This window comes from Ictidomys tridecemlineatus, chromosome 2, assembly GCF_052094955.1.
Source record: "Ictidomys tridecemlineatus isolate mIctTri1 chromosome 2, mIctTri1.hap1, whole genome shotgun sequence".
In the NCBI taxonomy this organism is placed as follows: Eukaryota; Metazoa; Chordata; class Mammalia; order Rodentia; family Sciuridae; genus Ictidomys; species Ictidomys tridecemlineatus.
This window is the reverse complement of record NC_135478.1, coordinates 1,084,164-1,339,937: the sequence shown is the minus strand read 5'-3', so window position 1 is coordinate 1,339,937 and position 255,774 is coordinate 1,084,164. Positions and strand designations below refer to the sequence as shown.

General features: G+C 60.2%; 10 protein-coding genes and 4 long non-coding RNA genes across 39 annotated transcripts; 8 read left to right on the top strand and 6 right to left on the bottom strand.

The window, feature by feature from the left end:
• The first annotated feature begins 11,914 nt into the window (after positions 1-11,914).
• On the top strand, positions 11,915-24,327 carry Mknk2 (MAPK interacting serine/threonine kinase 2). 2 transcript variants are annotated; one of them, XM_078033165.1, is made up of 14 exons: positions 11,915-12,072; positions 12,210-12,344; positions 15,850-15,937; positions 16,058-16,159; positions 16,237-16,334; positions 18,499-18,578; positions 18,808-18,881; positions 19,051-19,155; positions 19,268-19,323; positions 19,427-19,522; positions 19,961-20,155; positions 20,685-20,849; positions 21,782-21,825; positions 22,056-24,327. In XM_078033165.1, the coding sequence occupies exons 2-14, from the start codon at positions 12,294-12,296 to the stop codon at positions 22,297-22,299; spliced, it is 1,398 nt and encodes a 465-aa protein (XP_077889291.1). In that variant the 5' UTR covers positions 11,915-12,072; positions 12,210-12,293; the 3' UTR covers positions 22,300-24,327. The 2 variants fall into 2 exon arrangements, with proteins under 2 accessions (XP_077889291.1, XP_077889294.1); XM_078033168.1 differs by lacking the exons at positions 11,915-12,072; positions 12,210-12,344 and adding an exon at positions 12,580-12,603.
• On the bottom strand, positions 22,534-27,255 carry LOC144371026 (uncharacterized). The gene is made up of 3 exons (XR_013431171.1): positions 26,760-27,255; positions 25,427-25,556; positions 22,534-24,845 (listed from the first exon to the last, which is right to left on the bottom strand). It is a non-coding gene; the product is annotated as an uncharacterized LOC144371026 (long non-coding RNA).
• A 1,003-nt stretch (positions 27,256-28,258) lies between these two features.
• Positions 28,259-29,758, top strand: LOC144371014 (uncharacterized). The gene is made up of 2 exons (XR_013431163.1): positions 28,259-28,961; positions 29,175-29,758. It is a non-coding gene; the product is annotated as an uncharacterized LOC144371014 (long non-coding RNA).
• Positions 29,759-35,292: 5,534 nt separating this feature from the next.
• Positions 35,293-50,112, top strand: Btbd2 (BTB domain containing 2). The gene is made up of 9 exons (XM_005331986.5): positions 35,293-35,684; positions 43,259-43,378; positions 44,838-44,994; positions 45,500-45,605; positions 45,950-46,147; positions 48,152-48,344; positions 48,438-48,525; positions 48,639-48,785; positions 48,950-50,112. Exons 1-9 carry the CDS (start codon positions 35,308-35,310, stop codon positions 49,109-49,111), a joined length of 1,548 nt encoding a protein of 515 aa, XP_005332043.3. The 5' UTR covers positions 35,293-35,307; the 3' UTR covers positions 49,112-50,112.
• Positions 50,113-52,864: 2,752 nt separating this feature from the next.
• Positions 52,865-74,193, bottom strand: Csnk1g2 (casein kinase 1 gamma 2). 4 transcript variants are annotated; one of them, XM_078033132.1, is made up of 12 exons: positions 73,938-74,189; positions 60,280-60,730; positions 55,747-55,787; positions 55,586-55,655; positions 55,363-55,511; positions 55,060-55,294; positions 54,910-54,995; positions 54,747-54,831; positions 54,504-54,652; positions 54,190-54,273; positions 54,001-54,107; positions 52,865-53,901 (listed from the first exon to the last, which is right to left on the bottom strand). In XM_078033132.1, exons 2-12 carry the CDS (start codon positions 60,464-60,466, stop codon positions 53,847-53,849), a joined length of 1,248 nt encoding a protein of 415 aa, XP_077889258.1. In that variant the 5' UTR covers positions 60,467-60,730; positions 73,938-74,189; the 3' UTR covers positions 52,865-53,846. The 4 variants fall into 4 exon arrangements, with proteins under 4 accessions (XP_077889258.1, XP_077889263.1, XP_077889271.1 ...); XM_078033137.1 differs by lacking the exon at positions 54,190-54,273 and having other exon boundaries at positions 73,938-74,193; XM_078033145.1 differs by lacking the exons at positions 60,280-60,730; positions 73,938-74,189 and adding an exon at positions 56,600-56,774.
• Positions 74,194-81,287: 7,094 nt separating this feature from the next.
• Positions 81,288-96,993, bottom strand: LOC101957259 (secretory carrier-associated membrane protein 4). 10 transcript variants are annotated; one of them, XM_078033105.1, is made up of 8 exons: positions 90,131-90,161; positions 89,831-89,925; positions 88,664-88,713; positions 87,259-87,387; positions 86,745-86,901; positions 85,205-85,306; positions 84,215-84,383; positions 81,288-82,934 (listed from the first exon to the last, which is right to left on the bottom strand). In XM_078033105.1, the coding sequence occupies exons 3-8, from the start codon at positions 88,668-88,670 to the stop codon at positions 82,755-82,757; spliced, it is 744 nt and encodes a 247-aa protein (XP_077889231.1). In that variant the 5' UTR covers positions 88,671-88,713; positions 89,831-89,925; positions 90,131-90,161; the 3' UTR covers positions 81,288-82,754. The 10 variants fall into 10 exon arrangements, 9 of the variants coding, with proteins under 9 accessions (XP_077889231.1, XP_040146656.2, XP_077889220.1 ...); XM_040290722.2 differs by lacking the exons at positions 89,831-89,925; positions 90,131-90,161 and adding an exon at positions 96,853-96,960; XM_078033094.1 differs by lacking the exons at positions 89,831-89,925; positions 90,131-90,161 and adding an exon at positions 96,814-96,835.
• On the top strand, positions 85,304-86,490 carry LOC144371013 (uncharacterized). Its single transcript, XR_013431160.1, has 2 exons — positions 85,304-85,570; positions 85,780-86,490. It is a non-coding gene; the product is annotated as an uncharacterized LOC144371013 (long non-coding RNA).
• A 12,516-nt stretch (positions 96,994-109,509) lies between the features above and the next one.
• Abhd17a (abhydrolase domain containing 17A, depalmitoylase) lies at positions 109,510-119,270 on the top strand. Of its 3 annotated transcripts, XM_078033028.1 has the most exons (6): positions 109,510-109,667; positions 113,518-114,093; positions 116,261-116,455; positions 117,501-117,541; positions 118,521-118,700; positions 118,804-119,009. In XM_078033028.1, exons 2-6 carry the CDS (start codon positions 113,762-113,764, stop codon positions 118,866-118,868), a joined length of 813 nt encoding a protein of 270 aa, XP_077889154.1. In that variant the 5' UTR covers positions 109,510-109,667; positions 113,518-113,761; the 3' UTR covers positions 118,869-119,009. The 3 variants fall into 3 exon arrangements, with proteins under 3 accessions (XP_077889154.1, XP_077889149.1, XP_013216915.1); XM_078033023.1 differs by lacking the exon at positions 117,501-117,541 and having other exon boundaries at positions 118,804-119,270; XM_013361461.4 differs by lacking the exons at positions 109,510-109,667; positions 117,501-117,541 and adding an exon at positions 109,737-112,323 and having other exon boundaries at positions 118,804-119,270.
• On the bottom strand, positions 119,252-121,259 carry LOC144371001 (uncharacterized). Its single transcript, XR_013431150.1, has 2 exons — positions 119,829-121,259; positions 119,252-119,684 (listed from the first exon to the last, which is right to left on the bottom strand). It is a non-coding gene; the product is annotated as an uncharacterized LOC144371001 (long non-coding RNA).
• Positions 121,260-124,158: 2,899 nt separating this feature from the next.
• Positions 124,159-128,546, bottom strand: LOC144370692 (uncharacterized). Its single transcript, XM_078031495.1, has 4 exons — positions 128,532-128,546; positions 127,600-128,256; positions 126,854-126,961; positions 124,159-126,457 (listed from the first exon to the last, which is right to left on the bottom strand). The coding sequence occupies exons 1-4, from the start codon at positions 128,544-128,546 to the stop codon at positions 126,209-126,211; spliced, it is 1,029 nt and encodes a 342-aa protein (XP_077887621.1). The 3' UTR covers positions 124,159-126,208.
• On the top strand, positions 128,369-139,551 carry Klf16 (KLF transcription factor 16). The gene is made up of 2 exons (XM_078033039.1): positions 128,369-128,995; positions 137,293-139,551. The coding sequence occupies exons 1-2, from the start codon at positions 128,545-128,547 to the stop codon at positions 137,592-137,594; spliced, it is 753 nt and encodes a 250-aa protein (XP_077889165.1). The 5' UTR covers positions 128,369-128,544; the 3' UTR covers positions 137,595-139,551.
• Positions 139,552-143,120: 3,569 nt separating this feature from the next.
• Positions 143,121-170,166, top strand: Rexo1 (RNA exonuclease 1 homolog). Of its 4 annotated transcripts, none has more exons than XM_078033005.1 (16): positions 143,121-143,613; positions 158,048-159,825; positions 160,748-160,852; positions 161,601-161,850; positions 163,594-163,757; positions 164,432-164,578; positions 164,802-164,925; positions 165,740-165,853; positions 165,931-166,068; positions 166,156-166,269; positions 166,856-166,929; positions 167,313-167,423; positions 167,740-167,855; positions 167,966-168,104; positions 168,222-168,342; positions 168,410-170,166. In XM_078033005.1, the coding sequence occupies exons 1-16, from the start codon at positions 143,457-143,459 to the stop codon at positions 168,496-168,498; spliced, it is 3,741 nt and encodes a 1,246-aa protein (XP_077889131.1). In that variant the 5' UTR covers positions 143,121-143,456; the 3' UTR covers positions 168,499-170,166. The 4 variants fall into 4 exon arrangements, with proteins under 4 accessions (XP_077889131.1, XP_077889143.1, XP_077889138.1 ...); XM_078033017.1 differs by having other exon boundaries at positions 143,122-143,613; positions 161,637-161,850; XM_078033012.1 differs by having other exon boundaries at positions 143,122-143,613; positions 164,432-164,563.
• A 1,727-nt stretch (positions 170,167-171,893) lies between these two features.
• Atp8b3 (ATPase phospholipid transporting 8B3) lies at positions 171,894-188,473 on the top strand. Of its 8 annotated transcripts, none has more exons than XM_078032973.1 (28): positions 171,895-172,008; positions 173,451-173,509; positions 173,996-174,087; positions 174,539-174,652; positions 175,404-175,502; positions 175,582-175,643; positions 176,046-176,118; positions 176,193-176,263; positions 176,495-176,577; positions 178,089-178,256; positions 178,716-178,804; positions 179,573-179,763; positions 179,841-180,049; positions 180,601-180,632; positions 180,717-180,873; positions 181,372-181,560; positions 181,652-181,764; positions 182,717-182,881; positions 182,973-183,084; positions 183,813-183,888; positions 183,977-184,088; positions 184,367-184,733; positions 184,837-185,060; positions 186,212-186,295; positions 186,538-186,777; positions 186,876-187,014; positions 187,245-187,372; positions 187,561-188,473. In XM_078032973.1, exons 2-28 carry the CDS (start codon positions 173,461-173,463, stop codon positions 188,350-188,352), a joined length of 4,230 nt encoding a protein of 1,409 aa, XP_077889099.1. In that variant the 5' UTR covers positions 171,895-172,008; positions 173,451-173,460; the 3' UTR covers positions 188,353-188,473. The 8 variants fall into 8 exon arrangements, with proteins under 8 accessions (XP_077889119.1, XP_077889099.1, XP_077889115.1 ...); XM_040290728.2 differs by lacking the exon at positions 171,895-172,008 and adding an exon at positions 172,496-172,671 and having other exon boundaries at positions 178,098-178,256; XM_040290725.2 differs by lacking the exon at positions 171,895-172,008 and adding an exon at positions 172,496-172,671.
• A 315-nt stretch (positions 188,474-188,788) lies between these two features.
• Positions 188,789-210,778, bottom strand: Onecut3 (one cut homeobox 3). Its single transcript, XM_005332190.3, has 2 exons — positions 209,469-210,778; positions 188,789-192,795 (listed from the first exon to the last, which is right to left on the bottom strand). Exons 1-2 carry the CDS (start codon positions 210,652-210,654, stop codon positions 192,503-192,505), a joined length of 1,479 nt encoding a protein of 492 aa, XP_005332247.2. The 5' UTR covers positions 210,655-210,778; the 3' UTR covers positions 188,789-192,502.
• Positions 210,779-255,774: the final 44,996 nt, after the last annotated feature.

Here is a 255,774-nt window from a genome sequence, read left to right as displayed (position 1 = left end):
AGTCACCACAGTAAACACTGCCCAGCGTCCACTGGCTGAGCAACTCAGCTCCTAGACAGGACAGGATGCCACGCCTGCCTGCCTGGGCAGCTCTGCTGAGCGCCCTCCACCAGGGCTGGGCCATCCCCTGACTCTGTGCCCCTCCTGAACCCTGTCCTGCCCCACCCCGTGCCCTGGGTCTGCCCCACAGCCCTGCTGGGTGGCAGCTCCTGCCCTCTGTGTCCTCTGCTCCTTCCTGATGCTCTGCTCACCTGTCCCTGCCCTGGACAGGTCCAGTCCTGGCCGACAGAGGGCAGGCTGCCTGATGGCTGCCTGGGTCGCTGGGGGGCCCTGTGCCTCCACGGTTCTGGCTGCACACCTGGGCCCAGGTGCGGCTCACAGACCTGCCGCCTGCGCCCCGCAGGCGCAGTCTAGGTTCTCAGTGCACTGACTGTGGACACTGCACAACCACGGCCTCCGCCCAGCTCCCGGACGGTCCACCACCCCAAAGGAAGCTGTGACCCATGAGTCTGTCCCCAGCCCTGCACCGCGAGTCCACGTCCCGTCTGTGCACCCTCCTGTTCCTGGGTCACACACTGGCTCTCACTGAGCATAAGGTCCTCAGGTCCCTCTGCGCTGCCGCTGCCACTGTGCTTCTGCTGGTCGCGGGACAACGTTCCAGCACAAGGATGCACGTGCTGCGGTGCCCTGTCCCCCGCTGACTGGGCCCCCCATGTGTCCAGCTCCGCTGCCCTGTGCTGCCCTTCACTCTGTACTTCTGCTGACCTCCTGGGTGGCCGCCCAGGGGTGCTGCTGGGCCACCACCCTCCTCCCAAGCTGGTCAGTGGGTGGAAGACAGGAGCAGCTGGCAGCTGCTGCCCCTCCCCTGGGAAAGCAGCAGAGGTGGCCTCAGCCCCAGGCCACCGGCTCTGTCACTCTGCTGCTCAGCCTCTAGACCAGCCCTGGCCTCCCTGGAGAGGCTGGAAAGCAGAGGAGGTGCGGTCAGCCCCCCCAGTGCTGATTCACCAGCTACTGGAAACTTCTCTGGCTGTGCTCCGCTGCTGCCCTGGTCTTGACCTCAGCATGTGACCGGCACGAGGCTGGCGGAGGCCCCACGGCCAGGTCCCTGGAGGACCATGATGCAGGGAGCTGCCAGGGTCTGCACAGTGGCCTGCAGTGGCACAGCCCTCTGCATCCGCCCAGCCTACACCTGTCCCCTGGGCTGGCCAGGCCATCTGCTGAGACTCCTGGGAACAGAACCTGGCCAGCGCACTGTCCACCCAGTGTCCTCCTCAGCCTCTGCTGCTCACAGGTGCTGAGAAGCCAGGCTTCTGGTCACTTGTCCACCGGGAGACAAAGGCCCCTGGCACAGAAGGGCAGCCAGGTGGAGGCTGTGTTGGCCTCTGAGGCTGTGACCAAGCGAGGGTGATAGCACAGGGTGTCCTCTGGGTGACTCCAGAGCCCTGCAGTCACCCTCTGCACAGTGCTCCTCTCCACCGAGCTCTGACCTCCAGTCCCTGGGTATCAGACTCCAGGGACCTCCCGGGTGGGCCCTGCACCATGTCCTTCTCTCTGGCTCCCCAAGTCCCCTGGCCACCCACACTGTGCTGGGTGGAGCCTTGCTCTTTTTTTTTTTTTTTTCCTTTTCCCCCTGTGCTGATTGAACCCAGGGTACTCTACTACTGAGCTGCATACCCAAAACTCTTTTTAATTTTATTTTATTTTCAGACAAGGTCTTGATAAGTTGCCAAGGTGGCTGGAATTTGTGATCCTCCTATCTCAGCCTCCCCAGTGGCTGGGATGATAGGTGTGGCCACCACACCCAGCTTGTCTTGCTCATTTTCATGGCTGAGTAATACTCCATTGTATGAAAGGACCACTTTTAAATTATTAATTTTTTTAATATTTATTGTTTCAGTTTTCGGCGGACACAACATCTTTGTTTTGTATGTGGTGCTGAGAATCGAACCCGGGCCGCACACATGCAGGCGAGCAAGCTACTGCTTGAGCCACATCTCCAGCCCTAAATTATTAATTGATGAACAGTTATGTGGCTTCCACTTTTGGGTAATTGTGAATAATGATGTTATGTACACAGGTGTGTAAACATAGGTGTAGCTTTCCTATTTAAAAAAAAAATAGTTTAAAGAGCTGGGCACCGTGGTGCATGCCAGTAATCCCAGTGGCTTGGGAGGCTGAGGCAGGAGGATCATGAGTTCAAAGCCAGCCTCAACAAAAGTGAGGCCCTAAGCAACTCAGTGAGACCCTGTCTCTAAATAAAATACAGAATAGGGCTGGGGATGTGGCTCAGTGGTCGAGTGCCCCTGAGTTCAATCCCTGTACCTCCCCCCAAAAAATAGTTAAAGGAAATAAGGAAGCCAGCAGGGAGGAGGGAAGATTCACTGTTGCTAGCTGCAGCCTGAGAAGCAAGGGAGACAGAATCCTGTCACTCAAAACCCAATGCTAGATGGGATGGGGACTGTGGCTCAGCGGTAGAGCGCTCGCCTAGCACTGGCGGGACCTGGGTTCCATCCTCAGCACCACATAAAAATAAGGCATTGTGTTGTGTCCATCTACACCTGAAAATAAATATTTAAAAAAACAACAAAGCTGGGGTTTGGGGGGGCGGGCAAACTGGGCTCCAGCTGTTGGGGTGGTGGAGAGGGTAGGGCGAGGTTGGCCATCAGAAGGATGGAGCAGCTAGGCCGGCCATTTGTCACAGCCACAGGAAGCCAGCGCCTGGCCTGCACCCACATAGCCCTGGGCGGGGTTGGCTCAGTTTCCCACGCAGCTGTAGGTGTGGCCTGCAAACCTAGAGACAGGCGGACTCCACGGGGCAGAAGGAAGGGTGTCGGGGACCAGCCTGGGGCACAGAGACTTAAAGGACCAGAGGGAGACCCCGGGTTCATCCCAGCACTGCAGAAGACAGACAGGTAAAAATAAAGGGCCGGAGCAGCTGAGGACCTGCGGGGGGGTGGGGACTCAGAGTGAAGACCAGATGTTCCCCCTGGGAAAGGCCTTTTCAGGGAGAGATATGCCAAGGGATTGGATGTCCAGGTGCAGACATCTTGGAAATGAGGTGTGAGGTGAGGAGCAGGACCTCCAGGGCCCAGGGGCGAGACAGGCGCGAGGGACTGGTGGCTGGACCACAACCTGAGGAGACACTGGGGACAGAGGCTAGCTGCCCAGGCGGGGCAGGGGCAGATCCCCAGTGCGGCCTCCCGGGGTTCTTTGTATCAGAATTTCACAAAAGCACAAGTAGGGGCTGGGGATGTAGCTCAGCGGTAGCGCGCTCGCCTGGCATGCGTGCGGCCCGGGTTCGATCCTCAGCACCACATACCAACAAAGATGTTGTGTCCGCCGAGAACTAAAAAATAAATATTAAAATTCTCTCTCTCTCTCTCTCTTAAGAAAAAAAAAAAAGCACACGTAAGACAGGAATGAGGCCCCTCGGCTGTAAGCTGGAGCCTAAGAGGAAGCCCACGAGGACAGTAGCTCCAGGCTGACTCCAACTAAGGACAAAGGGGCATGGGGCCACCTCTTAACCTCCTGTAGAGGTGGGGTCTCAGCTGCCCTGCGCTCCACCACACCTTGGCACACACCACGGATTGTACTCCCCACCTCGGGGCTGATTTTGTAAGCTGATACAGCCAGTGTGACCCTGTCCCAGCAGCAGCGGGCCTTCTAGGCATGTGCTATGGCAGGGAGAGGCCCTGGTCCTATTTTCAGAGCAGGACAGACTATTGGCTGTCTTAGTGGCTTGGTGACCCTGTCTTTCTGGTTCTGACTTCTTGGTCTCTCAGGGTCAGCCTGTCTCTCCAGCCTCCAGCTATGCTATCTTCATCCTACAGTTCTCTTTTTAACTCCCGATTTTCTGGCACGTCTGTTAATCCCACGTCTGTTCAGATCCGGTGGCGATCTGAAGACGAGTGCAGACATCAGACTGCTTCTGTGTATTTCTGTAATGAAAAATATGTGTATCAGAAAAAAATGAAAGTCCAAGAGAAATGTAGACTATTTGTTAGTGGAACTGGGAATTGAGCCCAGGGCCACTTTACCACCAACACATCCCCAGCCCTTTGTGTTTTGAGACAGAAGCTCACTGAGTAGTTAAGGTTTCCCTAAGTTGCCAAGGTGACCTTGAGCCTGACATTCTTGTCTCTGCCTCCCAAGCAGCTGGGTGACAGGCGTGTCCCCTGCCCAGGAAGAATATGGACCTTTTAAAAGCTCTCTCAAGGAATGTCCGACATGGAGGTGTGGGTAGGGGCTGCAGACAGGAGACCCCCCAGTGCTCCAGTAGGAAGGAAGTGGGGTTCAAGAGGGTCCCCGTGGGAGGTGAACTTGGGGTCTTAAGGATCCTGCAGTTAGCTGAATCACAGCTCCCAAAGACATCTACATGGTCACCCTGGAACCTGTGAATTGGTCGCCTCAGGTGACAAAAGGAACCAGCTCGACTTGAGCCCTGGGCCTTCAGCATGTCCACTCCCCTACAGCCACCCCGAGCAGGCTCCAGGGGTACGCGGAAGTCCCTTCACGGTGTCCTCGCACAAGGTCTGACTTTGGCTGATGGCCAAGAAGAGCGCAGAGGAGGGCTGTCCGGGTGGTCCTGGGGGACACTACTGCCTGGCTGCTGCACCCCCAGTGGTGGCTCAGAGCCTCACCACCTGCCCCTCCTGCAAGGGTAGGGGTGCTTGAAAGGGATGTCTCCTGGCCACCTGGTCAGAGCTGCTGGAGCTGGCCCCCAGGGGAAACAGGCCCAGGAGGCCAAAGTCCTGGCCCGGAGTCAGTCGTACAGCCGGGCATAGGAGAGGCTGACCTCGCCAGACCCGTTGACCACAACCAGGGGCCCGACGTCTCCACCCAAAAGCAGGGGCCAGCGAGGCGCGGAGGGATGTTCGCAATCCCTTTAAGAAGTTCCCGGTCCTGCCGGCCCGGCCCGACTACGACTGTCTCATTGGGTAGACTTGGGCGTTAGCCACGCCCTTCGGGTCCCTGGAATCCTATTGGTCCAGCACCCAGGCACCGCCTCTCACCCTTGGAGCCCGGGAGACCCGCCGGTTCGATGACGCAAACGTGTTTCTTTGGCAGCCGCTCCCCGACCGGACCCGCCCTCTAGCCAACGCGCATGCGCACGGCCGCTACGGCTCCTCGGGGCTCGCAGGCGGTTCCCCGGGGTCCGCCGTGTCCCATCTCCCGCTGCCCGTCACCTTGGGGCGGAGAGCGAGCTGAGCCCCAGAGATCGTCCTCCCGAAAGGCACGTCCACGGAGTGGAAAAGGGTGTGGCGCGGTGGAGACCCCGCAGACCGGGCAGGCTGGTGGCCGGTGGCCTTGCCGCCGGCGGTAGGTCGCTGGAGGGTTTGGCAGCGCAGCAGATCCACGCCCCAGGGCGAAGGCAACCTGAGCCAGACCTCGGCCCATCCCCACACCGCAGCCCAGGCAGCGACAGGTCTCCGCGCTGCCCGGTCCCCAGCCCTGGGGACGGGGGGCCTGCTGCAGTCGGGGACCAGCTGGCTGGACCTTCCTTGCTTTCCCCCTCTGCAAGATGGGAATGGGGAATGCCGCCGTGTTCCTGCCTGGATGAGTCTCCTATGGCTGCTGCGACAAGTCAGCACAAGTTCAGGACCTTGAAGGGGCCCCAAATGATCCCCTCAAAGACCTGGGGCCTCCCAGAATTCCCTCCTCCAGCTCCTAAGCCCCCTCAGCCCTCAGCTCCTGCCCCTTCCTCCAGCTCCAGGGCCAGCAGCAGTGTCTCCCAGACTGTCTGATTCTGACCCTCCTGCGTCCTCTCATGGGACCTGTGGTGACCACAGGGTGACCCCAGCTCAGGGTCTCCTCTGATCCCACCTGCAGAGTCTCTTCTGCCATGGAAAAGTGCCGGTCACCTCCCAGGATCTGCACAGGTACCCTGAAAGCACCCTCTCCAAAGTAGGAGCTGTAGGATGTGATGCCCCTGGTCCCTGGGACTGGGTGGGTAGCCGAGTCCTTCCTGTTCTCCCTGAGGGCCACACAGGTGTCCTGTGGGTTTCATCAGTGGGTATAACTTAGAGGATGTGGCAGGAGGAAGTCAGATGACAAGCCAGGTGCCTGGACCTCAGTTACTGGGGCAGGGTGGTGGCCTTTGCCCATCTGCTGGGCCAGCCCTGCCCAGCCACATAGCCCTGCCCCCATGCCTCCTTTGGGGACTGTGCAGTGACCAACCCCCAGAGAGTCCAGACATGTGATGCTACCCGGTCAGAGCAGGACAGGCCCCAGGGCTGCCCAGCGGCCCACCCCCAGTCCAGGACAGCAGGCCCTGGCTCCATCCCCAGCACTGCTGATCCACTGGAATCGAGCATGCCTGAGTCAGTCGGCAGGAAGGGACACTTACAGCCACTTGCATCAGATGACCCCATGGTCAGGAATGCCAGCTCAGCAGGAGGCCTGTGATGGCCTTGCCATGCCCCTCACTTAATTGGGGACCCTCCTTGGGGCTGTGGTCCCTATCCCTGGATGAGGTGGGGGTGCAGTCTAAGCTGGGTGCTGGGCCTGGACACCTGATTCCACCTCTGGAAATCCAACCTCCCAGGAGCTAACTGTGATGGCTGGGGTGCTGCCATCTGGCTCTCCCACACCTGCTGGTGCCTGAGGGCAGTCCTGCATCTCCTAAGCCTTGCTGGCCAGCTCTGAGTAGGGCAGGAGGGAAGCTAGCCACCCCCTGAAAGGCACAGCTCAGTCTTGTGAGGAGGCTGCAAAGTCCCAGCAACACAGGCAGGTGCCCGTGAACAGCAAGAGTCCCCTCGACAGCCAAGTTGGCTCTGTGTCCTGTGGGCTAACAGCAGTGCTAGAAAACCCGTCTCAGGTTATGGGAGTGAGATGACACTCCAGGAGACGGGAGGCTGAGAAGTCAGCCAGCCTTCTGAGACGACTCGGTCAGCAGCGGCCAACAGAGCACGGTCTGCCCCATTCTGAAAACAGTAAGATTCGAGGCTCCCAGAAGAGAAGGGTAGTTCCAGGTGAGGGGCCAACGTGAGTGGAATCCTCACCAAAGTGAGGCACAGTCCCCCCACCTTAGCAAATGCAGTGCACACCCTGCTGGAGACGGAAGGTGGCCTTGGCCCCTGGATCACACACATGGGACTTGCTGCACATGAAGTCTGATGAAGGCCACAGGCAACCAGAGTTCTGCCTCTGCACATGGGGAGTTGAGACCGAGTTCCTGCTTACCCCACGGGTGCCATTAAAGCTATTCCCCTTCATCCTCTGCCGAGTCAGCCTGGGGTCTCTGTCCCCCAGTGCTGTCAGACACCACAGAACCGCCCCGACCCACCCCCAGTAAAGTCTTGCCTGTGCTTAAATTATTTCCAGTTCCAGGGTTCATGTGTACAGCTCAGGATCCCAGAACCCGACACCGCGCCTGGTGCCCACTTATGCGTGTGCACACGTAGGGCTACACGCAGGCCCAGCACTCACTGTCGCTCCCACCTGTTTTGCCTGCCCAGCACAGGCTCAGGGCCTGTCTGCGGCATCTGCTTCAGGGACACACCACACGGTCTCTAGGCTGCGGGAGGGGAAGGATCTTCACCGCCACCCTCCAGTAGGGTTGCCAGACAACACAGGTGAACTTGAGGTCCTCAGGAACCCTCGCTCACCTGGGGGCATCTATGCGTGGGCGTACGGACGCCTGGGATGTCTACGGAAAACTTGTTACTTATCTGAAATTCAGATTTACCTGGGCATCACCGTCCACCTCTGCTGCCCTATGCACAGGGTTCCCTTCCTGGCTGTGGGGCAAATGACTGAGAAGGTGCAGGTGGCACGGGAGCCCAGGACATCCTGGGACCCTCAGGAAATGGGACTTGTTCCTGGGCATTTTGTGGAACACGTGGCAGGCCAGCTAGAGTGAGGGCCAGGCCAGGCTGGCTGAGGTCTCTCGTGGGAAGAGAGAGGGAGACGGCAGGTGCGCATGGGGCCTGTGAGGGTCCACAAGGACGTGAGAAGAGGAAAAGCAGAGTTCTGGGCTGGGAGGGCCCTGGAGCCCATCCACATGGCCCCCCTTGAGTGGTCTCCCAGCCCCCACCACCACTCTGGCTCCCTGGGCCTGATCTGCTCCCAGAGCACCCTAAAATGGGACGGGGGCCAAGGCCTGCGGTCACTGTCAGTCACTTGCCTGGGTATCGATGCCTGTTGGTGCCCAGGTCAGGAAGGGCTGGGCTGCCAGGGCACGAGCATGTGGCTGAGCCTGGGTGGGGGACACATGGGCTCACAGGCCGGGCCTCAGGCCTTCCCTCAGTGTGGACACAGGAAGCCACGACTAGGGCTTAGTCCCAGCCTGGGAAGGCACCTCGGCCAGGGAGGGAGGCTGCCCCGGGTGAGAGGAGAGAAACGGTCCTTCCCGACAGGGGCTCAGGACAGAGGGACCCCCAGGGTGGGAGGAAGGACAGGATGGAGGCCAGGGAACCCTGCCCACTGAGGCACGACAGGGCACCCCAGAGTGTGACCCTCCACTTACTTCCTGTTTGTTCTCATTTTCGGGGCAGCACCTCCAGGACCTTCTGTTCCCCAGGTCAGCCCTAAGTCTCCTCCAGGGCTGGCCATCTCTCCTGGGCTTTGGCAGGCACCCCTCCTGGGCCTTGCCAGTGCAGCCTGCTGTGCTGGCCCCCTGTTCTTTGCCCTTGGTGGACCTGCCCTGGTCATGTCCGTGGCCAGCCCAGCCACATCAGGAGGATCCAGGGCCCCGCTTCCTGCCTCCTGCCAGGGAGCCATGCCTCCCCAGACAGGTGGGGTCTTTCTCCAGAGGCCTGCCAGACCCTTGGGGTTGAGGCAGAGCCAGCCGTCCTCCTGCTGCCCTGGCCACCATCACGTGGAGGCCCCTGGGCACCCAGCACCTCTGGGAGCTTGGCTTATGAACGGGCATCTTTGGGGAAGAAACATGGCCGGCGGCCAGCCCCAAACAAGGCAGAGCAGGACAGGGCAGGCTGAGCGGCAGCAGCCAGGCCAGGTGGCCACCCTTCCTGTTCCCACTGGCTGCACCCAGGGCCTGGCCACCTGTGGGAGGGCCACCTCACCCTGGCCAGGACCCCCATCACAGGTGCTGGACTGAGGGGCTTGGGCCAGTCTGTAGGGGTCTCCAACCTGCCCCAACCCAGGAAATGAGTGTTGCAGGGGCATAGGTGGGTCCCTGTGTGTTCTAGCCTGTGCCCTGGACGTGCGTGCACGTGGGAGACTGCCTCGGACACAGGGAGCTGTGTGTGTGCGCCAGGTCCTCCCAGCATACCCCCACACACAGGTCACCCTCCGGGCTCCTGGTCCTCAGGCAGGACTTGGCTCTCTCCGAGGGTGGAAGCAGAGGTCTCAGCTGGGTGACCCTCAGCGTCCAGCATGTCTGGGCACATGTGCAGATGTCACAACAGGGGTGTCCTGGTCTGGAGTGGAGGCCAGGGATGCTACTCAGTGCCCTGCAGTGCCCAGGACACCATCCACAGTGCCAGGGGGACTGGCAGAAGGAACCCAGGGCCAGGGGTCTGCATTTCCTCAGTTTTTTTTTTAAAGAGAGAGTGAGAGAGGAGAGAGAGAGAGAGAGAGAGAGAATTTTTAATATTTATTATTATTTTTTTTAGTTCTCGGCGGACACAACATCTTTGTTGGTATGTGGTGCTGAGGATCGAACCCGGGCCGCACGCATGCCAGGCGAGCGCGCTACCGCTGAGCCCCATCCCCAGCCCATTTCCTCAGTTTTATTACCCACAGAGTAAGACTTTAAAGGGACCCACCTGCTGGGCTGCAGCAGATGCACAGACGCACAGAAGCACACACAGACACACAGACGCACACTCACACACACGCGCGCACACACTACCGTGATGCACAGGACAGGGCCTGGCTCAGGTTTGGGGAGAAGGCCCATCCGCTCGGGCACTCCAGGGCTGCTCCCTGTGGCTGCATGAGGGACAAACTCACTTGGGTCCCACTTGAGGGAGGACACAGCTAACCCCCCAACCAAGAACACACCTCCCAGTCACCCCAGGAAATGCTTCAGCTGACTGCCGTGAGCTGTGTCCCCAGGAAAACCTGTGTGTGTCCCGAGTCTTGCACCTGTGAGGGGGACTTCATTGGGAAACGGGGCCTTTGCAGGTGTGAGGAGTAAAGGTGTAGCCCTGAGGGCGGTTCTGTCCAAGGTGGGTGCTGACACATGACAGCTGTCCTCGGAACAGGCACACTGGGACGGGAGAGACGCCCCAGGAAGACAGGCACCAGCCAGGGCCGTCGGAGCCCCAGGGCTTGGGAGAGGCAGAAAGGGTCCTCCCTTGGCCACTGGTGGGACCGTGGCCCTGCGCACGCCTGGCTCTCAGACCTCTGGGCTCCCGAGCACAGCAGCGTCCATTCCCACTGTTGAGAGCGCCCAGCTCGCCGTCATTTGCTACTTGAGTCTTTGGGAGCCCATACCCCTCCTGGGCTGGGCCAAAGCTGTGCCAGGTGAGGGACAGACTCCCACGGGTTGGTGGGTGTGGGGGAGGTGCAGAGTCCAGCCTGAGCTCTCACTGTGGGGTCTTCTGACGTCCCCAGGGTTCCTCACTCACAAAGCCAGCCAGCCATCCCACACACCTACACAACCCAGGTGCACGCTCACACACGCGCACACTACAGCCAGCATTCCTATGTTGGGGTCCTGGACATGCAGGGGACAGATTTAAGCTCTTCTGGAACGGACACTGGAGGGGGGCAGGGGCCCATCCGTTCCTGTCCACACACAAAAGCACAGTCATGTGAAAGCAAAGCCTGACCCTGACACACGGAGAAGTCCCTGACCTGGACCCAGGGGTGGGAGGGGACAGCCAGGCAAGGGGGATGTGGGGAGGAGGAGGGGTTGAGGTCTCTCCTGGGCAGGCGACCTAGCAGCCCTACACAGACAGACGCACAGACGCACTGAGACACAGACACACACACAGACACACAGACGCTCTCTCTCGCACACACACCCACACATAGAGCAGGCAAGGAAGTCGGGGGCTCCTCGCTGACCATCTTTGGCCAACAGTTGTGGAACATCAACGCTGGGGATGGTGGGACGGATTGGAGAGCCCCCTGCAGGTTCCTCCAAATGCCCCTGTGGCTTTAGCTGGGGTCTGGAGGGCAGTGAACAGAGGCTGCCCAGCAGGGAAGGGGCCCATCCAACTTCAGGTCAGTGGGCTCCAGCATCTCTGAGCTCTGGGCCTGGTTAGGACCAGCAGAGAGAGGTGGTGGAGGCTTCTGGAGGGACAAGACCGGGTCGGAGAGGAGGGACTGCTGGGATCACAGCTGGCGAAGCCCCTCAGTGCCTAAGGCAGGGACCTCAAGAGGGGCAAGGTGCAAGGACAGGGGTGGATTCTACTGGTCTGGTTGGGTTTTACCTCTGGACCCGGCCTCCTGCACCCCAGCAGCTCCTTCCCACTCCTCCCTGATATGCTGTTTAACAGACCCCAGTCCCCACATCTTCTTCTCTGCCAACAACCGGAGGTGCCTGCTTCCTGGCTGGAAGTGGCCCAGCTGGGGTAATCCTGGTGGGACTGTGCAAGGGGGTCAGTTTCGGAGCATCAAGGAACTGGCAAGAGAAAGTCATAGCAGGTTGCACAGCAGGGGCATTGCTAAGGTTAGGGGTGTTGCCTTGCACGGGGCCAGACAGAAGGATCCGGTCACTGCCAGAGTTTCGCTGGACCTCAAGCTTCAAGCAGCTTAAGGCAGGTCCACGCAAGCTGACGCCACCAGGAAGCCTGCCTGGGTTCTGCGATAGCAGCCCCTCCCCCGACCCTCAGCGCCATACGCGGACTGCGCAAGCGCACGCGGGAGAACCGGCGCGGGGCCGCCCGCTCCTAGAGCGCGCAGCCGCACTGCTCCACGCTCCACCTCACTGCACTGGGGGGCGTGTCCTGAGTGGGGGCGGGGCCAGGCCGGGCAGGGCCTATAAAAGCGCCGGCGGCGGCGGCGCGCCCGGCTCCTCTCGGCGGCGGTGGCCCAGGCGGAGGAGTCCGCGGTGGCGGCGGTGGCGGCGCTGTTCCCCGCGCGGTCCGCGGAGCGGGGTCCGGGTTGTTCGACGTCGGGCGTCGGTGGCACTGCGGCCCCGGCCCGAGCCCGACCCCGGTGAGCGCGGCCTGGAGGACCTCAACCCGGGCGCGAGGAACGGGCCCCACGGAGTCCCGGCCGCCTCCAGCCGGCCGCGCTCCCTGCGGGCCGGCCGCCACCGCTTACCGCCCTCCCTTTGTCTGCTCCGCCCGCAGGGTCCCCTCCCTGGCCGCCCCCCGCCCACGGGCCGCCCCCCGGGCCCTGTGTCCCCTCCCCCGCTGGCGGGGCCCGGACGGAAGATGGTGCAGAAGAAAACAGCCGAACTTCAGGGCTTCCACCGTTCGTTCAAGGTGAGGGCCGGGTCGGTTTGGGGGCGCTGCCGCTTGGACCACTGGAGTAGCCGGTGGGGTCAGAGCTCACCCCGGAAGCTTATGCGGGGTCCTCTGCCTGTGCTTGGGGGTACCGCCAAAAGGGTGTGCGCTGGACTGGGTGGTCAGAAGGCCCAGGCCCTGTTCCTCGCTGCGATTTGCGGGGTCTCTTCCAGGAACCCCAGGAATTGCTTAGAGTCTTCTGCCTAGTGGTTCTGTGGCCCCCGCAAGTCCTAACCAGGTGTGTGCTGGGCGGGTGGTCAGCAGTCCACAGCCCAGTGCTCTAGGTTGAGTGTAGTCCCTCCTAGAATCCCTGGCCCGGCTGGTGCCCACTGCAAACCTCAGCTGGTTGTGCGTCGGTCGGTCAGAGGGGGTCAGCAGGCCAGAGTCTCATCTCCACCTTTGTTTGGCTGTTGGGAATCTTCCTCCAGAAATTCCTGGCCAGGTCATTGCCTCTGGCTGCCACCTCCAGATGGCCTGTGAAATGGAGGAGTGGATTGGACACCCCTCCCAGACACCCCAGACCCAAGCACTATTTCCTGTCGGAGTGGGAAGTTTCAGCAGAGGCCCAGTGGTGGCTGCGGCTGCTGAGTCCTGGTCTCAGATGAGCGAATCTGGGGGCGGTGAGGAGGGCAGGTGCTGGGCAGGGGCCCCTGTGGGGCCTGGCCCAGGGGACGCAGTGATGTCAGCTTGCCCGCCCCACCCCGCAGGCCTGGTTATGTAATGGCTTCCTTGGGCTTCCTTGGGCAGGGACCTGTTGCCCGGTAGAGAAGGCAGAACGTGTGTGTGGTGTGGGTAGGAAGGCACCCACACCAGTGTGGGAGGAGCATTCAGAGCCTAGTGAAGAATTCCCAGTCCAGCCAGTGTCCCTGGCCAGCTGCCCCACCCCTGCCCCACATTGCCTGTCATCCTTGTTTCCCTCTAGGGCAGCCATGGTCATGGCCTGTTGGGAGTGTCCGGGACTGGTCATTCTGAGATGTCACCTACAGTGGTCTTTCCCCTCATGGGGCAGGGTATGAGTCAAAATGGGGTCAGCGCAAGGGGCCAGTGAGGCAGCTGTAGCAAACCTGAGCTTTCTGGATGGTTCTGGATGCCTCCTGCCAAGGCCTGCTGACTGGAGGCCCGTAGCCAGACCCACACTGCCAGGACTGTCAGACGGCCCTGCTAGGAATTAGGACTGTAGTAGCCCCCAGTGTGGCGACTCCTGTTTGACAGTCCTGATTGTGACTAGAGGGGCCCTCCGTTGGAGGATCTCCTTCCACAACCCCACCTCACCTCTCCTGTAACCCTTGCCATTCAGCAGGGAGGCACATCGGCCAGGCCTTTTCAGGTGATTTTACTCTTTTTTGGGGAGTGTCGGGGTTGAACTGACGGCCTTGGTGTGCTAGGTGAGCACTGAGCCCCATCCCCAGCCCTGTTTTTTTCATTTTAAGTGCAAATGTGGAGGGACTAGATCATGCCAGGGTCCCCAGCACATGGTGTCTGTATCACGTCCTGGCCCCAGCAGACCTGTCCCTCACCAGTGTGGCTCTGGCCACCTCATCTGTCTCAGCCTTTCTGAGTTGGAGGCTGTGGCTAGCACATGGGGACCATGATCAGAGAAGGCCAGAGGCTTACACTCCTGCCTCTCCTGTCTTACCCTGACAATGGTCAGGGAGCAGGTGCCATGACTCCTTTGACCTGGAGACTCAGGTCCACCCTTCCTTCTAGTTGCCCCCTTGTGTGGTGGCTGCCCTGAGCCCCGGGTGCCTCTGTGCAGGAGCCTTATAAGAACGCTGCGTGCTAGATGCGTGTGCCTGCCTCCCTGCCGGGCTGGCGGGGTGCCCCCTTCTCCTGCCGGCCTATCAGCTCTCTGCCAGGGCAGGATGGGTGGGGAGGCAGGGAGGGCCAGTGCTTGCTTCTCATTCCCACCCACTGCCTCTCTGTGCCAGGCGGCTTCCTGGCCTCTGGTTGCCTTTTCTACTTCAGGGTCCTTAGTCTCCTGGAGTGATTTCTCTACCAGATGACCCTCCTGTCAGAGCCCTGCCCAGTGGTCTCAAGGCCCAGAAAGGGGCAGTAACTTGGCCCAGGTCTCCTTGCACCTATGTTAGCATTACTCGGCACACATGTCATGGCCCATGCTGCCTGCTGCCTGTTTTCAAGGTGGTGGGGACTAAATGAGAGCTAGTTTACAAGGCAACCTGGTAGATCCTCAAACTCCCCAGCTTGCAAGGCCTGCCCCTCATGTAGGGGACTTAAGTCTAGAACTGGACCATCCATTCTGTGGAGACATTTGTTCCAATAGTCTTCTGCTTGGGGACCAAGAAGAGGCTTCTGTGACATCCATCTTCCCTGACCAGGGACTTAGACTCTCTCTCCTGTCCTTGTTCTGTCTCTTACCCAAGCACTTGGCTGAATTTGAATCCTGGCATTCAATGGCTCCTCCCCAAAGGGGTGGGCTTCTTAGCTGGTACCAAGGCTGAGGGGGCTCCCTCCAGGGGTGTCAGGCTGACCTAGACAGTGGAGACTGTGGACTAGCCAAGGCCTGGCAACTCCTTCCCATGTCCCTATAAGCTTCTGGAGCCAGAGCAGTTCAGCTGGACTCTGGCCACCCACAGGTGTGGTGCTTTGTTTCCCAAGGTGGGTTGATGGTACTCAGGAGATAGGATGCACAGAGCAGTTGTGGGAGGGTGTTCCAGGCAGCACAGCGCATGAGCACAGGTGTGGAGGGTGAGATCTGTGTAATGGCAGAAGGGCCAGAAATGGCCTTAACCCATGTAGGGCTCATGTCCTCGGATGCAACCTGGGGATCATGGGAGAACAAGCTGGAAGTCCGGCCTGGCGGCTCCTGCCTTACCACTGCCTAGCTGCTTTTGATCCTCACAGCCCTGTCCCCAAGGTCAGCGCTGAGGTCATGTGTCTGGGGAGATTGTCCACATTTTGGGGATGAGCAGACTGAGGCACAGGACATGGCTTGGGTCCGTCTATGACTCAGTCCTGGGCTGGGGGTAGAAGGCCCGGTTCCTCATGGTCAGACAAAAACAAAGCTTCTCCCATATGCATGTGGACCTTGGGTCTGGATCCCTCTCCGAGGTGGGGTCCTGGGCACTGTGGAGTACTGAGCACCAACCTGGCCTCCACCAACTCCATGCCAGGAGCTCCTCCAGTAGCCACAGCCATGAGTGTCCCTAGATATCACTCAGTGTTTCCTGGGGAGGCTCCCTGAGTTAGGTGATCACATGGACCCCTGAGAAACTGCACCCCATGGTCAGATGCATTGCTGAGGCCCTAGGATGCTGCATACAAGTCAGTCCGGGAGGCTGGGTTCCCCGGCCCATCCGGTGTGCACTCACTTCTAGTGTGAGTAGGGATGTGATAGATTTTTTTTCTGTGCTGGGCACCCAAAGTCTCTTGCCTTGACACTGTTGACATTTGGGTCAGTAGTTCCATGTACTAGGGGCTATGGTCACCCAGGCCTGAGTGCTTTCCTCTCTCCTGTCCTCTACAGGGGCAGAATCCTTTCGAGCTGGCCTTCTCCCTAGACGCAGCCCACCACGCGGACTCGGACTTCAGCCCGCAGTGTGAGGCCCGCCCTGGTAAGGGCCAAGAGGGCAGGCATGGCACTGAGTTACCCCTGTACAAGGGTGAGGGCTGCCCTGTGGGAAGGTGGGTTAGGCAGGGAGCACCCTTCTGAGCCCTTGGCCTTCCCCATACAGACATGCCCACAAGCCAGCCCATCGACATCCCAGATGCCAAGAAGAGAGGCAAGAAGAAAAAGCGATGCCGTGCCACCGACAGCTTCTCAGGCAGGTTTGAAGGTGAGTGAGGCAGCCAGCGCAGGGTGCTGGGGAGCTGGCACCAGCCACCGTCCTCACCCCTCCCCGCCGCTCCCCAGACGTCTACCAGCTGCAAGAGGACGTGCTCGGGGAAGGGGCCCACGCCCGCGTGCAGACCTGCGTCAACCTCATCACCAACCAGGAGTATGCAGTCAAGGTGAGGTTCTCCCCGCTGCCCCCAGGGCTGCTCGCACTACTGGCCAGGGCCTGGCTGGTGTTCCAGCTCTAGCCAACAGCCTGGGGAAAACCAGTGTCTAAACATGGCCCGGGGCCCTGCAGTGCAGGCCGCCCCTGGGAATCTAGCTCAGCCCTCACGTCTCGCTGGGAATGACAGTGAGGGCTGGCCCCTCTACCCTCACCCAGGAACCAAGAGCCCAAGCGTTGCTGCCATGAACTGGAGGCTTTGGCAGAGGCCATGCTGGCCTGCTGCAGGCCTCGCACCCAGCCCTCAGCACCCCAGGCACCACAAGCACTTAGTGGATTGGTTATAAGGACGGAAAGGCAAGGGTGCAGTGTCTGGGGCCCAGCATGGGGGCTCTGCACTTGGGGAAACCCAGTGCAGGTCCACGAGAGCTTCCTGTGTTTCCCTCTCCCCCAATTCCTCTGGGTATGTCCAAGAGGTCTGGAAGCAGAGTCCAGATGAGGCCCTGGCATGGCCTTGGAACCTGGCAAGGCTGACTGGCCAGACCCTGTGTTCTGAGAAGCCTTCAGGCTTTCCTCGTGATTCTACATCCGGCTCCTGGGCTGGGCGGGGTCACAACAGGGCTGCCTGCCCAGGGAGGAGGGCCAGGTGCTCCCTGGCAAGTAGGCTAGAAGCCTGTAGACCCTAGTGGACATCCAGGCCCTGCCAGTGGCTTCTGCATCTGAGGCTCAGGAGGAGCCTGAGGAGGAAGAAGAGGAGAATTGGTCATCCCATTTGAACAGGGAGGTAGGAACCTTGTCTAGGAGAAGTTAAAGGAGGCTGTTGGCATGGTGCGAGGATCAAAACAGGGTAGGTAGCCCAAGTCACACTGTGTGGCCTTTTGGTGGCTCCTGACTGCCTCCCCAGTGCCTTGCCATGACCCAGAGGGTTTGGGGAGCCCAGGGGGCTTCCTGGTGATAGTGTCAAGGCTGTTTTGAAATCTGCAGTGGCAGGAGGAGGTGTCGGCACAGGAAGCAGGAAATACTGGGACTCAGGCTGGGTGGGGCAGAGTAGCCAGATTGCCCTCGGATAGTTTGGGGAATGTCCCACTCTGTGGGCACAGTGCAAGGGATCCCTGCCAGGAGGGACTGCACTGTCCTCCGTAAAGTGGGAGTTCTAGCTCGCTTCCCCAGGGGACAGGATGAGGTTCAATGTAGTCCAGAACCTGGGGAGTACCCTACCCTCTGGACTTGGCACTCAGCACTGGATTGAGTAACAGTGATGTCTCTTGAGACCTCTTGCTGGGACAGGTGTGTTTGTCACTAGACATGTGGGACAGTACACTAGCTGTTGGTGCCCTTTAGTTTCTCCCCCAGCCAGCGGCTGTAGTGGGAGACAGCTCTGGGCATGTGAGGTCACCCAGCGTCTACTCACCCAGTGAGAGGAGCTTGGGTGTCTAACCTGGGGAGAGAGTCCCAGCAGGAACTGGGGATCGCTGCCAAGCACCTCTGACCCCACTTCTCTGACAGCAGATATGGCTAGGTACCTGCAGAGGCAGAACCCTCCAGCCCTTTAAGCTAATAGGAGGAGAGGGCGTAGGCTACAGACTGTGGGCTGACTTCCCAGGGCTCTGGGGTCCTGGGAGGCTGGACCAACTATTGGCTAGGAGGCTGACCAGGGCTGGCCTGAAAGACACAGGCTTCTGGAGCTCGTGGGGCCATCTGCCCAGTCTGGCACAAAGCCAGGGAGGCAGGACTTGCGCAGCCGCATGGCAAATGGGACTGGCTGGGCTGGCAGCCAGGTGCCAGAGGCCTCCCTAGTTCCATGGGTCATGTGGGAACCGGCCGTCTGGGAGCAGAGAACTGTGGCTGGCCAACTTGTCCCAGCGCCCCCCTCAGATATCCTGTAGGCCCAAGCTCCTGATGTGAGTCAGGCCCGCAGACTTGGGCAGAGAGCTGCCCCCACTTGTCTTTCCTTCCCCTGGTGCTGCTGGCTGAGGTGGCACCGTACCTCCTGCCTGTGCTGACATCGCAGTCCTGACTTCTAGCAACTTCTGGGCCACGTAGGAGAGCTCTCGTTTCCAGAGGGGAGGGGTCTGATCTCTGATGGTGGAATTTCAGGCAGCATTCAGGGCAGGTTTCTGCCGGGGGCTTGTCTGTCCTGCTCACCCAGGTGGTATGTGTCTCCCCACCTGTTTCAGATCATCGAGAAGCAGCCAGGCCACATTCGCAGTAGGGTGTTCCGGGAGGTGGAGATGCTCTACCAGTGCCAGGGACACAGGTAAAGTGACCTGCCCTCACCACAGTGCCAGTCCCTGAGTCATCTTTCCATGGATAAATGGGCCCAAGCGCCAAATCACCGCAAGCAGGATGCTGACCAGGCACTGGGTGGGTCCAGTGGCAGGCTGCAGACAGGTCCTGGTGGGCATGGGAGGGCTGTCCCTCCTAGGCTAGACACGGGTGCTCAGGGGCCTCAGGAAGCCTCAGCTCCTCCTCTGCCCCTACCCCAGGAATGTTCTGGAGCTGATCGAGTTCTTTGAGGAGGAGGATCGTTTCTACCTGGTGTTTGAGAAGATGCGAGGTGGTAGGTAGGGGCTCCTGGTTGGGGAGTGTTGGGAGACATTTCCAGCTGCATCTTTAGGGATGGGGAATCCAGGACACCAGGAGGAGCCTCTCAGGTGGAAGTGGGCGCTAGACATTAGCGCAGGGACCTGGAAGTGACCATGTCCTCCCTTGGCATGGCCTTACCCCAGGTTCCATCCTGAGTCACATCCATAAGCGGCGACACTTTAACGAGCTGGAGGCCAGTGTGGTGGTGCAGGATGTGGCCAGCGCCTTGGACTTCCTGCACAACAAAGGTGGGTGGTGGGGCTGACTGTGTGCCTGCAGACTGCAGGTCTGGGGTTTCTACCTGCCTGGAACTCCCGGGGAGATGCCTCCACCCCTAACCCCCTACTCCACTTCCCTCAGGCATCGCCCACAGGGACCTAAAGCCCGAGAATATCCTCTGTGAGCACCCCAACCAGGTGAGGCGAGCCCCCACCCGGGTCCTGTGGGGTCACCCTTGGGAGTGTCCTTCTCTGCTTGCCAGGGCTGGACCCCTCCCACAGCCCTCTGGTGGTCCTCCAGGTCTCTCCTGTAAAGATCTGCGATTTCGACCTGGGCAGTGGCATCAAACTCAACGGGGACTGCTCCCCCATCTCCACCCCAGAGCTGCTTACCCCGGTGAGAGTTAAGGGCGCCCCATGGGCGCGCAGGGAAGGGCTTGGTGCGCAAGCTTGCGAAACCTCCAGGTGCCTGGGCCGGCTCCACAGCTCCTGTCCGGCTACCTTCCCTGGAGCCGGCTTCCGCTTAGCAACAACTGCTGATTGGCTGCGGGGGGTGGGGTGCCACAGGGGCGGGGCCGGGGCGGGGCAGATTCCCTTCACCTGATGAAGCAGGGCAGTGCCAGTCCAGTTCTGGGCACTTGCTGATTGGACGGGGTGAGCTCCAGCCACAGCTGCTGGTTGGCAGGCTATGGATGGGGCGGGGCCTCGGGTGGGCGGAGGTGGGGCTAGGCGGGTACCTGCTGATGGGGCCCGAGCAGGCTCTAGCAGCAGCTTCTGATTGGCTGGGTTTTGTGGGGCGGGTGGGTCTGTTGACCACACCCTCTTGGCCTGGCAGTGCGGCTCTGCAGAGTACATGGCCCCAGAGGTGGTGGAGGCCTTCAGTGAGGAGGCCAGCATCTACGACAAGCGCTGCGACCTGTGGAGCCTGGGTGTCATCCTCTACATCCTGCTTAGCGGTTACCCGCCATTCGTGGGCCACTGTGGCAGTGACTGTGGCTGGGACCGTGGGGAGGCCTGCCCTGCCTGTCAGGTATCCCCCTGCTCTGGATGCCCCTTCCTTCCTAGGGGCTACCCTTGTGCCCCAGGCATCTGTCCCTGATTGGGTCTGCAGGGTAGTGTCAGGCGTCCTGGGTTCCCTAGCCCATGGGAGGAGACAGACACACTGGTCAGAGCTGAGGATTTGAGAATTGGTGCGAAGTTTGTGGTTGGGCCTTTTGTCCATGGTGTGAGGGTCATTATTCATGACCTTTTGTCCCCAGGGCCAGGCTCCCTGAACTGCCTTTTGTGAATCAGGCTTCACCCTAGACAGTGTTCAGGTTCCCTCCAGGCATCTGTCCCTCACTTTACTTTGGCCCCAGAGCTCCCAGCGAGTCACTGGAATTAGGGCCTGGGCCCTCTCCAGTCCTCCACCCTGCATGCCAGGTGGCTGGTCCAGCACCCTCGCCTGTAGTGGGTTCTGGGGACCCTGGTAGGGCTGCCAGTCTCTGGCATCCAGATTTGCCCACTGGGGTGACAGGTGTCCTTGTGGGCTGCCAGTGATCATCATACCCCTCCCGTAGAACATGCTGTTTGAGAGCATCCAGGAGGGCAAGTATGAATTCCCAGACAAGGACTGGGCCCACATCTCCTTCGCCGCCAAAGACCTCATCTCCAAGCTGCTTGTCCGTGATGCCAAGCAGAGGCTGAGCGCTGCCCAAGTCCTGCAGCACCCCTGGGTGCAAGGGGTGAGCCCCAGGGCCTGGGAGGGGACACCAGCTCCCTGATCTGAACCTTCCTCCAATGGATAAGGGGGAGTCTCACAACAAGTATCTGATACCCAGAGGGTTCAGCACGGCCACCCTGAGCTGCAGGAGTAGGTCTGTGTCTCCTGGGCCACACTGCAGTCCTAGGCCACGGGGTTTAGCGGAAATCCCACTGCCTCCCTGGCAGCCCTGCAAGGGGCTCACAGGAGCAGCTGTTCAGAGATTCCTGGCCTGGTGGGCCCTAGGCTCAAGAGCCACAGGGAGCCACAGTGCACCAAGCAGGGATCAGCCAAGGGACAGGTGGGCAGCAGCCCCAGGAGAGAGCCCAGCCCAGCCAAGGTAGACTCTCCACCTGCCATTTACAGTCCAGGGCCCATCCTTTTGCCCACTCTAGGATGGGCCTTCAATCTGGGAAGGGCCAGGCACTTCTCTAGGTCAGAGGTCATCAGAGCTGAGCAATACCCCAAGAGAGTAAGACCACCAGAGTGCCAGAAACTGGGGTCCCTTGGAATTCCGTAATCAAGGGGCAGCTCCAAACCCCTTCCAGGAGCATCCAGAAACCTGTGAGCTGAGAAGGCAGTGGGGGGCTAGGGGTGGGTTTGGGCTGGACACTCTGTCAGGAGGGATGTTTATTTGGAGCCCCTGGCCCTCCTGCCCCGCACTGGTGGATCTCTGCTTCATCCCCACCCCCACCCTGGCTCAGAGCTGCAGGTTCCTTGGAGCATGGGAGGGGGAGGGGTGTCTGATGCACTGGGCATCCAGCTGTGTTCCTGGTCTCTCAAGAAGTGTCCAGGTGATGGGGCATGGACCTGGAGCTTCCCTTGACAGGACCCCCATTAGCCCTTGGGGACCTTGGGATGGGTCTTGTTTGGTCCCATCTGCTTTCCAGCCCTGAGTTTGCTGTCTTATTGCAGTGTGCCCCAGAGAACACCCTGCCCACGCCCATGGTCCTGCAGAGGTGAGGCCACCAGTGGGTTGGGGACTTGGGGGGTTAAATATTCAGTTAAAAACTGAAGAGTTTCTTTGAGCCGGGAATGGACACCTAAGCACTTCACATAGGTCCTGCTTGGGATCCTGCACTCGGAGGGGCCCAAAGGTGTGGGGCGGGGGTCGACACAGCCCCCCTGGGTCACTGGAGGAAACAGGGAAGGATGTGTGTTTGTAGATGGCTCCCACCCTGTCCCACAGGAACAGCTGTGCCAAAGACCTCACGTCCTTCGCAGCCGAGGCCATCGCCATGAACCGGCAGCTGGCTCAGCGAGAGGAGGATGAGGCTGAAGAAGAGGCCTCGGGGCAGGGCCCGCCTGTTGTCATCAGACCTACCTCACGCTGCCTGCAGCTGTCCCCGCCCTCGGAGTCCAAGCTGGCCCAGCGGCGGCAGAGAGCCAGCCTGTCCACCGCCCCCGTGGTCCTTGTGGGGGACCACGTGTGACCCCCCAGTCCCTTCTCTGTACATAGGTCACCCCCTTCCCATCAGACCTAAAAGGCTTTGGCGCTGTGGCTAGTCAGGGCCCAGGGGCTGCCCTCCCTCTGCTCTGGCCGTGTCGGGCTCGCCCAGCTGGGGGTGTTTTATAGAAGGTTTTTGCTGTTGGTTTTTTTCCTTCTTCCCCTCGTTCCCCTCCCATTTTTTGTTTTTCTGTTTTGTTTTTGTTTGTTTTTTTCTTCCTTTTGACGGTGTTATAAGCAAAGCAAGTGCCCCGGGGAGGAGAGCGGAGGGCTGTGGCCGGGCGAGCCCCTCCTGCACCTGCCCGTGATGCTCACCGGTACTGTGAAGGTCTCTGTGCCCCACCAGGCGCCTGTGCCCCGGCCGCCTCCCCCATCGCCTGCTTCCAGCCAGTCTGCCATCTCTGAGTGCTGGGGGGATGCACAGGGCCCCGCCCATCCCTCCCCACCCTCAGTATTTTCAGGGACGAGCAGAAGCCCCTTCACTGCTTCCCCCCGGGGCACCCCTGCAGCCTGGCGGGGGCAAGGGCCTCACTTGTGGAAGGAGGGCTGGGGTTCCAGTAGGGGGGCAGCACTAGATCCCCAGCCCGAGCTCGCCTGCCCACCCGCCCTGTCCTTTGAGAGCTGACAATCGGGGCTCCTTCCCAAGCTGTCTGAGTGGATCCCTGCCAGCTGAACTTGGTCTCTGACCTTGACCTTCAACTGCAGCTGGCACGGGGACATACCCACTGCTCCCTCCCACTCCCCCGGGACTGAAGCTGGAGCCTGATCAACAATCTGCCCCCAGCCGGTTCCACCAAGGTGGGTGAGGGGCAGGACAGGTGCCCATCAGCCAATGTGGGGTCCCAAGGTGTCTCCTAACCCCCAGGGCACCTGAGTGCCCCTTCTCAGGGCTCAGTCTGACTATGCCCATGTCCTGCCCCACATTGGCCCTCAGTCTGGCCTTTGGAAGCTCTGTCACACACCCCCATCTCCAGAGCTGGGGCCAGACCCAGGGGTACCCCAAATCCCTCCCATCCCCCACCTCCAAGGGCAGCGACTTGAGTGTGCCCACCTTCAGGAAAACGGCCACAGCTTGGCCTCCCTTGGGGCAACCAGGAATGGCCGGGGAGGGGCTGCTGGGTGCCCCCCCAGCTCTGACCCACTGCGCCTGGCCAGCCGGCTGTGGGCCTGGGGTCTGCCGCTGGGTCCTTGGCCGTGAACTTCTATGCAATACCAGTTCCCATTTTCTATGTGCAGTGCAGCCCTGCTGGTCAGGGGGGCAGCAGCGGGGGTGCTGGGCTACTGCCTGGCCAGTCCAGGCCTGCTCAGGTGTCTTGGGGCAGGGACTGGGCAAGCCCCCTGGCCTCCGAATCCGTGGTCAGGATCGTTTGTCACATTTAGTTAGTTTTTTTAAACCATCATTTGACTTGCTTCCCCGTTGAAGAATACTTGAATGTTGGAGGGGCCTCGCCGGAGGGGGCTCAGACACTGCCCAGCCCCTTACCGGCGTCACAGTCTGGCCTGCGGGGGGCGACGTCCTGCCCCATCCTCTGCCCTTCTGTATCTGTGGACCGACCTTTCCAAAGAGCCGGGAGGGGTGGGGAGCCGCCCGGCCCCGCCCCATCCTCGCTGGTGGCAGCGCTGCCTGCTCTGGGGACTCTGCCTGGCCGCCTCGCGTGGAAGGCCAGCAGCAGCTGGCGAGCCTCCCCAGAGAGGGGCCTGTCACTTCCTCTTCCCCATTGCCTCCACGCCGCCACCGGAGGACTGGTTAGAGCCGCTACTGTGAATGAGCGACGGTCGGGAGCGACCCCTGACCCGCTCCCGGCGCCGGGAAGGGGGCTGGCCGCTGACCAAGTCCAGAGGCTCAAGACGCGGAAGAACTCAAAACTGAGAAAGTGGGGCGAAGACATCCAAGCACTTTAACTCCATTGTACCAGGTGAACGATTGAGCTCGAAAGTTTTCCTTTACACCAACTGTCAATGCCAGAATTTTGTATTCTGTTTTGTAAGGATTTAATAAAAACCGTGAAAAATGGCCCCTGCCTGCACCCGGCACTCTGCCCCTGGCCGCGCAGGAGAGCGGAACCTGGAGCGGCAGCAGGCCTCGTCCTCTCCACCAGGGCGGGGCGTCAAAGGCAAGGCCAGGCTCTTCCAGCCTCCCCCGGAAGGAGGGACTGGGCACCCCAAAGCTGACCTGAGTCGCCCACGCGGTGACGGTGGCCTCCCCCCGTGCCTTGGGGTTCTTTGTAACATGGCAGCTGAAGCCCTTGCAGGTGACCTGTCTCAGAGCACCCTCAGGTGTAGGAGGGGACAGCACATGGTGTCCTCGCACAGGTGGACCATGGCAGCTACCCCTGTACGTGATCTAACAGCATCAGGAATTCAAACCCTCCCAGTGTGGCCAGTGCCCTCCTCTGAAGTCCAGCCCCTTAGCTGTAATCGAATTCTTGCTGCATGCAGCCTCTGTACCGGCATCAGGGGCAGAGGAGGTGAGCTGGACTGACCAGGGGTGTCTGCAGGTCTTAGGGGGATGCAGAAGTCAGGGAGGGCTTCCTGGAGGAGGGAGCACAGGGCAGACAGTGAAGCCCAGGGGTAGAGTCCAGCTCCACCCAGACCGCTGCGTGCCTTGCTTGCAGACCCGTGCAGTCAGGGGTCTGAGAGCAGCCAGGTGTGGTCACATGCGGGCCCCACAAAGCCCAGCCGGCCAGGCCAGTTACTGACTTCATCACCGAAGGACCTGGGGGCGGGGCGGGGAGGTGTGGCTTATCTGGTAGGCGTGGCTATGTGTCAGGAAGGGGCCCCAGCCAGTGGGGTGCTGGCTGGGGTCCTGAGCTCCCAGCAGCAGGGCTGCGAGAGGCAGGCGTGAAAAGAGGAAGAAACTGGCGCCTGCAGACCCGCAGGGGGAGAGCAGTGGCGGTGTGCCCAGGCGTTGGGGAGGCTGAGCCCCAGGACAGTGGGGAGCCCCTGCAGGTTTTCTTTTTCTTAATGTTTGTGGCGCTGGGGACTGAAGCAGAGCCGCCCTACCCTGAGCTGCGCCCCATCCTTCATGTCGTATCTTGAGAGCCGCTGGGATGAACCGGGCACCACGCGCCCAGCTAGGCCTTACTGAGATAAAATTCACACGTAACACTTACCCATTGAAAGTGCACACTTCGGGGCTGGGGATGTGGCTCAAGCGGTAGCGCGCTCGCCTAGCATGCGTGCGGCCCGGGTTCGATCCTCAGCAGCACCACATACCAACAAAGATGTTGTGTCCGCCAAGAACTAAGAAAAAAATAAATAAATAAATGTTAAAAAAAAAAAAAAGAAAGTGCACACTTCCCAGTGGCTCAGGAGGCTGGAACAGAAGGGCGCGAGTTCAAGGTCAGCCTCTGCAACTTCCGGAGGCCCTAAGCAATTTATTGAGACGCTGTCTCAAAATAAAAATTAAAAAGGGCTTGGGCTGTAACTCAATGGTAAAGTGTCCTGGGTTCAATCCCAAGTAACGAAAAAAATTAAAAATAAAGTGTGCCCTTCAAGCCTGCCATGATCACGCATGCCTGTGATCCCAGCAATTTGGGAGGCTGAGGCAGGAAGATCACAAGTTTGAGGCCAGCCTCAGCAATTAATTTAGCAAGACTTTGTCTCCAGCAGGACCTCGGGGTATGTCAGTGGTAAAGGCCCCTGGGTTCAGTCCCCAGCACTACAAAAATTAATAATAAAATAACAAAGTGTGTATCTTCTAGTACAAACACCACCTCTGATTCCAGACATTCTCAACATCCCTACAGTACACCCCATTCCCATGAGCAGTCACCCCCAGCCCCACACCACGATCCACGCCCTGTCTCTGGACTTGCTTTTTCTCGACATCTGTCAATGGAGATGACATGTATGGCCTTTCTGTGTTCTGGTTCTTTCTTATCTATGTATTAGTACTGAGGACTGACCCAGGGTCTATGACCACTGAGTCACATCCCCATCCCTTTTTATTTTTTGAGATGTCACTAAGTTGCTTAGGGCCTTGCTAAGTTGTTGAGGTTGGTCTCAAATCTGCGATCCTCCTGCTTCAGCCTCCTGAGCTGCTGGGATGACTTATGCACCACTGTGCCCAGCTAGGCTTCATTTTTTAAATAAAATTGAAAGAAAAAATACAGGGCTGGACACGGTGACGCACACCTTTGATCCCTGCAGCTCAAAGTTCAAAGCCAGCCTCAGCAACTTAGTGACTTAGTGCTTAGCCCCAAGCATCTCAGTGAGGCCCTGGGGTGTTGCGCAGCGGTTGAGTGCTGCTGGGTCAATCCCCAGTGTCAAAAAAAGAAAGCTTTAGGTTTGCAGAAAGTTTGTGAGGATCACAGAGTTTCTGTGAACGCAGCATCCAGTTTCCCTGATCCGGCCTTGACTCTGGCATGGCCCAGTCTTCCAGAGCACTCAGGGAGCATGATGGGATTTGGGCAGGAAGAGACGCAGCAGGCCCACACCCTTTACCTGGCTGAGATGTAGGCAAGTGCTGGCTGCATCCCGGCACCTGGAGGTGGGGACTGGCCAGGGACACTGGGGTGGCCCTGGTCACCCATCCTGGAAGCGGCTCCAGCTTCTTCCAGTTCCAGGATTTTCCTGCCACTGCTCAGGAGAACCAGTCATGGAAGAGGGCGGGCTGGGCTGGCTGAGAAGAAACCACAAAAATAAAATCTAGAGCAAGTTCGCTGGACAAGCTGTTCCTGGCAGACGGCAGGGGGCAGGGAGCGGTCAGCGGCATGGCCAGGCAGGGCGGGCAGGACGTGGTGCCACCTGGGAGGGCAGGGACTTGGCATGTGGCACTGCCATGCCCCCTGCACACACATGCACAGACGCACATCTGTGCACTTCAGGCCCGGGCCTGGCAAGAGTCAGGGCAGCCGGCCAGGGAGCCCCGGGGCTCTGGGGCTGGCCCGGGGAGAGCTGAGCGGCCCTGGCTGGCTCAGTGACTGTGAGCGAGTGCGTGTGCAGGATCCTCACCGAGGGCAAAGGACCGGGCAGCAGGGGCCAGGCCCAGCTCCATGGCAGAGGGCATTTGGGTTCAAGCCCAGTACTGAAGGGGGTAAAGCCAGGGTAAGCCCCCGAAGCACCCCACAGGAGTAAGAGCTCCCTGATGGGCTGAGGGACCGCCGCGGTTCAAGGACTGTGGCCTATGGTGTCCCGCCTGGAGAGAGTGGGGACCCAGCCTTCTGCGGGGCCCAGCCCCGTGTCCACTGTGTGGAAACCCTGTTTAGGGCAGGTGCACTCACAAGAGGAAGGGAAGCAGGAGAAGCCACCAAAGTCCCCTGCAGGGCACCTGCAGCTCCACCCCTCAGAGGAGGCTGGAAAGCCGAGGTCACACCTCCAGGTGGCCCTGCTGGGGCCAGGAAGCCACATGAGGTGTTTGTACTCCTCAGTGTCACACTGCCCCCACGGGGACACCAGGAGTGCCCAAGTCCAGGTGAAGTAGGTGCCAGCCTTGGGGGCAATGGGAACCTGAAGGGGGAACCCCCCTGGGGCCACACCAGCCAAGCTGGGCGGCAGCGGGACAGCTGGCCAAGGGTGGCCCAGGACTGTTTTCTGTTTTTTTTTTTTTTTTTAATATTTATTTTTAGTTCTCGGCGGACACAACATCTCTGTTGGTATGTGGTGCTGGGGATCGAACCCGGGCCGCACGCATGCCAGGCGAGCGCGCCACCGCCTGAGCCACGTCCCCAGCCCCAGGACTGTTTTCTGACCTAGAGAAGGAATTTTCCCAGGATGTGGCAACAGCCCCACAGGGGCTCCGAGTGGATGTCCTGCGGAGCCAGGAACAGAGGTGGGGAGAGTCTGGCACAGTGGCCAGGCCTGTCATCCCAGAGACCCAGGAGGCTGGGGCAGGAGCATCCCAAGTTCAAGGCCAGCCTTGGCACTTGAGTGAGATCTCGCCTCAAAAAGTAAAAAATAAAAAGGGCGCGGGGGGGGGGGGGGGGGGGGCTGTAGCCCGGCGGTAGCCCGGCGGTAGCACCCCTGGGTTCAACCTCCATCGTGAAAAGATTAATTAAAAGGGAAGTCCTGTTGTGGGGTCCCGCCTCGGGGGTCCCCGGGGTGGCCCCTGTCTGACACTTGCTGTCAGGGTGTCATCACCCACAGTACACAGGGCCAGGAAGGGCGACCTGGGGACCTCTGAAGCCAGGCCCTAGCACACACTGCGGCTTCCGCCTTCCTCTGGGGAGAGCCAGCCAGGTGCTGAGGAGCCTGGAGCAGCCCCGTGGAGATGACCCTGTGCCCAGGGTTGGGGCAGTGTGCCCTTCTCCCATGACCAGGCCTCCCTCCGAGACGCCCCACCTTCAGGGGCACTGGGGCAGCTAACTGGACCACCTCTCAATGTCTCCTACCTGGGACACTAGATTCAAAGGCCGAGAGGGTGGAGGCCATGTTTTTGGCTTGACTGTTCTCCCCGTTTTGTTTCAGGGTGCTGGGACGGAAGCCTCGCTCGGCAATGAGTCGGCAATGAGCTGAGCTGTCCCCGGCTGTCGCTGTTGTTCCTTTTAAACTGGGGGCTGAACCCAGGTTCTACCGCGAAGCCACACCCCAGCCCTCTTTCCTTCTTACTTTAAATTGCCCAGGCTGGCCTCTATTTTGTGACTCTCCTGCCTCAGCCTCCCGAGTCGCGCCTTGAATATCCAAGCGGGAAGGGAGCCCCCAGGAAAGGTGAGGCTGGAGAGCTTCTGCTCTGCACCGGAGGCCCCACAGAGGAAGCCCCGCAGCCTCCCCGGGGGTTAGGCCTCTGTCGGGCTCAAATGCTTTCAGCTTAAAGTAACCCTCAGGTGAAGTGCCATCCTTTGGGCACGTCCCCGCCCCACATCTCTTGTGGCCTCCCGCTGAGTTTTTGCTGACCCTCTGTTTTTATCTCCTCAATGCCAGGCATTTTGGTGGTGAATGCTATTCCTCTGTGACAGTCCCAGTGTCCTTGAGCTGGAGGCCAGGGAAGGACCCAAGGGAGACAAATGACGCCCCACCCTGGGGGAGTGCCCCTTCCGTGCTGTGGCGACTCCGCATCCAAATTCCCGGGAGCGGCTTTGCACGTGCGCCCTCTAGAGGCCACTGCCCACCGGCCGGGCCGGGTGGTCCCAGGATCCGGTGAGACGCTCAAAATGACCCTTTAAAAATTAATGTCGCCAGTGGTGCAGCGTGGGTTCCATTCCCAGCACCGAGGGAGAAAAGTAAAAGAAAATCTGCTGCAGGCCAGGTGCAGTGGCCATGCCCATCACCCCAGCGACGAGAGAGGCTGAGGCAGGAGGATCTCAAGTTGAAGGCCAACCCCGGCAACTTACAGGCCCTGTCTCAATAAAAAGTAAAAAGGGGGCTGGGGATGTGGCTCAGGCGGTGGCGCGCTCGCCTGGCATGCGTGCGGCCCGGGTTCGACCCTCAGCACCACATACCAACAAAGATGCTGTGTCCGCCGAGAACTAAAAAATAAATATTAAAAATTCTCTCTCTCTCTCTCTCTCTCTTTCTTTCTTTCTTTCTTTCTTTCGGTGCAGGGATGGAACCCAGGGCCTTGTGCATGCAAGGCAAGCACTCCCCCAACTGAGCTGTATCCCCAGCCCTGAAAAATGCTTTTTAGTGTAGTTGGACACATACCTTTATTTCATTTATCATTTCTATGTGGTGCTGAGGATCAAACCCAGTGCCTCACCCGTGCTAGCAAGGGCTCCACCACTGAGCCACAACCCCAGGCTCCCAGCCCTTTATTTTGAGAGCCTCGCTAAGGTTACAAGGCTGGCCTCCAACTTGAGATCCTCCTGCTGCCTCAGCCTCCCGGGCTGCTGGGACGACAGGCGTGGACTCTGTGCCCAGCGTCTTCCCTCTTTCTTTTCTTTTCTTTTTTGCTATCGGGGACTGATTGAGCCCCGGGTGCTTAACCACTGAGCCACCTCCCCAGCCCTTTTCATTTTCTATTTTAAGACAGGGTCTCACTGAGTCGCTTAGGGCCTTGCTAAGTCGCTGAGGCTGGCTTTGAACTTGAGATCCCCCTGCCTCAGCCTCCTGAGCTGCTGCGTGGCCTTTTTTTATTTCTTAAATAATCACTCTACACATAAATCAGAAAGACAAGCGATTCTTTTAAAAGATGGACAAGAAGGCTGGAAGAAAGGAACATTCAGTGGGCCCAGAAATGAGGTTAAAGTCACTGCAAAATATCTTCTAACAACACACAACTCCTCCCAGCACACAACAGGAAGAAGGACCGCCAAAGGCTTTTTTGAAGCCAGCTGTAATATAGCTGTGGGATGGACTTTTTCTTTGAAAGTAAAATTTCAGACAAGGATCTGCACAGATCTTCAGTGAACACGGCTGAGTTTCCAAGCAGACACAACTGTATCTCAGAAGGTCCCTCAGGACACAGAACTCGCGGTCTCCCTGTGGTGGACAGAGTAGCACCCCCGAGCTGTCCAACCCAGAGCTCAGGGCCGACATAGTGGAAGGGACTTGGCACAACAGATGGATTTAGAATTCAGATGGAGAGTCATTCTGGGTCACTGGGGCCTTGGGTCACCACAGGGTCCTCATGAGAGGAGGCAGGAGGGTCAGAGTCTGACAGCCTGAAAGACATTGTGCTGCTGGCTCTGGGGCTGGAGGAGGGGGCTGGACCCAAGGGCTGCAGGGCCTCGGGAGCTGGAGGAGGCCTCCCTGTGGCATCAGGAGGAACCAAGATTTAGCCCAGGGAGGCCCCTGTTGGACCTCTGGCCTCCACACTCTGCAAGGGCAGCTGTGTGTTGCTTTAAGCCCCTGTCTTTGTGACAGTGTGTTACAGCAGCCACATGAAACTCATACACACTCCCCGTCCCTTCCCAGTCAGCTCCTGGCTCCCAGCCCCAGCAGAGCCTCATCTTTCTCTGGTGCATCCTGTGCCATGAGGCCACAGAAGCACTGTCAGGCAGCTGCTTGTGTAAATGTAAGCCACACAGCACTGGCCTTCCCCGGCACTGCTGGGACAAAGATCACTAACGGAAGGCACTGGAAGGTGGCCACCAGGGTCAGCCGCAGCAGTCATGTGCGTGTGGCCACAAGTGATGGAAAAGCTAGCCGGTCTGCTTGACCAGGACATTTATTAGCTCTCAGAACAAAGGCCCAGAGCTAGAGCAGCCTGCAGGCATGGAAGGCAAGGGGCCCCCACCCCAGGACTGCCCTCATCCTCCTGACCCTGCCCAGGCCTGGCCAGTGAGCCAGTGGGCGGCTCACCCTCACCGGGGGCTGCTACGTCTTAGCCCTTTCTCTCCAGCCAGGAGGCACTTTTGACTCTGGATATTGGTAGACTGACCCAGACTTACACCTTACGTTGAAAGACAAAAGAAGGAAGAAATGACACAAGTTATAACTGAACACTTCAGAAAGACCTGGCCCGGCTCCGTGGCCCACGTGGGCAACCCCAGAGACTCAGGAAGCTCAGGCAAGAGGGTCACAAATTTCAGGTCAGCTGGGCAGACCCTGTGTTGAGATTAAAAAATAAAGAAAATAAATAAACAAATAAATAAACTTACATGACTTGACAAATAATTTAAAAAAACAAAATTATATTTGGGGTTAGAGGCATTTAAGGAGAGATTAACAGAGCAGGGGTGGCAGGCATTTTTTATAGAGAGTCAGAGGCTGGGCATGGTGGCAGCTACCTGGGGTGGAGACTGAGACAGGAATAGCATGTTTGAGACCAGCCTGGGCACCTTAGTGACAGCCTATCTCAAAACAGAATAAAAACAAAAAATCAAAAAGATCTGGGGATTTGGCTCAAAGGTCGAACACCCCTGGTTTGAACCTCAATACCAAAAAAAAAAAAAAAAGTAAAGAAGAAAATGAGCCACACAGAGCACCTGTTTGGCCTTACCTGAGCTCCCCTCTGCAGGTCATGGGGAGAAGAGGCACAGAGGACAGGAATGGGCACAGCAGCGTCCATGAAGCTTTGTTCACAACTACAGGCAGTGGGCCCGAGGTGGCCGGGGCAGCGCAGGGCCAGGAGGGTCTGGGAACCAGGGTTTCCCTCTCCTCCCTCCCACCCCTCGGTCCATTCCTTCCTTTCTGGTCCTGGGGATTTGACCAAGTTTCCCAGGCTGGCCTGGGGCCTCCTGCCTCAGCTTCCCCAGCTGCTGGGACCACAGGTGTGGCCCCTGGGAGAACAGCTAAGATTCTCATAGAGCGCACAAAAGGGACTTGGAAACGACCGTGGCTGCCGGCTCTGGGATCCATGCGTCTCCACCAGTGTTCCTGACCTTCGGGGTTTCCACAGCTACTCCTTTATTGTTCATGGGTTCAGAGTGGAAAAATAAAATAGGCTTTGGGCTGGGGGTGCGCCTGAGCGGTGGAGTGCTTGCCTAGCAGACAGGAAGCCCTACACTACATCCTGTCCCTGCAACAGAAAAGTAAGTTAATTTAAAAATGAAACAAATTAAAAACATTTTATCTCCAGGCAGTGGCTGCCTTTGTGGTTGTAAAGGTTTATGGTCAGGCCTCAAGTAAATTTCTGTTCCTAAGCCAGAGGTTGTGAGGTGGTAGGCCGGACTCCATAAAACCCAGCTGCAGAGGATGATGGGAGAATGTTCTGGAAGACAGGGCTAGATCAGGGCTTCCTCTATGGAAGCAGATGGAGGTTGTCCCCAGCACATGGGGATGGTTTCTATCCAAGAGATCCCTGATAGCTGGGCACAATGGTGCACTTCTGTAACCCCCAGCAACTCAGGAGGCTGAGGCAGGAGGATTGCAAGTTCAAGGCCAGCCTTAGTGATTCAGTGAGTCCCTCAGCAACAACAACAAAAAAACAACCCAAGAGTGGCCCCTGGAGGACTGCAAACAGATGCTCCAAGAAACCTCCTGCTGGACACTTGGAGAATGGATTCTAAAGAATAAGAAGCTGAGAAAGAGCAAGCTGTGGGGCTTCAGGTCCTTCAGGAGCAGACTTAGAAGAAGGGGGATGGGGAGGGAGCTCTGAGGAATTGGTGGGGACAGTACAGAATGAGAACACGCCCCCTACTCAAAAACTTCAGATCAGGTGCCTCCCTAGCAGTGCAAGCTGCAGCCCCTCTAGAAAAGCTCAAGGTGGGACAGCAGAGCTGGGAAGCCCAGTTCCTGATCTGCTTGGAGGTGAAGGACTGGAGAGGCCTGCACAGGAGCATGGTGGACCTAAGGGTGGAATGTGGGCTGGCGGCTCCCTGTGTGTCATGGTCAGTTCCCTTCTCCATGTGAGTGTGCAGGACAAGACCCGGAGGGTGGGGTCTCCCACTACTCATGAGGTGCCAAATGGTCAGGGGGCACTCACAGGTAGGGACAGGAGGTGGTCACCCCAACTCCTATGGGGATGGGCAGCACTGACCTGCTCCTCTGCCCATGGCACCTCAGGCTGCCCAGGGCACCTTGGGGCTCCAGCTGACTCACGTGCCTCCTGGGTGGGGCAAGGTCCTGGGGACCAGCAGCTTGCTCTGGGAGCCCCTTCGGCGCCCTCCAAGCCTGCACCTTGCACTGTGGGTGTGGTGAGTGCTCACGGGTCCCACCTTCATCTACACTGGGCCCTAGATGTGGCTGGAGGGGACACTGTGCAGCCATCTGTAGCATGCACAGAGCACCCCATCCATGTCGGCTTCCCTGGGCCTCAGTTTCCCCTGGAGCAGCAGAGTCCTTTCCACACCACAGGCAGGCCACTTGGGTCTGGGGTCAAGGTGTGGGGGTCAGGGACTTGCCTCTGGGTCTCCAAAGTGGGATTTGGAATTTGGAGTCTGAGATATGAACCTCTTGGGTTCAGAATCTTGGACGGTGGCCAGGGTTTAGGATCCCACGTCTGGAATTTGGGCCTAAGGATTCGAGTCTGATGTCCCTGAAAATCTGGAAAGTCTGTGACTTGATGTCCAAGGTCCAGGGTCCAGGATCTGGAGCCTGTGGGCCCAGTCTGGGATGCAAGGTGTGGAGTCCCGGGTCTGAGCTCTTAGGTCCTGGCTCTGATCCTGGGTCCGGGGGCCCATCTAGGTTCTGGGGTCAGGATCCAGAGTCTGGGGTGAGACCTGGAGACAGCCTCTGGGTTCCCAGCCAGAGTCCTAAGCCGTCCCTCCCACCCTCGCTCCCGCCCGCGCCCCGCCCCTGCTTTCTCTAGGCCTTCTCCTCTCCCTCCCTCCCGCCCCTCCCTCTCCCTCCCGCCCCTCCCTCTCCCTCCCGCCCCTCCCTCTCACGCCCCTCCCTCTCCCTCCCTCACGCCCCTCCCTCTCCCTCCCTCACGCCCCTCCCTCTCTCTCCCTCACGCCCCTCCCTCTCCCTCCCTCACGCCCCTCCCTCTCCCTCCCTCTCTCCCTCACGCCCCTCCCCCTCCCTCCCTCACTCCCCTCCCTCCCTCTCCCTCCCGCCCCTCCCTCACGCCCCTCCCCCTCCCTCCCTCACTCCCCTCCCTCCCTCTCCCTCCCTCACGCCCCTCCCTCCCTCTCCCTCACGCCCCTCCCTCTCCCTCCCTCACCCCCTCCCTCTCCCTCCCTCACGCCCCTCCCTCTCTCTCCCTCACTCCCCTCCCTCTCCCTCCCTCACGCCCCTCCCTCTCCCTCCCTCTCTCCCTCACGCCCCTCCCTCTCCCTCCCTCACGCCCCTCCCTCCCTCTCCCTCCCGCCCCTCCCTCACGCCTCTCCCTCCCTCACGCCCCTCCCTCCCTCTCCCTCCTGCCCCTCCCTCTCCCTCCCTCACGCCCCTCCCTCCCTCTCCCTCCCGCCCCTCCCTCTCCCTCCCTCACGCCCCTCCCTCCCTCTCCCTCCCGCCCCTCCCTCTCTCTCCCTCACGCCCCTCCCTCCCATCTCCTCAGCCCCGCCCCTCCCATCGCCCCGCCCTCTCACCTCCTCGGCCCCGCCCCGCCCCCGCCTCCCCGGCCTCCCGCGCCGCGCGTCTTTCTCTCGCGCCTTCTCCTCCCCCTCCCTCTCCCTCCCTCCCGCCCCTCCCTCCCATCTCCTCAGCCCCGCCCCTCTCTTCGCCCCGCCTCTGTCCCCTCCCCTCCCCTGCTCCCCGCCCTCCCGCCCCTCCCCCGCGCCGCAGCGACAAGATGGCGGCGGGTGGCAGCGGCGGGCGCGCGTCGTGCCCGCCGGGGGTCGGCCCGGGTGCGGGGGGCGGCCCCGGGCCCAGCGCCAACGCGGCGGCCCCGGCCCCCGGCAATGCTGCTGCCGCCGCCGCCGCGCCCGGGCCGCCCCCGCCGCCGCTGCCGGGCCCCGGGGCGGACGCGCAGGCCGCGGGCGCGGAGCGCGAGGAGGCGGCGGGCCCGGGCGCGGGGGCCGCGCTGCTGCGCGAGCCGGTGTACAACTGGCAGGCCACCAAGCCCACCGTGCAGGAGCGCTTCGCCTTCCTCTTCAACAACGAGGTGCTGTGCGACGTGCACTTCCTGGTGGGCAAGGGGCTCAGCTCGCAGCGCATCCCTGCGCACAGGTGGGCGCCGCGGCCGGGCCTGCACACCGAGGGCGCCGGGCCCAGCGCCGGAGCTCCGGGACCCCTGCACCCCCGGGTCCCCACCGCCGTCCGGGAACCCTGCACCCCCAGGACCCCTGCATCCCCGGGTCTCCACCGCCGGCCAGGACCCCTGCACCTTTCATCCAGGCTTTGCTCCAGAGCCGGTCCAGGAATCCCTGCACCACTAGGTTCAGGCTCTGGACCCACTATCCTCCCGACGTCCCCAGCCGTTGTCTAGGACCTGGACCTGGACCCCTGCCCCCAAGACCCCATCCCTTGCCCAGGCCCTGTGCCACAGCCTGCCCTGGAACCCCTGCACCCCTCAGCCCTCAGATTCTCGTGTTGCCCTGGGCCAGGAGCCCCGCATCCTCCTGCCCAGCTCCTGCATTGGGATCCGCCTTGGGAACCTTCTGAGCCTGGGACCTGCCATCCTTGATACTCCCAAATATCCCCACCATCTCTAGCCCGCCCCTGTACCTGCAGTCCCCTCCAACTTTGGCCCTGGTTGTCCTGAAATCTCCCTGCACCCATCTCCTCTACCTCAGGACCCCACGACTGCCATCCCCTCCCTCCCCATTCAGCTGAGGTCCACCTCCAAGCCCAAGCTCTTGGACACTCTCTACCTGTCCTGGACCCTCTGTATCTGCAGGTCTCCTTTCTGGAAAAGGAGGTATTGGTCTGGGGTGCAGCCCCTAGGTGCCCCCCACTGTGGGCTCCCTGGGCCCTCCTCATTTTGCAGGGTGGGGGGTTCGGCTGGGGGGGCTGGGGGTGTGCTTGGCTTGGAATGTTGTCCTGGCCTTGCTGTGAGCCCTCCACACCTCTCTGGCCTGTGGCTTGTTCTGGTCCTGTGCCCTGGAGACCCCTCTTGCTTCCTCTTCCTGGGTATTGCTGTGCATCTGGGTCCCCTCTGGGTTTTTCCCAGAGGCCTTGTTCATGGAGGGTCCCCAGGACCTTCCCTGTCTGTATCGCAGGCTTCCGCTCTGACTGCAGCAGGGACTGGGCCTCTCTCCTTCCCCACAAGCTTGGAGCGAGAGGCTGGTCAGTTTGTGGCCTGTGATGCCTGCGTTGCTTGTCCGACAGCCTCCTCATAGCCATCTGCCCTGACAGTGGGTCGGATTCTGAGCAGTTGTCTCTAAGGATGCCACCTTCTCCTTCCTGTCCATGCGCCCTTGCAGGGTAGGCAGGGCTCCTGCCCATTTGCACAAGGAATTGGAGACTCACACTCAGGGCTTCTTTTTCTTTCTTTCTTTTTATATTTTTATCTTTTTGGCTCTGGAGATTGAACCCAGGGGTGCTTAACTACTCAGCTACATCCCCAGCCCTTTTTATTTTTTATTTTGAGACAGGGTCTCGCTAAGTTGTTGAGGCTGGCCTCCAACCTGTGATCCTCCTGCCTTGGCCTCAGTCCCAGGGTTTCTGTTTGAGGATACTTGTGCCCCTATCGCATGCTGACCTATCTGGGCACCTGTACCTGATTGGATTTGAGGGTTCATAGGTTTGTGGCAAATTGGGGGCTATGGAGGTGGGTGTAAGGACCTCCAGAGAGAATTGGGAGGAGTCTGTGGCTGCCAGGGTGGTGGAGCGGGGAGGGGAGCACAGGTGCAGGAATGTGCAGGCTTAGAGGCCAGAGGCACTGGGCAAGTCAGGGCAGGGGACAGCTCCCGGGGTCTGGCGAGCCCCGTCCACTGAAATGTGGAGTGGCTGCGGAGGAGCTTGCAGACCCGGGCACTCGGTGGAGGGGCAGAGATGGACATGGCGGGTTCCCCTCCTCTGCATCCCCAGGGCAGGGCAGGGTGAGGGAAGGTGGGAGGCTGCGCAGGGGTCTCGTGACCTCTGGGGACTCTGCTTGGGAGGGAACAGGGTCGGCTGGAACCCGGTGAGGGCCGTGGTGGGGCTGTGCGTGGAGAGCTCCTAGCCTCGTTCCCAGTGTGGGCACAGGCCCAGCTGAAGGCCAGTCCGTGCTGATGGAAGCCCAGCACTTGCTGCTCTGGGGAGCAGGAGCCCTGTCTTCCCTCAGGGAAGCTGGAGTCTGGGGGTTTGCTCCCAGACCTGACTTCCCTGCCTCCGGGCGGATGTGGGGACCCACTGCCATCTCAGTGGCTCTGGAGGCCGGGGCAGAGGATGGCAGGTCCCAGGCCAGCCTGGGCAGCTTAGTGAGACCTGTCTCAAAAAATTAAAGGGCTGGGGTGCAGCTCAGTGGTAGTGCCCGGGGTCCAGTCTCTAGTACCTCGAAAAGAGGAGAGTGGGAAGGGAGGATGGTAACGAGGGCTGGAACCCTGGGGCCCACCTGTGCCACCTGGACGGGACCTGCACACGCGTGTCCTGATAGGTATGAGGAGGTGCCTCCTCTCTGTTCCTCCTGGAACCATAGCCCTGGGTTGGATGGAGGCCCCGGGTGCCTGCATCCTCATCCCTGGGACCTGTGAATGGGACCTTGCTTGTAAAAGGGTCTTTCCAGGTGGAAAGACCTGGGTTCCCCAGGTGGGCCTCAAATCCAGTGGAAAGTGTCCTGATGAGCCGGAAGACACAGGAGGCGGCCCTGTGACCACGGAGCCCGTGAGAGGGCAGCCCTGCCCTCACCTCAGCCCCAGGCTGTGGCCTGTAGGACTGAGGGGCAGACTCCTGTGGTTTTAAGGCACGTGTGTGGTCATTTCTTTCTTTTTAATATCTATTTTTTAGTCGTAGTTGGACACAGCACCTTCATTTCACTTGTTTATTTTATTTTTTTTTTTAAAGAGAGAGTGATGGGGACAGAGAGAGAGAATTTTAACATTTATTTATTTTTTCTTAGTTCTCGGCGGACACAACATTTTTGTTGGTATGTGGTGCTGCTGAGGATCGAACCTGGGACGCACGCATGCCAGGCGAGCGCGCTACCGCTTGAGCCACATCCCCAGCCCCCGACTTGTTTATTTTGTATATGGTGCTGAGGATGGAACTCGGGGTCTCCGCTGAGCCCCGCCCGCCCCTGTGTGGTCATTTCTAGGCAGCTGGGAGAACTGCAGGCCCAGTGCAGTCACAAGAGAACGCAAGTGCTGCGGATGCCCTGCAGGACACTGGGCCAGGCCTGGGGACTGTCACCAAGCCAAAGTCTGTGGGAGGAGGCACGATGACCGTGGATCCTGGACGGGTCCTGGGCAGAGAGAGGAGCCAGGGGAGCTGGTGTGTGGGAGCGCCGCGGGGGCTTCAGCCGGGAAAGCTGCAGCCGGTGGGCCTGGCTGGCTTCCGAGGTGGTGCCAGGCCACCCTGCTCCCAGGGCCCAGCCACCGTGTGGCCCCAGCACCGTGATTGTAGCCCGCACACAGTAGGTGCTCAGTCAGTGCTGACCTGCTGGCCCATGGGGGACCTCGCGCTGTGGGAACGGTGCAGCAGTCTGCAGGGCGGAAAGGCGGGCTCCCGTCCTGCGTGTTCCTCGGTGGCCGTCACTGGGTGCTGGGCAGAGCAGATGCCTCCTATCTCTGTCAAGACTTTTTTTGGGGGGGAGCTGGGGAGGAAGCCCGAGCCCTGTGCATGGGGGGCGAGCCCTCTGCCCTGTGAGCTGTGGCCCAGCCCCGGCCCTTTTCATTTTGAGGTGGGGCCTCTCCTTCCCCAGGCTGGACTTGAACTTGCGTCTGCCTCCTGAGCAGCTGGGGTGATGGGTGGGCCGCCTCCCAGGCTGGTGGCCTCTCCTCAGCAGAGTGTCCTGTGGGTGCTGGCTTCTAACTAGTGTCCTGATCGGGTAGGAGGTTCCCACTTGCCACTGAGTCTCTGGAGCCTGGTGTCAAGGGCCTTTGCTTCTGGTGTTTGGAGTCTTTGTTGGGTAGTCGGCTCTGTAGAAAGTGGACACGGGTGACCGTCCCTGTGGGCCGGTTTTGGAGCCCTCAGGTTTCTTGCTCCCCCAGCCAGGCCGTCACCGAGGGCTAGAGATGTGAGTGGTCAGCTGTGCGCTGTGGTCTTTGGTCGGCTCTGAGCTCCCGTCCTGCCTTGGGGCCTCCTTGCTTCAGTGGTCTGTTTCTTTTTATCGCTAAAGTGCAATAAATTGAATTCTGCTGAATTCAAAGGGACGGCCATGGTTTGCCACCAGTTGTCACGGGCCTTTCCAGTTCTACTCGGGGCTTCCCTGGCCCCTCCTCTTGGTCCGCACCTCAGTGGAAGGGCTGGTGCAGCCCCGGAGGATTTGTGCTTCACGTTTTAAGAGAAACTGCTGCCCGGTGCGGAGGCCTCGCCTGCCTTCCCAGCAGCTTGGAGGCTGAGGTGAGACAGCTGGACGCTCCAGGCCAGCCTGGGTGGCCCTGCGAGGCCCTCTCTAGCGAAAAGGGCTTTGGACATAGCTCAGTGGTGGAGTGCCCTGGGCTCAGTCCCAGCACCAAAGAAAAAAGTCCAACCAAATCCAGAGGACGGAGAAGCCCTGAGAGAGCATCTTCTGGAGGGGCTAAGCAGGCCCAGGGCAGGACCTGCAGCCAGGGCCCTCAGCCTTGGCCGTGCTGGGCCTCCCAGGGCCCTCGGGTCCCCCAGCCACCCACTTCTCTTTGGGGAGGATTTGAAGTTTCGCTGGGCTCTGGTGACAAGCTCATCTGGACTTTCTCTGTGTCCTTTTGAGTAGTGGCCTCCCATGCCCGTGGCCTTCCTGGTCAGCCCAGAGTTGTTCCCAGCAGTCCCGTCGGGTCCTCCCAAGTGCACTGAGGCTCATGGTGACACTCCCCTTTTACTCACGGCTGTGTAGCTTCCGTCTTCGCTCTTGGTCGTGATCCATCTAGCAGACGTCCAGCGTTGGCTGGAGTTTTTTTGTCTTGTTTTAGCTGTTGATGGTCTTTAGTGTCTTCATGTGGTCTGAAGCTGGAACCCAGTGCCTCATGCCTGCCAGGCGAGCGCGCACCCCTGAGCCCCAGCCCGGCCCTGTTGGACTCTTTGGAAGAGCAGCCCTGGGTTTTGGGGGTCCCCTCTTGGTCCCCACCTCACTGTGTCTGCTCTGAGCGGACTGGCTGTTTCCTTCTTGGGGTTTGTCTGCTCTTTATTTATTTATTGATTGATTGATTGATTGTTGGTTGTTCAAAACATTGCATAGTTCTTGACGTATCATATTTCACACTTTGATTCAAGTGGGTTATGAACTCCCATTTTTACCCATATACAGCTTGCAGAATCACATCAGTCACACTTCCATTGATTTACATGTTGCCATACTCGCGTCTGTTGTATTCTGCTGCCTTTCCTATCGTCTGCTCTTCTTTCTTCTAGTTCTTGGTGGCGCTGCCACCCCTTCCCGGGCTGGACAGTGTGTAGATCAGCCTCCCGGTGCTGTTCTGGCTGCACGGGCCCATTCCGAGGTGTCCCACCCTCGTTCCACTTGAGAGAGCCCTGACTGCCCTGTTTCTTCTTTGACCTTGGCCGCTCAGAACTGTGGTGCCTGGTTGCCGGTGTCATGTCGGGGGTCCGAGGGACCCCTGTTGGCCGAGTGAGCGTGCGAGCGGTGCTGGGGATGAGCTCGGGTTTGGGTGCAGTACTTGTGGTCTTTCATTTTACTTTTATTTATTTATTTTCCAGTTGTAGTTGGACACTAGTCCTTCCCAGTGCCACCCACGTGCCAGGCGAGGCTCCGCCCCTGAGCCACCACCCAGCCCCACTTTTGGTCTTGGCCTGGGTTTCCAAAGGAGCCCGGGGCTGCTTCTCAGAGTGGTTTACCATTTTTCCTTGTTTTTAGCTTTTGACTGGTGTCAAGGCCAGGAGTGGTGCTGGGGTAACTCCAGGGACCAGGAGGCGGCGGAGTGCACGTTTGAAGCCAGCCTCGGCAGCTTAGCGAGACCCTGTCTCAAAAAATAAGAAGGAGTGCGGGGTGGGGCACAGAGTGCTGAGGCACCCCTGCTTCAGTCCCAATGCCAAAATAAGTGACTGTCTAAGGTGACCTCGTGCCCCTCAGCCGCACTCAGGGCACCCGCTGTTCACCTCCAGGGCTTCCTGATGTCCCAGACGGAAATCGGTCCCCATTGAGCACTGACTTCTGTCCCCTCCCCAGTCCTGCAGGCATGACCCACGTCCATCCCTGGACCCTGCTGCCTGGACTCTGCTGTCACTGGGTCACAGGCTGTGGCCTTGTGTGTCTGGCTCTCACTGAGCACAGGTCCACTCCTGCTCCAGGGGTGCGTGGCCATGCTGGGGGCCTTCCCTATTGTCGGACACCTGGGCTGCTCTCTGGTGGTGCTGTGGGCCGTCCCACACCCTGGCGTGGGGTGTGTGTGTGTGTTTAGTGCAGGTGGACAACACCTTTATTTCACTTATTTACTTATTTATTTATTTTTTAGAGAGAGAGAGAATTTTTTAATATTTATTTTTCAGTTTTCGGTGGACACATCTTTATTTTATTTTTATGTGGTGCTGAGGATCGAACCCAGCGCCCCACACATGCCAGGCGAGTGTGCTACCGCTTGAGCCACATCCCCAGCCCCTTCACTTATGTATTTTTACGTGGTGCGGAGGATGGAACCCAGGACCTCGCGAGGGCTCTGCCACTCTGCTCTTCTGGGAGGAGGAGCCTGGCCAGGAGGGGCTGGGGACGCACTGTGGACGCACTGTGGACCTGCAGAGGTGTCCAGGCAACGGGCCAGGCTAAAGGTTGCCGGGGTGCCTGGACAGAGTGTGGGGTGGAGCGGCCACCCTGGGGAGGGTCATGTGCTGCTGTGGGCCCCGCAGGGCACTGCCCCCACTGCCTTGTCGGGTGGCCCTGGGCTCCGGGGGCCACACCAGCCCAGCAGGCACCACTTGGTTTCTGCCTTTGGCTTCGGCCTGGTTGTCAGCTCTCCCTGCGGGAGGCCAAGAAGCTCTTGGTGGAAGTGAGGTGTGGGCCTGGGGCGGAGCTCCGCAGGAGCAGCTCTGTGGGCCAGGGCCACCTGCTGCAGCAGGACTGTGCACATGAGGTGGCAGGGGCCTGGTGGAGACCTGGGGCAGGGAGGGAGGAGCAGGCTGCCCAGGAGCAGGGAGGGCCTGGGTCCACCTGGAGCTGGTGCTCCGCCCACTGGAGGGTGTGGGTGCTGGGCGCTCAGAGCCAGCAGCTGCCCAGTGTGACCCACCTGGGAGGAGCTGCCGCCGGGGCCTCCTGTTCCCAGGGACCGCGGGGAAGCTGTGCTTGTCCCCCAGCCCCAGCTCTCGGCTCCACCTCCCAGGAGCCCTGGTGGGGCCTCCCTAGGGACTCTGCCCAGGACCGAGCAGAGCTGTCCTGACTGTGCCACCATGGAGGCCTCCCCAGCCCCACAGGCCACACCAGCTGGGTGGCCCCTCTGCCTTCACAGAGCTAGGGGGTCGCCTGGCAGCCTGGCCCCGCCTGTCCTGCCTCCTGAAGGCCCTTCCCCTGTGTCCCTGGCTCCCGCCTCCCGTGTTCTGCCAGCTCAGGCTGACCAGCCACTTGTCCTCTCTGCCTGTCTGTGGCCAGGTCCCCATGTCTAGCCCATAGCCTGGACAAGGAGCCTTCAACAGGTGCAGGAGTGAGTGGGGGAGGGACAGGTGGGGGCCCCAGAGGTCCCCAGGGGCCAGGGCCCGGCCGGAGACACGAGTGGCTCACAGGCGCTCTCTCTCATGCCCAGGTTCGTGTTAGCTGTAGGCAGCGCCGTCTTTGACGCCATGTTCAACGGGGGAATGGCCACCACCTCCACGGAGATCGAGCTGCCCGACGTGGAGCCGGCCGCGTTCCTGGCGCTGCTCAAGTAAGCCTCCGGGCCCTTCTTGGAGGGTGGGCAGGACGCAGTCAGGACGGAGCCCGCGCCCCGGGGTGGGTGGGCTGGGCTCTGGAGAACCCCCCGTAAGTTTTTTTGTTTTTTTTACCTTCAATTTTCGCAGCGCTGGGGTGAGCCGGGCTGCGTGTGTGCCCGCAGGTGCTGGCCACCGGGCGCCCGTCCCCGTCCCCCGGGGGCTGGGCATTTTCAGCTGAGGCAGCCCCAGACCCTGGGGAGCCTGGCCTCCCGGTGGCCTGGTCAGCATGGGTTCTCTGGCAGCTCCTCGGGACACGGCATGGGGTCTCATTTGCGCTCCAGACCGAGGTCACATTGGAGCGCCTCAGCCCTCTCTGCAGCCTGAGGACTGTGAACAGGGAGGCTCCCGCTGACCAGCGTGGTGTGGGGACTCCGTGTGCCCAGTCCCTGGGGGGCCGAGGGGGGACAGCAAGTCCCAGGGCAGCCTGGCAAGGCCCTGTCTCCAGATGGAAAGTGAGGAGGTCTCGGGTGTGGCTCAGGGATGGAGCACTTGGGCTTCAGTCCCCAGCACCAAAAGAGGAAGTCACAGTCTGGTGACCCTGTGGGGTTATTGTCCCCCTGCACTGTTCAGGTTAGCCGTGGGCTCAGAGGTGTGCAGCCCCGCATCCTATCTTGTTCCAGAACCTTCTGTCTCCCATCAAGTAACCTGGCCCCCATGAGCAGTCCCCTGTCCCTCCCCTGTCCTGGATCCTCCTGTCACCAGGTCATACACTGTGACCTGTGTGTCTTGAGCCCCAGGTCCTCGGGTCCCTCTCCACCTTGCTCCTGCGCTGGCTGAGGACATTGCAGGTGTGCATGGCCACGCTGTCCCCCAGGGACATGTGGGCCGCACCTTGCAGTGTGGGTACTGCTGTGTCCTCCGCGTCTGAGGGGCCTGCCGCCTCTGGTGTGGAGGCTCGCTTCCCATGCCATGTCCACGTACTTGTGCCTTTTTTGAAGAGTATGACTGAACTTTACTTATTTGTTTTTGGGTGGTGCTGAGGCTGCGACCCAGGGCCCCTCCTGTGCTGGGCAAGTGCCCACCTCTGAGCCACACCCCAGCCCACTTCGCTTTTTCGACCAACCCCCAGTCTGGTCCATGTTCAGTGTGGTGGACAAAGTGATGTCAGCGCCACGCAGGACCTGGCTGGCCTGGGGGTTCTGTCACTCACCAGAAGTGGCCAAGGTGACAGCCCGGGAGGGGAGCCACAGAGGAGCACTGTACAGCGCGCGTCTGTGAGCGGCAGGGAGCTCTCCCATGCTGGGTCCCCAGGCCACAAACTGCTGCCCAGGCCCATTCTGGAAGGTTCTGGAAGAAGCCTTCTGGCTGGTGAGCCGGGGTGGCCAGACCCTGCCTACCTGAGGGCAGGCAACTGGGTCTGAAGGTCGAGGGGCACCTGAGCCGTCGCCATGGCTGCTGTGTCCACCTCCTCAGGTTCCTGTACTCAGATGAGGTGCAGATCGGGCCTGAGACGGTCATGACCACGCTGTACACAGCCAAGAAGTACGCGGTGCCCGCGCTGGAGGCCCACTGCGTGGAGTTCCTCAAGAAGAACCTGCGGGCAGACAACGCCTTCATGCTGCTCACGCAGGTGGGCGGGAGGGCCAGCTGGGCGGAGGCTGGCCCGGAAGGGGGCACAGAGTGGCCAGGGGCCAGCCGGCGAGCAGGGGGACCCGCCCAGCACCGGGGGAGCCAGGGTGGGTGGAGAGGCGGGTGAGGGGGTGGCAGGGGTGCAGGTGGCCCTGCCCAGGGAGCTCGGGTGCCAGGAGGGCCCTGGGGCCTGAAGCGTGCTGCTCCCTGGGACCCAGCTCTGGGCACCGAGGGGTGGGGTCCTCAGACCTCTCGCTGGGGTCTCCCTTGGCCTGGGCCACACACCTGTGAGGGGTGGTGGCCGCCCTGAGGCGGAGGGGGGAGCCCTGCCCAGGCCTTGCGAAGGCCGCGGCCGAGCTGGAACCACAGCAGGTGCTTGCAGAGGGCACTGCCAGGCTGGTCCCCACTCCTGGCTCGAGGCGTCCTCCCTGCCTCCCGGGCAGCCGTGCCCCAGGCCTGCGCCTCAGCGGTGCCGCGGGCTCAGGGTGACGCCTGCCCGTTGCCAGGCACGCCTGTTCGACGAGCCGCAGCTGGCCAGCCTGTGCCTGGAGAGCATCGACAAGAACACGGCGGACGCCATCACCGCCGAGGGCTTCACGGACATCGACCTGGGTGAGCACCGCGGGCTGCCCGGGGCGTGGGAGGGACGGGATTTTAGGGTGGCCACAGGCTCTGTGCAGCGTGGCAGAGGGCTTGCTGGGCGAGGAATGGACCCTGGTGCTGGGGTCAACGTGATCCCAGTCTGTACTACTCCATCCACTTCATGGGTCAGCAGACTTTTCCTCCCAAGGGCCAGTGCCCCCTGTTGGGGACCACTGGGTGAAGTGGCCCTCACTGAGTGCTCGGCTGCCCTGAGGGGGTGGGGGTGGCACGTGCCCACAGGCCTTTCCCCCTGCGCGGGCACAGCCCAGCTGCCGGGTGGGCGCCCAGCTCACGGCCCCTCCTGCCCGCCGCAGACACCCTGGTGGCTGTCCTGGAGCGCGACACGCTGGGCATACGCGAGGTGCGGCTGTTCAACGCCGTCGTCCGCTGGTCTGAGGCCGAGTGTCAGCGGCAACAGCTGCAGGTGACCCCCGAGAACAAGCGGAAGGTGCTGGGCAAGGCCCTGGGCCTCATCCGCTTCCCCCTGATGACCATCGAGGAGTTTGCCGCAGGTAACTGTGGGCCGGCACCGCCCCCGGCCCTCGCGGGGCTGCCCTTCACCCCCGAGAGCTCTGACCAGGAGCCCAGGGGCTTCTCTTGCTGGCCATGGGGGCCCTGGTCATGGGAAGCTGGGAAATGCAAGCAGCGCAGAGCTGGGCCCCAGCCTCCGCGGTCAGGCCCACCCGCCTCGCATTCCCGCCTGGCCTCGCTGCCTGCAGGGCTGCCCTTCCCTGCCACTGGGTCAGTGGGCAGCGCTGGCCTGGGAGGGCGGCTCTGACATCTTGGGCTCTTGGGCTGTGGCCCGGCTCAGGCCTCTGTGTCTGGGGCAAGGCCATCTGAAGTGGTGGGCCCCACTGCGTGCCAGGACTGGCCACCGTGGGCTTGTGGTGGGCTTTGGGTCTCCAGGTGGAGGGTAAATGGGGGCCAGCCTCCACCGTGCCTCTGCCTCGTGTGAACACTGGGAAGGCCACCTGCGGCTGGTGGCAGTGTACCCCACCTCACAGGTCCACACGCCCTGCTCCCACCCAAGTGCTCAGCAGAGGCCGCTTCATCGGATCAGTTTTGTAGGGAGCAGGGTCGGCTGGACGGGGCGCTGCTTTGGGCAAGACCTCAGCGTCCCCACCCTGGGGTCGCACACTGTGTGTGTGGGCACCAGCAGGGCAGAGTCTGGCCTCGGCCCAGGGTACCGTGGTCTCAGCGCCTCCCATCCTAAATCCCTGGCCAGCCCTGTCCTTTCATCTGCCCTGCACCCCACTCCCACTAGGGGCCACCCATACCTCTGGGACCCACCTCGTGTCTCTGTCCCCATCCAAACCAGACCCTGATCTTCCCCTCATCCCAAAGTGACCCTGTGGGTCACCTGTCTGCTGGGTCAGACACCTGAGAGCTGCCACCAGGGTCTCCAGGCCCCATTCCAGCCCCCACCCCCAGGTCAGTGCCCCTTCCCCAGATCCTAGACCAGGGTGGCCCGGGTGCCAAAGCAGCGTCCCTGACCTTCGGAAGGGAGGACCCCAGCCCTTGCCCTGCTCCGTGGTGAAGCCCCCAGGTGACTTGGTGGTTGTAGGAGCCTTTTCCGTAGCTTGTTTCCCTTGGTGGCAGGGACGTTGTGGCTCTGCGGGGCTGGAGTGAGTGAGTGGCCGCTTGCCCCCCCTCCTCCCGGGGATGTACTGCTCACTGGCTCACTTGGGAGTGCCAGGCGGCAGGGGGACTGCTGGTGTCTCGAGGTGCAGGCTTGGCCGAGGCCTGTCCCCACGGGGTTTAAAGGCCCTGCGCTTAGTTCCTCTGTCCTGTTGTCGGGGCTCTTCAGCGTGGGGCTGTCACTCTGGGGGGCTGTGGACCAGGGCTGTGGACCAGGGCTGTGGACCAGGGCTCTGGTGAAGCCAGCTGGAGAGGGGCCTGGGCGGGTCCAGCCAGGCTGGATGAGTCTGGCGTCCCGTGCAGAAGGGCAGGGCTGTGAGGTTCCTGCTGGCGCCTGCCTGCCCCTGCCTACACCCTGTGGCCTCTGGCTAGTGTCTCTGTGTGGCCATCTAATCGGTCACCGTGTACCGAGTGAGGCCTGTCCATGTTCACTTCTGTTCATGCCCCAAGTGTGACCCATCCACTCTCCTGCCACATCTGGGCATCTGGGTTTCGGCCTCTGGGCTCTTCCCTGGCCCTGGGCCTGCCCAGGACAACTGGTCATCACCTGTTAGAGTAGGTTCTTTGGAGCCGGCCTTCAGGGCCCACCCTGGAGCTGGAAGCCTGAGTGTGACCACCTCAGAGGCGCTGTAGGGGAGCCCTCTGTGGCCAGGACTCTCCCCTCCTCTGCTGTGAATGGAGGTGGGTCCCAGGACCAGGGAGTGGGGCAGGCCCCTGAGCTTTTACCCAGGTGACCAAGCGGATGCTACCCTGTCCCAACTCCGGGGCCTGAGGGGATGGCCCGTGGCCACCGTGAGAGGAAGGCAGGTGTCCTGGGCGTCCTGGGGCCGGCCTTCCCCAGCCCTCCCGCAGCCTGCCTACCAGCCCCTCTGCCCTAGGCCCCGCGCAGTCGGGCATCCTGGTGGACCGTGAGGTGGTCAGCCTCTTCCTGCACTTCACCGTGAACCCCAAGCCCCGCGTGGAGTTCATCGACCGGCCACGCTGCTGCCTGCGGGGCAAGGAGTGCAGCATCAACCGCTTCCAGCAGGTGGAGAGCCGCTGGGGCTACAGCGGGACCAGCGACCGCATCAGGTGCGGGAAGGGCAGGGGGGAGGGCAGGGGGAGGGCAGGGGGGGGTTTCCGGCTGAGGTCCCTCGGGTTTTGACGGGCTAGTGGCCTCCGCAGGTTCTCAGTTAACAAGCGCATCTTCGTGGTGGGCTTTGGACTCTACGGATCCATCCATGGACCCACGGACTACCAAGTGAACATCCAGGTGTGTCCCCGGCCACGCCCACAGCCCAGACCCTTCTGTGGTGCTTGGTGGGAGGCCCTGGGGCCCCTCCTCCCCCGGCCCCACCTGCCGCTGAGCAGCCCCTCCGCCCCCAGATCATCCACACCGACAGCAACACCGTCCTGGGCCAGAACGACACCGGCTTCAGCTGCGACGGCTCGGCCAGCACCTTCCGCGTCATGTTCAAGGAGCCGGTGGAGGTGCTGCCCAACGTCAACTACACGGCCTGCGCCACGCTCAAGGTGCGCCTCCGCGGGGTCTGCCTCCTGGTGAAGACCCCTCTGGTGGGGGCTAGGCCACCTGGGCCCCGTTGGGTCCTGAATGCTGTGCACACCCAGGCGTCCCCTCCCTCAGCACTTGGAGGCCCTGGGAGACCTGACCCCATTGTGCCTCCCACTCCCTGCAGGGTCCCGACTCCCATTATGGCACCAAAGGCCTGCGCAAAGTGACCCACGAGTCCCCAACGACAGGGGCCAAGACGTGCTTCACCTTTTGCTACGCGGCTGGGAACAACAATGGCACATCTGTGGAGGACGGCCAGATTCCCGAGGTCATCTTCTACACCTAGGCCTCCCCACGCCACGCCCTGTCCACAGAGGACAGCCAGGCTCTGAAGTCATCTACACCTAGGCCACCCTCTGCCACGTCCTCTCCATGGAGGACAGCCAGGGCCAGCCCTGAGGTCATCTCTCTACCTAGGCCACCTCCTGCCACCACCTGTCCTGTGGAGATAGCCAGGCCCCTGAGGTCATTGTCCACACTTAGGCCACCCCACAGTGTGCCCCCAGCCAACCTCCCTTGGCCATGCGTCCACTCCCTGCCCCTTCTCAGCATCACAGAAGGTGACCATGTGGCCGCTTGTGTAGAGGCACTGGGGAAGTGGCTAGGCCGGGGCTGGGGCCCTAAGACGGTCCCCCAGGCTTGGAGCAGGCTGTCAGCAAGGTCCTGGCTGGGCTTCTGCCACTGTCCCTGCCACTCAGGGCCCTCTGACCAGCTCACCAACCTCAGGCCCTGGTTGCATGGCCCAGGCGTGTCCAGCTGCACACTGCGGTGCCCTGGACCCCGATTCTCTGCTGAGAGACCGTGTGCGGGAGCTCGAGAGCCGCCGGTTTGGGCCTTGTGTTCCCTCTGTGCTTGGATGCTCACTGGGGGCCCCGGGCCTGGCCTGCCCTGCACCTGAGGCTCTGCTGACCCCTTGCCTGCTGGGTGTCCCCTCCTCCAGGACGCTGACCCAAACCCCAGGGACAAGACTCCGCGGGGGCTCGGGCTCCTGTGCCATCCCCAAGGGCAGTCCCAGCCCAGGTGAGGAGCCCACGGGAGGCCAGGGCCTCCAGCCTGTGTGCCGAGGACAGTGCCCCAGCCGCAGGCCGGGCTGGCCAGGTGGAGCAGGAGCCCATAGGACACCACCCACTGCCTGGCCCAGAGGCCCCGAGGGTGTGGCCCACCCCGCACCCCGCGCCCATCCCTGACTCCTCCTGGAACCCTCGTGCTCCCCCCAAAGCCATGGAAGGTGTGCCCACCTCACACCACGTCCCCAGATGATTTTTTTAAATAAAGGAAAGAAATGCAGCTGCCCTGAGCCGCTGTCTGCTGCCACTCGGTGCTGCTGGCCCAGCGCATTTGCTCAGGGCATCTCCCCAGGGTCAGCCTCTGCAGCCCAGGGTGGGGACTTGCAGTAGTGCCTGGGGTGACTCTGAAGAAATTCCACAGCCAGTTCCTGATCTTGTGCCTGTCACTCGGCTTTCCCCAACTTCTGACAATGCGTCCAAGTGCAGTCTTGAGACAAGAGGAGCATCTTGCTATCATGTCTCCAAGGGCTGTGCCTCTCAGGTCCTCCCACGCTGGAGTTAGAGGTCTGCTTCCAAAGTGTGAGGGGCGAGGGGCCGGCTGGGCTGGTGGCAGAGTGCTGGCCTGGCGCGTGGGGGGCACTGGGTTCCATCCTCAGCACCACGTAAAAATAAGTAAAAGAAAGATATTGTGTCCATCTACAGCTAACACACACACACACACACACACACACACACACACACTCAGAAAACTGGTGAAAAGGGCTGGGGCGCAGTTCAGTGGTGGAGCACCCCGGGGCCCAACCCCAGGACTGGAAAATCTGCCCCACCCAAGGTGAGAAAGGGAGGAAGCCACACTCCCATAAGGGACAGAGGCACATCTGCACGCCTAAGCTCCAGGGGGAAAGGGCCTCCTGGGGAGCAGAGGCCACTCTCCCTGGGCCACCGCTGGGGCACAGGTGGTCTGGCCGTGCTGCAGGAGACGTGACACTCCTGCTCAGTGCTTGCTGGTGAGCTGGGTGGGCTCCTGAGTCTCCAGGAGAGGCCAGTGTCCAGGCCTGGCCCAGGGCTGAGCTCAGGTGCAATGAGTGCCCACCAGTCCTCATCTGTGAGCTCAGCTCCCCACCAGAGAGCTGGCCTCCTGCACGCTGTGGCCCTGCTGGGGACACAGCACAGTCATGGCTAGGGGGGATGGGGAACCTGCCCTGTCCATGTGCGTTGCTGGAACAAGCTGCCTGAGGCGAGGCGGAGAGCTATGAGGAAATGAGGTGCACCAGCTGACAGTTCCTGAGGCACAGTGTGGCATCTGCTGGGCCTCATGGCGGGTGGCCAGTGTGCAGAAGAGGGCAAAGGCTGTCCAACGCCACTCTTGCAGTGGCCAGTGGCATCCCTTGACACCCCGCTCCATCGAGGGAGCCTGAGCCAGTCTCTTGGGGACAGTGATCCACTTTGGGGGGTGGAGCCCACGCCTCCTGTGTGGCTTGTCTGAGTCCCCAACACCTCTCACACTGTCATGTTGGGCATTGGATTTAACCTCAGTTTTGTTGGGGACAGACCAGAGCAGAGAGGGAGAGAGGTATTCTGTGACTAACACCTCTGACTGGGCTGGGTGCAGCTCAGGGACAGAGCGCTGGACAGCAGCACGAAGCCCTGGGCTCCTCCCACCACTGAGAAAGGATAAAACCTGAAAAGAATCCACTGGATGGTTTAAACAGACAAAAATGGAAAAAAAAAAAGATTAAAAAGTCCAAAAAAATCGTCCAAACTAAAAGAGAAAAACATGGAAAAAAAATCAGCAAAGAGCCCTGGAGGACTGGAGGTGGTACAAAGTGGCCGCCCTGCACAGGAGGGGAATGGAGGGCAGGGCTGCAGAGCGGCAGGCACAGACCTCCAGCCACAGCCCGGGGCTGAGGACCCCGACCAAAAAGGGCCTGGCTGGAAGGGACGACGGCGACCTCTCTCAGGAGCTGGGAGTCATGTGAGATGCTAAAAGGCCAAGAAGCGAAGCAAACCCCCAAATTCATTCCCAGCAGAAACCAGGTTCCGCTGGCGAAAGTGGAATAGAGACCCCGGGGGCGGCACTGAGGGAAGCTGTGTGGGGACCGCGGGGCACAGCCCGGGAGGCCTGTGCCTGGACCATGGAGGGACAGGGACAGCACAAAAGGGGGAAATGGAACTGGAAACCATTCGTCCACCTGCACTTTCCCATCAGTATGCAAGGCCGCCGTCCAGGCTGGGAGACTGGCTCCGCCCCCAGCTCCTGTCCCCCGTCTCCCGGACCCCGGTCTCCGGTCCTCCCGGCCTCCTTTCTCCCAGCCTCGGTCTGGAACGCTGCTGCACCTGCGCAGGCTGGAGTTGACGTCCCCATCCTTAGAGTGCCACCAGCAGAGCGGGGTGCACTGGCCACGCCTGTCTTCCCAGCGACTGAGGCGCAGCTCTCCCAGCAGGATGCTCGCTCTGAGGCCGCTCTGCGCCGAGGGGAAGGGACCCAATTGGCCCAGGTCTCCATGAGCTTGAGAGGCGCGGGGCTCTGCAGGGCGACAGGCGGTTCTGTCTCCGTAGGTGAACTCGTCTGTTTTCAGGGAGGCTCCCACAGTGGGGACCACCGTGACGCCCAGTCCTCTGGCTTACTTTCCTCAGGGCCCATTCCACGGGGAGACTCCAGTCCTCTTCCTGGGAAGTACCCTGGGACGACAGTGTCGAGTCCGTGCGCCTCCTCTGCGCCCAGGGAGGTCCTCCTCTTCCGGCGTTCTCCAGTCTTGCTTCCTCCGCGGGAAGCGGGCGGAGAAGGGCAGGAGGCTGGGACCCGCGCTGGAGTCAGCCTGCTGCGAGCGGAGGGCCGCTGCCTGGCTCCGTCCGCTGCGCGGGTGCTGCGTCCCCCAACGTGCGGGCCGGCAGGGACCTTCTGTTCTCCGGCCTGCGACGTGCGCCTGGAGACCCGTTTGTGGCTCTCCCGGCCCATCGCGTCTGCTTCGCGCTCCCGTCTGCACACTCTCCTGGCCCTCCCTTGGAAATACCAGGCCGGCACCCAGGAGTGGTTTCGTTTTTCTTTTATTTTTTAAAAAAGCCCCTAAATTCTATGGCTTCAAGGAAGCGTCAGAGAAACGTAAATGCCATTTCTGTACACTTTGTAAAGCAAGTACTACTCTCGACCACCGCTGGGGAGGCCCGGCGCCTCCGCCCACCCCCGCAGCCTCCAGGCGCCCCCACCACATCCTGGTGTGGGGCGGGGGCTTTAAGGCGTGGTCTCCCGCGGCGGTGCCCCCACCGAGGCCGGGAGACCAGGGGCCGCAGCCGGCAGGCAGCAGGAGCCCGGCGGCCCCTGCGCCAGAGTGGGGTCAGAGGCCGCACACCCTCGGGGTCCTGGGCACAACCTCCGGGAGCAAGTGCGCCCACCCGGTGCAGGCCGGGCTGGAAAAGGCTGCCGCGCCCTGGCGCCAGAGCTTTGGTGCAGCATTTTGGTTGGGGGCTGGCTTCAGCTGCAGCCCCGCCCCCACCTTCCCCTTTGGTTTGGGGGAGGCCCAGGGGGTGGCCTCACCCTGGCAGCAATGCCTGGGCCCCCTCCTAGGTGGCCTGGCAAGATGACCCAAAGTGCCCCTCCCAGGCTGGGCCTGCCCCCCCTCGAGAAAACGGGCTTTGGATCGAGGGAGACAAGCTGGGCTTTATGAGGCTAACGAGTGGCCCGGGGGCCTCCAGGGTCACGCGACTCATCACCAAGGAGATGGGAAGGGCGGGGGCAGGGCAGGCCTCTGCTCTTTTTTCCTTGTTTCCTTGTTTTAAATAGTTAATGCTCTCGAAGGGGAGGACTAGACACAGCTGTAGACATTTCGGCCGAAGTCTTAAGTGAAGGAAGTGACCCCACGTCCTGGGGGTGGGGGCCTGCGGTCCACGCGCCCCGGCAGTCTGCCTGGGCTTCCGGAGGGGCTCTGGCCCCAGACACCGTGGAGAGCCGCGGGCCTCCTGGACAAGCTCAGCCAGAGGCTGCGCGCAGTAGGTGCAGGCGCTGCAGGCACCCGGTCACTTGTGTCGCTGCAGAGATTTTCTCTTCCTTCTCTTGAAGAAACAGCAGCACCTGTGGGAGGACACCAAGGAGGGAGGGAGGTACCAGGCTGGCAGTCCACACACACTCTGCCCAGGTGTCCCCTCCCTGGAGACCCGCCCCAAAGCTCACTTGGTATCATCTGTCACTTCCACCTCAGCGGGGGCTGTGATTGGGGCATTGGAGTGACCGGCTGTGGGGTCATCTGCATTCAGCTCTCCATTGGTGGAGTTCAGCGCCTGGGTGGGCGGGGGCAGTGGGGGAGTCATGCCAGACGCCTGGCACCTCCCTGGGATGTAGGGGGCCCCGGGCCACCCTCACCTGGTTTTTGTTGTGTGGCTGGGCTTTGTCCCGGTGCTGCGGCTGGGTAGGCAGGTCGGTGTGGACGGTGCCAATGGGTGTTGGCTGCGGGAGCGGGTGTCAGGATAGCCCGGGAGGCCCGACTCTGACGCCCTAGGATGGGGTTCTGACCCACTACCCCTGCACACAGGTGTACCCCAGCGCAAAGGGCCGAAGCCCCCCTCCTGCAGGGGGCTTCCCAGCCCACTGCCCAGCATCACCTACTAGGGACTTCCTGGCCGGCCACCCACCTCACCTACTAGGGACTCTCTGGCCCACTGCCCACTGTCACCTACCAGGGGCTTCCCGGCCCAGTCGTACTCGTAGTCGAACACGAAGCCGCTGCGGTCGAAGAGGTCGGAGAAGAGCTTGCGCAGGTAGTCATAATCGGGCTTCTCAAAGAAGTCCAGGCGCCGCACGTAGCGCAGGTACGTGGCCATCTCCTCTGCGGGAGAGAGGACAACAGCTGGGAATGAAGGAGAGGGCGGGGACAGGGGCAGGACGGGGCTGGTGGAGGTGCTGCAGGGCGGGACTCTCACCTGGAAAGCTCTCGCACAGCACCTCGATGGGTGTGGCCCTCTTGGTGTCCCCAATCTTCTGGTACCGCTCCTTGAGCGTATCGGCCTGCGGGTCTCACGGTCAGTGACCACGTCCCTCCCCCCCCCCCCCGCCCCCGCCGACCCGCACCGCCCGCCCGCCTACCTTGAGCCCCTGCCAGGGCAGGCTGCCGCGCAGGAAGTACATGAACATGTGGCCCAGCGCCTCCAGGTCGTCGCGGCGGCTCTGCTCTGCGGGGGACAGCAGGCTCAGCGCGGCCCGCGCGCCCGCCCCCCGCCCGCGCGTGCAGCTCACCCTTGCCCAGGTGCGTGTTGATGCTCATGTAGCGCGCCGTGCCCGTCAGGCTCTTGTGCTCGCGGTACGGGATGTGCTTCTTGGTCTCGGGGTCGATGTACTCCTTGGCCAGCCCGAAGTCGATGATGTGGATGACGTGCTGCCGCTTGGTCCCCGGGCGCCCCACCAGGAAGTTCTCGGGCTTCACGTCCCGGTAGATGAGGCTCTTGGTGTGCACGTACTCCATGCGCGTGATCTGCGGGGGCCGAGCCTCAGCGCGGGCCCCGGCCCCGCCCCCCCCCGCCGCCCGGCCCGCCCCCGCACCAGCTGGATGGCGATCATGAGCACCGTCTTGAGCGTGAAGGTGCGGTCGCACAGGTCGAACAGGTCCTCCAGGCTGGGCCCCAGCAGCTCCAGCACCATGGCGTTGTACTTCCCGCACGGGCCGAAGTAGTAGACCTGAGGGATGCCCTCTGCCGAGGGGACAGCGCTAAGCTGGCCGCCGGCCGCCCCCTGCCCCGCGGGCCCCCCCAGGGCCTGCCCCTACCTGCGGCGCTGAGCTGTTTATAGAAGCGGTACTCCAGGTGCAGCTGCGGGGCCCGGGACTTGATGGGCTCCTGGGGAAGACGCGGACGTTACCCCTCCGAGCCTGCCCGGCGCCCTGGGACCCTGTGGGCCTGGCTGGGAGGATAGGAAGGAAGGACTCACCAGTTTGATAGCCACGTACTCATTTGTATAGAGGTTCTTTCCTGTGGGGACAAAAAGCCATCAGGGCAGCAGGGCCAGGAGCACCTCCTGACCTGGCAGGACCCTGTCCTCCCCACCCTGCACGTAGCCCCCACGTACTCCGAAGCTAGCCCATACCCCATCTCTGTTCACCGGAGGCCCCAGGGAGGCAGCCCACTGAGTCTGTCCAGTACCCCGGGGCAGGAACCTTGCACCCCAGGCTGGTTAGGGCACAGCCCCTCCCCCCACAGGAGGCCCTTCAGGCTTCCATCCCGAAACCGGCAAAATACACGGCAGCACGTCCTAACAGTTTGGGCTTTCACTGCTAGATGGAGGGGAAGGTGGTCACTAAGCCTGCCCTAGCCCTGAACCCCGTGAGGGCAGTGTGGCCCCAACTTGGTGACTTCGTCTAGCTCAGGGCAGTAGCCGACCCCAGGTGGGCATCTACTGCGTGAGCAGACTCCCACCCGACTCCCTCAGGCAGAGCTGCCCCCGCACCCTTGTGTGCTCACCTCACAGCACACACACCACTGCCCACCTACACTTGTCAGTGTGGAAGGCCGCCCCCAGCAGCCCTGTCCTGCCCTGGCTCTGACCACAAGGCCACATGCTATGTCAAGGACTGGGGCCCTCCTCCTGCCTTGGTCCTGCTGCAGGAGAGGCCTCCAGGTGCCCTCCACCCACTGTAGCCGAGTGGCCTAGGTGCTCGAGACAGCACACAGAGCCAGGTGGCCGAGACGACAGATGGCCACACTCTGCCCTGTGCCTGCAGCCAGTCACAGTGGCTCCCCTGGCTTTGGTGCGTTCCTCGGCCATGCTGGCCACTCAGTCTTACCAGTGTCTCCAGTGGCCTGCAAGTAGGAGCCTGCAGGATGTGGGCGTGAGCGAATGCCTGCGGTGAGCAGGCTCCTCTCCACTACTGCACACTGCCCCTGGCCTGGCCAGGGGTACAAATGGGGCTGTCCATCAGCATAGTTCCAAACATGCCAAAAACGTGAGGAGAGCACTGGAGGTGGCCTGCAGGCCCACACCACCCTGGGGGAACTCTAGGGCTCTCAAGAGGCAGCTGGGCGGCACCAGGCCGCAGGCTCGGGGTGTGCACCTGCTTTCTGCTATGTTCACCCACTTGGGGTACGCATGAGTGGTTTCCAGTTTGGGACCCTCCTGAGAACTGGTGCTGCCAGGGATGCTGGTGCCCTGGCCTCCGCGGGGCCAGGTGGAGTGTGCCGCTGCACCCTGCCCCTTCACTGAGCACTGGCCATTCTGAGTGCCCTCTGTTCAGGTCTTCTGCCTGTTTTTTCCAATGGGTGGTTTTCCTTGTATCATATGGTTGTGGTTCCTGTGATTCGTTTCTCGGTTCTGGAGACTGAACACAGGGTGCTCTACCACTGAGCCACATCCCCAGACTTCCTTATTTTCTATATTGGGGTAGGGTCTTGCTGGGATGCCCAGGCTGGCCAGGAACCTGTGATGCATCTGCCTTAGCCTCCCAGGTGCGGGGAGGACAGGTGTGACCTCTGCATCTGGCAGCCAGTGCTGTCAATGGGTGCCCTGCAACACCTCCTCACAGTCCCGTGTGCCTGCTTAGTGTACGCTCTTAGTGTGGCCTCGGCCTAGCTCCGAGGACATCTCTTAGTCAGTTGTCGGTGGTGATTTTCTTCCTGTACTTGGTTGGAGAGGCCTTCAGCTGCCCTGGCCTTCTGACTGCATATCTGGGAGCATGAGAGTCCAAGGGCTTGGAGGTGGCCTGGGCTTGAGAGGGGCATGTACACAGGCGTCTGAGGTCTCTGGGGACCTGTGACCCCAAAGGGTTCTCTGAGGGCTCCTGTGAGGGCCCTTGCCACACATGCAGAAGGTAGGAGACTTCCAGGCCTGACACAGTACAGCTCCCAGGGACCCTGGGGCAAAGAAAGACTCCAAGGCCACACAGGCTGAAGGACCCTAGGCATAACCACTGAAAACAGACACCTCCCCAGACTCCCTGCTGAGACTCCAAGTCCAGAGCCCACACCCTGTGGAGGGGGCGTTGTAGACCTGATGTGTCACTAAGGAGAGCCACCAGGACCAATGCAGTCTCAAGCCTGCAAGACAGCAGAGTCCCTGGGCCAGCTTCAGGGGCCAGACCAGCACCACAGAGCTCCGCCAAACCCCCGAGCAGGAGGAGCGAGTTGCAGCCAGAGCAGGGAGGGAGTGAAAGATGCCACAGAGGGGGGCCTTAACAGCGCTGTGGCTCGGACATGCCCCTGGAACCCCGGACTCAAGTGCGGAGACTTGACCTCCAGGGCAGGGGTGTGGCAGGGGTGTTTGGCGCACAGCACCCTCAGGGAGGGAAGGACAGGAGGCCCCTGCCCAACGCTGGCCCTGCCCATGGATTTCCAGCCTGCAGAACAGTCAGCCCATAGGCTGCTGTTCATTATGAAAGGCCTCGTCTGGGACCCTGTGCCGAAGCCCAGAGCAGATTAAATTAGCCACTGCAAAGTTCCAGGAGGCTGGGTACGGTGACCTCGCCTGTCATCCCAGGACTTGGGGCTGAGGCAGGAGGATCACAAGTTCCAGGCCAGCCTGGAAGGGAGGACAGCTGCGTCCCCCACAGCCCAGCCAGGGAAATGCCACACATCTCTAGCAGGAAGTGAAGGGTGCAACGTGCTGCTCTCCGCAAGCAGGTGGCCTTACAGCTGTGCGGAGTGACGGCTGACAAACAGCCCTGTCACTCAGAAACACGCTGCGCCATGGGGCAACGCCTGTCACCCAGCTGCTCAGGAGGCTGAGGCAGGAGGACGACAAGTTCCAGGCCAACCTGGCAATGTAGAGAGGCCCTATCTCAAAAATAATAACCATAAAAATAAAAGTAAGGGCTGGGGCTGAGTGGCAGAGCGCTTGCCTAGCACACACGAGGCCGAGGCCACGGGTTTCGTCCCCAGCACCACATAAATAAACAAGTAAAATAAAGGTATTATGTCCATCTACAATAAAAATTAAAAAAAAAAAAAAAAGTGAAATACGCCAAACCAAAGAAGGTGGACAGGAAGAGCCCACACTGCGATTTTAAAACCTCAGTAAAACAAAAGCCCCCCCAGCCCCCACCGCCCCAGCTCCTGGGCTCCCTGCCCAAGGACACAACCCATACAGCCACCTGGGTCCCCAGAGGTGTACGAGGCCAGCCTGGGCTGTCCAGGGACCGCTGTGTGAGGGTGTGCACATGCTCACAGCCTCGGGGCAGCAGTGCTGGGTCTCGAAGTCCCTGCAGGTGGGACTCCACCTGCTACTGAGGACCCGGAGCCTAGCTACAGGCAGGAGGCTCTGGGGCCAGTGGTTCTGCAGAGCAGAGCAGGCTGGGGGCAGGGGCGGTGCCAAGCTGGCCTCCTGGCCACTGCCTGCTGAAGAGAATGCAGGGAAACACTGCCCTCCTCAGGAGGGACGAGGGGCTGCCCAAGTGCACAGAGCAGATTATGGACCTGGCACTGGCCACGCACTCCTCAGCCTGACCATTTCCCTGAAGCCCGCATCAGTCCCTCGAGAGGGGAACTGTCATCCACCCCATCAACAGGTGAGGAACCTGAGGTGGAAGAGGGGATCACAGACCCCAACACACAGGAAAGGAACAAGTGGGGCCTGGGGTGTCCACCACCCGTGTCCTGGGCCCCAGGCAGTTGCCACAAAGGTGCTGTTAAGTCAATGTCCACTGCTCTGGCAATCCGGGGCTCTGATGAGGCCCAACCTGCATGGGGCGCACACAAGGCAGGTCCTACTGCCACCCTGTACCTTATCTGTCCCTGCCTGTCCCTGCTCCCTCTAAGTGACCCTGATTCCTATGATGACAGGCACCAGTGTGGGGTGGAGCTCATGTGCTTGGGTGTCTCCAGCAAGTTCCAATAACAGATGCCACTGCTTCCGGGGGGGCGGGGTGGGGGTGGGGGGGGCAGCACCCTCGAAGTGCTCAGGAGCCTGGGGCTACCCGGAAGCTCCAGAAGCACCAAAACTGGATTCTATTTCTAGGGCCAGGGCCTTCCTGGGCCACCTGCTGAGAATGGAGCTCCCAAGGGTGTGGTGCTGACCACCAGGGCCCCAAAGGGAAGGCACCCCCGGCCAGGGAGGGGCCCAACCCTGGGCTCCCAGTGCGTGCCCCTGGGACCTGGCTATGCCAGGTGTGGTCTGAACGTGGAACAGCACGAGCCCTGATGCGGAGCGTGGCCAGAGCTCTCCTGAGCTGACAACCGAGCAAAGCTGGGCCTGCAAAGTGGAGAGGCCTTAGTCCAGCTCAGAACCTGGGCTGGGGTGGGAGTAACCACTTTGAAGAGCCTGGCTTGGCCTCTTTCCCCACTGTTGTGAGCCCCTCCCTGTGACAACACCGCCCCCAGAAGGGAGAGGGGGGCCCAGGCTCCCTGCTCCCCAAGCCCACTCCAGGGTGAGAGGCTGACCCCCATTTATGATCCACAGCAGCTCAAGGGGTGTTGGCCACCACAGCGGCAGCCTTGCCGCACCGACCTCCCCAGCTGCTGCCGGCGGGCGGCTCACCTAGGCGAAGCTCCCCGAAGTTGCCACAGCCTATCTTCTTGCCAACGCGGAAGTTGGGGCCCACCATCAGGACCCCTGAACTGGTCCCCGAGCTCCGGACGCCATGGCTGCTCCGGCCCGCGCCGGTCTTGGACATTCTCCGGCCCTCCTCCAGCTCCCCTTTCCCTCCTTTCTTGTCAAGATCCATCAGTTTGTGGTACCCTGGCCTCTCCACGGTGACTCTGCTGCGTGCAAAGCCCGTCTGTGAACCAGAGGTCGCCGCTCTGTGTTAACACGCCATGGGCCCAGCGGCGTGGGCGGGGCGGCCTGCGGCTCCCGGCAGGGGAGCTAGTGGGACGAGGCCGCTCTGGTGGGTCCTGCCGCGGTGCTCATCTCCAGGGCCTCAGGGTCACGTAGGGGGAGAGGCATGCTGCTGGCAAGGTCCCTCGGCCTCAGATCTCGTGGCGCCCAGCTGCAGAGAGAGAGGCACAGGTCAGGAAGCCAGGAGGACAAGGGCAGACCACTATGGGCCCCCCAGGGGCGTGGAGGCCGTGAGCAGGGTGACTGAGGACAGCACCCAGAGGGGCCCCAAGTAGCTGGTGTTCTGGAAGGATCTCTGAAGGTCTGAGCGCGACAAGTGACATCCCTGCCCCCGACCCTGGGAAGCCCTTGTATGCACCACCCCCCGCCACCAGAGACACTGATGATGGGGTCAGAGGCACAGCAAAGGTTGGTGGGATGGCCAAGAGGCTGCTGGCAATCGGCAGGTGGCAGAGGCCCTGGAAGGCTGAGCCAGGAAGAGCAGAGGGCCAACCCTCCAGCTCATCTCTTGGCCAGGGAGAGGAAGAGGGCACACGACAGAGGACAGCAGACAGCGTCCCGGGCAGAGGCGTGGCCTCACTGCCTGACCTCAGCTGGCATCCCTGGATGGCTGGCGACACTGGGGAGGAGGGGCAGGCCTGGGAAGGGCAATGGCTTCCCACGGCCCAGGTAGCCCTGGCAGCTGCACTACTCCAGCGAGGAGGCAGCGGGGGCTCGGCTGGCTAGGGTGGGGAGGGTGCGCCACTGGACACCTGGTCCTCCAGAACTGCCCTTTGACCTCCCCTTTCACTCAGGCCCACATCAAGGCCTTCCTAGCCAGGTTCCAGGTCTTGCCCTCCTATCTAGCATCCAGCTGCTCCCAGCAGGGGGCCTCTGGCCTCCAAAACATGTGCGCCCCGCAGCATAGGGAGGCCCGAGTCGTTGGATCCCCAGCACTCACACCACCACTCACCAAACTCGTCCACTGCTAGAGGCCGCACCCCTGAAGCATATTGGTGCCTGCCTGCTCTGGCCTCTGTGCCCGGGCTCGCTCCTGCCTGGTTGTCCTGTCTCTGGCCCACTTGGCAGTTAGGGAGCTGGGCATCTGAGAAACCAGCCCCTAAAACAACTATACAGGGTCAGGCCGAGATGCAGGGCTGAGGGGGGCTGCAGGAGGACCGGTGGGCACGAGAGCACTTGCAGGCCATACCTGCATGGGCGCACTCACTCGGCCCTGACACAGCTGTCCTGCACATGAGGGGGGCCCACCCAGGACCCAAGGACACTCCTGGGGGTCAGCAGGTGATAAAGGAGCCTCGCAGGTAGGGGTGACAAGGCTGATAACCCTGCTGCCTCATCTCGGGGCCTCACAGCCCCCAGAGCTGTCCACATTAAAGGGCCTGCCAGGTGCAGGTGGACCAAAGGTTCAGGAGCCACTTCTGGGTCACAGATGGGGACCCCAGAGATGATATGGTCACAGGGACATGACGACACAGGGCAGTCTCAGGGTAGGTGCAGCCGTGAGGCCTCCTCAGAGGCCCAGACCTGCCTAACCAAAATGGCACCTCAAGGCTGCCCCCACCCTAGTGTCAGAACAGTCCTGGCGACAAGTGCCAGTGCCAGTGTTGGAAGGAGGCTGGTGTCACTCCCAGTTCCTGCCCAGCAGGGCAAGAAAGGGCTGCAGTCAGGGCCCCTGAAAACCTGGCCTGGGTCCTAGGAAAAGCAGGCAGCCCCACCAGCCTCCAGGACTGCGGGCACTCGGCTGCCCTGCTCTGCTCTGCCTGCCCCTCCAGGACAGCTTCCTTCTGTGGCATCTGAGTGGAGAGACGCAGGAGAACACAGAGCAGTGTCCTGGGGCTGTGCTTGGGATGACACACACACCTCAGATCACACCACACCACCTTGGCTGACCAGTACTGAGGCCAGACGGAGAAGCAGGCCCTGGCCAATGTCACACAGCAGGAAGTCTGGCCTCCAGCTGTGAGGGTGGCTTCAGCTCAGGCCCCGCTGGGTCAGGCAGTGGGTCAGCATGGCACACAGGTGTGGGCTGGAAACAGCCGTTGGCTGGCTGGGGACGTAGGACACAGCAAGAGCAGCACACGCTGAGAGTCAGTGGCTATGCAGAATGCCCAGGTTCGTCACTTTATTATAATCTGTAAACTGTGCCACGGAATTCACGTGAACCATCATTCCTACGTCCTGTCTCTGCAAACTCCCGTCCTGGACCCTCCTGTCACTGCGTCACACACTGCGGCCTCGTTTATCTGGCTCTCACTGAGGTCCCTCCACACTGCAGCTGTCACCACACTTCTGCACGTGGACGGGCATGCTGTGTCCCTTCGTCCATCACGGATGCCTGGGCTGTCTGGGTTGTCACCCTGCAGAGCTCCAGGGCCGGGTGGAGACTCTCGGAGGTTTCTAGAAGCAGCACCGCGGGGTGCTGCACTGTTGCCCACTCCACCAGCTCAGGCCCCTGCGCACGCTCCCAGGTGCTGTGCTGCTCCACGGTGCCCACAGCCCTCTTGGTGGTAGGGGAGAGCTGCAGAAGGCTCGCTGACCCTGTGTGCACGGTCTGCAACTTCTCCCCAGACCACACAAGGCAGTCAGGCCCTGCCACAGTGCTGGACACAAGGAGGCAGCCAGCAGCAGGGTGCAGATGAACGGCCATACCTGAGCAAATGGTAAGGACGCGGGCCACCCCCACCCTGCTCAGCGCTCCCCAATGCCCCCGCCTGCACGACTGAGGACACTGGTGCAGGTCTCCAACCTTCCTAGCTGTCCAAACTGAGCCCTCCTAGACACCAGCATAGGGTCTCCCAGTAGGCCTGCGTCCTCTCCCCTCTGGAGCTATCTCACCCCGAGTGGGGACCTGGTACCACAGGGGACACCCCGTACATGGAGGTGGGAGGCCAGTTCTCAGCAGCAGCACCTCCAGACATCACTGGCTAATGCTGGAGCCATCCAGAGCAGACCCACAGCGGTGGGACCACCAGCAGGGCCTTTCTGGGGAAACACAGGGGTGGCAGGACGATGCCCAGAGGGCTCCTTACCAGAGCTACTTCAGAAGAAACCATGCTCTGCACCCCAGGCCAACAGGACGCCCCAGAAGCTAGCTCACCCAGCACCTCAGGGGAAGGACAGCAGCTTCAGGCTGGGCTAGGCCCACATCCTGACCTGGGGGAGCCACGCCCACCTGCAGCCTCCACTCACAGGGCTGGCCCTGCCCCACCCAGGAGGACCAGGAGTGCACACCTCCCCTCGGTGGGGTTTGCCAGGGGCCGGCTGGGCCTGTCCCAGTCTGCCCTTCTGCTGTGGGTGCCTTGCTGCCAAGCAGACAGGCGTGGAGGTGGCAAGGTAGATACTGCTGCACTGGGGGGACTCGTGGCAATGGCCAGGGCACAGCCACACCCAGTGCAGGGGGGAAGGTGATGGGCAGCAGGTGGCACCAAAGAGGCTCTGCTGGGAACTCCCATGCTTGTTGAAGGCCTCCCAACATGGAACACTGCCGCCACCAGCCAGGCCCCTGGCTCTTGCCCTCCCAGCAGGCAGCTGCTCCGCCTGTTGTCCTGAGTCCACCAGACCCCTCCTGGCTGTCAGGGCTGTGACACTGGGGGTGGCTGCTGCATGCCTAAGGCTGCTCCTGGTGAGCTTAGACATCTCCATTCCGGACCAAGGCCTTCTCTGGAACACAACTCTGGACAAAGGAATGTGAATTGAATTCCAGGGGAGAGATGGGAACCCAGGAAACAGGCTCCTGAGGGAGGCAAGAACATCGCTGGCTGTCACAGGACCGGCAGGGCCAGTGCTCACAGGGCAGGACAAGGCACAGAAGGAAGCCTGGCTTGCTAGGCGAGTGGGAAGACGAGGTGCCGGGAGCAGAGAGCTCCCAAGGACCAGTGCCCGTGGGGCAGGCCCAACCTCAGGAACCTGGTGGTGAGACAGTGTGGACGGCTCGGCCCAGAGGAGCCTTGGCCTCAGTGAGACCCTGACCCCAGCTAGCAAGGAGGCGCAGACGCTGGCTTGGTGACCACAACAGGGGTTCTTTACAGGGTGTGTGGCAGTGCTTTGTGCTTTAGTTTCTCCTTACATTTAAAACTGCTCTTAAAAATTAAGCCTATCAATCAAAAACAAGAAAAAGAAACTTGCAGAACCCAACAGGCTTCCCAGGGCCCTCCCTTTCACATGGCTGTGGATCAGTCCCCCAAGCCAGTCAGCCAAGTGTCCACACATCACCCACGCAGGCCCCATCCTGCAGCGCTGAGAACAGGGCTGCCAATGCCCATGAGCGTGTAGCCGCAGGGCCCGCATATGTCCCGTCGACCCCACAGCCTGGCCTCCCGTTTCCGGTGACCCGCACCCTGTCAGAGTTCCACCAGGTGCCACGCCACACAGAGCCAAGACCGAAACACTCAAACCTCCCTGGCATCCCTCAAAGTCGCCCAAGGCCAGCACCTGAGGCCAGCAGGTGGGGACCCAGAGGTGGTGCAGCGGGGCCAGGTGACGGCAGCCCTGCGCGCCAGGCTTGCAAGACTGGGGCTGTGCCCCGGGGACCACCTCCTGAGAAGGGCAAATGTTCACGCCACCGACAAGTGGCTCTTGGGCCTGCTCCCTGAGGCCACTCTGGGGTAACGGCCCTCTTCCCCTTGATGGTGGCGGGCTGCGCAGCGCTCACAGGGAGAAGCTGACTCCAAGGAAAACAGAGCTCGGCACACTCCCTCAAAGCAAGACGCTCAGGCCTGAAATCTGCACAGAAGCACCCAGGCCGGACACCACCCCAGGAGCTGTGCTTAGGAGGTGCATTCGAGCTGTGAGCACTATGGTGTGGGGGCCAGCAGGGCAGTCCCAGCTCAGGTGGTGTGGTCACCCCAGTGTCTGGGCTGCCACAGGGCAAGAGCACAGAAGTCACTGAGGCCAAGCGGTTCCCACACCTCACCTGGGAAGGGGCTGTGGCCTCTGCTCACGCTCCTGCTCTGGTGCAGGGTGATGCTCACAGCCTTTCCCCTCCCACAGCTGGAGCTCCACCTCCCAGGCTCACTAGGCCCCCCCAGATCACACCTGCCTACCCCATGAGCATGAGAAAGGTGACAGCACCTGGGAGACCCCAAGGCCCCTCCTAGGGAAGAAGCTGCCACCAGACTCAGGCCTCCTGGTAAATCCTGGCCCAGGCAGGGCTGGAGGGTGACGGTCACCCACCAGCAGCACAAGGTGTCAGCCTCTCCTGGACACACGGACCCAGCAGGACTACCTATGAGGGGGCCGGGCCTGGGAGTGTGGGTTACCTAGGACAGAAGAACAGGGGGACCCTAAGCCACTGGGCCCATCTTTGCCTGGGAGTAGGTTCTGGGGTAAACGGAAATGCCACCATTAGACCCAGCTGGGCTAAAGTGAAGCTAAAAATACCAAGGGGGAGGGTGGGGTCACTAAGCCCTCTCCCTGCCCTAAAATTAAAATCTGCCTCAGCCTGAGCCACGAGGCCCACAAAAGAGCTCTCCCCACGCAAGGCTTCCCCCAAGGGTGGAGTTTCAGGGCACAGATTGGGGACAGCTCCTGCCCAATGGTCTGGCCTGGACAGAGGACAGGGCCCAAGGCCAGCCTGTGATGCTCACTGTCCAGGCAGCTGACCAACAGCTGGGCAGAAATGGGGAGCCTACTTGACTGGACATGGCTCTGGGTGGGCGCATCCCCTCCAGGAGAATTACCTGCCCTGTTCTTTTGGGGATTCTCCATCTTGCCAGGCACAGACCAGCTCCCCTGCTGGAGACACCAGGGGCCCCTTCTCTGCCTCCTCCACTCAGTGATGTCACAGTCCCTGGCTGACATCACCAGCACAGCTCCCAGTCCAGAGCCAGCACCTACCCAGGGGCACAGGCCAGGTAGGGTGTCACTGGGAGGGGAGACCTGGCTGCAGTCTGCATGCTGATCCCCAAAGACAGTGGAGCCTTGTGACATGGGAGGGGAAGACGAGAGTCCACAGGAGAGAAACTGAACACCACAGACCTGCCACGGACCTGTCCCAGCCCAGAGCTCACGCACTGGCGTCTCTGCCAGTGGGGCACTTGAAAACTTCTATAATAAAAACCAAAAAGAAAGAGGCGGAGCCAGGTGAGGAGGAAGGGCAAGGGACGGACGGCTGCATTCATCTCATGGGCCACAGGAGAAAGCGGGTCCATCCCTGCTCCTGCTGGTCAGTCACAGAACTGCCAACAGGCCAGACTCAGGAGCTAGGGCCCCGGCTTCTGGGCCTGGCCTCTCCTCAACTCGGGGACTTCACCGTGGGCAGCACCCTCAGGCTGTAGGAGGCAGTGCTCTGGGGACCCCCAGAAAGTCTCAGATGATTCTGCCTCCCAGGAGGCCTTGGGCAAGGCCTGGGGACACCTGAGGTGTCAGAATGGGGAGCACCTGGCATGAAGTGGCAGAGGCCAAGGATGCTGCTCAGCACATGCGGTGTCCAGGGCATCACCAGAGAACAATCAAGCCCAGGGTCCATAGTGCCCAGCAAGGACCACAGGCTCGGGAGAGGTCCACACTCACCCAGGTGGCTACAATGTCATACAGAGGTCTGTGGGAAGACAGACATTGTCACCTAGGTACCACAGCACAAGCAGATGTAGTAATGGGCACACAAGGAGCCAGCTGCAAGAAGCCACCACTGTCAGGGCAGCCCAGCTCACTTCCTCTTGCGCTCTGCACTTCCCTCCACACAAGCCTGACTCACTTCCACAGAAGGAAACAATCCACAGAGCAAAGGTGACATCAAAAGCCGTGGACAGGCTCTTATGGCAGATGGTGGCAATTAGGGAATACCTGTCCAGCTGGCCACGGGGGGGGGGGGAGCGTCCTGTGTCTCAGGGCAATAGTAAGTCAACTGGGGTGGCCAGACAAGTCCTGGCAGGGAAGGACCACCCCAGTCACAGTCCCCATGGGAGGAAATCCTGTGGTTGGGGAGATGGGGGGTCCAGTTGAATCCTGGAAGCATAACCACAAAGGGTTGCAAAAAGCTCTGCACTTAAAAAAAAAAAAAAAACATTAAACGTAGACTTTTAATGGGTGAATTATTATATTTTTAATATTTTTTAGTTGTAGTCGGACAAAACACTTTTATTTATTTATCTTGCGTGGTGCTGAGGATGGAACCCGGGGCCTTGCAGTGCTAGGCGAGCGCTTACCGCTGAGCCACACCCACCCTGCACTGACGTTTTATATTTACTTTGTCTTCGGTGCAGTGACTGAACCCAGGGCCTCACACAACACCTCTGATACAACCGCAGGTTCACATTGACTTAAATTTCTTTTGGATTTTTTTTTTTTAGTTGTAGATGGACACAATACCTTCATTTTATTTATTTTTATGTGGTGCTGAGGATCAAACCCAGTGCCTTACATGTGTTAGGCAAGTGCTCTACTGAGCTAGACTCTAGCCTATTTTTTTTGTACCGGGATTGAACCTGAGGGCATCTACCACTGAGGTGCACCCCAGCCCTTTTTGAGACAGGATCTGCTAAATTGCCTAGGCTGGCTTGGAACTTGCCATCCTCCTGCTTCAGCCTCCCAAGGAGCGGGGATGACAGGTGTGGCCACCATGCCCACCATGTGTTTTTTATAGACTGAAGTTTGAGGGAGCACCTGCCCTGGTAAAGACACCTCCAGGTCCAGAGTGCAGAAGGATCTGGGAACACCACATCAAGGTCAGGGCTTATGGGGGCAGTGCAGAGGGCCGGGTCCACAAGCTTGGCCTGTTTGGGAAAGTGGCTATGTGATATATGGACTACAAATGAAACTGCTAAGAAACAGTGGGCACAGCACTGGCCAGTGCCCAGGGGCCAGCTGCACAGGCTAGGAAACTATGAGACCCTGTAGCCATGTAGGACCAGGGTCCTGCCTAAACCACTGGCTTTTACTGTGGGAGGGTGTATACATATTCCAGAGGAATGCAGAGGTGTGCGCCCACAGGAGGTACAAGACCTGGAGCTGGAGGTGCAGAGAGGAGTGAGCAGGGCTGTGGGAGCACTGGTAAGTCGCCCACTAGCCCTGGCCCCCAGGGTGCAGCCCAGGGCTCCTGCTCCTAGCATGGCACACCCCTGACCTGGTCAGTGAGGTGCTGGGCTCACCTCACCTGTGCACAAATACCAGAGGCCCTCCCACAGTCCCAAGACCTTTTCTAGACCATTCTAGGGGCAATAAGGAGGGGTGCCCCAGCATCATCTGCCTCCAGGAACCCCCCCCCCAGCCCTCCCGATCATAAGTAATCTGGGACCTGTTGGCTGGGGCTTCCTAATTCCCAGAGGCCTAGGTTAACTGCAAAAACTAAACTTCCAGAAGCCCAGCTGCTTGTTCCCCTCCAGGAAGGCCAGACAGCTCTGACTGCCCCTCCTGGGGGGATGTCTGAGGTCACTAGGAGGGATGTGCTGGCCCTACCCCTACACCGGCAACCCCCTCAAGGCCCTTGCTGTATTCTCCCTCACACCAACAAAGGAACTCAAATGGCCAACCCAGGAGAACAAAAGAGATGTGTGTGAGCCTCTGTCACTCCCAGGATATGGGGAAGCACAAGCCCAGCATGCACCTACCAAGCTCAAGTCACCCAGAGAGCCCTCCTGGTAGGGCAGGGTCATGTGTGCAAACTGCCCTTGCCCAGGTATTCCACAGACCAATATGGCCACCACGGACCTAGGAACAGTCTCTTATGCACACCACTTCCCTCTCACATGGGAACTGGGGGGATCAGACAAAAAAGGCAGAGGTCACTATGAGTCACACAAACATCCTGAAGCCACCTCAGAAATAAGGTACCCGAGGAAGGCGAGCCTCCTTCTACATGGCCTGCAGACTATGTCCTCATCTGGTTTCAAAGACAAAGGGGTTCTTCCTATGGACCTAAACTGGGCCATGGAATGTCTGAGTTCTGGGGAGCAGAGACTTCCAGCTAACTAGGTTTCTTTGAAACCCATTACTTTTAAGCTGAATGGTATCAAGGTAAAATTATGAGCTACAATAAATCATCTACAGTATCAACTTCTGCTTTTCAGAGAATTGGACACCCCTGAGGCCTTCCCCAAGCCCACCCTTGAACCCCACAGGAGCCCAGGGCAATTCAAGGTAGCCTCAGGTGGTGCCCACACTGCCCTGAGCCCCGAGGTCCACACACATACCTCCAGCACAGGGGCTGGGAAGCAGAGGCGCAGCCAGAGACGGGGAGACCCAAGATCCCCCTTGGGGACTCCTCTGCTCTGCAGGGGGCTCTGGGGCTTCTGGGCTTTAGGCAACAGCGTGTACCCCTCCAGATCGGGCACAACCAGACTTGCAACCTCTTTCTGTACCTCCATCAGGAGGCTCATGGGCCACCCATCAGGTTCAGAGCAAGGTGTCCTTACATGGCACTAGCCAGTCAGGAAGCCCTCCATTCCTGCCCCACAGCCAGCATGGCTCTTCTCTGGAGATGGATGTGTGCCTTTGCTTTCTACTCAGTACCTGAGTAGAAAGTACAGGTGTCCTGCCACTGGGCATTAATGGGCATGAGCAGCAATTTCCTTCTGGGCCTGAGGCACTGCTATGGCCACACTGCCCCGCTCTCAGCCAGCCCCACTTGCAACAGGGACCTGGTACCTCAGAGACACACAAGAGCTCTCACAGGACCCCTGGGAAAGGGAGTGGCAAGCAGACCCTGAGCAAGAGGAAAAAGTGCTGGTGGAGCCTGGATCCCTAGCAATCCAGCCAGGCCTTGTTAGGGACAGCAAAGGACTCAGAGCAGAGGAGACAGACTTGATGGTGGTGGACTCCCAGGCTCGGTTCTGACTGCCTGCTGCCCCACAGGCTTCCTATGTCCTCCCTCTGTGCAGGATGGAGCCAGCTGGGGACAAGGTATGGCAAAGCAAAGGAGTGTGGAGGTGTTAAGATGGTCCTATTCCTTCAGAAGTTGGCAAGACGCCAGCCTGTGGGACACACTGGGCCCCTCTCAGAGGTGATTGAGGACTCGGGGTCCCACCCACACCAAGTGTCAGCAGTCAGAGAGGTCTCATCTGGAGACTGGAAGCCAAAGGAGCTCGTGCTAACTGGCTGGCAGTCCCCTATTCAAACGCTCCAGGCACACCGTTCTGTTTCAGGAGCTCGTGAGTCCTGCTGGTGTCCCAGTGCCTCACCGTGAAGTCCTAGCCTCAGCCCACTGAGCAGCTGTGCCCTAACTGGGTAGACACATATATAGAATGAGGTATGCTCCAAAGCCACAAAGCCAGGCCAGTTCCAGGACAGGGCCACCTGCACAGCCACAGTACCTGAACACAGGTGGAGCTGGCACTACTGGCAGGAACAGGGAAGGTGCCAAGAGGACAGGAGACGTGTCCTCTCTGCTCCACAGACCAGCCCAGCCACCATCTGAACTCCCAAGAAACACAGCCCTCCTTGCTTCCACTGGTACAGCAGGCGTTGGTACAGCCCCGGTGTTGACCAGCCTCACCAGCCCCGGTCCTCCTCCACCCAAGCAGGGGGCTAGGTCCCTCTGGAAGCAGGGTGCTGCGGTGCAGCTACCTCAGAACCAACACAGCACAAGTACCATGAGCCACTGTAACGAGAGCAGGCTGAGAGGACCCTCCCCACCACCAGACAACTGCCCTTTGAGCATGGAGATGTGTGTTTGCCGCCATAAGCCAGCACCAACAGTTACTCCACAAACATGACCTGGGACACTCATAGACCAGCTGGAAGAGGCTCGCCCAGCCCAGGAAAGCAGGCCACAACTGAGCATGAGTAGGGTAACTCTGAGTGCCAAGCGGGACACTACGTAGGGCATGAGGCCCCAGCTAGTGCCCTGCCATCACCACAGCACTGCCCGGGTCTCCTGGGCCCAGGGCCTGCTTTGCGTGGAGTCTCTCTGCTCTCCAGGTCAAGAGAAAGCCAACCAACCTGCTGATGCTGACCTGTCCAAGGTTACCAGGGGACTAGAGCCCACACCAGTCCTGGTCACACAGACACTAAGATCCATCAGAACCGCAGCCTGGCCTCTCTGTCTGCCTTCTTCCCAACCACACCCACCACACAGCCTCAGTTAAGGCTGCCACGGACTGTGAGCCCCTTGCAGAGGGAGAGGCTGCTGGCTGCTCCTGTGGGGTCTGGAGCAACTCTGTAGCACCCAAAAGGGACAACAAAGCCACACGTATGTTCCTCCATGGAAGCTCCCAGGGGAAATGCCAAATACCAGCATAGCTTCTGTCCCAACTAGCTGGTGACAGAGCTGGCCAGGGCCCCAGGGCCTGTTTCTCAGATGGGCACCAGCCCACCTGTAAGTTCCCACGCGTACAAGTGGCTCTATGTCTGTCTGGCACACCACATACTTGCCCTGATCCCCAAATTAATGGCTGGCATGCTGGCTTCCTCAGAGCTGGCATGAGCAGATAGGGAGACTTTAAATTTAAAAAAGCCTCACCTACTTCCTTTTGCAACCTAGAGGTAATTACCGTATAATTAAAAAGAAGGAAGAGAAGTAAAGTAAGACGACACAGGAGCTGGTAACTCACACAAATATGTCTGCACAAAGCTCCGCACTGTCATCGACAGCACCGCAGCCGGCTGGCCTCCCAGACATGTCCAGAGCCTACAACAACAATTCATCCCTCATTTCCCAGAGGAACTAGGGTGATCAAACCAGTCAGAAGGCTGCCTGACGTGCTGGCAGGTCCTGCTGCAAACACAGCATGTTCAGACCAGATCTGTGGCAGGATGACCACTGCAGACTCACTGGCCACCGTGGCGAGCAGGTGAACAGAGCCAGCTCCTCCTAGAGCTCACCCCACCTGCCCACTGGAAACTCAGCTGGCCTCTGAGCCCTAGATCTGGCCCTCCCCTGGGGCCCCCAGTTCCCCTGCAGGGGGCCCTCCCACACATGGCTCCTAAGAAGCACCAGAGCTCAGTGTACCCGCTGAACACAACATCTGAGCCCAGGAGACCCAAAGCAGGCCTGTGTGTGCCTGCACGCACTCTGGGTGCTGCCTGGGAAATTCATCAGTCAGCGCCACCCAGCCTTGGTGGAGACATAAGCAGAAAACAAAAACAAACTACCAGCCACAACCGCAAACTTCCCCCTTTCAAACCTGTGGGTCCTATGCACCATCTGCACTCTCCCCAAGGCTCCTGGGGCGGGGTAGGGCAGGGTGCCCAGCCCCTTATGAGAGGGCGAATTCTCCAAAGGTCGTTGGGTTTCCCCCTAGACTGGAGGGCCCTCCTATCTTCTCACTGGTCTCACACCCACAAGCTCCCAGAGCCTCTGGGCTAGAGACACCCAATGAGGACAGGGTCTGTCCCAGTGATGGGGAGGGAGGACCCCAGAAGTGGAAGGTCCAGTGGATGCGGGCTCAGACAGTGATCCAGGCCTGTACTTTATGAGTAGAGAGAGAAAATGCTGGCCTCCACCTACACATACACACCCTCCAGGGCTGCTTCCTGCAAACAATGCCATCCGGAGGCCGCAGAATAAGAACCAGCTGCCCCAAAGCCTGTCTGGTCCTTAACACGTCTCTCCATCCCAACCTCCAAATCAAGAGTCTTCCCCCCAGAAAGTTGGGGCAGAAGGTCTAGGCAAGGATCCCAAGGGCCAGCTCAGACATCTCACCCCTCCCTCCCTGATCTGTGTGTTTCCGGAAAACAAAGCCAGTGGCCAGGGCGGAAGGCAGAGGACGCTGCCAGCCGAACTGGGAGTTCCCCAGCAGCACCCGCAACAGGTTCCCCCAACAGACCCCTTTTCTCGCACCAAATCCACGGGCTTTGCACCTCAAAAGCTTCAGGACCACACAGTGGAGGCGGGGCACAGGAGAAGAGGGAAGGACTGGGAGTGGAGAGGCATAAGGAGCCAGGCCCAGACATCAGGAGGCCATCGGACCATGTGGGCAGGGGGCCTCAGGACGAGCAGGAGGCCGAGGTACACCTATGGGTGGGAGGTGGGCTAGAATCTGGGTTTCAAGAGAAGGGACAGGTGGGTTGGGGACAGCAAGGATCAGTGGAGGCCAGCAGAATCTGGAGTGTGGGGGTCACAACAGAGTAGGATCTGGAGTATGATGGACACGGACAGAGCCTGGAGGTCCAAAGCGAAAGGTCGGTGGGGTTGGGGTCCCAGGGTCCACAGCGCGAGGCCCGCGGACTGCAACACTTCCCCAGCGTGGAGGCGGGGTCCCAGGCCGAGGCGGGGGCCCGAGCTCAGGGTCCGCGGGACCTCCGGCGAGAAAGCCGGGTCACTGGGGGTCACCAGGGTCCGGAGCTCGGGGGGCAGCGGGTGTGGCAAGGCGGAGTCCCCGGCACGGGACAGGGCTCAAGGGGGCCCAGAGCTGGGGCAGCTCGGGCGGGGTTGTGGGGTCGCGTGGGGCGGATACCCGGGCGGCGGGCGCGCGCGTAGTTACCTGCGCTCCGCCTGGGGCCCGCGGGCGGCGGCGGCCGGCCTCAGCAGCGCGGCGTCCCCCGCTCCGGGCCCCGCGCGCGCTCACGGTCCGGCTCGGGCTCCGGCGCCCGTTCGGGCCCCCGCTCCGGCTCCCGCGCCGACGGGGCCGGCCTCGGCATGTTCGGCGGGAGGGCCGGGCTCGCCGCTCCGCCGCGCCCGCTCCGGGGCCCGCGCGCCTTACGCCGCCAGCGTCGGCCAGCGGGGGGCGGCGGCCTGAGCGCGCCACTGCGCAGACGCAGCTGGGGCGCGGGACGCGCGCGCCGCGCACGTCACAGCGTGGGGCGGGGCCGAGGCCTGTGGGGCGGTGGCGCGTCTCTTTGCGACAGCGCGGGTTTCCGCGCGACAGCCGCTGCGCTTTGCGGCAGCCCCGAGGCTGCTGGGCCTTCGTCCTCTGGGACGCCGGAGGCGCGCGGCCGCGGCGTCGTGCGCCAGCGGGGAAGGGGCCCTGCGGATCCCAATCTCCGGGAGGCGTGACTTCCGCTGCCTGCCCGCCCCGTCGTCGCCATGACGACGCGAGTCCCGGCGCCACCCCACCGCGGGGTCTGTGACGCCACGGTCTCGCCATCTGACGTCATGGCGGGTGGTGCCGCGGGGCGTGGTTTGCGTGGGCGCGGTGGTCGGTGTGGTTCCGAGGGTCTTGCTGCGCCGAGCGAGCCGTCGCACGAGGGGCCCGCTGCGGCGCGGAGTGCCGCGTGTGCACACAGGACGGTGGTTACCGCGGGGGGGCTTCCCGCCGTGCTGAGCCGTGGTCACGCTGACCAGGAGGAGTGACCCGCGGCCCGGCCTGCAGCGGTGACCCGGGGCCGCTGTCCAGTGCCAAGCGCAGGCCGCGTGCGCGCGCGGCGGGCGCGCCTTTGAGTAGTTGCCGAAGTGCTCTCTCCTGCATTGTCTGCCTGCCTTCCGCCCCCAGGAAGGAACTGGGGAGGGGCCCGGGCCCCCTCAGTGCGGCACCCCAGGAGGAGCCCTGGAAGCAGGCCTCCAGAAATGGTTCCTGGTATCCCCATGTCCCCCACTGCCTCCCGGGTGGGCGCCGTTTTGAGGTTGGAGGACACATACCCATTCAGATAGGTACTCTGTGCCTGCCAGTGCTCTGAGGATAGAGTGGCCAGCTAGTCTCTTGGCAGCATGGCCCAGGGAAGGGGGAGGCACAATAAATAAATGGACACGGTGGTTTCAGATGTTTAAAATGGTGTGTGGAAGGGCACCCTGGGGGAGTTGCATTCCTGGGCTTCATCCCCACAGCCACCCCCTTTTTGGGGGGTTTGCTTGGGCCAAATGACCAGAGCAAGCCAGACTCTAAAGGCTAAATGTAATCAGAGGGGTTCTCCTGCAGGTCTGTGGCCACTTAGAACTGCAGAGGAGAGTGAGTTCAGCCCGATGAAAAGGTAGAATGGCAGTGTTCTGGGGGCCAGCCCTGGGAGGTGTAGGTAGCAGGTGTGTTCTGCAGCATTCAAGCACTCAACCACAACATGGGTGCCTCCTCTGGGGGCATTTCCACCTTGAACCTCAGCTCTGGCCATGCTCCTGCAAGAGTGACCATGCAGCTGGAAGAATGCAGGACACAAGCCAGGCTGGGGCTGTACCAGGTTGGGACCATGTGACTCAGAACCAGTCACTTACCCTCTAAGTCCTCTGCATTTTTATAAATCGAGGATAGCCCAGGGGTACATCATAAGAATCCACAAATTAGTGAATGAAAAACTGTTAGCATAGGACCAGAAAATGTATTTCTTTTTTTTAAATTTTTTTTAATATTTTTCAGTTTTTGGTGGACACAACATCTTTATTTTATTTTTATATGGTGCTGAGGATCGAACTCAGCGCCCCACACATGCCTGGTGAGTGCACTACCGCTTGAGCCATATCCCCAGCCCAGAAAATGTATTTCTAATCGTGGGATATTTGAAAAAGCAAATGGTGCCCATGGTGGGGACACCTCCTTCATCCCAGTGGGGCAGGAGGAACCCAGGTCCAGGCCAGGGTGGGTGACTTAGCGAGGCCCTGTCTCCAAAGGGCCACAGAGGTGGCTCAGGTGGAGCTCCCCTGAATTCAGTCCCCAGGGCCACACAAGAAGAAGTGCCTTCTGTGCTGACCCTGTTTTGCTGCTGCTGGAGAAGGAACCCAGAGCATCACACATGCAAGGCAAATGCCCCACCACTGAGATACCCCGCCCTTTTTGAGACATGGTCTTGCTGAACTGTCCAGTTGTGATGCTCCTGCCTCGTGTCCCCTTGCTGGGTTTACAGGTGTGCACCACCACGACTGGCCCTCATTCGGTCCACTTCAAATGGGCTCCATACGTACCTGATTACTTTTGGTTATTCGTGGGGAAGCCATTTAGGGAAAGCTGGCTGGGGTAGAAAACTGCCCTTTTGGGCGTCTTTGGGGCCCACCTTCTCTGCCTCACTATGGCTACATCCAGGTGTCCAGCACCAGCCCAAGGATAAGCAGGTGCCTTGGTTAATATTTATCAAACCAAGTTCAATTAATGCTCCGGTATCCAGGCCTCCTTCCCCAACTGGTGTGAGACCTACTTGCCATGGGAGGCCCAGGTGACCTGATGTAGACAGGGGACTCTGGGTCGCCCCTCAAGACCCTTTCCTCTGCTGATTTGCGTATTCCCATTTTTAAGATGTGGAAAGTAAATGAATTGCCCGCTCTGGGATTGGAAACTCCCACGCTGCTGCTTTTAACTGGCAAGAGCACTGCCTCCCAGTGTCACATTAGGAGGGGACCAACACTGTGCCACCCCAATCACAGTAGCTGCAGGATGTAGAGCTGTGCCCTGGAACACACAGGACTGACTGGGGCCCATCTCCTGTGTTTAGATGTTGTGCACCTCAGGGCGAAACAGGCCAGAAGGCGTGAGGCTGTGGGGCCCCTGATGGAGGGGCTGGCCCCCACTCTGACTGGCACAGCAAGAGCCAGCCTGATCTGTGACTGTCACGGGCAGCGGAGTGTTGGCCCTGTCTGGTATTAATGGCGGAACAGATGGTGGACTTGACCTGGTTGGCCTTCTAGAACGTCTTCCCTCCTGTTGCCTAGATAACGGCACAGGGTGACTGACCGTCCCCAGTTACCTGAGTTTCCTGAAGCTTTGGACTTTCAACAGAAAGTCCAGCAAACCCGAGACAGACACCCTGAGCCTGGGCCATGCAGGGCCTTATCAGGGACCCCCAGCAGCTGCCAGGAGGGTGGCCTGTTCACCCACTCCCTAAAGCTAAGTTCAAGGGGTGAATGAGGTTATGGTGCAGATACTATGTCCCCCAAAAAGTTCATGCCACAGTGCAGGAATGTTCAGAGGTGAAATGGTTAGAACTGTAACCTAATCAGGGGACTGATGGTTGGTTCTGATGGATTGTCTGAATGGATCGTTGGGTGGTGACTGTAGGCAGGTGGGTGTGGCTGGAGGGTGTGGGTCACTGGGTGCCCTTGGGGGTTGGGTTTTGTCCCTGGCTTCTCACCTGCTCTGCTTCCAGGTGGCCTCTCCACACTCCGTCAAGTTCTGCCTCAGCTCAGCCCCAGAGCAGCAGCCACGGATCATAAACTAAACCTCTGAAACTGAGCCCCAGATAAAATTTTTCTCCTCTAAGTATCCTCTCCAAAATTTATGTCCACCTAGAACCTCAGAATATGAACTTTTTTGGGGAAAAATAAGTGTTATCCTGGGTGTAATTAGTTACATTAAATTGAGGTCATAGCCAGATGCGGCGGCACACACCTGTAATCTCAGCAGCTCAGGAGGCTGAGGCAGGAGGATCACAAGTTCAAAGCCAGACTAGCAACTTAGTGAGAACTGTTTCTAAATAAAATACACAAAGGGCTGGGGATGTGGCTCTGTGGGGTCAATACCTGGAATTAAAAAAACATGAAGTCGTAAGCTGGGCGTGGTGTTTGTGCCTGTCATTCCCAGCTACTCCAGAGACTGAGGCAGGAGGATCACAAGTCTGAGGCCAGCCTGGGCAACTTAGTGAGACCCTGTCCAAAAATAAAAAGGACCGACAGTGTCGCACAGTGGTTAAGTGTCCCTGGGTTCAATCCCCAGTACCAAAAATAAATATAAATAAAATGAAATTCCAGTGTCCTGAATCCAACGATGGCTGTTCTTAAAAGAAGACACATAGAGGGGTGGGTGGGTGCAGCCACAATCCCAAGGCTGCCTGGACCCCAGGAGCTGGAGGTCAGGAGGGAGCTCCCTGGGAGGGGGAAGGTGGCCCTGTGGAAGCTTGTGCTGGTGGCCTGCCATTGCCAGCCAAGAGGGAAGGCTGAGCAGGTCACTGCTGCTGGCACCTGGGCATTCAGCGGGCCCCAGCTACAGAGGGCTTTCCCGTCTCAAATGGCCAGGGACCCAGTCTCGCCACCCCCCACGCAGACGTCCTCTGAGAGGATGAGCAGACCTGGTCAGCACCTCACGGGTCTGGATCAGGTTGGGAGCAGTGGACGGCAGGAGTAAGTGACTCACGCCCAAGGTTGACACTCAGGACATGGTGTTTTCCTGAAGCCGCTCCAGGGACAAAGGGCCGAGTGCACTCCCAGAAGGGCAAAAAGAGGCAGGGAGCCTCTGCCCTTGTCGTCACCCTTCGCCAGGTGCCCAGGCCTCAGCCATGTCCACTCAAAGACAGAGCAGGCCTGGCCTGCCAGATGGACCTGCTCACAGGAAGCCATCCAAAGGGGCTGGCCATGCCCAGGAGGAGGAAGCAGAGTCCCTGGCTGACCTGAACTGGCGTCCCCGACCCTCCAGCCCACTGGATACCAGTTCTGAGCTCCCCTCGGTGTGCCCACTCCAGCTGTTCCCCGCTCCTTGGCCATGCAAGCCACAGTCCTGGTGGGCTGAGCACCGGGCTGGAGGCAGCAGGCACCCCCTGGGACGAGGCTGCCGGCCCAGCTCCAGTGTCTGGAGGGCACCCGAGAGGAGCAGGCCTGCTCGTCCACCCCGCACACCACCCCACGTGAGGCACGCCCTCAAGAGCTGGGCCCAGGAGCCGGGCGGGGGCCACTTGGCCTGCCTTTCCTGTAGGCAGGGCATCCAGAAGACAGGTGCCTCGCTGTGCCCTCTGGCTAAATGCATGTGTGTCTGGTGTGGCCTGGGGCCCAAGGTCCATGTGCTTCCAGGTGGTCCTGGGACTACTCTCTCCACACGGGTTCCCACCATGGTGCCTGACCACACTCCCACACGGGGCTGCCTGATCTTGGCCTTGAACTTCCCTCGTGGTCACCCTGGGCTGGGGTTTTGTCACGGCAGCACAGAGCTGGCCGCCGGTGTGCCCTCAGCCTGTGCGGGCGAGCTGGTGGTCTGGTGAACCCGTGTGAGATGGACTGTGCTGGGTGAAGCCTCGCCCGGCTCAGGCACAGGCTGCTTCCCGGAGCAGCGGTGTCCTGGCTGATGCCGGAGCCCGCTGGGAGGTGGCTTTTTCTGGTGATGTGTGCTTGGCTGTTGCCCCGGTGACCTGGCACAGTGGTGCTGAGGAATCCGAAAAGTGACGAGGTCTCCCTGTGTCTCCTGTCACTGAGGCCAGCTGTGGAGGGAAGCCCACAGTGGACAAGGTGCTCAGAACACAGGGAAGATGACGGGCCTGTTCCCCAGGTGTCTCCTGTCCCGACCCACCCCGAGGCCAGCTCTGTGTGAGCCTGGTGGTGCTGACCTGGCACCTAGGCCCAGGCAAGGGATGGCTACAGGTCACCAGCAAGGGGACATGAAGGAAAAGTCAGTCCTTCAAATCCGTGGTGGCCACAGACTCTGCCTCTCCTCCCATCAAAGACACTGTTTCTGTGCTGGAGACAGCGTTCCATCCCCAGCACAGGACAAAAGACGGGGGCCAAGCGCTGGGTGGTGGCTCAGCAGTAGTGCGCTCACCCAGCACGTGCGAGGCCCTGGGTTCCATCCTCAGCACCACATAAAGTTAAGAAAATAAAGGTGTTGTGTCCACCTACAACTGGAAATAAGTAAATAAAAAGACCAGCAATGCACGCATGTGCTGCTGTCTCTGGACACACAATGGCCCGTGCCACCCTGGGACCTTGCCAGCAAGAGGCCGGCACCCAATGGTGGGCACCCAATGTGGGCCCTTCGCTGGGGGCCTCCAGAACCATGAGCCGAAATAAGCCTCCTTCCTTTGAAGCTTGTGCAGTCTGTGCTGCTCAGCAACCAGCAGCAGAGGCAGGCTGACCAGGCTGCGGGCAGCGCAGCAGAGTGCCCACCTGCCCTGTTCCAGGCCCTGGGTGCCAGGAAGGAAGGAAGAGAGGGAGGGAGGGAGGGAGGGAGGGAGGGAGAAGGCCCTCGGCATGGAAGGACCAAGCTCCCGGAGCCAAGGGGAGCACAGGGTGGGCACAGACTGCAGACGGGGGCCCACCATAGTTCCCAGGGCCAGGCCCTTCCACGGACACAACTGGAAGCCAGAAGGCAGGGCGTTGTCCACACAGGCACCTGTGCACGGGGATGTACAGAGAGGGACCAGGACCAGTACAACAGGACTGTCACCTGGCCTGAGGAGTCCTACCAGGGCAGTGGCCACCAGGGATCCCCAGGGCAGCCAGGCTCTTGTCCTTCCATCATGGTTTCCTCATTCTCTTGACCATCCTGGGACCCAAAGGGACAGGGCCCTCAGAGGGAAGCCTGTGTCCTGCCTGGGTTCTCGGTCCACAGTGGGACCCCCAGTGACCCCACTTCCATTGTTCCGTCTGCCAAGGCTATCTGGCAGGGGCTGGCAGCCAGCCATCTGGAGTCTCGCAGGAAGATGGGCAGAGGATGCTCGGGAATGACTGGAGAACAACCATCTCAGGGAGTGTGATGGGGGCTTCGTGGGGCTCTGGTCTGTGGTCGGGATGCGCTCCAGAGGGGCCGGGGAGGCATGGCCAGGGCAGTTTGGGCCACGTGCTGGGGCAAGCTCTGAGGAGCCCAAGGTGCCCCTAGTACCAAGTGGCGGGGCAACGGCGCAGGGGAAATGGGTGGGAGGACAGGCAGGAGGTCTGGGTGTCAGGCGGAGGCTGGGAGGGGCCCGCCTGTGTCCTCAGTGGCACCCATAACTCCTGACACAGGCACACACACGCGAAGATGCCTCCCAAACAAAACACGCTGAGCACAGAGAGGCGGCAGCTCGAGGCCGTGGAGGGACGGCGAGGCCCTGCACCCTGGAGGCTCAGCTCTGCTGTCAGGCAGAACGCCCGTCAGGGAAGTGGGCATGGTAGAGCCACCTTGAGGACTGGACACAGGCCAGGCTCACGCTGGCCACATGCTCTGGGACCCATTGGTGGACAGGAGACCGAGGGACACACACACACACGTGTCACACACCACAAACAGTCCCTTGCTCAGTCGGATGCAAAAAAAGGATTTATTTCCAGAATATTTCCACCTAACAAAAAACACCAGTCTTGAGGGTGCAGGGCTGGCGGGTGGGGCAGGTGCTACTGGCAGTTCGAGGCTCTTCCCCATGGTGGCTGCACTGCTTTGCCACCCAGGGAGACAGTCACAGGCGGGGCAGGCTTCTGCGGGCAAGAGGCTGGCCGGGGCCGTGGGGCTCTGGGGACCCTGGGGGCCCTGGGCCTGCATGGCACCAGGCTGCCTTCCCCTCTGCTCTGGGGTGGAGAACGTGGGTGCCTGGCCTGAGTGGTCCTAGCGAGAGCCGGTGATCCCCAGTGTGCTGGGAAGGGCCTGCCCTGCAAGGGGTGGCAGCTGGGCACCATGAAGGTTTGGCCAGCAGCACAGAAATGCCACCAAAGGGAAGATTTTATGCCCAGATGTCACCAAAGGGGACACAGACATGTCCGTGAGACACTTTGGCCCTTTTTGTTTAATAATTCTGTAGCTGTGGGTAGACACGATACCTTTATTATATCAATTCTTTTAACGTGAACTGAGGATGGAACCAGGGCCTCCTGTGCTCGGCGCTGCTCCACCACTGAGCCCAGCCCAGGGTGCACCCAGCTCCTCCAAGGACACAGCGCCCCGGAGGGCAGGAGTGGAGGGACAAGTCCTCTGTAAGGCACAGCTTGGCCCTGGGGGGCCATCCCGGGGCTCCGCCTCTGCCTGCCCGCGGTCCCTCAGGGTCCTCTGGGCTCCTGAGCAGGAGGCAGGGCCCCCTGCGTGCCCTGCTCTGGGAGACCACACCCTGGGACGCAGGTGCAAGCTGGGCTAGCCCAGGAGGGAAAGGACTGCCACAGCCACAGTGCAGCTCCAGAGGCCCTGTCCGGCAAGACGCACGGGGAGGACCGCTGGATGGGTGGACGGGCAGTGCAGGTCACTGGGGAGGTGGGTTCTGCCTCTGGCCATCCCTGTGGGCTGGTCCCATGAGTCACTGGCTGCAGGAGAGCAGGGACGTAGGAGGATGACAAAGACACAGAAGGCCGAACGTGCGTGCACCAAACCTCTGCCACCCGCAGGGGACCTGGACCCTGCAAGGCCTCTTCCTGGTTGGCACCAAAGATGCCACAAGCAGCCAAGAGTGACGACACTGTGTCAGCAACTCTGGATGGACGGTGGGCAACAGCCTGCTGCCACTGTCCCCCTGGGGCCCCTCAGCTGGGCCCTCTGTGACCTGGAGACAGAGGCTGTGTCTGCCACAGTGGGTGCTGAGTGGCCACGTGTTCTCAGGAACAAGAGACGCCCTGCTGGACAGCAGAAGCCAGAGAGCCGCCAGGCAGGGCTAGCCAGGGGCCCTGCTGTTGGGGCAAGAGGAACATGGGGTCCACAGGCCCTGGCTGGGGAGGGCCATGGGGACCCGAGGGCAACAGGAGTGGGAGTGGCAGAGAAGGCGGGCGGCAGCTTGGCCAGTGGCTCCCTCTAAGGCCACTGGCTGCCACTGGCCGGGTAGTTGGGCACGGTGGGGTACTCCGGCAGGCTGTTCCCCGAGAAGTTGTTGTACTGGGCCTCCCGGGAAGGGGGGTTCCGCCAGGCACCGGTGCTCCACTCCGTCTGTGCCTTCTGGAAGTTTCCACCAGTCCCACGGTAGATTCTGTGCACCTACAGGGTCAGAGGAACCAGGCAGGAGCCAGTGGGTCTGTGCCCGCGCAGGGACTGCCCGTGCCAGGCAGGCGTCTTCTTCCTGTGGGCGTCTGCAAACAGCCTGGGAACACAGCCACCTGGCTCCTTCACCACGTCCCTGACCACTGGGACCCCAGAGCGATGGTCAGCACAGGCCTGCAGGGGGCTGCCCTCGGCCCACAGGTGCACTCGGCCTCAGCAGGAGGAGTGCGTGCTTTACCCCAGGGAGGGGGACGAGGCCCGAGTGGACGCCAGTGGACGGGGCAGCTCTGCCGACTGCCCACCTGCACAGCGCCAGGAAGAGGGCTGCGGGAGCCGGCACAGGAAGGGGTGCTCAGGCGGTCATGGGTGGGGCCAGGCTGGGGAGGCAGCCCCCACTGCTGGAGTCAAGGAGGCCGTGCTTACGTTTTATTTTGGTGCTGGGGACAGAACTGGGGCCTGGTGCATGCTCAACATCCACCTCTCTACCTGGCCCTGCCCTCATGGGGCTGGCCAGCGGCCTGATTACACTCAGTGGAGACTGGAGGGGCAGGGCTGCTCTGCAAGGCAGGGCTGGGGCCTCCGTCGAGCGCTGGGCACCCAGCCCCCGCCTGGTGCAAGCCCCTCACCTTCAGCCTCGCCCCACGGGCAGGTCTTGGCAGGGGCAGGTGTGTGCTGGTGAAGCCTGGCACTCGTGAACCCCCGTCCACATCAGGCCACAGACCTCCACTGGGCTCTGGGCACGGCTGCGCCCCCTCCAGGACCCAGGTCTCCCCACTGCACAGGGCTGCCCGCCTCCCGAGATGGTGGTGGTCTCAGTAAGTGAAAAACAGCTTCTCCATCTTGACGTCCTGCAGCTGGGCCTGGGGGGCTGTCTGTCCGTCTGTGCGCCTGTCTCAGGACCCAGAGCCTGCCTGCAGCCTGAGGCCGAGCTCAGGAGGGGCTACGGGCTGGCCGGGCGTCTGGGGACCTGGCCCTGGGACCTCCACCCCCCTGACAGGAGGGGCTCCTGGGCCTGAGCCGTGGGGCCAACAGTATGGCTTCCGCTCAGCCCCTGGGCGCCTCTGGATCTGGGATCTCAGCACGCGCCAGGCAGAGGGCCGCGTGTCCCCCCGGACCCCAGGCACTGGGTCTCTGAGCTCCCAGTGACTTTCCACAGGTGTGTGGTGGGGACCAAGTGGGAGGAGACTGGAGGCCCTGCCTGGTTTCCCCCGACTTTCCCAACTTTAGTGACGGGAGGGAGGGGCAAGGGCTGCACATCCCAGGCCCCAAGGACTCACCTTCATGATGGCCACTGCCATCATGGCGGCAGACAGGGAGAACATGATGGCTGAAAGCAGCATGACCACAGCAGCCCCAATGCTGGTCTGAAAGAAGTTGATCGCTGCCAGCCAGCCACTGCAGGGGAGAGTGAGCTGCAGCATGCATGCCGGGCCAGGGCCTGCTGTCCTTCACATACAAAGAGCTCTGACTAACCAATAAGAAATGGTGACTGGAAGACTGGGCATTCGAGGACTACTAGGTGACTGACCACCTGAGGGGCACAGGCCAGGGGTCCTTTTCCTGCACCACAATGGCAGCTCCAAGTGCAGGGGAGAAGTGAGAGTGCTCCCTGTCAGCTGCCCTAGTGGAGGGCCAAGGAGTACTATCGAGAAAGACTTCAGTGCTCCTTCCTTCCTGCTCCTGCTCTACTCCTTTTTACTCCCTTTTTTTTTTTTTAACTTTTTTATATTAATCAAATGATACAAAATCACCATCACCTGTAAAAGCCCAGCACGAGCTGGTCCTCTGACCCTGAGGGAAGCCTCCTCGTCCCTCCTCCCCCTGTGTTCCCTCCCTCCCCTCCCACCCTCTCCCTGGACAGTCTTGGAGGACGGTGGGCACAGCTGGAGGGAGAAGGGACGACCCGGCCAGTCTGGATGAAGAGAGGCGGGCTCGGCCCTCGGAGGCCCTTTCTAGTGCAGTACTCGTCTGTGTCCACTCCACAGACAGCTCCGCTAGCCCTGTACCCCTCTCCTTCCAGCGTCCCTGCATGTCCTTCCTGTCCCACCTGGGCCAGGGCTTCCCCAGTGGGCCTCTGTGGGCACCGAGAAGGGAGCCTGCAGAGACCTGGGAGCCAGGAGCCCACCTTGCAGAGGAGGAAGGGCACGTCGGGGATGGGGGTGGCCACAGGTGGAGCCAGGGCCCCGCGGCCAGGCCCCTGCTCCCCGTGCACTGTGCCGCCCAGGCCTGCCCGGCGGTGCCCACCCGCTCAGGCACCAGCAGCTTACCACGCGCCCCATCCTGAGAAGCCGACAGCCTGGAGGACAGTCAGGACAAACTGGGCTCCAAAGAGGAAGAAGAAGGCCATGAAGTTAAAGGAGCTGTCGGCTCTGGAGGGGACAGAAGAGGCGACCGTGACTGGGCCCGGCACTCCCACCGGGAAGGTGAGGCCAGCAGGGCGGGCGCAGGGGCTTCCGAGTACTGGGACACTGGGCAGCTCACGGACTTCCATGCATCACTACATGGGCTCCACCTGGGCGCTGACCACAAGGCCTAAACGCTCCGTGGAAGGGCACTGCACCGGCCACACCACCCTGACCGCCAATCTCCTCTGAGGGGCACCGCAGCCCTGGGTCTTTGCTAGGAAGAGCCAGGTAAGCCCTCCGCGCCCTGCACAAGCTGCCACACTCCGCGCAGTGCGGGGGACCCTGCGCAGCCCGGGCTGTGTCCAGTGAGGCAGAAGGGAGGGCATCTGGGGAGGGCAGGGAGGCTCCGCGTCCCCTCCTGCTCCCAGCTGTGCTCCTGCGGTCCCCGCAGCCCTGGGGGTCAGCCCGGCGATGAGCGCTGTCCTGTCTTGTTCAAGCCCTGAGTCTAAGGCCGAGGGAACCCAGGAGCAAGCATGACACGTGCCCAAGTCACTGCGGGCCTGCTGAGGGCAGCGTCTACAGCAGCGACACACCTAGGCATCGAAGGAGGCAGCCCCAGGTCCACCCACAGAAGGATGAACCCCGACATGCTCCTTGCACATCTGCAGCACGCTCAGACCCGAGGACCTAGTGCTCAGGGACAGCCAGACACACCAGACCACACGTGTGACCCCGTGACAGGAGAGGCCAGGACAGGGGAGTCCAGAGATGAGACGTGGACCTGCAGGAGCAGGGCTGCGAGGGCTGGGGCTTGCTCTGGAGGTACCCGGTGGGCATCTGCAGTGTCCAGCAACACACTAGAGGCCACGCAGGTGGTGCAAGGAGCACCGGGGTCGTCAGTTGTGAGTCGGCAACAGCTGGACGTGGCCTGCGGGCTGCAGCCTGCCAGCCCCGACACCGCGGCCTGTCCACCTGAAGAAGCCAGGCACGGCGGCCAGGCCGTCATCCCAGTAACTGGGGAGGCCGAGGCAGGAGGATTGCAAGTTCAAAGCCGGCCTCAGGAACTTAGTGAGGCCCTCTCTCCAGATAAAAAAAAAAAAAAAGACAAAAGGGGCTACAGCTGTGGCTCAGAGATGGAGCGGCTGCCTGGCCCGTGCGGGCACCGGGCGTGGCCCTCGGCACCCACAAAAATAAATAAAATGAAGGCATCGTGTCCGTCTAAACTAAGAAAAAACTAAAAAAAAAAGGCAGGGAGTGACTCAGTGGTAAGCTGTCCCTGGGGTCCAACCTCAGGCCACGCTAGATGGGAGACGAGCCCAGGCTCCCTCTGCATGAGGGACAGCAAGGGTGACCAGGACACTCCATGGGCATCTGAGCCACCCACCCTTCAGCGCAGTCAGACACAGCACCAGAGGTGTCCAGAGACCCCGAGAGGGGACAGCCCGGCAAGCCTGGCACCTACCGGAAGGCCTTGTAGGCCGGCCGGAACCAGCACACGTAGCTGCAGGGGCTGAAGAGCAGCAGCCAGACCAGCGCCAGGCCGAAGTTGGCGCCTGTGCCTCCGCCGATCCACCAGGCCAGGCAGGCGACGAGGTTCACCACCAGGGTGGCGCAGTAGACTGTGGGGAGGGAGGCCGGCTGGGGTGCAGAAGGCCCGCCACTGAGGACCCCGCCAGCCTGGGCTGTCCAGTCCCCCGCTGCACCACCCTACCTGGGCAACCCAGGACACTGGGCCAGGCCCGGCCCAGGGAGTAGGCCCTGTTAACCACAGGGGCCACCAGGGCCCTGAGACTGGCCGGGTGGACAAAGGGCTTCTGCCAGGCTGCTGTCCTGCAAGTCACTCACTCCCCGGGCCAAGCCGGGCTCTGCCCACCACAGTCACGGGGAAGGCATGCAGCAGGCCCCCGCCTCCTGGCCCCCCCCCCCCCCGAGCCCCCACGTCCTGCCGCCCGCTGCCCGTGGGGCCCAGGGCTCACACATCCACAGCCGGAAGATCCTCTTCACTAGAACCTGGTGCTCGGCGGGGATCTCGCTGGCGACGTCCTGGTAGAAGCAGGGCTTGAGTGGCAGGAACCTGGGCAGGGGCGGGAAGTTGTTCTCCTTCCCTGCAAAGAGAAGCCCAGGGTGACCATCCGCCGGCTGGCTGCGCTGTGCCCTCAGGGCCAGCACCTGCTGCCTACTGCGGAAGGGCCCTGAGCTGGGGTCACCCAGGTCACCACAGGGTCCTCCTGAGAGGAGGCAGAAGGGCCAGAGTCAGAGGGCCTGGAGACGCTGTGCTGCTGGCCCCGGGCTGGCGGAGGGGGCCGAGCCAAGGGCTGTGGGCCTCAGGAGCCAGAGAAGGGGGACGGTGACTCCCTGGGCCTCACGAGGCCAGCCTGCGGCACCTGGGTGCAGCCAGGGGCCCGCGTCCTGTCCCGACCAGAACTCTAGTGGGGACCTCTCTCCCCCACGTCTCTGGCTGGAGGCGGACACGACTCCTCCGTGATGTCGGCTGATCTTCCTGTGGCGCCGAGGACGGGGCCGGCGTCTCCCACGTGCCGGGGGCACTCGGCGGGGGTGTCCCCACACCATGCCAACACAGACTATGCCTGGGAGGTCGCCTCCTCAGGCTTCTGTGACTTCAGACCGCTGGCATTCACCTCTCCGTCCCGGAGGCTGCAGTCCAAGGTCCAGGGATGGGCAGGGCCACCTCCCCGCACAGGCTCCAGAGAGGGCCCTTCCTGTCCCTGGGCTCTTGGGCATGTCACCTGTCCCACCTCACACAGCCGTCCTCCTGCGTCTGTCCCAATTCCCCTTTTTTCAGGGACCCAGTCACTGGACGAGGCCCACCTACACCAGTGTGACCTCACCTTCAGGGTCACCTGCACAGATCTGTTCCAACTGAGGCCCACAGCAGCCCCAGGGCCAGGCGGGCAGACCCTCTGGGCATGACTCACACATGGCAGGTGGGCGGGCAGCTGCACCCACAGGCCCCAGGCTTCCTCTCAGGAGGCACCCTGAGGGCCGAGAGGCGAGAGGCAGACCAGAGGAGGAGGCCTGGTCTCAGGGGCTCCCACGGGAGGCTGCTGCGGAGCTGTGGGCCCGCAGAGGCAAGAGGGCAAGTGCCACAGGGACCGGACCTCAGCGCTGCGGCCTGAGGAGAGCCGTGGACTCAGGGAGAGGGGCAGGCAGCAGGCACAGCCAGGGCAGAGGGCAGGAGGCGCGAGGCAGCCGCAGAGAGCCTGGCACCCTCCTCTTTCCAAGCCAGAGGACACAGAGTGGCCCAAGGCGTCCCAGGGCAGAGGGTCCAGAGAATTGACCCCAGGATATCAGGGTGGGGCTGGGGCGCATGTGAGAGCTGCTGGGGTCCCTTCTGCCGAGGGACACTTCCTGGGTACTCACCTGACATTTCTGCTCCGGATGGCCCGGCGGGGGCTAAATCCTGCAGCCACCTGAAAGGACACAGGAGGTCAGAGCCATCCCATGCCCAGCTGCAGGCCCAGGGCCGCCCAGAAAGGGGTGCCCACTGTCCTACGCTCCTGCCCGCAAGGCCAGTCCAGCTGGGATTCTGGCTCAGCAGGCGCCACTGGCCAGATGTGGGGTGCCAGTCACCACTTCCCTGGGTGCAGCTGGGCACCTGGAGGGGAAGGGCAGGGCTGCCCCCTCCACCCCCAGCCCCGGGGCACCCCGTCTCTCCCCACCAGCCCGCCACCTTCCTGCCTCCCCTTAGATGGCTCTAACCACCTCGGCCGCCCCCAGGACTGTCCAGGCTCGCTGCTGTGTGACCAGAGGCCACAGTGCTCCCTGTGGGCCTCACAAGGAGGACCCCATCTAACCCCAGGGGCACCCAGGCTCGTGTCACAGAACAGCCCTGACCCAGGCAGCCACCAGCTGGCACGACTGAGAGGGTCTGGCCAGCTCTCGCGCCTTGAGGAACAGGCCGTGGCCCACCAAGGAGGGGGCGGGCAGCGCCACGGCAGGAGCAGTCCAGGAATGGGCCTCCTGTGCTGCCCAGCCAAGTCCTCCATCCTGACCCCCCGCCTGGCACAGCAGCAGGGCCACCTCCAGCAGGGCCTGCACTGGCCCCTCCTCGGGACTCACCTCTGCTCTGGCCCAGCCCAGCTTGGCCCCTCCCTCCTGGAGGTCAGGGGGGCTCACGGCCAGCAGCAGGGTTCTGTCTGCTGCGCGGGGCCTCGGGCAGGGCTCCCTGCCTGCTCCCGAGGGCTGGGTCCTCCAGGACAGGCACGTCCTGGGTCAGGCAAGGCACGTTGCTGGACAGACCCCAACTTCAGCAGAGCCCACCCGCCCCGGGACACACGCCCTGGCCCTTGTGGGGTCCTCCTCACCACCCATGACATACAGTGAGTGGGACAGCCCAGGAGAGGCCTTCAGGCCAGCTGACCCTGACCTGGTCAGTGTTCAGACACTGCTAAAGACTTCCAGAGGCCAGAGAGGTGCCACCTGGGGCCTCCCCTGCCCTGGGAAACACGTCCCAGCCCCTGGATCACTAGGTAGAGGCCCTCCCTTCGAGGTCCCCGAGCCTGACGTGCAGACCTTGTCCAGTCCCACCTGGCCCCAGGCTCCCGCCCCGGCGGCCACACGGGTGCTCTAGGCAGGTAGCAGCTTGGTTCTGGGTAGTTTATTTGCAGACGTGAAAGCTGTTTCTGACACAACCACAGAGACGGTAAGAGCCACGCAGGCTCACAGACGACCCTCCCCGGCTCGCTCTAAGCCACCCAGCAACAAGCCCTGGCCCTGGGGCAGGGGCCGAGGCAGGCGGTAAGCATCCTTAGCACAGATAGGAGGGCGGCCGTGGAGGGGAGGCCCCTCAGTCTCCAATGTGGCCAAGACTGGGCAGGAGCAGAGAACCTTCCAGAAGCAGGAAGACACCGGGCCTAGGTGTCGGGGTCTAGGCAGCGACACTGGTCCTCGAGCACCCCGCGGAAGACCTGGAAGTGGTGGTTGAGGCCTGGCTGAGCGTGGATGCGGAAGCGTGTGCCCAGGGCACCGTCAGGCGAGGGTGCCCCGTAGAAGACCCGCTGGACGCGGGAGTGCACCAGGGCCATGGCGCACATCACACAGGGCTCACGGGTGACATAGAGGTCATAGCCGGTGCACACATAGGGCAGGCCGTCCTCGGCCTCAGCCTCCTCCAGCTTGCGCACGGCGCCTACCCGCACACACTGGGCTGCAGCTGGGACGAAGGAGCAGGCTGGGTGGTGCCTGAAGCTGCGGGTGCCCCGGCCCTGGCCCTGGGCCACCAGGTCCACACACACCATGACGGCATGCAGCAGGGGGCTGCCGGCACAGCTGCAGTCATGGCCCGTGGCCAGCACGTGGCCCGAGACCGGGTCCACCACGACGGCTCCCACAGCCCTCAAGCCTCGGGCTGCTGCCTGCTGGGCCACTAGCACGGCCCGCTCCATGTGGCTCTGCATCACTGCCCGCTCCTGGGCTGAGAAGAGCTGCCCGGCCAGGGCGCTGGTCACCTGCTTGTCCTCGTGGAAGGATATGGGCCAGTGGGCTTGAGCCTCTTCAAACTGGCCCCGGGTCAGGGGAGGCCAGGCAGGCACAGGCACCAGGAAGGGCTGTCCCAGTCCCTGGGGGTCCACAGCTGGCCTGGGTAGGAGCTCGGCCAGAGAGCAGGAGCCCGTGGCGGGTCCCACCAGGCAGAGCAGCATTTCCAGGGCGTGGGGGCCGTGGGCATCTCGGCTGCGCCGCACCCGCTTGAGGTGAGGGTGGGCGGGCAGTGGGTGGATGGCAGACACCTCCCTGAGGAGGCGTGAGGTCTGGCGCTGGTCGAGGATGGGCGCGGCATAGGCCAGCACCAGCTCCACGTCCCTGGACTGCTGCTCCGACAGGACCGGGAGCGCTTGCCACGGCGCTGGCTCCCTCGCGGGGCTCCTTGCCTTCTGACCACGCTGCTCAGTGAGGCCGGGCGCCGACTCCATCCCGCAGGCCGACTGTGGGAGAGACCGGAGCAGAGCATCATCCTCAAGGGTGGCGCCGGGCGAGCCGAGGAGGCCTCCTGAGAGGCGTGGGCTCCAGGGCTGAGCGGGCCCTCTGGAGGCTGTGGAGATCCAGCCCAGGTCAGGGCGTCACGTCGCGCACGCTCACGTCCCACCACCTCCCGGGCTACAGCGACAGGACGTGAAGCGGACAGCCAAGGGTACCCTGTCAGGGGCACCGTTCAGCGCTTGGGACACCGGAGCAGTGCTCGATCCATGGCAAGTCACTGCCCTGCCACACACACACACCCTAGGCAGCCACTAATCTGCCATCGGAGTCTGAAGAGTCAGAGGTCAGAAGCCTGAGCAGCCGACAGGTGGGGCCTTCAGGATGGAGGGTTCGCGTGCCAGGAACAGGTGCCCCAGGTCAGCCAGCCGGCTTCAGAGACCTCAGTCCCAGGCCAAGAATGGGATTCTGCCAAGAGTGTCAGGGCCGCCCTTCCCCAGCCAGCCTCCAGGTGAGCACGCAGCCCTGGCTGACCCCTGGACTCCGGCCTGGTCCAGGCTCCTGACCACAAGAGGAGGCTGGGAGATGAGCGTCACTGAACCTGCTGACTGTGGGACAGTCTCCTACGTGGTGGCAGAACCCTCCAGGGAGAGGGCAGAGCCCAGGGTCAGCAGGGAGCTTCTGCCTGTAGCCTGCCTGGGACGGGGCTGCCAGCCTGGCCCAGCGGGCTGCAGGAAGAAAGGCCCCGAGACCTGTGCCCAGACGAGCCCTCCTGCAATGGGTACAGGCTTCCCATGCTTTGACCACAGCCCTGCAGCCAGGTGGACACTGGCTTCAAAAGGGACCTGGTCCCAGGCTCCCCACCTCTTGCCGGGCCCAGCAGAAGCCCTGGAGGACGTGGGGCTGCGTGAGTCGGGCCAGGGAGGTGGGCCGACAGGGAGCTGGCCCACTGCTCCACCCTGACCCTCCCCTGGGCCTCTTGGGGTTCCTGGGCCACAGGATGCTGTGCCAAGGGCGTTCTCCTTTTTTTTTCTTTTGGGTCCTGAGGATTGAACTCGGGGCGCTTGACCACCGAGCCACATCCCAATCCTATTCTGTATTTTTAAATGTCTTTATTTTTTTTTAATACGATGCTGAGGATTGAACCCAGTCCTTACACGTGCCAGGCAAGCGCTCTGCCACTGAGCCACAGCTCCAGCCCCTCTATTCTCTATTTTATTTACAGACAGGGCCTCACTGAGTTGCTGAGTGCCTCGACATTGCTGAGGCTGGCTTTGAACTCGTGATCCCCCTTCTTCAGTCTCCTGAGTCACTGGGACCACAGGGACAGCATATGCCACCGCGCCCGACTTTCTTTCTTTTTTTAATATTTATTTTTAGCTGTAGTTGGACACAACAACTTTATTTATTCATCTTTTGCGGTGCTGAGGATGGAACGCAGGGCCTCCCACGTGCTAGGTGAGCGCCCACCCCTGAGCCGCGGCCAGCCTGGCTTTCCTCCTTGACCACACACACCACACTTATTTTCGTGCTGCAGAGTGAACCCAGGGGCATCTTACCACTGGGCCACAGTCCAACATCCCCCCATTTTTTTTTTTAATTTAGAGACAAGGTCTTAGGGCCTCACTAAGTTGCTGAGGCTGGCTTTGAATATGAGATCCTTTTGCCTCAGCCTCCTAGTTGCTGGGATGACAGGCATGGCCACTGTGCCTGGCTTGTGCTTTCTTACAAAGCTTGACCTGCTGTCACCAGCATTTCCATTGCTGTCACCCCACAGTGCACAGCCTTAAAATGTGTCTGGGAGCAGCAGGGCTGGCCGGGGCCCTAGTTCCTGGCCCACAGTCTCTGGGGTCAGACAGCCAGGGCAGGGGAGGCAGTGCAGGGACAGCGAGCCTGCGACAGCCTCCTGGGACTCTGCACAGGGAACACGGGCAAGGCACTCTGGCTCCCAGACTTTAGCATGGGCCCAGCATGACACCTTGAAGCCACCAGCTTGCTGGGCCAGGTGCTCCTCCCCATGTCCCCAGGGCCAGGTCTTCCCTCAGCTAACTTGCCCCTAACAAAGGTGACCCAGCCTGGCACCGAGGCTCCCTCAAAACACACCCAAGGGTCTTGGCCTGACTCCAGGGAGGCAGGACCTGGAACAGAGGTGCCCATGACGCAGGCCAGCTCATGGCCACACAGCCGCCCTGTGCTCAGCAGGGCACAGCCCATAAGGCAGGCCGCGGCCACATCCTCAGAAGGGTGGCAGCAGGGTCGGGGACTTGGGCTGCCGGGGCTGCCCACCCTCCCTGACCAGAGGGGACCTTGGTTCTTGACTGCCTATGCAACAGGGGTCCTCCCAGCAAATCATGTCTAGGGTGGTCTTGGGACCCTGAAACACAGGCTGTCCGTGTGACAGCAGCAGTGCCCAAGCCAGGTATGGTGCCCGTGTCTGCAGTCCCACCTAGTAGGGGGCTGAGCGGGAGGAGGGCTTGAGCTAAGGAGGGTAACACAGCCAGACGCCATCTCAAAACGTAAGATGGAAACACTGCCCCAGATCATGCCCAAAAGCCCGAGAGGCACAGGGACTGAGATACTTCCATGCCTGGGCTTCGGACTGGGACAGTGGTCAGACACCGAGATGGAGGTGCAGTGTCACCGTGGCCCAGAGAGGAAGGGCTGGCCAAGAGCACCCAGGAAGTGAACCCGCAGAAGGGAACCCTGAGCTGTCCTCCAGGACCCAGTGGCCGTACCCCTGAGCCCACAGTGGACTTCAGACACTTGATCTGAAAGGAAGAAAATAAACATTCTTGTTAACTGTTTCCATGTATCAGTCACACGTTTAAATAACAACGCTTTGCATGTCTTCTGTTAAATAGCGCATACCATTAGCTGGCCAGGCCTTCAACGCCACGCCTGTCATCCCAGTGACTCCAGAGGCTGAGGCAGGAGGATCACAGTTTGAGGGCACCCTGAGCAACTTAGTGAGACCCTGCCTCAAAATAAAAAGTAAAAAAAGGACTGGGAATGTGGCTCGGTGGTAAAGCACCCCTACCTAGGTTCAGTGCCAGTAATACGAGGGGAAAAAAGCATACTGTGAAGATGAGTTTAAACCCTTTCTGTTTTACATTTTTTTAAATATATATTTTTTAATTGTTGATGGGCTTCTATTTTATTCATTTATTTGTCTGCAGTGCTTAGGATGCAACTCAGTGCCTCTCCTGTGCCAGGCAAGTGCTCTACCACTGAGCTCCAGCCCAGCCCTTGTTTTACTTTTTTAAAACGTGGCTTCTAAAAAACCTGGCTTGTGTGCTGGGGTGTTTCTTCGGTGGTAGGTGCTCTCCCGGGCATGCACAGGCCTGGCCTGGCCGCCGCACAAGGGAAAATGCCACCAACTTCACGTCACCTGTGTGCTCGTCTTGTTCCTGGAAGAGGGGCCTCAGCAGACATGAGGGATGTGCACAGACAGTGGTAAAATGACTCTGGATTGTCTCAAACACACTTGCCCAGACTCCACGGCCCTGCTAGTGCCTTGGCGGGCCCCACCCCACCATCGCTGAGAGCGGTCGGTCATCAGTCCAGACAGGCTGCCTGGCTCCCACCTCAGTGGCCAGGAGTCCTGGGTGGCAGACTCCAGCATCAGCAGTCACCTTGCAGGGCACACTGGGCCTGCCTTTGTTTTTTTAACTACTGGGGTTAAACCCAGGGGTGTTCCACCACTGAGCCACATCCTGGCCCTTTCCATTTTATTTATTGCTTTTAGTTGTACATGTACACAACACCTTTATTTTACTTAAATTTATGTGGTGCTGAGGATGGAATCCAGGGCCTCACATGTGCTAGGAAAGGGCTCCACCACGGAGCCACACACACTCCCAGGTCCCCTTGGCATTTTTGAGATGGGGTCTTGCTAAGTTGCTGAGGCTGGCCTTGAAATTGTGATCCTCCTGCCTCAGCCTCCCAAGTCGCTGTGATGACAGACCTGCACCTGGGCCCCAGCCCATGCTGAGGCCTTCTGATGTGAACAGCTGGTCCTGCGCTCTGCAGAGGTGCTAGTAGGAGCAGGAGACAGGAAACTGGGAGTGGTTCCTGCTGCGACCTGAGGCCCCAAGCCAGGCAGCACCCACAGAAGGTTCACAGCAGCCATATGGATCCTAATTCTGTGGCCCAAACAGACTGCCTAGGCCACAAAAGGTCCACTGTCTCCAGGGAAGAAGACAAACACAGCCTCATCTGTCCTCAAGACTACAACCTCTGTCTGACAATACAAAGCAGGCCACACAAGGCCACAGCCACAGGGCCACACAGGCCCAGCTCCAGGGAGGGCAGCCACAGACCACGGGCAGGGCCCCTCTACACTTCCTGCTGCATTGCCCCTCGCGGCTGGCTGACAGCAGCCCAGGGCTGGGGCATGCTGGCTCCAAAGCAAGACAGCTCCTTCCTCACCAGCCCCAGGCTGCAGGGAACCAGGAACTGGGACCCCTCAGCAGATGAGGACACTAGCCATTTCTTGGGGCCTCTGTCTCTCCTCTCACAACACCAAGCCTAGGCGGGCAACAGGTCCAGCAGGAGAGGACAATCAGGCCCCATCTGGTCTGGCTCTATGGAGAGATGGCAACGCTTCTTGGGGTGAGTGCGCATGGTGAACCCCAGAAAGTCCTAGGCTGAGAGGCCTTGCCCTACCTCCAGATGAGGAAGGAGTCAGAGCCTGGGCCCAGCCTGTTAGGCCAGGAGACCTCCACCACCAGCACTAACCCCTCAAGCTCGGCTCCTATCCCCGTGAAATCGGCATCCAGTCACTGTTGGGCAGGGGATCAGGAGCAGACAGTAGACCCAGCACTGTCCTGGGACACAAAGACAACCAGAAAGGAACCCCACAGAGGGGCAAGTGGCATGACCACCTCAAGAGGGATCCAGGAGGGCGCAGCAGGGGCCCACGCCTGGAGGACAGGCACAGCAGCTGAGGGGATCCCTGAAAATCCACATTTCCAGTAACAGCGGTGATGTCAATTCCCAGGATGTATAAAAAGACTGAGGTGGGCCGGACGTGGTGGCCATGTCTGGGATCCAGCAAATCGGGAGGCTGAGGCAGGGGAATTGCTTGTTCGAGGCCAGCCTCAGCAACTCAGAGAGACCCTGTCTCAAAATAAAAAAGTGAGGCTGGGCTGGGGCTCAGAGGTAGAGCACTCGCCTAGCATGGGTGAGCCACTGGGTTCCAGTCTCAGCACCCCGCATATAATTAAATGTCCGTCCACAAAGTCGAGATAGGGAGGGGCACCAGAGGGCTGGAAGTAGGTAAACAGCCCAGGGGCAGGGGACTGGCTGTGCTGACCCTCGGTTGGCAGCACCGGAAACAGCTGGGACGCACTGGGTCTCTAGAACCGGTAGAGGTGCACGCGCAAGCGCACAAAGGCAACGGGTCTTGGGTGGGGGCTTCCGACCCTGCGCGCACGCGTACTTGTGTGGCTTGCTCGCACCCCACGCAGGCGCACGCCCACACGCCCACCCGCCCGCCCGAGACGTGCGCAAGCTGGACGGGCCCACGCCCTCATCCGCCATACGGCCGCCCACCGCCCAGATCCCCGCCGCCGCGCCTGTTCCCCCTCCGTGGGAACCTGGGCCGGGAAAACTCGAGTCCTCGGACCGCTGCTCACCTAAAGGAGACCGCGCGAGCGCTGGGCTTCGCCAAGTCCTAGCAACCGGCTGGCTCCGCCCTGAGCGCGGAGCACGACGGGACCGTAGTTCCGGGGGCGGGGCCTGCGCGAGGCCGAGGTGGGGCTGGGACCACAGCCCCCAGAAGGCCACGCGCGCGGCGCTGGCTCCGCCCTGCCCGGCGTGGCGCCCCCGCGACGAGCGGAGGCGGCGATGCGGGCGGTCGCGGAGGTGCGCGTCCCCGCCCGCCCGGTGGCCCGCGGAAACGCGCTCCCTGCCGGAGCCTCTTTGGGAAACCATCGGAGGGGGGCGACTGAGGCGGGGAGACGCGACAGCTGTCTGCAGGCGTCCCGAGACCCGGGGCCTGGGCACCTGCGGGGCGCCAGCTTGCTTGTGCCCTTCGCTGCGTCGGGGTGACCGCGGCCGGCACTCTCGGGGCTCAGTTTCCCCCTGTGTACAGTGGGCGACGGCGACCTCCGGGCTAGAAGGCACGTTCCGTGAGCACTTCCGGGACTCGGTCATGGGGCCGGCCTAGCGCGGGGAGGGTGAGTTGTCACCCCGCACACACACACCTGGCGGCGCCCGGGACGGGGCTGTCTCGGATTGGGGCGCAGCTCAAGGCGTGGGGGGGCCGGGACGCCTCCCGTGCCCCGGGCGGAGGTGGCGGCGGGCGCGTCCCCTCGGATCCGGGAGGGTGAACCCGGCTCTAGGACCCGCTCAGGGCGGGGCGTGGCGGTCAGCGCGGCCCCCTTGCCCGCGCCCTCGTCCCGGCCGTCTCGCACCGGGAGCTGTTGCTTTCGGCCAACGTCCTTAGGGCTTTAAAATAAAAACTCCAGCGAGCTCTGCTGGCTCTGTTTTCACCGAACTGCACTTCATCCCGCAGGTCCCACCGCTGCTAGCTGAAAGCCCCTAAGTACAGCCTTTAATTGATAAGCCACTGAAAGCCAGCCTAGATCTTCTGTCTATAAAATGAATATTGAAGCTGGGAGTGTGACTCAGGTGGAGCGCTCGCCTGGCATGTTCCAGGCCCTGGGTTCCAACCCTGGGTTCCTCAGAGGACGAGAGGATGTAAACAGGTAGCTCTGTAAGAGGTAACGTGCCGTTGCTATGGAATGATTGGTAGTTACTCCAGTGTTGGTCACAAGCTGGGCTCTGAGGCTGAGGCAAGAGGACCACAAGCTTGAGGCCAGCCTCAGCCACTTAGCAAGACCCTGTCTCAAAATAATAAAAGGGCTGGGATACAGCTCAGTGGTAAAGTGTCCTTAGGTTCAATCCCCACCACTAAAAGAACAACAAAATCCCACAAACAAGCTGGGCTAGGTAGCGCATTCCTGTTATCCCAGCAGCTCTGGAGGCTGAGGTAGGAGGATCACAAGTTCAAAGCCAGCCTCAGCAACAGCGAGGTGCTGAGCAACTCAGTGAGACCCTGTCTCAATACAAAATAGGGCTGGGGATGTGGCTCAGTATCCAGAGTTCAATCCCTAGTGTCTAGGACTTCGGGGATGCTGGGTAGGGGACCAGTCTGTGGTAAATGCATGCTGCCTTGCTGTGCAGCAGAGGCCTCTCTAGAGCTGGGAGTTGCTCTGAGCAGCTCTCTTCTGCTTGCCTTCCTTCCCTCCCTCCTTCCTTCCTTCCTTCCTTCCTTCCTTCCTTCCTTCCTTCGCTGAGGATTGAACATAGGGATGTCCTACCACTGAGCTACATGTTATACCCACAGTCAGGTTTTGGTGTTTTGCTTTTGTACCAGGGACTGAACCCATGGGGAGCTTAACCACTGAGCCACATCCCTAGCCCTTTTTGGTTTTTTGTTTAGAGATAGGGTCTCGCTAAGTTGCTGAGGCTGGCTCTGAACTCGCCATCTCCTGCTTCAGCCTCCCAGCTGAGGGGATTACAGGTGTGCACCACCATGCCAGGCTCATTTTTATTTTTTTGAGACAGGGTCTGACTGAGCTGTAGAGCCTGGCCTCAAACCTGCAATCCTCCTGCCCCAGCCTCCAGAGTTGCTAGGATGACAGACCAGCACCAGTGCTCCTGGCTCTCTACTCTTTAGTAATTACAATTTCCTTTTAAGTATAAATTTCCTTCATTAAAGGGGAGATTTGTGTTTTATTTTAAGCAGATGAAAGGGAATGGAAGCATTTTTTTCAGTGTTGGCTGCTTCTCAGTTTCTTTTTGCTCAAAATAATCAACATACCTAGAGGCAGGAGGAGGGGTGGCCTGTTCTGACTTCCTTCACCTTCTTTTTCATCAGTTTTGTTTGTTTTTTCCTCTCCTAAGCAAATTTCAGTCGTGATTTCAAAGCCCAACTGGGATAGAATCCCTTCTTTATTAACATTGTTCATCTTACAGAATCTTTAAAAAGTATCATAATTTTTAAGACACACACTAGGTGTGTGCTAAGTTTCTGTTACTGTAACCAGTACCCAAGATGATAAGGTCAAGATGGGCACAGTCTGCACACCTGCAAGCCCAGCAACCTGGGAGGCTGACACAGGAGGACCACAAGCTCAAGGCCAGCCTCAGCAACATAGCAAGGTCCTGTCTCAAAATGAAAAGAAACAAAGGTCGGGGTGCAGCTCAGTGGAATGTGGGGACAGGTGCATGGAGTACTGCAGACATGGCCTACCTTAAGGGTGCTTGGAGTGAGGGGCAAACCGCTTACTCCTTAGGCACAGCCCTGGGCGTGAGGCACATGTTGCAGTCCCTGCGCCTGTTCCGTGGCCCACTGGATTGGTCACTGCAAGGACAATTGCAGACGTTGCATTGGTGGCTGCTGTACTCTGCCTCACTGCTGCCTGAGTGTACATATGTTGTAACTGTGCAATAAAATCAGACCTGCATCCTGCTTGGTCTCCGGAGGCCTTGATTAGCGACTCCGCAGCCACACAGTACCCTGTTCCGAGGACTCCTCGTTGGATGAGAGAGAGCCCACACAGCGTAGAGCACCTCTGGGTTCATTCCCCAGCACCAAAATAATAAAAAAGAAAGGTGTATGTGTTGGTCAGCTTTCTATGACTGTGACAAGGACAGTCTCAAAGGCCCCCGTGTGGGGCAGCTGGTGGTGTGCTGTGCCTGTGGGAGGCAGACTCACGGCAGGGGGGGCAAGGAGTCCAGCTGAGCTCCCACTATCCCTGCAAGGGCACGCCCAGAGGAAGAGGACCCACCTTCCTCCCACCAGGCCCCAGCTCCTGAGTGTCCACCACCTCACAAGGGTGCCCAGGCTAGGGACCAGGCCTTCGACACAAGGGGACTTCCAGGTCCACATTATAGCAACAGGTTAGAGTTCAGTGCCAAAAGGCTACAGCGTCCAGACTCTCCTCAGCTTCAGGCTTGGTGACAGCAGCAGTCCGTCACCAGCCCAGGTCAGCAGCTGCTGGGCTGGGAGGAGCCTTGAAGTCCCTGGTCCCACAGGCCAGGCCTCAAGGGTGTGTCCCAGGGAGGGAGGGAGGGGGGCGGACTGCACCTATGCCTGTCTCGGGGTGAGGGCTGCATTTGTCTGGCTGCTCATCCCGCTGACTTCCTGAATCTTTGATTGGCATCTTTAGGGCCCAGGTGTTTCTCACTTGTGCTGAGCCTCAGATCGGGGTCTTCCTGGTATGGGGTTTTGGGGGCTCCCTTAAGCTGATGTCTACTGGAACCAGGGAGAGGAAGGTTGCCGTCTTCTCTGTCTCTGAGGGCAGAGGACATGGCTGCCCTGGGAAGGTGTCAGCAGACTGCCCACCTAGGTCTCCCTTGGCAGCCACCTGTCACCTCCTGCAGAATGGAAAGCACACAAGTGTCACAAAGCTCCAAAACTGCACCTTTCTGTCCACAGACCCCCAACCCCTCATTGGCCCACAGTAGTAACCCACCGTTGTCTATCTGTCCAGGTCCCAGAGCCGAGGCAAACAGCACAACTAACAGAGGCTGGGGATTGAGCTCGGCTGCACTGGGCCACTGAGCCACACCCCAGCCCTATTTTGTATTTTACTTAGAGACAGGGTTCCGCTGAGTTGCTTAGCGTCCCACTTTTACTGAGGCTGGCTTTGAACTCGTGATCCTCCTGTCTCAGCCTCCCGAGCCCCTGGGATGACAGGCCTGCGCCACTGTGCCTGGCTTATTTTTTTATTTTTAGAGAGGGTCCCACCAACAAGCCTGGCCGTGAACTTGTGGTTCTCCTGCCTCAGCCTGCAGAGTAGCTGGGGTGACAGGGCCGCACCACTGCGCCTGGCCATGATCCCCATTTTAAAATGAGGATGCAGCTCAGTGGTAGTGTGCATGCTCAGCAAGGGTCAGGCCCTTGGTTCAATCCTCAGCATCAAAAAGAGAGTCAGGATCAGTGGTCAAACCTGTGATCCCAGATACTCTGGAGCTGATGCTAGAGGACTGCCGTTTAAGAACACCCTTGGTAACTTAGATTCTGTCTCAAAATAAATAAAAAAATAAAAGGAGGTGGGGATGTATCTCAGTGGTGGAATGAATAAGGTTCAATTCCCAGTACCACAAATTAAATAAGTGTAATACAAACGACAGGGAGCCAGGTGTGGTGGACCCACCTGTAATCCCAGGGGCTCCAGAGGCCGAGGCAGGAGGATCATGAGTTCAAAGCCAGCCTCAGCAACACTGAGGCCCTAAACAACTCAGTGAGACCCTGTCTCTAAGTAAAATTCAAAATAGATCTGGGGGTGAGGAAAGAGATGAAACAGACACTCTGTCACTACCCTGCCCCCTGGGCTGTGCCCACTGCCTTTTGGCTTCTTCCAGGGCTTGGTTTACTGCATGGGTCTGCCCTCCACACACCAGGACTGAGGCCCCAGGGCAGGACTGGCACCCTGCAGCTGTCCAGTGTGTTGGGACCAGCCACAGCCAGGACCTGCCCAGCCAGCACTCGTCCTGTGGCTACAGCCTGGGAAAAGTGTCCTCCTGCCTTGGGGCAGAAGCCTCCGTTGGCCTCTCTGTAGCTGGACCAGTGGGTCGCTGGTGCTGGTAGCCAGTGCTGTCTCCGTCTTCTGGCCCGTCCCTAGTTCGACTGTACTTATGCAGAACGCCAGTGTCCACTGTGCCACTTACTCTTACCTGGACAAGGTTACTGTTTCAATTTGGCAAGACACATGGGGTAATGCATGTGTCCCCAGGGCCTGCACCAGATGGAGCCCCCACCCTCTGGGGATCAGGTGGGCACTGTTGCCACCTGCAGTCCCAAAGGCTACCTCACCCTGTTCAGAGCCCCAGGCTGGACAGAGAAGCAGATGTGACTGCTTAGGTGTCCTTCCTAGACCAGGCACAGCCACCGCACCAAGGAAGGGTCCTGTTCTGCTGTCATCATGCCAGGGTCAAAGGTCCTGCACTCATCATGCGATCTCAAGTTACTTCCCTGCTCACACTGGACACCAGAGTCCACTCCCCCTGGGGCCCAGGGATAAACCAGGAGCTCCAGCCTCTGGGCCTGACCTCCTCTCCCCTCCCCACTCAGCTTGTGAGCTTTGGTAAGAGCAGTGCCTTGGGCTTCAGGAGGATAGATGCTCATGGGGCGCAGGGTGTCCCTGCAATTTCTTAACCTAGGAGCTCACCCTAGGAAATTCTGCCCGGGGACCCTGGGTCATATCTGGGAACATGTGGTTGTCCCTACTGAGGATGCTCCTGGCCTGGAGGTCAGGGACATTGCTCAGCTCCTGCAGGGCCCAGGACACCACCAGAGAAGGACCCACACGTCCATGGTGTGAACGCAAGCCCCCCATAGGCCAGCAGGGAGCAGCATGGACCTGGATGTGTGTCTACTGCCTCCCTCCTGCAGTGCGGGCCAAAGGCTCCTGTGTGCGGGTACACATTTCACCACGCGCTGCAGCCGGCCCTTTTTATTTTTTCTTTTGAGACAGTTGCCCAGGCTGGCCTCGAATTTGAAATCCTCCTGCCTCAGCCTCCTGAGCCTCTGGGATGACTAGCGTGGCCACCATAGCTTCTGTGCTTGCAGGTGTTGATTCCAGCTGCCCCAGGGTGATGTGGTATCTCACAGAGTTTAGATCTGCATCTCCTAGATGTTGGGAGTGCACTCAGAACAGTGTCCTCAACACAGAAGGGCCTCTCCCAGTACCACACAAGGCTGGCGGGAGTGCAAAATGGTACAGCCACTTCAGAAAGCCATTTGGCCCTTTAGCTGACTGGGACTGAGTTGTGCTACCCTTGTCACAAAGTTCATAAATTGAAACCCTGACCAGGCATGGTGGCACACACCTGTAATTCCAGTGACTCAGGTGCCTGAGGCAGGAGGATTGCAAGTTCAAGGCCAGCCTCAGTAATGCAGAGACCCAAAGCAAATTGGTGAGATCCTGTCTCAAAATAGTAAATAAAAAGGGCGGGGGCTGCAGCTAAGTGGTTACGCACCCCTGGGTTCAGTCCCACAGGACCTCATACACCCCTCCTGGACCTGTTACTCTCAGCCTCACAGCTCCTGGGCTGGTCCCCGGAGCTGGGACGAGAGTTTTCTTTCGTTTTTTCCTTTTAGTACTGGGGATTGAACCCAGGGCACTTTACCCCTGAGCTGCATCCCCAGCCCCTTTTACTTTTTATTTTGAGGTAGGGTCTCATTAAGTTGCCGAGGCTGGCCTTGAACTTGCACTCCTCCTGCCTCAGCCTTCTGAGATGCAGGGCTCCACAGGCACACCCAGCCACTTTGATGCTTTAAACATCACTCATGGCTGCCCACATGAGGGAAGGTCCAGAGGAGAGCCGCACCTGAGTGGCCAGATTCAGCAAGCCTGAACAGGTGGCATGGTCCAAGCCTCAGCAGCACCAACAGGAAGGAGGAGGAGTCACTGCTTCTGCCCCTGCCTGTTGGCTTAAACAGAGACCTGCCTCACCCCTCCATCTTCGGGCCCTGCGGCTGGGATTCCCCCCACAGGCTCCCCTGGGCCTGCCTCTGGCCTACCGAACAGGGTGGGACTCCAGCTTCCGTAACTGCACGAGCCAGTCCCTTATGAAAAATCTCTGCAGATCTCACACCTGTGGATTCAACCAAACCTCTGTCAAGAATGTTCTAGACCAGGGTGGGCATGGCGGAGCACACCCGTGGTCCCAGCTACTCAGAAGGCTGAGGCAGGAGAATAGCAAGTTCAAGACCAGCCTGGGCAACTTAGTGAGACCCTGTCTCAAAATTAAAAAAAAAGAAAAAAAGAAATCTAGCCAGGCATGGGGCCACATGTCTGCAATCCCAGTGATTCAGGAGGCTGAAACAGGAGGATCAAAAGGTCAAGGCCAGCCTCAGCAACTTTTTGAGACCCTATCTCAAACAATAAGGGGACTGAGGATCTGGCTCAGTGGTTGCGCACCCCCGGGTTAGAGTACTGGAAACAACATCTAACAGCCAGCTGCATTTCCCTCCAACGGCACGGCACGTAGAGAAGCTGCGCAGGTGTTTGCCTGGTGCCAGGATCACGTGATCCAGAGGCGACTTGCCTACGTAGCAGGGCTGCGGTGTGCCACGCTAATGCCACCCTACTTGGTGCAGCAGTGGTCCTGCCAACTTACGATGTCAAAGCAGAGGAGCGCAGCCCATGCCTCGTGGCTGGAAGAACCGACTGCGCTGCAGGTAACGCAGAGTGTGGCGCTCAGGCCCCACAGGCACGATGCTGGCTCAGGGTCCTGGGGACGCATGGCCGCGAGGCTGCCTCTGTGTTGGCTACATCATACTTCTAATTAGAATGTGCTTTTTTTTTGGTCAGGTGGCCTGTGCTGTCCACCCTGCTGCTGCTTCTCTGGAGGCTCTGCCCAGGGCAGGTTCCCAGGATGCCCCTTTCTGCAACCCCTTCTTTGCTTCGGAACCTAATTCCCAGGTTGGAACAAGTGGGGGGCCAGGGGGCCTGGTCGGGCTGTATAGAGGGGTGAGGGGCCGTATCCAGGAGGGGGTCTGGGAGTCCTCTGCCTCTCACCCTGGCGCTGGCTCCTGGTGGTCTCCAGCCCAGCCCCATCTCTGAGCAGCTCGGTCGGCCTGCTGTTTTAAGACACCCCCACTTCCTTCCTTCAGGGCCTGCAGCGGCTTCCTGTGTGCGTCTTACTCTCTCCTCATGAAATGGGCTAGGCCTCGCCGCGCTGTGACCTAAGCTCCTTACGCTAGATTGTCTTCCAGGAAAAGACCTTTCAGAACTTGGAACGGCTTTTCAGGAATGTGCCTGTCCTCGGAGAGACCTAAACAGAAGCCAGGCCACCCAGTCCAGGATGTCGGGAGCTCACAGTCCTCTGCTTAGAACATGTCTATCCAGAAAAGCAGCAGACCTAGGTGTCCCGGGCATCTGAACACCAGGGTCACCTTCCCTTCCTAAGAAGCCCCTGCCGTCAATCAGGAGGAGCAGCCTGGAGCTGGGGGCCTTGGCCTCCCGTCTCCGCCCCCGAAAGCCTTTCACCCTGCAGACACCGGTGTCCTAGGTGCTGGCTTCCGTGGGCACTGGCAGTGAGCTCCTCCTCACGGGTGTCCCTCCACCCATGCCCACGTCCTTCCCTACCAGGACTGGCTCCGTCATAATTTATAGGCCCCAATTCAAAATGAAAACATGGGGTCTGTGGTTCAAAAATCATTAAGAATTCCAAGAAGGGGACCACAGAGCATCCAGCCCTGCTGAGCAGGGGCCCTTCTGAGAGGGGCCCGGGGCGACCCTCAGATCCCAGGCCAGGGAAAAAAAAGTCCGTCTTTCCCCAAGCCCTCCCCCACCTCAGTGATTTGGGAAACACTTATTTATCAATTCTACTGTGTTAAAATAGAGGTGATATAAAAGGCACTGACTCACCCGTGCGCTGCTCGGGGCAGGAAGCACTCAGAGCTGTGCGCCATTCCCACCGTGGTCTCCAGAACGCCCTCCTCTCCCTACACTGAGCTCCTGTCCCCTCCCAGCCAGGGCTCCACCGTGCTGCTTCCCATCTCTGTGGATCTGAGCATTCCAGGGACCTAATGTGGGTGGACCCTGTGTCCTTCTGGGTCTGCTGCACGTCACTGTACACCGTGTCCCCAAGCCTGTCTGTACTGTGGTGGGGCTCCTCTTCTAGGCTGAGTGATACTCCAGTAAGTGGATGGGCCTCCTGTGCTGTACATTCATGCCTGTGGGGACACACGGGTGAGGCATCCTGCTGTGTGCTCACAGTGCTCACCTGGGCGCCTGAGCGTCTGTCACAGTCCCTCCGTCCTTTAGGGTGCACCCTGATAAGCATGCTCATTAACTGAGGGTTGCTCCACCACTGAACTATAACCCTAGTCCCTTTATTTTTTAAATTTTGAGACAGTCTCCCTAAGTTGTTGAGGCTGGTCCTGAACTTGCCATCCTCCTACCTCAGCCTCCCAAGTCACTGATTTACAGGTGTTAGCCATCAGGCCCCGGCATAAACATTATTATTTTTTTTTAACTTCTTTTTCGTTTGGGTCTTGTGGTGCTGGCATTCAAACCCAGGACCTTGTGCGTGCTAGGCAAGCACTCTGCCACTGAGCCACACCCCCAGTTCCAAATATTGATATTTTTAAAATGTTTATTTTTTAGTTGTAGGTGGACACAACATCCTCATTTCATTTTCATGTGCTGCTCAGGCGTGCTAGGCAAGTGTTTTACGACTGAGCCACAACCCCAGCGCCCCCAAATATTAGTTTTTAAGAGAAAACCTTCTCTTAGTCATCTAGTTGGTTTTCAGCTCCCGGCTTTTCATCACCACTGAAACGCAGAGCAAAACCAAAATATCTCAGCAACCACATCAGATCATGAGGAATGACCAAAGACCACCTGTACCCTTGTCCCCCGGCATCCCCTGGCTGGGTCTCACTGTGGTGGGGTTCAGACAGGAGGTAGTTATTTCCTGGCAGCTGCGTGGACGCTCCCATGAGGACCTCCCATCCAGCACCCGTCCCCACAGGTACTGCCCATTCAGGGGAAACATCTCCTGTGCCCTGTTTAGTTCCAGCCAAAGCCAGAACCGGGTTACAGGCAGCTCAGTGGTGGACACTTCTGAGTGTGTGCTGCTCTAATTCCATCTTCAGCACAGGGAAAAAAAAAAAGAAGAAAAGCTAGAAACAACCCACGTGTCCATTAAGAGGGCAGCAGGTCTTCAAGCTGCAGGCTCCTGTGGCACCACGGGAGGATCCTGAGGCCACTGAGGCAGAGAAGATGGTGAGCTGTAGTTTGTCAAACGCTCCCCTTTATGTAACAAATAAAAGCGCAGGGGGTGGGGCTCTTCTCACGGGCTCTCCGGTGCAGAAAGCACATGGATTTCTCAGCTTGGAGATGGGCCAGCTGGGAAACCTGTTGTTCTGCAGAGGGGTCATAGGCCTCAGTGGTGAGAGGACTGAAAGAGACTTCTAACGGACAGAGTTTGGAAATTCTTGTTTTTTCTTATTAGGCACTGGACCGAGAGCCTCCTGCGTGCCTGGTGGGTGCTCTAGCACTGAGGCTCACCCATTGTCTGCAGACTTTTTGATTTTGAGCCATGTGTATTAGCCAGGGCTTTCCAGAGAAGCGAAAGTGCAGATATTTAGAGATATTTGGAAGACATTCATCATGGGAATTGGCCGCCCTCTGCCCACTGCAGGCTGGAAACCAGGAGAGCTGGTGCTACAACCCAAAGACCAAGACCTGGTTTGACCAGGAGACCCGAGGCCCAGGAGCAGCCATGTCCCAGAGCAGGAGATGGAAGTCCCAGCTCCAACAGAGAAAGAGAGGCCTTAGTTCACCATTCCTTTACATCTCTGTTCTTCCCCATCCCTCAGGGATCGCATGCTTTCCATACCCATCTCAGTGCACTGATCTGGTTGCTCATCTCTTTCAGAAACACCTTCAGAGACTTTGTTAATGTCCCGTCTTTGGGACAAAACACCTAGATACATCAACCTAAGTGGAGGAAAGGCTCATTGTAGCTCACAGTGTCAGTTTTTTTTGTTATAGGTTTACAGTTGGTGCTTTGACTATATCCCTCATTGCCTTGAAATTTACATGTTTTTTCCTTTTTCCCAACCTCCTTCTCCCTGATCTTCTTCTCCCTAACCCTCTCCTCCCTCATCTCATTTTCTCTGGGTCACCTCTGTAACACCCCGCTCCTTTCCTGCTGAGGGGCAGAATCACAGCCTCTGGGACAGGAATCCCCTGGGTTTCTCCTTTGCTAGCAAAGCCATAGACCTTTTTTCCTTTTTCTCAAAACTGTGTCTCGTTACTGGATTGTCATCAGGGACAAGGATGGAGCTTTTGGCCACAGCTGCTGCTTGGAGCCATTGCTCTGTGCCTGTGGCAGGTCAGGAAGCCATGTCGTGGCAGGAGCGCATGGCACAGACCTGTTGGCCTCATGGTGGGGAGGGAAAAGGGCTGGGTCCCTGTATCCCCTCAAGGGCACACCCCCAATGATCCAACTCCCTCCCATCTGGCCCCACCCCCTACAGATGTCACCACCTCGGGACAGTGCCACAGGCTGGACACCAGGCCTTCTACATGTGTCCCTCAGGGCTTTCCCGACCCAAGCTTCAGCCCAGAGCATTTTTAAGACCCTTGATTCTTATGGCCAAGTTATCTCCCAAATAGGTTGAATGTCTCAGAACAGAGGGAAATCAGGGGTCTCCACAACCTGAGGTCTGCGTGCCCCCACCCCACACAAAGCCTCCTGGATCATTCTTTCACTCTGTTAGGCCCTTTCTGGGGTTGGAAGTTATTCTCATCCCTCATGATAATTCATCCATTGACTTATCAGGCAGCACAGGGATAACTGGGAACCCAGGGGTGACGGATGCCAGGGTTCCTGCCCTGGGAGCTCATGGTCTGAGGAAGACTCAGAAAAACTGGATAATAAACAAGAGAACAACTGAATAAAAGGATCAGAGTGGCAAGGACCACGATGTCAGTGACAGGCATCAGCACAATCAGGGAGGCTCTCTGGGGAGGTGACTTTTCGTGGAACTCTGGGGATAAGTAGGTCTGTGTGGCTCTAGGGGGAAAGGGCACCTCAGGAAGGAGGCTCCTCAGCCCCTGTGAATGTCCCTGAGATAGGAGCAAACCTGGCAAGGTCAGGATGCCTGGGACAGTGTGAGCAAGGCCCCGGATGGGCTGGGCCAGGCTTGGTCTGGGGTGGGGGTGGTGGAAAGAAAGGGTACTGACCCTCTGAAAGGTTTCAGGTTTACAGCAGTGGCTTTACCTTTTACAAAGTGCCTGGGGTGGGTGGGTGGGAGGAGTCTGTGATGGGAGGGGCAACCCATGCTAGGTAGGGAATTGAGCCTCAGGACCACCTAGTAGGCTCGTCCCCTTCACAGGAGTCTCTGTGTGTGTCTTGTGGCCAAAAGAGTGGATCTGTGCTTTTTGGTGCTCCATCCTCGCCCCTGCCAGCTCTAAAACACTTCATCTGAGGGCACAGCTCAGCAGCGGAGCACGTGCAAGTCCCTGGGTTCAACTGTGCATATATACACATACATATAAGTACATATACCCATAGATAAATATATGTACATATAGAGACATATTTGTTTTTCAGTACTGAGGATTTAACCCAGGGCCTCCCACGTGGTAGGGAAGGAGGAGGAGGAGGAAGAGGGAAGAAAACAAGCGAATGAATGACTTGGGAGCTCAGGCCCCGCCCCAGGGCCACAAGCACCGCCCATGGCTCCACCCCAAATTTCGGCCCCGCCCCCGGGACGCGCTGCTCTCCCGGCGCATCCGCGCGTCACTTCCGGGGCGGTGGCGGGAGCGAGGCTCATTTCCGCCCTCGGGGAAGCGGCGGCGGTGGTGGCGGCGCAGGAGGCCGGGCCCGGGCGCCGAGGGACCGAGGACGTACGGGCGGGCGGCCGGGGAGCCATGGAGCGCGGCCCCGGGGCCGGGGGGCGCGGGCCGGGGCGGTGAGTGCCGGGCCGGGCGGGCGGAGCGGCCCGGTGTCGGCCGCGGCCGTTTGGGGAGCCGGGCCGGGCCGGGCCGCGCGGCCGGGACCGCCAGGTGGGAAGCCCCGGAGACCCCGCACCGCTGATGCGGCCGCGGGTCCGGAGGACCGGGGTCGGCCCGCGGGCCGGCGTCGCGAACTGCTGCCCCGCCGTCCGTTTCCCAGCGCCCACTCTCCTGGGGCTCGGCCTCCGGCTTCGGGGAGTGCCCAGCCCAGCCGGGACTGGTTCCTGCCCGGAGCCTGCCCGCGTCGGCCGCCCGGGCTCCACACTCACCCTGTCAGGCATCTTCCTGCGGGCTGGGAACCCAGAGCAGGCTTCCCGGTCTCCGCTCCGTCTCCAGGAGCAGCCCGGGCTCGTTGCACAACCCCTCACCTATGATGGCCATTCCGACTTAGGACTGCGGGTCCCGCATTTGCCCCAGGATGAAGTCCAAACAACACAGCAGGGCTCAGGGGCGCGACCTGACCCAGCCCTGGCTCTCTGGGGCCCCTCTTGCTGACCCCTCTTCCTGCCATGTTCTGCCATAGTTCGAAGCCTGCGGTTCCTGGAACTCTTTCACCTCCAGTTCTTAGTCCCTGCTCCTCCACCTGTCCAGTCCTCTGGCACCTGGTCACTTGAACCACACCTTCCTTCTGGCAGCTTTCCCATTCTGGCTGGCTGGGTGAGGTGCCATCACAGGCAGTCATATGTAGGTGTCTTAAAGTGTTGCAGTTATCTGGTTGTTTGTTGGTCCTCATAAGACCTAGCTGGGGGCTGAGCAGGGTGGCATTCACCTGTAATTCCAGCAACTTGGGAGGCTGAGACAGCAGGACAGCAAGTTCAAAGCCAGCCTCAGCAATTAGATCCTGTCTCAAAAAATACAGAAGTCTGGGGGTGTAGCTCAGTGGTAAATATGCCCTGGGTTTGAAAAGACAAAAATAAAAAAAGCCCTACTGAGGTGCATGTCATGGCAATAGTTGGGGTTCTGGGTGCCAGGCATGTGTTCCCAGTAAGTGAGACATCTGGGTGTGCACTGCCCAGTTCAACCCATCAGTGACACACAGGAGGTCCCAGCATCTTGACTTGAAGATGCTGGGCCTCTTCCTTAACAAACTGGTGGACCCTAGAGGCGCTTTGTTATCTTCCTGTGGCTTCCTCTTCTCCTGCCCCTTAACACTGAACACCCAGTCAGCAAATTGTTGAGCCAAAGTACATAGTTACTGGTCCTGCCTACTTGGTGTTTCTACTTAAGTGGCCGGGATCTGGTTAAACTTGTGAATAAAAGCAGTGGTGAGTACCATGGAGACTAGCCTGGAACTGTGAAAGTGTAGGAGCAGTCCCGGCAGGTGTGGAGGATCCAGAGAGCACTGGGAGTGAGATGCGGGGAGGAGAATGACCAGCAGGTTGGGGGGTGCTCAGGGTGACAGAGATCCTAAGACAGGATGTAGGTGTATGTCTTCTGGAGAACTGAGAGCAAGGTAGTGAGACCTGAGAGGTGGTCTGAGCCTAACTGTAGGTCTATCAGGTAGGTGGTACAGAGGGATGGGATCTGGGAACAGTGGGAGGCCACAGGACACCCTAGAAGGAAAGTGGCTTGGCAGTCAGATTTGTGGTGGGAAGCCTGGCGCGATGGTGCACGCCTGTAATCCAGTGGCTCGGGGGCTGAGTCAGGAGTATTGCTAGTTCAAAGCCAGCCTCAGCAATTTATCAAGGCTCTAAGAAACTTAGTGAGACCCTGTCTCTAAATATAAAAAGGGCTGGGGATGTGGCTCAGTGGTTAAGTGCCCCTGGGTACAATCCCTAATACAAAAAAAAAATTGTGGTGTGAAAAGATGGATGTCCTGGAGGGACGATGCTTGCTGAAGAGAGACTGCTGCGAGTGGAGGCCGTTGCCCCAGTCTAGGGCAGGGTGCTGGAGGAGGGGAAAAGGTAGTTGCTGGTGAGGGTAGAGGAAAGTAGAGCCATCAGACCTGGGGACAAATTAGATTGGATCTGGAGGGTGGAGACTGTCCTTATCAATCTGCAGGATTGCTAGGGGCCTCCAACCTGCTCACTGAGTACTCAGACTAGCCTTTCTCCAGGATTGAGACCCCCTCCAAGCCACCTGTCACCAGCGGAACACCCCTGGTGGAGAGTATGTTGATGCTGACATTTCTCAGTCTTGACATTGTGGATATTTGGGCCTGGGTCATTCTCTAATGGGGCATCCTGGCCAGCAGGGTGCTGAGCAGCCTCACTCTATTCCAGGAGCACCTCCAGTTGTGACAATCATAGATATCTTCAAATAGCATCAAGTGTCCCCTGGTGGGGGATACCTCTGTTTGAGTGCCAGCATCATCGACTCTCCCTCTGAAAAGGACTTTACATGAGGCTTGCATTCTGCCCTGTGTTGTCCTTGTGTCTCCCTGGCTCTCACAGCTCTCCTCCTTGTGCCACTGGATCCTGTGACTGGATATGGCTCTCTCCAGACCCTGCCCATGTCTCAGTTCCAGAGGAACAGATGTATTTCTGCCCCACCCCAGCTGAGTCTGTGGGCCTACAGTTTCATATGCACTAGTGTGTGATCCCATTTGCCTCTGAACCATGTCCTGATGGCCCAGTGTTCTTCATGCTGTGACTCAAAACTGGGCATAACCAGGTATTCTCTGTGGAAATTGAGCTGTGTGTTTGTTGCCCTTGTTCTGTTTGCAAAGGAAACACAGTGGGTGCGTAGGTTTTCCTCAGACCTGTGTTTTCTTGGTCTGTGGTCTGGGACTCCCTATGTGGTGGAAATTGCTTTGGCACTTTAGCTGTTGTTGGTTTAACACATTTCATGGCATCCTGCAAGAGGAGTAATGTCTGAATCCCCAGTCCAAGCCAGGAATTATCTTCCAGTTAACTCTTCCTTTCATTTGTGTCCCCTGTGAGGCAAGTGACATCCACATTTGTACAGGAGGACACTGAGGCCCAGGGATGTTCAGTGAGTCACCCGAACTTAGTGAGACCCTGTCTCTAAATATAAAAAGGGCTGGGGATGTGGCCCAGTGGTAAAGTGCCCCTGGGTACAATCCCTAGTACAAAAAAAATCGTGGTGTGAAAAGATGGATGTCCTGGAGGGAGGATGCTTGCTGAAGAGAGAGGTTGTGGAGCCCTAAGGTCTAGTGCTGGAGAAGGAGTTCCAGGCTCCCTAGGCCCCACCCTTCCACCCGCCTGCCCCAAGCACAGGGAAGAGCCATTGTTCCCAGCTCAGTGGCCGCTGCCCAAACTGAGCCTTTGTTTACTGATTTCCTTTCTGGACACCAAGGTCCTGTGAACTCACAGGGACGCTGTAGTAGGGGAGGAACTTGTGTACTCCTGGGTCCCCTCAATTCGAGACCTGTGCATTCCTCGGCTTCTCTTGTCATCTGGGGGTGGCCAGATGAAAGATTGCACAGAGATGAGCTGGGGAACGGTCTGGACAACAGGATGGACAGAATCCTGGGCGTGAGGAGGTCTCCCTGGACTCAGCTAGGGGTGTGTGCTGGCGGGACGGGTCTGATGGCCTGGCATGTCCTACAGGCCATAGCTGGGTGGAAATGGCAAGAGTTGGGGATTACAACCTGAGGAGGGGTGCCAGGAGGCTCCTTCTGGTGTGGGCTGGGGCTGGGCCTGGGCCTGGGCCTGGCCCTGGCCCTGGCCCTGGCCCTGGCCCTGGCCCTGGCCTGAGGCTGCCTGTGTAACAGTCTGAGCAGGAGAGGATCAGACTGGGCCATGAGGATCTGCGATGAATGGGTTTGGGACTACACTTTCCCACCTGGCACAGGTTGGGCCCCCAGCTTCCCTGAAGGAGCCCACATTTCTGTGTCCCCTGCAGGGTTTCCCACTGCACGACGACATGGAGACCTGTGGCCGCAAGGCTCCTGGGGGCTCAGCTTGGACGGCAGTGGGGCTGGGCTGCAGCCTCCTAACGGGGCTTTTGTCTGGGGTGGTGGCCTGGGAGACGCCCTCCCCACTGCCTGCATCTTGGAGCACCCCTGCATCTCCCCTGCCAAGTGAGGCTGGGCAGCCTTGTTGGTGGGTGCCCCTGAAGAGGCCCAGTGAAGGGCCCGGCGCCCGCCATGAACGGCCTGTCAGTGAGCGAACTCTGCTGCCTCTTCTGCTGCCCACCGTGCCCTGGCCGCATTGCTGCCAAGCTCGCCTTCCTGCCTCCAGAGCCTACCTACTCACTGCTGCCTGAGCCTGAGCCAGGGCCTGGAGGGGCTGGAGCTGCCCCCTCAGGGTCCCTGAGAGTCTCTGCCGGCACCCCAGGGCGCTGGAAGGTCCACCTGACTGAACGTGCTGACTTCCAGTACAGCCAGCGTGAACTTGACACCATCGAGGTCTTCCTGACTAAGAGCACCCGTGGCAACCGCATCTCCTGCATGTATGTGCGTTGCGTTCCTGGTGCCAGGTGAGAGCTGGAGGGTTTTTTGGGATGGGGTTGGGAGCAGGCAGGCCTGCACCTGGCCCAGGGTGCTAAGAATGGTACTTGGCATGGTGGTAGTAGCCTCCCCAAGTGCCAGAGCCAGGATGAAAGGCCATCTAGTTGGCATGGGCGTGGGTTCCCTTAGCCTCCCTGTCTTGATTCCTGTTACCAGTGGAGCTACTGCCCAGATTTGGGCAAGAGCAGGTCCCCCACATGTGCTGCTACAGAACTACCTCAGGCCCTCAGTGCAGGGCCTTTCCGCGTGCAGTCCTCAGGAGAGCCCCCCTCCCCCCGTGTGCTGCCTCTTGGGGATGAGGACACAGGCTCAGGGTGGGCAAGCCAGGTGATTCAAGTGGAACTCTAGTGATTGCCCTGCCACCTGCTCTCAAGGGTCATATCTCCCAAGCTCTATCCAGAGGGGTGAGGCAGAGGTGGGGCAGTAGGCCTTCCTACAAGCAGGGATCTGAGTCCAAAGGGCAAGCTATTACCTTTGTGCTGGGCTGGTACTGCCAGAGGAAGCTGCCCATGGGCCAGGGCCAGGACCTGCCTGGTATTTGCTCTTGTTTGACTTACAGCAAGGCCTCATCCCACCTCAGGTCTTATAGGAGGGGCACAGGCCTCTGTGAGCAGCATTGTCTTTATTCATGTGTGGGGTTTTGGGTGGGTCCCAGCTCACAGCAGTGCAGCTCCTGGTCTAGGTAGGTTCCTAGCAGTGGCAGGAGTGTGAGCACCCCAGGGACTATCAGGCCATTCCAGGAGAGTTTCTGCAGCAGAGATGGCCGCTGTCCAGTGGGGCTGGAAGTGGTAACTGCTGTAGCTTGCCAAGCTCACATTGTGGGTCTCCCTTCAAATGGGCAGGGAAATAGTGTCAGGGGTAGGTTCAAAGTGAATTCTCAAAAGAGGGCTTTGGGAAATCTGGGTGCAGTGGTGCACGCTCATAATCCTAGTGGCCCAGGAGGCTAAGGCAGGATTGTGAGTTCAAAGCCAGCCTCAGCAAAAGTGAGGCCCTGTCTCCAAGTAAAATACAAAAAAGGCCAGGGGATATGGCTCAGTGGTCGAGTGCCCCTGAGTTCAATCCCAGTCTCCTTCACCCCCCCCCCACCAAAAAGAAAAAGAGGGCATTGGGAACTGTCTCTAGTTGAGGTGCCGGGTTCACCCTCTTCGTTGAGGCCCTTCAGGCCCAATGCTCATTTCCATGGAGCAGGTGGGATCTGAAAAGGACTGTAGGAGCAGCAGCAAAATGGCAGAGGTAGGAAGGTTCCAGAGGATGTTGCAAACTTGATTCACAAAGTGGGCGTAGGATTGTCTCCCAGCTGAGGTGGCATGCTCACAGTCTTCGTTTTGGCCTATTGGGACCAGTGCTCATTATTGCTGAGTATGTATAATTTAAAAACAGCTTATGTGAGCACTAGTGGAAAACGGGTGGCAGAGGTGTTCCCGAGGCAGGCCTCACTGAATCCACAGTTCACATGGGGCATTGTCCCATTCAGCCCAGGCTCACCTTCTTCATTTCAGCCCTTTTTGGCCAGTGTGTGTTATGGCTGAATATGTGCAATTAAAACTAGCTTGATGGGGCTGGGCTGGGGCTCAGTGGTAGGCCCTGGGTTCTTCCTCAGCACCACATGAAAAACATAAAATAAAGGTATGAAAAATGCAGTTATAAAAAAAAAAATAAAAACAGCTTGAAGGTGCAGCAAGGAAACGGTGGTGTAGGGAGATTCCAGAGGAAGTGTCAAACTGAGTTTTCAAGGTGGGCATTGAGAATTACCCCTCGTGCAAAACCAGTGTCACTGTGCTCATTTTGGCTGAATATATGCAGTTTGAAAAGAGCTTATGGTTTGTCTGAAGCATTCCTTTCAGAGGAAGCCTGACATCATGGCCAGCCAACCCAGTGAGAAGAGCTGGCCATTCTGCAGCCCAGGTGGTTTATGCCCTGGCTAATGCTCTTGTCTTGTCCCTGTTGGAACCTTGGAGGTGGAGCTGGGCCATCTTTTTTTGCCTTGCCCTTGCTGGTTGTGTGGTCATTTGGGAGGGAAGTAGATGAGGTGACAGGTGCCTCTGGCTGCCAGGATGGACTGTCACAAGTCCTCTGCCCTGGGACAGTCTCCCCAGGCCAGGCCTGTGCTCCCGTCCCCCTGACCTGTGCCCCCAGGTACACAGTTCTCTTCTCGCATGGCAACGCAGTGGACCTGGGTCAGATGAGCAGCTTCTACATCGGCCTGGGCACCCGCATCAGCTGCAACATCTTCTCCTATGACTACTCTGGCTATGGCGTGAGCTCAGGCAGGCCCTCCGAGAAGAATCTCTATGCAGATATCGATGCTGCCTGGCAGGCCCTGCGTACGAGGTGAGGGCCACAGGTCAGCTGTTATGCTCCCCAGGGAGTGACCAAGCTTTCTTTGGGGGGAGAGGAAGTGGGTACCAGGTCCTGCTGGGTGGACCTTCAAGAGAGATCTGCAGAGGCCTTGGGGTGTAGTTGCCCATCTCCTTTTGACTGAGATGGGGCCGGGCTGGCCTGGGATTGGGGAGCAGCTGCTCCTGGGTCCTCATTAGACAACAGCTGTCTAAGGTCAATGAAGCTCTGCCAGGTATGAGAGGCTGGACAGAGGACACTGGGATCAGAAGGTGGTAGTTGAGAGCTGTGTGAGACAATAACTGGAAGCCTGAGACACAAGGGCCCCTTAGGGTACAGGGTGGGCGTGGCCTGCTCTGTCTGGATTGGGGTTGTGTGACTGGAGCACAGCTCATCCTGGGGCAGTGGGCAGGTAGGTCTTGCAACTGAGTCTGGAGGACTTTGTCCAGCACTTTGGAGCCCAAGTTGGTTGGGGGATCAGTGGGTATGGGCTTCAGCTCACACCTGAGGTCTGGGCCAGCCTGTCTCCAGACTCTTAGTCATGTGGTCCTTCTGTCCATATCCTGCTCTCCTGGTCATCCAGGTCCCAGGCAGTCCTCCCTGCCCCACCTCAGAGTGGTACACACTCTGCCCCTAAACCAGTGTTTGCAGAGTGCAGCTTCATCTTAGCACTGTTGTAGAGGGTGGGCAGCCCAACCCAGTCCTCCTGCTCGGGGATGCCCACCTTGACCCTTCCTGGCTGACTGGTTTGACCCCCTCTGGTAGGGCACAGGTGCAACTGGGAAGTTAGCAGCCCAAGGGAGGTGGGAGCCCTGGTCACCATGGAGATGTGCCAGGCAGTTCCAGAGCCCAGTCCCCTAGCACTTGGCACTGGGGACCTATCTGAGCATACCTTCCCCTGTGGCTCCTGTACAGTGTTCTCAGCTTGCTCACTTCTGTCCCCACTGCCTCAGGCACTGGCAGAGTCACAGCCCAGTGGGGGGTATGAGACTGTTCATCTGTCCTGTCACCTGCACTGTCCTGTTCTCTTACTCCACAGGGACCTGTTGTCTTACCTCCACAGCTGTGAGTCAGTGGGAGGTAGGGAGACCTGGGGACAAAGACCCGCTCCATTCAGGACAGGCTTTTTTTGTCCAAGCACTCAGCACAGTAGTGGCCATTGAGGCTGGGAGCAGGCCAGTGAGCCTGAGGCAGAGCTGGGGGTCTGGGCACAAGCTGGGGACCTGTATTGGTGGCCTTTGGGTGGGCAAAGAGATAGAGTCAGATTTCCATGTGGATTGTCCAGGTAGAACACAGGATGGCCTCTGTGCACCAAGAAGGGTGGCCCCTTGGAACCAGGCTCAGGAGCTTCTGGGAGGAGAGCTGTGGCATCCTGTATGGGGAGGGTAGCCAGTGAGTCCCCACGTGGGAGCCAGTGTAGTGCTAGATCAGCCAAGGCAGAGCAGATGGGCTGCACATGGACCTGCTGGATGTGCAGAGTGCGGAGGGGCCAGGCCCAGAGGTGGGAGCTTGTGGTGGAAGGCCATCTGGGTCCTGGCACCATTGTGTGGATGAGGTGGCATCCACCTGCTGCAGCCACCTCCACAACTGCTTGTCTGTGTTGTACCAAGCCCTTAGTTGGGTACTGGGGGCCCCAAAACTTGGCTTAGACATCCAGGGACACAGCCACCTAAGTTCCTAACAACCAGAGCGGCTGAGGAGGGTGCAGAGGAGGAGAGCCCCACTACCTTACATGGGCAAAGGCTTTTTGTTCAGGAACCAGGGGTCCTGAAGCTGGTTACCGTGTAGCGGCAGCAGGCTGTACCTAGGTCTACTCTGATCAAATGTGGGGGGAGGGGGAGAGAGGGAGTGGTTAGGTCCTGCCCTGCACCCCCAGCTCCCTCACCAGGTATGCCTCCCCACATCGAGTCCCAGTACATGTAGGAACACAGGGAGGAGGGTGGGTGCTGAGGCTGCCTCCAGCGCTATGTACCTATTTCTGGGAGGAGCGCAGAGACCTGCCCTGGTCACTGTGGGGGCTGCCTCAGGCCTAGGTTGACCTTGTCCTGGCCACCGCCAGGTACGGCATCAGCCCGGACAGCATCATCCTGTACGGGCAGAGCATTGGCACAGTGCCCACAGTGGACCTGGCCTCGCGTTACGAGTGCGCTGCGGTGGTGCTGCACTCGCCACTCACCTCGGGCATGCGCGTTGCCTTTCCTGACACCAAGAAGACCTACTGCTTCGATGCGTTCCCCAAGTGAGCCAGGGCACGTGGGGGTGGAGTGGGTAGTGCTGAGGGGCAGGGAGGGGGCTGGGCTGGAGCAAACAGCTGACCTGCCCTGCCTGGCCCCATTCCGCAGCATTGAGAAGGTGTCCAAGATCACATCGCCCGTGCTCATCATCCACGGCACGGAGGACGAGGTGATCGACTTCTCCCATGGGCTGGCGCTGTACGAACGTTGCCCCAAGGCCGTCGAGCCACTGTGGGTGGAGGGCGCTGGGCACAACGACATTGAGCTCTACAGTCAGTACCTGGAGCGCCTACGCCGCTTCATCTCCCAGGAGCTGCCCAGCCAGCGCGCCTAGCGGCTACCTGTGCACCACTGCGCCGGGACCTCAGCAATAAGGCAGCCGCCTGGACTTGTCCTGCTGCAGCCCTGGGGGCTGCATGTGGACCCCCAGGACTCCCAGGCAGCAGGCAGGCAGCCGTGACCCCGCCCCGGCCCAGGGGCCATGGACATTGTACAGGAGATAGAGCTATGCTCTCTTCCTTTTGAAAGCAAAAAGAAGAAAAGACATGAAAACAAATTAAAGATTTAAGATTTTAGGGTTCCTTTCCTTTTTGTGGTTCATACGCTTTCCGGGTCTTCGTGAGCTCCAAGAGGAGCAGGGATTCCAGGGTTCTTGGCTTTAGCACACACCAGAGAGGCTGGTTAAGCCCTGTTCCAAGGGCAGCCCTTGCAGCAAACTGCTTGTGGTTAGTTGCAGCTTGCTCTGGGGGAGCCCATTTTGGACCCAGAAGTGCCAGGCTCCTCAGGCCCAGAACTGGGACCTTGCGGCTTCCTTTGCAAACGGAGAACAGATTCCAAGAACAATGGCTGTTCCACGGATCTCCCTGGGGAGCCAGTTTTGAGGTTTGGGGTGGCAGGGAGCACTCCTGTTAGGATCCATCCAGTTCTGGTTCTTCTTGCGTTGTGTTCTCCAGGTCTTTCCATGCCCTGCGATCTCTAGGGCAGGAGCCCTAGAGCGAGAAGGGTCAATCACCCACTTTGGCCTCGGTCATCCCCTCAGCCTGTGCCCGCGACCAGGCAGGCGGTGGAGAGACCAAGACCTAGATCTGGCTCAGCCTAGCTACAGTTTGCGGCCCCTTTAAGGACCTGCGTACCTAAGCCCGGGGGGTTGGGTGGGGAAACGGGAGCAGGGGGCGTGGCTTTCAGGTCAGCGGAAGCGGAAGCGGCGCAGCGCGCTTTCGGAAGTGGATTCCGTGGCCCTGGGACCGTGGTAAGTGGCTACTCCTCGCTCTCCGCCGGGGCTGCTCCGGGACAGCCTCTGCCCGGCTCTGCGGTTTCCTCGGTGTGCGGTCCGCGAGTCCCGCGGATGGGAGCGCGGTGTGGCGCGTCCGTGCCGGGGCTCGCCGACCGGCGCCTCCCGCCGCCTGGCGCCGTCAGACCCGGCCCTCAGCGCCGGGGAGCGGAGGTGCGTGCGGGCACCCGGCCGAAAACTCGCGGAGCCCGGGGGCGTCTGGAGCCTACGTGGAGGCGTGCTTCCCCGTGCTTCCCGCGGTGGCCCTCACGGCCGGCTTCCCCGGGGCGGGGCGGGGCCCTTCCTTTCCGTCAGGTGCGCACGCACGCACACCTGCGAGGGTGTCCGCGAGAGGAGCGTCCCTCTGCTAGGGCGCTGGACGCGCTGGGAGTGGACGGCGTCCTCGGACACAGGCTCCTTTCGTTTTAATGGCTGCCCGGTATTTTTCTAGTACGGGTTCACTTATCCTGTTTCCTGTCGGTAGAAACGTGGGTTCTTTTCAGCCTTCCGTTAGGAAGAGCAATGATCCTATTGGGGTTAACTAGAATTTTTTTTTAAATTTTATTTTTTAAAGGTTTTTCTTTTATGATTTTTTATATATTATATTTTTTTTAGTTTTCGGTGGACACAAAAATCTTTATTTTTATGTGGTGCTGAGGATCGAACCCAGCGGGGCGCGCCTTCCAGGCGAATGCGCTATGGCTTGAGCCACATCCCCAGCCCTGATTTATGTTTTATTACGTATTTATTTCTGGCTGCTGGGCTTGGATCCCAGAGCTCCACTCCAAAGTATTGGTCCTACCACTGAACCACACACCTGGCCTATTCTTGTCATCCTACTCCAGCAGGAATATTTCTTTGGGCTCAATTGCTCACCGCGGAAGTGCTAGGTCAAAGGACATTGTGTAGATGAGGAAGGTGCCCAAGTTGTCCCCTCCACACAACACAGGAGACGTTTGGTGTTCCTGAGGCTTTGTTTTGCAGATGTGGTAGGCATAAAATGGTATGTCATTGTAGCTTCATTTGAAATTCCTGTAATTAACTTTTTAGAATACTAATGTCAGGTCATTTTGATGTTAGTAGTTCCTACCACTATTAATATTTTGAAATCGGAAAATATGTCTTTGTTATAAATATGTATATATTTAAAAGCCATTTGTATTTCATATTATTTACCCATTTTTGAATTGGGTCTTGGTGTCATTTTGAGGGAACAATTTATATATTAGGGAAATTAGTCTTTTTGTTGTCAAAAGTGTATCCTCCATCTTTCATTTGTCTTTGTAGGTTTGTTTTTTTTTTTTTTTTTTAATGCCAGGTATTTAAAGTTGTTATTAGTTTTTCACCATGGCTTCTATGTTCTGAAAAATGATCAAATACAAGATTATAAAACACTTGGTAGTTTCTTTTAGAGATGAAATGACTTCTATATGTATATTTTATACTATACATTTAGATTTTTTGTCTAATATTAGACAAAAGAATACTGTCTAATATTAGAAAATTAAGGAGCAAAACTTATTTCCGAATCACTTGCTTTGACTTAGTTTTTTCCAAAACATTTTTTCCTCCATGTCCTGTTGCGTGCTGAGGCTCGACTGGCCTGTTCCTCAGCGAGCTAGAACCCCACTGCCTAGCTACATATGTCCAGAGGACCTTTTCCCCTCCTTTTCTTGGGCAGGTTTCTTTTTTGTCAGTGACACCAGGCGAGTTCATCTTGTTTCCCTGCCCTGTTTTTTTTTTTTTTTTTTTTTCCTAATTGGGATTGCTTAGATTTGTAGATTAAGTTGCAATAAAAGTGCCAACTCGAATACTTGGTGCCTTGTACGGAGTACTTGTAATGCTCATTCTAGTAGGTGCTCTGTGATAAGAGGAACCCGAGGGCTTCCCAGCTGTGCATACTGCTGTTTGGGATGCCCTTGTGGCTGGTGTGAACTTGGCTCTCTGTCCCTTCAGTCGCACTGACAGGCACCTGTGGCACACACATGGCCAGCTCAAGGCACTGTTTTCTCTGGGGCCTGCTCATTTCACCTGAGCAGTCTATTCCAGGAAGCACCTCCCCCTTCTGCTTCCAATCGCCAGGATTCCTGGGAGGAAGGCCAACTTCCAAATCTCTATTTTGTAGATTTTCCAGGATACACTTGTTTATACCCCAATAGCAGCAGTGTCTCCTAGCCCAGAGGCTGATTCATGGGCCCTCCCTATGTCATCTGTCATCAACACACTTCAGACAAGATCTCTGAGGGCAGAGATCAGGTTCTGTTCCCTGGCCCACCAGCCAGGTGACCCTGTGGCCTAGACATGCTGTGGTTCTTAGAGACCCATGGACAGGACCTGTCCAGGAAGACAGGCCCACCCCAGGAGGACACAAGCCCTTATAACTGGCCATATCTGAGGCAGCACCTAATGCCACCACCTCTGGCTCCTCCCTGGGGACCTGAGTGCCCCAGGCTGGCATTCCATCTGGGTTCCAGCACCGGGGGCCACCGTGCTTCTCTCCTTCACTGGCAGCTGCAGGTCGTGGTGTCTTCCCATGACACTGGGCTGGCAGGACCCACACCGTGGTCTCGGCTCTGCCTGGACATAGGATGGAGAGGTTGGATGCTCCCTGGGGTTCTGTCCCCTCCTCCACTCGCAATGGCCTCTGGTTGGACATGAGCCTCTGGGGCAGTGCCACCTCCTTCCTCCTTCAGGGCACTGTGAACCTGGTTGCAGGAATGCGTGCTCCCCAGGAAGGGCTGGTCTGTCTGTTCACCTGGGTCCAGGTGCTGGCCAGGGGTTGGGGTGCAGGACTGACCTGTTGACTGTGTTGGTTCAGCCAGGTGGGCCCCCACCCTGCATCATGTGGCCCAGGGGCCAGCCTGAGTTTCTGGTCTACCTCCTTCCCATTTTGAAACTCCTGCCACAGATCATGGTGGTCTTCCATTGGCTCCAAGAGAGAAACCCTCCAGAACTCTTCAGAACTCCAGAACACAGGAGCACATGTGGCTTGGGAAAAACACTTTGACACACATCTGCAAGCTCTATACTGCCTGTCCCCAGAACCTGGTTCAGAGCAGGCACAGACAGGGTCCGTGCATACAAAAGGAAAGGGGTTCTGAGGCAAGGCCCTGGCCAGGGTCACTCAGGGTGTGCCCATCCCAAAGCTGTGAAGTGCACCACTCTAGGTGGTGCCCTTAAAAACTTCCAGCTGGGCTGGGGATGTGGCTCAAGCGGTAGTGCGCTCACCTGGCACGCGTGCGGCCCGGGTACGATCCTCAGCACCACATACCAACAAAGATGTTGTGTCCGCCAAAAAACTGAAAAATAAATATTAAAAAAATTCTCTAAAAACAAAAAACAAAAACTTCCAGCTGCCTGAGGACTGAGGCAGGAGTATCGGGACATAGACCAGCCAGGGGAACACAGCAAGACCCCATTCCCCCAACCCCCGGAAAAGAAAAGTCCCCAAACCCCTGTCCACCTGACCCTGTTATAGCTGGATAGTTCTTAGGAGGGTGGGGGGCCAGGAGGAGCGACAGGCCTGCTGCCAGTGGTGGTTCAGAGGCCCCACCCGCATGTCCCAGCCTTGCTGAGAAGACCCCCTGCAACTGGCTGCAGCCTGGATGGTGTCTTCCTGAGCCATTTTCCAGAGGTCTGGGCTCTGGATTTGGCTTGAGTTGCTGGGAACATGTGCCAGCAAGAGCTGGACCCTCCTGCTGCTGTGGAACTCCTAGCCTGATGGGTGGCTGGTGCTTCCTGAGCAGTGTTCTACTGCATCACCTTCTGTCCTCCATGTGCGAGCATGTGCCCCAAATGGAGGAGGGTGGCCACTTGTACCCTCTCACCAGGCCTGGTGTTTCAGCTGCTTGCCATCCTGCACGTGGGCCACTACCAGACCGTGGTAAGTACTGAGTTCATGTTGGAGTAGAGATAAATGTAGATGGTTATGGGGATAAGTTATCTGTTATGTAACAAAATGTGCGTAATTTAAATAAACCCTTCAGCACCCAGGCTGTTCATCCCACTGTGCCTCAGCTGCACGGGTGGTGGGGACTCCTGTTCACTGGCAGGCACAGCAGAAGGGGACGGGTCCTGCCTGCAAGTGCTAGTGGTGGCAGGGCTGGGCACTCACTGCCTGGGGTACTTCTTTTTTTTTTCTTTTCTTTTTCTTTTTAAAGAGAGAGTGAGAGAGAGGGGGACAGAGAGAGAGAGAATTTTAACATTTATTTATTTTTTCTTAGTTCTCGGCGGACACAACATCTTTGTTTGTATGTGGCGCTGAGGATCGAACCCGGGCTGCACGCATGCTAGGCGAGCGCGCTACCGCCTGAGCCACATCCCCAGCCCCATGCCGGGGTACTTCTGAGGAGCAGATCTGCCATCTCCTCACATGTCGCTCACACCCACTCACTGCTCCCGGGCTGCTGACAGGTTGGGAAGAGTCTCCACACACAGAGATCGGTGCAAAGAGAAAGCGGACTACAGGCGGGGCTCTCCCTAGACCCGGAGTCTGTCCCCTGGGACAGGCAGTTCTGCTGAGTGTCCCAGTAGGCACAGCATCCCCTTCATCTAGTAGCTGACACTTGTTCTTTGTTTCATTACACACAGTGCAACTGTACCAAGCCTGAACAGGTTTCCTTGTGAGTATGTTTAGGCACTTCAGTAGGAAGGTCTAAGGGCATGGCATGTGTCACACCTTGGTAAGCTGTGCCCAGAGCCAGGAGCATACTTGTAAAGCTCTGTGAAGGAGCTGGACCTGGTGGCCACATCTGTGATCCCTTGTTCGGAGGTGCAGGATTGCAAGCCCAAAGCCAGCCTGGGAACTTAGCGAGACCCTTTCTCAAAATTAAAGATAAAAGGGGCTAAGGGTGGAGCTGGGGTTGTGGCCCAGTAGTGGAGTGCTTGCCTGGCATGTGTGAGGCACTGGGTTCAATTCTTGGCACTGCATATAAATAAATGAACAAAAGATTCATCAACATCTAAAAGATTATATTATATATATAAAAGGGGAGGGCTCAGTGTGTGGCTTAGTGACACAGTGCCCCTGGGTTCAGTCCTCAGTACCACAAAACAAACATGCAACTGGTGGCACATGCCTGTAATACCAATGATTCAGGAGGCTGAAGCAAGAGGATTATAGTTTGAGGCCAGCCTCAGTAACTTAGCGAGGCCCTACGCAAGTTAGACCCTGTCTCAAAATTTAAAATGTAGCTCAGTAGCAACACGCCTGTGTTCAGTCTCCAGTACCAAGGAGGAAAAACATTTTTTTTGGCATGATGGCACACTTCTGTCATGCCAGCAACTCAGAAGGATGAGGCAGGAAGCTCCAGAGTTCCTGGCTTGGGTCAACTACCCAGTGAGATCTTCTGCAGCTGGCAAGCCATGTGTCACAAAAGAAAAGGGGCTGGGGATGTGGCTCAGCTGGTGAGCACCCCAGGTTCAAACCCCAGGAGGCGCTGGAAGGGTGAGCTGTGGAGGGGACGCAGCTGGCGCCCACCCCATACTTGCGTGTTCTCATTTTGATTTGCTTAGTGTAACCTTCGGGTTAGAGGTTGGGGAGGTGGCGTGGAGGCCTGTCGCCCCAGCCTGCCTCCTGGTGGACATTAGCCTAGGCCCATTCCTGGATGTTCCCTCCACACCCTGTCCCATTTGTCCTCAGCCCCATCTAGGATCCCGCGCCACCCAGCTTCATGGGTCCTCAGCCTTAAACTCTGTCATGGTTTTTGAGGCCCTGGAAACTTCCCTTGACCGGCTTGAGGACTGACTGACCAGGTGCTGTGACAAAAGTTCCCTGACTGGATTTGTCTTTCTCGTAATTAGACTGAGATTAAGGGTTTGGGGAAGGACACCCAAAGGCGAGGCCTCTCTCACATCCTATTAGGGACACCGCATGCCTGTGCCACATTACCTGTGATGTGACCTTGACACCACATCGGGTCCACAGGTTCTCCATGGGCAGTTACATCCTCCCCTCCCCGCTATGCTCTTGGGAGACCAGTCTTGGCATAGCACCATCCTCATATGTGACCCTGGGTATCTGCTGTGGGTGTACCCCAGTTCACATCTATTCTCACCTGTACCCCTGGACCCTTGTGATCTTCCCAGGTGTGGCCCTGGCATGGAGTCCTCTCCTCATCCCAGTGACATCTGGCTGCTGCCTGCTGAGACCTGTCCCTGAGCCCCTCGGGGCAACCCCACTTATAGGCAGGAGCTGAGGTCTGCGAGGCAGGGCTGACACAGTGCCGAGAACTGCACCTGGCCTCAGCCTGGCGTGTCCCCAGAACCCGCAGCTGCTCCACATCTTGGTGCTCCAGCTTTGACCTCTCTACCTGTACAACAGGAGAGGGTAACAGCACCGGCAGTGTGATAGTGGGGTGTAGGGGCCATCCCTGGACAAAAGCAGGCCCCTACCATTGTACAAATCGTGGCCATCTGGGTGTCATTGGGGTGGAGTGTGGTCCGTCGGGGCTGCTGACTGCAGCGTGGCTGGCATGGCCACAGGCTTCGATCCTGGTGATGGATGGAAGCAGGGAATATCTAAGGTGGGATACCCAGACAGGGACCCGCCTTGCCTACTGCATAGGCCTGGAGTGTCCTCAGGTTTCAGGAGCACAGTCTTGTGATGTTCAAGCTCCAGGTGGGGCCGCCTCTGGACCAGTAACCGTCAGTGGAAGGAATGCAGGGTCCCGGCTGCTTCCTCCTATTTTCTGCACAGGTGCTTGGCCTGGGCTCTGGGGGAGAGACCACCAGGCACACCATCCCAATTACAGTAGACGGGAGGGGCTGAGGCCTGCCCAGGGGGTCCACTCTGCTCGGCCTACAACTACACTGGATGCCCAGGGATGAGAAGGAGGTACCCCAGGGAGGGAGACGGTACCCTCCCACGTCACTCTTTCTTCTCCTTACCTTCCTCTGTCCAGCCACAGCACCACTGGGGACCCCAGAAGGTTCAGCTGTAACCTTCTGAGGGATACTAGTTGGCATCACCAAATGCAGGAAGCCAGGAGCCAGGAGCTAAGGAGAAGTGGCCAGCCAGATAACAGAAGGGCTTAGCCAAGCCTGGTGGCTAGCTGGGGGGTGATGGAACAGGATGGACACAGACCCAAGATGGGGCCAGGGTCGCAGTCCACCCCTTGCTTAGGGCAGCAACTCTGAGACCCGACAGCAGTGGATCTGGCTCTAGGAGGCCATTATTACCTCCTGGAGGGCCCCCGCAGCCACGGCACGGCCTCCACCGCCCTGCGGGAGTTAGGAAGGGGCGGGAGTCTGCTGGCTGACTTCCGCGCGCCCGCCCGCGCCCGCGGCCTGCACGTTCGGGGGACCATGCTCATCCGTGTCCCCAGTGTCCTCACTGCTACGTAACTGGCCTGCACGTCCTCCAGGGGCCTCCATTAGCTGACCTGTTTTCCCGACCCAGTCACTGGGTTCTTAGCCCAGGGCCAGGAAGCGACGCCTGGGACCCTTGTGACCCAACAGGGCGAGGATCCTTGTTGTGGCAACTCGACCCTGGCCTGCCCTTCTCGGCTTCGCCTGCCTTCTCTTTACTTCTCTCTACTGTGGTCCTCCCCAGCCCCAGGGGGCCGCGCACGAGTAACTCCCGAACCCAGGGCAAAACAGGAACCAACGCACGCAGGGTCGGCCCGGCTCCCCACCTCGCGGACTCTGCCACGCGACACCTGGTGCCCAGGCAGGGGAAAGCCTGTGGGGCGCTGGGAACAGCGAATGGAGGACTTCAGAGACCTGGGAGACAGGAGACCGGGAGCGTGGTCAAAGCCCGGCTCCTGGACCGGGAAGCGGGGGAAGGGTCGCGCACGTGGCCTGGGGGCGGAGCTGGCTGCTTCCGCACCCCCACCGCGGCCACGTGCGGACCCGAGCCCTCCCCATCGCGAACGGGGGCGCGCCCAGGACGAAGGTGGAAGTGTCCGGGGAGGGGGCAGGCTCCCGCCGGCCGCGCGCCCCGGCGTGGGGTGGGCGCGCCCGCGAGGAGGCGTGGCGCGCTCCGGGAGGAGGCGTGGCACGCCCCGGGAGGAGGGGCGTTCCGACTTGGGGCGGTGCGCGCTCCGGGGAGAGGGGCGTGCCGGAGTGCGGGCGGGGTTTGCCAGCCTCGCTTCCCGGTGTGTGGAGGGGGTTCTCCGGGAAGGGCACGGGACGTGCGCCTGGACAGGGCGGGGCTCCCTGGTCTCGCGCCCTAGGACGGAGAGGGCGCCCTCGAGGCTAGAGACCCCGGCGATCTCCTGCGCAGGAGTGGGCGCACCGAGGGGGCGGGCTTCTCTGACCTGAGCCCCGCCCCCAGAGCCCGCGCGCGGCTCCTAGGGCGGTGGAGGGCGCGCCCGGCGGGGGGCGTGGCCGTGTCGCCCCGAGGGGGCGTCCTCCGGGCGGGGCGGGCCTCGGCCGCCCCCGCGGGCTCCGGTGCGTCAGGGCGCGTCAGGCGGGGCGGGGCGGGCCGAGCGCGGGCGGCGGCGGCGGCGGCGCGCGCCGAGCCTCCTCCTCCTCCTCCTCCGCCTCCTGCACTCGAGCAGCCGCTACCGGCAGGACGGGCTCAGCTCCGGCCGCCTCCGCTCAGCCCACTGCGCCTGCACCGCACGTCCTTGCCCGGCATGTCGGCGGCCGTGGCGTGCGTTGATTATTTCGCCGCCGACGTGCTCATGGCCATCTCCTCCGGCGCCGTGGTACACCGCGGGCGGTCCGGCCCCGAGGGCGCGGGCCCGGCTGCCGGCCTGGATGTGCGCGCGGCGCGCCGGGAGGCCGCCCCGCCCGGGACCCCGGGGCCGCCGCCTCCGCCCGCCGCGGGCCCGGGAGCTGGCGGTGCCGCGGCGCCCCACCTGCTGGCCGCCAGCATCCTGGCCGATCTGCGCGGCGGGCCCGGAGCCGCCCCGGGGGGTGGCTCGCCCGCCTCCTCGTCTTCAGCTGCCTCTTCCCCGTCCTCGGGCCGCGCCCCCGGCGCCGCGCCGGCCGCCGCCGCCAAGAGCCACCGCTGTCCCTTCCCGGGCTGCGCCAAAGCCTACTACAAGTCCTCGCACTTAAAGTCGCACCTGCGGACACACACAGGTGAGCGCGGACGTGATCCCCAACCGCGCGGGGGTGGCCTCCCAAGCCCCCTCCCCCGCCGGGACCCCGAAACTGCGTGGCGCGTGGGGGGCGGGGAGGGGGGCGCGCCCGGGCCGTCGCCGCGCCGCCGGGAGGGCGTGGCCTCGGTGGGTGGGGCCCGCGGGGGGCGTGGCGGCCACGCGGTCGGGCGGCGAGCTGAGGGCGGTGGCGGGGCTCCGGCAGAGCGGGGCGCCGGCGCGGCGGGGTCAGCGGGCGCGATCGCTCTCCGCCTGACCGTCCCTGGGTCTCGTTTCAAGTTCCTTTCTGTCTTGCGTCCTGATGTGGGTGGAGGGCAGGTGGTTGGAGCATCCGGTTCCGAGGTTCTCCTTGGTTCTCCCCCTCCCCCAGCCTCAGTTTCCTTATCTGTGAAGAGGGAGGAGGATCCGGGTCTCTGCCTCCTGGGTGGCCGCGCGGATTCTCCCACGAGGGCGGCTAAGTTTCTGGCTCCGGGCCCGGGTGGGGGTGCCTGGCACATTTTCTTTCCTCCGTTCTCTATTTTTTCGAGGGAGAGGGCGCGTCGGGAGTGCGGGTTGGGGCCTGAGCCTCGAGCGGAGAGGCGTGGAGAAGGGATCCCACCACTTTTCGTCAGCGTGTGGCCCATTTCCTATACCTCGTGAGGCATCCCCGGAGGTGCGCGGGGTCGAAGCGCAAAGCAGTCCAGCCCTGGGCGTCTGGGGAATCCCCATAGTATCTGCGCCCTGGTCATCTTTTCTCTGCCAGCCCTTCTCTGGGACCCCACCGGGCTGGCGGTTTGGAGTAGGCGATGGAAGGTGGGCCTTCGTGGCCCTTTGGGGTCTGGCCGTTGGCGTATTCACTCCTTCAGAAAGTAGAGGGGAAGCAAAGGTGGTGATGTGGGGCTGCATTTGGATGGAGCATCCATCCTGTCCGTCTCTTAGCAGGTGACTTATCTGCTCTGGATTGGGTAAAGGATGCCCGGCTGCCTCCTTAGGGTTATTGTGGGGATCCCTTAGGGGTACCGGCACCCAGAGGGGACTTGTTCCACAGCCTCTCAGGGAAGGAACAGAGTTGGCCAGGGCCTTGCAGCACAGGTGGTCTTGGAGATGGCTCTGCAGGCAAGCCCCAGACACATTGCAGGGTTTCCAGTACCAAATGGAGAGACTAAGCTTCCACCCTTGGGTTGTGAGGAGCTGGACTTGGAGGCTGGAGAGGAGGAGGGAGTAGGGTAGTGGGCACGGAAAGTGCCTGTTTTCTACATTCCCCCCCCCCTTCTGTTTCGTCCTCATAGCCTGGGGCCAGGACCCTCTGCCCATCTTGGAGCCTAGCAGGACAGAATATAGGGTGGACTCTACATTTAATGCCAGAGGTCTCCACCTTTTGCTGAGAGGTTCCAGGGTGCGTTGGGCATGCATTTCTGCAGGAGAGACATTTGGGGAGGAGCTGTGAAAGTGGCCAGGGAACTCTGGGGGCAGAAAGGGAGATGCCTGCAGGCCCGGCTGAGCTGGAGAGTGCCTTGGCTGCTTGCTAGTGGGTTTGCTGTTCTGACCTGTGGGGTGAGGTGGACCCTGGGGAAACCCTGCCTTCTCCACTCACGGCTGCACACCCCCTCCTGTCCTGCTCCAGAACCTCAGTGTTTCCTGATGGTGTGGCTCTGAGTACTAGTGTACTGGCTTGGTTTGTTTTTTTTCTGGGCCATCTTTCTTCCTGGGTTGGTTCAAAGGGGAGGCCAGGCCACCTCCCACTGTGGCAGCGTCTGCCCCTGAGCCCGGCTCTGGGGTGTCAGCATGGTCATCCTATGTGGAATGAGAAAGAAGCGGGGCCTGGAGGCGAGTGGGGATGCCGGCATGCAGGTGGACATTTTACTACAGCTCTGTGTCTCCTCTGCATGGTGGGGAGGGCAGGGTGCCCTCCTTGGGTGGATCCCGAGTCCCTGCCCCCAACCACAAAGCCCCCTTTATAATGAACGTTTGGTGGCTAGGAGGACAGTCCTGGGCCCGGGCATCTCTGATTTACTTTCTAGTGGGTTGGACATTTGCATGCTGGATGACTCCTCATTCACGGTCTCTTCCGCTCCCAGAACCACAGTGGGGTTATCGTCCAAGGGCCACTTTTAATGGAAAGGGCTTTGGTTTCTGTAGTCCTCAAGGGAGGTCAAGGCAACTGTTAGGTCCGCTGGGGAAGCCAGGAAGGCCTACTGGGTCCTCAGGCCAGCTGGGTTCACCCTGAATGCCGTTGTTAGTCACCTGCTGTCTGTAGGGCTGTGGTCTGGGAGAATCCTGTCATTACCCAACTCTGCCTGGGGACTTTCTCCTGCACTAAGGGGACAGCAGTCTGGCCTAGCTCTCAGGGCAGAAAGAAGGGCAGTGTGAAGTTTTGTGTCCCCAGCAGCTTTGCCACATTTGACCCTGGGCTGAGGGGGGCCAGGAGGAGCAGCAGGATCTTGTTCTCAGAAGAGTACCCCACCTGGTCTGTGGGTAGAGCCTGGACCACAAGCCCCTGTGCCCACAGCTCTTAGCCCTGTGGAGTGCCCCTGTGTGGGGCGGGGAAGGACTTTGGAAACTGTGGGAGATGTTGATGCCGTTGCTGTGGATACCTAGAGTGAGCCAGGGATGGGGTGGGGGCAGGGTGGAAGGAGAGGCGTGCTGTGGACTCCTTGCTCTTGGAACATCCTCCATGCCCAGAAGCCCCCTGGCCCTGGCCCCCAGTGCCCAGTCCAGTCAGCAGTGTGCCTCTGGGGGTGTCTGGCCCCTTTCCAGCCGAGGAGCTCAGACCTGGAAGAGGTCCCCTCTGGGCACTGCAGCCTGCTGAGCAGTGTCCCTGGCTTCCGCCCATTCCACGCCAGGAGCATCCCAGTTGTGGCAACTACTAGTGTCCCTGGAGGGGTTTGCAGGGTCACCCCCTGTTGCACTCTTCTCTAAGGTCCCAATTTACCTAAGTCTGAAAGGTATCACTGAGTGTCTGCTGTGTGCCAAGGCTGTGCAAGGCCCTGGGGGACAAAACTGGTCCCTGTCCTAACCCTTGAGCTCTATTCCCAACCCTTTTCATTCTTTATTTTTATTTTAAGATAGAGTCTTGCTAATTTGCCCGGTCTGGCCTCGAACTTGTGATCCTCCAGCTTCAGCCTCTGAATTGGTAGGATGACAGGTGTGTGCTGCCAGGCCAGCTTGTCCCAGGACTTGTGAAACCTCGAGGAGGGAGGGAGAGCTTTGCTGCTGTGGAGAACAAGGCTTCCCAGAGGAGCGGGTTTCAGACCTGTGCCTGGCCTGGGTGGGTGGGGCAGGAGGCTGGGTTTCCCCCGTGGGAGGAGTGGGCTGGGCCTGGGCATGGATTCTGAGGTGGGGAGGTGCAGGGCAGGCAAGGTGAAGGGCTGTCTGATCCCAAGGACGGGGCTGGGGAGGCAGGCTGGCTTGGCAGAGGAAAATCCGTTTATGGAGAAGGGATTAGGGTGGAAAGGGCTGAGGGTGGAGCAGGTCTGGGAGGGAGGGTGGGAGGTGGGCCAACCTGCCAGTTGGGGTCAGGGAGGATGGGGTGCAGGGGGAGGCTAGGGTGACCTCAGTTTTCTGATAGGGAAGCCCGAGGTGTCAGCAGGGTGTGACACTGCCCCAGGAGGAGGCACTGGGGATGGGGGCCTAGAAGGAAAGCAGCCCGTGTCGCAGGCAGAGCTGTGAGTGCCTACAGGGGCAGACTGGCAGTTCTGGGAGGGGGTGTGCCAGGCCCAGGGGCACTGAGGTGCACCTCCATTGGGTGCCCAGAGACTGCCTCACCCACTCTGCAGGCTCCCCAGCTGGTGGGAGGAACAGGGCCCCCCAACTTTGTGGGGGATGATAACTATCCCCCACCCAGACTGCCTGATAAAAGTGGCCCAGATGGGCTGGGAGTTGGTAAGTGATACCAGCCAAGGCTGGCCTCCTCGGTTTGGGGGCTGGACGCCTGGGTAGGGAGCCTCGCAGGGGTGTGTCCCCCTCGCCTTCAGGCCCCAAGAGGAAGGTACCAGTCTGAGTGTGAAGTGGCCACACAGGCTGGGTGGTCCAGGAGGGACAAGGGGCCTTGGGTTGTTGGTGGACCTTGTGTCTTTAAGTAAATGGAGGGGTGTGCGTAGTAACGGAGAGGATGAGCACATTGGTGCCTTGCTCTCCTGGAGTCCTGAGCTTGGTCCTCTAGGACTGCACAGGCCCCATGCCGGGTCCTGCTGAGGACTCAGTAGGGCACACAGCACCCTGCCCTTGGCTCACAGTGGGGTGTCTAGATGTCACCATGAGATACAAGAAGGCTCGGGACAGAAAAGCTGACAAAGGGCACAGGAGGTGGGGGCCACCAGCAGTCAGGGGACCCTCTGCGCACAGCCCAGGTGGAGACCTCGATGCTCACTCTCGAGTTAGGGCTGAGCAGCTGGGGGAGCTGGCTGCTGCAGCTGCTGCAGGGCTGGGCAGAGCCACGTGGGCTCTGGGGATTCTGAAGGTGGTGGGTTTGCTGGCAGGTGGCATGTGGGGGAGGGAGGGAGTGAGGACCCCGGGGATGTGTCTGCCGATGTTTTGGGCAGGAACAGCACAGTGATTCCAAAGAGGAAGCTTGTGACATGGTTGGAAGCTTTGGCTCGGGAGGTGGAGGGCTGCAGCAGTGGAATGGGTAGGGGGATCAGGGACCAGATGGTGTTCCAGACCTGGGGCAGGTGGTGCCACCCCACAGGCTGGCCTTGGTTTTCCAGCCTTTCTGCCATGGCTCCCAGAATCTCCGTTGGATTCAGTAGGACCTCTTCAGGGCCACCTCCTTTAGGAAGCCTCTGCCCCTCCCTGGGTGTGTGTAAAGGGTCCTCCTCCACCCACTACTATCTGTGGAGTGCCCTTGTCCCTCCCCTGTGTCCCTCCCCCATGGTGGGCACAGCCGGCCATGCCCCCTTTCTACTCGGCAGTCTCAGGTGAGGTTTCCCTGGCTGATTTCCTCGTCCTGAGCCCCAGCCAGACTGACACCCCCAGGCCCTCCCGCAGGCAGCTCAGGGGCTGGCGCAGGTTTTCCGGATGCCCTGGCCTCCGCGCCTCCGTTTGTCTAAAGGCTCTCCCAGCTGAGCTGTTTTGGCAGGGTGGCAGGTTGGCCTCCCGTTTTCCTGACCTGCATGGCACCCAGGCAGCCCTGCTGTCCTGAGCTCACCCTTCCTGCCAGAGTCAGAGGGTCAAGTCCACCTTGGCTCCGCCCACAGTGCCTTTCCTGCGTGGTCCCCACCCACCACTTCCTCCTGTGGCCACCTTCCAATCAGGTAGCCCGCAGTAGCCAGGTGGCTGTACTTGGAGTTCTGGTGGACTCAGCTCTGGGCCATCCCCATCTGCCCCCGAAAATTAACCCCCGAGAAAGGATGGTAAGATTGGGCCAGGCATTGCGGCCGTGTGCCCGACGCTGCGCACCCCCATACCTCCGCCCACGTGCGCACGTGTGTCCTCGCCCGTAACCCCCAACTGCCCCGCGGTTGGCCCTCGCTCAGGAGGGGACCCTAGCCCGGCCCCGCTCCCTGGCAGGACCACGTGAGCGGGGCCGGCTGGGGCTGCTGATGTCCCAGCCGCCACCGAGCAGCTACGTGCGGCAGCTGTGTTCCCAGCGGCAGCGGGCGGGCGCTGGCACCACTCGCCTGTCTCACAACCTGCTGGTTGCAAAGTGGAACTGGGGGTGGAGAGGGGCCACTGGGAGGCGGGACCAGCCTGGCGGCCCTGAATGGGGAAGTGAGCCTCTCTCCCCTCTCCCCTAGGGCCTTCCCTAGGGGAGGCAAGATGGCGACGGGTCGGCTCACCTCCGGGAAGGAGTGTGGCCCCTTCATCTCTTGGTCTTTGCCAAAGCCATCACCCACAGCCCATAACCAGACTCCCCTCCCCGGGACTGTGACCCTTAGGAGCTGTCAGTCTGCCCCGTGGGGACTTGGGGGTGGAGCTTCTTTCCAGGCTGTTGAGGGCTTCTGGGTCCTATTGAGAGGGAGACGTGGGTTATGGGGGGCAGCCCCCCAGGGAGTTGGGGATCTGGTGGTCTTGGGGAACAATTGCTCCCTGCCTCCAGCTCCGATCCCACAGCTGCTTGGGGTCACAGCCTTCTGGACCTTTGGCTCCTCCCGAGGTACCTGTTAAGAAGCTTCCCTGAAGGGTGTCTGCTGGCTTTGACCCGTGGTCTGTGTGCAGGGGTGTGGGTGTGTAGCAGGAAGGAGGGTGGCTAGAGAAGGGGGTTTTCTTTGGATGCCTTCCTGGTGGGGTGATGGCAGGTGCTTCTTGGCAGCCCAGCCCCTACCATTTCTCCACCTCTTCCTCAGTCCTCTCCCTAGAGCAGCCCTTGAGCTGCTTAGACCAGAGATGTCACCAGTCATCCTGGTGTCCCTCCTGCTGGTTCCCAGTCACCTCCGTATCCCCCCATACCTGGCTCTGTCTGGGGGCTTTTCCCTGTCCCTGGCTGAAGGACCCCTTTCTGTCGAGTTCTGCACCTCTTTCCCAGCGTCTCCCAGCCGGTGGGCATGTTCCCTCATCCTGGATCCATGCAGTCCCCGCTCCAGGACTGCCACCCTGGCCGTGAGGTCCTTTCCCTAAGGCTAGACCTCAGTGTCACTAGGGTACCTGGTGCTTCATCTCCCTTTTTCCCACTTGGGGCTCGATCCAGTGTCACAAGGGGCCTCACACATTTGAAGATTCCCACGCAAACATGCCCAGCTCTTTCCCTGTGCACCCCACCCTTCAAAACCCCTGAGCAGCCAGGCACCCAGGAGGCTACTGCTGGGGAATTGGGGAATTGCAAATTCGAGACCAGCTTGGGCAACTTGGCCAGAGCCTGTCCTTAGCAGTGGGGGTTGGGTGCTGGAGGTCGAGCTCAGTGGTGCAGGAGAGCACACAGGAACCCCAGCCTTCTGGGTGCCCTGCGCGTGACCAAACGGGCATTCTTGGGGTGTGTCTGGCTCCGAGTGCCAGAGCTGGTCCAAGGCCCTTGGGGTCTGGGTGGACGCTGAATCTCAGTGGCACTGGCTTGTCCCTCCCCCAGTCCTTGGAGGTCCCTGTGTGCTGGGTTGCCGTGTGCTGTGTGCTGAAGGCCGGGTTACATGGGGTGTCGGTGGGCCCAGTTCTGGACAAAGTGGAGGGACGGCCAGGCCTGGTCCCAGGTTCCAGGAAGGATGGGCGAGGCTGGCCAAGTGGTGGGAGGGATTTGCAGAGGAAGTGCCTGCCCCTGCCCAGCACCATCTGTCTTTCAGGGGACAGGGGGGGGGCAGGCCAGCTGCAGCCCTGCCCCTTCCCAGAGGCCCCGCCCTTGAGCCCTGGGCCCTTATCTACATGGTGACCATTCTGGCTGGTCATTCTCTGAGAGCTCCATCCTGGCTGCTACCCTGCGTCAGGGGCTCAGGAGACAGAGGCTGAGACGAGCCTCTGTGACTGGCAGAGCCTGATTGTCGGAGGCTACAGGTGGCTCTGGGAGTGCGTGGGTGGGGCCCTTCACAAGTTCTTGGTCCAGAGAGGGGACACAGTGGTCAGTGCAGGGGCTTCTGGGTGGGAACTTGCCCAAACTGCACCCTTCTTTGCAACCGGATGGTCATTTGAAAGAGGAGGGGCTTGGTTGGGATCTCTGACCCCGGGGAGGCTCTGGGGTAGGGTGGACTGGGGTTGGGGTAGAATCCTCCAGGGAGGGAGTGGAGTGGTTGCATTTGGAGCCACTCCCCAAACCACCTTGCTGGTTCCAAGTCGGAAGAAAGCCTAAAGCTAGGTGACCTTTGATCCTTCCTAAGGATGTTGTCCCATCTTGGGAGGGGGAGGAACAGCAGACCTGGGGACACTGTATCCTCAGGTTTCTCCAGGTTCCGGTACCATTCTTTATCGGAGTTTCTAGGACCTAGAGAAGGAAGGGATTCGTGGCGGGTTCCTGATGGACCCCGGGGTGGGTGGGGTGACTTTAGTGCTGTCTTTTTTTTTTTTTTCAAGAGAGAGGGAGAGAGAGAGAGAGAATTTTTAATATTTATTTTTTAGTTCTCGGTGGACACAACATCTTTGTTGTATGTGGTGCTGAGGATCGAACCCGGGCCGCACGCATGCCAGTCGATCGTGCTACCGCTTGAGCCACATCCCCAGCCCCTAGTGCTGTCTTATTTTCTTCCTTTTGGTGGTGCTGGGGGCGGAGCCCAGGCCCTGGCATGTGCCGGGCTCTGCCACTGAGCTGTGCCCCATTTGCTCATTGCACGTTGGCATCTGAACACAGCCTCTTGGAGCAGGGGCTGAGAAATGCCGGGCTGGTTGCACCTTTGAGTTTGTGGAAGCTTCCTGCCTCCCCCTGACTGCTCTCTGCCCTCTGTCCAGGTGAACGCCCCTTTGCCTGCGACTGGCCCGGCTGTGACAAGAAGTTTGCCCGCTCCGATGAGCTGGCCCGCCACCACCGGACACACACAGGTGAGAAGCGCTTCCCCTGCCCCCTGTGTACCAAGCGCTTCACCCGGAGTGACCACCTGACCAAGCACGCCCGCCGCCACCCTGGCTTCCGCCCGGAGCTTCTCCGTCGCCCAGGCACCCGCAGCACCTCGCCCAGCAACTCGCTGCCCTGCAGCCTGGCCAGCAGCCCCGCGCCCAGCCCGGCGCCCAGCCCAGCCCCTGCAGGCCTGTAGAGCCCTTGCTCACACGCCCTGGGCGTGGGCCCCCTGCTCGGCCTGGCTTGGACACCAGCAACAGGAGGACATGTCTGCCCTCTGGGGCCCACGTGGGAAACAACCCAGAGCCCCAGGCCCCCTCCAGCAGACCCTGAAGATGCCCCCTGCTCACCTCAAGAAAGCAAGGAGGGGCCTGAGACTGGACCTGGGTCAGCCTTGGAGTCGGCCCTGGACGGTGTCTGTATATAGCCATGATTGTCAGCTGTCTTCCCGTCTGTTCTGTAGGGGCCCCGGGTGGGCAGCCCGCAGGCCCTCCCCCACCCCCGACACCCTCTGTCTTGCCCAGTGGTGGTGGTTGAGAGGCTGGGCGGGCCCAGGGGAGCTTCCCCTGCCCAGGGCTTGTACCAGGGGCCGAGGGGATGGCCACTCTCTCTAGGTTGGGATGAAGTGTGCACAGAGCCATAGACAGACCAGGGGTTCCCTTGAACTCCTGCCTGTCCCTATCCCCACCCTACCGAAAGCCATTGGAGACGTTCAGGGAAATGGGGGTGCAGCCTGGCCACCCCCAACTCGGTTACTCAATCTCAGGTGTCCATAGGTTCTGCCCACTGAGGGGCAGCCTAGCACCTAGGCCCCAGGGAGGGGGAGGTGTTGGGGTTTCCACAGGGACCCAGGCCCTGCCGGGGGTAGGGAAGGAACCGGCATTCCCTGGGGAGGGGGCAGCGTGGGGGGTGTGTGCTGGTTATTTATGCCCGCTGTCTGCTGGCTGGCCCCCTCCCCGGGTGTGTGTGAGAGAGTCTGGGGAGGCTGGTGCTGTGGGCCGACCTCTTTCTTCCACTGGGGTAGGGGCCCTGGCTTTGGCCTTTGTGGCATTGTGTGACAGACAATCTTGTACAGGACCCTGCTGGCCACTGGGCAGATGCCAGCGGTCCCTGCCCTGCAGGTGGGCTATTGCCCAGGCCGGTAGTGGAGCTCTCGTGCTCTGTCCGACCCTGGGCTTTCTGCCCTCAAGTCCCTCTTGCTCTTGGGTGCCTGAAGGAGTGGCCCCTGGGCTCGGACACCAGAGGCAGGAGGCCCCGCTCTTCAGCCTGCGGGGATAGCTCGTTTTTTTTGGACCGGATAGAATATTTTTTCAGGCCCCAATCCCTTTCTTGTTTGGCCCCGTGGGTGGTCCGATGTCCTCAGGGGTTGTGAGTGGGGTGGGTAGGATAACCTGCCAGGCAGAGCCTCTCCAGGGTCTCCCCACTGCGGTTTGGATTTCCTTTTGGAAGAAGGACCCAGGACCTCCATGCTGGAGTGGAGAGGGATCCAGGGTCCTGCCCCAGACCTAGAGAGGGTCTGCGTGTCCTGAGGCGCTGCAGGACCTTCCAGTCCCCTGACTGGGGGCTTTGGAGTTTGGGTGACTCTGGCTTCTTCCTGGCTCCAACTCCAGGCCAGACGCAGCGGAAGGCAGGGGTGGTGGGAGGCAGGGTACCATGCCCTTCTGGAGCTGGGCTCGGAGGGTCTACCGGTGCAGCCTGCACCCCAGTCCTTCCCAGGGTCCTTGCAGGCTAGGTGCATCTGTTTGCACACCCTCCTCCAGTGTCAGATGCCTTAGTCCCTGGGGTGGGGTGGGGGGGCTGGGACTCCTTTTTCCTTGTGTCATATGTGTCTTGCTTGGTACCAGCTCCCCCAGGGCCTGTCCTCTGCAGGGGTGGGACTGTGCTTCCAGGACCCAGGAAGCTGGGAAGTCCTCTGAAGCCATGGCCCCTCTCTGGTATCTAGAGGCAGAGACTGCAGCCTGCTCTCCCCGCTACCCCGACCCCGGGAGCTAGCGGTCTCTGGGACCCAGTTCCAGCCATTTAGGTGTGGCCTCTGAAGGGGACGCAGAGGGGGAGCCCCAAGGGACTAGTGCTTTCCGTGGGCGGCGCCCCTCCTCCACCCTGCCTGGCCTCATCCTTGTATTTAATGAATTAAAGCCATTTTTTAAACCCTGCCCCAGAGTCTTCTGTGGTTTGTTCCCTTGGAGGGACCCCTGCTGGTGCGGGGTTTGGTGGTGGTCTTGCAATGCGGCTCCCCGCAGCCCTGAGGCCCAGGGAGGGGGCCTGCTGCAGTGCGCACTGCGCAGTCACCCACGCCTGGTGCAGCTGCGCCCCCCGCCTGCCCGCCGGGTTACCTAGCAACGAGCACGGTGACTCTACGCCCGCCGGGGGCGTCAGCAGCCTGCCCCCTTCCCCTTCCGGCTCTGGTGGGGCGGTGAGGGCCTGCGCTGCACCCCAATGCGTAGGCGAAACGCTCCTCCCCGGAAGGCCCCTCAGGAGCGCCCCACTTCCCCATCCGTGCCCCCCCTAGGTTCCTGGGGCCGCTCGTCCTGCCACTCAGGTACTGAGTGCCTGCTGTTTGCCAGCTTCCCACTGGGAAGTGGGGGTGGGTGCCAGGTGGAGGCCTAGTGCCCCCGTGGGCACCGAGCAGCAGCCGGTGGGAGCTTGAGCCCCTCCCTGGGAAAAGACTCAGAGCCCTGGCCTCCCCCGCGCACCTGCCCTCTTCTGAGTCCCGCCCAGGCAAGGCGCTGGCCCGCCACCTGGTGACCACCCTTGGTACTGCGCAGCTGGCGTCCACTTGCCTTAACTCTTATGCAGGGTCCTTCCTTGGTACCCGGGGTCCCGCCCGCTGCGCCGGCTCTTTGCCTTTATGGAGGACAGCGGCCCTGAAGGACGGCCTCCCCTGGCTGCTACTCACTCGTCCCCAGTGCTGCAGACAGCCCGGACCTCGCAGCCCTCCAGCTCCTGCTGGACCTCTCCCTAGGGGCTGGGCTCCTGGAGCCGGGGCTGCACGCCTGGCTTTGGACCCTCCACGTGGCCCAGAAACACCATCGTTCCTTCTTTTTTCTTTTCTTATAGTTGGAGATGGACAGAATGCCTTTACTTTTTACTTGCTTATTTTATGTGGTGCTAAGGATCGAACCCAGTGCCTCACACATGCTAGGCACGCACTCTGCCATGGAGCTACGGGCCTTGAGAGGCCTCTGGACCCCTAGCCCACGTGGGTGACCCCTCCTACCCCCATCTCCTGGGTACTCCATTCCCGCTCACCGGACTGCTTCCAGGCCCAACCCATGCTGGTCCACCCTCACGCCCTGACCAGCCCCAGCCTGGTCCTTCCCTCAACCCCACACAAACAGGTATCCCCCGCTTGGCCTTCGGCCGGCCCTGCCATGTCCCCCACTCTGTGTTGTCTGTGGCAACCCCATGTTCACACCCGCGGGCCTTCTGGACTGGCCTTTCGTTTTTCTTTTTGTTCTTCTGTGGTGCTGGGGATGAAACCCAGGTCCCTGCATGGGCTACATGAGTGCTCCATCAGTGAGCTGCACCCTAGCCCCCATTTTAAAAAAAAATACTTTTTAATTGTCCATGGACCTCTCTTTTATGTATTTATGTGTGGTGCTGAGTGTTGAACCCTGTGTCTCACACGCCAGGACCCGCCAGGACCCCAGCTGACCCCAGCCCCTTTGTCGATTTGTTTGTTTTGGTTGAACCACATCCCACCCTCTTTTAGAGTCAGGGTCTCACTGAGCTGCTTAGTGCCTGGCTTTTGCTAAGGCTGGCTTTGAACTTGTGATCCTCCCACCTCAGCCTTCCAAGCTGCTAGGATTAGGAGCCTGCACCACTGTGCCCAGCACCCCGCCCCTACCCCCACCCTTTATTTTGAGACAGGGTCTTGGTGAGTTGCCCAGATTGGCCTCAAACCTGCGATCCTCCCGACTCAAGTCTCCCGAGTCGCTGTAATGACAGGTGTGTGCCACTGCACCCGCCTGGACTCACCTCTTGTTACTGCCCACCTCTAGTCCACTTTGAAGTCTCCCCTGTGCTCTATCTTCAAAATATACTTGGAGCTTGATCCCTAGCACCAAAACCCCACAAAATATACTCAGAATCCATCACTTTTCCCCACTTTTTCTTTGTGGTACTGGGAATTGAACCCAGGGCCTCGTATATACCAGGCAAGTCGTCTCCCACCAAGCCACACCCCAACTCCTCTCCCCACTTTTAGGGATTCATCTGATCTGGTCCCAGCGTTCCTCACCTCGACCAGAGTTAGCACCTCGGCCCAAGTTCTGTGGTGCCTCCAGTGTGTCCTTCCCACAGTAGCCACCAGAGGGCCTGTGAGCACCCAGGTGAGGTCCTCCTGTGCCTTCAACTTTCCCTGGTAACGGCCTCCAGTGGAGTCAAAGCCCAAGTCCCCCCCATGGTGCACCAAGTCCACCCACCTGCCTCAGCCTCTCCCTGCCTCCCCTCCTCCCTTCCTAACGCTGCCTTTGCTGCAGCACAAGTGCCTCCAAAACCCCAGGCCCAGTCCTGTGTGGGCCTTGGCCTGGGTTGTGCCCTCTGCCTGGAACTCTTTGCCAGATCTTCTGGGTGCTCTTCCCTTCCCTCCATCTAGGTCTCTGTCTAAATACCACTTCCTCACTGAATTCCCTTACCCTAAACAGGAATTTTTGTAAGGAAGAGATACAAATGGCCAGTCTGCCTGCGAAAGGATGCTCAACAGCACTAAACCACAGGAAAGTACAAATAACCACCACAATGAGAAGCCACTTCCACAATGGCACTTCCTCAAGGTGAATGTAGATAACGTGTGGCCCAGGGAGGCCTTTCCTAGGTATCCATCCAAGAGAAATAAAAACACGTGCAAAGACTTGTACACAAACGTTCAAAGCAGCATTGTGTACAACAGCTGAAAAGTAGAAGCTACACGAATACCCATCCTTAGATGAATGGATACACAATGTGGCCCACTGCACCAGAATATTACTCAGCCATGAAAAGGAACCAGGCTCTGACACATGCTATAACATGAAAGAAACTTTCCCAATGTAACTATTTAAAGCGCACAATTCAAAGGCATTAAAGAGCATCACTGTTGTGCAGACACAACCATCCTCTGTCTCCAGAACTTTCTCAACTTCTTAAATTGAAACTGTCCCCATTCAGCACTAACTCCCCATGCTCTCCCTGGCATCCGCCATGTGACTTCCTGTCTCTGTGGATCCGAGGGACCCTTGTGAGTGGAGTCCTGCAGTAGGTTGTCTGGCTTATTTCATTGAGCATAATGACCTCGAGGTCCATTTGACAATCCCACCACAATGCACCCGGCTGTTCTTGCAAACTCCCATGAAGATGTGGGCTTAACCCAGGGGCCTGAGTCTCCCTGTCACGCCTGGTTCTGCTGCAAGGCCTGGTTTACAGTCGGTGGTACCCAGTGTTTCCTGAACCTCTAAAGAGAGTGTAGACCAGGGGATTCCACTGCCGACAGGGTTCAGGAGGGGGGATTAAGGCACTCACTGAGAGCCAACTGTACTCCGAGGCGGACTAGATTTTGAGTGGGCGCGGAGCGGCGCACGCGTGGCTCTCCGCACGGCACAGGGAGACCTGCCCGAGGGCCGGCAGGTTTCCCAGCCGGCGCTTTTAGACAGTGCACTAACGAAATGCAAATGACCGCAGCCAGTCCCAAGGGGATTTCTCTAGTCAGGCGCGCCGTGGACAGCCCAGTCACCGCAGGGGCCTGGGACCCAAGATGGCGAGGCTGTGCCGCGAAGGACCTGGCGCCAGCGCGGGAGCAGCTTCCAGAGGCCACGATCAGGGCCACCCACGCTCTCCAGCTCTCTTGTGTCCCGGAGCCGGGGCCCGCCACCCGCCGCGGCCTCGCGGCCGTAGGCCTTTCTGAGCAGGCACGCCGCGGGCAGCCCCTCCCGGGGTCCCTTGCGGCGGCGTCCCGGGGGCCTCCGGGGGCCTCGGAGCAAGATGGCGGCGGCGGGGTCCGTGAGGCGCGGGCGGCGACGACCGCGGCGCCAGTGAGGGGCCCCGGGCGGCTCCGGGCCGGGGCCCCGCCGCGGGACGGATCATGCTACGCTCCACTGGCTTCTTCCGGGCTATCGACTGCCCCTACTGGGCGGGGGCGCCCGGGGGGCCCTGCCGGCGGCCCTACTGCCACTTCCGGCACCGCGGGGCCCGGGGGCCTGGCGCGCCCGGCGGTGGCGGAGCGGCGTCCGCCGCAGCAGGTAATGCTCGCTCGCCCGCCGGGTTGGCTCCCGGCCTGGGCCTGGACCGCACCGCCGGGCCTGCCCGCGCCCCGGTTCCCCGCCCAGCCCCTTCCCCACCCGCTCGCGGGCCGCGGTCCCCCCGCCCGGCGTCCCGGGCGAGGGTCTGGGCCTCCCTGAGCCTCCCCTCCTGCGAGCCTCCTCTCGAGTAGCGGCGCTGTGAGCAACGGGCGGACGCGCCCTCCGGGCCTGTCGCGGGGCGGGGGAGGCGGGCCCGCGCCCGGCCGCCGGGCTTCCCGCCGCTCCTCGGCCCCGTGGGCTGTGGCGGCCCTTGTTCACGTCCAGGACCCGTCCCAGCCGCGCCTCTGGTGACAGCACCGCTGTTTCCAGTCGTTGTGTCCCGAGGGTCGTGGAGCACTTGCTGTCTGTCCAGCAAACAGGGAGTAAGTCAGAATCCACTTGGCTGGGACGGGCGCGGCCTTCCAGGGAATGCCCTGCTCTTCGTTGGGCAGAGGACCTTGGTGGACTGAGTGTCGCACCCTCCTGTCATGGCAGCCTTTGAGCGCTGCGAGGGGTCAGCAGGGTCTCTTGTGAGAGGTGGGAGATGAGGTGAGACTTGAGGCACTGTGAGGATTTGGACTGGAGCAGAGGAGCACGGCGCAGGCGCAGGCTGGGAGCCGGGATCCAGCATAGTGTGGTTCACACTCCTCCTGGTGACCTCTGTCTCTCTGGAGTGGCTGTCCCCTTCCCTCGGGTCCTTATTTCTTCAACCACAGGTTTCTTCATCCAGCGTTGTTTTCAGACATGTCTCACATTCTCCTAAAGGTAGTGATTTTTTGGGCTAAGGATCTTCTGACTTCTGACTTAAAAAGAGGAGCACTCTTGCTAGGTTAGATCTTGGATCTGTTTTCCTTTGTCAGAGAAAAGAGAATGGTTTTCTGTTTCTCAGGTTTCCCATGTAGCTCTGCCAAGAGGACCCACACCTGCACCCAGCAGTCTGCAGTGTGTTCCTGGTCCAGCTCTGCACCTGACACTTGGCACCCTTGCTGGGCCAGAGGTGATGGATTCAGAGCTGCATAAGATGCAGGTCTCCTCTCAGGAACTTGCTGTTTCCTAACACTGTGGAGCTAGGAAAGTTTGTGTGCCCACAGATACCGCAGCCAGAGGTGGGGATGGCTGGGGAGTGCATGTGGGAGGCTTCTCTGTGGCCATGAGGCTCAATGTAGTTTCTTGACTTCATTTATGTTCTTGCTCGTCTTATGTGATGTTCTGCAAGAGCAGCCTGACAGTTTCCTCACTGCTCCCTCAATCCACAGATACCCTCATTGTGTGTGTGGATTGAGGGAGCACACTCACAATTCTAGGGGTGGGACCCAAGGCCTTGTACATGCTGGACAAGCACTCCACCCCTGAGCCACACCCCACTGTTTTGGCTTTCTGAGTCCTCTGGGCATTGCTTTCCAGCCTTCTGAAGTCAGGGGTGTTGATTCCTCAGGTTGTCCCTTTATGCCATGACAGCCTTTTGGTAAGTTTCTTTTGTTTCCCAAAAAGCCATTTCTTTGAGTTCCTTTGGTGATGTTCTGTGTGCCCCACAGTCCTATGGGGAAACGCGTCTGCTTACCCGGCCAGTTGCTGCATTTCCTTTTTGCTGGTGGAGAACGAATAGCCTTGTTCCAGTTTCTAGTAGGGAGGAAGTGTCCTTGCCTTCTAGAAGGCACCTTGCCCCACCTCAGTTCAACCTTCACTTTGTTGGCTTGTTTTGGGTACCAGGGATCAAACCCAGGGGCACTTAACTACTGAGCCACATCCCCAGCCCTTTTAATTCTTTAAAAATTTGAGACAGATTCTCACTAAGTTCCCTAGGGTCTTGCTAAGTTGCTGAGGCTGGCCTTGAACTTCCGATCCTCCTGCCTCAGCCTCCTGAGTCACTGGGAACACTGAAGTGCCTGCCTTCAGGTCAGCCTCTTTTGCCCAGCCTTGACAGTGTCCATCTGGACTCTGTAGAAGAGCAGAGGAAGAGGCAGCCCTTCTGCTGCCCTTTGCTTTTACCCAGCAGGTGTCAGTTCCTTGTGACTTTCATTTTGGTTTTTGAGCCCCTATTTTTTGCTAAGCACTTTTATGTCCAACTTTGCTTCTGCAACAAAAGACAGAACAAACTCATGTCCATGTTCACTTGGCCTCTTTGGGGGATTCCATGTGGACAGGGCAGTGACTTCCTGGAACTGAGAGCAAATGGAGGTAGAAGTGTGAAGCCAGTATCCACCCTGGAGCACTGTGGAGCTAGAACTGAGCTCAGCTCCTTAGATCACCATGGCCTTGAACTAGGTGCTCTGGGGAGAAACCAAAGCTGAGGGAAGGAGTGCCTTATCCCACAACGCTGGGTTTCTGTTGGCGACTAAAAGGCTCAGGGTCACTCCAGGAAAACTGGGCTAACTGGGCTGCGCAAAATAACCACACAAGAGACACAAATACCTTTTTCTTTGGGGTCTCTGTGACGGCTCCTCTGACCTTAAGGGTCCGCAGGAAGAGAGAGCAAGAGCAGGCGCTGTCCCCTTTTATTGAGGAGAAGCCATTCAAATGAGGCAAGGGGTCAGGTTTCAGGGGGCTGATTCTGTCTTCATGATGTCCACTGTCAACAGATTGACTGACACCTGGGTAGGCCACACCCAAGGGCACAGTAAGAGGAGGGGACACATACAAGGCACTTCCATGCAAGATTCTACTCTAAACCGGGCAAGGGGTTATATTACAAAGGAACAGGTGAGCATAGCTCCATCCATGGGCTGTAGCAAGACACACCCCTGCACTGTCCCTCGAACCCAAGAAGGGTGGGGAAAGCTCTGCCACATTTCTGTGACGGAGCGCCTCAGCACCCAGCCGGGGAGTTGACTCAGTCACGTGTGAGGTTGGTCTCCCATACCACAACTGCCAACAAGGCTGGGCTTGGGACCTCAGGGAGCTGTGGGCCATCTGAGGTGGGAGGAGCATCATTCCTGCTGAGGACTAGGTATTCACTGGGGCTCTGAGACAGGCAGGAACTGGCCTCAGGGGATAGCAGCATCTGGAGCTCTGACTTGAGGGCCAGGTGAGACAGTATTCCTGGGTCAGAGGGACAGTGGCCATCCTCTGAGTACTGGGCTCTTTTAGGACTGGCCTGGGGGCTGGGTGGGGGTGGGGGGCAAGAGGACCCACCTGACATCCCTTATGTGCCCCAAAGCCCTGGCTTCCCCACTCCTGCCGAAGTTCCCCCCAGATGACAACTTCCTTTTGAGTGAAGGAATGGGTGAGACGAGCAACGACAAGACTGACTCCAGGGTCTCTGGCCTCCACAGCTACCAGGGAGAGTGCTGTCCAGCGCAGGTTGGGCTGTGAGTGACAGCCATAGGTAAGAGACATAGTGCTTCAGCCCTTGAGGACCTCTGGTTCTGGTCTGGGGTGTCAGGCTTAGGGGTGAGTCTAGTGGGAATTACCAAGAGTCGTCCTGGGCTCAGGCATTGATAGCACATATTCCAAGGAGTGTGTCCATGGTGTCAGAGACTTGAGTAAGTGCAGAGAGCCTTCTAGAGTGGTTCCCAGGACTGTTCTTTTTGTAGGGAATAGGATTGGGTCAAGCAGGGCCAGAGAGGAGGGAGGGGACCAAGTCAGGGACTGGGTGTGTGGTTGGAGCAGAGGTGCCTCAGACCACTCCCAGGTAGCAGTCAGGGTGCTGAGGTGCGACAGGGCCTTGAGCTCCCTGTGCTGGCACTGCAGCCCTGGTCTTGGGCGCATCTCCTGAGCCAGGCCAGTGTGTGGCCAGGCAGTGTTCCTTGGGGTTCTCGCAGTGCGTGCTTGATTGGGCTCTGTGTGTCCCTGCACACAGAGGTTGTAAGGATCGTCTCCATTTCACAGATGGCAGGGGAAGCTCCTGACCTCTGCATGTGTGTCAGTGGGTAGGAGCCAGGCTGAGTGCAGCAGTGAAGACCCAGTGCTGCCTGCTGTCTCCCCCCAAGTCTTGCTGCCAGACCCTTGACACCAGGAGCACCTGGTGCCCACTGGGGAGTCAGGCATGGTACTCTGCCCTGGGAAAGACAGAATTACTGGACTTGTGGGAACACACACTTGCTCTTAGAAAGTTGAGTGTTCCCTGGAGGAACTAAGCCCTGTATCTCCAGGGATGCCCAGCCAGGCAGGGCTGAGGTCAGGGAGGTGGTGATGCTTCTCTGCTGTCAGAGTGGGGTCTTCCTCTGTGAGCTGGCTCAGAACAAGGAGTGGGGCCTGGCAGCAGTACCATCCCTAAGGCTGGGTCCCTTTGGGCTCTCAAGTGCATTGTAGGGCTGATATCCTGCCATCCTGCGTCCTCTTCTCAGAGACCTGACATGCTGGGCACTCCCAGGACCCAGTTCCTCCTGGAGAGAGAACTGCTTTAGACTCCCTCCCAGGGAAAGACCCAGTTCTTGAAGAAAACCCAGCAGAGGGCAGTGCTGCCACATTAGGAGGCTTGGCCAGGACCTGGGTGGGAGTCTTCACTAGCTGGTGGTCAGAGTCAGGTCAGCTTGGCTGCCTCCTTTGTGGTGGGAGCTATGGAGCCCATTGAAGGAGCAGTTGGTAGTCTGGACGTCAAATTCAATTTTCCTGGGTAGGGAGGGCTGTGTATCGTAGGTGTGCAGCAACATCTCTGGTCTTCCCTTAGTTGATGACGGTGGTACTCCTGTCCCCCCCAGTCAGGACAATCACAGATGTCCCAGACACTTGCAAGTTATTTGATGGACAGAGTCACCCTGCTAGAGAACCCCTGGTTGTGGTTGGAATTTCTTGGGGAAGGCCACTCTTATTTTTTCTTTAAGCCTCTTCCTGCCCAGGGAACCTAAATCCAGCATGGCCAGGCCTGACTCCAGAGACCTGGGACACAGCTTTACCACGCCTAGTGGAAGTGCCACTGGTCTGACCTCACTGCTGGCTGGCTCTGGGGTTCTCTCCCCATCTCTGGAAGCTGGGGTAGAGGTAAGGCACCAGGTACCCTGTGAGCGTGGCAGGGCCCAAGCCTCCCTCCCGGCAGCTGCACAACACAATGTGGGTTGGCTGCCTCTGTTGACCCGGTGCTTTTACCACCCTGGACTGGGCCTGATATTCATTTTAGAAATGCTAGGGAACACAGAGAAGTCAAAATGCTTCTTAATCGCCAGAGGACGGCTTTGGGTTTGGTGTCTCTGTAGAGTAGTCATGAGCATGCCTCACACGTCGCACCGGATTCCGTTGTTTTCTGAGGAGTTTCCCTACTGGGGCCCCCCTGGATATCCAGGGGGGCTGTGAAAACTGCCTTCTTGGCCCATCCCAACCTGCAGCTGGACGTCCTGGCTTGGGCTTTTAAAATAAGGCTTCCTGCACAAGGTCACTTGGGCATCTTAGGGTCCTCTGCTTAGTGTGGATCAGTACAGCTGGGATCTCAAACTGCAACCCTGCCTCCCTGGTGAATCCTGGGCCATGTCTGGGGGCATTTGTGGCTATTACAACTATGGGAGCTCCTGGTCTGGAGTGGATAGAGGCCAGAGTTGCTGCTCAGTACCCTACTGTGCCCAGTGCCAAGAGGACACCTTGTTCCAGTATGCCAGCATCTGGCCAAGGGCCTGTAGAGGCGGCAGAAACCATGAAAACATTCTGTCCCCCAGCCCTTGTGCTCAGGCTGGGGCCTGCTAGGGTGGAACCACCTGTCTGCTGGGAGTTGCCTAGAGGACCTGCAGGTCCTGAGTGCTCACCCAGTCCCAGCCCCCACAGCTCTCCTCCTGCTCCAGGGACTCCCACGGAAAGGAGGTGTGGCCCTCAGTGACCACAGAGATAGTCGAGTCCCAAGTGAAGGTATCTTAGCTTGGCTTCTTGTGGTGGAGGGCCTAGCTAGGCGGGGAGGTGGGCCTGTCCCTTGCCTTGGTTGTCTCCTGCTCAGTGGGCATGCGACATGTGTGTACCCTGCCTGTGCAGGCAATAGGTCTTCCCAGTGCAGGGCAAGGGTGTGCCCCTCCTCCACCCTCAGCATCCCCTGCACCTGAGTAACAGTGAGGAGCAGATGGCTTCAAGCTGAGTTGGGGTGCGCAGTGCTGTGCTTACTCTTTAAGAGCCGTCCGTATGCAGTAGGTCGCTGTGACCCATCATGCAGGAAAAACTGAAAGACTAAAGGGGATCAAGAGGAGAGGGAATTGGCTGGTCAGGGCAGATGCCAAGGAGGTCCTGGCACTTCTCTGGCTGACTGCCTTTCCCATCTTTCCTTGGTGGCCCAGTCCCCGGGGCTCTTGGGTGGTCGCTCACTCTTGGAGGAAGTGAGTGTGTGCACCAGTAGTCCTAGGGTGGGTTGCCTGGGCCCTATGGTGCCCAGCAGTGCTCCAGAGGCCTCAAGGAGGGAGATGCTGCTGGCTTCATAGGGAAACTGCCCTGGTACTTCCTACCTCAGCGTGCTGGAAGGTCCAGACCTGGGCACACACACTGTGGGCTGTAGTGCCTTCTGTAACCTCCAGAGCTTTCCCTGGTGCTCCCCTGGACTCGGTAAGTATTTGTGGGACAGATGGAGGGAAAGGGATGACAAGCATAGGGTGGGGACAGAAGTACAGACACAGTCCAGTCTCTAGCAGAGAGAGAGAGCTGGCACCCGGACTTGCAGGGAAGTCAAGTGGGTGTCAGGTAGTTGCTAATCTGGCTTTGAAAGGTGCACTCTCCCAGGGGTTTGCCTGGGGTCTGGAAGTGGAGTGGGGGTGCACCATTTAGGATTCTGGACAGGGAGGCAGACCACCAAGGGACCTGGAATGTTCTTAAACTCTGCTTCAGAGGGGCTGGCTCCTCCCAGGCGGTCAAGTGAGACAGCCTCAGTGCTGCTGCTGCCCACAGGCCAGCAGGGCTCACCATTGGCATGCTGACTTGTGACCTGTCCTTTCCTAGCACAGGCCCTGGAGAGCTGCTGTGGACCTAAGTCTGCTCAAAGTCAGGGGCAGGGGTTTGTGTGCCAAAGATGGGGGCCTGAGAGGCTGGTTAGCCTTCCGTCTAGCTGCTGGGAGTTGTGTATCAAGGCTGGGGATGTGGCTCAGTGGTAGAGTGCCCCTGGTTTCATTTCCCAGTGTCTGTCTGTCTGTCTGTCTGTCTCTGTCTCTTTCTCTCTCTCTCTCTCTCTCTCTCTCTCTCTCTCTCTCTCTTTCTCTCTCTCTCTCTCTCTCTCGCGCGCGCACACAGGAATGTCCCTTGTCCTTTTGGTGTCTCCTCAGAGGGTTGGGGCTCTGGTTCAGTGTTCCACTCATTCATCTGATTATCCACAGGTGCTTGCACTGGGCCTACCTGGTTGAGGCTGGGTCCTGCTGCTGGTCCAGTGGATTGCGCTGCAGGCTGACGGTGGCTCTGCCGGTTTCCAGGGAAGGGAATGTTTGGGGGTCTGGGACTGGCTTCCACTCTAGGCAGGTCCTGGCAGTGCAGCTCATATGCTTGTCCCTCAGTTCTGGCACAGTCTGCTTGTCTGGGGAGACCACCCTCCACGCCCCACAGTGGCTCTGAGGCCTCAAAGAGCAGGCCAGAGGAGGTGGGGTGAGGCCAGAGTCTTCACCTGGCTCCCCTTGTCCCTTCAGGTGTGCCTTGCATGTGGGCACATGAAGCTGGCTCCCTGGGGAGGGTCTTGGACAGCTGGAGGAAGTGGCTGGAGCAGGGAGGGAGTGGGGAGCTCCTTGTGTTGGGCAACTGGGCTCTGTGGTTCTGGTGGAGGAAGATGGCCAGCTGGAGGAGTGACTGACGGGGTGGGCTGTCTCCCTGGAAAGCCAGCCCTGTATCACCCAGCATCTGCCTGCTGTGTGAAGAATAAAACCTCTGGTGCTCATTTGTGACCCTGACATGTGGGCACAATTTTAGAAGATACCGTGGCCCCATTCCTGGAACAAACAGCCTTTGAAACCCCGGCCTGGTAAGGCTTCCGTACTTGTCCCACCCCAGCTTCCCTGTGAGCACCTGGGTCCTAGGCGTTGCTAGGCTGAGGGTAAAGGAAGGTGACCCCAGAAATCCCTACTGGGATTAGGGATTTAGGATACTGGAACATTGCTGGGTAGGAAGACTGGGGCCTTTATATTTCCAGTTCATTTATTTGAGCCATGAAGATGATTCCTGCTTGTGATGGACTACTGGGAGAGGAGGGAGCAAGGCAGAGAAGAACAGGCCCCTCCAGCACCCCCCACCAAGACACATTCCAGGCCAGCCTCCCCTCCCCCACGGTCTGCCTGCCTTTGCTTCAGGAATCCTTGGTGGTTGGAATGGCCGCCTTGAGCTCTTGTTGTGACTACATCTTTGTCATCACACATCATTCTGTGAACATTTGTGGGCCCTTCTCAAGCCTGAGTAACGGACATGGCTGCCTGCTGGGCATGAAGGGGCAGCCCAGCAGCCTGTGTAATAAATGAGTGTCCAGGGCAGCTCTTGTGTTCTCTGTCCTTGCCTCCGGAAACTAAGCATCACCAGTGACTTACAGTCTGGCTGGGCAGTGTTTTCCAGGTCAGGACCCTAACCCTAACCCTAACCCTGCTGGGAAACCCTGCCATCGCTCTGGGGATGGCCTTGGGGCAGGGAAGGCTCCCTGGGAGGGGCAAGTAGCCGGCAGGGCTTCAGGGAGGTTGGGGGCACTTGTAAGCCTTGGCACCCTGGTCACTGGCTGGGCCCTGCTCTGGGTGCCCGTGAATGGCCTTCTCCAGTGATGTGCAGTGCCTGTCACTCCAGGCATAGGGGTACTCTCTGGAGTCAGTGACCCTGTCGCTGCAGTGGGGCTGAGCTCAGAGGGCCTTGGGCATCCAACATCCAGGGTGGGACATGAGGATGTCCTGCATGTGGTTGGGAAGGGAGGCCCTTGTGAGCCAACACGGGCCTGGGAGGACAAATGGTGGCCTGCCATGGGGACCTTGGGCTATACTGTCATCCACTGAAGTAGCCTTTAGGGGGCACTGTTTGCCAGAACATTTTCCTGGGAAAATCCAGAGTTGGTGGGTCCTCTGACATGAGCCAGTGGGCAGCTCTGGGGACTGTCCTTTTGAGTCCTTGGGCTACCCAGGTGGCTTCCTGGGTCTGGGGCGAGACCCCGTGGCCAACAACCCTTTGACTCTTTGTGTCCTAGCAGAACTCAGAGGGGAGGCCCTTGGCTGCTTCCCTTGGTGGGCCCACTGCCTTGTGGGGGTCAGTGTGGTGTGACCACCACCTGAGTGCGGAGCTACCCCATGCAGTCTCTTGGCCTTTATCAATCTTTGGGACTCAGAGGCTGAGAGAGAAGTGGAGGTGGGTGATGGCGGGCCTCCCAGGCAGTGAGGGAGACCTGGGCTCAGGACCCAGGAATGCTCCCTCCCACTCCTGCTTCCACATCTGTGACCTCAGCTTAGGGCATTTGCAGGGAGTGGTGAAGGCAGAGCTCTGGGGAGGTACTGGGAATTCAGAGGATTTCTGCTGTCCATCTTGTAATTTTCAGAGTCCTCTGGTCATTCTGAATGTAGTTAGAGTTTGGGCCAGGCTTCCTGGGGGACCCAGACCCCATTCAGAAGCAGGTGGTACCCTGGGCCGAAAACCACAGCCAAAGTGAGTTTGGGAAGGATGGGGACCTGTGCCTGGTCCTAGATCCAGTGCCCAGGGCTCCAGAAGGAAGCACCACCCTCTTGCAGGTGTCCAGCCCACTTGGAGCTCTGTGCCTGGGCACCTCTAGGGAACTAGTGACAGGGCCCCTGAGTCAGGACTGGGTCGTACAGAGAGCTGGCCAGGTGGTTGGAACTTTAGCAAGTGGAGCCAGCTCTGCCTGGGCCAGGAGGGAGGCTGGGCATGGGGCCTTGGAAGGGACATCCCTGCAGTCACTGCCAGAGAAGCTCTGGCTTGGGGATTGTTGGAGCTGTGTGCCCTCCCTTCCTGGCCCTGGTGAGATGGGGAAGAGGGGCACAACCTAGAGGAGCCTTAGGCTTTTGAAGTCACTGTGTCAGTTGCCATATCCCTACTCTGAGAAAAATGCAGTTAATCTTGTTTACCAAAAAATGCTTCTTTCTCCAAATCCCTGAAGAAGTTCTTATTTGCTTCCACCTGGATTAGTTCTCACAGATGGAAGATGCTATCCAAGTTCTCACAGCTGGAAGGCCATCCCACCTGGGCCCATCCCACCTCAGGGTCCTCCTTTTTAAATTGTGTTTATTTTGCCAGGCTTGGTGGTGTACGCCTGTAATCCAGTGGCTCGGAGCTGAGGCAGAGGATCACAAGTTCAAAGCCTGCCTCCGCAATTTAGCAAGGCCCTAAGCAACTCAGAGATACCGTGTCTCTCAACAATTATAAAGGGGGGCTGGGGATGTTGCTCAGTGGTTAAGCACCCTTGGGTTCAATCCCTGGTTTAAAAAAAAAAAAGTTTATTTTGCAGCACTAAACCATAACTCAGCCCAGGCTCTTCCTTTTGATGTGTCCCCCAACCTCAAGTGCGGAGGTGAGCCACAGGTGCATCAAGTAGCATGCAAAACATTTTCCTAGGCTGACCTGGTGGCACCCCCCTGTCATCCCAGCAACTTGGGAGGCTGAGGCAGGGAGATTGCAATTCTGAGGCCAGCCTCCGCAATTTAGCAAGGCTCTAAGCAACTTAGTGAGACCCTATCTCCAAATACTAAAAAAAGGCTGGGGATGTGGCTTAGCAGTAAAACACACTGGGTTCAATCCCTAGTACCAAAAAAAAAGAAAAAAGAAAACAACAAAATTCAGCTCTGTGAGGGAGGGTGTAGGGGCGGAGGGGGCAGTGATTTTGTATTGGCCCCTTCTGTATTGGGGCTCCTAAGTCTCAGGTCACAACTCTGTGGGCCCCTGTGCTCAGGTCTGAACTGCAAGTGGGCTACAGTCCAACTCTGTGGACCTGTCTGGGTCAGGGCATCACTATATGGTATCAACAGGGGGACTTGGGTGCAGGGATGAGCTTCAGTGCCTGGAGGAAATAGATGGTCAAAGGGGATGTAACTGACCTTGGCCCCGCAGGGCAGTTGCTTTACCCTTGGTACAGTGCTCCTGGAGCCCACCAGCTCACATCATTGGTCATCATTGGCCTGCGCTAGATTGTTCAGCTGGGGCTGGGTGGGCTGGTGGAGCCAGCTTAGGGTCTGAGCAGCTCTGACCCTCCTCCACCCCTCCCTCTGGATGGAACCCACTTATTTGTTTATGTATTTATTTTGGTACTGGGGATTGAACCCAGGGACACTCAGCCCTTTTTTTAAAATGTATTTTTTAGTTTTAGGTGGACACAATATCTTTATTTTACATTTATGTGGTTCTGGTGATTGAACCCAGTGCCTCATGCATGTTAGGCGAGCGCTCTACCACTGAGCTACAACCCCAGCCCCAGACACTCAGCCCTTTTATTTTTATTTGAGACATGGTCCTGTAGAGTTGTTTAGGGCCTTCCTTAGTTGCCCGTGCTGGCCTCAAACTTGTGGTCCTCCTACCTCAGCCTCCCAAGTAGCCAGGATTACAGGCGTGCATCACTGCACCCAGCTTTTCCTAGGACCTTTTAGGAGTACCTTTCTCAGGTGGGCAGCTTCTGGGAGAACCTTCCTGGCCTGACCTAGGCAGTGGCCTCTCCTTCCAAAACACAAGATGTCTAAAGTCCTATCCCAATGGCTTTGAGATGGGCTAGAGAGTGGTTTGGGTGGTGTGTGCTTTGTCTGGCCCCAGGCCTTAGCCTATGAGTACTGCATCTGCTTGTAATCCTGGTGACTTGGGAGGCTGAGGCAGGAGGATCACAAGTTCAAGCCAACCTCAGCAACTTAGTGAGACCCGTCTCAAACTAAATAAAAAGGGCTGGGGATGTGGCTCATTGATTAAGCCCCCCTGGATTCAATCCCTGGTACCAAAACAAAACAAATCCCAGGCCTTGATCTACTCTCAATATACTCGCCCTTCCCCCTGCCGCAGCCTGAAGGGGTAGGGCAGCTGACTAGGCAAGAGCAGTGGCCCTCCTGGTGCAGCCCTGTCCTCTCCTCAGTGTATGAGCTCACATTCGGGGTGCTCAGCTCCTTGGCCCTAGAGATGGGAGTGCCCCACTTATACCTGAGCAGAGGAACAGGGCAGCTGCACTTTCTGATCCTGGTGCCCCATCCCTCTGCTTTAAAAAAAAAAAAAAAAAAAAATTAAGAAGCAGACAGTGTCTTGGTACTGGAATTCTGGCCCAGAACTGGTACTGGGCAGCAGCCTATCTGTCCACTTTTGCTACATGGCTCCACGGCTTGTCTCACTTTTTTATCGGCCCATCTTAGACATGCCTGTCAGCACTGTATACAGAATAAATGAAGACACCATTGTACTGCTGTGCACAAGGGCTCCCGCCCCCTGAGACCACTGGCCAGCTGGCAAGATAAGGACCTGGTGGCAGCCTTGTTCCCATCTTTGGCTTAATTGTGTTTGTGGAGAGGCTTTGAAGGGCACAGACTGTGCTCCCCCTGACCACCCTCCACTCCCATTGTCCTTGTATTTCCCACAGCAGTGTACCTTGTGGGTGGGACTGAGTGTGCTCTTCAGCCCCAGGTGATGGCGCTCAGGCTTCCAGGTCCTCTCCTTTGTTATTTTCTGCAGGTGGTGCCTCCGGCTGTGCCTTCACATCTGTCTCTTCTGTGTGGCTGCAGGGTGGGCTGGGGTGAGCCTAGGGTGCTACAAGCTGCTCTCCAGATAGCCCCTCCCAACCCTGTGTGGCAGCAGGGCTGTGGCAGAGCCTCTCGCTGATCTGGACAGTCCATCTCCGGCACTTCGTGTGGTGGCCTCCTGGCTGCCCATTCTCTTCCTGTTCCTCTCAGTAGTGTCTTCTCTTTTTTTTAAAATATTTTTTGTTGATGGACCTTTATTTTGTTTGTATGTGGTGCTGAGAATCGAACCCGGCACCTCACGCATGCCAGGCAAGTGCTCTACCACTGAGCCCTAGCCGGAGGAGTGTCCTCCTGACAGCTGGGTGGCAGGCAGCCCCTGTGGAGTAAGCAGGCTGGATCTTTTGTCCTGCTAGTTGGACCTGTGTATTTTCTCCCCTCTGTCTCTCGACTTGTGGTCATCTTTTCCATGCAAGTGTTTTCTTTTTCAGGCTATGGGTTTCCTATGGCTGCTATAACAAGTTATCACAAAATCAGTAGCTTAAAACCATATAGACTGCTGGGAATGTAGCTCAGCAGCTGAGCGCTCGCCTAGCATGTGCACAGCGCGGGTTCAGTCTCCAGTATTGCAAAAATAAATAAATAAACATTTGTCCTCTTGCATTTCTGGAGGCCAGAAGTCCTAAGGTCCAGGTGTGGCAGGGTTGGTCCCTCCTGAGGCTCCAAGGAGAATCTGAGCCCTGCCTTCTCCAGCTTCTAGAGGCCACAGCCCTCAGCTGGCCAGCCATGAATGCAGTCTTCCAGTCTATCTGACTCTCTGCCCCATTCATGGTGTTTTTCAAAGTGTTTGAATGTGTCGTGCTTTTTCGTTTTCTACACAAGTGTGATCACCAACAGACCTCTTTCCTTCACACGTCTTATGCAGGTGTGACAGGACAGTGTGCTGAGTGCGGACTCTTCCTCCACCCCGCGGTGGTTGGCGCTGGGTGTTTTCTCGGCTTTCACTTTCTCCCAAGTTAGGGCTGGCCTAGTGAACTTTGCCATACGCAAAAAAGTTTGTGGGAGCTAGGCAACTTGGGGAGACCCCAGCTAGAAACAAAAAAAAAGCTGCACAGTGGTGTGGGCCCATAATCCCAGTGACTTCCGAGGCTGAGGCAGGATGGCAAGTTTGAGGCCAGCCTTAGCAACTTGGCAAGATCCTGTCTCAAAAGGAAAAGGACGGGGCTGGGGATGTGGCTCAAGCGGTAGCGCGCCTGGCATGCGTGCAGCCCGGGTTCGATCCTCAGCACCACATACCAACAAAGATGTTGTGTCCGCCGAGAACTAAAAAATAAATATTAAAAAATTCTCTCTCTCTCTCTCTCTCTCTCCTCTCTCACTCTCTCTTTAAAAAAAAAAAGGAAAAGGACTAGGGATATAGCCTCTGGGTTCAAATTCCAATTAAAAACAAAAACGTCTGTGGGAGACACCGGGCCTTGTGACATACTCATACCACTGGGTGAGCGGAGCCCAGTTCCCATGGAAGGCCTCACCCTTGTGTCCACTGCCAGAGCTGGTTGGTGGCTCAGCCCAGAGCCTTGAACTGTCAGGCTGTGTGGCCCACTGCCCAGGTAGCCTGGTCTGCCATGTCGCCTTTACATCATGAACTCAGTGTGTAAATTCCTTGAGCGGAGCTGGGATGTCTCTGGGACATGCTGCTGTTGGCAGTTGCCAGGATCCTGCCTGCTTCCCACCCCTCTGCATGGGCCTCAGTGGGGGCTGCTGGGACCTGGGCCAGAGCCTGGAGTCTGGTTAGTCCCAGGAGGGCTGGCTCTGCTCTCCCTGCCCTGTGGAGGCCGGCATGCAGCAGCTCTTCAGGCCTGCTCACCGGCTCTTCTCTCCTCTCTCACTCTCAGGGCTTGGCTATGATCCATACAACCCCGAACTGCCCAAGCCTCCAGCACAGAGGGAGAATGGCGCCCTGGGCCGCGGGGATGAGCCCCGCTCGGACATCTTGGAGCTGGAGCTGGTCAACCAGGCCATCGAGGCTGTACGCAGTGAAGTGGAGCTGGAGCAACGGCGCTATCAGGAACTACTGGAGACAGCTCGCGAGTACAGCTCCGCCGAGTACAGTTCCACCGGGGCTGCTGCCCTGGCCCCCTGCGGTCCTGCTACCAGCCCCACCTCAGCCCTGGACAAGGATGCCTTCCCTCTGACCTTTAGCTATACCTCTAGCAGCCATGGCCTGCTGACCCCTGATGCCAGCTACCAGCCCACCCCGCTGGCTACCCCTGCTGAACCTGGCAGCAAGTATTCCCTGGCATCTCTGGAGAGGGGTCAAGGCAAGGTGGGAGGGGGCAGCAGCGCCCTAGAGTATGTTCCCAAGGCTGTAAGCCAGTCCCGGAGGTACGGCCGCCCTGTACCCAGCAGCAAGTATGTAGTGGACAACTCCAAGCCGTCCACTGACCTAGAGTATGATCCACTCTCCAATTACTCAGCCCGGCACCTCAGCAGGGCCAGCTCCAGGGATGAGAGGGCCACCAAGCGGCCCCGGGGCTGCCGTGGCAGTGAGCCCTACACACCTGCTCTCAAGAAGCCCTGTGACCCTTTTGGTGGCTGTGATGCCAGGTTCTCAGATTCTGAGGATGACACCACCCCAGCTGCAGCAGAAGAGCCAGCCACAGCCAGCTCCCCTGTGGCCGAGGCCAGTCCTTCCAAGGCTGGGACAAGCCCCAAGAGCAAGATCCCTGGGAAGCCATCCCCGAAGGAGGGCCTGGAGCCCGAGGAGGGCAGTCTGCGGGAGACCAAGGAGATGGCTGTTCAGTGCGACGTGGGAGACCTTGGGCAGCCCCCAAAGGGCCCAGATGGGGCGTCCCCAGCCAAATCTGGCTCCCCAGCCAGGGCCTTGCAGGGTCGGGGTGGCCCGAAGGAAGGCACACCCAAGAAGAAAAGTGGGACCCCACTATCCCTTGGCCACAAGGACAGTGCCCGGAAGAAAGACAAGACCAAGGACAAAGACCGAGGGCGGTCTGAGAAACCAGGTGCAGAAAAGAAGAGCCTGCAGACTGGCAGCCCCCGGCATAAGGCCGAGCGGCCAGAAGGGACCAAGAAAAAGCCATCTTCAGCCACCCCAGTGGCCAGCTCAGGGAAAGGGAGACCCACCAGTGGGGGCCCCCGGCCCCAGGACTCTCGTCCCAGTCCCCACCAACTGCCAGACAGGAAGGGTGGCGGGAAGATGCCATCAGGGAAGCTGGCAGAGCGCAAGGCCCGCTCGCTGGACGAGGGTGCCTCTCAGGATGCCCCCAAGCTGAAGAAGCGGGCCTTAAGCCACGCCGAGCTCTTTGGGGATGAGAGCGAGGAGGAGGGCCCCGGGCCCAGGGCCCTGCAGGTCCATCCCCCTGCCCTCCCCAGCCTCAGCTCAGACTCAGACTCAGACTCGGACTCCAGCCTGGGCCTCACCGCCCCGCAGCTGCCCAAACGTCTCAAGGCCTCCCCGCCCCCCTCCCCTGCATCTTCCTCCTCCTCTTCCTCCTCCTCCTCCTCAGGGGCTGGGGAGGATGCAGAGGAGGATGTGGACTACTCGGCCCTGGAGAAGGAGGTCGACTTTGACTCCGACCCCATGGAGGAGTGCCTGCGGATTTTCAACGAGTCCACCAGTGTGAAGACGGAGGACAAGGGCCGGTTGGCCCGGCAGGTGAGGGGCACCGGGCAGTTGCAGCTGGGCTCCTGGTCGGGCCAGCCTTGGGGTTCAGTCCTGGCCCTGCGGTACTCAGCCCTGGCGAGGGCCCTGCAAGGGGACGTTCCGCCCTACAGCTGTTTCCAGACGACTCGAACCTCAACAACTGGTAGAAGCTGCTCCTTCAGCACTGGCCTCTTAACTCATTTAAAATTCAGGAACCCTCGGTGGCCGCCTGCTGCCCCCCCGCACCCTCTCCAGAAAGAGGACCTTGGCTTACAGCCCGCCCAGCCGGGTTTCCGCGGCAGCGTTTGGACTGACCGTTCAGACTGACCGGCAAAGGGGTATCGGGCCCAACCCGCCCCTCGCCCTGCCCTCCTTGTCCCCTACCCTTTGCTTCTAGCCCCTCTCCCCACTCTGTCCTCTCTTCTCTGACTTCTCTCTCCTACCCTTCCTTGCCTCTAGCCCCTCTCCTCTCTTCCAGCCTCCCCTGACTCTGGTCTCTGTCCTCCTTTTCTCTTGGTCCTTCCCTCACTCCCCCAGAACATTAATTAGGGATTCCTGGTTCTCTGGCCAGCCTTGACTTTTCTGAGCCTCCTCATCCAGTGTCCCCACATCAGCCACCAGAGGGAGCTCTCCTAAACCAAGTTGGACTTGGCTTGAGCCCTCCAGGTACAGGCCTCCAGGGCCTGTCTGGAGTCATCTGGTTCTCAGTGCCTGAGCTCTGCCCTGTGCCCTGCAGGAGCAGGAGAGGTGGGACTGGCCTCAGCTACAAGACCAGCGAAATGTCCTGCCTGCCCCAGGATCAGGGCCTGGAAAGGCACATCCTCCACTCGCTGGAGGGTGGTTGGAGGCAGGGTGGGGAGGAGGGCATGTGCCCGTGTCAGGTCCGTGAGGCCTGGCGGAGACATCCATGTTGAGGAGCGGCCGTGTGTTTCAGCCCCCCAAGGATGAGAAGAGTGAGGAGAAGGGGCATGCCGGCCTGACCACTCTGTTCCCAGGGCAGAAGAGGAGAATCTCGCATCTTTCCAAGCAAGGCAAGGAGGTAAGGGCTGGCATTTTGGTCCTGGGTGGAGACTCTCAGGGGAGGAGGGCGTAGCCCCTTTATCCCTGGCACCTCTGTGGACGTCAGACCCCTTGTGTTCCTGTTCAGGGAACTTGGCAGACTTGTTTCAGCAGCTGCTGTGTCCTGGGGGAGAGATGCATTCTACCCACATAATATCCTCAGATTCTCCCCCACGCTGGGCAGGTGTCACAGAGCAGGGGAGACCGCCATGAGTCCTGACCCCAGTGGGCTGTGACCTGGTGCAGGTTGTCCTACCTGAGCCTTTGCTTTCTCTCCTGTAGCCATGGGGGACAGTGAGTTAGCACTGGAAAGCCAGGGTAGAAACCCTGGCTCCAAGGTCAGCAACCAGGAGTTCCAGTGGCTTCTGTCATCAGGCCCTTCCTGGGAGGAGGGGCCAAGGGATTCAGGAAGCTGGAATCCAAAGGAATTTTTTATCAGGCAGGATTGGATTGAAGCATTGCCCTAATCAGAGGCCCAGGGATTTCTGCCCCACCCTGCCTGTATATCAGGACCCAGTGGCATGGCCTTGGTACTGGGGAGGCTGGAGCCAAGAAGGCAGGTCAGGCAGATGCTTCTGGACCTCGGGCAGTGTGAGCTTGGGGGCCGAGTCTCTGTGCTGGTCCCCTGCAGAGGCTCAGGGGTGACTGGAGGGGCTGCCTACCCATCTTTGGAGCCGCTGCTGCCTTGCTGGCAGCCTCCCTGGGGCCACCTGCTCTGGGTGCTCCAGACAGGCAGCCAAGCACCAGGATGTGACTTCATCCAGGCGGAGCCCCCGAGGAGGGGTCCAGCGGTGCCCCCAGCCCGGCTCCCGACTGCCCAGGAGGTGTGCTACAGGCGGGCCCAGCAGATGCAGAGGGAGTCCGCCAGCTGGCTGCAGGCCGCCCCCCGGCCAGCTGAAAAGCCCTCCTCCGTCCACATTGCTGCACCTGGCGAGAAACGGAGGATCGCCCACACCCCCAACCCCCGCTTGGCCACGGGTGAGTCCCCGCCCCAGCCCTGGCCCTTGCTGGGAGGAGGGTGTGGGAGGAGGGGCTTGGGAATGTTTCTTGTTGGGTACAAGAACAGGCAGAGCCCCAGGGTCACTGGCCTGGCCACCCTGTACTACTTAATGACCTCGGCACTGCCCTGGGATCTCAGTTAACCTCTCTGGGGATGAGAGTCTTCCTTACTGGACCATCTTCATTATCCTCCCTGACCCAACCACCCTGGGATGTTAGAGGCCAAAAAACCAGTAGGGACTGGTACCAGGGTGGTACCAGCTCTAGCTCTTGTGGCTTTGCATCTGGCAGGTTCTGAATGAGTGGGTGTGGGCTCTCATGAGTCTCTGCAGCCATTTTTACTGGGGTGGGTGGGACTGTGTTTCTCAGGGGGCACTTTTCCCCATCATGACCACACCTCAGTGGGCAGGTGGGCAGTACATTGAAAGGAGAGACAGTCCTGTTTTGTATGAGCGTTTTCATCTCTGGTATCTGCATCCAGGAGGTCACCCTGGAGGCAGGTGACAGGTGGAATCACCTGGAGGACTCCTCAAAGTAGAGATTCTGAGCTGGGCACAATCATGGCTCAGTGGATAAGCACCCAGTACCGAAAAAAGGAAGAAGAAATGCAGCTTCTGCTGGGTGGGGTCAGGGAAGCCTCAGCACCTGCCAGGAAGGGAGGCTTCCCAAGTCGGTGTCTTCCCTGGGTCTCCTACTCATATTTGACGCTTTGAGGGCAGAGCTGTCACAGAGCATCCTGGGCAGCCTGGCACTCCAGACACTGTGCTCCCCACCACAGGGATGACCTGAATGAGGAGGGGTTCGTGGGTGCTTGAGCAGCCCAGTGTGTGCACTGCAGAGCCTGGAAGCTGCTAGCACCAGTCAGGGGTGGATGCCGGCTACAGAGGCTCGTGCACAGCTTGTCCACAGCTCTCTTCTTCCCCTCCTCCCTGGGGGCTGGCTCGAGCAGGTCAGTGGGGCTCACGTGGCCCGCTTCTCAGATAGGATGGGCAAGAACCATTCTAGGGCCACTGTAATCCCAGCTGTGGAACCCCCACAAAGGGCCAGATGGACTTTGGGGAGAAGCTGCCCATCCAGATCCTTAACACGAGAGTGAGGGCATGTACCCCAGTGTGTGCCCATGTGCCCTTCCGCAGTGTCACTCCGGGTTCAGGGCCATCCAGATACCCAACCTCACAGACCCATGCCTGGCCCAGCCACCCTGAGTGACCTGCCTCAGAGACAGCCCCTCCCCCGCAGCCCTGCTCTCCTCCGGGGGCGACTGTTTGGTTTGTGACCTCATCAAAGGGACAGGCAGAACACAGAGGCAGTGCTGGGCAGCCTGGTGGCTTGTCATAATGACTGGCCGGGGCCGTCCCATACCCTCTGGTCCTTTGCCCAGGAGCCAGGGCGTCCTCCTCAGACGTCAATGCCTCGGAGTCGGGGGCCGGAACATGTGGCAGAGGCCCAGTGTGCCCCTCGCCACTCGCCAGACCACCCCGACGGCGACGTTGCCTGAGCCGGCCTCCACAGCTGATTTTTGTTTCCCCGTCTCAATGGACTTACCAGAAAGCAGATAGAGCCTAATGCCATTCCGCAGCCCGAGCTCTGCGCCCCGGCCGCTCCCCCTGCACTCAGAGATGCACGTCCTGCTGACTCTCAACGACCGGAGCTGCCTGGTGCTGCGCAGCTCGGTGATGGGCCTCCTCTCTTCCTGTACTCACGTCCCCTGTACCCCGCCAGCCCCCACAGGTGCCAAGAGGACCCTCTCGGCCAGCAGCAGCCAGGCCTCCCATGGCCCTGAGCCTGGCAGCCAGCCGCTGAAGACGCGCACGCTGTCAGGGATGGCGTCCAAGACCACCACCACCATCACCCCCAAGCGCGTCGCCCACAGTCCATCTCTACAGGTAATGGGCACCAGCTGGCTGCCAGCCACAGGTCCCTGTTGGCAGCCTCTGGGCTCCTTCCTCAGCCTCTCCATCCCGTTCTCTGACACGCAGGAGCAGGGTCTTCATTCTTCTGGGTTCCCTCTGTGAGGTCTTATGTGCCTGTGTTTTTATTTTATTTTTGTTCTGTTTCTTTCCCTCTGTGTGTTCAGTTAAATACTTGGGGTTTACATTTTAGAGTGAATGAACTCAGAACCTTGGGCATACTGGGCAAGTGCTCCATCACTGAGCTGCACCTCAGCCCTCAGGCACTCTTTTATTTTTAATATTTTATTTTTTATTTGTAGATGGACACAGTATCTTTATTTTATTTTTATGGGGTGCTAAGGATCGAACCCAGGGCCTTGCACGTGCTAGGCAAGCGTTCTACCGCTGAGCCCCAGCCCCAGGCCTCATGCACTGTTTTTAGAGAACTTCTGGGTTTTGGAAGTCTGAGCCCCACTTGCCCTCCACACTCACGTGTCTTCGTTGCTGACACTGTGTGTGGTGCTTCTGTCCCAGCTGGTGGCCTGCGCTGGTGCCTTAAATGCACACTGCCGTCTCTGGCATCCATAGTGCACGGCGGGGCTCGTGGTGGGTAGCATGATGTTGAGTGTCCAACCCAGGATCCTCTGCTATTTCTCTTTTTTCTCCAGAGTCTAAAGAAACCCATTATCCCAAAAGAGTTTGGAGGCAAGGTCCCCACCGTCATCCGCCAACGCTATCTCAACCTGTTTATTGAGGAGTGTCTCAAGTTCTGCTCATCCAACCAGGAGGCCATAGAGAAGGTGGGGGCCCCAGAAGTGAGTGTCCTGTTGGCTGGCTGGGCAGGGCTGGTGGCTGTGGCGGCTGTGTCTAGTGGCTGGGGGCTGGGACAGTCACCAGACATTTCCCTGGCTCTCAGCCCTCTCTCTGGTACTGAGACCTGACTGGTCCTGGCATCTCCCTGGTTACCTCCTGACCTGCTGCTGGGGCTCCAGGGTGCCTGTCGGGGCCTGAGGGCTGAGTGCCGTGTGTCCTGTCCAGGCGCTGAATGAGGAGAAGGTGGCCTATGACCGCAGCCCCAGCAAGAATATCTACTTGAATGTCGCTGTGAACACACTCAAGAAGCTCAGGGGCCTGGTCCCCAGCACTGTGCCTGGTCTCAGCAGTAAGTTCTGGGGGCAGGGGCTGTATGTAGAAGATGTAGGCTGTCGCCTCCATCAGAGGGACTGGGAGTAGGGCCCGCAAGGGTCAGGCAGCCCGAAGCCCACCAAGATCCCAGACAAAAGCCTCGAGGGGAAGCACAGCACTGCCAGGCTGTGGCTGCCTGCGCTCGGGCTGCTGCCTGAGGTGGACCTGGCCTCTTCTCACCATTAACCACCCGCCTTGGCAAGTGTGGCCTCGGAGCTGAGGGGCCACCCGCTAATGGAGCCGCTCACAGCCTCTTCAAAGAAGAGGCTCTGGCGCCCGGGCTGTGCTCTGTGCATTAAGCTCTGGGGAGGAAGAAAGAGCCGGGTTAAGACATTTCATTACTGCCTCTCGAGAGGGTGCATTAAGCAATCAGCTGGCGTGTCCCCAGCTCGCTCTCGCCTCCCCCGCTGGCCTCCAGGCCCCCTGCCTCCATTAGCTTCTCAGCCCGCACTCAGAGGTGTCTGGTGGCCTTTGCAGGCCTCCGGCTGTAGCAGCACAAAGCCGTGGAAGACCGCTGGATGACAGTCAGCCCGGCCTCCCTCTCCCTCCAGGGAGGGAGAGCCTCTCCTGGGGGCCTCTGCCCCGCACAGAGCTCTCGTGGGGAGGGGCTGCCTGGCACAGCCATGCCTCCTGTTGCTGGTCGAGGCCCTGTGGGCAGTGGGGAACTGTCCTGGAAGGGCATTGAGGCACAGGGAGCTGGGTGGCCGCCGGGGGAGCAGTTTGGGGTGCCCAGCCAGCACTAGACAGATGTTTAGTGCACCCCTCTTCCTCCTTCACCCGCTTCCTTCCAGAAGCCAGTGGCCGGAGGGTCGTGTCCCATGAGGTGGTGCTAGGGGGGAAGTTGGCCGCCAAGACCAGCTTCTCACTCAGCCGCCCCAGCAGTCCCCGGGTGGAGGACCTGAAAGGTGAGCGGGTCCCTCCCAGCCTGGCCACCCTCCCAGCCCTGGCCAGGCTGCGTGGGCTGACAGGCCGCCGTCTGCAGGGGCCGCCCTCTACAGCCGCCTCAGGGACTACCTGCTCACCCCGGAGCAGCTGCAGGAGAACGGCTACCCCTTCCCCCACCCCGAGCGGCCTGGCGGCGCCGTCATCCTCTCAGCCGAGGAGAAGAAGCCCAAGGACCGTGAGTCGCCTCCCCTGCCTGGGTGGGTGGGTGGGTGCAGAGGGCAGGGCTGCCCAGCCCTCACCCTGCTCTGGCCTCTCCACTCAGCCTCCTGCAGAGTCTGCTGCCGCTGTGGCACCGAGTACCTGGTGTCCTCCTCCGGCCGCTGCGTCCGCGAGGAGGAGTGCCACTACCACTGGGGGCGGCTCCGGCGGAGCCGAGGTGAGGCCCACACCCAGGCCCCACCCACAGACCCCACTGGGGCCCTGGCTGCCCGGGGCAGGGCCTCGCTGGCTACTCCCTGACCCCCTGCTGGTTTCCTTTCCTCCTCCTTTCCTGTAACAATGTCCAAATGCCCGCTCCTTGCCCCCGCTGCCCTTTCCGTCTGCCTCTGTAAAAGTAGAAACGCAGAGGCTGTTGCCACCCTGGGAACACAGGGCTCGTCCTGTCCTGCTGTTCCCAGTTCCACTTGGTCGAGTCGTGCGGGCCCCAGCCCAGGCGCACGTGGCCTGCCTGGTGCTGCTTCACACCTGCCGGCACAGCCCGCTGTAGGCCCTGTCACTCCTGCAGGCCTGCGTGGTGCCCATGCCTGCTGCTTCCTGGCTTCTAAGCTGCTGGGGAAGGACCCAGTTGCTTCCAGCTCAGCCCCTGAGTTCCCCGTCCTCACTGCATAGTAGAGCCTGGCTGCCACACCACAGAAGGGGGCCAGCATCCCTCTGCTAGGAAGCCCTGTCCTGGCACAGGCCAGCCTGGTGGTGGAGGTGCTGGGACACCCAGGCTGTGCCCCTGACCGCTGTCTCTCCCTCAGTGGCTGGGGGCTGGGAGACGCAGTACATGTGCTGCTCGGCAGCCGTTGGCTCCGTTGGCTGTCAGGTCGCAAAGGTGAGTCCTGCCCTGGTACCCACTCTAGGCTCTTGCCTTCTGACTCTAGACTGGTTTGGGGTCAAGGGACACATTGCAGCCTGGCCTCAGGTCCTGGCAGATGGCCCAGTTAGCCAGCCCTTACCAAGGTGCCATGGAGCCCAGGTGCCCAGAGGTCGAGGGCCCAGCCATCCTGGGAGCCCTCCCTTTGCCGTGTCTTCTCAGCAAGCTCCCAACCGCAATCCCGGCTCAGGCTGAGGGTCACCAACTGGCACAGAACCTACCTGACGTGGGGTCTGGTCTTCTCTACCACAAATGGGCTTGAGGGTGAACACAAGAGCTCAGCCTGCCCAGCAGCCCCTGGCCTGGGGGCTCTGTCCCTGAGCCCCTTTCCCTACCCCCAGCAACACGTACAGGACGGCCGGAAGGAAAACCTGGAAGGCTTTGTGAGGACCTTCGAGAAGGAGCTTTCAGAAGACACTCACGCAGGAATCTACGCCCTGGACTGTGAGATGGTGAGTTCTCCTATGGATACAGGCACTCGTCACAGCCTGTGGGGCAGGAACTTGAGCCAGCACAGGTCTAGCACCGGAGGCAGGGAGGTGCCTGCCCGGGGCTACTCCCAGGTGGGCGTGCCCCAGGAGTGCTGTGCTTCCCGCACACCAAAGTGTGCCCAGGGTCCCTGTGCCTCTGGAGGCAGGGGGCTTGCCCTCCACTGAGGCCCTGTAGGTCTCTTGCCTGTTTCCCCATCTGTAAGTGGGGCTCTGCCTCCACCCCATAGGCCTCTGGGGGACGAGGCTGTGTCTGAGGCCTGTCCCTTGGCTCCCGCAGTCTTACACCACATATGGCCTGGAGCTGACACGCGTCACAGTGGTGGACACAGAGATGCGTGTGGTGTATGACACCTTCGTCAAGCCCGACAATGAAATCGTCGACTACAACACCAGGTGTGGCCCAGCCCCAGCAGCAGGAACCCCAGCTGGCAACTGGTTGCCAGCCACTGTCCCCTCCCCACCACCTGCTCAGCCTACGGTCCTGTCTCCCCTACTCCCACCAGGTTTTCAGGGGTAACAGAGGCTGACCTCGCGGACACAAGCATCACGCTGCGGGACGTCCAGGCTGTCCTGTTGAGCATGTTCAGCGCCGACACCATCCTCATTGGACATAGCCTGGAGAGTGACCTGCTGGCCTTGAAGGTAGCACCCATCTGGATTGTGCCCAGAGTCCCTGTGGATCTTTGTTCTGGGCCCCATGGGATGTGGGGGTGCATCTGCCCAGGTCCTGAGGTACCCTGCCTGCCCACCTGCCCACAGGTCATCCACAGCACCGTGGTGGACACATCTGTACTGTTCCCTCACCGCCTGGGCCTCCCCTATAAGCGCTCCCTGCGGAACCTCATGGCCGACTACCTCAGACAGATCATCCAGGACAATGGTGAGTGGCCTGCCCTGGGGGCCCTCTTCCCCAGCAAGGGCGACCAGTAACTGTGTCTGCCCTGCAGTGGACGGGCACAGCTCCAGCGAGGACGCCAGCGCCTGCATGCACCTAGTGATCTGGAAGATCCGAGAAGACGCTAAGACCAAGCGATGACTCCCGCCCGCCCACCCGCCGCCCACCCACCTCTCCTGCAGCCCCGGCCCGTCCTTAGCCCCAGGCCTCTTCCAAAACAGTGCAATAAATCTCGAGAGCTAATGCTGTGCGCCTCGCCAAGACACGGAACCCAGAAGCGGGACGAGCCAGCGCCATGAGAGAGCAGAGTGCAAAGACAACCCTGCAGCCCAGCCCCTGCCGTGGCCCCTCATGCCTGTCCCCACGTCCTTGCCCCCCTCCTAGGCCTGTCCTGTCTGAAGACTGCTGCTGACCAGGACAGACCCAGCCCCTGCCAGGTTCCAGTTGTATGTCCAGGGCAGTGGGACCTGGCCTGTCCCTGCTCTTCGTATGCGGTGACGTGGTCAGGGCAGGGCGGGCTGTTGTGGGCTTGTTTGAGACAGGGGTTCTTTTTTTTTATTTTGTATTGTTATTTTTATTATTATTAATTTAAACCTGTTGACTTGCACAGTTACCTCCCCCACCGGAGGAACAAGGCCCTGGTGCGGCTTCCCTCCTGGGGGACAGGGGTGGGCTAGCCAGACCCGAGCCAGTGGCCCGGGTGCCTTTCACAAAGATCCAGCCCAGGTGGGCCTGGATGTCCCGCTCTGGGCTCCAGAGAGCTCCTTGTGCTTGGGTGGCTGGCTTCCAGAACCGCCTCCCCCGCCCAGGTAGACTTCCGTGACCTCTGAGAGCCAAACCAGCCCCCTGGGCCCGCCAGCCTCTGGACACTGTCTTCCCACCAGAGCCCCGCCCTCCTCCCCATGGGGTTCTCTGTACCCCACTCTCTCCCACCCTGGGCAGGGACAATAAATGTTTGTATGGATTTTAGACTCCATGGTCTGGTGGTGCTCCTGGTGCCCAGCAAGACCTCCGCACACACCCTGTGGGGCCACCAACCCCGGGGCCAGGTGAGGAGAGCAAGTGGGCCTTGTCTCACCTTCATCAGATGGCCTCTCTAGGCCCAAGCCATCCCTGCTTGAGGACCCTGTCCTGGAGCAGCCCTGGAGCTTGCCTGGGTGTCTTAGAGCAGCCAGCCCCACTTCCCGTCCCCTGCCTGAGGGACGCTGAGTGAGGGTAGACTCAGCCCCACCTTGCCTGCTCTGGCGGGTGCGCTGCACACACGGGCCCCTGGGTAGACGGAGTGACGCCTGCTCTCATCTGCGGAAGGCCTGGCCCACCGCGTGCCTCTCCATCCCCTGGCCATGAAATGCCAGCTGCACCAACTGTGGCTGAGTGGCCCTATCTGTGACTTGTGCTGGCTGGTTGGGGTAAGAGGAGGCCCAAGGCCATTAGGCTGGAGAACTTCTCGGACCAGGAGATGGGGACTTCAGCTTCAGGGCAGGGTGGAGGCCTGGGCCAGGGTACCGTTGGCTGCCTGGAAGAGGTAGTCTGCCATCCTGGTCACTTAGGCTGTTGAAGGCCAGGAGAGTAGGGCTGAGGGCTAAGGACATGGAGGGCACTCCCCCAGCACTTTCTGTCCCCAGGCTGCAAGGATAAGGGACTCCTGCAGCCCTGGGGTCCATGCTGGGGTGCCTAGCCCTGTGGGTGTCCTTAGTTAAGTCAGGCCATCTTCACCCTAGGGGGCTGTTCTTTTGACCAAGTTGACTGTCCCCCACCTTCTGTAAACAAGGCATTTTCTAAATAAATGGTGCCGATGTATTCACAGAAGCCCGTGTCTGTGTGATATCAACTCCTTTTCCCCAGGACGCACGTGCTGCCCCAGGGAGGTTGTGGGCAGTTGGGGAGCTCCAGAGGCTGGCCAACAAGCCAGCTGATAACTGAGGGCCAGCTCCTCTTCTGCCTGCCAAACTGGTCTGTTGGCCCTGGAGGCCTCAAGGCCTTTGCACACCTGATCTTCTGTGCTTGGGAAATGCTTTGTCTCCACTGGGGTGACCCCCTGTGGAGGGTGGGGAGATCTGGTGCCACAGCTCTCCAAAGCAAGGACTCTTCTAAAGGGTACCATTTTTTTTTTTTCCTACTGGGGATTGAACTTGGGCACTCGGCCACTGAGCCACACCCCAGCCCTATTTTGTATTTTATTTAGAGAGGGGATCTCACCGAGTTGCTTAGGGCCTCGCTGTTGCTGAGGCTGGTTTTGAATTTGCCATCCTCTTGTCTCAGCCTCCTGGGCTGCTGGGATCACAGGCATGCGCCACTGCACTTGGCTAAAGGGTACCAGAAAGATTTCTTAGGACTCCTCCCACTGGAGTCTTATAACCAATGACTGGGTGTCAGATAAGTGCCTTTTGCTTTAATCAATCTTAGGCACCCTAAGAGTCAAACAAGCTTGCCCTTGGTTTCCAAAGCTAAGTGTGTGCTCACTGGGAGCCTCTGAAGCTGCCTTGCGGGAGGGAGTGGGGCCCATGTCTTCCCCACTGCAGCCTCTTTCCTTCATTCACCCAGCATCTGCCTGTAGGTGGCACTGGGAGGTGATTGGGGGACAGTCTGGCAGACACAGGCACCCTGGTCTTTTGGGTAGGGGCCAGGCCAGAGGGAGGGACCCTGCCATAGGGGCTGGATAGGGGGAAGGGCCGGAGGGCAGGAAGGGCCTGGGCAGCCAAAGTTTGGTGCCCTCCTAATTTCCAAGTTTCAGAAAGTTCTGTCTGAAGACTGCTGCGGAACAGGGATATCTCCTCCGTCCCCCTCCCCGCCACCCTCAACCAGCCCTCTGGGCAGTGCACGTGGGACAGACACCCTGGTGGGCTTCCTCCGCCCACCCCCCACCCCCCGCAGGCTGATCAGTGTTTTAACCTGGCCCCCAGCCTAGAGCCAGCACGGCGCGCCGGGGGCGGGCAGCCAGGCCACATACCTGCATGACCTGTGTCCTCCAGTCCAGCCCCACACTGTCATGCCTGCAAGGCCCGTCTTGGCGGGACTGGCCATTAGCTACCGGGACCTGTTTTGAAGATCTTCCCGATCCTTCGCTGCGGAATGAAGCCCCCCCACGCCCCCATCCTCGGGCCGCTCCTGTCGCCTTATCTGTTTGTTTTGTACTAGGGATTGAACCCAGGAGCGTTTAGCCACTGAACCATTTTTTATTAAAATAAATTTTTAAAATTCAAAATACTTTTTAAATTTTGAGACAGGGTCTCAGTTGCTTAGGGCCCCGCCAAGTTGCTGACGCTGGCTTTGAGCTGGCGACGCTCCTGCCTCAGCCTCCCGCGCACAGGTGTGACAGGCATGACCACCGCGCCCCCCTCTAAATCGAGGCCTCCCGCGGTGAGCCACGCGCCCGGCCCCGCCCCTCTCTGCGAGGTTCCTATAGGTCCCGCCTGCGGCCTGTCCCCGCCCCCGAGCTTGTCCCCGCCCCCGGCGGCCCTCTCAGCCAGGCCCCGCCTTCTTCCGGGCCCCTCCCTCGTCAAGAGCTGGCCCCAGCCCCGCCCCCAGCCCGTGCCGCCCGTTTCAGACCCGTTGGCACCGGGCTAACAGCTCCACCAAGTCCACCGCCTGGATGCCCGGCGGCCCGCCTTAAGCAGCCCGGTCCCCCCCCCCCCCGCCCGGCCCGCGCAGGTGAGCGGCGACTGCTCCACTGCTATGCGTCCTCCGGGTTTCCGCCGTCTGAGGACTTGGGTGGCAGAGGCCACAGGGCACCCCCTAGAGGTTCGTGCATAGGACACTGGGACGGGGTGCCAGAGAGCCTGGCGCCCACTAGACAGAGTTCCCTGGCCCGGGCTGTGCTCTGGGCATTTGAAACCTGCCCTGCACCCCGGGGGGCAATCCTGGGGACTGTGGTTACTGGGGCTCGGGTTAGTTGCAAGTGGGGTGGGAGGAAGCAAGCTGTGTGCTTCTGTCCCCAGATAGCTCTGGGGGATTCTGGCCATCTGGGCTCCTCCAAACCCAGCCCCCACCGCCGGGTCTTCCCCTCACCAAGCTGCACTTCACCTCAACCTCACTTTTCCTCATCTGGTGAATGGGCACTGGCCCCTCTCAGATTCCCAGAAGACCAGCGCTGTCCCTGAGCCAGGCCCTGCCCCACCAGGCCCTGGGGACACTGATGACTCAGATGCTTGTGATCCCAGCCCCAGGGAGGTGGAGGGTTCAGCAGAAAAGGAGAGAGTAGAGGAGAGAGGCAGTCAGAAACAGGATGGGGGACCCCCCAGGCAGAGGGCAAGCCCCCAGGAGGCGCAGGGCGCAGCCTTCGAGATCCGGGACATACAGAGTGAGGTCACCGCGGTGAGGAGGCTTCAACTGTGCGGGGAAAGTGCTCTGGCAGGGCTTGGGGAGGAGGGAGCGGCTGGAGTGCTGTGGAGTGGGGCGCCTCTCAGGCTCAGGGTGGGCTTGGGACTCCTGGGTCGACGCTGTTGGGTGAGGGATTATTTGGGGAGCTGCCAGGGAAGGGGCTGCTGGTTAGGGGTGGTTGGCATGACCTCCTAGTGGCTGGACCAGGGTCCCCTGGTGAAAAACCAGACTCAGAATTCCTGAGCTGGTCAACCAGAGGGTTCCCAGCTGGGAGGGGCGAGGCTGGGCCTGCTGGACCCTCCCTAGGCTCCCCAAGGCCAGACCCCTCGTGTACACTGCTGGGAGATATGACATAACCCTGGGTCTGTCTGGTCCGTCAACAAACACGGATTGAGCATCTAACCCAGTGCTGGGCCCCAGGGAGAGGGCAGGGAGGGCAACTGGGCACGGTTGTCTTGGAGCAGGGAGCAGTGGCTCATGGCTGGATCCCTGGTCCGGGCTGTAATGGAGGCAAAATTGGGGTGCCATCTGGGAGACTGGTGGACGTGGGGCTGTTGCAGGTTTGGGAAAGGTTTGGGACCCCTGGGTTTGAGGACACGCAGACAGTGGCAGAATTTTCTGAGCCCAGGGAGGTGGCCACAGCTACACGTGGTAGTCAGTTTAGAGGGTGGACCCCTAGGCCCTGAACTCCTTGAGGGCCCAGTAACAGGCAGTGTCCAGCCTGGGCCAGGGCCACAGGTGTGATGTTGGCCTTGGGCCCTTCTCCTTGACAGTCTCACCAACATGGGCAGTGGTACCCACAAAAGAGACCTGAAGGATAAGGAGCACACAGGTGCATGTCCTGGGGCGGAGGGAGGCGTGCCCGCGGGGAATGGGAGGGCTGGACAGGTGCATGTCCTGGGGTGGAGGGAGGTGTGCCTGTGGGGGGGAATGGGGGAGCTGGGACTACCCCCCAACAAACATGCAGGACTTGCGTGGTGCTGACATGGGGCTTCACACCCATCACTGAATGGGGGACTCAGGATTCGGGGCTGCCCAAGCAGGCCTTGGGGTCTGGGGTTCCTGACAGCCCATCACCAAGCCTCAGTTTACCCATCTGTAGACATGGGTGGACGTTAGTGAGTCTCCAGGCGCATTCTGAGTGGAGGTGACTCAGGGGAAGGGAGACACTCCTGGGATCCCTGTGCCAGCATCCGCTGAGCACAGGGCAGGGGCTGGGTTGCGCCCCAGAGGTGCCAACCGTTTGTTTACGAGCCGCCCAGGCCCCTGGGGACCCATTAGTGCTCCTGCCAGCGCCATCAGCTGCCTGTCCCTGCAGCGTTCACCTGGGAGGTGAGGGCCAACGACTGGGGCTACTACAAGCAGTTCAAGAAGAAGGTGTGCCTGTGCTGGTACAGGGACAAGTACAAGGTGGGCCCCCACCCTGCTTCCCGGAGCCCCATGGGTGCCGGGCTCCCGTCACCTGCGTCACCTCCCGTCACCTGCGTCACCTCCCGTCACCTGCGTGTGCCCTGCATTCTGATGTTATTCAGGCGCCAGCTCCTGTCTTGAACAGGCTTGGTTCATTCCTGTTCCCTGCCCCGTGAGTGAAGATGAAAGTCACCTAACACATACCCCAAGTCCTGTATCCAGCCTCCCGCGGGGCCTTGCCCGGAGCACAGGAGTCCCAGCTGCGGGACCGCGTTTAGCTGTCCACTAACGCTGGCCTCAGCGGTGCTCCGTGGGCCTGGTTCAGTAGACGCCTGACTAAATCTGGCCGTGGCCTCTCAGGCGCAGGCGAGGGCCCTGTCCAGGGAGGGCTGGGCTGGCTGGGGTCCCGGCCTGGCAGCACCCTGCATGCCCACTGGTAGCTCTCTTCCAGACCAACGTCATCCGCACGGCCAAGTACAGCATCCTCTCCTTCCTGCCCCTGAACCTCTACGAGCAGTTCCGCCGCGTGTCCAACCTGTACTTCCTCTTCATCATCATCCTGCAGGTGGGGCCCAGGCTGCCACCCCAGCCACGTCCTGGCCTGCAGGCCCCAGCAGCAGTGTCCTCTCCTCCCCCGGGACACCCTCCTCAGCCACCACGGCGCTATAGCCCTGGGCTGTGACTCCTGTGCTTGTACCCATGGGTTGCCGTCCCTCTTGTCCATCCCCCGGCCCCCACTGCAGCCTGGCACACAGAGGTGCCCAATGCGTGCTGCATGAAGGAGGGTACACCTGCCCTCCAGGCCCAGGAGGGTGTCCTGCTGGCTCTCACTGACTCCCTCGGCCTGAGCTGCAAAGCTGACCGCAGAGGATGAGGAAACAGGGTGCAGATGGGGTCCTCAGGACTGGCCAGCAGGGACAGTCAGGTCAGGATAGGGCAGGCATCCAGCAGGGAACCTCCTCTCCCTGGGGGGCACTGTTCCCAAACACCTCACCCATCCAGCGTCTTGCTTCTGGTCTGGAGAAGGTGAGATGCTCTGCTGTTATTCACTGGGTGCTTAAGCATGATTGAGCACCTTCTGTATGCAGGTTCTAGGCTGGGCATGGGGTGGAGGGACTGAGCAGTGACCCTGACCTCTGTCTGCAAGTGATTCAGGACCTGGTGAGGGGTTGGGGGCACCTGGAGCGGTGAGGATGGAGTTCAGGCCTGGGGGGGGACGGGGAGGAGGCGAGGTGCTCAGAGGGCCGTACTTGGAGGGGGTGGGGAAGCCCGGGAGGCCCCACCTGCTGGCTGACGCCGCCTGCCCACATGTGCAGGCCATGCCTGAGATCTCCACGCTGCCCTGGCTCACTCTTTTTGCCCCCCTGGTCTGTCTGCTCGCCATACGCGCCGCCCGCGACCTCATGGATGACATTGTAAGTGGAGTCGGGGTGGAGCTGCCCGGGGAGGGGACTGTGGGAAGAGGGCACGCTCTGACCCACCCTCTTGGCCCAGGGGCGGCACAGGAGCGACAAGGCCATAAACAACAGGCCCTGCCAGATCCTGACAGGCAAAAGGTGAGGCTGTGACGGGAGCTTAGGGGACGTGCCAGGACACGGGGCTCCCGCATGCTGGGCCTGGCCAGACAGGCAGCGTCCACAGAATGGCTGGCACCTTGGTGCTCCTGGGCCTCCTGGTTGAGTCTGATCAGGACGCAGGTCTGCACTTATTAGGCACCTGCCATTTACCAGGCCAGAGGCTAGCCCTGGGATGGGGACAGAGAGGAAGAGGCCCTGAGGGTCTGCTCCTATGTTGTGTGGAGCAGACCAAGGGGAGGGTGAGGGGAGGCTAACAGGCTTTTGGACATGGGCCCCAGGGTCACTGAACAGGAGCAAGGACTGAAGGAGGCCAGGGAGGCAGAGGAGGCCTGGGGGCGGTGGCCTGAGCTGTGCTGGCCTCTCACGCCTCCTACCCCGTAGGTTCTCCTGGAAGAAGTGGAAGGACCTGTGTGTGGGGGACGTGGTGCGCCTCAGCAAGGACAGCATCGTCCCGGTGAGCTGCCTGGCCACGCTCTGCCCAGCCGGGGAAGCGGCCGCCACCCGCTGCCACATTCTCTCCCTCCCCAGGCTGACCTGCTCCTGCTGGCCAGCACGGAGCCCAGCAGCTTGTGCTACGTGGAGACGGTCGACATCGATGGGTGAGAGTCCCCCAGGTTACCAGGCCCAGCAGAGTCGCCTCCCAGCCTCCAAAGAGGTGGGCGGCCAGGCTGCTTGGCCACGTGCTCGTTCAGGTTCCTGGGGGAGGACACGGGCACTGAGTGTGCTTGTACTGACAGCTGGCACCGATGGCACAGCGGGAAGGTGGTGTTAGTGCCTGAGGAGGAGGCCCCCGCCTGGGGTCTCACCGGTTTTCCCCTTTTCATGGCCAGGGAGACCAATCTGAAGTTCAGACAGGCCCTGCCGGCCACCCATGAAGAGCTGACCAGCACGAGGAAGATGGCAGCCTTCCAGGGTAAGGGGTGCTGTGGCTGTCGCACGGCCCGGGCCTCTCTCTGAGTGCCCTCCTTGGGGCTGGCATCCCATGGACTCGGGTGGTGGGCGCTGGGTGGGGTCTGGCGCTCGGCCAGCACAGATGGCGTCACGGAGCTGTTCCTCGACCCATGGGTTTGGCAGCCTTGAGTGGCTTCTGACAGGCTGGTCACCACCGCCCACTCACCTTCCCTCCCTGGGTGTGCAACTAGGGGGACCTTGGTGTCCTGTGGCTGCGCAGCGGCTGCAGCATTTTGTTGGGGCTGCGTTTTCTTTTACGCTTAAAGAGCAGCCGCACGGCCGTCGCGGGTGGTCCTGTTGAGAGCGGCCCTGGCCTCAGCTGGCCAGGAGCGGGGCTGGAGGCACGGGAGCAGGCTCCTGGCTTCCCTGTCAAGAGTCTTCACACACCTGGTGTGGGGGCAGTGGCCGCGCTGTGGCCAGTGGGGGACAGCCCGTTTCCTGCCCCACTGCAAAGGGAAGTCACTCTTGAACTGGCTCCTGTCACCCAGCACTGTCTTCCTGGATGGCGGTGGGATCTGGGAAAGGGTGACTCCCTCCCTGGCACCCTGACCCGGCTGGCTCCCTGGGGACAGATTCAGAAAGAGGCAGGGACTTTTGATTGAGCTGGCCACCCCACACCCGCCGGTCCCCGCAGACCTTGAAGGATGGGCAGGAGGCTCTCTCTGGGTGGCCTGGTCCAGCCACCCCACATCCCTCAGGGCATGGTCCCACCTTCCAGAGGAGGTGGCTGAGGTCAGAAAGTTGGTGAAAGCTTGGGCTTGCCAGGGACTCCTCTGCCCCGCCCCCCCCCCACGTTTCTGATTCCTACCTTTAGGACCAAGTCAGGTGCCCAGGCCCTAGGATGGACTGGGGCAGGCAGGAGAGGACCATTCGAGAACCTGGCAGCCCTTCAGCCCCTCCCCACACCCGTGGTTATTTCGACCCTCAGTGAGCACTGCCCTGGGTGGGTGTCTGCACCTGGAGCCCATCTGCTCAAACAGGAATGAGACAGACATCATCTGTGACAGTGGATGGCATGAGGGGGACGGGCCCTAGCACCCAGAAGAAGCAGGATACTGGATTAAGCTCCCCTCCCTCCTTCCCACCTTGTGCCTGTTCTGAGCACCTACTGTATGCCACGTGCTGGGCCAGGCCCTGGGGAAACTGTGTGACCGTGACTGAGGGTGGCTCATGACGCTGATGATACCATCTCAGGCATAAAAGTCCACCACACACCTAGGCCCAGAGCAGGAAAGGGGGGGTCTGGGGGGGCTGGCCCAGAGGGCCGCAGGAGAAGCAGGTGTGCACGGCTCGTGGCCATGAGGGATATCAGTGTGCAAGTCTGTGGCACTGCAGGACCATGAGGGTGTGAAGAGAGCCGCAGGGTGGCAGGAAGGTTTCCTGGCCTCAATTGGGGAGGGGCACAGGGAGTCCTGTGCCAACACCTAGCCACACAGTCCAGAACTCGCCTGGCACCCCTCCCTGACCACCCAGTGGCCACAGGTACCGTGTTCTGTGAGGAGCCCAACAGCCGGATGCACCAGTTTGTGGGAATCCTGGAGTGGAACAGCAAGAAGTATCCCCTGGATATTGGCAACCTCCTCCTCCGCGGCTGCAGGGTCCGCAACACAGACACCTGCTATGGCCTGGTCATCTATGCTGGTATGGTGCTCTGGGGCCCTTGCCATGGGAGCTGTTGGGGTGGGAAAGAGGAGGCCAAGCCAGGCACTGCCACCACTATGTGCCTGCTGAGCAACGCAGGCTCCCGAGGCTCCCCTGAGCCAGGGTTCACAGGCTGACCATGCGGAGCCAGCACCCGCGGTGCTTGTGTGTAGAAGGACGGGTTCGTGGTGGGGTGGACTGGCTGGTGGGTAGGATAAACAAATGGATGAGTCATGTTTGTCGTCCCGGAGACTCGGAGGCTGAGGCAGGACATCCAGGTTCCAGGCCAGCCTGGGCAACTTAGCCAGGCCCTGTCTCAAAAATAAAAGGAGCTGAGGTGTGGCTCAGTGGTAGAGCACCCCTGTGTTCAATGCCCAGGATAGGGGGGAAATGGGTGGGGGAAATGGGTGGGGTGAATGGGTGGAAAGATAGATGGATGGACTGGTACCAACCCTGCAGGTTTCGACACTAAGATCATGAAGAACTGTGGCAAGATCCATTTGAAGAGAACCAAGCTAGACCTTTTCATGAACAAGCTGGTGGTCCTGGTGAGCTGCCAACCAGAACCCTTGCAAGGGACACTGACAAGGACAGGGCTGGTCACCACTAACAGAAGCCCTATGGTCATCTTCCTGGCTTAAGTCCCCTTCCTCTGAAAAGTGTGCAGCCTGATCCGGTGAACAAGTCTTTGGGTCAGAGAACGTTTTGTTAAAATTACAGTTTTTAAAAAATGTGTAGAGGGCTGCAGTTGTGGCTCAGCGGTAGAGCAATCGCCCAGCACGGATGAGGCCCTGGGTTCGATCCTCAGCACCACATAAAAATAAATAAAGATACTGAGTTCAACTACAACTAAAAAATAAAAATTAAAAAAAAAATGTGTGGAACCAGACATGGTGGCTGTCCTCCCAGCCACTGGGGAGCTGAGGCAGGAGGATTGCCAGTTCAAGGCCAGTCTGGGCAACCGAGCAAGGCACCATCTCAAAATAAAAACATATCATGGCTGTAGCTCAGGGGCAGAGCACTGACCCTGACCCTTTGCAAACCTATGGGAAATAACAAAATGCTCACCTACACTGTCCTGAAATTTGGAACAATTCTTACAGTTTTGTCCAGTCACCTTCACTGTTTTAAAAAGTTACAGTAAAAAAAAAAAAAAAAAGAATCAAAATAAAAGGTAGAAAGACCCTGAAAGTTGACCTTGGGGGGGGGGGCCCTTCCAGGCCCCCTCCCCCCTCACCGGCCCATGCCACACCCTGGTCCCAGGGCTGCTTGTCCTTTCAGGGGAGAGCATGCCCCCTCTCTGCTCCACCCCGCAGATCTTCCTGTCCCTGGTGGTGGTCTCCTTGTGCTTGGCCCTGGGCTTCAGTTTCAAGGTGAGAGACTTCAGAGAGAAGCACTACTACCTCTGGGCCATGCACACGCGGAGCGTGTTCATGGAGTCCTTCTTGAACTTCTGGAGCTTCCTCATCCTGCTCAGCGTCATGGTGCCCATGGCCATGTTCATCCAGTAAGTCCTCCGTGGCCGCCTCGCCCACCCCTGGGCAGGAAGGCCCGCGGCGCCGCGTGACCGGTGTGTGTTCGCAGAGCCGAGTTCATCCACCTGGGGAACAGCATCTTCATCAACTGGGACGTGCAGATGTACCACGAGCCGCAGGACACGCCCGCCAAGGCCCGAAGCACCAGCCTCAACGACCAGCTGGGCCAGGTGCAGTACATCTTCTCAGACAAGACCGGCACGCTCACGCAGAACATCATGACCTTCAAGAAGTGCTGCATCGCCGGCCGCGTCTACGGTGGGCCCCGCCTCGGGTGGGCGGCCCCTCCCCAGCGGGCCACGCCCAGGCGGGGGCCACGCCCACAGCGGCCACGCCCACGCCCACAGCAGGCCCCGCCTCAGGTGGGCGGGCCCCTCCCCAGCGGGCCACGCCCAGGCAGGGGCCACGCCCACAGTGGCCACGCCTATGCCCACAGCAGGCCCCGCCTCAGATGGGCGGGCCCCTCCCCTGTGGGACCCGCCCAGGCGGGAGCCACGCCCACATCGACCACGCCCACAACAGGCTCCGCCTCAGGTGGGCGGGCCCCTCCCCAGTGGGACCCGCCCAGGGTGGGGCCACGCCCCCGCCAGGCCCCAGTCTCAAGGGGTGCCCCACTGTGGCCTACCCACCCTGCCAGTGCCCATCACTGAGGACCAGCGCCACTGCTGTGCCCACACCAAACCTGAATCACCGGCTGTGGCCACACTGCCGCAGACTTGCGTGGCTTCTCCTACCACATCCGGGGTCCCTGGAAGTCTGAGGAGAGGAGTGCAGGGGATGTGGAATTCTGAAGCGGGGTCTCTCCTCAGGTCCAGATAACAAGATTGAGACCCCTGGTAAGGTGAGTCCTGCCACCTGACCACGTGGATAGTGGGGAGTGGGCAGTGACACGCCCAGACTCAGCTGGTCACCCCCTGCCCTCCAGAAGAACCCTTACCTGTGGAACAAGTTTGCAGACAAGAAGTTCCTTTACCACAACGAGCAGCTCCTGGGCATCGTCCGGAAGAAGCAGGACAAGATGGTTCAGGAGTTCTGGCGCCTGCTGGCCATCTGTCACACTGTGATGGTCCACCAGAGTGACGGTGAGTCGTGGGGTGCTCCTGGCCTTACCTCCCATTCTCCAGCTGAGCAGTGGCTTAGAGCCCTAGGGGCCCCTGAGGTGCCCCTGAGTGTCCCTGGCCTCTGAGCTGGCCCTGTCCAGCTGGAGTGTGCTCAGTCCAAGTCCTAGGCATCTCCTTAAGGCCGTCCAGGCCTGTGGCCAGGCAAGATTGCTTCGCGTTGGGATCAGAGGCAGAAGGTTCCGAGGAAAAGCACGTGCAGGGTTAGGGCCTGAACCTCAGGAATCTGGTTTCACTAGGGAGGTCACACAGGCCAGACCCAAGTGGTCACCTCCCTTGGGCTTAGAGGCTGCCCAGGAACAGAGGCTGTGGTTCTACATTCTCAAGCTCTGACCTCCTGATTTCCTCCCCTTCACTGTGAGGTGAGATGGGACCTGCCGTGTGACCCTAAGGACCACCACAAAGTCCCGGGGAAGGCTTGTTGCCCCTTGCCCTCACCCGACTGGTCCTCTCTCCCGCCAGACCAGCTGGTGTACCAGGCGGCCTCCCCGGATGAGGAGGCACTGGTAACGGCAGCCCGGAACTTTGGCTACGTGTTCCTGTCGCGCACCCAGGACACCATCACGGTGATGGAGCTTGGGGAGGAGCGGGTCTACCAGGTCCTGGCCATGATGGACTTCAACAGCGTGCGCAAACGGATGTCAGTGCTGGGTGAGCCCTGGAACCCTCCCCACCTCGGGCTGAGGGTGGCCGGAGGGGAGCGTCAGTCGGCAGCCTGGCCTCTCCCCTACCCCCGGCACAGTCCGGAACCCAGAGGGCTCCATCCGCCTCTACACCAAAGGCGCGGACACTGTCATCCTGGAACGCTTACACAAGAGGGGTGACATGGAGATGACCACAGAGGAAGTGCTGTTTGTGAGTCCCTGCTTGGGGGAAAGGTTCAGGGATAGAGAGATGGGGGAGAGGAAGAGTGTGTGGAGAGGGGGTTGCCAGCCCTGGCGGCGATGGACTTGGGCAGGTGGTGCCCTGCACAGACCATTCTCCCCCAACCCCAGAAGCTGGGAGGGGCTGCTCTCCATCTGTCCAACCCAGAGAGATGTCTCCCTGTAATTCACACAGGGGCTGCATGGGAGGGTTGGGCTTTGGCCCGGGCACCGCCCCACCTCCAGCCCTTTCGGTGGCAAGGCCTTCCTTCATGGGCGACAAGCTCAGCTCTCCTGAGGCCTGCCCCACACCTGGGCACCTTGGGCTCTGCACACAGCCCTTGGTCTGCTTGGGATGCCGCTCGTTCTTTGTTATTCACAATCTCTTGGTCCTTGGGACTCACGACAGGCCCCAGCTTCAGGGAGCCTGCACCCTACCACAGGCCTCCTCCCATCATGTGTGTCCAGCCTGGGGCTCCCCGCCCTGCCCTCCTGCGGCAGTGGGCGACAGTTAGGTGTCCAACCTGTCAAAGTCACAGAGCTGAGGAGCTTGAGGTCCATCCCCCCTTGGAGCGGGCAGGTGAACTGAGGCCCAAGGCCTCCTGAAGCTCCCCCACCCCTGGGGGCCCTCGGTGCTCTCCAGACCCCCCAACCCCTTCCACACCTGGAGCTGCCTACGGGGAGGGAAGCCTGGGCAGCTGGGAGGGGGAGCAAGGGACCACGGGGGCCCCTTCCTTGGGGCCATCGGATGAGAGTGTGCTGGGCCTTCCACGGGGGCCTGAGACAGATTGGTTGGTGTTCCTGTCCCCTCGGTGACAGGGACTCCCAGAGGGAGGGGTCGAGGGTTGGGGGAGTCCTGACCCAGGAGGGGTCCAGGCAAGCAGAGTGGAGGTCTAGAGAAGTCTTCAGGATCTGCAGGGTGGTGACCGCCGCTGCCGCCCCAGGCCTTTGCGGAGGAGACCCTGCGGACGCTGTGCCTGGCCTACAGGAAGGTGAAGGAGGAGGCCTACGAGGAGTGGAAGCCCCACCACCAGCAGGCCTGCCTCCTGCTGCAGAACCGGGCCCAGGCCCTGCACCACGTCTACGAGCAGATGGAGCAGAAACTGCAGGTGGGCCGTGTGTGGGGCTGGCATGCGCCCGGGGACCCACCCCCCGCTGGGTCCCTGCTCAGTGTCCTCCCTGTCCCCAACTTTCCACCAGCTGCTGGGGGTCACAGCCATTGAGGATAAACTCCAGGATGGCGTTCCGGACACCATCAAGTGTCTCAGGAGAGGAAATATCAAGTTTTGGGTGCTCACTGGGGACAAGCAAGGTGGGTCACCCAGTGCCTCTCCCCCAGCCCTCTCACACCTGGTCCATCATTCCCCCATCTACCTGTCCATCTGTTTGGGTTCAGTGCTATTCTCCATATGGTCCCTGGAAAGGGAGAGACAGTAATTAAAAGTGTGGGGACCTTCTGGTGCCTCCCGTGGTTGGGCAGCTGCCGAGCATGTGGTGAGGGTCTTGTCCTCACAGGAACGCTGCAGGGTGGGGTCCTCAGCACCCATGTGTAGGAGATGGGTGCAGCAATGCTGAGAGAGCTTGAGACACCTCCCCAGAGGCGCTCAGCCACATGGGTGGCCTGTGATTCCCTGGGTCTCCACCGGGCTGGTGCCCACCTGGCTGCAGAGGATTTCATATGCCTGAGGGGACCCCTTCCTGCCCGCGGAGGCTAAAGCTGACATGTGAGGGGCATATAAAGACAAATATCCAGGCGGAATTATACTTCTCTATTATATTTTTCACTATGATTTTAAGAGATAAAGAAATTTTTGAGGATCCTAAGAGGTCATGCGAAGCCTGACCCCCGGTCTTGCACTCACCTCGTTCCCACGGCCCAGCCCCAGCCCGCAGACAGTCTCAGAGCTGGCTCCCACTGGCTGACCTGGGTGACGTGCCCTTCACTGAGCCAGTTGCCATGGCTGGGGGCGGGGTGCGCTGCGGTGATTGGCAGGGCTTTCTGGCTGGGCCGTGGAGGCGCTGAGCAGGGCTGGTTCGCAGAGACAGCGGTGAACATCGGCTTCGCCTGCCAGCTGCTGTCGGAGAAGATGCTCATTCTGGAGGAGAAGGAGATAAAGTGAGCGCCAGGCTGGGCGGGCGAGGTGGGAGGGAGGCCCTGGAGGGAGGGGCGAGGGAGGCCCGAGCTGACCCCAGCTGCCCCTCAGCCGCGTCCTGGAGACCTACTGGGAGAGCAACAACAACATGCAGACCAACAAGGGCTACCTGAAGTTCGTGTCACAGGTCAAGCTGGCCATGATCATTAACGGGGACTTCCTGGTCAGTGTCCACTTGGGGTGGGCAGTGAGAGTCTTAGTATGGGGGAGGAGCCTGGGGGAACTGCAGGCTGGTGGTGGGCACCCCAAAGAGCTCCCAGGGGAGGCTAGTCAGGACCTCGAATGAAAACAGAGAGAGATGGCACGGAGGAGGCCAGAGCAGGTCCAGCCAGGGATGGCGATACCGGGATCTCGGAGGGCATTCTGGGAAGGCTATTGGACAGGGGCTGAGCATAGAGAGCCCGGAGCAGGCAGAATGATGCCCCCCTTCCCCTGTGCCAGGACAAGCTGCTGCTATCCTTGCGCAAAGAGCCCCGGGCTCTGGTCCAGAACGTGGTGGTGGATGAGGCCACCCCGGATTCTAGCCAGGTGAAGAGGGACTACCTTCAGGCCAGGCGGATATCCCTCATGTGGCGGAGCTTCGGGACCTCCGTGGCCTCTTCCGAGTCCAATACTACAAAGACCCCAAACAGCCCCGAGGTGCTTCGGGAGCGGGCCTTTGTGGACCTGGCCACCAGGTGCCAGACGGTCATCTGCTGCCGGGTGACGCCTAAGCAGAAGGCTCTGATAGTGGCGCTGGTCAAGAAATACCAGCACGTGGTGACCCTGGCCATCGGGGACGGTGCCAACGACGTCAACATGATAAAGAGTGGGTGGTGGGCAGCAGGGATGAGGTGGGGGGCCTGGGGGTGCTGGGGGCCTGGCAAGCTGGTTGGGTGGCTGTGGGCTGACCAGCTGCATGTGCCCTGCAGCTGCGGACATCGGCGTGGGGCTGTCGGGTCAGGAGGGCATGCAGGCGGTTCAGAATAGTGACTATGCGCTGGCCCAGTTCCGCTTCCTGCAGCGGTTGCTGTTGGTGCACGGGCGTTGGTCCTACATGCGGGTCTGCAAGTTCCTGCGGTACTTCTTCTACAAGACGGTGGCCAGCATGATGGCTCAGATCTGGTTCTCTTTCTACAACGGCTTCACTGCCCAGGTGGGCATCAGTGGGAATAGTCTCCCCTCAGGAGCAGCAGGTGGGCCCACACAGAATGCTGGGGCTCCCCCCTGGGCAAGGCTGGCCTGAGGTCACACTGGCACATGCTGTGTGCCTGACGTGTCCAGGGTCCTTTGGTGAGTGAATGCTGTGAAGCGAAGGCGTGCTCCAAACGCACTTCCCCTGGGGCCATGGAGGGGACGGAACCCCAGAGGAGGTGATGGTGGGAGCTGGGTCCCTGACTCCTAGCCGCTCACTGGTGAGGCAGTGTAGACTGGATGTGTTCTTCAGGGCTGAGAGGAGACACAGGGCACGGTTTTCCCTTAGTGTAAGGAAATGGCCTGGAATTCCACTTTTCCAGAGGTAGGGAGCTGCCCGTCACTAGTCCCGGGCATCTGAGAGGGAGCTCCCCAGAAGCACCCTTGCGCGTCCCCTTCCCCAGGCCTGGAATCAGCCACAGCCTCAAGGAGCCTTGTTTCTTCATTAGTGAGTGGAAGTTAGACCCCACGGTCTGAGGTGGTGGGGGCTCAGAGCCTCTGGGACGCTCTTACCCTTTCAGAAAGCAGAGCTAGAGACGTGCACAGACGGACTGGTGTGTCTCTGGACCCACCACATCTGTGCCTCTCCCCACCCTCCCTAGCTGTCATATCTGCCTGTCATCTCTGTTGTCTCCTCTCTTGTCTGCCACTCATCATCTCTACCAGTCCTGGGTCTGTTGCCCACCTACTATCTTATCAGTCTGTCTGTCTGTCAATCTCCACAGTGTTTCCACCTGGGAGGGGTCTGGGCTGCTGTCCCTGGGGCTCTTCCACTCTGCACCCCTCAGGGGTCCCCTAAAGCTAAGGTGCTGTGAATTGAGAACTGCTTGCAGATCCTGCTCTCCAGCCGGTCCACCTGCCGCTCTTTAGGGGGCCTCCATTAAGGCACAGACCGGAAGTGCTTCCTACAGAGGCCGCCTTCCCCACCTTCCGCGCTCCAGCCTTCCCCGTCCTCTCAGCCCCGTCCTGGTCCAGTAGTAGATCCAATTTTGGCCTGGACCCCTCCCCCAAGTGCCTGGCCAGCTTGGTGGGGCTCCTGGGGCCCAGATGTGCCTAGGCCCCTGGCCATGGGGCATCTGAAGGCCACCCTGTCCCCCCACGCTCCCGGCACAGCCCCTGTACGAAGGCTGGTTCCTGGCGCTCTTCAACCTGCTCTACAGCACCGTGCCGGTCCTCTACATCGGGCTCTTCGAGCAGGTGAGAGGTGGGCCTTCTCCAGCCGAGGGCCGGGGCCAGGCTGGGGGCCACAAGCCAGGCCCAGGGTCCCAGTGGCAGGGGCTGAGCCCCGTCTCATGGGGAGTCCTCAAAGGGGCCTCTTGACAGCACCCCACACCCCACAGAGCCTCCTCGTGGGAACCCTGTGTGACCAGTGGCTAGTGGGGGGTCTGTGCCCTTGGGTCCTTCTGCCCCCGCCCTGGCCCACGAGCCTCCACCCCTAGGATGTGACCGCCGAGAAGAGCCTGCAGATGCCCGAGCTGTACACCGCAGGCCAGGAGAACGAGCTCTTCAACTACTGGGTGTTCTTCCAAGCCATTGCCCACGGCATGGCCACCTCCCTGGTCAACTTCTTTGTGACACTCTGGGTTGGCCACGACTCGGTGGGACCCTCCAGCTTCAGTGACTACCAGTCCTTTGCTGTCATTCTGGCCCTGTCGGGGTTGCTGTCCATCACCCTGGAGGTAGGCAGCCCCGGGCCCTCGTCCCCCTGGCCTCTGCTTCAGGGGCCCCACAGGGGGATCTGGCCTCCTGGTCCTCAGCTGCACCCTTCCCTGTCCAGGTCATCCTGATCATCAGGTACTGGACAGTCCTGTGCCTGCTGACCATTTTGTTCAGCCTGGGTTCCTACGTCATCATGACATATGCCACTCAGAGCTTGTGGCTCTGGAAGATGTCACCCAAGGCCTTCCCATTTCTGTGTGAGTCCCCAGTAGGGGTTGTGATGTGGGTGCCCACAGTGTGGAAGGTGGCCCAGGCATGGGATGGTCCTTGATGACAGCTATGCAAGGGGGTGGGCAGACCACAAGTCACCCAGTGAAGGGTCCCAAGAAAGGGGCTGAGTCTCTGGAGTTTGTGCATGGTGACTGCAGGGGAGGGGAGGGGAGGGGGGGCACCACACGGGCCCTGCCGTGACTCACACCCTGCCCAGATGCTGACCAAAACGTGCTGGCCCACCCCTTGAGCCTGCTGGTGATCCTGCTGAACGTGTCCCTGAGCACGCTGCCCGTCCTGGCCTTCCGGGTCATCTACCAAGCGCTCAAGAAGCCACGTCGTAAGGTGAGGCAGGTCCAGGGTCGGTCCAGAATCAGGTTCTGGCAGGACACTGGTGGGCTCCCTTCGGGAGGGAAGGACCTGGCCAGGGCCCGTACACCCAAGGCTGTAAATGCCCCCAGGAGGCAGCGACCTCAGGCCAGTCAACAGCCTGGGGCAGCCCGAGTGCCCTGTGCTGCCCCTTTGCTCTGCAGCCAGAAGAGGAGGCCCTGCCTGAGGACATTGTCACCGTGGAGGCCGCACCTCCCCTGCGCAGGGGGACCCCCTCACGGCGCTCCAGCTACGCCTTCTCCCACCGCGAAGGCTACGCGGACCTCATCACCCAGGGCACGAGCCTGCGCAAGTCCACCAGGAGCGACAGCGAGGACCTCTCAGATTCCACCGCCCCCTCGGACGCGGAGGTGTCCCTGAGCTGCCAGCAGCCCCCCGGCCTCGCGCGGAGGGCCTCGGGCGCGAAGAGGAAGAGTCTGCAGCGCCCCAGGAAGCCGTCCTTGGAGGACACACAGACCTGGAGTGGGTCAAGCTCGTCCGCGGCTGCAGAGGGGCCGGGTGCGTTTCCCTCAGAGAGCCGCTCCACTGTCAGCAAGACGTCACCTGCCACCACGAGCAGGCCACCGGGGTCCACCCAGGAAAACAAGCCACTTTCTGAAAGTCAGTCTCGGCTCTTCTCGAGTCATCCTCTGCCTTCGGGCCAGACGGTGAAGAGCCAGCCGGAGCCCCTGGAGGGACGGCCGCCCTCGGTCCAGACCCCGATCCGGGAGAGCTGGCCGGGTGTCTGGCAGAAGGAGCGCCACCCTGCCACGGAGGCGGTGGCGCCACTGCCCCCACCGACGCCCGCACCCCCGGCAGAGGCTCTGCTGCCCACCCTGGAGGGGTCGCCCCCGAGTGAGCAGCCCATGGAGGTGGAGCGGGGTCCTGTGGAGAGGCAGCCCTCGCCCATGGAGTGGCTGCCAGAGCTGCCCGAGAACCAGTCGCCACCCGGTTGAGCAGGGCAGCCGCCCCCAGAGGACCACTCGCTGCCCCGCAGAGGCCACCAGCAAGCCAGAGCCTGCCTCCGATGACCAGGGCCACAGCTTTTCATTTTCTAATAAACCAGGGTCCCCCTGACCCCAGGGTTGCTTGGGGCTCACTCCTTTCCCCACCTGGGGAGGGGGCCTGCCTCTGGGCTGCCCCTTCTCCTGGCTCTCGCTGCCCTCTCCTGGGGACCTGGAAGGCCCCCACCCTGGGGCCATCTGGCTTCAGCAGGGCTGTGGGGTGGGCCCCAGGCTGCTGTGGCCCAGGAGCAGGCTGGGCCAGGACCCCAGGCCAAGCCAGGGAGAGGCAGACCCCCAACCCTGGCCGTCCCCCCACCTCCCGGTGGGGCTCCCCGTGGGCTCCCGTCCTCCCCCCAGCCCCCGCAGTCAGCCAGCACACACACCCAGGTGAGTGACTAGAAAATAATTTATTGAAGGAAAAAACCAAAACAAACCCAGCACAAGAATGGTTCACAATGAGGAGGGTTTTTTGTTTTTGTTTTTTGACTTGTAAGCCTGTGGCTGAGGGTGGGGGTAGAGAGGGCTGCTGTCCCTCCCGCACTGGGGGAGAGGGGACGCTGGATGACCTGAATAGGGTCTCCCCTGTCAGCAGCCCCTTCCAACCTGATTAAAAGCTCTGGGGGCCTCCTTCGCCCCACAGCTGAGGCACCCCTCCAAAAACAGTTCTTGAGGGGCTGATGGGGTCCCCAGGAGCAGCCCCGTGCCCTGGGGTCCTGATTTTGGTCAAACCACTTGGGGCTGAGAAGGAGAATGGCCAGGAGCCCCCACCCCACCTCTCCAGGGCAGAGGAGGCCTTCGGTCCTGCAGGGTCTGTGCAGCCACGCCCAGGAGTGCAGCCTGGCCCCCTGGCCCCGTGGTAGTAGCCGAGTCACAGGCAGAGGGACATGGTCCCAGAGCCATCGTTCCTGGTCCTCCAGATCCCCGAGTGGGCTAGGGGATGGGCTCCCGTCCCACCCAGGGCCAGGGAGGCTGAGTGTCTGGTGGAGTGGGGGTATCGCGCCCTGTGGCTCTGGGGAGATGGGGAGCACCCAGCCCCCACCCTGGGTGACGAGGCCGCACTTGATGGTCTTCTCCTGTGACAAGACATTGGGAAATGCAAGGGAAGTGAAACCAGCTGGGTGGGGGGTCTGGGGGCAAGATGGGGGCTGACACCCAGGGGCACCCAAGGCCTGCGGGTGGGCAGGCAGGCGGCGCGAGGGCCAGCCCTGCTGGCTCTGGGACCTTCTTTCCTCTCCCTGGGGCTCCTCAGAAGGGGAACAGAAACACAGAGCAAAGATGGCGGCGTGGATACAAAGATGGACGTGACCCCGGCTGCGGCCCCCCACCCCCCCGCTCATTACATTATCGCCAAGAAAGAGTAACATTAGCCATGCATCAAATCAAACTCCATTTTGTCTTTTTTTTTTTTCTTCCTCTTTTTTCTTAAATTACATTTGAACACAGAACACACAGAATAATAAATACTCTTATAAGACATGACTCCAAAAAACGAGAAACAGAACAAGCCAGAGATCAGAAAGGTACACCTGGCACACCCTCTCTCTTTCCCAAAGACTCATCTCGGTGAGCGTCTGTCAACCGCCGGTCCCTGCCTCACAGCCCTGCCCTCCCGCCCTCTGACCACCGGCTGCACCGCCCTGACATTCAATACGTCTCCCACAGAACGGGCCAAAGAAACGACATGCCATCGTCTGCAAAATTATAATTTAACGGTATAAAGCTTCAAGTCACGTTTTCCAAAAACTAGCTAAGGATTTTTTTTTATCACATAAACTATACATTAAATATTTTGAGGTATTTCAGAGAAAATTGTCAAAGGCTTGAAGGAATTGTGCTGGAGATCGGGTTCCCTGTAAGGAAAATGATCTTTGGTATGGGATGATCAGGTGGGTGTAGGAGACATTTGGGGTCCAGGCCCGGCAAAGGGGCTGGCCGAGCTCAGGCAGGGCACAAGAGCCAGTGTGGGCGTGGTGTGTGTGTGTGTCCATGGGGACTGGGGGTGCAATGCAGTGGCCAGGGCTTGCGTGGCAGGCACCAGGCTCTGGACTCCTTCCCCACTGCTGAGAAAAAGAGATCCAGGAGCCCCAGGTGCTTTGAGGAGGCTTCACCTGACCTGACCAGGGAAGTCCAGGCCAGAAGATCCACATCGAGGACCGCCTCTGGGCAAGGCCTCCCCTTCCACAGGACACAGGAAGCCCCTGGCCCTGGCCCTGGGGTAGGAAGGCAGGAGCCACCAGTCCCTGCGTTCTCAGAAGGGCTTGCCCTTGGGCAGGTCACTGCCTGGGAGGGACACGCTCACTTGGCAAAACTTAAAAGTTTGCTTCTGATCTTAAGAGCAATGAAAAGGGTTTTGCCAGCCCTGGGCCTGTGGGACTCGGAGGACCCCCAGGCGGCCAGGCCTGGGGAGGGAGCTCTAGACCTGCCCATCAGAAATTGGGGGGTGAAAGGGGTAAAGGGGGCCCAGGTCTTAGTGGGGAGCCTGTGCTCCCCCAGAATGGCATTCAGTGCCCAGGGACCACCATGAGGCATAGGAGGCAGTGTGTGTGTGTCAGTGTGAGTTTGTGCATGTCTGTGTATGTCCTTGTGAGTGGGGATATGGGGAGTTTTCACTTTGGGGATTCTGCCCCAACACCCAAAGGTTCTAGAAGCATCCTTCAGATGGGTTGCTAGTAAGCTGGGAGCACAGCGTGTCGATAAGGACAGAGGACACTCCACACACATCTTTGGTTCAAGAAAAAGGCACTCATCGACCTCGCTGTCCTCTCTCCCTCGTTCTCTCGCTCTCTGGGGGCAGGGCAGCCCCTGGCTGCGGGGGACCCTAGCATCCAGCACAAGTCCTTGGGGGAATCTTTGGTATCAGGCGTGATTTTTCCAATCACAGATTGAAGGTTGAGTGAGGTAGCCTTTACCTAGGGGGGTTCATTGGAAATGTCTCTTGCGTTCTCCAGGGGAAATGGGGGGCCCTCCCTGGGAGGTAGCCCACAGGTGGGGCCAGGGGACCGGTGGTTGGCTTCTGGATCTGGAACCCCAGGGGGGTGGGTCCTGGGATCCAGCTGCTGGCCAGTCCTGGAGGTCACCCAGAGGAGACAGGATGAGCAGGATGGGTGGGTGCTCATCTTCATTTCTCACCCTCCTCCCTGCATTTTTTTTTCTTTTTTTCTTTTTTGGCAAAAAAATGGAGCAAGCAGATTCCAACTTCCTCAAAGTTGTCCTTCTCTCCTCGCGGAGAGCTGTGGCGATCGTGCAGTCCACCTCAGGCTCCTGCAGGCTGAGTTCTGCACCCCAGGCGGCAGGGGTGCGGTGGGGTGGTGAATTCCAGGGGTCAGGAGCCAGCCCAGGCCTGGGCAGCTGGGTGCTCCGAGGGCCGGGGCTGGTGGAATCCAGCGCCGTCTCCTGGTTTCTGGGTTCTGTCCTTCCCTGGGTACCACTCGTCAAGGTGCCTGGAGATAAAGTGAATAACCAAGGGGGCGGGGAGGGAGGCGTCTGGGAGTTACCCGCATGTTGGAGCTGGACCCCGGCGGTCTGGGTGGGGGTGGGAAGGGCGCTGGCCCGCAGGCCCCCTCCCCGGGCTTTAAGGCAGGCAATTCTTGGCACAAGGAGTCCTGGCCGCTGGGAGGGCAGCTCGGTTCTCGGAGGAGGGCGCCGTCCTGCCAGCGGAGGGGGTCGGCGTGGGGGGAGGGGGCTCTGCAAGGACCCAGCTTGACGGGGGTTTTGGCGACTTCAGGGGGCCGAGTTCTTGGGGAGGGGACAGGAGGCGCTGGGGAGGAAGGCGGGCAGGCCTTCTGCCTTCCTCCGTGGGTCGGGGGTCTGGCGAAAGGGTTAGTTATTCTTAAAATTCCTTTTTTAAATACCCGGTTTATATTTCTAGTATGTGCTTCTTGACCCGCTTTAGGGAACGACACAGTGAGCCTGGTTTTCCTGGAGGCCCCTGGCGTCCTGGGTGAGGGGCCCGGGGAGCTCCTTTCCGCCGTCCCCTCGGGGTGGGGGGCTTCCTCGGCTGGGCAGGGTGGGGGTGGGGGCCCTTGTGCGCTCGGGCTGGGGTGTGCGGTCCCTCCCGGGCGGGGCGCGCGGCACCGCTGCAGCGCCCGGGCTGGAGGGAGCCTCAGGCCTTGGAGAAGGTGGCGGCGGCCCCCGCAGGGCCCCCGGGGGCGGCGCCGGGCTCCTCCGCCCAGCGGTTCATGCAGCGGCGCCGCGCGTTCATGAAGAAGTTGCTGACGGTGTTGAGCTCCAGGCCGAGCTGCTGCGAGATGGTGACCTGCATCTCCTTCGACGGCCGCTTGTTCTCCTTGAAGATGGCGATCAGCGTGCGCCGCTGCAGGTCGGTGAACACCAGGCGCTGCTTCTTGGGCTGCAGCGCGCGCTCCTTCTGCTGCTCCTGCTCCTTGCGCTTGCAGGCTGCGGGCGAGCAGGGCCGCGGACAGCGCCACCGCGCGGCGGCCGCGGGTGCGGGCCGGAGGGCAGAGCCGGGAGGGTCGGACAGAGCAGGGAGGAAGGGGACCCAGGACAGATGCAGGGGATGCAGAGCAGGGAGCGGGGGACGGCAGGGAACCAAAAGGCAGAGAAGCATAAGATGACCAGAGAAGGGGTAGGGTGAAGGACCACAGGGGCAGCGGGAGGGACAGCGCAGAAAAGGAAGGTGAGGACAGAGGGTCGCGGGGCAGGAGGCAGGTGGGGAGACAAAGAGTCACAGAGTGAGCACTCTCCACAGCCAGCTCCCATCCCCCTCCCTGGGCCCATTCCGGCCCCTCCCCAGCCTCTGGCCCCCAACCCCCCCATCCTCCCTCTCCAGCAGATTCCTGTCCCTAACCCCCAAAGGCCGGCTTTCCCCTCCTCTCTGCAGCCCCAACCTGGGGGATGTCGGAACCCACAGAAACTACACCGTGGATTATTCAATCAACGCAGACCTGGGTGGAGAAGGTGGTGAATCAGCCAGCCCTGGGCGCACCGCAAACCCCACCACCCAGCGTCTGTGAAAGGCAACCAACATCCAGAGCCATGGCCCTGGGGACCCTGTGCCAGGCAGCCATTGGCACCCACAGCCCAAAGCAGATATCCAAGCGCCTCCCACAGGAGCCCCTGAGGCCTCCTTAGACTGGCCTGCTCCAGTGCCCTCTGCAGTGAGAGGGTCTAAAGCAGAGGCCCCGAGAGGGGAGTGAGGGTTCAGGGCACCCCTCCCTCTCCCAAGGGTCAGGCCTCTCTTCCTCTCTGCAGGGAGAAGGCCCCCAGCAGCCCCCACCACCCTCAGAGGCTGGGCAAGGGGAATAGCATGGAGCTGAGCCTCACTCCCCAGCCTCAGTGGCAAGCCCCCACCAGGACCCACTGAAAGGACAGGTGGGCAGGCATCACCCACCCACCAGGACTGGCTCCCCACAACAGGGGCTGGGGTGGCTGTGGCCTCAACCTCAACCTGATCACAATCGCCTTGTGGAGTTTGTCCCACCCCAAGTGCCTCCTCCGCGGCTCCCAGGCACTGCCCTCCAGGTGCCGAGACAGAGGCTGTACGTGGGTCCCTGCTGCCAGCCCGCCTCTGTGCCAGCCCCAAGGCACACTGGGAGCGCACAGCAAGGCTTTTGGTTTCAGAACACTTCAGACCAGATGTCCACCCATGTCCTCGGAAATAAACGGGTAAACTGGGTGTGGTGGCGCACGCCTGTGATCCCAGCGGCAAAGCTGGCCGAGGCAGGAGGATCATGAGTTCAAAGCCAGCCTCAGCAACTTAGAGAGGCCCTAAGCAACTTAGTGAGGCCCTGTCTCAAAATAAAAAAGGGCTGGGGATGTGGCTCAGTGGCTAAGCACCCTTGGGTTCAATCTCTGGTACCAAATAAGTAAGTTAAATGAATATTCCCTGCACTGTGACTCATTTCTTTGGGGACAGGGTTTTGCCCATTTAGAGTGTGAAATGAAAACATCTCACTCTCCTTCTCCCTCTGAGGAAGATGCTCAAAGTCTCTAATTGGCTGCTTCAGATTTTATGGTTAAGCAAGATGGACACAGTTTATTGGATATTTTAGAAAATCATCTAATGGGAAGATGGAGAGAGTATCAAGAGAAATGGTTAATTTCAGAAAAAAAATCAACAAAACAGGAAAAGCTATCAATTTTGTCAGGGGGTGAGAGAAATGTATTCATGAAACAAGAATGTGGTGCTGCAAAAGAAAAAGGACAATTAGAGAAAAGGAAATGAAAAAGGGAGCCGGGCTATAGCTGCATCCCCAGCACGGCAGGAGTGAATGATCTCATGTGAAGATCGGATGCTAAAGTCAAGCAAATGTCCCAGAAAACAGAATAGAGCAGATGCAGTGACGGAGGAGACAATTACCACGAAGTTGGAGGACAGAGTCACGAGGAGCAGGTTTGTCACTGGATCAAGAGGGATCCAACACCAGAGGAAGAGATGATCAAATAACGTAGAATTACTTCCAGATTGAAGGCCAAGAGGCCCTCAGTTATTCACATCAATGAATGAGAAAAGGCACTGGCCAAGACTCATCCTCGTGAAATCTCAGAGCCCTGGGAATAAAGGAGAGACCCTGGAAGCTTCCAGAGAGGAAGCCGATGTCACATCGAAGCTGGAGAATCAGAGTGGCCGCAGGCTTCTCAGAAACTAGGAGAGCGAGAGCGGGGGGCAAGGCTTCCAAAATTATTTTTTAAAACCAACCCCAATATTTTATTTATTTTTAAAAATTTCTTTTTTAGATGTTGATGGAACGTTTGTTTTATCCATTGATTCACCTGCAGTGCTGAGAATCAAACCCAGTGGCAAGTGCTCTCCCACTGAGCCACAAACCCAAGGCCTCCGATGTTTCATTTAATTTTAAGGTTTTAAAAGGCAGTGCTTATCCATTATCTATTTTCTATTTATATTGTCTATTTATATAGGCGTGTGCATCCACACACATACAAATATGCTTCCAAAATTCTGAGGAAAAAAATACTCATATATTCCAATCGAGTTGCCAAATTTCCAAACTTGAGGCCTGAAGGCAGAATAAAGGTAGAGTCAGACACCCTCCCTCAGAAAGCTACTGGAAGTTGGGCTCCATTCAAATGAGGAGGTAAATCAAAAAAGGGAGATGTGGAATTCAGGAAATGTGATCCAGCCTAGGAGAGAGAGAAAGGGCTCTCTGAAGGATGAGGACGCCCTCTGGAAGACCACTGGACAAAGCTGTCACCCACCTGACCCACAAGGGTCTCCCCACTCAGACCAGAGCAGGAGCCGGGGTGGGGGGGGATGAGGGAGGAAGGTCCTGTGGAGGAGGAGCCTGGGAAGAACTGGTGACTGTTAGCTCCTGGAGCAGGTAACATTTGCACAAGCAGGGAAATGGAGTCCTGGCACTCTACACGGCTCAGTTGTGGGCAACATGCACAGAAACCCTGATAACGTGAGTTATTGAATGCTGACTTAGGCAGAAGGTTGTATTTGTACCTCTACTGAGAGGTGGGCAGAGGCTGTGGCAGAGGGTGGTTGACTAGGGAAAGAGGGCAGGGACCAGGGCTGTAACTCAGGGGTAAGGCCTGCCTGGGGGACTAGGTTCCCACCCCAGCAGCAAAATACTTGGCAGAGTTTCCATGATGAGCACTGTCCCTGGCAGCCTTATGTGTGTCACCCCGTGGGGAACAAGGGCGCCTCCAGGTTCTTACAGGCAGAGAAAACACTGGACAGAAGCGCCTGGAACCACTCGGGATCTCCAGCCTCTTGGGGGCTTGCTACCCTGTAAAGGCCCCAGGGACCAGAGAACACCAAGGCTCAGGCAGCCAGCCTAGGGCAGGAGTCGAAACGCAGCCCGGGCTTTAAGGTGCAGGGGCCTTTCTGCACACCTCTGACCCTGGTGCCTCACCCATCACTCCCCAGCAATGTACTCCGGATCCTGCTCACAGGACGGTGGTGTCCCGCCCTGCACGGGTCCTATCACTCCATTCTAGTGACCATAGTTCCACTTGGACTTGAAGGTGAGCCGCTGGCCCGGGGCGTGCAGCCAGGGGCGGTACAGGAACCAGCCAGGCCTCCGGGGACCCTCCAAGGAGGGAGGACAGGCGGGTTGTCCCTACCCACCACCTCCCCTGTCTCCATCCAGTGCCTAATGGGGACCCCAGGCAGAGGCTGGGGGAGGGGTTGGCGCAGCAGAGTGGGGGAAAAAACTTCGCGTTTTGTCGATCACAGCAGAAAGAGGCTCGGCTGTCCCCGCCCTTGCCGGCGTTCAATCTAATTACAGCTCCTCACAGCCCCATCGATCGATGGCGCTCCCGTCGGAGCTGTTTACCGGGAGCAGCTTTTGTCATTCGTCCCATCCCCCACAGCCCCTGCGGAGCCCCGGTCCGGCGCAGCCCCTGGCCAGCCCAGACCCGGCCCCTCGCCAGCCCTTTTTACTGAGTGGAAAAGGGGCTGCGGCTGAGAGGGGACTGGGGTCCCCAGGGCTGGGGAGAAGGGAGCCGGGAAGAGACCCAACCACGTCCTCCCAAGGCCACTGTGGCTCCCACCTCCATAGCCCCCTCCACCCAGTGTCAGTTCAGGGCACCTGCCCTCCTCCAAGGCCTCCTCCTCCTCCTCCTCCATCATCTCCTGTGCCATCACCTCCTTCTCCTTCTCCTCCACCTCCACCTTCCCCTCCATCTCCTTCTCCTCCTCCCCCTCCAGTTCCTTCTCCTCCTCCCCCTCCACTTCCATCTCCTCCTCCACTCCCACCGCCACTCCTCCACCTCCTTCTCCATTTCCTCCACCTCCACCTTCCCCTCCATCTCCTTCTCCTCCTCCCCCTCCAGTTCCTTCTCCTCCTCCCCCTCCACTTCCATCTCCTCCTCCACCCCCACCCCCACTCCTCCACCTCCATCTCCTCCACCTCTTCCACCTCCATATTCTCCTCCTTCACCTCCATCTCCTCCTCCAACTGCTCCTCCTCCACCTCCATCTCCTCCTCCACCCCCACCGCAACTCCTCCACCTCCATCTCCTCCACCTCTTCCACCTCCATATTCTCCTCCTTCACCTCCATCTCCTTTTCCTTCACCTTCCCCTCCTCCCCTCCTCCCCATTCAGCTCCTTCTTCACCTTCTTGTCCTCCTCATCTACCCCTCTCTTCATCTCCACCTCTACCTCCATCTCCATCTCCTCCACCTCCATCTCATCCTCCTACTCCTCACCTCCTCCTCTTCCACCTCCTCCTCCACTTCCATCTCCTCCATCTCCTCCTCCTCCTCCACCTCCACCTCCATCTCCTCCACCTCCTCCTCCAACTGCTCCTCCTCCACCTCCATCTCCTCCTCCTCCTCCTCCTCCACCTCCATCTCCTCCTCCAACATCATTTTCTTCTCCATCACCTCCTTCTCCATCTTCTTCATCTCCATCTCCTCTTCCTCCACCATCCCCTCCTCCTCCCCTTCATCTCCTCCTTCACCCTCTTCTCCTCCTCCTCCACCTCCTTCACCTCTACCTCCACCTCCATCTCCTCCACCATCACCTCCTCCACCTCCATCTCATCCTCCTCCTCCTCCTCAACCTCCCATCTCCTCCACCTCCATCTCCTCTACCTCCATCTCCTTCACCTCCATCTCCTCCTCCAACATTATCTCCTTTTCCATCACCTCCTTCTCCATCTTCTCCACCTCCATCTCCTCTTCCTCTACCTTCCTCCGTCTTCTTTTCCTACTCATTCCCCTCCACCTTCATCTCCTCCTTCACCTTCTTCTCCTCCTCCTCCACCCTCCTCCACCTCCATCTCTTTCACCTCAATTTGCTCTTCTGTCTCCTCCACCTCCATCTCCTCCTCCTCCACCTCCACTTCCTCCTCCTTCACCTCCATCTCCTCCACCTCCCCCTTCTCCACTTCCATCTCCATATCCTTCTCTGCCTTTATCTACATCTCTTTCTCCACTTCAATCTCCTGCTTCTTCACTTCCATGTCCACCATCACTTCCATCTCCTCCTCCTCCACCTCCACTTCCCCCTCCTTCACCTCCATTTCCTCCACCTCCACCTCCAAATTCTTCTTTGCCTCTACCTCCATCTCTTCCTCCACTTCAATCTCCTGCTACTTCACCTCCACCTAACCACCACCTCCATCTCCTCCTCCTTCACCTCTCTCCTCCTCCTCCACTTCCATCTCCTGCCCCTCCACCTCCAACTCCATATCCTGCTCCATTTCTACCTCCACTTCCATCTCCTGCTCTTTCTCCTCCATCTTCTTCACCTCCATCTTCTCCTCCCCTCTCCTTCTCCCACTTCATCTCCCCTATCTTCTCCTCTACCTCCACCTTCTCCTCCTTCACCTCCACCTCCTCCACTTTCACCTTCACCATCTTCTCCTTCAGTAAGAGTTCTTCCTTCCTCCACAAATGTCTTCTCACCCATCATCTGTATTAATTCTACCACCATCACTCTACCTCCATGACTTCCTTCACCATTGCCTTCTCCATCACCTCCTTATCAGTCACCTCCTCTTCACCCCTTTGCTGTCCCCCTTTTCATCCCCTCCTTCTCCATTGCCACCTCATCCATCACCTCCATCATCTTCTCCTCTATCTCCTCTACCTCCCCTTCCATCTCCTCCTTCATCCCCTCCTTCACCATCAGCATTGGTTCTTCCTCATCATGCCTCCACCATCACCTCCACCATCTGCATCAGTTCTATCACCAGCATCTCTTCTACCATCCGTTCTGCCTCCACCATCAGTTTTACTGCTACCACATCACCTGCACTCCTCTTCTGCCTCCATGTCTCCTCCTCCATTGGCCCTCCACCACCTGACCCATCTTCACCTCTTGCACACGGTCACCTCCTCTAGCATGAGTCTCCCTCTGTCCTGCCACTTTCTGCACCTCTGTCCCTATTGCTTCCACTGGACCTTCGCCAGCAGCTTCCTGTTCACCCCTCTGCTGTCCGCTTGCTTGCACTACCAGACATCCACCTCCACACCCATCACTCTACCTCATCACCTCCTTTGTGCCACTCCACCAGCCTCTGCTCATCACCACCACCTGCCTTCTTTTCTTCACCTCCACTGTGACCATCAGCAAGAGCAACCCCACCTCTACCTCCCACGGTACCATCCACAACTCAGGGCCCACCCAGGCCCACCTGTACATGCCTAGCACGGGGGACATGATCTGGGTTCCCTCACTAGGGGTCCCAGGCTGCAGTGGGGGGACAGAGAGGAAGCTTAGGTACAGTTCCTGACCACTACTCATGGATGTGTGGCAGCTGGAGGAGCAGCTGGTGGGACCTTCGTGTGGGATTGTTGGGGCTGGGGGGACGGCAGGCTTGCTGTGACACCCAAGGAGAGTCATTCCCTGTGCCTGTGAAAGCCTCAGTACCCTGACCTCCATCTCCTCCTTCCAAAAAACTGGAAAGGAGATTTTCTTCAGTGTGGACCAGCTGCTCCGAGTCCTCCCATGGCCCCTCAGCGTGGGCCCTCCCCATTCCCATCCTTCCACCGTGTCACCTCGGTCCTCGCCTCCCTCTTCACTCAGCTCCTCCTCAGCCACACTGGTCTCCTCTGGTCTCCAGCTCAGGGTCTTTGCACTGCTGTCCCCTCTCCTCAGAATGCTCCCTCACCCCCGCTTTCTCCCTGGAGGCCCATGCTGACGCCTAGCTTCATCCTGCTCTCCTCTCTTCTCTGCTGTTTTCCCTGGACATCTGTCCAGGGACTCCATCAAGGATGCCCACCTCCCAGACTCCAGGGGCTGAGTCTCCGAGACTAAGAGCCAAAGATCCCAAAGCCCTGATTTCAGAAGGTCAGCCACCTCCTCCTTGTCCTCCAGGGCCTGGGGCTGAGGAGCTAGGCTGGCTCCTGGAGGGTCCTGGAGGTCCCAGGCGGTCCCAGCAGTCCTGGGAGGACATCATCATCATCCAGAGGAGACTGGGGTCTGTCTGGGGTTGAGCCCATCCGCAGGGCCCAGCACACCACCACCTGCCTCCTGTTTTCAACGTGGGACAGCCCCAGGTGGCTGTCCCTTGGCCTCTAGGAACAAGTCACAGGATCAGGAAATCTCCTGGAAGGGGTGGGGACACTTTCTTCCAGAGTGTCACCCCCTTTGCCTGGTGTCCCTTGAAGTTCCCACTAGGTCCAGCAGAGGGCAGCCGTCCCTGCCCAGCTAAGGAAGGGGCAGATGGAGGGGAACCCCAGGACTCCCGTGGCTGGATGGAAGCCCTTCTGGTCACACCCCCGGGACTTGCTTCCACATCACCTGCACCCTCACTTCCTGCCTCTTTGGAAAGGTGTCGGGGTCAGCAGACCACCAGGGGCCAGGTGGAGCACGGCCTGGTGTTGCACCCGGTGCTTCCTCAACCCGGGGCCGGGCCAGGGTTCAGGCAAAACGCCCCCAAGGAGGTGAGGCTGAGCTTTTCTTGAGCTTCCATCCGAGGCCACCGGAGAAGCTGGGCTCCAGCCCCACTTTCTGTGGGCCATGAGGTCCCCTGCCCCCTAATAACAACACTATCCCCTCTCCTGGAATCTTCCTGGAGGGGGGACGGTGGACAGCCCCTGCATACCCTCAAGGTGCAGCGGCTCACCCCCAGAGCCCTGGTTCCCTCCCCTGTCCTTCCTTCTGGCCCTGCCCTGCCCCTGTGGGGCCTGAGGCCCTCTGCTGTCATCCAGGAGTGGACCTAGGAGATGTGGCTGCTTGTTCCAGGACTCTGCCCCGGGACTCCCTAGGCAGGTGGCAGATCCAAGGCCCTGCTGAGGGAACTGACCGGTGGGTGCTGTGCAGAGGGTCCAGAGGGATTGGGAGGTTGGGGTTGGCTCTCAGTCAGGGTGGGGTGGGGACATTGGCCTGGGTCAGGTCACCCCTCCATGGACCAGAGTCCCAGCTGCCACTGGGCCTGAGCCTGCCCGGGCGGGTGGGGGGGCGTGGGAGGCAAAGCCCCCAAGGGTTGGGGTGACAGGCAAGGCCACAGTGGTACTGGGCCTCAGTGCGGTGCCTCGAACCACGGAGCCGCTGGCCTGCGCTGTGCGCCCCCTGCCCTGCCCTGTGGGTCCACCTGGGCAAGAGGTGAGCATTAGGGAGCAGAAACTGGAGCCACTGGCCCCCCCTCTGGCCACCGCTGCTCCTCACTGGGCTCCCGCTTCCCGGAGCAGACAATTCAATACGCAGCCTGGTCCCCGGCTGGGATGATGGCCCGTTTCCTTGGCAACGCGTCCTGCCCTGACCACCGGCTGCCAGGCCCCAGATGTGGGGAACGCTGACATCCCACGCCTGGTGGTGTGTCCCTGCTTGGCTGAGCTGCCCTGGCACCCCACACTGGCCTCTTCCAGCCAGAGACCCACACAGAGGTGACTAGCCCAGGGTCTCCCGTTGTCCCTCAGGGGATCAAGCTCCAGAGCTAACACTCTTTTTGTCTAAATCCTGCAGCCCTGGACCAGCCAGAAATGGGGTTCACGAGTGTGGACGGGTGTGGAGCCTTCTTCAGAAAGAGGGTTCAGTGGCTGGGGCTGGGGCTCAGAGGCAGAGCGCTCGCTCGCCTAGCAGGCATGAGGCACTGGGTTGGACCCTCAGCACCACATGAATGTCAAATAAAGATGTTGTGTCCACCTTCAACTGAAAAGTAAATATTTGAAGAAAAAAAAGAAGGTTCAGAGCTGGGTCCTCATGCCCAGTGAGGACCCAGAGGCCTCCTCACCCTTATCAGTCCCCACCCTGTCCCTTCTCCACCTCCGGCCAGGTGGCCAGGTGGCCAGGCCAGCCGCCAGCGCCCAGTCTTGGTAGAGGTTCACTTCCCTCTCCTCCCCCTCCCCTCCCTCCTCCCTTGATGGGATATTAATGGCCGCCTTTCAAGACTTATCAGGGCAGAGAGGTTCAGCAGCACCCTCTTGCCCTGCTCCCCCTTCCTGCCCATGGCTCCATCTGGAGGCTGGACACCTAGGGCGAGGGCAGTGGGGGCCACTCTCATAGAGAACATCAGTCCAAGACCCCCACTCAGACACTCAGGGGGCAGACCCACCTGGCCCAGGTGCCCGGCACCCACACCTGCACACGGACCTGTGACTTTCAAAAAGACATCCAGGAGCCGACGCTGGGGAATGAATTTGAAAAAGATGGCCAGAAAGGAAACAGATAAGAAAAGGACAAGGGAGGCACCCAGAAAGGGCCCGGGGCTGACCCAGCATGGCAATTATTAAGAAATTAATCCACCGATAAACACACAGCCAAGGGACCCGCCCACCCCGTCCCGCCGGCTGGGGCTGCCGCGGGGAGGGCAGCAGAGGAAGCAGTTGGATAAAGAATGGAAAACAAACACCTCACTACCAGGTGGCCCCCAAATCCTCTCCTCCCTGGCCCAGCTCCCGACACACAGGGGAGGGCAGACACTTGGAGGCTCTTGTTCACGTTTTATTTGTTTTTTCTTCCTTTCTTTCTTTTTACTCTAACACCAGACCTTGGAAGAGGAAAGGGAGATAAAAACAATCGGGCCCCTGCCTCTTCAAGGGGAGCCCCTGGAGAAGAGCTGCCTGCGGAAAGGTGGGCCGCAGCCTCGGCTCCGTCCAAACTTGGAAACCGGCCCGCGGCCGCCAGCCTGCCTTCCAGGGGCGCGGGAGGCTGAGGCAGGCAGACGGCGAGTTGGAGACCAGCTTCCCCCACTGAGGGGGAGCCTGTCTCAGGGTTTGACAAAATGAGGGGACTGGCCATCTAGCTCAGGGTTCAATCCCCAACACCGCAAAAATCAGCAGTGATAATCTGGGAACTGGTCAGTGGGTTTTAAGTAATACAGGCGGTTCTCCTTTGAAGGGTCAAGGGGACCCGCAGGAGGAGGAAGAGGACGGAGGTGTCCGTTTCGCTGCTGGGGCGGGCTGAGCGCACAGCTCCCGCCGCCCGGCGCACAGGCTGCGAGCGGAGCCGGGCGCACGGTGAGCGGCTCCCGGGGTGGAACCAGGGCGCCCTGAAGGCTGCGCCCGACTGGGAGCCCTGAAGCTTAGAGGCCCAGACCCCTCGGTGGCCGAGGACGAGCGCACACCCCTTTGGGTCGGGGACCCACGAGGGTGGAGGTGGGAACGCGGCCGGCGCGGACTCTGCGGGGCTGCGCTTGCAGGATGGGCCAGACAGACTCAAAGACGGCCGGCCGTCTGGAGAGAGCGAGCGCCTGGACGCGGGGGACCCCCGCGGTCTCCGTGAGCAGGCTGGCCCTCCCCCAGCGCCCCAGGACATCCACTCCAGAGGCGGGAAGAGGTCGACGCCGGCAGCCGCTCCCCCAACTGCACAGCCGCTGCGCCTGGGAGTGGTTCTTCCAGAGCCTCTCTGCTGTCTGAAGGCGGGTGGTCCCAGCTCACCTGTTCTGCTGTATGTCCATCCCCGTGGTGGATCTCCTGGACATCTACACTGTGACCCTGCAACTCTCCAGCGGCAGGCATCTCGCTGCCCTCATTTCTCTAGGGCAACTCCGTGGCTTTGTCCCTTAGGTCTGGGGGTTCCCTGGCCACCTCCACATCCACAGCAAGACTCCGGTGGAAGAGCCTCGCAGCTTCTAGCTACAACTACTTGGCAGAGGGGAAACTGAGGCTGCAGGTGTCCTGGGCCTGCCCAAGGTCAGGCAGATCACCAAGGCCCCTGGCTCGCCCAGGCTCCCCTCCCCGTTAGAGCAGACTTCACATTGATTAGGGTCTATATTTAATTAAAAACTTGATCCAAACCAGCTTGAGCTCCTCTGGTTAAGCTGAGCTGCTGCTGGCTCCACACAAAGAGGCTGCCGGGGGCCTGGCCTCACTCCCTACAGCTGCCCCAACTTTCTTGCCTCTCAGCCTTGTCCCCATGGGTCCCACCAGCCAGAAGTGCCCTCCCCTATCCATGCAGGAAGGTGAGGAGTTCGAAGAGTGCAGACAGGAAGCTATCTGACATCTGAAGGGCTCTGGGGGGCCACAGGAGAGGGTGTGATGAGATGGGTGGAGTGGCAGCTTCCATGTGGCCATACGAGGCCCCCTCAGCTTGGAGAGAGAGAGGAAAGGGTGAACCTCAAAGACCAGGAAGGAGGTGCCTGCAGCGGGGTGAGGTGGGATGCAGTGGTTCAGACTAGAATGGTAATGGCTGATAGGGAAGAAACAAACCTGGGAAGGGGAGAGAGGTTCAAAGAGGAGATGGGTGGATGCTGGGTTAGCTCCAAAACTTACTAAAGGGATGAATGTCAGTCCCAGCCTTCTGCCAGGCAATGAACTTCCCAGATTCATCTCTGTGACATGGGGCATGTGGGAGTGACTGCCCCTGCCAACAGGCTCTGATGTCATGTCAGAGAGGAATTATCGAACCTGGCACTGGTGGGCTGGAGCGCTAAGGCTGGGCCCAGGCCACCCTGGGGGGTTGGCGTTGGGGAGGGCAAAATTGCAGGGACCCTGGTTGACCCAGTTGGATGGGAGGAAGCTCTGACCCCTCTCCCCAGGGACTCTGGTGGGAACTGTCACCCTCCAAGGAGCTGGAGGGGAAGCACAGGCCCATGGCTAGGCTGGCACAAGTGGTGAGCAGAAAAGGTGGAGCCGGTCACCCACCAGAGGGCCACGCAAGCAGCCTGTAAACTGGAAGGCACCGTGCCCACCTGAGCCTCCATCCACAGAAGGGCTTCCCCACTTCCAAGCCTCCATCCCTGCCGGGCCAGCTCCAGAGTGCCCACCCTGCCCCACTGCAGGAGCAGGGTGCTGGGGAACCCCAACCCTGGTCTCAGCTCCACCAGGCTCAGCCTTCAGAGGAGCTGGAACCCCGGCCCCACTCCTGCCCATTATGGAAGCTGAGGCTGCTGGAGCCCCGCTCTGAATCATAAAAGGGGTGTGGCCTTGGAGGTCCCTCCTGGCCTCAGCCTCAGCTTGCTTGCCTGTAAAGTGGGCACAGCAACTACACTCAGTTTAAAAGAGAGTCGCACGGGCCATTTCATCTCTGACTCTGGACGGGAGGGAGTGGGGACCAGGACCTCAGTCATCCGGGTGAGCCTGCCCACCCCTGTGCCTGCTCTCCTCCCCTGCATCAGGTACCCGATCCCGATGGCCCAAGTGCTCCTCAAGAGGGAGGGCATTGGTTGGGACACCCAAAGCACACCGGGCATCATGCACGGAGGTCTCTCCTGGACCCAGCACTCACAGCCCTGCTCTGGGAGCCCCCTTCAGCACCCTGGCCCACTCTCTGAGGTGTCAGAGAGATGGGGAACTGAAGCTCAGACTCTGGCCTCGCGTCAGTCAGTGGGGGATGGAGCCAGGTGATCCCCAACACTGGTCCTCTGCTGCCTGGTGGGGCTAGAGCTCTCTCCTGGGCTGTCTGTACCAGACCCCCACTCGGTGGGAGGTAGGGTCTTCACAAATGGAACAGGGGTCCTAAAGAGTGGATGGCTGACCTTCCAGGGGACTCCCAGCTGGCACCTTTGGGCCAGGGCCTCCCCCATATGAACTCTGACCTCTTTTCCTTTCCATCCCCAACTCCTCGGGACCCCCAGCAATCTCTCTGCCGACCCCGTACCAGAAACAGCCCTGGTTTTGATCTTCCATTTGTCCCATATAGAGGCCAAGATCTCGTGGGCCCTGGGTCTCTCCCTACCTTGGTTTCCCTCCGCTGGTGTCCACCATCCTCAGGGACTCCAGGCTCCTGCCTCAGCACCAATGCCCAGCCCGAGGAGGAGGACACAGGTCCCCCTTTTCAACGGACTCCATCTGATATTTTATCATATATATATATATTCTGATCAATTACAAAAAATACTTTTCCTTTGGAGTTGCAATTTAAACAATATTTGAAGACGGCCGAAGCTCTCTATCGACCCGGCCACAGTGATGAATTGGAGACGGTAATTCGAATTCATCGACCGCCCCACCCCTCCCCCAGCCCCTCTCCCATAATCACAGTTTGCAGGGGAGGGGTCTCTGCAAGGAGGAGACCCTGGATGAGCCCCCAGCCCAGAGGGAATGGGGCTGGGGGCTGCAGGGTGGGCCCTGCCTGGATCTGCAGGATCCAGAGTCAGCATGTGGCAGTCAGAACCTGGCCCCGGCACCAAAGGCGCACGTTTTACAGACGGGTAAAATGAGGCCCGCGAGCCGGAGTCCAGGCCGGGGACTTAGGTCTTTTGAGGACTTCTTGGGCGTCTCAGTGAAACAAAGAAACCACCGATTTCCTCCTTTCTCCCGGCCGAGATCCGCCGGGAGGTGGACTGGGAGGGGCCTGGCCGCGGGGCAGGGTCCTGGGGCCTGGCTCCCACCTCTGCGCGGCGGCCTCCCCTTTGTCTCGCCCTCTCGCCCTCCCTCTGCTCGCGTTTCGGCCAGTTTCTCCACTCGTCCGTCTCCTCCCCAGGTTTCTTTCTTTTCTGTCTTTGGGCCCCTTCCCGTCGATCTTTACTCCTCCCCACACACACCATCTGTTTACTTCTTCTCTCCTTCTCCCTGCGCGGACGCCCTTGCCCTTCCGTCACCCCTGCGGTCCCCGCCCCAGCCTGGGGAGACTCTCAGCGGCCCGGGACGATGGCCAGGGGCTACGAGACGAGGACCGGGACGGAGTTCTGGGACGGGGCGGCGGCCGCGGTCCAGGTAGGAGGCTTGGGCGCCGGCCGTGGAGGAAGGGCGAGTCCTCCCTGGGGGTTGGAGTCGCGCTGAGGGGTGTCTGGGCGCCGCGGACTTGGGGCATCTGCTGGCGCTCGAGGCCGCCGCCTGGCAGGCCGGCTGTCCAGTGGGACGCGCCTGCCGCCTCCCGCTAACCGTGCGATTTGCCGCCACTTAACCGCTCTTCATTAGCGCAGCGACCGGAACTAAAGGCCTCGGCCGGAGCCTAATTACCCCGCAGCCCTCGCCGCCTCCGCTACGTCCCAGGTGGAGTCTGCAGGTGTGCTCGCGGCCCCCAGCACAAGGGAGGTGCGAAGGTCAGGGCTGGGCCACCCCCAACAGACCTGGGGACAAGACAGGTCCCGGTTCATTAGGTTCGTGATGTCCAACTCTGCCTGAGGCTCAGTGCCTGGCCCTGGCTCACCCCTCCGGTCGTCCCAGGCGACGGCCATGGCCTCTGTCTCAACTAGTTTCCTAAATGGGGGACAGGCTTTGGAAGACGAGAGGGTCCCCATTTGCTGCAGAAATCAGGGAGGCAGCCTCAGAACTCCAGCCCAGCCTCAGTTTCACCCTCTGTCAGTACACCTGCTGCAAGCAGGACTCTGAGGCCGGGTGGCCGTGGAGTGGGCGGAAGTGCACACAGACCAAGGTCTGCGGCAACCAGGCAGTCCCCACACCAGAGTGGCACTGTTCACCTAGCAGTGACCTCCATCCCAGGGGAAGGGGCTTCTCGCTTGGCCTGTAATGATCCTCTGTGGGCCCTCAAAATGTCATTCAAATACCACCGAGGGGTCATCTTACATGATGAGTTGGCTATAGTAAATGCCAGGGTTCCCCTAGCCCACTAGGTCCCCCAAATGTGTGGCCTGGATTTGAGGCAGTTGATGGGCATGGAGGTATATAAAACACCTGGCTTGGTGGCAGCCGCTCATGCCTGGAGAGGGCTGCCCCTTCCACAGAGCCTATGGGATGTGCTCTCTACCACCTGAGGTCACCCCATCACACACTGTAGGCTGCCATTGTGTACTGATGTGACTGAGCATCCACAGTGAGGCCATTCCGTGCCCCTGCCTGTGTCCAGGGAACAGGACACCCTGGTTCAACCCTCCCAGGAAAGTGTCCAGATTCTTGTAGCCATTTCTAATGCGTTCCAACAACCTCCTGGGGACTTAGTTACTTGCCACATTCAAAAGATGGCTTATCTCCCCGTGGCCCAAAGTGGAAAATCCACGACTCCCACAAGAGGCTCCAGCTAGACACCTGGCTTTTCAGAAGGGGAAACTGAGGCACTCCTGAGGGTGCAGTCTCCAGGAGGCTGTCCAGTCTGCCTGGGGAGTGGAGAAAGAGCAGCTTGCAAGGGGCTGCAAAACGGGGCCATCTCTATCCCCCATGGATCCTCTCTTCCCACCCCCTGCCTGGTGGGCTGTGCTGGGGTGCAGTCAGTCCCTCCTTGTCTCCTGGCTGATGGGGAGTCTTGCTTGAGCCCCCGCCTGCCCCGCCCTCCTCGGCTCTCATGTGCTGGAGAAGACATCGATCTCACTGGAAGCTGCTATTGTCCCTGTGGCAGGGGTGTGCAGCCCCCTCCCCAGCGTGGCCAGGGAAAGACCCCCTTCCTGGGCCAGGGGCTCTCCTGCACCCCCACAAACACAAGGTGGGGTGTGCCCTGGCTTCCTGTAGACCCAGCTACAGCAGGGAGGAGCATAGGGGTCCCAGGAGGCTGCTGCCTGGGTGGGATTGAGAGAGACTGAGGCAAGAGAGAAGAAAGAGCGAGGAGCTGGAGAAATCCTGGGAGCCAGCTGAAAATAAAGAGCAGTTTGTTGGGATAGAGAGGTGGAACGTGGAAAGGGAAAAGACAGAAGGGAAAAGCACAGCGGGGGGGCGCACCCCACCAGGGGCAAAGGCGGGCAGAGGCGGGCAGGAGGCTAGACCAGGGTGTGAAGGCCTCTGACCAGCCCGAGCTGAGGGTCCCGAGGGCCGCCCCTCCCCCGACCATTCCCGGGTGACCTTTGCCAGCGGCCGGAGTGGGGGAGGGGGCTATCGATCGCAGGGGCTGAGCTACAAAGAAGAGAGCGCCAGGGCTGGGGCTGAGCACCGACTCTGTGGCCCGGGGCTGGACGCTCAGCGGTCCCTCTTGGGCGCGTCGGGAGGAGGGGAGTGGCCCGCCAAGCTGACAGCGGCGGCTTGTCCGGGGACACAGCAGCACCACCACTCCTCTCCAGGCGCGCGATTGTGTACACACACACACACACACACACAATGAACTACATTGAGCGATGCTTCGAGGAGCAGCCCGGACCCTCCCAGCAGTCCAAAAGGAACTAGGGAACCCTACCCATTCCGGAAAGAGCAGCAGGGCAACAAGGGGTGGGGGACCGCACAATTCCTTTCTCCCCTTTTGGTGTTGGCACAAACCCACAGAAGCGCAGACAACGGTCTAGCCTACTGCGAGCCCGCGGGGAATAGTAGGGTGCACGGTAGAAGGGTGGGGAGGGGGTCCGGGCGCTCTGCCGCCTCGCGGCTGGGCGCTGGGGAGCCCAGAGCCCGCGCTCTGAAGTAGGGCGGTGAGCGCCAAGCTCCTACCTGCGAGGCGCAGCGCCGACATGCGCTGGAACTCCGGCTCCTGTAGCCACTTCCACATCCTGCGGAAGGTCTCCCGGCCAGACTTGAGCTTGCTCCACGGCTTGGGGTTGCGCAGCAGGTCGGAGAGCGTGCCCTGAGAGCGGCACAGTATGCGCTGCGCGAAGATGGCCTGCGGAATGCTGTAGCGTTTCAGCTCCGCGGTGATGCGCTGCGCCACCTCCTTGGTGTTGATCTCCTCGGCCGCGGTGCCCGCGCCGGGGCCTCCGCTGCCTCCGCCTGGGCCGCCGCCACCAGAGTGCGGCCCGTGCGCCCCAGCCGCCGCCAGCCCTCCGAGCGGCGCCAGCAACCCTGCGGCGCCCCCGCCGCCCGCTCCACCACCACCTGCACTGCCTCCACCTCCGGGCAGCCCTCGGGCTAGCGCGTCCTCCGCTCGCCCCAGCAGCGCGGCGTGCGGCTCGAAGGCAGCAGGCGGCAGCAGCTTGTCTCCGGCCAAGTGGCCCGGCGCCCCGTAGGCAGCCAGCGGCGGCGGCGGCGGCGGCGGCGGCGGCTGAGGGGCGCTGTGCAGCGCCGGCGGCAGCGCGTTGGGCAGCGGCGACAGCGGCGACCCCATGGCGGGCAGCTCCTTGCCATAGGGCCCGTAGAGATGGCCCACCGAGGCGAGTGCAGCACGCTCGTCGCGCATGAGGGTGAAGCTGCCGCTCACACTAGCAGCCAGGCGTTGCGGCGGGGGCGGCGGGGGCGGCGCGGCCGCGGGGTGCGGGTGTGCGTGAGGGTGGCCGGCGTGCGCTCCGGCCACGGCCGCGGCAGCAGCGTGCTGGTGGAACTTGTCGGCCACGGCTGCGAGCGGCGGCAGGTGCTGCAGGGGCGTGAGCGTCGTGTAGGTGCCACCCAGACCCGGCGCCTCGCAGGCCATGCCCATGGCGGGGTGCAAAGGACCCGCCAGCTCCCCGCGGAAGTCAGCGCCGCCGCCTGCGCTGCCCGCGCCGCCCGCGCCCCCAGCGCCCCCGCCGCCACCGCCGCCGTCCAGCAGGCTGGCCATGCCCGCCACCAGGCCCGGGCGCCCGGGCGCAACCAGGCTGCGGTGCTGTGCGGCCGCAGAGCGCGCGTGGCCCGGGCTCAGCAGCTCTCCCGCCTGCGCGTGGGCCACACCGTGCAGCCCCCCCAGGCTCTCCAGGCTCAGCTCCATGCTCAGCCGCCGTGCGCTGACCCCTCGCCGGCTCGGCCTCCCGCCCGCCGCGCGCGCTGCTCGGCGCCGGCCCGGCGCGCTCAAGGCCGCTGCATGGCCCCCGCCTGCTCCCCGGTGGCTGCGCGCGAGGCTGCCCGGCTGCGCGGCGCACGGCCCGGCCCGGCTGCGAGCACGGCCACCAGGATGTGGCGGGGGAGCAGCCGCTGGCGCCCGGGCCCGGGTCTGACGTCAGCGCCCCCGCCCACCGGCTCCCGCCGCCGTGGCCTCCTACCTCCTCGCTCTCCGCCCGCCTCGGCCCCCTTGAGCGCCCAGCTGGAGTGGGTCAGACTGGCCGGAGTGGGCCGGACCTGGGGTTCTAGGTTGGGTATCCCTAAGCCCTCCTACGCCCCCTGGGGTCTCCAGTACAGGAAACTCCCGATACAGTGGACAGGGTCTGAGGACAGCCTCGGTCTAAGGGAGGGCAGGGGGCCTCATCTCTGCGTCTCTGCTTTCTCACCAGAGAGCCCTGAATGTGAGTTTCCTGCCTCGTGTCTCCACAGAGTGCCTGGGAGTGCGACTGGTCACTGCCAGAGCTCCGGTCCACCCCTTGTACAGAGCCCCACCAAGAGGGTCACTTCTGCAAGCTCCACCCTTAGGCATACAGAGTCACAGCGTCCCTCAAATGACCTCCTTGGGGTAGAAGTGGGGGAAGAGGGAGGTCACAGTCTACCTTGCCCCAGATGTGAAGATTGGCCCCCTGGGCCTCAGTTGCCCCAAACGTGCCATGGAATATCCAGCCTCTGGGGTTCCAAAGGCCCTTCCCAGTTCCAGCTCCTTCTATTTTCCTCCAGTCCCAGTGTGCCAGGAGCCTGAGGGTTACCATTAAAGATTTCCTGTCACCCTCCAGCCCAGAGAGGCTGAGGACACTTGTCCTGTTTCCAGAAAAGTCCCTGCCATAAACTCCACGTCCCTGGGATTCTCCTTGGGCAGAGGAAGCCAAGGTGCTCTTCATCACCTGAGACAGGTGAGGCCAGGGTCCTCTTGGAAATGGGGTAAATAGGGCGGCTTCCTATGGTCAGAGAGACCTCTGTGGACAAGATCCCTTCAGACGAGATGCAGGTCAGAGAGGAGGATCCAGTGTACCCAGGCCAGAGCTTAGAGGGTCCCACCACCTTGGAGCCGGAGTCTGGAGTCAGGAGGGTATCCAAAATGCATGCACTCCTAGCCCTCCTTCCTTCCTATGACATCTGTTCATGTTCTAGAATGGGAAAGGGAAGGGCAGCATTATTAGGGCTTAATTTTGGAACCCCCATGGGTCCCCATCTCAGTAGGGAGAAGCAGGGCTCTCAGCGGAGGGCAGGAGGAAGACCCAGTCAAGGAGCCCTGACAGGCAACCCATTTGGGCAGCCTGGGACTTTCAGAATGACTCTCTGGCCCCTGTAGACCTGGCTGTACATTGGAGATTCTGTTTTCTGACTGGGTCAGACCCTGTACCAGGCCCTTTCTCCATTTCTCTTCTATGATGGGGGGGGGGTGCAGAGGAGGGGCTGCACTATCCCCTGCAGACAGAGAGGGAGGGGGCTGTGCCTGGGTGGGCTGGGGAGTAGCGGGAGTCGTTGATGCAGCGCAGCACCTGAGGTTTGGGGGAGACAGTAGAGTGATGTGATCTCACTCCTGGGTGGGATAGGGCTAAAGGGGACCCCTATTAGTACTTAGTGTTTAGGATTGAGCATCTAGTGAGCACCTACTGTTTATCAGGCACATTCTTCTCATACCACCGGATCCCTGTAGTTTAAGCCCCAGTTGTACCCCTTCATTCTGGTGTTGTCCTAAAGCGAACATCACCCCAAAATACAGGCCCTTGGACTTCCCCACTTCAGGGCTTGTGTGCAATTTCGGGTTTTGCACAACTTCACGCTTTTCTACAGGGTGGGGAGCAGGTCTGGGCAGGTGAGTTTCCTGGTAGTCTTGCAGATCTCAAGTCCGGGGAAGGGAGAGTCTGGTTGTGCCCAGGCTGGCCCTGAAGTCCCCAATTCTACTGAGCAACAATCACAGATAATTAAAAATAATGGTGGGGTCTAAAAATCAATCAACTGCCGTACAACTATGATGTCCCGGGCTCAGCGAAGGGCAGCGGGGGATTAGGTCTCTACTGGTGGAAACTCAGAGGGAAGTCGACCCAGATCCAGCCATGGGCAGCTTGGTGGGGAGGCATTTAGGATCGGAGCTCCCTTCCTTACGCATCCCCTACAGCTCCATTATTTCATTTTTATAACAAGCATCATGGCTTTTCAAATGGGGAAAGCCACCCTTTGAAGGAGAGAGTTGGCTCAGGGACTTTGAGATAGGGGCTCCCTCTCTGCTACCTGGGGATTCCAGGCTACAGGCCCCTGTCAAGCTCCCTAGATTGGACGGGCCTCCCAGGCTCAGCCTTATCCAGGTGTGTGCAACCGTCCTTCTTTCTTAAGTTGGGGGGACCTGTGCTCCCTCGGGGACAGGGATCTGGCCTTTGTAGAAGCTGTGGTTCCATGGAGAGAGGGAGCAAAATTTGCTAGTCCTCAGAGGGGGAATGTGGCCCCCTGGAGCCAGCGGCACCCTGTATCGGCCCTTAGTAATTAGTGAAAGAGAATTGAGCCGCCACGGGGCAGGCGGGTGGCTGGGGCCTGGATCGATCTGAGGTCATTAGGCAAATTGCCGGCAGGGAGGGGTGTGCTGGATGGGGGCAGGGCGCCCCCATCCCTGCCCCCTGTGGGACTTCAGACTTGTCGCAGAAACTCTCTGGCCTCAGTATCCCCTCCAGGAAAATTGGAGATTGACTCCTGACGTCTGCTTACGCACCTAGGGGTGCCTCAGCTCTCGCTGGGCAGCCACAGGCAGACACCCACCCTCTCTGTGCCAGCCCAGGCCTGGGAGAAGCCAAGAAGAGCAGCCTCCTCGGAAGAGCTAACCCGAGGGCTGTGAGAGTCGGCAAGGGAAGCACGGTGGGGTTGGAGGCTTCTAACTCTGGAGTCCAGTGGTCTCTGTCGTTTCCACCTCCATAAAACCACCCAAAGCTCTAATCCCCGCTTCATCGGTATCGTTTATCCACGGCCTTCCCTGTTCTCAGCTTTTCTGTGATACGGGGGCGGGTGGGTCAGGCTTCCAAAGTTTTCCTTTCCGGTCCTTCCCCACCGGGAGTCCTTGGTGGGGTCTGTCTCCCGGGGAAATGGGAGTCACCAGCTGTGTAACCCTTCTCCCCTTTATTGGAGCAGGTTTTACTAAACTACAGATTCATGCCCCTTCCACCCGGCTGGAGCCCCAGATCCGCGCCGCCCTTTCCTCAGCACCCCAAACCTGCGGGCGCCCCAAATCCCGGCCGCCAATCCGGGCGCGTCCCGCTGGCAGCCGCCGGGCTCCCGCAGCCTTCGTTCGGGCGGGGTCGGGGACTCTGTCCGGGTGGAGGAGGGGGCGGGGCAGGACTGCGCCCTGCCCAAGGCTCCACCCTTGGACGGCCGACCCTCGGACGTCCCCAGCGCCTCACTCCCTGGTGCGGCGACTTTGGGCTTTCGCCCCTGGAGGGCCCAGGGTCCCAGGATCCCTGCGCGCGGTCGGGGGCGCCGGGGCCCGCGGCGTGGATGCTCCCCGGGCTCTTCCGCGACAGCTGCGACGGATCGATCTCCGCGCCCGCCCCGGCTTCGTCGTCCCTGCCGCTGGCCCGTGGCTCCATTGAATCCTCGTCGCTCTTGGGCCACGCTGCCCGCCGCGCGCTCCGCAAACACCGCGCTTGTTTGCTTGGGGCGTCGGGACTGGGCGCCAGCGGGACTAGGAGGGGGCAGCCTGGGGCCCCGAGTCCTCGGCCCCCTCCCTGGGTCCGGAGTCCAAGGCAAACAATTAGAGGAGGGAATTCCACTCCTAACGCTTCAAGCTGGGGAGGGCGCAGGGGGACACTACCCTGCTCGCGCCCCAGTTTCCCCATCCAGAAAGTGACACGCTGGGGCTGCGGTATCCGAGGTCTCTCGAGGGGAAAGGAAAGGTTCACCGAGATCTATCGGATCTCCCTCGCCCGCCTGCTGGGCTGGCTTTCGCTACCTCCGCGCGCCGCCTGTCGGGGTGCAGATCCGGGCGGGCGCTGGATAGGGGTATGAGGGGCAGCCAGGTGTGGGTGGGGACAGCACTGCGTTCCCTCCCGCCAGCCCGGAACCCTCTTTTCTGGTCCTTTGAGATCGTCCCCCCCCCCCCCCCCCGCACCGTGCGCTCAGGGGAAAACTGAAGGTTTTATACTACAGTCTGGGAAACAGGTCCAGGTCTGGCAGGGTGTCGGCTCTGGTCTTCTGCGGGTAGGGGAAGGAGCAGGACCGGTCAGAGGGCTACAGGACTCCCTCGGCCTGGACTCCGTTGACCGTGCGTTGCTGGGCATTGCAGGCCGCGGACTTCCCCGGCGCAACGAAACCCGCGTGGAGCGTGGCTCTCAGGAGTCGCCCAACTTCCATCCCCGCCCTGGGCTGCGCTCCTGGCTCCACTGAGCTAGTCCCCGTGCCTCTAGCTTGCATAGCTTTCAGTCAAGCCACTGAGCGCCCTTCCCGGAAGGCAGGTGCCTTGAGGATTAAAACCGTGGGGAAAATTATATATACTATTCCCAGCGTTCTGCAGAAAGGCAACTGCGGATCCTGGAGCTGGGCGCTGCAGGTGCATGGCTGAGGCCCCAGGCTAGATGGGATCCAAGTGCGGCCATTGACCCGTGGCCCTCGGGGCTTCTCCCAGGCTCAGACTTAGCTCGGGGTCCCCACACCAGAGCTCACCTGCGTGGACACCCTGGAGTGTCCAGACCGTGGACACGAACTTAGAGGCTGGAGAGGACAGGCCTAGGACAGCGCCTGGCCCCAGACACCGTCCCCCCCACAGGGCATAATGCAGGTGGGTTACCCTGGGCATTGATCCCTCCAGAGCCATTCATCTGACCACACCTGCGTCCTTTCTGCAAGGAAACTTCACCAGGAAGAATATGCGTGCACAGGGTGGTGGAGCTGAGCTGCTCACTTATTTTAATAAACCTCTCTGTGTATCCCCACCCCCACAACCACTGGACCCCCCCTAGAGCTCCCAGGTTTTGGAGGGAAAGACAAGTACTGCTCTACTGTCCCATGCTCCTGAGATCAGGACCAAGGGAGAGCAATCTTCCTCCTTAAAGGAGGGGGCCTAGAGGCTGGGTTTTGAGGATATAGAGGAATTGGGATAGGATGGGTAAATCAAGGGATGAAAAGGCCGCTTGTAATTTGGAGCAGGGCTAGAGCAGGGCTGGAGCAGGGCTGGAGCAGGGGGTGGAGCAGGGGGTGGAGCAGGGATGGAGCAGGGGGTGGAGCAGGGGGTGGAGCAGGGCTGGAGCAGGGGCTGGAGCAGGGATGGAGCAGGGGGTGGAGCAGGGGGTGGAGCAGGGGCTGGAGCAGGGGCTGGAGCAGGGGCTGGAGCAGGGGGTGGAGCAGGGGGTGGAGCAGGGGATGGAGCAGGGGTGGAGCAGGGGCTGGAGCAGGGGGTGGAGCAGGGGCTGGAGCAGGGGCTGGAGCAGGGGCTGGAGCAGGGGCTGGAGCAGGGGGTGGAGCAGGGGGTGGAGCAGGGGGTGGGGCAGGGCTGGAGCAGGGATGGAGCAGGGGGTGGAGCAGGGGCTGGAGCAGGGGCTGGAGCAGGGGTGGAGCAGGGGGTGGAGCAGGGGGTGGGGCAGGGCTGGAGCAGGGGCTGGAGCAGGGGGTGGAGCAGGGGCTGGAGCAGGGGCTGGGGCAGGGCTGGAGCAGGGGTGGAGCAGGGGGTGGAGCAGGGGGCTGGAGCAGGGCTGGAGCAGGGACTGGATCAGGGGCTGGAGCAGGGCTGGAGCAGGGGCTGGAGCCAGGGCTGGAGCAGGGTTGGAGCCAGGGTTGGAGCCGGGGCTGGAGCAGGGGCTGGAGCAGGGGCTGGGGCAGGGGGTGGGGCAGGGGGCTGGGGCAGGGCTGGAGCAGGGACTGGATCAGGGGCTGGATCAGGGCTGGAGCAGGGGCTGGAGCCAGGGCTGGAGCAGGGTTGGAGCAGGGGCTGGAGCAGGGGCTGGAGCAGGGGGTGGAGCAGGGGCTGGAGCAGGGGCTGGAGCAGGGGCTGGAGCAGGGGGTGGAGCAGGGGGTGGAGCAGGGGCTGGAGCAGGGGCTGGGGCAGGGGCTGGGGCAGGGGGTGGAGCAGGGCTGGAGCAGGGGGTGGGGCAGGGGTGGAGCAGGGGCTGGAGCAGGGCTGGAGCAGGGCTGGAGCAGGGGCTGGAGCAGGGCTGGAGTCTGGCATCAGCCGGGTCCTAGGTACCTACCTCACAGACCTTCCTTAGGAAATGTTGGTTGAATGAGTCAGTGAGACTCAGGGCACAAGGCTGGTGGGGCAGGGTGAAAGCCAGGGTGGCTGCTGGAGGGCTGGTCTCTGCAGCTGGGAAGCTGTCCAGGGCGGGCTCTAGGGGCCCTCTGGATGACTCCAGTAGGCACCTAAAGGGGGCGTCGGACCAGGTGGGAATGGGGCCACTCGGCCCTGGCGGGTGCTGTGGGTTACATTGGCTGTCGGTTCCAAGCCACAGGTGACTCACCTGTGCGGGGAGAACCTGTTCTCCTCTTTGTCTTTCTTCAGTCTGAGCAGGCTCCTTCCTCCCTGAGTCCTGGCTCCCTGGGGAGCTTCGCCCCAGCAGTCCATTTCCATCTGTCCACCACTTTGCCTGGCTGGGAGTGGGGGGCCACTCGAGGGTTCCCATGTTTCAGATGAGGACCTGCAGGAAAGGGGGTTCTGAGGTGGGCCCCGGCCACCAGCCAAGGAGCTGACCTGGAGCCTCAACATGTGTCCACTCGGTGTGTCTGGCCTGGGTGTGCTGACCAGCAGCCGAGCGAGTCTCCCACCACAGATGGCCAGAGACGGGGACACTGAAGTCTTGGCTAAATTCCGGGGTGATGGCATTCCACACTGCTCCTGCACCAGGGTCCCTCCTGTGACACTCCCAGGGAACCCAGGACCCCCACACCCTCTACCCCTCCGTCTCCCCTCCCCCTCTCCCTCCCCCTGTCTCCCCTCCCCTCCCTCCTCTCTCCCTTCTCTCTCCCCTCCATCTTCCCTCCTCCCTCTCACCCTTCCCTTCCTCTCCCCTTCCTTCTCCCCTCCCCTTTCTTCCTCCTCCCCTTTCTCTGCCCTCCTTCTCCCCCTCCCCCTCCCTCTTCCCTCCCCCTCCATCTCCCCTCCTTCTCCCCCTACCCTTCCTCTCCCCCTCCTTCTCTCCTCCCTCTCCCCTCCCTCTCCCCCTCCCTTTTCTCTCCCCTCCCTCTCCCCCCTCTCCCCTCCCTCTCCCCTTCCCCTCCCTCTCCCCTCCATCTCCCCCTCCCTCTCCCCTCTCCTCCCTCTCTCCCCTCCCCCTCCCCCTCCCCATGCTCACAGCTGTGATTGCTGTTGGGCCCACTTCCCTAACAAGCACCCAGGCCCCTGGACAGTGCTTCCTTAATTGCCTCCACGTAAACCCAGCTGGGGGGGCTAGGCCATAGGAGCTGCTGCCCCCCTTCCTCCTCTTCAGTTTAAACAGAAGGAGATTTCTGATATCATTAACCCCTCTTCGTGGAGGAGCAGGCAGTCTCTGGGAACTCCCTCCATCCCGCCCCTGGCCCCCAGCTCTGCTCCCACTGGAGCTGAGAGACCCGGTGGGGACACAGGGGGTGAGAAAATGCTGCTGGGTCCTTCCTGCCACAGGCCAGCTAGGAGGGTCCCCTGGGAGACGGCCGGGGTGGGGGGCAACAGGCTTCCTTGGGGTCACAGCCCTGGCAGGTGGGGACAGGGCTGGGGAGGGACTGAGCCAAAAGCTGGTCACCACCTTGCTTTTCCTTCAGAGAGAGACTGAGCAGATCCCAAGCTCCTGCCTCCAGGGTGGCATCTCTCAGCCACTTTGCAAATCAAAGACCTTCCCTGTGGAGTGACCCACACAGGCGGCTTCCTCGTCCACTCTGCACAGCTGCCCTGGGGCCTCAAGCCAGCCCCTGGGCTCCCTCCCTGTGGGTTCCTCTACCTCCCACTCAGGGGCTTTGTCCCATAAGGTTAAGTCATAGTGCCCACCTCAGTCCTCATGACCCCTGTACCTGACCCTCTGGTCTCGGTCCTCCCTCCCCTGGAGTGAGGATGGAGCTAGGACACCTGGTAAGTGCTCAGAGGGCTTGTGACAGGGGGTCACCAAGATGTGTCCAGCACTCCCCTATGAGAGCCAGGCTGGGAGAGCAGGCCAGGGCCCTGAGGGAAGGCGGGAGGAGCCACAGGGGCAGGGAGGAACATTGATCCTGCCATCGATCCTGGGGGAGCTGGAGCCGCAGGGCCAGCTCTGTACCGGGAGGCAGCAGGAGGGGGCAGCAGGAGGGGGCAGGGGTGGGCCAAGGGAAGGGGAGGCAGCTCCTTCTGCTCTGGGGCCTGCAGACCTGGCCAGTTCCTGCAGACTGTGAGCTGGACCACAGGGGCCCACTTCACAGGTGAGCCAACCGAGGCCCAGAGGCGGACCCCGGGGGCAGCCCAGGACCCCAGGACAGGTGGATTTAGGCAGAGTCCTGGGGTGCCTCTGTACCCCTGATTTCCTTTTCCTCCAGCTTCCCCCGGGGCGGCACTTACCCTGGTTCTTCTCAGGGGAGCAAAAGTGACAGAGGTGCTGCCGGGGACATCAAGGCAGAGCCGACTCTTGGGAACAGGGCAGAGTGGCCTGCGTTGGCCTCAGCTCACTGCCCCTTTCTGGCAGGTGGGCAGAGTGGCATCCCTGGCCTGTGGGTGGGTGAACTGCAGCTCTGCCCACAGCTGCCATGGTACCTTGGCAGGGAGCTGAGGCATGCGCCCAGGCCATGGTGGGGTTGCAGAGCCCCTGAGCCCTGGCCCCTGGCTGGCGGAGTCTGGGCAGGGCCGTGCTCTGGTGCACCTCGGTCTCCTGTCTGTGAAATGGGCTCACAGTCAGAGTGCTGGCTCTGGGCCTGGCTCATGGTAGGTGTCCATCTGACTTAGCAGTGGCTCTGACGTGAGGTGCCCACTGTCCCCCGGAGGGCCTGGCTGCTCTTCTGCCTCTGACCTGAGGCTGCACACCCACCGCGCCCCCTCGCTCCTTGGGCTACTTGCTTTATGAGGGCAGCACTGGAAGCCTGGATTGGGTGCCTGTCACCCGGCTCAGGCCAGGGCTCTGGAAGCTTCTCAAGACAGCCTGAAACATGGGTGTTTGTGAAGACGCCTCCCGGTCCCTTGGGGGGCTCTGGGTGGGGTGTGGACCCAGGTCGGCCCCCATCCAATGGCTGGAGAGGGCTCCCAGGCCAGCCTGGGGCATGGACGCCTCGGCCGGGCTGGGCCAACGCTGGGCGCTGCTCCAGGGACCTAGGTTCCCTGAAGCAGCACTTTCTCCCGGCCGCGGATCAATGCGCAGTGGGGGCATGTTTATGAATGATTATTTATGCCCCTGGCGCCCCACATCCAAAGACCCCGCAGGACAGAGGAGGCTCCAGCCCGCCCCCCGCTGGCCATTCTGCCTGCGCAGCGCTTTCCTGTCCTGCAGGGACCCTGTCCCACCGGCTTCTCCCCTTTCTTGGTGGGGTTCTGGGCTGGTCCTCAGGCCCCCTGTGCTGTTCCTTGTCCACACGGGGGAGGGACTGAGAGGCTTCCTGTGCAGCCAGAGACAAATGCTGCTGGTGGGGAGCTGCTGTCGGCTCAGCTCATTTGGGGTCCAGCAAGATTGGGCTGGACAGGATTGCAAAGAAGCCAGGCAGGAAGCCAGAGGAAGCTACTCAGAATCAAGGCTGAGAGACGATGAAGCCCGAAGAGAAGTTAGTCTACAAAATGCACATCAGGCCATTCTAAACCCTTGCCACACAAAGGCCACAGTTTTGACTCTGAGCTCCCCGGCAGGCAGTGCAAAAAAACCGAAACACTTCAAATATGCCCACGTCTGTGGCCACACTTTTTAAAAATTTATTTGTATGCGGTGCTGAGAATCATGCCCAGTGCGTCACACATGCTAGGCCAGTGCTCTACCACTGAGCCACAGCCCAGCCCACCACAAACACTTTTATGGCTCCTGGAAGGCATGGATGGGGGCCTGTTTGCCAGCCCAAGCAAGATGTGGTTGGCAGAACTCTAAAGTCGCCCAAGGTCTCTCAGCCCCTCGGCATTTCATCCTGCACAGTGCCTCCCCTTCAGTGTGGCAGAGCCTGCAACTTGCTTACAGCCAGTGGAATGTGGCGAGGTGTTGGGTGCCACTCCCATGCTTCCTTTGTGTTGAACATGTGGATCTCCCATCTGCAAGTTTAACAGCCCTGGATCAAAAACATCTGGGAAAAAATTACCTCTGTCCTGAGCATGTGTAGACTTTGGCCACTGTTCCTAAACAGTGCAGCGTAACAACTGCCCACAGTTGACATTATGTCAGGAGTGACCTCAGATGGATGGGAAGATGTGAGCAGGTTCTATGCAAGCACTCCGCCTTGTTGTGTGAGCCACCCAGCTTCAGGGATTTGGATATCTGCAAGGGTGCTGGAACGTCAAGGGATGACTGTATCAGACCCCATCTTGGCAGACTAGAGGCAGAGATCCTGCTGACAGGATCCTTAGAGGGGACCACGTGGAGGAAACAGTGGGTGTCCTCCAGTGGCGGAGAGCAGTCCACCTGAACAGCCAGGGAGAAAACCAGGCTCGAGTTCCACCAGTCACCCCCTGAGTTGCCCAAGGTCCTTGTGTTCCAGAAAGACCCTGGGCCTAGCCACCCTTGACTGCAGCATCACGAGACCCCGGGAAGAGGGGCCGGCCAGGATCCACAGAAGCTGAGACAATAGATGTGTCTTGTGTTAGGCCGGAGCCCCGATAGCGTGTCCTGCAGGCGCAGCGACTAAGTCGCGGATGTGTGTTCCGGGTTCTGCACTCATCTGCATCGGCTCAGCCAAGGCCGCTTCATCAGTAGCACACTTGGTCACTCTAAAGTCGCCCAAGATCTGGCATTGCATTTATTGAGCACCTACTGTGTGTCAGGCTCTGCACTAAACACTTATCCTGGGTCATCCTAGTCCACCCCTACAGGACACCACTAATCATGCCCATTTTCCAGATGGGGAAATCAAGGCCCAGAGGTTCAAGGGGGTTCTCCCAGAGCAGGGGGGGGGTGTTGTCTGGCTCCAGTCCCCACCCTCCCTGCCCACCAGGTCTAGGTTTGACCTGTGTCTAATGGCCAGCTTCTGGCTCAGTGGTTCTGGGAGCAGAGCCTCTCAGACCAGACACATCCCTCCACCTTCAGAGTCATCAGAACTGCGGATCTCAGAGCCCAAATCCTCTGCATCATGGCCTACCTGTGTGTGTGTGTGGGGAGGGGGGCTGCTGATCCGTGCTTCCATGAGCCCTGCAGGGGGCTCCAGGCTGCCTGGGCTCTGAGGCCCACCAGGGGCGCTGCGGGCCCTGCTGCCTCACCGTTCCCTCTGGAGGACGGGCGCCCCAGGTCCCAGGCCCTCCTCACTGGGGTCTCCGCCTCTGGGAAGTGACCCCTCACTCCACTCTTTCTCTACCCCAGTGAGGGGGCTGCCCTGAGGGGGTCTTGTCGGGTTGCCCAGGCCGCGAGCCGGAGGGGCGGCCGGGCACACAGTGGGTGCGGGCAGTGGGTCGCGGGTGGAGACAGGGAGCGAGCGCCCGCCTCCCCGTGGCCCCCGAGGAGGAAGCAAATTTTCAAACCACCCAGAGACGTGTCTCGGCCTGGACCGCGGGGCCACCGGCTGGCTCCCCGCTCCCCGGCTCCCGGCGGGGCGCATCGACCGCGGAGGGGGAGCGTCTGGCCTGCGGAGGGCGCTGGGCCCGCGGCGAGCCGCACACCCGACAGCCACCCGCCAGTCGCCCCGGCGGCCGCCCTGGGAGGGACGCGCAAGCTGGACGGGGACGGCTCTCGACAAAAGCAGGGCGGCGCACGAAGTCCATTATCAATATTTTGCCTGGAAAAAATACAAAAAGCGTTTTCTTCTCTGAAAAATTAATAACCTGGAAGCGGGCGGGGGGGATGGCTGCCCTCTCCCGCGCTGGGCAGGGTCCCTGGGTCCCTCCAGCCGCCCTCCTCCGCCAGGGGAGCTCCTGCCCCGCGCAGCTCCCGGCCTCGCCCGGAGCACCGTGTCCAGATGGTGGGGATGTCCACGTGTGGACGGGGTCGGCCCGCAGAGCCAGGGTCCCTTTGACCGTCAGAGTCGCAGGGACTGGAGCCTGGTCTGGGAGGACTGCTGGGGGGTGACCTGGAGAACCTGGAAACGGTTCCCCTTGCACACCCACCTCCCCTCAGCCACCTGAAAGGCCGGAGGGTGGGGCAGCCCTCCTCTGTCCGGGGGAGGACGGGCTCAGTCGGGAGGGCATCAAACGCAGCTTCCGACTGGGGGGGCCGGGCCAGAGGGAAGAGCCCGTGCGCGAGGCGGCGTCTCTCTCCCAAGGCCAGCGCCGGCAGATATCGAACACCCTCGTCGATGCGCGAGCTGTAAGTGGGAGAAGAAAATCGCTCAAGGGGCCGCGTGAAGCCCGCTCAGGTGAGAAGGTGGCCGGGCGGCGGGAAGGAGGTGGCGGGACCCCGGCTTTGGGGGGCCTGAGGAAGGCTGGAGGTGCTGCTGATAACCCTCCACAGTGGCCCACTTGCTGGGTCCCTGGATGCCATTTCTTCTGATCTCACCAGCCCTATCATGGACAAGGAACTGCCTGAGAGACCTTTCCTGCACGTGCCCTGTCACAATCTGAGGGTGACAGATGTGAAACCACAGTGGAAAGGGGCCTGGATGTTGCCCCAGAGGGGGACATGTTTGTCCTCGAAGTGTAGGCCACAGAGGAGTTGATGAAGTGGAGAGAAGTGGGAACAGCATTCAGCAGCAGGAACAGAGTATGCAAAGGTGTGGCAGTTAGGAGAGCAGCAGCAGGAGGGGGCGGGATCAGGAAGGTCCTGCTAGGAGCACCCCAGCACTTTGAGATTAAGGGGCAGCCTGGCAAGTGTGTGAGCAGGGAAGTGACAGGAGGGGTGTGTGGGTGTGGGTAGGTGCTGGGATGGAACCCAGGTCTCCAGCATGCTGGGCAACTACTCTACCGCTGAGTCACACCCTAGACTCTAGATTTTAGAATACTTTTGACTGTACAGAAAAATAGAAGAGTTGGTTTGAGTTCCCATATAGAGACTCCACCACACACCTTACTATTAACATTAGTGGGAGTGAGCACCAGTCCACACCTGTCACCCTGGACACTCTGGAGGCTGAGGCAGGAGGATTCCATGTTCAAGGCCGGCTTCAGCAACCTACCAAGGCCCAATCTCAATATAAAAAATAGAAAGGGCTGGGGACGCAGCTCAGTGGTCGAGCACCCCTGGGTTCAATCCTGAATACAAAACAAAACAAAATAAAACAAAAAAGTTTAGGGCATCCCAGCAGCTCGGGAGGCTGAGGCAGGAGGATCACAAGTTCAAAGCCAGCCTCAGCAACAGTGAAGCGCTGAGCAGCTCAGTGAGACCCTGTCTCTAAATAAAATACAAAATAGGGCTGGGGATGGGCCCGGTGGTGGAGTGACCCTGAGTTCAATCCCCGGCACCCCCTCCACCAAAAAAGAGTTAGGGCGATACATTTGAACAAGTAATGATGACTGTGGATACACTGTGACTAAGCATTATGAGTCGGGTTGTTTCCAAAGATGCTGAAGTCCTCCAGCCCAGGACCTGGAAACACAGCCTTATTTGGAAGTAGGTTCTTTTTTTTTTTTTTTTTTTTTTTTTAGAGAGACTGAGAGGAGAGAGAGAGAGAGAGAGAGAGAGAGAGAGAGAGAGAGAGAGAGAGAGAGAGAGAGAGAATTTCCAACATTTATTTTTTAGTTCTCGGCGGACACAACATCATTGTTGGTATGTGGTGCTGAGGATCGAACCCGGGCCGCACGCATGCCAGGCGAGCGTGCTACCGCTTGAGCCACATCCCCAGCCCCTGGAAGTAGGTTCTTACAGATGGTCAAGTTACCAGGAAGCCTTCAGGGTGGGCCTGGCCCTCTGGCCGGCGTCCTGGTGAGAAGGGCAGATTTGGGCACAGCCCATGTTGAGAGGACTGTGTGAACATGGAGGCGGGGATGGGGGCTTCTTCTACAAGCCCCTAACTCCCAGGGTCACCGGGACCCCAAGGGCCGGGACGGGCTCCCCCTGGGGCCTGAGGAGGAGCCAGCCCTGCGCTCCCCAGCTGCAGAAGGGATCAAGAGCAGTGTCCAGGAGAGCACTACCTCAGCCAGTGTCCATGGCTCGCCCTGGGTTCTGCTCTGGTGCTGCCCTCTGCGGGCTTCCAGCCCTCCATGTCCTGTGCCCCAGTACAGCGTGGCACAGAATGGCTCACTGGGCCCCACCCCAGTCCTGGCCACCCTGGCTGGCTCTCTTGCTGCGTCCATAGTTCTTTCTTCTCCAAAATGTCACTGCTGGACCCGTCCACATGCAGCCTCTGGACCAGCGTCCTTCACGGACCACACACTTCTGCCTCCACCCCTCCTCGCGGCCTGGGCCCAGTGCTGTCATTGCTGAGTGACGTTCTCCTGCGTGGTGGCACCCGAGGTGTGACCCACAGACATCTCCCTTGCTTCCAGGGTGGGCCTCGGCACGGGCAGGTTTTGTGTGGTTCTGCAGCAGACCATCCTGGGTGTACTCCATGTGTGTGTGCAGAGTCCTCTGTCCAGCGTGCTGCGCTCTGTCTGTTGGACTTTGGACTACGTCCAGGCTTCTGTGTGGATACCAGTAACAGCTTATGCACATGCCCAGAAGTCCCAGCGGTGGAGATGCTGGGGCCCTGGGGAAGGAACCCAGGGCCTCGTCCATGCTGGACAAGTGTTCTACCACTAAGCGTATCCCCAACACTTAATGTTTTTTGAATTTTTTGTAGCTGTTGATGGGAAGAATGCCTTTATTTCATGTGTTTATTTTTATGTGGTGCTGAGGATGGAACCCAGGGCCTCACGCATGCTGGGCAGGTGCTCTGCCTCTGAGCCTCAGCCCCAGCCCTTTCCTTCTTTTTCCTTAATTTTGAGACAGGTCCAGGCTGTCTAGGTGGCCCAGGCTGGCCTTGAAGTTGTGATCCTCTTGCCTCAGCGCCAGAGCATCAGGGAGGACAGGCGTGCCCTGGCTGCGTCGGCCATTTGTTGAGTGCCTACCACGACACGCTGACCCTGGCTGGACAGGACTGGAGGCAGGACAGGGTGACGTAGGGCTGCTGCCTTCATCAGGTCCTCGTGGTGAATTTTGTTCGTGGTCCGTGAATCATTTTCCTGAAAGGTCCAGTGGCATTGATCCAATCCCAGAGTGTTGAGTGTGTGCTCTGAGGGGTTCTGGTGCAGGGGCCCCCAGCCCAGGTCCCTGGAGGGGTGGGCGGAGCGATAAGCAAACACGTCAATCATTCGATCCGTGGAACTGGGTTAATAAAGCTGCCAGATGGAGAGAAGCCTTCGGAAATCCATGCACTTGGCCACGTCCGATGGGGACATTGTGCCAGGATTCAGCTGATGCCTGTCGGGGCCCCTGCTTGGACGCGGCAGAGGCAGGACACACGGGACCTGTTGTCTGAGCCTCAGCTTCTCCATCTGCCCAGGGGTTCCCTCTGCACTGCCAGGCCTGTGTGCAGGGTGAGGCTGATCTCCTCAGGACACGGCTAGTTCTGCTGCTTCTCCCATTCACGGTCCTCTCCCAGGCCCTGGGGATCAAGTGATGCTCAGGGCAGAGGCATCTGCCTTCCCAGAGCTCCCCGGGAGGCTGGCGTCCAAAAAGCAACTGCTCAGCAGAAGCAGCAGCTCATTCTCCCAGGGAGGCCTCGGGGCCAGGCCCAGGCTGCTGGATCCTGGAGGGTGGGGGATTGCTGCAGAGGTGAGCACACCATCTCATGCTCAGGCACAAACACGCACACACCCACACCCATGTACGCCCACTCACACAACACTCACAAGCTCACGTATTTGCACACACATGTTCACACCAGCACACTCATGTAACCACTTGCACATCACACGTACATGTACGCTCACACACAAACACAGATATACACTGGCCTGCACTTGTGCATACCCACTCAAACACACCCCCAGATGCACTCACTCACACTCCTGTGCACACATGGATGCATGTACTGAGTTGCACACACAGGAAACCACTCACACAATCACACACATGCACCTGCACTCTGACACGCTCACCCACACACTGTGATACACAGGATCACATGTTCCCCCCCGCCACGCTCATACACAAACACTCTTTTAGGGCCGTTGTTCAGCCATTCATACATTAAAAACCCAAGCAGCTATTTTCAAAATAGCTCATCCTTTGATAAAACCCAGCGTTTTCATCTTGCACACAAACCCGCCAGCCTTCACCTCCTCCCCCTCCCCACTCAATAACCAGGTTAAAATAAAAATTGAATTCCAGCATCTGCTTTCAAAAATAACCCCGCAGAATCCGGTCAATGCAGCCTTCCTAGCTGTCAGGAATCAGAAACGCAGAGGCTGCTGAAGGAGGCCTGCGACCTCAGGCACAGTGTGGTGCGGAACAGGTGAGATGAGTGCAGGTGCAAGGGTTGCAGGGAGAGGATGCTCTGGAAAGTACCCCTGTGCACCACGACTTGGGGAGGATGTGGCCACGACTCTTTTGTCCCTTTTTATTTCCTTAAAGAGAGTTGCAGAATGGCAAGGACAGTTTCCTCCTCCATAAAACTCCACTGATTTGGGGTGTGTGAAATTGAGATCATTTACAGAAGTCTCTTTGCACTGGACTTGGTGTGAAGCTAGAATGTATGCAAAATGTTTTTTTTTTATATGTACATTCAGAATTTTTATTTCAAAACAAAGAACCACAATAACATTAATAGAAAATTCATATGGAAATATTCACAACCTGGTCATTGAAAAGTGGGAGAAGTTCTACGCTGCTTAACTGCCAACTCACTGAGGAGCCAGAAGAGGTAAAGTCAGTTAAGTCCCCTTTTCCAACAAAGCATTGCTCCATAGCTATGTGAGTTTTCTTCTAAAGGCTCAATGACCAGAGGGAATGATGAGAACTGAAGAGTAAAATACTGTTATATGCAAGGGTTTGGCTAAAGGGTCTGACATGAGTAAGCACCAAAGAGGGAAGGGAGATCAGGCAACCTATGAAAAAGGGAAGAGGCTGAGTGTCATATGCAAAATGTTAAAAACCATTTGCATCAAATAGTTCAATTTTCACCCTCAGCGAGGGAAGAGATGGATATTTGGGGTCTGTCTGCATTTTATAAACAGAACCTTTATGCTTGAAGTAAAGGGTCCTTTGTCACCCCTTGTCCATTTTTATAAACCAGTGTCTTGTTGCGGGCTTTAGGTGTCTGTTTTTCTAAATTGAAAGATTTGGGGCACCAACACACCCCCTTCAAAGTACCCAGTGGCGTTTCTGAGGTCTGTAACCTTGGGTTGGGGCCTCGATGTCTCTCAGCCTCTGTGAAGTGGGGGTGTTATTGAGCACGAAGATCTCAGCCCTTTTGTTCAACTTTGCAATCTAATTTTTAAAATGTTCCTTCTTACAGGGTTGGGGGCTATAGGCAGGAGTCAGTGGGTCCCGTAGTGCATGAGTGCTCTGACTTTTCTGGGGTGCAGTCGTCAGTCGGGTGTGGCAGAGAGGACGTGAAGCCCTGCCACACTTCCCGGGCGCCACACTTTCTAGGCACAGGCCCCATTCCACCCTGTGAATCAGTCCCCTGTGACTTTGCCCACCCACTGAGCCCTCTGGTCCTGGTTTTCCACGCACAGAATGGCGCCCAGCCCACCCAGGGAGCCGGCCAGGTGAGCCGGCAGATGGGCAGGGGGTCCTTGCTGCCTCCCCATCCCACCCGTCTTTCAGTCTCCTGCTCCGCAGGAAGCCGTGCATCCCTGAGATAAGAAACGGGTCAATAAACTTTTTTCCAAGATGGTCCAGCTCTCTCCATCCTCCCCGGCCCCCTCTCCGCCCGAGGGCTCCCTCCCCGCGTTGGGAAAGGTCAGATGGGAGGAGGCATCGACCCGCGCCCGGAGCCAGGCCCCCGGCCACGCCGCGGCCGCGCTGACCAACTGACCACGCGCGGCCGGGGAGCCGGGCGTGCCGCGGGCCAATGGGAGTGCGCTGAGCCGCGGTTGCCGAGCAACCCGGCGGGAGGAGGGCGGGGCCAGGCGGGGAGGGATGCGGGAGCGCCGCCGATCAATCCTTCCCCCACGCGCATGCGCGCCCAGGGGCCGGGAGGGAGGCTACAGTCGGCGCCCAGTGGCCATCGATCGCCTCGGCCCGAGGCGCTTAATAAGCTCGGAGAAGGGCTTCGGGGAGGGGTGCAGGCGCTCCCGCTCCCCGCCACCCCCTTTCCATAATAATCACGACGACACCCGCAGCCGCGGCGAGCTGGAGCCCGGCAGGGCGCCCCCCGCTGGACCGTCCTACCCAGCGCCCCCACAGCGGAGGAGGGGGTCAGTTAGGGACGGCCGCCTCCCGGAGGTGGGCGCCGGGGTCACGTGGTCGGGCTCGGAATCCTGTCCCCATGGACTGCGAGCTGGAGCGAGTGGGCTCCCAGCGTCACCTGTGGCCCTGCCTCGCGGGGCTGTCGCGGGGTCTCTTCCCAGATGAGTCCCACAGAGGGGCCCCAGGCTCGCGGCTCCCCTCCCCTCCCCTCCCCCTCCCCGCCCTCCTCTTCCTCTGTTTTCTTTTCTCTTGATCCTTTTTCCTGAGTCGGACTCCTCCCAGTATTCCGTGTTGGCCAGAGCCTCACTCCCAGCACTCTCGGTCCTGCCGTCGGGTGAGCTGGTGAAGCATCCCCCTCTTCCTTCCGAGGAGCCGGGAGAAGAGGCCCCTCCCTTCCTCCTCCCCAACCCTTTCTCTCAGCCTTTTCCCTCTTCCTAAATCTTTCCTTTCTCCGCCTCCCTCCACCCCCTTCTCTGTATGGTTTTAAAGCCAAGAGGTTTTGCCAGGGATGGCATTAAAAAGAAAAAAAAGAAGAAGAAGAAGAAGAAGAAGTCCTTAAGCCAGGCTCAGTGGCCTGGCGTGAGGCCATCCCAGCTACTTGGGAGGCTGAGGCAGGAGGTCCATCTGAGCCTAGGAGTTCATGGCGGGTCTGGTTGACGCCATGAGGCACTGTGGCAAGACCCTGTCTCAAAAACTACTAATAATAATCCCTCAGCCCAGCTGATCATCTCAGTCCAGCGCAGGTGGGTGGTGGCAGAGGCCCAGGAGGAGGGGGATGGCTGCCACATCGAGGCTCCCTGAAGCTAGACCACAGCACCCCGAAGCCTGCTCTGCCTGCTCTGTGGCTCTGAGCTGCTGACCAACCTTTCTGAGCCACCACTGGCCCTTCATCTTGAAAAGCAGAGGGGATCATCCCTGTTGAGTGGTGTGAACATGGGGAGCAGGGGAGCCTCAGCTGCTCAGCACCAGCACCTCCTGCTTCCCAGGTCTCTGGAGCTGCTGAGCCAGAAGCCTTTCTGCCTCCCCCGCTTGGGCAGCCTCACTGCTTCCCAGCCTCTGCCTTCACCCGACCTCTGCCCCTCCTATCCCCACCTCTCCTCTTTTCATAAGGGTGCAGGTCCTGGGATTTAGGGATGCAGTTCCTAGTAACTAGATCACACCTGCAAAGAGGAGGAACACAAAGGTGCCTCCCTTAGAATCTCAGGATGCTGCCTACAGTCACTCGCTCAGGAAACTGCCAAAAGAGGCCAGGGGCCTCCTGCTGTCATCTGGTCTGTGTGTCTCCCGTTATCACATGGACACCTTCCCATGTCATGATCATTTCTCCTCCTTCAGCTGCCTTTAATAACCACCCAGCATCCTACCGAAGGAAGAGACACCCACTGTTTTTCAATCCCCCTCACCTGGGCAGCAAGACTAGTCCCATTACATTCTGTTCTGGCAAACAGCCAGATAGCACATTTGCAAGGATAACATGGTGGAACCAACTGAGGATGAGAACACAGGTAATAAAGGCCCACCCCTGCAGGCCAACGTGAAGGGGATTACAGCTTGCTGACCCCTCACGGGAGCCAGCACTGCAGAAAGGCAGGGACGGGAGGCGGGGCGGGCCAGGCGCCAGGGTGGGCCCCCCAGCCACACTCTATGACTTCTTTTCAATTGCAGCAAAATTCACAAAGTATAAAATCAACCATCTCAAATGACAACTCAGTGGCATCTAGTGCACTCCCTCGGCTTTGAGGCTGCCTCCTCTAGCTAGCTCCAGAGAGAAAGCCTGTCCCCACGAGCAGCCCCTCCCAGCCCTGGTGGTTATTAAAGGCAGCTGAAGGAGGAGAAATGATCCACGACTCTGGACTGTCCTGTCCTGGACGTCTCCTGTCACTGGGGCCTCACACTGTGGCCTGGTGCCGGGTTCTCAGGAGCGTGAGGTCCCCGGGTCCGTCCACACGGCAGAGGGTGTCAGAGCCTCATGCATTTAAAAAAATTATTTAAAAATTGGGGTAAAATATACCTGACATAAAATTAACCTTTTCTTTTTTTTTTTTTTGGTGGTGGTGGGGGTTTACCAGGGATTGAACTCAAGGGCATTCGACCACTGCGCCACTCCCCAGCCCCATTTTGTATTTTATTTAGAGACAGAGCCTCACTGAGCTGCTTAGGGCCTCGCTTTTGTTGAGGCTGGCTTTGAACTCGTGTCCTCCTGCCTCAGCCTCCCGAGCCCCTGGGATGACAGGCGTGTGATACTGCTCCTGGCTAAAATTAACCTTGTTAAATACATTTTGAGGGGGTAGGGGGCTGGGAATTGAACCCAGGGAATTGGACATGCCAAGCTAGCAGTCTACCCCTGAGCCACATCCCCAGCCCTTGGAGACAGAGTCTTGCTAAGTGGGTTAGGGCCTTGCTAAGTTGCTGAGGCTGGTCTCAAATTTGCAGTCCTTCTGCCTCGGCCTCCCAAATCTCTGAGGCTACAGGTGTGTGCCCCCATGCCTGGCTTCCCCTCAGTGTGTTTTGACCTTAGTGAACAGGCCCTGTGTGGGCAAAGTACCTCATCCCACCTCACACAGCAATGGGAGGAGGCTGCCAAGGGGGCTGTGGTCAGAGCAACCCTGTCCCCACGAGCAGGTGTGGAGCGGACACGGTGCCTCTGTGGCCCAGTGTGAGTGGGCCTGGGCACGTGGACTTTCACAAGCTCTGGGCTTCTCATCCACGGACCTGATGATCGTGACCATTAGACGAGACTGTCCGGAGCCCCCCAAACTTAGGCCTGACTCCAGGATTCCCAAGACACTGGGTGGGTGTAGGCAGCAGGTGTGGGCAACACGGTGGAGGGAGGCCACTCCTGGGCCTCTGCCGTGCCCCCTCCCCAGGGTCCTGGGCACAGGACAGGGGCCGGTGACACATGCAGAACAAAGTCATGGGCTCTCTGAATCCCAGTGTGTGACCCTGGTGTCAGGTCACTTCCCTGATCTGTCCTCCACTTTCCGGTCTGTAAGGCCGGGGCAGGAGGCCCTTCCCTCAGTGCCTGGCCACCAGAGCCTGTCCAGCGAGGGTTCTGAACACACGGCTGGGCGCTGAGGTGGCCGCCGGTGTCCCCAGCCCTAGGCAGCACGTGGTTTGTCCTGAGCCTGGGAGGGAAACATTTTCTCTGGTTAATAATCATTGATGTGAGAGACACAGGAATGAGTGAGCCCCCTGACCTTTGCTGAGGGACAAGTGGACAGGATGGTCCCTGTGTCCAGCTCAGGTCTGATGGGGACTGAGACCGGTGTGGAGGGAGAGTCCAGACGGGGGCCTCTTCTCCCGTTTCTCTTCCTCTGTCCAGGTGCTGGGAGAGGGTCACTCTGGGTGGGCTTGGGGCTGGGCTCAAAGCCAAAGGGTGCTGAGGGGCAGGCCCCGCCGCTGCAGTTTCCCCAGAAAGCGCCTCTCTGTGTCGCTCAGGCCCTGCTCCTTTGTCCACCTTCGGTTATCCTTCGAAACGCCCAGCCTGCCCTCCCCGCAGGCCTAGCCCCATGGAGGGGATGCCCGGCCCCAGGGAGCCCTGGACGGTGGAGACAGCCAGGCACAGCCCCCAGGAGGACCCCTGGGGCGCAGCATGGAGAAGAGGGGTTTGGCAGGCTTCTTGCTTGGGGAACGCAGAACTCCAGGCAGGAGGGACCGCCTCAGCCAAAGCAGGGTGACATGAGAGCAGCGTGGCAGCAGCCAGCCAGAGCCACAGCATGGGGCTGAGCCTGGTGGGCGGAGCAGCATGTGGCTAGTGCAGTGGGACAGGTGGGTAGAACATAGGTTTGGATTAGCCATGGGGAGGTATGGGGCTTAGAGCAGGCGGAGGCCAGATCAGCTCTAGATGTGAAAGGTTCCTGCAGAGCCAGTGTGGGGCTGGGGGAGAAGGGCAAGCAGTGGTGACCAGTGGTGGTCATGGCCACATGTAGGCGTCATTCTGGGACAGGATGCTCATTAACTCATGTCACTGCCCTCTCCAATCCTCCAGGGCTTGGGAAAGAGCACTTGTCCACTGCTGCCCTCCCCGGGCTCCGTCTGGTTTCCAGGCCTTAGCATGGCTGTTCCCTCTGCCTGGAACTCTCTCCCCACCTGGGGCAGTCGGGAATCAGAGGGAGAGCCAAGAGTCCTGAGGGTGCGAGTCACACATCTCAGAGGTGAGGAAGTGAACTCAAGGTCAGCAGCCGGCCAGTTCTTTTGTCTTGAATTTTCTTGGACTAAAACAGCCGGGAAGGTTCCTGAGGTCCCAGGGCCACACTGCACCCGGGAGGGCCCGGAGCAGAGCAGCTGGCGGTCTGCGCCTCGTCGCCAGAGCCCCGGCCTGCACACGCACCACACCGCGGGGCGCGCTTCCAGGCGGGTGGGGGCAGGTGCGCCTGGGTCCCGCGCGGTCCACTCGCCCCGCCTCCCCTGCAGCCCGCTGCGGCGGCCGCACCGATCAGCAGCCGGCGATCGATGGCGTATTGAGCACTTTTCAAGCTCCGGTGATTTTTGTGGATTCAGTGTAAACCGCAGCCTGCGCCCCCGCTCCCATCGACCCGGGCGGAGGCGCCCCCTCCCCACGATCGCGGCGCTGACAGCTCCTGCGGCCGGCTCTGCGCCCCGGCACCCCGCGCCGGTAGCCCCCTCTCCTCCAGGAACCCGCAGAGGGAAGAGGGCAGGGAGGGGAGGGACTGAGCGATTGAGAGGAGAGGTGGGGGTGCCGGCGGGGACGCAGAGCGTCCGGACCCTGCAAGGTGCAAGGGTGGGCGACTCCCGCGTTAGAGGGTCCCTCAAGAGGGAGGACACGGCTGGCGCTCTCCCTCTCCTCCTACAGGGATTCCTTTCTCCAGGGAATTCTGCTTTGCACCAGACCTCCACCTGATCCCAGCTCCAAGTCTAGGTGCTGCTACCTGTGAGACCCTCTGATCCACCCCAGGTCACCCACAGGCCTAAATGTCCTCCCCAGCGCCTGCACCGCCACCAGAAACACTTGGAAAGGGGGTTTCAGGGATCTCCATCTTCACAAGGCCTCCTGTGGCAGTCTCCCATGACCTTTGTTCATCCACCCTGGGGCCACTCATCACCAGTCACCACTGTGCCCATCCAGGCTGTCCTCTACTCCCTACCACTGATCCCCACGCCAGCCCACCCATCTGCCCACCTCTCTACCCACCCATCCATCCACCCAGTCAATAAGCCATGCATTCATCAATATACCCATTTATCCATGATTTATCCATCCCTCCATTCACCTAGCCAGCCACCCATCTGGCTACCTACCAATCCATCCTCCCTTTCATCCATCCATCTGTCTATCCATCCATTCATTGATCCATCCATTCATTCATCTTCCTTTCCATCCATCCATTCATTTATCTATCCTTCTAGCCATCCATACACATGTCTATCCACCCATCAACTCATTCATCTATCCATCTTCACAAACATTTCACACCTATTCCTTCATTTACTCGTTCACTCACCCACATAGCCAGAACCCATGCATTCATCAAATGGTTTATTCATTTATACATGCACTTATCAATCCTTTTAGCCACCTACCATCCTACTTTCCATCCTCCCATCCACCTGTCCACACATCCATGTCCCTACCTAATCACACATTCATTTACATATTCACCCATTCGTCCACCCACCTATCCTCCCATCCACCCATCCATCCATCCACCCACCCACCCACCTACTCATCTACCCACCCATCCACTTATGCACCCACCTATCCACCTACCCATCCATCCACCCATCCACCCATGCACCCACCTACCCATCCATCCACCCATCCACTTATGCACCCATCTATCCACCAACCCATCCATCCATCCTCCCACCCAGCCACATGCCCATCCATCCACCCATCCACCCATGCACCCACCCATTCATCCATCCATCCACCCACCTACCCATCCATTCACCCATCCACTCACTTTCCCACCTACCCATCCATCCACCCATCCACCCACTTTCCCACCCACCCATCCATCCACCCATCCACCCACTTTCCCACCCACCCATCCATCCACCCATCCACCCACTTTCCCACCCACCCATCCATCCACCCATCCACCCACTTTCCCACCCACCCATCCATCCACCCATCCATCCACCCACCCATCCATTCACCCATCCACTCATCTACCCATCCATCCACCCATCCACTTATGCACCCACCTATCCACCTACCCATCCATCCATCCACCTATCCTCCCACCCAGCCACCCACCCATCCATCCACTCATCCACCCACCATCCAGCACACATCCCCACCCACCCGCCCACCTACCCATCCACTTTTATTTATCATTCCATTCATCCATTCATTCACCCACAAGTGTTTTCTGTGGTCACTTCTGGGTCATCTTGATGCTGTGCTCTGGTGACAAAGGCGAGTCAGACCCCATCCCTGACTTTGTGAGTTCCCAGATCAAAGACATAAAAGACCAGATTTGGCCTAGACAGAGGCTGACGTGGTGCCACTCGTTGGAGCACACCAAGGCCAGCACAGTCAGCGGGGAGACGCAGGACACCTGGCCCTGCAGCCTGCGGTCTTGTCCATGGCGGCCTGAGCCAGAGAGACTGCAGGCCATCCCTGCGGCTGCCTGCCGTCCCGGGGCTGCCCACGGTCTCAGGCGGCTCGGTCCCACCCTGGCCAAGTGTCACTGAGCACGGGTGCCCGGGGTTGGAAATGCAGAGGTGGAAGGAGCTTATGTTCCAGTGGGGAGCAGCAAAGGCTGCTGGGGCGAAAGGGGGGTCACCAGGCATGAGGCCGCTCCAAAGCCAGACGAGGCTCTGCCTGGCGCACCGCGGCGGGGCCCAGCGCCCTCCCTCCCAGCCTTGGGGATGCTGAGCCACGGGTGCCACAGGCCCCAGACCCAGGCGGTGAGCAGGGAGAGAAGCCACCCTGCCACAGCAAGAAGGAGACAGAAGCTCTGAAATCCCCGTTCATAATTAATAAATGAAGAATATGGTTGTTAATCGATGCAGCTGTGAGGAGAAAATCGACCCCAGCCTTGCGCTATTTTTTTTGTGCCGCTTAGATTTTTACACCTCATTTAGAACAAAGCTTCCCTGGGGAACTCTTAAAACCCAAAGACATTTGCAAGACTCCACGGGGTGGGGGGGCGACGTGGCCGGCCGGCCGCGGAAAGGGGGGCTGGGAACGAGGGTCGGCCGAGGGGGCCGGCCAGGAAGGGCGATTCATCATCGGGCCGCGCCAAGCACCCATTTGAATATTTGATTAAGGACCAATTACTGCCAGTGTTGGGAAAGGTCATGGGGCACACACACAGGAGGCGGTGGGGAAGTTTAGGGGCAGGAGATGAATCCTGTTCTTTAAACAGGTCTGAGGGGGGACCCGTAGCCATGAAGACCACCCACCACCGCGGGAAAAGCCTCCGTCCCAGGGCGCAGGGACCACCCTCTGGGGTTTCTTGCTCCAAACCCGGGCCTGTGTGGACACCTGCAGGCGAACACCAGGGAAGTTCAGAGCGCGTCAGGCCGGCCGCGGTCTGCAGAGGACCACTGCCCACGGTCAGCAGAACCCGTGAGGGCCAGGGACCATCAGGAAAATGCTGAGCCGTGGGATGGAGGAATGCAACTGTGGGTAATTTCGTTTCTGAGGAATGAGGCGGCGGGTTGTCCTCATTTTCATTCTTCATAGATGTTTTGTTGCGGAATGGTTTGGGACCCCCTGAAAAGTGCCACCCACAGGGTACCTGCCCACTCTCACGCGGCCTCCTTTGTTACCTGCCACAAAACCAGGCACAGTCCACTGTCACCGCTCCATATCGCCACAAGTGGGATGTGACGTCAGGCCTGACGGGGCACCGAGGTGCCTCCCGGGGTCTCTTCCGTTTGGAATCCCCGCCTTTTGTCAGGGCCCCCCATGTCAACCATCCCTTCTCTTCCCTGGGGAAGGGACCCGGGCTGCACCACCAAGCCACGTCCCCAGCGCCCACTCACTCAGTTGCCCAGGCCAGCCTGGGACTTGGAATCCCCCTGCCTCAGCCTCGCTAGTGGCTGGACAACAGGCATGGTCACACCTGGCTGCCACCTTCCTCTGACCCTAATGGTCCGAGCTTCTCTTGGGAAGACACAGTGGGCCGCGTGAACGTGCCTATCCCATTTTATTTGTACCAGGGATCTGAGCCACATCCCTAGCCCTTTCATTAAAATTTTATATATATATATTTTAGGTGTCGATGGACACAGCACAGTGCCTTTATTTTTATGTGGTGCTGAGGATCGAACCTGGGCGCCCCCCCCCGCCCCCGTGCTAGGGAAGCGCTCCACCGCTGAGCCACAGTCCCAGCCGCCCCCCCCCTTATTTTTTGAGACAGGGTCTCACTGAGCTGCTCAGGGCCTTGCTAAATGGCTGAGGCTGGTTCTGAAGCCGAGACGCTCCCACCTCCACCTTCCAAGTGGTCGGGAGGACGGCGAGGCCAGCACCCCTGGCCCTCCCCTCTTCACAAGGAAGTGAAATGCAAGGAATTATGAAATCACACATTTTAAAGTGCAGTTTCGTGGTCTTCAGTATGTTCACAGACTTGGCAGCCATGAGCTCTATCTAGTTCCAGAACATTCCCTCGCCCCAGAAGGCAGCCTGTCCCTCCCAACCTGGCACCCCTGGGTCCACATCCCATCTCTGGACTCCTCCTGACCGGGACGTCTCCTGTCACGGGGTCACCACGGTGGCCTTGTGTGTCTGGTTCTCGCCGAGCACAGTGTCACCTTGTTCCTGCTCGTGGCTGAGTGACGCCCCAGTGTTGGCCGCGGATGGATCAGCGGTTGTTTCTACCGGTTTTTCCAAGGGACTGGGCCTGGACCCAGGATCTCACCCTCGCTGGGCAAGCACTAGCCACTGAGCGGCAGGGCCCTGTCTCTGCTCCAGGCCACTGTGAGCGTGTGGCTGTGAGCAGGCTTCTGTGTGCACTGCTGGAGGTGGGCTCCGTCCAGGCGTGGGCCTGTGGGACCTCGGGGCTCCACCAGGGTGCGGGGGCTCACCGTCCCCCACGAGCAGCACTGATGTGCACCCCTGGACCAGGGCAGGCACACGCTGCAATCCGGGGGAGCCCCCAGTCACGGCCGGCAGCCTGGGACCAGGGTCGACCGATGGCCAAACACAGTCACTTGAGAAGAAGCAGCTGCTGGTCACTGGCCACGGCCAGCAGGGCTGCCTGCGTCCGTCCCAGCACTGGGTGCCACCGTGCCCTTCAGTTCTGCTGTCCCCACAGCTGAGGGCCCTGGCCTCTCCTGGAGGCCCGGGCGTGCTCCCCGTGCTCACCGCCTGCCCGCGTCTGGGCCCCGCCAGGGCTTCCTGGAAGCAGCCAGCTCTCTCTTGGGATCCTGGGACATTAAGCCCCTGGCGCGTGACACCCAGGCTCTCCTGGGCTTTCTCTGCCCTTAGGGGACATGCAAGTCAAGGCGCCATAACGGGTGCCGGGCAGTGGTTTCCTTGGCCCCTGCACAAAGCAGCTTCACAGCCCAGGGCAGCCCAGGGCAGGCTGGCGCTCTGCTGGACGCCCCTTCCCTCCAAGCCTGGCTCTGGGCCTCGGGGCCTGGCTACCTGACCTGCCGCCCCGGGTCCCGCTCCTTGGTGGCTGTTTGTGTGTGGCACCAGGGTCACGCTGCGCTCCTGCGGGGGTGGGTGCTGGTGTGGCTTTCTGCCTCAGCTGAGGTTGGTGCCACCCTCTGGGGGTTCCCCAGGCCCTGTGATGGAATTCTGGATCCGGAATGTCCCCAAAGGACATGTGCTAAGGGCTTGGTCACCCACCTGCAGCTACTGGGAGGCCTGTGGGAGGTCTTAGGTCACTGGGGACCCTGGATGGGAGCTGTGGGACCCCAGACTCTTCCTGTCTTTCAGGTTCCAACCCAAAGTGAATGAACTTCCTCTCGCAGGGGATACCACAGGCCACAGCACCCGGACGCTGGGGTCTAGTGGGACGTCCTGCCGTGGGTCAGTGGCCTTTCTAGGCAGAAACGTGCCCCAGGCCCGGTGGCCCTGGTGCTGGCAGACTGCACTGGGCTCAGCCCCACCTCCTGACCCAGCTCGCCTGCGTCTGGGGTTGATGGCAACTTGTCCCAGCAGGTAAGGGGACTCAGCTCCCTCACCCGACCCCTGGGACCAGCGGGCGGCCCCCAGCAGGCCTCACCCTTGCCCGGCTCCCTGCCCTCAAGTGTGGGCTCTGCCGAGGCCGGCTTCTAACATGGCAAGGCTCCATCATGGTGGCGGGGCCACCATGCCATCAGCTGGCCAGAGTGGAGAGGTGACGGACCCGGGCTGTAGATTATTTCCAGTTTTCCAAGACAAGCCGGAATGCTGCCTGAGCCTCTGGGGGGATCTCAGCAGAGTGGCGGGAGGTCCCCGGTGCCCGTGGGTGTTCTCTGGGATCAGAAAGGGCCTAGAAGACACACCTGGTTCTGCTTTCACCGTCACCAGCTGCACCTGTTGCGCTCTAAGCTAGCTCGGCCCTTAGCAAGGACACCGTGACCTTCCAATCCAGGTGATTCCGCAGCGCATTGCCACTTCTCCCAAAAGCAAAACCCTCCCCGCAAAGCTGTGTTCCTAAAAATGAGCCCTGGCACCTCCAGGGTAGGCACCGCCCTGCGCTCTAGAATCGTTCTATCCAGTTCTCCTTCCCTCTGTGGAAAAAAAGAATGATTATTATTATTTTTTTTTACACTTGATCTCAGCCAAAAGACTGAGGAGCAATATGGAAAAATTCTGATTGGACTATTGATTGAAATTGAAATAAAAAATTATGGATTAACAGAAATCGGCATTTCCACACCACGGGGCTTTCCATCGGCACTGGGTGGGGGCACCTCTCGGTCTGTTCCCTGCTCTCTGCGTCCTTCCGGCTCTAGTGTCCTTCTCCTTCACCTGGGCGGTCCTCGCAGGTGCTACGGCCAGCGGGGCGGACCCCCGGGCCACACTCCCCGACCGGCCTGGGCTGCAGGGTCCCTCCTGGCTGCGCTGTGTTTCCGTGACGGGGGTCGCGGCCTGGGGACTGGGGACGAGACCGCCCTGCGTTCCTCCGGCCCACACGACCTTGTGCGGCTGGCACCGCCCGGCCCCTGTGGTCCGAGGGCCGCACATGCTGAGAGCCACGTCGGGTGCTGGCCTCCGCTCAGCTCCACGTCACCGACTGCTGCGCAGAAGTGTCTGTGGTGCCAGGTGCTGGCTCGTCCCTTCAGGGCACAGGCCAGTCACCAGTGGCAAAATGGAAGACCGGCTGGGCCCCCTCCAGGGCTCCTCGCAGGTGTGCCGAGGGTCACAGTGGCCCTGGGTCCCGCCTGTGCCCTCTCCTCGGCAGGGGCGGGTCTTCCTCAGAGGATGGTGGGCTCTGGCGACGGCCCCGGGACCTCCAGCAGACGGCCACCGGGAGTGTGCTTTACTTTGGGGGTTTATTTCCTTCCCTGGCCCTTGACGTTCCCCTGGGTGGTGTCGACTTGGCACTTTTGCCTGCTCTAATGGTGGCGCCTGACGGGCCTCCGAGTTTGTCTGGGCACAAGGCCACGCACCCACCACCTCTGTCGAGTTCCAGAACATTCTGCCACCCTGGAAGGCAGCCTGTCCCCTGAGCAGCCCCAGCTGTCCCCCGGCCAGCAGGCATGGCCCCACTCATTTCTGGGCTCTCCTCTCCCGGGTGTCTGCTGTCCCCGGGTCGCACACTGAGCACCAGGTCCTCGGGTCCCTCCACACTGCGGCTGCCACCGGGCTCCTGCTCTGGCCCAGGAGCACTCCAGGTGGATGGGCCACCTGTAGGTCCCTACTGCCATCCAGGGACACGTTTTGGTTACCGGGGGTGCAGCTGCCAGGGACCCGGGTGCCCAGGGCCTGTCTGCACGGGCACCTCAGTGGCCTTGGGGTGGGCCTCTGGCACCATCTGGCAGCAGGACCTTGAGGTCTTCCCCAGGGTCAGCCGCTTTCAGGGTCAATTGACCTAACAATCATCCTGGTTCCTGAAGAATCATCCACTTCCCCCGTTTTCTTGTTCATCAGCACAGAAGCCTCCATGTTTCTCCTTGGCGCTTCCGAAGCCTCCCTCAGGTGTGAGTCCCCCATCATCTCCGTCCCCCTCCCCCCATCTCCGTCCCCTCCCTCATCTCTGTCCCCTTCCCCACCCCCACCTCCACCCCCACCCCACTTCCATCCCCCTCCCCATCTCCATCCCCCCATCTCTATCCCCTTCCCCCACCCCCACCTCCACCCCCACCCCACCTCCATCCCCCTCCCCATCTCTGTCCCCTCCCCCATCTCCATCCCCCCATCTCTGTCCCCCTCCCCCATCTCGTCCCCTCCCCCACCTCTGTCCCCCTCCCCCATCTCGTCTCCTCCCCCACCTCCATCCCCCTCCCCCATCTCATCCCTCTCCCCCCATCTCCATCCCCCTCCTCCCATCTCCACCCCCCTCCCCCATCTCCATCTTGCTCTCTGACACTGGCTGGTTCATTGACTTTAGAGTGTTTTGGAGTTTTTTTTTTCCCCCTCAAAGAAGCAGTAGTGGGTTTTATTTATTAAATCTGCTGTTTTCCTCTTTCTGAGCCATTGATTTTGGCCTGGTCTGTATTAATCTGCTCTCTCTTTTCTTGGTGTGGTCTGGGGGCTTCTCTTCCAGAGCCGCTGCTTCCTGGACTCTTGCTGCTCTTTTCCTTTAGCAACCTGCGTGCGCTGCACAGGGAAGGGATGGCTCCAGCCCGCAGCTGCTCGGCTGCAGGAGCACTCTGGAGGAGCACTCTGGAGGAGCACTCTGGAGGAGCCTCTGGAGGAGCACTCTGGAGGAGCATTCTGGAGGAGCCTCTGGAGGAGCCTCTGGAGGAGCACTCTGGAGGAGCCTCTGGAGGAGCACTCTGGAGGAGCATTCTGGAGGAGCCTCTGGAGGAGCACTCTGGAGGAGCCTCTGGAGGAGCACTCTGGAGGAGCACTCTGGAGGAGCACTCTGGAGGAGCCTCTGGAGGAGCACTCTGGAGGAGCACTCTGGAGGAGCACTCTGGAGGAGCCTCTGGAGGAGCACTCTGGAGGAGCACTCTGGAGGAGCCTCTGGAGGAGCACTCTGGAGGAGCACTCTGGAGGAGCCTCTGGAGGAGCACTCTGGAGGAGCCTCTGGAGGAGCACTCTGGAGGAGCCTCTGGAGGAGCACTCTGGAGGAGCACTCTGGAGGAGCACTCTGGAGGAGCCTCTGGAGGAGCACTCTGGAGGAGCACTCTGGAGGAGCACTCTGGAGGAGCCTCTGGAGGAGCCTCTGGAGGAGCACTGCTGTCCCTCGGGTGATTTCTGCCCTGACCCAGGGCACTCCTTTTTCACACTTGGTTGTTTATTTCTAGTTTCGTTCTTTGTGGCCAATACTCTTTCTTTTCTTTCTTTCTTTCTTTCTTTTTTTTTGGGGGGGGGGCTGAGCCGAGGTGCTATTCCTCGGAGCTGGTCTTTTTAGGTTTCTCTTTGACACAGGATCCCGTAAATTGCAGAGGCTGACTCCGACTTGGAACCCTCCTGCCTCCCGTCCTAAGCACTGGATGACGGGTCCAGCTCTTTCCTTACACTCTTATGGATTCATCTGGGATTTCTTTGTCCTTCCTCCTTCCCTCTTTCCTCTCGTTCTCTTCTTCCTTCTTCTTCTTTTTAATTTTGATTTTGAGAAGGAGTCTTGCTGTGGTTCCCAGGCTGGCCCTGAAGTCCTGGGCTCCAGCCATCCTCCTGCCTCAGCCTCCCTGAATGGCTGGTGTTTTGGGTGCACCTCCAGGCCCAGATCTGTCTTTTGTCTCATTTTAAAATGGAGTTTCCTGTCTTGCTGTTGTTAGATCTTAAGAGCTCTTTGTGTATTCTGGATACAGTCTTTTACGGTGTGGATGAGCTACCTCAGACAAAGCAGGAAAGCTCAGAGGTGAAGGTTTAGATTTCCAGAGCCGTGACCCAATCAGTGGATCAATCCATTTGATGGATTAATCATTTGAATGGACCCTGGGTGGTGACTGTGGGCAGGTGGGGTGTGGCTGGCGGAAGCAGGTCACTGCATGCCCAAGGGGCCTGTCTCGCTCCCCCCTCGGGTCCAGCCTCCCGTCCATAAGCTGATGGCTTTCCTCCACCACTGCCCTTCCTCCCCGAGGTCCAGCCTCAGCTGGGGCCCAGAGCAGCCGAGTTGGCTGACCCTGGACGGGGTTCTAAAACCATGAGCCCAGCAAACTTTTCTTCCTCTAAGTTGTTCTTGCAGGCCTTTTGGTCACAGTGACAACAAAGCTGACTCTCACAGAAGTTGACACCAGGCCTCGGGTCATTTGTGACTGAGCTGGCCACGTGGTTCGGAAGCCTGGGGAGCTGGTTTGTGGAGGAGTTTGGAGATGCAGGCTGGAGAAGCTTGAGGATTCGGTGATTCTGGTGGGAGTTCGGGAGACCAGGAGGCGGAGCGGGTTGCACACGGGGAAGACTATGTTCCTGAGGTTCCAGAGGGGAATGAAAAGGCCATGCAACCACCACCTCTGTCTAGTTCCAGAACATTCCACCCTGGAAGGAACCCTGTCCCCATGAGCAGCCCCCACCTGTCCCCCAGCCCGGTACCTGTGGGCCTAGTCCGTCTCTGGACTCCCCTGTCCTGGATGTCTGCTGTCACTATGGCCTGGAAATGGAACTTGAGGTCATTTGTGTTACATTCTGGGGAAAATTTTTAAAAAGCTTCTCTAATTTTTTTCCTATGCCCTAAGGTTTTGGGTGAGGTTACATTTAAAAGTGATGAACTAGGGCTGGGCTGGGGCCCAGGGGCAGAGCGCTTGCCTAGCATGTGTGAGGCACTGGGTTCGATTCTCAGCACCACATAAAAATAAAGTGCATTGACAACTAAAAAAAATATATATTTAAAAAGGTGACGGGGCTGGGGTTGTGGCTCAGAGGTAGAGCACTCACCTAGCATGCATGAGGCACTGGGTTTGATCCTCAGCATCGCATAAATATAAAAGAAAGACATTGAGTCCACCTATGACTTAAAAATAAATAAATAAAAAAGCGATGGGCTGCTTAATCTGGTGCAGGAAACGGAAGGCGTTAACAGCATGCAGGCAGTAGCGTGGGAGGTCCCCAGTGCCAGACTCATCCCGTCAGGCGGCTAAGACGTGCAACAGTGCACACACAGCCCACGGACAGCTCGTGACTCCGTCCATCAGTCTGTCCGTTCTTCATCTATCAGAGGCCGTGATTCATGTAGACCCTCCATTCACCACTCTTCAGGCGTGGGTCCGTCCCTCCGTCCCTCCCTCCATCCCCCTCCTCCACCTGAGGCCCCGTCGGTGCTCCCACCATACACCCACCGCTCTGTACGCCCAGCGACTGTCGGGCCACTGGCTCGGTTCATCCCTTCCACCCAGCGCCTACCTACCTGTCCACCCAACGTCTGTTCACACGTGGCGTGGGCACTGCTCCGTGCCTCTCGTGGCTCTGCCCAGCGTGGCTCTGCCCTCTGCTCACCACCACTCACTCCACACCCCTTCCCTCCATCCCCCCCGGCTCCCAGGCTGACGCTTAGCGGATGGCTTATGGTGAGCCGGGCTCCGTTTACCCCTCCACCCACCTTGTCCTGTGTCCCTGTCTGTCCCTGTGCCTCTTTCCATCCAGTAGACACAGCAGGTGCTGGGCGTGAGTCCCTCTGTTCTGCCCCCAAGGGTGGGGCTGGAAGAGACGCTCAGTGCTCTGCCAGGTGGAGGAAGGAGCCAAGACCGCAAGCAATGCCACCTGCAAGAGTGGGCGAGGGGCAGTGAGGTGGACGTGCCGGTCAGCTAAAGGTGCTCGCCACTGGATGCCCGGGTTTCTGCTCCCTGGGGACGATGGCACCAGCACAGATTTCAAAACTGCAAGCATGTTTAGCTTATATATTCAATAGTACAGAAATGTTTCGGCCGTGCCACGTGGAAGAGCCACAGGACCCCGGACTCATCCCTCTCCCCAGAGACCGGTAGGCCAGGACCTCGAGGAGGCTGAGCTTGTGCAAGAGTGTGTGTCCAGGCTGGGCACAGAGGCCACACCTGTCACCCAGTGACTCCCCAGGCTGAGGCAGGAGGGTGGCAAGATCCAAGCCAGCCTTGGTGAGATCAAAACAAAATAAAATAGAAACAGGGCTGGGGTGTAGCTGAGAAGTAAACGGGCCCCGGTTCAGTCCACAGTGAAAACAAGACAAAACAAAATTAGTGTTCACCTGCTGATCAAAGAACAGAGGGATGGACGGATGGGCGGATGGAGGGAGGGAGGGAGGGAGGATATGTGGGTAGACAGGCAGATGGATGGATGGATGCCCTCTGTCCTCATGATTTTCCTGGAACACTGCACCTTGGTGTTCAGTTGGGACAAGTCATTACACTGTGAATGGCTGCAGCCTGGCCCCACCAGGTAGACCCCGAGTGTCGAGGATGGACATTTCACTAGCCGTGCTTCCTCACGACCTCAGAGCCCACAGTGAGGGCATTCCCACAGAGGATCTATGACAGATCTGATCCCCGGGTCAGAATCACCCAGGGACAGTGTGGCAGGATTCTTGCCACGCAATGACACCCAACAAGAGCTCCGGGCACGAGGTGGGAGGGACTCACAGTGTGTCCATCTGACCTTGAGTTTTAAACACGCTTGTACCCCAGATTTCTGTGACTGTAACAAACACCCCGATGATTGCTTTATAAACAGGAAAGGTCTCTTTGAACCCACGGCTCCTGAGGTTTCAGTCTGTGACCAGTTGCCCCCGGTGCTTTGGGCCTGTGGTGACCATCGTGGTGGAAAGCCCGGCTGACGGTGGGCCTAGTGGCCAGGAATGAGGGGATCCGCATCCTCTTCCACGCCCACCCTGGACCCGAGCCCTCCCACCAGGCCACTGAGGGTACCATCACCTGTCAGCAGCCCAGCGGACCAGGCCTTGAAGGCAGGGCCTGGGGGACATTGCCAGTCCAGACAACGGCAGTGGTGAAAGCCACAACACAGACGGTACCCTGTCCAAGTGCCGCTCAGGGGCCCGGGGCAGTGCCGGGGCCGAGCCGCCGTCCCCACCGCCATCTCCCCCAGCTGAAGCTCTGCCCAGTGGGCACGACTCCCGCCCCCACCCGGAGCCCCGGGCTGCCCCTGTCTGTGCTCTGAGATCTGCAGACCCCAGGGTGACCCTGCAGCACGCCCCGCTGGGCCTGGCTGACCCTGAGCCCGCTGGTCTGGGTGTCGGGCGGCCTTCCCCTTCACGGCCCAGGCGCACCGTGGTCCCCCCGCGGGCTCACGCGGTGGACAGGCAGCGGTGGACAGGCAGCCGCGGCGCTGCAGACGGGCGCTGACCCAGGCTTTTGAGTTATCAGGGTGGATCCTGAGGTGGGGTTCCTGGATCAGATTGTGCGGGGCGGCTCAGGGTGGGGGCAGAGGCCCGGCCTGGCCAGCGGGACAGCGGGGCGGGGACCCCTGGGGGCTGACCAGGACGGCTGCCCCGTCAGGAGGCCAAACCTGACCTTTCTTTTTCTTTCCCTTTGGTGGAGCAGGAGTGGGATCACGATCTCCCTGTTTCCTGCACCCGCCACAGTCCAGAGAGCCTCCCCAGGCCAGGGTGGGTCGGGCCGGGGGAGTGACCCCCACTCGGCCCCGTCCTGCTGGGAGGGGCTCCCGGGACGCTGTCTCTGGGAGGTCTGTAAAGGGCAGGTCGAGAGAGAGTCAGACGGAACCAGAGAGGAAACCACGGGGCAGAGAGAGCCCAGAAAAGGGGCCAACCAGAAAGGGCCAGTGGAGGGAAGGAGGACGGCCAGGGAGAGAGCAGAGGGGGACAGAGGGGGACCGAGGAGGACGGAGGCCTCAGCCCGGGGCGACGGCACACACCCAACTGCCCCAGCGCCAACCTCTGCCGCTGGCCTCGCCTCCCGGGTAGAGAGAAGTCCCCGTCCGCCACCCCCCGCGCTGTGGCCAGGAGCAGACGAGGCTGCACAGCCAGCCCTTCCCTGTCACTGTGACCTGTTAGGAACACCCACTCTCAGTCCGACTGACACGGTCCCCTGTGCTGACTTGCTGGGCTGCCCTGGTGCCTCTGTGCCTCTTTGATCCCCCAGAAGGTGTCCCTGAGCCCAGGGGCTGTGGCCGAGCTCCTGGCTGGACACCCTGGCTGCTGTGGGGCCTGGGCGAGCCATGTGTCCGTCCCTGCAGTGTCCCAGCCACGTGGGATGCAGAGATGGTGATTCCCGAGCTCAGGCACCGCGGTGAGCACCTCCGTCAGCCACACCTGTCTCCGGTCCCAGACCCGGGAGCTGGCCCAGCCACCAGCCCCAAGCGCTACGGTGCCGGGAATACCGTCCCCCTCAGAAAGTCTCTGAAGGTCAGGAACCCCCAGACCCAGGCTGGACCAGGGCACCCAGGCCGGCCCTGGACCCTCCACCCCCAGGTCGCAGGCCTCCACAGCAGCAGGTCCGTGGGGCCTTGGGAACTCCTCAGCCACCGGCTCAGACTCAGGAGCCGACCGGGCGACCTGGGCCTCCTGACCGCTGTGACGGGTCTGGGCCCAGCTGGCCCCCACCCAGCCTGGAGTCCATGGGGGGTGCTCTGCCCCTTCTGCATGAGGAGGTCCCCGGGCCACACACCGTGCCGGCAGAGGGACGCAGCCCTGGGTCACTGGGAGTCACATCCTGCAGCCAAGGCCGGCGGGGTCCACCAGGGACCACCCTGGACAGCCGAGACCCACCCGTGGGGCAGAGTGGCCACCCGGCCGGAGGAGGGCCGGGCCTCCCTTGGGGTGGGGGTTCCCAGCACCAGCGCGCCCCAGGTCGCGGGCGCTGCTCCCAGCCACCCGTAAGTTCTGTGAGGCCAACTGTCGCCTCCATTAATGTGTAAGAATCATCAGATTCCCTCCGGAGACCCCGATCGTAAACCCGCAGGTCCCCGGGGTGCTGGCCGGGCAGGCGAGGGCATCCGTGGGGAGGCTGCCCCCAGCGCCCCGCCCCGCCCGGCCCTCCACGCGCCTCCTCCGCGATCGATTTTATGAAGGCAGCTCGGGGTTCGTCAATGTTTCCGCCGCCGCTTTATGCCCCTGTTTAAAAATTCTTAATTAAGCAGGTTTTTTCTGTTTACACTTGAACTAATTACACTCTTAAAACCGACAATAAAACATTAGGCCCAGGCTATTAAAGGCTGCGGTGCAGCCCGCGGCCCGGCCGTCGGGGCAATTCAGGAACTGGGCCCTTCCACGGGAGATAGGATCGCCCGGCGGCAGGCCGGTGCCGGGCTCCGCTCAAGAGGGTCCCGGGGCCTTATCCACCTTCCTGGAGGGTGGGGTGGGGGACAGCAGGCGGCCGGATGGGCCCTGCTTCCGCCAGCCTGGGCAGCGGACAGAGCTATCGATCGACGCCCACGCCCGGCCCATCTTCTGGGGCATCCTCGGAAGCCGGGTCCGTGCCAGGGAGGGCGCAGGGTGAGCCGGGGACCCAGGGTTGGGAGGACCACAGGCTCAGTCCTCGGGTGCCAGGCAGCAGTGGCCCTGGCCCTGCCCCAGGAAGCACTCAGAGGGCCGGCTTGGAGGGCCGGCGCTTCCAGAGCGGGTCCCTGCCCTCGGGCTGTCTGAGGCTCCTGCCCGTGGCCAAGCCCGGCCGGCCACCTTCCCTCTGCCCAGGCTTCCCATTGAAGTCCGTTCCTTGCTCCCAGAGCCCCGTCTCCACCCGTCCTGCCGGTCACTCGGAGCTGCTCTGAATGCTCCGGGGAGCTGCCCAGGTAGGAGCCACGTCGGCCAAGGTGGGCCTGGCTGACCCTAGGTCCACCGGCACCCAGGAGGGCTCCTAGGCCTGATGTCAGCCTCCTGTGCACTCGGGGGCCCTGGGAGTGCTCCGGGGCGGGTCACTGAGTGAGCAGGGCCAGCTGGGCCTCTGTGAAGATGGCAGCAGGGGCTCCGGGGCCCACAGAGCGTCCCTGGAGCCCGGCCCCAGCCGAGAGCCCCTGGCCTCCTCCCGCCAGCAACAGCACTGCGTCCCTCCCCGGCCGGAGAGGCCACCTTCCACCCCTGCCCGGCTCCAGCTCAGGCTCCCTGCCAAGTCCAGAGAGTGGTCTCTACCAGTTTGTGGTGGAGGGTCTCGTGGGCCTGCCCAGCACCTGGGCTCTGCTGAGGGGGACCCAGGCCGACATGCCCAGAGCGGAGTGACTGACCCCTGGTTTGGACCAGCCCCGGGCGGACTCGGGTGCTCCAGACCCGGACGCGCCTCCCCGGCTCCAGACCTGGGGAGTACTGTTGTGGGGACAAGGCCACTCTCCTGGCTCGGAGGGGAAGGCTCTTCAAAGACGCAGACTGGCCCTTCACAGCTGCCCTCTCGGGGTGGCTGGCTCTGACTTCCACCTGCGTCACCAGGCAGGCTCCTGCCCACCCTTAGGACCCCAGCTCTAAGGAGTCGTGGGTCCTGTGTCCCCCCAAGTCCGTCATGGAGCACCTCCACCTCATGGAGGCCTGCCTGGAGGACTCATGGTCCTCTCAGGCTCGGAGGACTTCAGCTTGAGTAAGAACCCCCACAGCACACAGTAGGTGTCAATAAACGCTGCACCCGACCACTGCCTCCGCCCCCTCCCTGGCACTTTTTCTCCAGGCCTGGGAGAGGCTGCCGGCACCGCGGTCTTCACGGGAAACCCACGTTCCTGGGACAGGCCTCCCTGAGTCCAGCAGCCCAGCCTGGGGAAGCCGCCTGGCCGCCCCTGCATTCCCACCGGGTCCAGCGTCCAGCAGGTAGAACCAGCGGCGATCCTCCGAGCTGCCTGCACGAGGAAGACGTGGGATCCCCGGTCACAAGTGCAAGCACCACTCAGGGGGCCCGTCGTCCAGCTGCCCAGCACAGTCCAGGAAGAGGCTTGTCCCAGGTCAGCCTGGGCCCCCTGTCTCCACATAAAACCAAAGAAGGGCTCAGCCATGCAGCATTGGGCCCAGTGCCCAGAGCCACAGGCAGAACCGGAAAGGGCTTCGCTGTGAAGTGTGTGCCTCGCTTCCAGAGCCCCTGTCCACTTGTCCTGGGTGCGTCCAACTTGTGACTCCACGTCATCACGCCACGAGTCCAACAACTCAGGAGCTGAATCTGACCCTTGGCCTGAAGGTCCCGCGCTTGCGCAGGTTTGAATGCCAATGGGAGCGCTCCGCGGTTCCTGGCGGCCACTGGTGTCTCCCACAGGGCACCGCTCTGGATGGAGCCGGGGTCCTGGGTGCTAGATAAGCGCACACCGCCCGCTGAGCCTGTGGGGCCGGCTTCCTGCTCTGCGCACGGCGACCCCGGGGCCCTCCACCCCGTGCACCTGGCACTCGGCCTGGGTCCCGTTGGAGCCCTGGAAGTGGGACACCAGGACTCTGCTGTGGGCACCATGAGAGCTCCGTGCAGACGGCACAGGGGCACCAGGGCACGGGGCAGAGGCGCTGTCTGACCGCCCTACACACAGGTGGCTCCCTGGTCCCATCACACTGAACTGACACGAGTTCAAGATGCACTTAGCAGAGCGCCAAGCCAGCGCTGGGACCTGAGCTCTGTAGGCTGCACACCAGGATGCTGGCCCCAGAAAGGCCGGTACCCAGCAGGTACTCAATAAATACTCTCCCAGCACTAAGTAACTGAGGAAGGCTGGAGGCTCAGCGTGTCCACGGGAACGGTCTCCAGCCCCCAGGCAGAGGCCGGGATGAGGGAGGCTGAACAGCGGGGCTCTCGGGGGCTGTCCCCAGCCCTGGTCCTGGCCCTGGACTGCAGGTGGCCTCAGGGGAGGTGCTGAGCTGGAGTCCCCAGGGTCACCACAGGGTCCTCCTGAGAGGAGGCAGGAGGGTCAGGGTTGGAGGAGGGGGACAGGCAGAGGGCTGTGGGGGCCTGGAGCCAGAGGAGGAGGCCCAGGACTCTCCCTGGGCCTCAGCAGGCCAGCCCGGCCGGTGCCGGACTCTGACTCCTAGACCCCCAAGCAGACAACGCGTCTCTGAACCACTCAGTCTGTGGTCATTCGTCACTGCAGCTGCGGGACCCTGGCAAGCGCCACCCAGATCTGGAGGAGGGACCATCTGGCCTTCTGCGAGCTGACCTCTCCAAGGAAAGCTTCTGCCACTTCCTACAAAGGAGTGGACGCCTCGCCTGACCCTGCCTGTCCATCTGTCAGGTGGGGAAACTGAGGCGAGGGGTGCGGAGACGTCATGGCTGACAGAGCTGAGACCGGACCACTGTCAGTCCAGCCAGCGGTCTGCCCAGCCACTTTTCTAGGGTGGACAGTTGTCCCCCAGAGGTGAAGGTCGAAGCTCGGCTGCAGAGGAGTCTAGCAGCTCCTCAAAAAGAATGGCTCAGGCCTGTCTCCCAGCAGCTTGGGAGGCCGAGGCAGGAGGACGCCGGCTCCTGGCCAGGCTGGGGGAGTCCGGGAACTCAGCGGGACCCAGGCTCAGAATAAAAGGGGCTGGACTGCGGCTCAGAGGTGGAGCCCCGGCTTCGTCCCCAGCAGCACAAAACCCAAGCCCCCGATTGCCACCTGTGGCTGCAGGCCCAGGGACGGCGGGCCTTGCAGGAGAACTGCTCTCCGAGCCCCTGGGAGTCTCCCCACACCCACCAGGGCCGGCCTCTCGGGGTCTGGCCACGTTCCCTCCCCTGGCTTTAAATATCCAGAGTGACCTGGGCGTGGGACAGGTGTGAACCAGGTGTCCAGGCCATTGACAAACCGTGAGAGCGACTTTCTGGTGACCCCCCCAGGACCGGGGACATGCCTGGGGGCAGGGGACATGTGAATCCTGAGAGGGCACTGCCAGGCTGGGGGGGCACCGCGGAGCGTTGAGGGGGTCCCAGCCATCGCCTGCGGACTGGGCTGAAGCCCCCAGGGACCTGCCTGGTGACGGGCAGGGATGGGGCCGGCTGGACCACAGCAGTGGGCGATGTCGCTCCCAGGGCAAGGTCCACGTCTACTGGCCAGGGCTCCCAGCCTCTCAGCCCTGCTGCGGCCTGCAGGGGTCCCGAGCCTGTTCCTCCCCATGGGCACAGGTGAGGGGCCCGGTGAGCAGACCTGGCCGAGGGTATGTCCTTCCCTCTGGGCCAGGGCAGCTGTCCGTCTGCAGTGTATGGACACTCAGCCTCCATCGGTGGGACCGAGCCTCAGGGCCCCTGCCCCCAGGCGCCAGGCAAGATTCCCTGAGTCCCCCAGTAGCTAGGGCCACCTCCCGGGGCACTGGGAGATGTCCACTTTGCAGAGGCCCCCGTGTCCTGCATGACCCTCAGGCCTGAGCCACAGGGAGGACAGGTGTCAGAGACAGTGCTGTCCCCTCCAGTATGGAGAGGGGGTCCATGCAGGACAGCAGACGGCCGGACAGGAAGACACAGACTGTGTACCCAGGAAGACCGAGGGCGAGTGGTGGCCATGAGCAAGGGGCCAGCTGAGGCGGGGCCAGAGCCTGGGGGACCCTGGGGCCCGGGCTGGGGTGGGGGCCTCGGGCTGGGGCTGCCGCCCACCTGGACTCCTGCTCCTCGCCCGGGTGGGGGTGGGGAGCACTTCTGGGAAGGTGGAGGCCCCTCAGGGGCTCGGCTTCTGCGAACGCTCCACCTCTTCTCAGCATGCCTCCCCAGGCCGCTGGGCCCAGCCCACACCAGGGGCCTCTGCACCCCCAGGGCTCTGGGGACAAAGGGGCCGCCAGCCAGCGGGCCTGGCCAGGGAGGAGGTCCCCCCAGTCAGCAGGTCTGTTCCCAGCACTGAGGGGCTGTGCAGCTCAGCATGACCAGCGTAGAGCTGGGGGTGGAGGCTCTGACCTGGAGGGCCACTGCAGGCCACTGCGTGGTGGGGGACAGGTCTGTGCCCTTCCTCCCCCCCAGGCCCTGGAGAGGACAGAGCCAGGCTCGCACCCCTGCTGTGGAGCCAAGGGTCCTACCAGGAGGGCGGGGGCCAGCCAGCAGCCCGTTTCACATAAAGGGGTTTCGCTCCCGCCACCTGCGCCTGGCCGGTGGCCCCAGGGGAGACGGAGGCTCTGAGAAGCCCGGTGGTCTGGTAGTGGGGACCCCAATGCAGGTCCAGCAGCCTCTAGGAGGGTCCAGGATCGGCCTCCCTCACTGTCCATTTCAAACACTTGAAAAACCCTTTCTCAGGTGCCCGCGGGCAAAGCCGAGGGCAGGACACAGCGTCCTCCTCCCTGAGCCGGTCCTGGCACACCCAGGGGGCGACCCTCTGCCACAGCCCCGTCGGGAGGCGGAGTCTCTGCTCTGCAGCACCTGCCCTTCCCTGAGCCCCTGGCCGGACGTCTCTGTCCAGTGACGTCCCAGCCCAGCCTGGCCCCAGAGGTGGACCCTGGCAGAGATTTGCACCAGCCGCCCCGGCCTCAGAGTCCCTGAGGACCTCTCTGGCGTGGCCCACTGGAAGCCCCCCGAGGGGGACCTGGCCTGGCCCTGGCCATCGGAGCCCACCCGGGGTCAGGGAGCTTCCCCCACACACTGCTGTCCAAGCCACCCCAGGCCCAGAGGAGGGGGCTCCGTGCCGACTCCCACTCCCCCGCTGCGCCTGGTCTGGGTGCGGCTCAGCCGGGGGGCTCTGTCTGGTGCGGGCGAGGCCCTGGGTGGATCCCGGGGCTGCACACAAATACGTGAGTAAATGGGACGCCGTGATGGTGGGTGCTAATGTGGCCACGTCGCCCTCCCCCGGCACTGTGCCCCGGGCCTGGCTCCCGTGTGGACAGGTCTGTCCTGTCTGCAGTCCATGGGGGCATCCGGAGGGTCTGGTTCTAAGGCAACTGCCCTATTGCCACCAGCTGCAGGAAGCCCCGAGAGGCTCCCTCCTCCGCGGTGAGCTCACTGGCCGGCCAGCGCCCCCGGTCTTTGCCGCTCGCCCCACGCCGGCCAAGCCTCCTCTGGGCTCCTCTGGGCTCCTGCCTCAGGGCCCTGGCACAGCAGCTGCCCAGCTCCTGGTCCCCACCTCCCCAGCCTCAGCTGATCTATTGGGAACGGAGAGGAGTCACCTGGGCGTCCTCCCCCGTGAGCGGGTCCTGGCACACCCAGGGGGCGACCGGAGGATGAAGCTGAAGGGTACTGAGCGCTGGGCTCCGGCCCACTGCTGCTGCCCTGGTGCCAGGCTCTTGCCACCTGTGTCACCTGAGCAGAGTGCCACTTGACGGGTGAGGAACCTGAGCCCTGGGAAGGCCTCTCTGGGCCTTGCTCCGGGCGCCCTCCGCAGTCGGGCTCCGGGACAAGAAGCCAGGAGCCGTGGTCAGCGCCGTGGCGGGCGGCCCGTCCCTCAGGGGGTGCAGCCTCATTGTCAGCAGGGCTCTGGCCGGAGGAGGGGACCGTTGTGAGCATGGCCGCAGTCCTTGGTGGCTCGGTGGGCTGGGGAGACCCTCGAGGTGGTGTGACGTCCCCAGTGTCAGTCCCCACACATCATCCTGCCAGCCCTGGGCCCCTGTGGCCCCCCTAGTGCAGAAGGGGCCAGAGCCCTGAGGGCAGCTGGCGGGGCAAGGCGCCCACTGAGACCCTGGACGGCCCGCTGAGGGCCACTGGCCTGGGTCCCGGGGTCAGGCTGTTGGCGTCACAGACTGGCACCCAGCAGGCTCCCCACGCTCACTGCGGGTCCCAGAGTCGGGGGGCTCCTTGCTCCTTGACACAGTGGATGGCCAGGACCAACTGGGGCACATCTGTCCCTGCTGGAGACTCCCCAGTCCCCTCCCCTTAGGGCCCTGGGACAGCAGGCTGGGTCTCACCCCTGGCCCCACATTTCAAAGAGGTGGTGCGGGCAGAGGCTGGGCCAGGCCAGGGCCAAGGCCGCGGCCGGCCCTCCTGGGGCCTGGGGATGCGCCGCCGGCCAGCGTCCCAGCTGGAGCCCCGCTGCCCACCAGGCCTCACCCTGACCAGCGAGTGCCCACTGTAGGCCTCTGGCACTGACCAGGCCCTGCGAACCTCAGTTCCCTTTCCGTATGCTGGGGAGAATGACCACGTTGGTGACAGTGTACGGAGGCAGGGCCCCTGGGACCTGGTGGTGATCCCTATTGTGACGCTCAGGGCTTCACGGACCTGGCCCCCAAGAGAGCGGAGCTGGGGGGGCTTTGGGGAGGGGGGGAACAAGCCCGGCCCCACTGCAGCAGGGATCAGGGACTCCAGGGGACGGCGGGGCGCTGGCGCCTGGGAGCCCCCAACCCTGACGTGGGCCCACCCCTCCTCCCGGCTCCGTGCAGACCCCAGCCAGCACCTCTCGGGTGTGTGTGGGCGGCAGGACGCCGGGAGGACGTGGAGACCCAGGAGGGTCGGAACTCCTTCCTGGGGCTAGACTCCCCTACCCCGAGCCTCAGCCTGAGGTCCCCAAAGCAGAGGCCAGGAGGCTCAGAGAGGGCGGGCGAGTGGGAGGTGCCACTGAAAAGCCACCAATGAGTTGTCACTGAGCTGTTGTCCCTGGGGCTTGGTCCCTTTGGGGACTTCTGAGGGACCCCCTGGAGGGAGGGATGCACCCCACCCCCAGCACCGTCAGTCACACGGGCACAGAGGTGGCACTGTGGACTGTCCCGGGGCTCTGGGGCCTCCGCAGGGGGCAGGGACTGCTGTCCTGGCTCCACACACACCGGGCAGCTGACCCGGGAGCCGGAGCTCTCAGAGGGGAGCCACACAGGCCCAGGCCCAGGGAGCGGACAGCCGGCCTGCGTCCAGCCGTGGGCCCCGCTCTCAGCCAACATCTTCATTACAGAACCGAGTTGTTTAAATAAATGAATTAATATTGACGAACCATCAGCGACCTAATAAATGATTAGTTAAGGCGCACATACATCAGGCCGCCGGGACGCCCCGAGCCCTTA

Bases quoted from the DNA above. Each gene is read 5' to 3' on its own strand.
- Mknk2 (XM_078033165.1), top strand. From the start codon at position 12,294: ATGGTGCAGAAGAAAACAGCCGAACTTCAGGGCTTCCACCGTTCGTTC. The intron at 18,882-19,050 runs GTAGGTAGGGGC...GCCTTACCCCAG, and splicing joins GTTTGAGAAGATGCGAGGTG to GTTCCATCCTGAGTCACATC. The intron at 19,324-19,426 runs GTGAGGCGAGCC...GTGGTCCTCCAG, and splicing joins TCTGTGAGCACCCCAACCAG to GTCTCTCCTGTAAAGATCTG.
- Btbd2 (XM_005331986.5), top strand. From the start codon at position 35,308: ATGGCGGCGGGTGGCAGCGGCGGGCGCGCGTCGTGCCCGCCGGGGGTC. The intron at 35,685-43,258 runs GTGGGCGCCGCG...TCTCATGCCCAG, and splicing joins CAGCGCATCCCTGCGCACAG to GTTCGTGTTAGCTGTAGGCA. The intron at 45,606-45,949 runs GTGAGCACCGCG...TGCCCGCCGCAG, and splicing joins CTTCACGGACATCGACCTGG to ACACCCTGGTGGCTGTCCTG.
- Csnk1g2 (XM_078033132.1), bottom strand. From the start codon at position 60,466: ATGGATCTTGACAAGAAAGGAGGGAAAGGGGAGCTGGAGGAGGGCCGG. The intron at 55,788-60,279 runs GTGAGCCGCCCG...TTGTCCCCACAG, and splicing joins CTTCGGGGAGCTTCGCCTAG to GAAAGAACCTCTATACAAAT. The intron at 55,295-55,362 runs GTGCGGGGGCGG...CGGCCCCCGCAG, and splicing joins TCATGATCGCCATCCAGCTG to ATCACGCGCATGGAGTACGT.
- Abhd17a (XM_078033023.1), top strand. From the start codon at position 113,762: ATGAACGGCCTGTCAGTGAGCGAACTCTGCTGCCTCTTCTGCTGCCCA. The intron at 114,094-116,260 runs GTGAGAGCTGGA...CTGTGCCCCCAG, and splicing joins CGTTGCGTTCCTGGTGCCAG to GTACACAGTTCTCTTCTCGC. The intron at 118,701-118,803 runs GTGAGCCAGGGC...CCCATTCCGCAG, and splicing joins TGCTTCGATGCGTTCCCCAA to CATTGAGAAGGTGTCCAAGA.
- Klf16 (XM_078033039.1), top strand. From the start codon at position 128,545: ATGTCGGCGGCCGTGGCGTGCGTTGATTATTTCGCCGCCGACGTGCTC. The intron at 128,996-137,292 runs GTGAGCGCGGAC...CCCTCTGTCCAG, and splicing joins GCACCTGCGGACACACACAG to GTGAACGCCCCTTTGCCTGC.
- LOC144370692 (XM_078031495.1), bottom strand. The intron at 126,962-127,599 runs GTGGGGAGCCGG...ACTTCTCCTTAG, and splicing joins CGCGTGGCAGAGTCCGCGAG to CTCCTGGCTCCTGGCTTCCT. The intron at 126,458-126,853 runs GTAAGGAGAAGA...ATCCATCACCAG, and splicing joins CTGTGGCTGGACAGAGGAAG to GATCGAAGCCTGTGGCCATG.
- Rexo1 (XM_078033005.1), top strand. From the start codon at position 143,457: ATGCTACGCTCCACTGGCTTCTTCCGGGCTATCGACTGCCCCTACTGG. The intron at 166,930-167,312 runs GTGAGTCCTGCC...CCCTACCCCCAG, and splicing joins TTGGCTGTCAGGTCGCAAAG to CAACACGTACAGGACGGCCG. The intron at 167,424-167,739 runs GTGAGTTCTCCT...TGGCTCCCGCAG, and splicing joins ACGCCCTGGACTGTGAGATG to TCTTACACCACATATGGCCT.
- Atp8b3 (XM_040290725.2), top strand. From the start codon at position 172,583: ATGGGGGACCCCCCAGGCAGAGGGCAAGCCCCCAGGAGGCGCAGGGCG. The intron at 187,015-187,244 runs GTGAGTCCCCAG...CACCCTGCCCAG, and splicing joins CAAGGCCTTCCCATTTCTGT to ATGCTGACCAAAACGTGCTG. The intron at 187,373-187,560 runs GTGAGGCAGGTC...TTTGCTCTGCAG, and splicing joins TCAAGAAGCCACGTCGTAAG to CCAGAAGAGGAGGCCCTGCC.
- Onecut3 (XM_005332190.3), bottom strand. From the start codon at position 210,654: ATGGAGCTGAGCCTGGAGAGCCTGGGGGGGCTGCACGGTGTGGCCCAC. The intron at 192,796-209,468 runs GTAGGAGCTTGG...GCTCGCCCGCAG, and splicing joins GTCGGCGCTGCGCCTCGCAG to CCTGCAAGCGCAAGGAGCAG.